General features: G+C 45.2%; 2 protein-coding genes, 1 long non-coding RNA gene and 1 other non-coding gene across 16 annotated transcripts in view; 2 read left to right on the forward strand and 2 right to left on the reverse strand.

Moving 5' to 3' along the window:
• TENM2 (teneurin transmembrane protein 2) overlaps positions 1-55,254 on the forward strand; it is a 1,291,685-nt gene extending 1,236,431 nt beyond the window's left edge. For all 12 annotated transcript variants that reach the window (XM_060634955.3, XM_060634958.3, XM_078446587.2 and 9 more), the window contains 7 exons: positions 1-601; positions 7,052-7,227; positions 8,707-8,942; positions 38,345-38,641; positions 40,221-41,835; positions 52,353-52,483; positions 54,126-55,254. The exon at positions 1-601 is cut by the window's left edge and continues 274 nt beyond it. In XM_060634955.3, the coding sequence (XP_060490938.2) occupies positions 1-601; positions 7,052-7,227; positions 8,707-8,942; positions 38,345-38,641; positions 40,221-41,835; positions 52,353-52,483; positions 54,126-54,887 (3,818 nt within the window). In that variant the 3' untranslated portion in view covers positions 54,888-55,254. The remainder of the gene's footprint in view (positions 602-7,051; positions 7,228-8,706; positions 8,943-38,344; positions 38,642-40,220; positions 41,836-52,352; positions 52,484-54,125) is intronic.
• On the reverse strand, positions 9,932-12,625 carry LOC144615074 (uncharacterized). The gene is made up of 3 exons (XR_013553465.1): positions 12,553-12,625; positions 11,469-11,572; positions 9,932-10,294 (listed from the first exon to the last, which is right to left on the reverse strand). It is a non-coding gene; the product is annotated as an uncharacterized LOC144615074 (long non-coding RNA).
• Positions 55,255-77,626: 22,372 nt separating the features above from the next.
• WWC1 (WW and C2 domain containing 1) lies at positions 77,627-232,078 on the forward strand. 2 transcript variants are annotated; one of them, XM_060634975.3, is made up of 23 exons: positions 77,627-77,745; positions 150,893-151,002; positions 162,300-162,503; positions 173,216-173,292; positions 174,634-174,713; positions 179,526-179,655; positions 181,285-181,431; positions 182,633-182,706; positions 186,449-186,691; positions 193,164-193,253; positions 194,087-194,622; positions 197,623-197,731; positions 198,168-198,248; positions 199,159-199,245; positions 200,432-200,624; positions 208,127-208,279; positions 210,607-210,698; positions 216,927-217,041; positions 218,259-218,423; positions 223,860-223,952; positions 227,508-227,741; positions 230,242-230,363; positions 231,299-232,078. In XM_060634975.3, exons 1-23 carry the CDS (start codon positions 77,627-77,629, stop codon positions 231,363-231,365), a joined length of 3,321 nt encoding a protein of 1,106 aa, XP_060490958.2. In that variant the 3' UTR covers positions 231,366-232,078. The 2 variants fall into 2 exon arrangements, with proteins under 2 accessions (XP_060490958.2, XP_060490960.2); XM_060634977.3 differs by lacking the exon at positions 77,627-77,745 and having other exon boundaries at positions 162,300-162,496.
• LOC132682561 (U6 spliceosomal RNA) lies at positions 95,964-96,067 on the reverse strand. Its single transcript, XR_009611743.1, has one exon. It is a non-coding gene; the product is annotated as a U6 spliceosomal RNA (small nuclear RNA).
• Positions 232,079-243,793: the final 11,715 nt, after the last annotated feature.

The following is a 243,793-nucleotide window of genomic DNA, read 5'->3' on the forward strand; positions in this document are numbered from 1 at the left end:
AGGTAACAACAAATGGGGAGATCTGCCTCTTAGCTGGGGCAGCCTCAGACTGTGACTGCAAAAATGATGTCAATTGCAACTGCTACTCAGGAGACGATGCCTATGCGACTGATGCCATCTTGAATTCCCCATCATCCTTAGCTGTAGCTCCAGATGGTACCATCTACATCGCAGATCTTGGAAATATTCGGATTAGGGCGGTCAGCAAAAACAAGCCTGTTCTTAATGCTTTCAACCAGTATGAGGCTGCATCCCCTGGAGAACAGGAGTTGTATGTTTTCAACGCTGATGGCATCCACCAGTACACCGTGAGCCTGGTGACAGGGGAGTACTTGTACAATTTCACATATAGTGCTGACAATGATGTCACCGAATTGATTGACAATAATGGGAATTCCCTAAAGATCCGTCGGGACAGTAGTGGCATGCCCCGCCACCTGCTCATGCCTGACAACCAGATCATCACCCTCACCGTGGGCACCAATGGAGGTCTCAAAGTCGTGTCCACACAGAATCTGGAGCTTGGCCTCATGACCTACGATGGGAACACTGGCCTCCTAGCCACCAAGAGTGATGAAACAGGATGGACAACTTTCTATGAGTAAGTACATTCGTAAAGCATTTCTTAAAATTACCCTACCCTAGCTTGCAGCAGGATTGATTGTCCATGTAGATTTTAGAATTGTTTAGTCACATTGTCTCCCTAACTTTAATGTCAACTTGTCTCCTCAAGATATTCATGTCCCCTCTCCCTGACTTCTAAGTGATTTGCACTGTTCGGTCTCTGATATTGAACATCAGAGAACATCCTAACAAGAGCTCCAATTCCTATTGCCTGCTTGCCCCTCCAATTTCAGGATATTGGACATGCACAGCACCTGGGAGAGCAAGTGTTCATTAACTTTGCTGATTATTCATGTTTGCCATGGGTGCGGAAATTAGAATCTAAAAGGCAAGATCCTGGTGGGACTCCTGTAATTTGCCAGTAGGTCCAGCAACACACTTGATTGCACAGACAGGTAGATAAACTCTGAATTTCCTCTTTAGCAGAAGCAGATCAATACAGATAAAGTGCTAGGTATATTAAAAGATGTGAGAGCTGGTCATATTTCCCCTAACAATTATCTCATACTTAATAGTCGCACTGTTTGTTTTGCCAAAAAGCTGTTTTCCATCACTCCTGCAGGCAGCGCTTGGTCATACTGCCTGCTGCTGCAGGTATTAACCAGTGGGATGCTGGTTGGGGAAAATTTCTAAGGCGTGATTCCCCCAGTCACCACTAAGACTGGTATGGAATTTATAAGTATCTGGCTCTCCTTGATAGTGAAGCTTACTTGTATTTGGAGTCCTTGTTTGCTTTCTGTCTAGGTGTTGCTGCTGGCCGAGAACTTAGTAAGTTGGGTAGGGGTTGTCGGCAGAGGGAATGGGGTACAAGAGAAAGAACAGAAGACCCTATTGTTGATCCACTTCTAGATTCAGGAATGTTCACTTCCAGTTGGTACTCAAATGGGTTTGGGAGCATGCAAAGGAAGCTGTTGCCACCTGCTGGAAATTTACTGCGTTGTAGAATTGCTTTTCCTTGCTCTCTTTTTTTCTTTGGGCAAAGCTGTCTTTCTCAGATTTCTGAAGCATCCTAGCATCCTCCAGGGCACTGGGACTTGATCAAACTTTACCAGCCAGTGACACTGTCCCTAAGGCACCATCTTAGTGCCATCTGTAACTCTCACACCAAGTTAGGTTAAAGCTATACTGTAACCCAAACACCTCATAGATTTTCACCTTCCTTTCTAGCAGTTCTACCTAAAGACCAATGCTTTTCAGAGACAATATGTTGTCTGACCTGATTGAGGACAAACCAATGTCACGCTCAGAAGGCCAGTCTGAATTAGGCCTGACTTAGAGACTATAATAAAGAAGTTCAGCCTCAGGTACATCTTTAGACGTTAGCTCTAACTGGGACAGTATTTTCCAGGAAGGGTCCCTAGTTTAATAAAAATATGGGCAGTACGCTTTTTAAAAGTGTTCACAAGTTACATGGAAACTGCATGATTTTTTCTTTTGGAGAGCTGCTTTTTCATAGTGTAGGTAAATCCTATAATCAAATTGTCCATTATAGGGGTTCAAATGCATGAGGTTTTCCTGTTCCTCCTAAAATGATGGTGAACTTTTTTTGTTTCATGGTACTTTTACATATGGTCATCTGGAGAAGAGTAGCCTGTATCCCTGAAAGGCACAGGACCATACTTAAAATTATAACCACTCTTACACACATACACACACTCTCTCTCCCTTATTTTAATCCTTACCACTTGTTACCATCTGACATACTCTGTCCATCATGTACACATCATGGAGACAGGGATTCTCATCTATTTTGTTTCTAGTCATGCCCCCAGTGCCATGTATAATGCCTGGCATATAGTAGGCACTCAGTAAATACTTGAATAAATGAGTCAAAAGCAACCTTCAGCCCCACACAGGCCAAGGCTGTAGTAGTTCCCTTGAATGGCCTTGAGATCCCATTACAGGAATTCATAGCACCTTGAAACTATGTGTACACTTATTTGCAAAAAGACCTAAATCTGAAGATACTCCCTGGGCAAGTAAGCATGGTTGTAGGAAACTTACTCTTCTTTGAAAATTAGAACATGTTTTTCTTCCTGTGACCCCTGAGATCCTGGCCTCAGCCCCAAACCTCTGTTCCTCTGTGTAGAATCTCCAGTTTCTACCACTTCTCTCATAAGCACCATTGTATGTGTCCAGGTACATTGGAATTCGATCTTTGCCTGGATCCCAGACCACGAACTCTTCATACAGTCCCTGCTTGACTGTGGGACTTGAAGATATTGTCTGTTGTCGAGAACTCCATTAGGCACCCCATATGCAAACCCTTAGAAGTGTTTTATTTTCTTATTGAGGTAAAATTGATATATATTAGTTCCAAGTGTACAACATGATTTGATGTTTGTATATATTATGAAATAATCACAGTAAGTCTAATTAACATCTATCACTATAGAGTTATGAAAACTTTTCTTGTGATGAGAACTTCTAAGATTTATTCTCTTAGCAATTTTCAAATATGCAGTACAGTGCTATTACCTATCACCATGCCATACATTATATCCTCATATTTTTTTTAATGTTTGTTTATTTTTGAGAAAGAGCATGAGCAGGGGAAAGGGAGAGAGAGAGGATCCAAAGCAGGCTCTGTGCTGACAGCAGAGAGCCCAATGCAGGGGTCGAACTCATGAACCGTGAGATCATGACCTGAGCTGAAGTCAGACACTTCACTGAGTCACCCAAGTGCCCCTACATCCTCATATTTATTTTATATCTAGAAATTTATACCTTTTGACCCCTTTCACTCATCCCCCATTTCTGGTAACCACCACCATGTTCTCTGTGTCTATGAGTTCAGGGTTTTTTAAAGATTCCACATATAAGATCATGTGGTATTTGTCTCTAACTTAGTTCACTTAGCATAATGCCCTCAAGGTCCATCTATGTTGTCATAAATTGCAAGATTTCATTCTTTTTATGGCTGAGTGTATATATATACCACATCTTCTTTATCCATTCATCCACTGATGAACACTGAGGTTGTTTCCATATCTAGACTATTGTAAATAATGCTGCAATGAACATGGGCTGCATATATCTTTTTGAGTTTGGATAGATACCTAAAGTGGAATTGCTGGATTATATGGTATTTTTTTTTTTTTTTTGAGGAACCACCATATTGTTTTCTATACTGGCTGCACCAATTTACATTCCTACCACCAAGGCACAAGGGTTCCCTTTTCTCCATATCCTTGCCAACACTTACTTCTTTTTGATAAAAGACATTCTAATAGGTGTGAGGTAATATCTTATTATGGTTTTGATTTGCATTTCCCATTGCTTAGTGGTGTTGAGCACCTTTTCATGTACCTGTTGGCCATCCATGTGTTATCTTTGGGAAAATGTCCATTCAGATCCTCTGTATACTTTTTAATCAGGTTGTTTGCTCTTGAATTGTATGAGTTTTTTATATTTTTTGGATATTAAAACTTTACCAGATATATGATCTGCAAATATTTTCTCCCATTCTGTAGGTTGCCTTTTCATTTTGTTGGTTTCCTTTACTATGCAGCTTTTTAATTTGATGCAGTCCCACATCTTTTTTGCTTTTGTTTCCTTTGCTTTGGGTGTCAAATCAAAAAATTGCCAAGACTGATATCAAGGAGCTTACCACCTGTTTTCTTCTAGTTTAATGGTTTTTATCCTTTTGAGTTAATTTCTGTGTATGGAGTAAGATAATGGCCCATTTTCATTATTTTGCATGTGGCTGTCCAGTTTCCCCAACACCATTTATTAAAGAAATGGTCCTTTCCCCATTGTATATTCTTAGCTCCTTTATGGTAAACTAATTGAGCATATAGTGTGTGTTTATTTCTGGACTCTCTATTTTGCTCTATTGATCTGTGTATCTGTTTTTATGCTCATAAAAACTGATTACTGTTTTGATTACGATAGCTCTGTAATTTAGTTTGAAATCAGGGAGCATGATGCTTCCAGCTTTGTTTCTTTCTCTCAACATTGCTTTTGTGGTTCCATACAAACTTTAGGACTATCTGTTCTATTTCTCTGAATAATTCCATTGGAATTTTGTTAGGGATTGCATTGATTATTCCAGTCCATGAACAATGGACTATCTTTCATCAATGTCTTATAGCTTTTAGTATAAGAGGTCTTTTATGCCCTTTGTTAATTTTTTTCCTAGCTTTTTTATTCTTTTTGATCCAATTGTAAATGGGATTGACTTTCTGCTAGTTCGTTCTTAGTGTATAGAAACACAATGGTATTCTTCAACTTTACTGAATTTATTGGTTCTAAGTTTTTAGGTTAAGTCATCATCTGCAAATAATGACAGTTTTACTTCTTATTTGGATGCATTTCATTTTCTTAGTTGTCCTGTCGTGTTCCTGATCTTAGAGGGAAAGATTTCAGTTTCCCACCAGTGGGTATGATGTTGTATGTGGAGCCGTCATATATGACCTTTGAGGTACATTCCCTCTATACCCACTTTGTTGAGAGTTTTTGTCATTAATGGGTGTTGGATTTTGTCAGATGCTTTTTATGCATCTGTTGAGCCATCCTTGCATCCCTGGAATACATCTATCAATGTACTATTGAATATGATTTTCTGTATTTGATTTAAATATGAATATGTTGGAGTATCTATATTCATCTGAGATATTCATTTTCTTTTTGTGTGGTGCCCCTATCTTGGTAGCAGGGTAATGCTGGCCTCATAAAATGAGTTTGGAATAGTTCCTTCAAGAGTTTGAGAAGGATTTCTATCAATAAGTTTTTCAATGTTTGGTAGCATTCACCAGTGAAGCCATCTGGCCCTGTAGTTTTGTTTGTTGGAACGCTTTTGATTACTGATTGAAACTCCTTGGTAGTAATCTGTTACGATCTTTTGTATTTCTGTCATATCAGTTGTAACACCTCTGATTTTTGAGAACTCTTGTCTTTTTTAAAAAAACCAACTCTTAGGCATTTACTATTTCATTTAAATACCTTTTGTTTCTAATCAGAAAACCTAACAGTCAGGCATATTGGTTAGAAATAATTCCTAAAATAGGGGAACATACAAACACAGGTAGAAAAACCACCCTTAATGTTGTGATGTCTATATTTTAAGACAATTTCTTCTATATATACTCATTATACTATCAGTGGAATATATTTTTATACTCCACTCAATAATATACATTTTTTTTCATTCCAATAGATAGAAATCACTGTCATCAATTTTTGTGGCTTTATAGGTAGCTATCTACCTAATCATTTAACAAATTTGTCACTATTAGTAAATAACATCTTTGAGAGGCAGTTTCTTTAATAGATAAGAAGACAAAAGGGAGTCCCTTTGACCTGGAGGGCCTGACTCCCATCTGTGTCTATAGTGGTCCAGTTAGTTTAATATCTGTACCACCTATTGCCTACTGCCCTGGGCAAGTGATGAGGGTAGAGCCAAACGCTGGGCCCTTCATTCAAAGCTCTTCCCTCCCTTTGTCCAACTGGCCACCCAGCTTAATGTGGTTCTGTTCTCTGCCTTCAAACATCCCGGGAAGCAAAAATTTCTTATCGTGTTTTCTCAAATCACTTACTGTCTTTCTGAAGCCATTTTCCATCCATATTTGCTTCCATAGTTCTAAGCAACAAAGCCAGATAGGCCATAATGGTTCTGTTCATATGCTGTACAAGCTTCAGTCTCCATCACTGAGAACTTACCACCTTTGTCCCCAGTCCAGAGGGAGTCACACCTAAAGGTTAAGCAAACTACCTTATTTCCTCTACCTTCCTCCCCTCTCTGGTAACAGATATCTCTAGTAACAGATATCATCTGGGAAAGCTCAAAGGCCTCTATGCTCAGACCTTAAAAAGAGTCTCTTACTTGGGCATATGGAAGGTCCAGCTTTCTGATTACAATGAAACTTTCAGAGTGGGAAAATGTTCCACCAAGTGGAATAGCAAGGCTTTTTGCTAAAGGAGGCAGAAAAAACAATTCCACAGTTCAAGAAAAAAGTAAAGATGACATACAGATAAAGGAGAAGGGCCCAATTTCAGGCAACTTTCTAGCAGCAGAACTTGATCACTGGTATACGTAGACTTGGGTGAAGTCAAGTAATTCATTGGGAAAACTGTCTAAGAAGGCTGCTTGGGGAGCTGTGGTTAGTTTGGGACTATAAAACCAGAGAAAGGGTTATAGGCAGCCAGACCTGCTGTGCTTGAGCCAAGTCCTGGAGGTGATATTTGGCCTAGGTTGACTGTCCAGAGGACTTTGAGGTGGCAAGTGAGATGAAATTGTATGAGCATAGATGGTCTCCAATGCCAGGTCTTGCTGATTGTGACAAGGAGCCTCTGTGTGATACACTACCCAGCCATTCTACCTTCCAACCTCTCTCTCTGGCCTTGTGAAGTTCTGAGTAGTGGGAAAGCCTTCAGCTCGAGTAACTGTGCTTCCAACCAGTGTGTCTGTGCACTGTGTCCATTCCAGCTATGACCACGAAGGCCGCCTGACCAATGTGACACGCCCCACGGGGGTGGTGACCAGTCTGCACCGGGAAATGGAGAAATCCATCACCATTGACATTGAGAACTCCAACCGTGATGATGATGTCACTGTCATTACCAATCTGTCTTCAGTGGAGGCCTCCTACACGGTGGTACAAGGTAAGCCCCTGCCCACTAAACTCACCCACAGACCCCAGGCAAGCCTGGGAGGACCTCCAGAACCGTGGAACACCTATTACCTTGCTATTTTACTCAAGTGTCCACAGAAAACAAATTCTACAAGAGGTCAGTCTTGTAGAAAATGACTTAATCAGATTCAGAAGAATGTCATCTATACTAAACGAAATGTCCAGGAATTTAGGAATGTCTACATACTTATCTGAAAATGTCAGTTGTCATACCCACTTGCTCTTACCTCTCCATCATCAGCACTCCCCACTAATCCAACACACAGAGTTAGCTTCTCAAAGGCTATTTATCCTCTTGGGTTCACCTCTTCCTTTTTTGGCTCCATTCTGGTGCCACTTGTTTGTTGAGTTGATTGTCCTGGAACCAAAGCCTTTGGCAATCTCTTGCCAAGACTGGGATCACAAAGGTTTCTGACCACCCCATAGTTACTATTGCTGTTTGACATGACACAAATTCCAGGACAAGCACAAGAGCTGGCAAGAAAAGGAATTGTGCAGATTAATTTTTCTTTTAATTAAGATATAATGTCAGTGGGCTAGCCCGTTGTCAGAGGATAAAAGTGTCCTCTCAGTAGATAAATGGTGACATTTCTGCACTATTATCCCACGACAGAGCCTGTTTCAATGACTCTATTTCTGCTCTGCCAGATGATTAATGATGTAGATTCTGTCTTTCTGCATGATGGCTGCAGTTGCAGGAGTGACAGATACACATTTGCTCACAATCCCAAAAGTCAGCATCTCAGAGGCCAGCCCAGCTGGACTCCTTTGCCCAAATAATCAGGAAGAAACGTATCTGTAAAAGGAGTTTTGGACTCACATTTCCTTCCTGGAACTTTTTGATAAGGAAAAGGTCAGAAGTCTGATTGACTAGTGTAGATTCTCTTTGGGGAGATAAACGCGTGTTATCAGCACCCCCTAGCTCAGTCTACCTTAAGCTGTTTGAATCTCTCAGAGTTCTCTTAAGTAAAGGTGGCATCATAGTGGAGTCAGCAGCAGAAGCATGAGGGGCAAGAAGGTTGCTTTTTTTCTTCTGATCTGATCTGTAGCTAGACCATCAACTTCAGGGTAGATGGTAGGCAAAAGGGGGGGAAAAATTAAGTCATTTTTTTTTTACCATTTAAAACATAGATTAGGGATTTGATTGGCACAAATTGTGTAGGCAATAGACATCTTTAAAGGTACTATTAATAGTATTCAGTGAGTAAAAGAAAAATATCACAGCATAATTATTTCTGGAGTGCCACATATTAATAATGTTTTTCTTTCCATGGATCAGTAGCATCTCTGCTACTCACCTTAACATTGTATGGGTGCTAATTGAAGGCAGCCTTAGACTGACAGCTGCAAAGTACCATGGAAACCTATAAAAATAGGGGTTCTGTTCTCTTATGACTAACAGAGTGGATAATTTCTTTCCATATCCCCACCCCCACTTACATTTCTCCAGATCAAGTGCGGAACAGCTACCAGCTCTGTAATAACGGTACCCTGAGGGTGATGTATGCCAATGGAATGGGTGTCAGCTTCCACAGTGAGCCCCATGTCCTAGCAGGTACCATCACCCCCACCATTGGGCGCTGCAACATCTCCCTGCCCATGGAGAATGGCCTAAATTCCATTGAGTGGCGCCTAAGAAAGGAACAGATTAAAGGCAAAGTCACCATCTTTGGCAGGAAGCTCCGGGTAAGTGATTCCACCCTATCTGTCAACACAAAGTGGTAGGGGATACACACCCTTTGCTCAGGAGCTGAGCAAATTTCCTAGGTCCCAAGCCTCCATTACTCCTTTCTTCCCTGGAAAAGACAAAGTCTTTCCCTCAGAAGATAGAAGCCCAGTCCCTTTGGGAAAACCTCTCCATTGCCTAGGAGAAAACAAGGTGGGGATTTACCTTATGCTCTAGCTAGAAATAACTTCAGTCTTCTTGTCACACTTGCCATCTTCTTCCTCAACTTTCACTCTTTGGCCAATTTGACAAACGACTTAGCACCGAGTGCCAGTGCCTACTGTGTGCTGAGGAGTTTGATGAATACTGAAAGAACACAAATTTTATAATGTACTCTTTACACTCAAGGAGTTAACAGTCCAGTAGAATATATAGATGCGGGATAATCCAATGGGATAAGTGAGAGGAACATCCAGGGCCTGATGGAATCGCAGAACAGGAGAGATTGCCCAGCCTAAGGTGATAAGGGGAGGCTTCCCAAGAGGAAATAACAAGCTAACCAAGCAGAAAGTTTTAACAAACCATAGCTTCCCCAGACTAGGCAACTGACCCCAAAGTTACTTCTTTTAAAAACAAAGACACAATACTCATTGAGGATTCCATGAGGCAAGCAGTATGTTAAGTGCTTTACTTATTTTCAACAACCGCATGGGGATAGTTATCCCTGTTTTTCAGATAAAGAAACACAGGCTCTGGGAGCTACATAACCCGTCCAAAGGCACCATGGCTAGAAAATGGCAAAGCCAGGACTCAGTCCCAGTTCCATATTTGTGTCTGGCTCACTAGCCAGTATTCTTAACCACCAAGCCCCATAGCTTCCTGTTTAAATTCATAGTCATCCAGATAATCGGGGTCCTGCCCTACTCACTCATATGACTGATTTTTAACATCATGCTAACCTCTTTCCCCATGGTGGTGTGGGTTGGGGGGCCAGGGATCCCAGGTCAGGCACTGGAGATCTATACGACACACCAAGCCTACCCTCCTGCAGCTTACAGTCAGGGATGGGGGAAAGGGACAAGAAGGGCAGATAGTGAATACAGTGATAAATAACTAAAATAATTATGATTAAGATAAGCACTAGGAAGACAGTAAACAATGGAAAAGAGTAGAAGTGTCACCATCAGCATAACTTTTGCCTGTTATTGGATTGAAATCCACCGGCCCAGGTTACCTCCCTGCAGAGCCAGGCCACTGCATATTAAGATTCTGCTTTCATCTAGCTGGAGTTTCATTGTTCACATTAGGTTATCAGCAGTCTCCCATGTTTTCCTTCCAATGCTGGTATCTGCAAAGTTGCAAACGGCACTATCTTCCCAAAGACAAAAAATGAAATGAGATTAGTAGCTAAATCCTTAATGACTGGATTTCAGGCCTGTGTAATTGATTTTTGATATGCTGTACTGTAGAAGTTGATTATAAGTAGTAATCGTGCCTTTTCTCTGATAAATCAGTTATGCTTTTTGACTAAGTTTTCCAAATAAAGATAAATGTGGCCCTAAAATAAAATGGCTATAATCCCAACACTGAATATTAAAAATCTTAATAATGGTACTTGTGGTAATTAGCAGAAGTTAGGCACGCAAATCTTATAACTGAATTTCTGCCAGGTTTAGATTTGCTGGCATCATGTTTATGCAAATCAAAACACAGCTTTATCTATCAACACCTCAACATTTAATTGTCTGGTGTTAGTTCCTGTAACAATAATCACATATCCATTTAGCTCTCTTAAATGAAAATCACTATGAGATTATAACAGGTTGAGTGGACTGAAAATGTAATTTGAAAATGAGGGAGAAAGCCTGGAATTTATTTGCATCTCATTTATTTTAATTCAATTCATAAATTGTTTAGTGAATGAAATAAAAGCAACTCCTAGAAATTGCAGGAGAGCAAAGCAATTGCAAGAAGGTGTAAAGGAAAGGTGAGGCAGGATGTGGATCAAGAGAACTGGGAAGTGTCCTTTTTGTCAGATTCTTTATGAGCCCAGGGCAGGGAAGTTTGCAGCCCCTGAACCACAGGTACCTGTTGGCCCCCACAAGGCAAGCAGTTTCTTCTCTCCTCTGGCCTGACATTTCTTTTCACTCTGTCTTGACTTCCATCGTCAAATGGACTCTTAGAGGAGAACATTACATTTTATAGCTGTAATTGTTTTCCTGTGTATAACTAACACATTTTTTTTAATTTTCTCCTTGATTTAAGTCTCCTCTGCATTTGGGCTGCAAATTAAACCAATATTATAAATTCTTTTAAAAAGATGTGGGCTAAGTGCCAACTATATGCCAAGCACTATGGAGGTGAGAGAGAGAAAACTAAATCCTCACCAGTAAAGAGCTTGCAATCTAGTAGAGAGGCCAATGTAAACAGTGTGGTGTAAGCTGTAACAAAGGCAGTGTCACAAGGAACACTGGATAGTTCGTTGTGTCAGGAGGGGATGAGATGAGGCCAGATAATAAATAAGCCCTGAAATCTCAAGAGCTTACCACATCACCTTCCACATAAGGCAGGCAGCTTGACCTAGTGATGATTCACGGCATTTGCTGTCTTGTGACCCCGCCACAGTAAGCAAATGACCTCTCAGGTTGCTCTGGAAGGAACGAGGGGCTGAATGAGCAGAGATGGGCATGGTGTACATCACTTCCACCCACCCTCGTGAGAACGTTTCCACTGAACTGCACAGAAGCCTAGGAAATGTTGTCTTTCTGGGTGCCTAAGAAGAAAAAAAACCAAAAGAGTTGAACACATAGCAGGTTCTCTGCCACCTCCTATAGAAAGGTTGGAATCAGTTCTGCAGAGCAGTGGGAATTAGCCTGGCAAAGATACAGGGAAGGAGTGATGAGACTAACAGTGTTGCCTGTGAGACAACAAAGAGGTCCAAAAAGGGAAGAGCATTTCAGGAAACCTTAACTCAGTTTGGCCATGGGGAAGGGGAATGTGTTACATTGTGGTGCAGGAAAAAAAAAATGAGTTGGCCAGAGGCAGCACATGGAAAAGCATATTTTGCTAGGCTGACATTTATCAAGAGGACTATGGGGAGCTGTTCCAGGGTTTGATTAGCAGAGTGATGTGTTGGGATATGTAGTCTTAGAAAGACCTCTCGGGCTTCCTTAGAAGTGGAGGATGATAGATCAGAAGGGGACAAGATAGGAAGACAGGGACAGCACAGAAGCAATTGCAGTAATCCAAACAAAGAACTAAATCACTAACACTAAAGAGAGAAAGAAGAGGGAAGGAAAGATCTGAGAGCGATTTAGTACACATAATTAACAGGATTTGACAAGTAGCAGGGTTGCTGTATCATGCTCTCCTTTTGAGGGTTCCTCTCCCTAGTCATATGGACTGGGAAACTGAGTGGCTGTCTAGACTTTGGGAGATGGCCTACCAGGCTTTGTGAAGGAGAAAAGCTAGGAACTGAAACCCATGACAGACATGTGGCATTCTGGCAGCCTCAGCCCTGACTCTTGGAATAGGGAAGAAAGTGTTGCTCCTTCATGGAAAGCAGGGAATTTGCAGAGAACCTATGGTGCAGCAACTGAGGGTATCAAGCATTGAAGACAACAGACTTACCTTTCCAGGGACTATCAAGCTCCTGGAAGTCTGGCCAGTTGAATTATGCAAGGCCCCAAGGCTCTGAGCTTCCCTAGGATTCAGAAGAAACCAAAATTTCCAGTGAAGCTACCATGATAGACCAGTGCCCAGTGAAATTCTAAGCCACCTAGGTAGCCCTCCTCCAAGCAATCCAGTCAGGAACATCTCTTAGGTGAGTAATGTGTCAATAGCATTTCCATATAGGCTGGTCTAATGTAAGATGGTAAATATAGACCATCAAAGAACCACATCCTTCCACCAAAAACTTTATGATGCTTCAACAAAATTTAGAGTGCTAGTCCCTTCTTCCTGGCCCAAACTCAATGTGAGAATAATTTTCATTATGTCTCCTAAGGATGTCTCAGGTAATCTCATTTGAAAGAGTCTTTTCCACTACACTCCTTTCTCTGTTCTCCCCAGCCTTGCAAAAGCACATGAAACTGTTGTATCAGGGCATCTATAAGCTCCATGAGCACAGGAACCATCTCACCACTGTATCCCTGGTGACAAGTGCCATGTGGTAGGCACTCAGACAATAGATGAAGAAGAGGTGAGGACATGCCTCCTTAAGGCTCCTCCTTAGAAGAAGTGTGTGAATTCCCTCCCCCCACCTTTCACCCAAAGCAGGCATGAGTTCACCAACACATTTGCCCTATATCTGTCAGGAATCTTTCCACTGCAAAAGACAGGAAGTACACTCAAATTAGCATAATAAAAAAGGGGCATTCATTGTCTTGCGTAATGGGTCCCCAAAAGCCCAAATGATGTCATCAGGCTGATATCTCTTTTTCTCTCTTTCTCATGGTCCCCTTTCAAACAGCATTATTTCTCTTGGCAGTTGGCCTCATTTTCTCCCGTGGTAGACCAATGACCTCTCCACACTGAGGGTTCAGGCAGAGTTGGCCAAAATTGACTTCAGGCTGACATCAACTTAGCTTACTGAACCCAGAGGAAAGGATCTCCCACAGCACTTATATTTAAAAAATGGTAATAATCCCAGGTGTCTAAGTTGGTACAGATGCAGATCTATGATTGGCCAGGATTGGGTCACACATGGACACATGTATCTTGTGATGGACATCTCAGTAAAACCATCTAAACACAGGAAACCTTACAGAAATGGGGTGCTACACCCAAATAAGGAAGATAGCAGGTTAAATATCTCTCTCACACACACATACACACACACACCAAATATATTCTACATCCCTCCAGAGCCTAATCTGTAAGGTAAACTCCTGGCCCTGAGGGTTTATTAATGCATCTCCACCAGAAAGTCTTTTTCTAGATTTTTTGGAAGAACAGAAACCAACCTCCTCTTCTACTGAGAATTAAAACTTCAGCTTTTTCCTGAAATGGATTTAGTGCATGATTCTCTCTGAAAAGGAAGCATACAACCACCCTCTAGGATATTTCCTCCTGATTACAATTTGCTGGGAGACTGTAGAAGCAAGAAACAACTACATGAGTAGGTAGCAGAACAAAAGAAAAATCACTTCTAAGATCATCTTCCATCATGATAGTGGTATTAGTGTTCTTCCCAAGAAGAGGTGGGAGTTAGTAATTTTGTTTTTGGTTTTCATGTGATTAATATGACATTGTAATTACACATTGGCTTGTGTTAGTTTTGCCTTTGTGCCAAATGACAGTGACATAGGACTGAGATGGGAGGCAACTGTGCATGCACACACATGCTTGTGAACTCAATTCTGCATGGAGCCCACTCAAGCAGCTCTGTTAACACTCACAGTTATCCTGAAAGCCTGAATTTTACCAGCCCCTTCCTGCCACAATGCTTTCATCCTGCACCAATATTTTATATTCCAAACATCTGAGTTTTGGCACTGTACTAGGCACTCAGGGTATATTGGTGAACCGAAGAGACAAGACTCAATGTGAGTATGCCTGTGCAGACAGGACTTTGTGATAAATTTAATACCAACTTAATATATAATTAGAAGGCAAGCCTCTGCAAACACGTTAAACAACGTATTCCCCAACCAAGTATTACTTTTGGGTGACTTCCTATTTTTGGATGGAGTGCTGGAAGAGTGAAAAGACCCTCATGCCCTAGCAAAGGGAAACATTTAATAATCGAATAAATGAACAAATAATATAAAGACACTGTGATGGGTGCCATAAAGAAAAATACAGGGTGCAGATAAGAGGGAATATCTGATTTAGGTTAGGCCACACTAAGAAAATTACATTTGAGAGGCACCTGGGTGGCTCAGTCGGTTAAGTGTCCGATTCTCGATTTTCACTCAGGTTATGATCTTGCGGTTCATGGAATAGAGCCCCACGTCAGGCTCTGTGCTGACAGTGTGGGGCCTGGTTAGGAGTCTCTCTCTTCCTTCTCTCTCTGCCCATCTCCCCACTCATGCTCTCTTTCAAAATAAATAAATATATTTTTCAAAAGAAAGAAAATGACACTTGAGCTGAGAACTGAAGAATAGGGATTTTCCAGGCATGGGATGGGAGGCAAACCTATGCCAGTGCATCAGCATGTTCAAATGCCTTGAAGCAGAAGAAACTGTTGCTTATATCCTGAGCAAGAGAGCTAGCGTGACTGGAGCAAACTAGGTAGGGGCAAGGTCACAGGGACAGGCCCTTAGTGACCGTGGTAAGGATCTTAGAAATACACAAGTCCTCCCCAGATTGACACATTGGTGAGTGCAAAGGAGCATTCATCTGCAGACTGGACTACCTACTGTCCTCCTTAGAGGCTAGGAGGAAAAAACATACTTGCATTCTGGAAAGTTCAGGTTGAAAGGTGACAGGTACAAGTCTGTTCAGGCTGCCTGGGCTGAGTCTACATAAAGATGCCTCTCTTTTCTGCCACATCTATGCCAACAGACCGCCCACCTCTACTAGAATATTCCCACAGCACCTGAAACTAAGTTGTCTACCAGTGTGGGACCTTCACTTCTTACTCAGGCTTTCACTTGCTGACCTCCCCACCTGGACTATTCTCTTCAACTCTTTTCCTGCCCTCACCTGTAAAGTCTTACTCCTCCTTCAAGCCCCCACTGAGGCAGCACTTCCTGTAAGAAAAGGTCCTTGTGTGCCCAGTTCTAAGTATCCTTCCCTCCTTCCCAATGTTTACTCTCCTTACAGCACTAATATTTTCATGGTTGGTTCATGTGTCTTTACCCTCCTCTGACCTGTAAGTTCCATGAGAGCAAGAGCCATAATTGTCTTGCTCTATCCTAAGTGCCGATCAAAGTAACAAGCACATAGTAGGTGCTCAGTAAATATTTAGTGAATTGATAAATGGGATTTTAAGTTAACGTCATGAAAATCCACTCTCTGAAACCTCTATTAATTCCAGATTTGGGGACCTTCCCAGAATGACTTTAATTGCTCTTTGGAATGAAACCCTTCAGTTATTTGGAGATCACATTTTCTCTTCCCAGTTTTCCATATTAGAACAGTACATCGTCAGAGTTGCCATGGTTCTTATGGTGGGTCTAATTCAACCCTCTTATTCACCAATGTTTGCCGAGTACCAAGCACTTTGAAAAATAACATGGACACTAAGAAAAAGGAAGTCCCTACCCACCAGCAGCTCACAGGCCATTACAGATAAGGAAACTGAGGCATTCAAGGTGAAAGACTGCTTTGCCATGACAAAGCCAATCAGTGTCAAAACTGCAGAGTTAAAACTGAAGCTCAAATTCAGGTCTACCCTTCCACCTCACCATCATCCAAAACAGCAAGCCATCCAAAAATAATGTTTGCTTAGGGAATACATTATTTAATGTGTTTGCAGAGGCTTACCCCTCTAATTATGCATTATTTAAGCTAATATTAAATTTATAGCAAGTTGTTTTGTCTGCACAAGCACTGATCCCAATGTAGCATTGAGTCTTGTATGGCAACTAGGGAGAGCTGCTTTATAAATCCCAGAGGACTGACCCAGATAGGAAATGAAGATGTCATCCTGGCCTCACTTTTCCTCTGGGTAGATGAATACCTAAACTCTCCAAGGCAGGAAATTGGCTTTTAAATGCCTCCAGGCATGGGAAAGCTCTCCCCCCACCTCACCTTTTTGGGGTTTCCCACACTCAAAACACGACAGGCAAGGTATTCCTCTGCAAGTCTATCTGAAACCTCTCCTGCCGAGCAACAGTGCCATTTCCTGGAGGGGATCCAGCCCAGTGTTAATTTCCTCCTTCGTGTTTCTCAAATCACCAGCTCCTGTCATTGCCCCTCGAGCTAAGTTAGAGTCACTGGTTATAGGCCCAGCAGGGCCATTTTGACGACAGCGTTTCCTTTTCTCAGGGTTTTTTACGAGCCTCCTTGTGACAGGCGTATACTTGGTGAGATCAAAACATTCTGGGGGGAGATTCCACAGGGGAAACTACTTCCCAAAGTCCGCCCTCTGCAAAAATAAAAACCATGCTAAATAGCTGAGTTTTATTAACTGGGGAAGCCAGGCTGAGGAAAATGCCCGATAATTAAAAATAATGGCTTCCTTACAAACACAAAATTGTATTAATTTAAAAATTGGTTTCTCTGTCACTGAATACCTACCAAGCTGGCTGGGAAGGGAATTGTGCTGATCCTGGCAGTGAAAATAATTCAAAATAACTTTTATGTTCTCCAGGAAGCCTCAAGGTTAATTTAAATATTGTTAGATGAGTAATTTAATTCAGAATAAAAGAACAGTGTGGCTACATTAAAGTTCCTGCACACTCTAAACTGGAGGCAGATGCCCAGGAAGTACTGAGCATGCCTTTCCAGCCCTCCCGCATCCCACACCCCACAGCCGAGGCATCTCCTCTTCACAAATGGTACCCTAGTAATTAAAGATACTTGATTACTCAACAGGCCTAAACACCTTGGCTCAGCTTCCAGTAAACTTAATTATTAGAAGGATTGCACATTTTTATAGAAATTACACATTTCAAAAGCTAACTCAGAGTGACATGACCAAGATGATGACGTAAGTCGCTCTCCCCCTCTCAAGACTAAATAACAACTATTAATGGACAGGACACCACTGACACAATCCTAGAACATGGGGGTGAGGCTGAAGTACTCCCCTGAACCACAGAGACCAAGACGGATTGGATTAGAAGGCTAAGAGGAACAGCTACATATTGACCACATTGTCCCTCCCCAAGGCCAGTGCCGCACCATGTAGAGTGGTCTCCCTTGAGCCTTCAGGTCCTCCAGGGGTGAAAGGGAACCAGATGGGACATCTAGCCACACACACACACACACACACACACACACACAGCCTGTGGGTTACTTTGTGAAAGCTCCTACTCCAGTCTTGCCCCACAAGCACTACAGGAGAATCTGCAGGGCTTGACCCCTAGGAAACTGATTATGATAGAGACAAAAGGAGAACCTTGCCAACAGCCAGCACACCAATCTTGGCCGACCAAGTTCTTACCCACAGAGCCCAAGTAGTACTCCCAACCAGCAGCTCATCTGCAGAACCAAATTGTTGGTGCAACCTTAACATGGAACTCAGCAGGGTGCAAATCTGCCTGATGTAGGTCCTCAAATGAGGAGTTTCACTGGCCCTGGAGCCCCTCCCCAGGCAGGAGAGCTGAACCATAACCCCAGCCCCATCTGACTGGGAGGGCTGGTGAGACCACCTGGCAGCTGAATGGCCCAGTAATGAAAAGCTAAGAGGAAGGCAGACAGAGCTGATCACCCCCAAAGTACAACCAGTACCAGACAAGGAGGGTATGCCCTCACAGGAGGAGTTAGTTCACAGCCCCACCCACTGCTTAATATAGCTCCTGGCCACTAGAAACCAGAAACCAGAAGCCACTGAACCAGAAAGCCTATTCAGAAAATTTTGGAGGTTCTTGGAGTGGGCCCTTTCACTCTACCCAGGCAAGGGAGCTAAATCATAACCACACCCACTGCTGAATGTGATTTCCCATCCTGACTGGCCAGAGGGGCTGGTGGCAATGTCTGAAGTCTGGTTATATACCTCTCAGCAAGCTGAGAGGTAAGCACACAAGCTGATAGCCTACAGAGCAAAGCCAGTGGCCCTATTCAGCTAAGGAACTTGGAGCAAGGGTTGGCTTGAGTCAAGACCACAAAGAGTCTTACAAGCTTTGGAACTAGTTATGCTGCTGCACCTGGACAAGGAAACTAATTCATAGCCCTGCTTATTGCTGAATACAGCCTTCAGCCTGCCCTACCACAGAACCTAACCATATCACATAGGAAGCTGCATTGCCCTTCTTACAGTGGCACTTGGAAAGAATGCAGAGCCCCTGGCTTTCCTCTTCTGCAGAACAAAAAGAGTGACTCTGTGTAGACAGGGAATTCAGTGCAAACTCTTCCCTGATTTGGATTCCTAAATAATAAGCTATGAAGGACCTAGATCCCATTCTGCTATCCTGCCAGGGCAGAGAAGCTAATTCACAGTCCCATTTTTTGATTAAATACAGTACTCAGGCCCAACAGTCTAATAAGCCTGTCCAGAGAACCAGGAAACCACAGAGCCCATCCTACAGCCTCAACTGGACAAGGAACCAAGCCAGAAGTCCACTGCAACTTGTTCTCGCCCTTGACTTCAAAGCTCAGGTAGTTGCCTTGCCCAGAAATTAACCCTGAAGCAAGGCCCACTTGCCCAAGGACATTACCATCAGACATATCCAGAAACCCAAACTGGGCTAACTAGTGAAGAACTGTCTTTACCAAAGTAAATCTATGAAGTCTTAAAGGCGAGACCACTTACTCAAATGTGCAGATACAAATGCAAGGAATCAAGGATCACAATAAATCAGGTAAATATAACACCACCAAAGGAAACTAATAAACTAATGAACAAGATAAGTTCAACAAAGAAACAGAAAACATCTAGGCACCTGGGTGACTCAGTCAGTTAAGCATCCGACTCTTGGTTTCAGCTCAGGTCATGATCCTGCAGTTTCGTGGGTTCAAGCTCCACATTGGGCTTTGTGCTGGCAGCACAAAGCTTGCTTGGGATTCTGTCTCCTCTCTCTCTCCATCTCTCTGCCCCTCCCCCACTTATGCTGTCTCTGTCTCTCTCAAAATACATAAACTTAAAAAAAAATAGAAAACATATAGTGACTGAAGAGTTCAGTATAGTGCTACAAAGGCAGACTTGATAATGCAGAAGAATCAATAACCTGGAATATAGGACATTTGAAATTACCCAGAGTAGTAAAAAGAAAAAAGGATAAAAATGAGTAGGGAAAGCCTACAGAATTTATGAGACATATTCAAAAGAAACAATATCTGCATTAGGGGAATTCCAGAGGAAGAAGACAAAGAGAAAGGGAAACTATATTTGAAGTAATAATGGCTGAAAACTTCTCAAACCTGGGGAAAGAAATGGACATCCATGAGGCCCAAAACCTCCCAAATAGTTGACTTTGAATAGGCCAACACCAAGACACATTATAATTAAATTGTCAAAAGTCAAAGACATGGGGTGCCTGGCTGGCTCAGTCAGTAGAATGTGCAACTCTTGATCTTGAGGTCATGAGTTTGAGCCCCACATTGGGTGTAGAGATTACTTTCAAGGGAACACAGACTTTCCTAAACAAACAAAAGCTGAGGAAGTTAATCACCACTACACCTGCCTTACAAGAAATGCTAAACAGAGTTCTTTAATTGCAAACAAAAGGATACTAATTAATATTAAAAAAAAAAAAAGAGGGGTGCCTGGCTGGCTCAGTCCATGAAGCATACAACTCTTGATCTTGGAGCCCCACATTGGGTATAGAGAGTACTTAAAAGTAAATGTTTAAAAAATAAGAAAGCATAAAACTCCTTTTAATTGTAAATATGTAGTCAATGTTAGATTCTGTAATATGTTAATGGTGGCATCAAATTCACAACTCTAGTTTAAAAGTTATAAAACAAATGTAGTAAGGTACACCTGGGTAGCTCAGTTGGTTATGTGTCTGACTCTCAGTTTCGGCTCAGGTCATGATCTCACGGTTTGTGAGCTCAACCCTTGCATCTGGCTCCACACTGAGTGAGGAGTCTACTTGGGATTCTCTCTCTCCTTTCTCTCTCTCTGCCCCTCCCCCCCAAAAATAAATATTTTTTAAATGTTTTAAAACAACCCCTAACTACAGTAATCTATTATTAGTTACATAATAAAAAAATATGTAAACTATAACATAAATAACCTGAAATGTGACAAGAAAGAGAAGTAAAAGTATAAAGTTTAGGAATTCTATTAAAGTTAAGTTTATAGCAGTTTAAAATACATTATAATAATTTGAAGATAATTTATGTAGCCCTCAGGGTAATAAGAGAAAAACCTATAGTGAATACACAAAAGAAAATATTCAAGAAGTCTAAGCATACTTATACCAAAAGACAAGCACTCCCCCAAAAAGTAGTATAAGAAATAACAACGGATCTACAAAACAACTAGAAAACAATTTTTTAAATGGCAAGTCCTACCCATCAATAATTACTTTAAACATAAACACATCAAATTCTGCAATGAAAAGTGATAGAATGGCAGGATGGCTAAAAACAAAATTCAGCAATATCCTGTATACACGAGATTCATGTTATGCTTAAAGACACATATACATTGAGACTGAAGAGATGAAAAAAAGATTTCAAACATGTATTAACAACAACAACAACAACAAAAATGCAGGAATCCCTACACTTCTATCAGACAAAATAGACTTTAAACTAAAAATAGTAGAAAGATGCCAAGTAGATCATTATATAGTAATAAAGTAGTCAATCCATCAAGAAGATATAACAGTTGTAAATATTTATTTACCCAACAGTGGAGCACCTAAATATATAAAAGAAAAACTAACAGAACTAAAAGGAGAAATAAACAGCAATACAGTAATAGTTGGGGACTTTAATACCCCACTTTCAATAATCATCCATACAGAGAAGCAATAAGGAAACAGCGGATCTGAGCAACATTATAGACGAAATGGACCTAACAGAAATATACAGAATCTTCTATCCAACAACAGCTGAATACACATTCTTCTAAAGTGCACATGGAACATTTTGGGGGGATAGACCATATGTAGGGCCACAAAACAGGTCTTAGGAAATTCAAGAAGTTTGAAATCATAGAGGGCATCTTCTCCAACCACAATAATATAAAACCAGAAATCAGTAATAGGAAGAAAACTGGAAAATTCACAAATACATGGAAATTAAATAACACTCTTTTGAACAACCAACGAATCAAAGAAGAATTCAAAAGAGAAATAGAAAGTTTCTTGAAAGAAATGAAAATGAAACACCAAAATTTGGGGTGCTTTGGTGGCTTAGTTCGTTAAGCATCCAACTTTGCCTCAAGTCATGATCTCACATTTCATGAGTTCGAGCCCCACACCAGGCTCTGTACTGACAGCTCAGAGCCTGGAGCCTGCTTTGGATTCTGTGTCTCCCTCTCTCTCTGCCCCCCCTCCCAAAAATAAACAAACATTAAAAAAAAGATTAAAAATAAAAAGTCTCAACAAACAAAAGTCCGGCTTCACTGGTGAATTCTACCAGATATACAAAGAATTAATACCTACCTTCTAAAACTCTTCCAAAAATGGAAGAGGAGCAAACTCTTCCAAACTCATTTTATGAGGCCAGCATTACCTTGATACCAAAACCAGATAAAGACACCACAAGAAAAGAAAATTACAGGCAACATCCCTGATGAACATAGATGTAAAACTTCTCAACAAAATATTAGCAAACCAAATTCAATAATAAAGGGTCATACACCATGAGCAAGTGGGGTTTTTTATCCAGGGAAACAAAAATGTTTCAACATGTGGAAATCAGTCATTATGACCCATTATATTAACAAAATTAAGTGTAAAAATCATATGATTATCTCAATAGATGCAGAAAAGCTTTTGACAAAATTCAACATTTAGGATAAAAACTGTCAACCAAGCAGGTACATAGGAAACATTCTTCAACACAATAAAGGCCATTTATGAAAAGCCCACAATTAACATCAAAGGCATTGATGAAAAGCTGAAAGCCTTTCCTCCAAGATCAGAAATAAGACAAAGATGCCTACTCTCACCTCTGTTTTGTGTGTGTGTGTGTGTGTGTGTGTGTGTCTTTGTGTTTTTTGGGTTTTTTTTAATTTAAATTTTAGTTAGCCAACATACAGTGCAATATTGGTTTCAGGAATAGAATTCAGTGATTCATCAATTACATAAAACCCCCAGTGATCATCACAACAATTGCCTTCCTTAATGTAAATCCATCACCCATTTAGCCCATCTCCCACCCACCTCCCTCCATCAACTCCCAGTTTGTTCTCTATCATTAAGAGTCTCTTGTGGTTTGTTTCCCTCTCTCCTCTTCCCTCACCTTCCCATGTGTTCATCTGTTTTGTTTCTTAAATTCCACATGTTAATGAAATCATATGGTATTTTTCCATCTCTGATTGATTTATTTCACTTAGCATAATATATTCTAGCTACATCCGTGTCATTGAAAATGCCAATTTTTGATGACTGAGTAATATTCCACTGCGTATATATACCACCTCTTTATTCATTGATAAGTCAATGGACATCTGGGCTATCTCCACAGTTTGGGTATTGTTGATAATGCTATTAACATTGGGGTATCCCATGTTACAGGGATCCCATGTATCCCTTCAAACCTGTATTTTCACCTCTTATTCAACATAGTATTGAAAATCCTAGCCAGAGCAGTTAGGCAAGAAAAAGAAATAAAAGACATCCAAATTGGGAAGGAAGAAGTAAAACTGTCACTATCTTCAGATAACATAATATTAAATACAGAAAACCCTAAAGACTCCATCAAAAACTGTTAGCAAAAACAAATTCAGAAATGTTATAATATACAAAAATCAATACACAAAAATATGTTTTGTTTCTATACATAATGAACTATTAGAAAGAAATTAAGAAGACAAGCCCATTTATAATTACATCACGAAGAATAAAATCATTAGGAAAACATTTAACCAAGGAGGTGAAAGACCTATACACTGATGCAGCACACTGTGGGAACTCTGGCCCATGCCATCCTACTAGAGAACAGCCAGAGACAAACAGCCATCCTACTAGGGAACAGCCAGAGGCAAAACCCTTGAAACCCCCCAAGCCCATGCCTGCTTCAGCTCAACTGTCTCAACAGAGCAGCCCCAGCACAGAGCACCCCAGGATTCCCTGATCTGCATCCACTCCAGCTCCAGCCATCCTGCCAGACACATACTGTTTACACAGGGGGACATTTCTACATAAGGCCACTCTCAAGATTAGGACAGCTGGCTGTTCCACCTAATTCATAAAAAGAAACACACAGTCAAACAAAATGAGGAGACAAGGGACTATATTTTAAACAAAAGAACAAGATAAAACCTCAGATGGAAAAAACAGAAAAAAGTAATTTACCTGATAAAGAGTTCAAAGTAATGGTCATAAAGAGCTCACTAAACTCAGGATAAAGAAGGATGAATACAATGAGAACTTCAACAAAGAGTTACAAAATACAAGAATACCAAACAGAAGTCACAGAGCTGGAGAATGCAGTCACTGAACTGAAAAATACACTAGAAAAATACACTAAACAGCAGATTAGATGGTACAGAACAGATCAGCAACCTGGAAGACAGAATAGTATAAACCACCTGATCAGAACAGCAAAAGGAAAAAAGAATTTTAAAAAATGAGAATAGTTTAAAGGACCTCTAGAACAACATTGATCATACTGATATTTATTATAGGAGCCCCAGAAGGAAAAGAGAGAAAGGGGCAGAAAATTTAGTTGAAGAAATAATGACTGAAAACTTCCCTAACCTGTGGAGGGAAAAACAGACATCTAAGCCCATGTAGGACAGAAAGTTCCAAACAAGATAAACTCAATGAGATCTACACCAGGACATATTATAATTAAAATGGCAAAAGTTAAAGAGAAAATCTTAAAGGCAGCAAAAGAAAATTTGTCAGCAGAAAGTTTGCAGGCCAGAAGGAGTGACAGGATATATTTAAAGTGCTAAAAAGAAAAAACTTGCAAACAAGGTTTGCTCTACCTGGCAAGGTTATCTTTCAGAATTGAAGGAGAGATAAAGCGTTCACCAGCAGAGCAAAAGCTAAAAAGTTCATCACCACTAAACCAGCCTTATAAGAAATATTAAAGGATCTTCTTTAAGCCTAAAGGAAAATACCATACTAGAAATTTTAAGAAAATATGAAAGAAAAAAAATCCCACTGGTAAAGGCAAATACAGTAAAAGCAGTAAATTGGCCACTTAAAGAGTGAGTATGAAAGTTAAAAGACAAAAGTAGTATTAACAACTATAAAAAGTAGTTAAGGTGTATACACAAAATAAAAATATGTAAAATAAGACATCAAAATATAAAATGTGCTTTTAAAATGTGTTCAGACTTGGGGCGCCTGGGTGGCTCAGTCGGTTGGGCGGCTGACTTCAGCTCAGGTCATGATCTTGTGGTCCATGAGTTCTAGCCCCGCATAGGGCTCTGTGCTGACAGCTCAGAGCCTGGAGCCTGCTTCGGATTCTGTGTCTCCCTCTCTCTGACCCTCCCCTGTTCATGCTCTGTCTCTCCCTGTCTCAAAAATAAACGTTAAAAAAATTTTTTTAAATAAATAAATAAATAAACAGTGTTCAGACTTAAAAAACTATCAGCTTAAAACAGACATATATGTGTAAGTATGCTGTGCATATATGTAAATATACTATATATATGTAAATATATATGAACATCATGGTGACCACAAAACAAAATCCTACAATACATATACAAAAAAAATAAAGAGAAAAAAACCCAAACATAACACTAAAGAAAACCATCAAATTTCAAAGGAAGAGACCAAGAGAATACAAAAACAATGAGAAAACAATTAACAAAATGGCAATAAGTAAATATCGATAATTACTTTAAATGTAAATGAATAAATACTCCAATTAAAATACAGAAGGTAGCTGAATGGATAATAAACAAGACCTGGGGTGCCTGGGTGGCTCAGTTGGTTGAGGGGCTAAGTCTAGATTTTGGCTCAGGTCATGATCTTGTGGTTCGTGGGATGGAGTCCCATGTCAGGCTCTGTGCTGACAGTGCAGAGCCTGCTTAGGATTCTCTCTCCCTCTTTCTCTGCTCCTCCCCTACTCACAGTCTCTGTCTGTCTCTCAAAATAAACAAACAAACATTAAAAAAAAAAGACCCATCTATATCTTGCCTACAAGAGACTAACTTTAGACCTAAAGACAAACACAGACTGAAAGTAAAGGGCTGGAAAAAGATATTCCATGTAAATGGAAACAAAAAGAAACTGGAATAGCAATATGATTATACCAGACAAAATAGACTTTTTTTAATTTTAGAGAGCAAGAGAGCAAGAGAGCACACGAGCAAGAGAGAGGGGCAGAGAGAGAGCAAGAGAGAGAATCTTAAGCAGGCTCCATGCTCAGTGCAGAGCCCAATTCAGGGCTCGTTTCCATGACCCTGAGATCATGACCCGACCCAAAATCAAGAGTCACACATTCAACAGACTAAGGCACCGAGACACCCCCTTTTTTGCTAAGTGAAATAAGTCAGTCAGAGAAAGACAGATATCATATGTTTTCACTCATATGTAGAATTTGAGAAACTTAACAGAAGACCATGGAGGGAAGGGAAGGGGAAAAAAAGAGTTTCAAACAGAGAGGGAGGCAAACAATAAGAGACTTTTAAATACAGAAAACAAACCAAGGGTTGATGGGGAAGGAGGGCAGGAGAGAGGGGAAAATGGGGGATAAGCATTGAGGAAGGCACTTGGTGGGATGAGCACTGGGTGTTGTATGTAAGTGATGAATCATGGGAATCAACTCCTGAAGTGAAGAACCACTGTATACACTGTATGTTAGCTGACTTGACAATAAATTTAAAAAAAAAATACGAACAATGTTCTTTCAGGAAATTGAAGGATATAAGAAATTGTTCTTTAAAATTACTTTAAGGGGCGCCTGGGTGGCTCAGTCGGTTAAGCATCCGACTTCGGCTCAGGTCATGATCTCATGGTCCGTGAGTTCAAGCCCCACGTCGGGCTCTGTGCTGACAGCTCAGAGCCTGGAGCCTGCTTCAGATTCTGTGTCTCCCTCTCTCTCTGACCCTCTCCCATTCATGCTCTCTCTCTGTCTCAAAAATAAATAAACATTAAAAAAATTAAAATTACTTTAAAAGGTTAACATTTATTGTAAAAAGAGAATGCCTTTTTAAGAGTCATTTGCATGCTCTTATTTCTCCCGCTAAAAAACCAAAAATTAATAATGCATATTCATATATTTTACATAGTAAAGACCAGACTATATAATTAATTTTATTCCTGTTTTTGATTAATATCACATATGTGTTTCCTTACACCATTCCAAGTCCTTTAAAAGCAGGATTTCTTATTGGAGGCACAACTCTGTCACATAGTTGTGTTAGAATTTGCAAAAACTGTCCATGTTTTGCTGTGATCACTGAAATTTCTGATTTTCTAAGTTGAGCATTATAAATAATGGCTTGATCATGCCTTCAAAAATAAACGGTTTCTCTAAAAAATATAAAGATTTTTTTATTCATACAAAATAGACTTTAAAACAAAGACTGTAACAAAAGACGAAAAAGGCATGATGTAATGATACAGCAGTCAATCCACGAAAGATGTAACATTCATAAATGTTTATACAGCCAAAATAGGAACACCTAAATAAATATTAACAGGACATAAAAGGAGAAAATGACAGCAATCCAATAATAGTAGGGTATTTTAATAACCCACTTACATCAATGAATAGATTTTGGAAACAGAAAATTAATAAGGAAATTTTGGTCTTAAATGGCACATTAAACCAGGTAGACTTAATGTCATATATATATATATATATATATATATATATATATATATATGTAACTATATGTGTATATATATAGTTACATATATATAGTTATATATACAGTTACATATAGTTACATATATAGTTATATATATATAGAGAGAGAGAGAGAACATTTCATTAAAAAAAGTACAGAATAAAAAAAAAGTACAGAATACACATCATTTTCAAGTGGACATGGAGTATTCTCCAGGATAGAGCACATGTTGAGCCACAAAACAGGTCTCAATACATTCAAGAAGATTGAAATTGTATCAAGCATACCTTCCAACCACAATTGTATGAAACTAGAAATCATTTACAAGAACAAAAATGGGGGAAAACACAAAAACATGGGGACTAAGCAACATGTTACTCAGCAACCAGTGGGTCAATGAGGAAATGAAAAGGAAATTAAAAATACCTTGAGACAAATAAAAATGGAAACATAATTTTCCAAAATCCATGAGACACAGCAAAAGCAGTTCTAAGAGAGAAGTTCATGGCAATACAGGCCTACCTCAAGAAACAAGAAAAATTCCAAATGAACAATCTATGACTTAAAGAAGTGGGAAAAGAACAGACACACAAAAAAACCCAAAGTTAATAGAAGGAAGAAAATAATAAATATCAGCACAGAAATGCAATAGAAACTTAAAAATAGTAATATCAATGAAACTAAAAGCTTGTTCTTTGAAAAGATGAACAAATCAATAAACCTTTATCCAGCCTCATTTGGAAAAAAAGAAGGCCCAAATAAAAAAGAAAATGAATGAGGAAAAGTTACATCTAACACCACAGAAATATGAAGGATAACAGAGATTACTATGAACAATTATATGCCAACAATTTGGACAACCTAGAAGAAATGAATAAGTTCCTAGAAACCCACATCCTTCCGAGACTGAACCATGAACAAATAGAAAACTTGAATAGACAGATTAGAGGTAATGAAACTGAATCCATAATCTTTTTAATGTTTATTTATTTTGGGGAGAGAGAGAGAGAGAGAAAGCAGGGGAGGGGCAGAGAGAGAGAGGGAGACAGAGGACTCAAAGCAGGCTCGGTGCTGACAGTAGAGAGAGCCTGATGCAGGTCTTGAACTCACAAACTGTGAGATCATAAGCTGAGCTGAAGTCAGATGCTTAACGGACTGAGTCACCCAGGAACCCCGAACCCATAATTTTAAACAAAACAAAAGCCAAAGTCCAGAACCAGACAGCTTCAAAGGTGAATTCACCAAAAACATTTAAAGAAGAATTAGTACCTATCCTTCTCAAAATTGAAGAGAAAGGAGTGCTTCCAAACTGAATTTATGAAGCCAATGCTACCTTGATACCAAACAAAGATACCACACACACACATATATATATACCAAAAATTAATAATGCATATTATTATAATAAAATTAATAATGCATATTATATATATGTGTGTGTGTGTGGTATCTTTGATTTTGGTATCACTTTGATTTTTGTATCACCCACTATATATGTGTGTGTGTGTGTTTGTGTGTACATACACACACCAGAGTGTTTGTGTGTGTGTGTGTATATATATATATATGTATATATATGTATGTATATATATGTATATATGTATATATATGCGTGTATATATATATGTGTACATATATATATGTGTATATATATATGTGTGTACATATATATATGTGTGTGTGTATATATATATATACACCACATACACACACACTATTAACATAGATGCAAAACACATCAACAAAATATTACCAAACCAAATTCAACAATATATTAAAAGGTTCATACACCACAATCAGGTGGAATTTATTCCAAAGATGCAAGCATGGTTCAACATATGCAGACCAAGCAATGTGATACACCACATTAACAATATGAAAGATAAAAATCATGCTCATCTCAATAGATTCAAACAAAGCATTTGAACACATTCAACATCCATTTACGATAAAAACTGTCAACAAAGTAAGTACAGAAGGAATGTACCTCCACATAATAAAGGTTGAATATGACAGACCCACAGCCAACATCACACTCAGTGGTGAAAAGCCAAACACTTTTCTTTTAAGATCAGGAACTAGAAAAGGATGCTAACTTTTGCCATTTTTATTCAACACAGTATTGGAAGTCCTAGCCAGAATTATTAGACAATAAAGAAAATCCAAATTGGAAAGAAAGAAGTAAATCTGTCACTATTCACAGATGTCCTGATACTATGTATAGAAAACCCTAAAGACTCCACCAAAAAAATATTAGAATAAGGGAATTCAATGAAGTCACAGGATATGAAATTACCATACAGAAATCAGTTGCATTTCTATATACTAATAACAAGGTATCAGAGAGAAACTAAGAAAACAATCCCATTTATAATTGCATCAAAAAGAATAAAATACCTAGGGATAAATTTAACCAAAGAACTGAAAGACCCACACTCTAAAAAAATGTAAATCACTGATGAAAGAAATTGGAGATGACACAAATAAATGTAAAGATATACCATGCTCATGGATTGGAAGAAGTAATGTTCTTAAAATGTCCATACTACCCAATTAAATCCACAGATTCAATGCAATTCCTGTCAAAATACCAATAGCATTTTTCACATAAATAAAACAAACAATACTAAAATTAGTGTGGAACCACAAGACCCCAAATAGCCAAAGCTACCTTGAGGAAGAAAAACAAAACTAGAGGTATCACACTCCCTGATTTCAAGATATAAATACAAACCTATAGTGATCAAAACAGTATGGCATTGACACAAAAATATCAATGGAACAGGATAGACAGCCCAGAAATAAACCCACATTTATATAGTCCATTAATCAGTGACAAAGGAGGCAAGAATATATAATGAGAAAAAGACAGTCTAATAAATGGTGTTGGAAAAATTGGACAGCTACATACAAATAGTGAAACAATATAACTTTCTCACAGCATACACAAAAGAAACTCAAAATGAATTATAGACCTACATGTGAAACCTGAAACTATAAAACTCCTAAAAGAAAACATAGACAGTCACCTCGTGGACAACAGCCTTGGAAACATATGTATGAATATGCCTCCTTAGGGCAAACAAAAGCAAAAATAAACTATTTGGACCACACAAAAATAAAAATCTTTTGCATAGCAAAGGAATGCAACAAAACAAAAAGGGAACCTACTGAATGGGAGAAGATATTTGCTAATGATATGGCCAAGAAGGGGTTAATATCCAGTATCTAAAATAAAGAATTCATACAACTCCAAAAAATAATAATAATCCAATTACAAAGCGGGCAGAGGACTTAAATAAACATTTTTCCAAAGAAGACTACAGATGGGAAACAGACATATGAAAAGATGCTCAACATTACTAATAATCAGAGAAATGCAAATCAAAACCGCAGTGAGATATCACCAGTCAGAATGGCTAGTATCAAAAAGATAAGAAATAGCAAGTGTTGGCAAGGATGTGGAGGAGAGGGTATTCTTGTGCACTGTTGGTGGGAATGTAAATTGGTACAACCACTGTGGAAAGCAATATGGCTCTTCCTCAAAATTTTAAAAATAAAAATACTATATGATCCAGTTATTCCACTACTGAGTACTTAGCCAAAGGAAACAAAAACATGGATTCAAAAAGATACATGTGTCCCTGTATTTATTGCAGCATTGTTTACAATAGCCAAGATATGGAAGCAATAAAGATTTGATACATACCTACATACATGTATATGTGTGAGGAATATTACTCAGCCATAAAAAAGATTGAGGTCTTGCCATTTGTGACAACATGGCATTATGCTAAGTGAAATAAGCCAGACAGAGAAAGACAAATACCATATGATTTCATTTATATGTGTAATCTAAAAAACCAAACAACCAAACAGAAACAAACTCATAAATAGAAAAAAACTGGTGGTTGCCAAAGGGAGGGGGATTAGGGGTAAGGGCAAACAGGTGAAGGGGATTAAGAGGTACAAACTTCCATCTATAAAATAAGTAAGTTATGGAGATGAAAAGTACAGCATATTAAATATAGTCAATAATATTGTAGTAGCATTGTATGGTGACAGTGACTACATTTATCACGGTGAGCATTGAGTAACATTTACATTTGTTGAATCACTATGTTAACACTTAAAACTAATATTATATGTCAACTATATGTCAATAATAAAAATCAAAAAGTAACTTAAAAAATGAAGTGAAAGAGATGTCAGAGAAGTTTGTATCTATATAAAAGTACCATAATATTAAAGCATCCTGGAAGGACAGCAGCTACCTTGGAGAGTCTCCTGGACTTAGCCTGAATAAGAAAGAAACTTCAGTCATTTTAAGAAAAAATAAAATACCTAGGAAAAAATTTGACCAAGGACGTGTACCAGAAAACAGGTTTTTCACCTGTACTCTGAAAATTATAAGATGGATGAAAAAAAAATAAAAATGACACAAATAAAGGAGAAGGTACTCTGTGCTCATGGATTGGAATTAATATTGTCAAATATGTCCATACTACCCAACAAAATCTATAGATTCAATGCAATCCCAATCAAACTACCAAAATATTTTTCACAGAACTAGAGCAAAGAATCCTAAAATCTGTATGGAACCACAAAAGAAAAGCCAAAGCAGTCTTGAGGAAGAACAAAGCTGTAAGTATCACAATCCTTGATTTCAAGATATACTACAAGACTCAGGGAATCCAAACAGTATGATACTGTCACAAAAACAGACACATAGATTAATAGAGTAGAAGGCTTAGAGAAAAACCCACACATACATGGTCAATCAATCTACAAGGGAAACAAGAATATAAATGTGGAAAAGACAGTCTCTTCAATAAATGATACTGGGGAAACTGGACAGCTACATGCAAAAGAATGAAACTAGACCACTGTCTTACACCATATACAAAAAAGTAAATAAAAATGGATTAAAGATTCAAAGTTGATTAAGACCTGAAATCATAAAACTCCTCAAAGAAAGCACACAGTAATCTCTTGGACATCAGCCTTAGTAACATATTCATGCATGTGTCTCCTCAGGCAAGGGAAACAAAAGCCAAAATAAACTATTGGGACTACACCAAATAAAAATCTTTTGCACAGCAAAGGAAACCATCAACAAAATGAAAGGCAACCTGCAAATGGGAGAAGATGTTTACAAATCATACATCTGATAAAGGATTAATATCCAAAATATATCAAGAGTTTATACAACTTAATATCCAAAAGCAAGTAACTTGATTTAAAAATGGGCAAAGGACTTGGATATTTTCCCCCAAAAAGACATACAAGTGGTCAAGGGCACCTGAAAATATTCTCAGTATCACTAATCTTCAGGAAAATGCAACTCACAACAATGAAATATTGCTTCATGGTTGTCACATTGCCCAAAAGGCATATATAGATTTAATGCAATCTTTATCAAGATTTCAATGACATTTTTTACAGAAGTTGGAGAAAAAATCCTAAAATTTGAAACCACAAGACATGAATAGCCAAAGTAATCCTGAGAAAGAAAAACAAAGCAAGAGGCATCATACTTCCTGATTGCAAGCTATACTATAAAGTTATAGTAATTAATACAGTAGTGGTATTTTAAAAAGATCAGTGGAACAGAATTGAGAACCCAGAAATAAACCCAAGCATATACAGCCAACTAATATTTGACAAGGGAGCCAAGAATACTCAATGGAGAAGAGACAATCTCTTTAATAAATGGTGATGGGAAAACTGGATATTCACTTACAAAAGAATGAAAGTGGACCCAAATCTTACACCAGTCACAAAAATTAATTCAAAATGGATTAAAGACCTAAATGTAAGAACCAAAATTATCAAATCCCTAAAAGAAAACAAGAAAAAACTCATTGACATGGGTCTTGGCAATGATTTTTTTATATATATATACAACACCTAAAGCACAAGCAACAAAATCAAAATAAACAAACAGGACATCATCAAACTGAAAAGCTTCTACACAGCAAAAGAAACAACTAACAACACAAAAAGACAACCTAAAGAAAGGGAAAACGTATTTATGAATTATATATCTGATAAGGGGTTAGTATCCAAAATATTTTTTTAAAAAGTCCTACAACTCAATAGCAAAATTAAAACAATCCAATTTAAAAATGGGCAAAGTGAGGAGGATACCTGGCTGGCTCAGTAGAGTATGCATCTCTTGATCTCAGAGTCATGTTTGAGCTCCATGTGAGCATAGAGATTACTTGAATAAATAAATACCTACCTACCTACCTACATACATACATACATAATAAAAATAGACAAAGGACCTGAATAAACATTTTTTTCCATAGAAGATATATGAATAGCCAAAAGGTACATGAAAAGATGCTCAACATCACTAATTGTGAGGGAAATACAAATCAAAACCACAATAACACCTCACACCTGTTAGGACAGCCATCAAAAAGACAAGAGTAAATGCTGGCAAGGATGTGGAGAAAAGGGAACTCTTGTGCACTGTTGGTAAGACTGTAAATCGGTGCAGCCACTATGGAAAACAGTATAGAGGATCCTCAAAATTTTTAAAATAGAACTTCCACATAATCCAGCAATTCCACTTCTGGAATTCATTTCCAAAGGAAATGAAAGCTGTATGTCAAATATATATCCGTACTCCCATGTCCATTGCAGCATTACTTACAATAGCCAAGACATGGAAACAACCTGTGTGTTCATCAACAGATGGAGGGATAAAAAGTTGTTGTATATATTTATAATGGAATATTATTCAGCCATAAAGAATGAGGAAATCCTGCCATTTGCAATGACATGGATGGTTCTTGATATTATGCTAAGTGAAATAAGTTAGAGAAAGACAAATACTGTATGATCTCATATGTGGAATCTTAAAAATAAATAAATAATGAAAACTTAGAAAGAGATCAGATTTATGGTTACCAGAGGTGGGGTGGGGGGTGGGAATTGGAGGAAGGTGGTCAAAAAGTACAGGCTTCCAGTTATAAGATAAATAAGTACAAGGGATATAATGTACAGCATGGTGATTATAGTTAACACTGCTGTATGATATGTAGAAAACTGTTAAGAGAGTAAAATCCTAAGGGGTCTCATCATAAAGTGAAAAATTTTTTTAAAGAAAAATAAAAACCATTATCTGTATGAGATGACAGATATTAACTAAACTTATTTGGGAAATCATTTCATTATACACATAAGTCTATTATGCTACATAATTTAAACATATATCGTGATGTATATCAACTATATGTCAATAAAGTTAGGGGGAGGAAAATAAAGTTCAGTAAAGTTCATTTGAACCAGTGCTACAACTAAATCCCATTCCCAAGGACATGGTGGATCCCAGCTTAAAGTATCAATGGCTAATGGTTAGTAATGGTTATTACTTCTTTTTGGTTGATGCACCCAGGCCAGGGGTCAGAGGCCTTGTTAGTTCTAAGTAGTAGCAATAAACCCAAATGTTGGCAGTCAGAATTTAGGAACCTCTTTGCTGGTTTTGCCCACTATTCAGTTCTTTCTGCAATCTTAGCACCCTCACATACTAATATAATTGTTACAATGATAGTCATGCTTGTATATAGGATTTACATGCTGTTCTCTCCTACAGCTACATGTTATAGTATATATTCATATATATACACAGATACATATACATACTATTATATTATTGTTATTTATACGATTTGCCTGTTGGTCTCTCTCAGGTAGCTGAAGATAGGGACTTTTATTAATCCGACTGTATTTTAACCAAGAGTACACAACAGAATCATCCAGCCCGTATTCCCTAGGGGGCTGATTCAGCAGCTGCAGAATCAGCCCATCAGCAGTGCTTTGAGAGAGCATCACAGGTGGCTTAAAATTGCATGCCTGATAGAGAGCAGCTGGCCATTGAGGTGGTACAGCCTAGGGGTGAAGACAGTGAGCTCTGGACTGAAATCCTAGCTCCACCACTTACTATTTGTATAAGCTTGAACAGAGCACTTAAACCTATCTGTTCCTTGTATGTAAAGTGGGGATAATAGTGCTTGCCTGAGAGTGTCGTGGGGATTAAATAAGATAAAACAAGGGTAGCTCTGAGAACACACTAAGCCCATCATAAATTCTCAAAATGCATTGCTTTGTTGGTGTTGTTCATCCCTGCATTCCAGAGGAGGCACCAAGCCTGACATTAGCAGAGATTTAATGCTCAATAAATAATAAATGCACAGGGAGCTGTATGATATTAGCAAAGAGAAGAAAAAAGGAAAATTAGTAAGGAAAGAGGAGGATAGAAGGATGACCAAGGAGATGGGAAATAGAGAGGTATAGTAAGGAGTCCCCAGCAGTTGGCTCAGGAAACCCTAAAAATCCTTCCTCATTGTTGCCAAATTATTCATTCTGCCTAATAAAATGTTGGCAAGGTCTTAAACTGAAATTTTCAAACTCATAGGATTAAGAATTTTGATGGCCTTCTGCATTTGTTCCAAACGAAGCAACCCAATAAAGCCAAATTTCTTTTTCCAGAGGAATTTATCATTCTGACCCCATCTAGTGGTTTCCTTTGGATATGGTGACTCTAATTTGGGATCAAGATCCTCAATAATTCTGACTGCATTAACTTTTGGACATGTTTTTTAAAAATCCTACCACTCTCCCTTTACTTTCTTGACTGTTCTTCCCCATGGCTGCACATTTGATTGTATGAATCCTCCACTTGAAGTTGGGGGTCTCAATCCCAACAGCTCACCACCTTTATTCCTATATCCATGCTTTGATGCATTTTCTTTCCAAAATGTTCTATCTCAAGTGTTTTATCCCTTTCTCCCTGAGATGACTCCATGGAAATAGCAATGTTTTGAGGAGTCAAGTAGTCCTGGGTTCAAATCCAGCCTCCACCACTTATCTAGATTTATGACCCCTCTGAGTTCAACTGCCCATATATAAAATAATTTCTACCTATGTTGTGAGAATTAAACTGGGATAAGGTATATAAAGTACCCAGCACAGTACCTGCCAAAGTATGAGGGGATTATCTTCGTTTAGTTCAGTCTCAACTGCTAGTAACAGGCATTAGAAATAACAAGAGCTTAAATAAGATATGGCCTTATTATTTTTTATAACATAAAAGGAGTCTAGAGGTGAGCCATTCATGGCTGGTATGGATGACCATTAAAGACACCTAGGTCAACAGGGATCTAGACTCTCTCTGAATGACCATCATCCTTGAGACTTCCATTCTCAAAATCACCCATATTTACATGGTGAATGCTAGAACTCCAGGGATCATAACCACATTCCACCCAGGTAAAGGAGGAAAGTGGGAAGAACAAAAGGGTGCCTGTATCGTAGCTATGTCATCCTCCTTTAAGGTTCCCAGGAGACCCAGATGACAACTACCACTTACATCATGTCAGCCACCCATCTCTCCAGAGGAAGCTGTGAAATGTAGTTCTTTACCTGTGTACAATGAGGCACCCTAGAAAACAAATGTCTGTGGTATTTTCAGGCTACAACATGGAGACTTCAGGGGCTATGCTATGCTTTACAGTTTCCTCAGCATTTCACACCTCAGGGCAGACAATGCATATATAATACATGAATCAGTATGGCTGATTAAATGTTTAAGTGGTTAAATGGATCAGGTCTGAAGACCTAAGTTCCAGACCAACCCTACCACTTCATTGTTATGTGACCTTGAGCAAGTATGTAACCTGTCTGCTTCAGGCCATTTCCTCACTTGTCAAGTGGTCCTTGTGGGCACCAACTCGGACAAGAGATGCAAATTACCTAACACAATGCCTATGTCTAGCCCTCAGCATGTGTTAAAGTTATCACCACCACCATCATCAACATCACCATCATCATTATTATTGTTAGGAGCTATTAAATTATTAGGTAAGGTAAGGAGGTACCAGATGTCTCTTACTTTTTTTTTCTGCCTGTGTACATCTGCCTTTGCCTTCAGTAGTCACCCCAGGGACATCTGGATTTGCAACCAATTATGTTGAAAGAACCTGGGCTCAATCAGCCTCATTTTATTCACTTCCAGTTATCCAGTCAAGACTAGCTGAATCTCAAGAGTCCCTCTCCTTTGCCCCTAACCAGAGTCTAGTCACCCAGCTCTGCCTTCTGGGACAGATGCTCTTCTCTGTTCAGATCAACTTCTAAATAAATATTAAATTATGTCTAGATGTGTTCCACTATTCCTTTCAAATCTAAGTAAATCAGTTCCCTTTGTTGGAATTCCCCAGCCCTGATAAGGTCTTCCACTGATGTCTTGCATCCTTGACAGTGGCAAGATTTTTCTCTAGATAGGAGTAAAGAGGTTCACATAGCAATAAGCCTTCTATTCCCAGGTCTTTGCGAAATATGGATTTCTTAGACAGCCTCCCCACCCTCCTAGCTACCTTTACTTGAGTTTCAGAAGAAATCTTGGCATCTGCTCTTAAAGATCATTAGCTACTCAGCTGGTGATATGCCAAAAAAAAAAAAAAAAAAAAAAAAAAAAAAAGAGAGGGTTGAAAGTGTGCAAATATACATATTATGTTGCTCTCCAAGGTGGCCAGGCAGAACAGTCAGAACCCCAGTGCCAGGGCTATTGTGTATGACTAATTCGTGCAGTACACATTTTTCACCATTCACACTCTCTATGACATGATGGCATTCCTTATAATTGTGTAGTGCATGGCCTACATAACTGCTCAGGGCAGCCATGCCCAGATTAGTCATCCCTGACCATAAGCAGCCTCATTTTGTATCCTAGTGCACCCTACAAATGTTACCATTTTCTTTGTGTACCATGATGTAAAGGAGTTTAGAAAACACTACTCTAAATAACTTCAAGGTGGGTTTTTCCTCCAGTGCACACTCATTCCCTAGCCATGCCAGCCATGTCCTCCATATAAGCCAACATGCCCAGGTGTTATCTTTCATACCAAGCCCATTGTGTTTTCTTAGGTCCATGGAAGAAATCTCTTGTCCATTGATTATGACCGGAATATTCGGACAGAAAAGATCTATGATGATCACCGGAAGTTCACTCTGAGGATCATTTATGACCAGGTGGGGCGCCCATTCCTCTGGCTCCCCAGTAGTGGGTTGGCAGCAGTCAATGTCTCATACTTCTTCAATGGGCGCTTGGCTGGACTTCAGCGTGGAGCCATGAGTGAAAGGACAGACATTGACAAGCAGGGACGAATTGTGTCCCGCATGTTTGCTGATGGGAAAGTGTGGAGCTACTCCTACCTTGACAAGGTAAGTGAACGTGCTGCCCTCACTCAGCTGGAGCTTTCCCTTATTCACACTCCTCTTTTTAAGCTGACCTGATATGCTTTGCCATAAGACATTGAACATCTTTACTTTGACTCTACAAGGTCTCCCCTCACACTTCCATCCTCACTGGGAGGGAGGAAAATCTGAAGGAAAATGTTATTCATAGCTCATCACTATTACCAAAAGAAAAAAGTGCTAGACACTCAGTAATGGCAAAAAGAATGGATTGTCTAATTTTATTCCCAAAAAAAAACCCAAAAAGTGCTGCGGAAGCAGACAGAATTATCCCACTGGTATCACGGCTAATCATTATTTATGAATTGGAAATGCAGTGATTCATTTATGCCTTGCCTGAAGTTAAGCTATCAGGGTAGGGAATTTTGCCTAAAACTCAAGCACACAGAGCAACATCCTCCTACTTGACCTATTGGCTGAAACAGCCAATGGATTCTCTCTACCTAATTCCCTGTGCCTGAAAGTGCCAGATTCAGGTCTTTGTGTCAGAAAGGGTCAGGTTAGAGCAGCAGTAAGAAGAGATCCCTTAGTTGAATCTACTCCTGAAACCATTGTTGCGCTATATGCTAATTTGGATGTAAATTTTAAAATATAAAAAATAAAATCAAGGAAGGAAGGAAGGAAGGAAGGAAGGAAGGAAGGAAGGAATCCCTTGGGGGCACAAGTCAAGACTCATGAAGGCTGTCCTGGTGATCTAGTCATTAGGCAGGGGCTTGCTCAGCCTGGACCTCTCATCTGTACTCACCTTGATAGGGGTTCCATTTCTATTTCTTCCTTTCTTGCCTCACAATTACAGTAGTCACTTGTAGACAGAGCTGTGACCCTCTCTATAAGAGTGGGGCTGTCGTCCCTTTGGTCACCCCTGAATCCTGTTCTCATTATGCCACAAAATACTAGAATGGTTGATGAGAGAAGGCAAGAATCTCCCAATTGCCTGAAGTTTGAGGCCATTTCATTCCCCCCCAAATTTGATGATTCTGGGTTATGTAATCTTCTCAGTATTTTATAAATGGAAGATATACTTTCTCTTTAGATTTAATGAGGGGTGATCAAAGCATAGTATGTGTGTCATACCTGTCTCCTGCTGGGCCAATGGTAGTCATTTCTAAACAATCACAGGATTTCTTGTTTGAGCCTGGAGGCAAACTCAGTGCCTATCACCTCAGTCCTCCAAGCCCTCTCTACTCAAAGTATGGTCCAACCAACATCAGGATCACTTGATAGCTTGTTACAAAAGCAAATTCTCAGGTCAGATCCCCCCTTCTCCCCCAACAAACTACTAGATCAGAATCTGCCTTTTAACAAGATCCCTGGTTATTTCATATGCACAGTAAAGTTTGGGAAGCACTGGTCTGGGTAGTGACCATGATCCGTCAGAGCTAGCATGCCCAGTGAAATCAATCTAGTCATAATCTCTGGTATAAACTTCCCCAACCTTCCATGGCTTTTGAATTACCATTTTGGGGAATGGAACAGATTCTGTCCACTTGAGTGCCTGGTCCTAAAGAACCAAATCATATGTTCCTCCCCTCTTTCCTTCCTCCAGTCTATGGTCCTCCTGCTTCAGAGTCAGCGTCAGTACATATTTGAGTATGATTCCTCCGACCGTCTCCACGCCGTCACCATGCCCAGTGTCGCCCGGCACAGCATGTCCACCCATACCTCCATTGGCTACATCCGCAACATTTATAATCCCCCTGAAAGCAATGCTTCAGTCATTTTTGACTACAGTGATGATGGCCGCATCCTCAAGACGTCCTTTTTGGGCACTGGGCGTCAGGTATTCTACAAGTATGGGAAACTCTCCAAGCTATCAGAGATTGTCTATGACAGTACTGCCGTCACTTTTGGGTATGATGAGACCACTGGTGTTTTAAAAATGGTCAGTCTCCAGAGTGGAGGTTTCTCCTGCACAATCAGGTACCGGAAGATTGGCCCACTTGTGGACAAGCAGATCTACAGGTTCTCTGAGGAAGGCATGGTCAATGCCAGGTTTGACTACACCTATCATGACAACAGCTTCCGGATTGCAAGCATCAAGCCCGTCATAAGTGAGACTCCCCTTCCTGTTGACCTCTACCGCTACGATGAAATTTCTGGCAAGGTGGAGCATTTTGGCAAGTTTGGAGTCATCTATTATGACATCAACCAGATCATCACCACTGCTGTAATGACCCTCAGCAAACACTTTGACACCCACGGGCGGATCAAGGAAGTCCAGTATGAGATGTTTCGGTCCCTTATGTACTGGATGACGGTGCAGTATGACAGTATGGGAAGGGTGATAAAGAGGGAGCTAAAACTGGGGCCCTATGCTAACACCACAAAGTATACCTATGACTATGATGGAGATGGGCAGCTCCAGAGTGTGGCTGTCAATGACCGCCCAACCTGGCGCTATAGCTATGACCTCAATGGGAACCTCCATTTGCTGAACCCGGGAAATAGTGTGCGCCTTATGCCCCTGCGCTATGATCTCCGGGATAGGATAACCAGACTCGGTGATGTGCAATACAAAATTGATGATGATGGCTATCTGTGCCAGAGAGGGGCTGACATCTTTGAGTATAACTCCAAGGGCCTCCTAACAAGAGCCTACAACAAGGCCAGTGGGTGGAGTGTCCAGTACCGCTACGATGGTGTGGGGCGGCGGGCTTCCTACAAGACCAACCTGGGCCACCACCTGCAGTATTTCTACTCTGACCTTCACAACCCAACCCGCATCACCCATGTCTATAATCACTCCAACTCAGAGATAACCTCACTCTACTATGACCTCCAAGGTCACCTCTTTGCCATGGAGAGCAGCAGTGGGGAGGAGTACTACGTTGCCTCAGATAACACAGGCACTCCTCTGGCTGTGTTCAGCATCAATGGTCTCATGATCAAACAACTGCAGTATACGGCCTATGGGGAGATTTATTATGACTCTAACCCTGACTTCCAGATGGTCATTGGCTTCCATGGTGGACTCTATGATCCCCTGACCAAGCTGGTCCACTTCACTCAGCGTGATTATGATGTGCTGGCAGGACGATGGACCTCTCCAGACTATACCATGTGGAAAAACGTGGGCAAGGAGCCAGCCCCCTTTAATTTGTATATGTTCAAGAGCAACAATCCTCTCAGCAATGAGCTGGATTTGAAGAACTACGTGACAGGTGAGGACTTTACCACCTCAGTTGGGCAGTGGCTCCCTGTGGGGTGGTTGTCCTGGTAGATTGTCAGGAACTTCAAAAGAAGGTCTTACTTGTGATGACAGGGGAATCCTGGAGAGCTATAAACACTGGTCTGTACAGTATCTAGAACAGTCAAGTGACACCAGTACAGAGCAGTCTTCAGATCTGTTTGAAGATGTCCTGACCATTTTCAAGCCCATTTAGTTGAAATAGCTTTTATAAGAGCCCTTCCTACCCCAAGAGAGGAAAGCAGACTTATGAAGGGGGAAATAATGGGACTCTGGTGTCAAAAATATCTGGTTCAAATTCTCTTCTACTTACAAGCCAAAGGACTTTGAGCTCAGTGTCTAAACTGTCTGAGCTGTAGTTTTCTTCTCTGTGAAAGGCACTAATAAACTAACCCCACAGGGTAACTGCAAGAAGTAAGTGTACTTAATACAGGTAAAGTTTAGTGCCTGGCAAATTTAGACAGTCAATATTCACAAAAGAGTATCTGCTCATGCTATTACTATTATCTTGACAAATGAAGCATTGAGTAACCATAGGCATGAGATGACTAAGACCCAGTTCCTGACCTCACAACCAGGCTGCCAAGATACAAACACAAACAGCCAATGATAATGCAAGGCAGAATTAAATCTGTGCTACTGTATAGATGTCTGTTACTTATTCAACAAGCATTTGTACAGTGGCATTATGCTAGATTCTAGGGATACAATGATGAACAAGACAAATGCCCTTCTCTCAAAGGGGTGTGTATGTGTGTGTAGATGACTTCAAATTTGAAAACTGTGACACAGTGCACAGAAGGGCCTCATGTCATACTGGGCCTGAAGAATGAAGGGGATTTGGGTTGGCAGATATGAGCTCAAGGCTAAAGAAACACTGTGAACAAAAGTCAAAAGGACATGGGAAGCTTGGAGAAGGGTATGGATAGAGAGGCTGAGGAGGGCAAATAATCTACTTCCTCACGAAAAGTGAGAAATTGGTAAAATGAGGGTCCCTATCCATCCATCCACATACCTCCATCTATCTTCCATCCATTCACCCATTCAACAAATATTTTCATAATATCTAACATAGGCTAAGTACCAGAGATGCAGTGGAGAACAAGATAAAGTCCTTATCCTCAGGAAAATAAGAAAATCAGGATGGATGGATGGATGGATGGATGGATAGATGCAAAGAGACCAACTTTCAGCGAGGAAGCCAGGGTCATCTCACCTGTCCATGCGTTATAGAGTAGAAACAGTAAGGTCCCCAAGTCCAGGACCCTCCAAGTTCTGGGAAACCCACAGCTCTTGGCCATGAGCCAAAAAGACATCAAACCCAAAAGGTCCTTACCTTCAGGTGACCAGGGGTCACTTGCCCACCCTCAGAAATGGAAGCAGCAACTAGGTGAGCACAGGGCTGCCCTCAATGTCCCATGCTACAGAAAGATGACCTTAAATATCAACTTGTGGCCATGTGGTATCTCATTGTCAAGTTCCAGAGCCTTTGAAGTTGAGTCCAGCATTCCCCCTACAACTGAAGCAGCTGGTACCTCTTGAGCACAGGAACTATGGGCAAGCTAGTTCCCTCCTGTTCTCCCCACCATACCTCATTGAGAGGTCCTGCCATGATCTCTCTTCCCCATGGCTCAGCATGACTTTTATCCCCCATTTCACTGCAGTTTCAAATTAAAGTACCTGTCAGGAAAACATACATATACATATCAGGTAAAAATAAGTGCTATGAGATAAAATGGGATAAGGTTTTAGTCAGAGAATGACAGGAAAGTTCTCCTATATTAAAGGTGCTCACAGAGGGCTATCTGAGGAGACAACATTTGAGCAGAGACCTTTATGAAGAGGTGGAAGGAAAGGAAGAGTGTTCAAGACATAGGAAACAATGAGAACAGGAAGGTAGACCATGCCTATCTTAGCCTTAGGAAAAGAATTCCCTCACCCTCCAGACTGTGCTTCCCAAAGCCCTGGATAACTTAGGGATGAGGCAGCTAGTGTCAAATAAAAAGGAAGCCTTCTCAGAGTGGGCTGAATGGACACTTAGAGCTGCCAAGACCCAAAAAAAAATCATCCACAGAGCACAGTCAACCTCACTGACCCCCTCAGCTATTTTCCTGGTTCTTCTGAAAAGGACAAAAAAGAATTATCAGAATTTTCTGAAAAGCAATATGCCTTTCCTCATTCCAGTGCTTCATGGAGACTCAATAAATGGGAATCAAAAAACTAAGTCCAACAAAATTGAATCCAGAAACCATTCAAAAGAGTCTAAAATAAAAGGTGGCGTTAGAGAAGCACGTGTATAGAGCTGATGTGAACAGTCCAAGCTGGGGAAAGGAGGGCCCAGGCAGAGTCATAGCAGGCACAAGCCCACACCTGCTGCCCATTCAAGATGAGCTGCCCCCTGGAGAGAGGATCCCAGCAGAGAACACCAAATCATTCTCTGCTGTTTGAATGTTGGCTAATCTGTAAACCCCGTCTAAATTAGTCTTAATTTGCCACTTAGGAGACAAGCAGAGTGGTTGAACTTGCCGCTCACAATTTAAGCAGAAGTAATTAAGATGTAGTCAGGAGGAACACAGAGAACAGAACCTTCTCTCACCAGTGCTCAAAAGAATTCGTTGAATGTTTTGGAAACAGAGCTCTCTGAATGCAAAAGGCAGCTGCTGAGGCTGGGGGGAGGTTCTGCTTCCTCCTGAGAACCAAGTACGAAAGAGGACAGTGTTGAGTGCCCATTAGACATCCAGGCTGGAGCAGAGGTGTAGCCATCCAGAGGGGTGAAAGAAGGCCAGAAGTGGTTCTTTTCCCACCCATGGGCTCCTAAGCAGCACCCTTTCCAACAAGTATTTTTTTAAGGTAATATGTTGACAATTAATATATCTGTGATAAACAGTTATTAGGGGAAAGGATGTAAAAAAACATACTGGGAGGCAGACTCCCTCCCCCAACAACCTGCAGGGCCTCCGTCTTTTCCAGTTTGGGCATCACAGGAAGCTCCTCAGTCCCGAACAAATGGGGACCCGTGCCCATCCCCATGTCTGGCCTGTAATTTAGACCTGTTCATTCCGATGTTAGAACCCTAGGTACACCTCAAGACCCCAGTTTTGGCCTTGCTCCTCACTTCCTGTGTGACTTGGATGAGATCTTCAACTTTCTGAGGCTTTATTTCTTCATCAGCAAAAGGGTGATAATAGCGCCCACCCCATGGGGCTATGAAAAGTAAATGAGTCCTGAAGTGTGAAATGCCTAGCGCAGTGCTAAGGCTAGTAAAGGATAGGGATGCATTTGTTATTTACAGGCAGCCACAAACGTGGTGGAGTTCATAGGTGAAGAGTGGAGATGCCACCTTTGCATAATTTTCTAAGGAATGTGGGGAGGGGTCTCCAGATCCACCCTGAAACAGATCCAAACTCTGGCCTGAGTGGCACTGGTTCGGCAAACCTGAAACCCCAGACAGATGTGAGCTAAGCAAATGTCCTAGGTGTCATCCGCCATGACTTGTATTTTCTTTCCACCCTTTCTTCTCCCTGGCGGGTCTGTGGGCTCACAAACCTCAGGCATCTGTGAGCATGATAGGGTTTTGTGGAGTTTAATTTCCCTAAGTGAAGAGGGAGGCGCAACCTCTTTCTCACATTACCCTCTTCTCAGATCTACACTTAACACCTAAGATGCTGTTCTGACAGTGTTTTCAGAGACAGACAGTATGCTCCGTGGCCCCAACATAATCACGTACTCTGAAGAACATGAGAGAAGGACAGTAATGAGCCATTAGGAGCATCCACCTCGCTGGCTCCTGCCCCAGTGGCTCCCTCTCTACAGACTATTTAGGGAGCCTGTCACCAGATAACACTAATTACTTCAAAAAGGAAGAGGGGTGTTTGTGTGGTGCTGAAAGTGCCTTCTAGCAGAATGGAGGAGATGAGAATGTGAATAAACATTTCAGAATAGGTTTAGATTCTGAAACTAAGCCACGTTAGAAACTTTAAGGAAAGAAAAAGAAGGTAGATGACATGTGCTATGGGTGTTCATGGGAGTGGCCATTAAAGTTTCTAGTCTCAAAGGCAGGGGGTTCTCAACATCATCTCCTGAGTACTATGGAGGGATCCCTGCAGTGGAAAGATCAGGATGGGGAGAGTCTTTGAGAGCAAGACCTCTCATGCCTTTCTGGGAATTCCCCACATACCCTATGTACCCCTGACGAAAGACAGGATGATTTTATATGGTGTACAGATGAGGTATTAAAGAACATGGAAACACAGATGAGGAAAGTTCGCCTCTTTAGTGCTTTTTATTCTTCCAATCCAGTCTAGGAAAGAGTCTCCACCCAATGCTGGTGTGTACTTCACACCTCATTAACACTTCCAACCTCCCCCTTTTAATGGAGAGAGCAGGTCTGAGACTTCCCTCAGGTAACAAAAATCCTTCTCTAATTTAATTGCATGGCTTTGTTTTCTTTAATTTTACAGTTATTCTGTTTGCATCAAGTGAGTCAGCTTTCCCATTTATGATAGTAGCATAAAGTTTCTTTTTTAAAATGGACTTAAGTAAGGGCACCTGGGTGGTTCTGTCAGTTAAGCATTCAACTCGATTTCAGTCAAGGTCATGATCCCATGGTTTGTGGATTCAAGCCCTGAATTGGGCTCTGTGCTGACAGCATGGTGCCTGCTTGAGATTCTCTCTCTACCCCTCCCCATTTACCTGCGTGCTGTCAAGTTTGTTTATTTTTGAGGGGGGGAAGAGGGTCATGCATTCACATGACGAGGGAGGGGCAGAGAGAGAAGGGGACAGAAAGAGGATCCAAAGCCAGCTCTGCGCTGACAGAATACCCAATGTAAGCCTCAAACTCGGAAACCATGAGATCATGACCTGAGCAGAAGTTGGATGCTCAACCAACTGAGCCACCCAGGTGCCCCTAAGTTTATTTATTTTGAGAGAAGCCTGGGTGGCTCAGTTATTTGAGCGTCTAACTCTTGATTTTTGACTCAGGTCATGATCTCACAGTTTTATGAATTTGACCCCCACATCAGGCTCTGTGCTGACAGCACAGAACCTACTTGGGATTCTCCCTCACTCTCTGCCCCTCCCCTGCTCATGCTCTGTCTCTCTCAAAATAAATAAACTTGAATGAATAAACAAACATTAGAAAGTAAAAATAAAATGGGCTTAAATGGAACAGGCAGATTTGTTTTTTCAATCAGTAACTAAATACCTGGATATGGCAAAACAATTGCACTGAGTAACCATGAATATCCAAAGTGGGGAAATTTATCCTCCACAGCAGCCAGCACCTACCTTGCACAGAATAGGTGCTCTGTAAATATAGGATCATTGCTGGATTAGAGACAGGCTTCTCTCTGCTTGATGCAAACACACTTCTTAAGGCAACTGCAAATCTGTATTCTTAAATGACTCTTATATGGGCCATCCCTAACAGAGTAGTTACCAAGTTATTGAAGGAACTAGTCTGTGCCCAAGGATGATGGATGGACTGTGAATCCCAGATTCCCTCTCATCAGAAGGTTCTTTTATGCCTATATATTTAGTAGCAAAGCTAACATTAAAACCCTCACAGCAGTCCCAGGGCAGGAAGTCTTCTTCACCTCTTCAGAAGTATGCTCTTAGGTACCATTAGTTCCTCTGTCAAACTTAGACTAGTCAGGGCAGCTTTTGCCACATACATTCAGTGTTCTTTCATTCATTCACTCCATGGAAACTTACCGATCACCTATTTTGTGCCAGGCATTATCATAGGACCTGGGAGGGCATCAGTGGATAAAACAAAGCTTTTACCTCCCTGCCTGGAAGGAAATTACATTCTGAGAGAGACAAACAGTAAACAATAAGTACACAAATGATACAGTGTGTTTGAATGTGATTACTTTAGGGACAGAGGGGTGGAGACAATGAACAGAGTACGGGGACTTGGCATTGCTGGTGGTGGAGAAGGGGGACAGATTTTAAATGTGGTGGTTGGGTTTGTCATATTGAAGAGGCAACATTTGAACAAGACTTAAAAGAGGTCAGAAAGCCAGAAAATACTTTTAGGGAAGTACACTCTGGGCAGAGGAGCTTGTCGATGCAAAGCCCCCAAGATGAGTGTGTGCCTGACATGTTCAAGAAACAGCATCAAGGCTGGAGCTGTGTGAGCAAGGAAGAGAAAGGGAGAACCTGAGGTCCCACAGATAATGAGTGCCCTTATAGACCAGTAGGAAGACTTTGGCTTCTTCACTGAGAAAAAAAGGGGGTTTCCTGGAGTGTTCTCAGCAGAGGCATGGCATGGTCTACTCCAGGTTTAAAGGCTCGTTCTGGGAGGACCTAGGTGGCTCATTTGGTTGAATGTCTGACTCATGATTTCAGCTCAGGTCATCATCCCAGGGTCATGGGATTGAGCTCCACGTCAGGCTCTGCATTGAGCATGGAGCCTGCTTGGGTTTCTCCCTCTGTCTCCCTCTGCCCCTCTCTCCTGCTTATGCTCTCTCACTTCTCTCTTTCTAAAATAAAAAAATAAAATAAAGCCTGGTTCTGTCTTATCTGCTATGCTGATAAGACATTGTGGGGCAGCAAGATGGAAGCAGGGAGGCCACTTAGAAGTCCAGGTGAGGGATGATGGGCCAAGGTCAAGGTGGTGAAGTGACAAGAAATGGACACAGATTCTGGGTCTGTTTTAAAAGTAAAAGTAGAGGATTTCACCCTTTACTCAGCAATTTCACACTTAAGTTTGTATATAAGCAAGAGAACTGAAAATGGGTTTTCAAACAAAAATCTGTGAGTAAAACCTACCCAGATATCCATTAACTGATGAATGGATAAAGAAAATGTGGTATATACAAACAATGGAATATTATTAGCCATAAAAAGAAATGAACTATTGGTACATGCTACAACAAGGATGAACCTTGAATACATTAAGTGAAAGAAGCCAGACACAAAAGGTCACATATTGTATGATTGCGTTTATAAGAAATGTCCAGAATAGGCAAATGCACAGAGATAGAAAGCAGTTTGGTGGTGGTCAGGGACTGAGGGGAAAGGAGAATGTAGAATGACTGCTAATAGGTATAAGGCTTCTTTTTGAGGTGATGAAAATGTTCTGGAATTAAAGAGTAACGATGGTTGTACAACATTGTGGATATACTAGAAGCCACTGAACTGTGCACTTTAAAATGATTAAAATGATGAATTTTATGTTATGTGAATATTACCTCAATAAAAAAAAAGTAGAGGATTTATCAGTAGATTTAGATGTGGAGAGCAAGGAAAAGAAAGGAGTTAAGGATGGTAGCTGGAAGGATGGAGTGGCCATTATCTGGGATGGAAAAGTCTGTGATGGGACAGGTTTGGGGAGGAAGATCAGGGGTTCAGTGTTGGACAAAACTTTGAAATGTAATTAGATATATTAGAGTTCAAGGAGAGACACAGGATGGAGATATAAATTTTGGAGTCAGCATCAGCATTTAGATGGTAGCTAGGGCCCTAAGGATGGATAAGATCACCATGTTTGTGAGAGTAGATAGAGTGGAGATGTTCAGAGACTGAACATTCCAACATTAAAGGGCATTCCAACATTAAAGAGATCAAGAGGGTGAAACTAGGTGGCTCAGTCAGTTAAGCGTTTGACTTCAGCTCAGGTCATGATCTTGCAGTCCATGAGTTCGAGACCCACATCCGGCTCTCTGCTGACAGCTCAGAGCCTGGACCCTGCTTCAGATTCTGTGTCTCCCTCTCTCTCTGCCCCTCCCCACCTCACACTCTCTCTCTCAAAAATAAATGAACATTAAATTTTTTTTTAAAAAAGAGATCATGAGGCAGATGAGGAAGAACCAAGAAGGGACAAAGAATGCCTACCACAGTAGGAGAAGGACAAGCAAGTGAATGTGTTGACCAGAAAGTCAAGAAGAAAATGAAAGCAGGAGAATTCAACCTGTCAAATATTTCTGATAAGTCAAATAAGATAAGGACCCAAGATTAACATATGACTTAGCAACATGGAGGTCATTCATGACCTTAACAAGAGTTGGTTCGGTGGAATAATTGGGGACAAAGTCTGGTTCAAAGGAGAATAGGAAACAAGAAGTGGAGAGAATTATTTTGATCTTGAGAAGTTTTTATCAAGGAGGGTGAAAGAAAAGGATGGTAGCAAATGGGAGAATAGGGACAATAAATTTATTTTTTATATAATTTTTAATATAAATTTTAATATAAATATTTGAGAGAAAGAGAGAGCATGGATGCATAAGGAAGAGAAAGGCAGAGAGAGGAAGAGAGAGAGAATCCCAAGCAGGCTCCATGCTGTCAGTGCAGAGCCCAACATGGGGCTCCATCTCACAAACCATGATATCATCAGACACTTAACCAACTGAGCCACCAGGTGCCCCAGGAATTTCTTTTAAGGTGGACATTTGGTAGCATTTTTGTATGCTGACAGGGTTGATCCATTGGAAGAGGGAATAATTTGGTGCCATGGGGAAGAGAGAGAGAGTTGCTGGAGTGATATCCTTGGGTGGGCAAGAAAAGATGCTACCTACTACACACGGGGAGAGTTGACTTTAACAGCTCATCTAGATTAACAAGAAAAAGGTGAGAAATATGGGTACCGATGCTGGAAGGCCAGTAAATGTGATGAGAGTTTAGGGGAATTCCCCTCTGGCTGCATCAGGATGTTTTTGTTTTTAGAATAGGAAACAATGTCAGCTGCTCTAGTGAGAAGAGAAAGCAGATGTTGAGGGTGTTAGGGGAGAGTAGAAATGTAACATCACCCAGCAGAATGGGAGAATGACTGATGGAGGAAGGGAATATTGTCAGGCAGCAGGAAGGCACAGTTGGGGTTCACGGTCAAGAATTTAAAGGGACACCAGTCAGTGTAGTTAAGTTTGTTTCTCCAGACATATTCAGCTGAACAGGTCCAAATAAGGAATGGGCAAACATATGGATTTAACCAAAATTGTGATTTTCACCGAGCAAGTGATAAAGTGAGAACGGGACACAGGATCTGGGAATATATACAAGGAATGATTCTAATGATTGGCTATGGATATGTGCTAGGTAAGAAAAAAGACCAACATGTTGAGGAACAGGGACAAGAAGCTCAGGAGGTTTTGAAGGTCCCAGGGAGGGGGAGAGAGGATCAAGGAGCATGGGTGTCAGGTTATAAAATGAGTAAACTAGAAAGGAGTCCAGATGGTGGTCAGAGGGTGATGTGCATGATTGAGATAATGGTAGATCAGAATCAGTGGTGATGACAGGGTCCAGAGGATGAATATGGGGGTTGGGGGAGGGGGCATCGAAGGAATGAAGAGGCCAGAATGTTGGAAGGATTAATCCTTATATAACGAAGTCACTAAGAATGAATTTAGAAACAGGTGGAGAGAAGGACAGTGGAGCAGGAAATCACCAAGAAATTGCAGGTGAGTGAGTGGCCCAGGGGTCAGTAATGACTGCAACAAGGAGCACTTGTACCTCCAGGCCCAGCAACGGTAGGAGAAGTGGAGAGACATAGGGCATGATGTTGGGGTGCCCATTATAAACAGGGATAAGGAGCATAAAAGGGAGATTCCTGCTGGGCTCCAGGCCGATGCCATGGGTGAGACTTTGAGTGCTCAAGGGATTCATGTCCCAGGCTCTCTGCTGATCACTGTGGAAGGAGACAAGGCAGCCTGAGGGCCTCGGTCTTACTCTGAGAGCCTGAATTAGTCAATGGACAGCAGGACCATGGGGCAAGAGATAGAATTCCCAAAACAAGGGACTCAGTCATGACCCTGGCAGGGGAAGGGAAGTCTTACTCTGGGCATGCAAGAGCACTCTCCTGGCCTCTCTCTGAAGAGTAGGTACCTGAAAAAAAGGGTCTCAGGAGCCAGAAGACTTTGGGCATTCCATATACCTTTGGAACACCCTTTCTATAAAAAGCCAGCCTCAGGGCAGCCTCCTGCCCCTGCCAATGTCTTACGTAGCGTTAATAATCATCACTTATCCATCTAGTTGATCATTGTATGTCCATCTTCCAAACACATTAACTGGCCTATAACAGATGCCTCCTTAAATACTTGCCAAGTGAGGGAGTTCATATTTATTGAGCTATCTATGTCCCAGGCACTGTGACAAGTCCTTTACATGGATTTCTCCTTCAACCTTCACAACAACCCAACAACACTGGTCTAGCTATCATCCCAATTCACATCTGAAGAACCTGAAACTTAGAGAGGGGCAGGAACTTACCCAAGGTCACAAAGTAAGGGGAATCAAAACTAGATCTTCCACCAGCACTGGCCTCCTACATCACCACATGGGGGTTATCAAGTGACCAAGGTTGGAAGAACATCCTTCCTAGGACCCATGTAAAGCAGCTCTGGGTCCAGACCAGGAGACCTTCACAAGCTCTTGCCTCCCTCCCCTGCTGGACTCCACACCCAACCACCCATTTTGTTTTGTTCTCTCCCCAAGATCCTCAACTGCTTTCCATCCATCATGATTCAGAAATCTTTATTTTTGTTTCCACCATAGATGTGAAAAGCTGGCTTGTGATGTTTGGATTTCAGCTTAGCAACATAATTCCTGGCTTCCCAAGAGCCAAAATGTATTTCGTGCCTCCTCCCTATGAATTGTCAGAGAGTCAAGCCAGTGAGAATGGACAGGTAAGCGGAGGTTCCTGCCAAGAATATGAATTATTGTCCTCATTCCCTGTTGCAGACAGAACCGCATGGGAGCCAAGGGCACATCAGTAGGGGAGGAAAACATCAGAGCTGGGTATAAAAAGGTGTCTGAAACATTGTGACTTCCCAGGAAAGCGAATGTCAGGGCTATCACCTGTCTGGCGCAGCAAATATTTCTTCCCAACCTCAATTATGACCTTAATTGTGGTATCATTATCTGTTCAGTGTATACCCTTGAGTCACTCCTTGATTAACAATAGCACCGAGAAACCTAGTAACAACCTACCATCTGCACTGCCTATAAGATCATAACCCTTTTGGCTTTTATGGGACATAATATAACTGTGGTTTGCAGTTTCTATCCCATTAAAGAACATTTTTATGCCTGACATAAAACCTCAGCGTTTTATGGCCCAAATGTATACAGATTGAGTTTTCAGAACATAATTTGTGCTTGGGTCTTTCAGTGATGACCGAGAGGTGGTCAGTTTCCATTTGGGTGCTGCGGAGACACTGGCATGGTCAGACAGGAGGGGTGGGCAACAGTGTTCAGATAACCCCTGTTACAGAACAGTGCCCAGCAACATAAAAGTCTGAAAGGTCTCAGCTGCTCTGAATAATCATCCACACTGTGTAACTAGAGAGAGACAAGGAGGAGCTGGTGGGTAATTGAGAACAACGTCCTCTCAGCTCTGCCCTTCGGGGACCACTCAGTGGATGAATAGCCATCATTTCTCTCATTTATCTAAGTGCTGTTACCTCCCAAACACAGCATCTTCCATTATCCCAGCCTGTCCCCCAACCACCAATTGAGAGGAGTTGTAATTTGTGAGTAGAGAGCTCAAGGCCAAGGAGATAATGGTGATTTCGTCCCTCTGCAGAACTGGGGCTAGGATCCAAAGCAAATGACTCAAAGCCCAGGGATATTCCCTCTGGCCCACAATGCCAGAACCTCTTAGTCTGGTGCTTCTGAAACATTAATATGCACACAAACCACCTAGGGTATGCCTCGTTAAGATGTAGCTTCTGACTCAGTAGGCCTGGAGTAAGGCCTGAGATTCTGTTTTTCTAACAAGGCAGGTCCTGGCGATTCTTTTGCTGCTAGCCATGCTTTGAGTAGCAAGGTCTTAACCCAAGGAAGTTAATGAATGCTCAGGGCATTGGCCTCGAAAAAAATCTAGGTCACAGCAGCAGGGTTCATAGCTTCTCAAACAAACACCCTGCCCTACAGGTCAGGATAGTCCTGGGTCTGAAGTGTGCAAGGCAGCTGCCAAACCATCTGAGGGCAGAGTGACTCTCTCTTCTCCAATAATGGAGAGACATGGTAAGTGGGTAGGCCTGGGTATAGATGTCAGCAAGGTGGCAAACCTCTGTACTGTCTTTTTAGTTAGGGTCACAGTTACAAGGCGGACAGGTCACACCATCAGAGCACTGGGAACCAGCCAGCCTCTGCTAGTTTCAAAAGGTAGGACGTATTAGCTGGCATCGTTACAGATAGAAGACTAGTTCTTACAGGGAGTCCAAGAATTCCCCTTTCTGAGCCTTTTTTTAATGAGCTTCTTGGCCCATGCAAAGAGCTGCCCAGACCATCATCTCAGCCTTCTGTGTTTTCTTCTGCCCACAGCTCATTACAGGTGTCCAGCAGACAACTGAGAGGCATAATCAGGCCTTCATGGCTCTGGAAGGGCAAGTTATCTCGAAAAAGCTCCATGCCAACATCCGAGAGAAAGCAGGCCACTGGTTTGCCACCACCACACCCATCATCGGCAAAGGCGTCATGTTTGCCATCAAAGAAGGACAAGTGACTACCGGAGTGTCCAGCATTGCCAGCGAGGACAGCCGCAAGGTGGCTTCCGTGCTGAACAATGCCTATTACCTGGACAAGATGCACTACAGCATTGAAGGCAAGGACACCCACTACTTTGTGAAGATTGGCTCGGCCGACGGTGATCTGGTCACACTGGGCACCACCATCGGCCGCAAGGTGCTAGAGAGCGGGGTGAACGTGACCGTGTCGCAGCCCACACTGCTGGTCAACGGCAGGACTCGAAGGTTCACCAACATTGAATTCCAGTACTCCACGCTGCTGCTCAGTATCCGCTATGGCCTCACCCCCGACACCCTGGACGAAGAGAAGGCCCGCGTCCTGGACCAGGCGAGACAGAGGGCCCTGGGCACTGCCTGGGCCAAGGAGCAGCAGAAAGCCAGGGATGGGCGAGAGGGGAGCCGCCTGTGGACTGAGGGCGAGAAGCAGCAGCTCCTGAGCACGGGACGTGTGCAAGGTTATGAGGGGTATTACGTGCTTCCTGTAGAGCAATACCCAGAGCTTGCAGACAGTAGCAGCAACATCCAGTTTTTAAGACAGAATGAGATGGGAAAGAGGTAACAAAATAATCTGCTGCCATTCCCTGTCTGGATGGCTTGGCGGGAGTAACTGTTATCTCCTCTCCTAAGGAGATGAAGACCTAACAGGGGCACTAAGGCCGGGCTGCTTTAGGATACCAAGTGGCAAGGAAGCTCACATTTTTTGAGTTCAAATGCTACTATCCAAGCAAGAAGTCCCACATCCTGAAGTAGACTAAAGCCTGGCTGAAAATTCTGAGGAAAACAAAACAAACGAATGAATGAACAAACACACAAAATGTTTCAAGTTCCCCTAAAATATGACCCACTTGTTCTGGGTCTACACAGGAAAAAAAAATAAAAATAAAAAAAAATAAAAAAATAAAAATAAAGACGCGAAATGTCTAAAAGGAACAAGAGAACAGAAAAACAAAACAACAAAACACAAAAAAAAAACAAAAAACAAAAAAACAAAACACGTACACACGACCGAAAAACAAAGACGTGAAGACGAGAAGGCCTCCTATTCTATTACCTCACTCATCCACACGTGAGCGACGCAGACACATCCACCAGGGCCAGCGTCACAGACCAGCTGAGGAAACCGATTCAGACTGCTTGTTGGACAAATACCACAGACGTTTTCGTTTCAACCAGTACAGGTGCATTGAAAACACGACTTTGGGGGTGATTTGTGTGTAGCGACCGGGGAGGGGGGGATACAAGTGAAAGAGTGAGCACTGGAAATACTTTTTAAAGAAAGAAAAAAAAAAAACTAAAAACACACACACAAAAAGAAATTACTATCAAAAAATCAAAGCGAGATAATACCGTTCAGCACTTAACTCTCAGGTCCCAACTTAGTCCGGCCTGAGTTAATTTATTTGAGCGCAGAGTGTACAATTTAATTCAAAATGGTGGCTATAATCACTACAGATAAATTTCATACTCTTTTGTCTTTGAAGATTCCATTGTGGACAGTAATACGCAGTTACAGGGTGTAGTCTGTTTAGATTCCGTAGTTCGTGGGTATCAGTTGCAGTAGAGGTGTGGCATTGTGACACTCTTGCTAATGGGCACCACTTCAGATCACCCTGTACATACATAAGCCTCAAGGCACAATCACCGTTTCAGATTTTAAATTATTAGTGTGTTTGTTTGGTCCAGAAACTGAGACAATCACATGACAGTCACCACGAGGAGAGAAAATAAAAAATTAAAAAAAAAAAAAAAAAAACCACAAAATAAAAAATAAAAAAAAAAAGTCTAATAAGAACTTTGGTACAGGAACTTTTTTGTAATATACATGTATGAATTGTTCATCGAGTTTTTATATTAATTTTAATTTGCTGCTAAGCAAAGACTAGGGACAGGCAAAGATAATTTATGGCAAAGTGTTTAAATTGTTTATACATAAATAAAGTCTCTAAAACTCCTGTGGACACTGGTCTTCTGTGGAAATGCTTTGAGGTGAGGAAAATGTAAAGGCTGATGGAAGAAAAGGGAGCTTCCTAGACATACAGGCTGAGCTGGTATTTCAAACTTTGGGAGGAACTTTTGTTAGAAGGCAGCTCAATGCTCCCCAAACTGCTCTAAGTGCTAGAATGATCTCTGCCTACACCTGCAGCCCCCTTTTCTGCATGGATCAGAAATGAGGAAAGTCTGGGCCTGGGGCTGGATCCATGCATGGGTGGGTCCCTCCAGCCCTCAAGGGACAGTCAGGCTTCTCCCTGATGCCACATTCTACTTCCAGGAAGTGCTGACAGGAAGTGAGGGCAAACCCTCTCACCTCACTGGGAGATGTGCATGTATTTGTGTGTGTTTATATTTTCTTCCAGATTAATTTACTCCCATATTTGCACACTTGGGGCAACCCAAATAAGGAGAACACTTATGATTTGGATGAATTTTCTTCCACCAAGGCCACAGAGGAATACCATAATCAATAGCTAATATTTATTGATGCTTACTAATGCCAAGAACAGCACTAAATGCTCTGCACACAATATTTTCATTTAATCCTCATCTTTCATTCATTCAGCAACATTATACAGACAGCTTGTCATGTGCCAGGTCCTGTGCTAAGTTCTGGGGATAAAGGAGGTGGGCAGGCATAAACATGGGTCCTCGCCTCTTGAAACTAAGGGTCAAGGATGTAAACAGATGATAGTCAAATCATTACACTAAGCAGTGAAAATGGCAGGGGTATTAAGCGCCAAGAAGGATAGATGTATAAAGCTATGGAAGCACATTACTGGAGAGGTGACCTAGAGTGAGAACATCACAGAAGTTGCTGGGGGCTGAAAGAGTTAACCAGGTGAAGAGACTGAAAAGCATTCCAAACCTAGGGAACAGAATATCCAAAGGATCTGTGGTGAGACAGTCTGAACTCAAAAGAGGTTAGCAGGAACCGGAAGATGCACAGATTAAAAAGAAAAAACCCTTCAGTCTTTCTTTCATTAAAAACAAGAGGGAGTCTTTTCATAAACAAGTGCTCTGGACACAGTATGGCTGACGTGGTCATCTGTGTGAGGTGAAGGAGATGGCTGGCGGCCACTGACCTGATATGAAGGCATTTGGGACTTCAGAAGGAAATGGAAGTGCATTGAGTGGCTGGATTGCAAGGACAAGCTCCTGGTATCATTCATTCTGCAGGTGAGGAAACTGAAGCCAATTTTCCACAGCCAGTAAGTGGTGGAATAAGATTCAAGCCTAGCTGTGGCTGACTTCAAGGCCTCCCCAGGAGGTCTAGGGAGGACACCACCGAGACCCTTCCAGTGCTTCGAGTCACTGCTGCCTTCCCAGTCATCCAGCCAGGGCAGGGGTGGTTTCCCCAGGCATAAGGAAAGGGAGAGAGAGGCAAGGGTGGCCTGCTTTACACCAGGTTGTCAAGTGTCACGGGCCCTGTTAGCATTATCAGCACAGCAGGCGAGGCTTCAGTAAACCACACGGGAACAAACACGTTTCGGACAACTTCCCTCTCAGAAGCATATGTGAACACTTTTGCCAAGTGCCGTGAGTTTGCACCATTTCCCTTCAGGAGGGAGGCAGGAATCAGTTCCTCCTATGTGCTTTTGTCCAGCTGCTACCTGCCTTTAATCTGAGTGGTGTCAGGGTCACTTGGATATATACTCACAGAGCAGCCTCCAACTGATCATGGGGCCAGCCTGAATCCTGGTTTGTTGGGGGCTATAAAGGTGTTACTCTGTTGTGTCTCCCTGGGTAGAAGCAGCCAGTGGGACAAAACATGACAGTTAATCACAGGCAAGAAGCCAGTGGGGAGCTCGTTTAGCCCAGAGCTCCTCTGCCCCAACCAGACTCTTAGGTGGCAGGTAGACCCAAAGGGGTGGCCAAATAGTGTGGCAGACAGGGAATCACAAAATGTCACCAGAAATTCACTAGAACCTGAAACTCTCCTCTTGTATGCCAACCATCTTTGAATTATCTATGAGTTTCCTCCTACACCTAGACCAGTCCAAGCCCTCACAATACACACACATGAATCAGTAACATGGAAGGGGAAGACAGCCTTGGGTAAAAATCCTCTCCTGCCTTTTCTCAGGCTAGAATGGTCCTAGAATGACGGGAGGAAATTCTTGACCTCTCCCAGGGCATTTGTACCTTGATACAGAATTCTGGAAAGGCAGTGCAGGGGATAGAATTGTGCAAAGAAGGCCTGCCTGGAAACACGTTCTAACTCCATGACTCCCTAAACATGGGAGCTTGAGATGATTACATTAGAGTAAATAGTAATAGCTGTTGTATAAGAGATATACCCAGCATAAGTTAACACAAAAAAAGTTGAATTCTTACTCATATAGTCATCCACTGTGGGTCAGGGATGGGAATGGCTCTGCTCCATTCAGTCACTCAGGGCCCCAGCCTCCTTTCACCTTGTGGCTCAGTCTTCTAGGTCTTCAGAATCTTCAACATCCTCTCCATTGAGCTGGTTGATGACACAAGACCCAAGACCACGTGTGTAACTATTTTATTTTGAATGGGTCCTACCTGAAAATGAGACATAGCCTCTCCACTCTCATATATCCATGGACCCACCTGCTGCAAAAGAGACTAGAAAATGTAGTCTGACTCTGACCTTCAGAAGAGGATACTGGATATTAGTGAGCCCAAGCAGTCTCTGACATGTAACTCATGTCCAAGAGCCTCTGTTCCCTCACTTGTACATGAGGATTAGTAAGAACAAGGCTGCCATGATGACTAAATAAGATACTGTATCACTAACGTACGCTAAGTACTCAGGAAATGTTAGTTTTTATTACTTTTAAATCTTTGCTCCAAGCACAGGTTTTCTAAGTGTGAAAATTGAGGAATGGGCCATTCATCACATGGGTGAGATTTTTATGCAGGGGTTGGGAAGATGAAGGAGGACCTTCCCTCAAATCGCACTCCACGTGGCAATTCCCCTCTTCCAGACTTAGGGAACATGAACAGGTACTCTCAGTGTGAAACCCTGGTTCATAGCCTCAAGGGCTCTTCAGAAAGATTGACATTTGCAAGGTCGAAGGTCTCAACAACATGAAGACAGACTATGTGAGAAAGACACCCATCAATGTTGATATCCATCAATATTCAATCACCGAGCACAATTTTGTCCGGCATGTTGGAAGCTGGGCATACAAAGATAAGTATCTCACGGTCCAAGATCTCATAGTCCAAGGTGTGAGGAGAAACAAGCCAATCAATGGGACACAGTAGGCTCAAGGGCACATAGAAGTGATGCATAAAAATGTGAAGACCATGGGGTGCCTGGGTGGCTCAGTCGGTTGAGCGTCCAACTCTTGATCTCAGCTCTGTTCATGATCCCAGAGTCATGGGATTGAGCCCCGAGTTGGGCTCTACACTGAGCATGGAGCCTGCTCAAGATTTGTTCGTTCTCTCTCCTCTCTCTCTCTCTCTCTCTCTACCCCCCCCCCTCAGCTCCTCCCCCACACACGCACTCTCTAAAAGAAAATAAACAAAAATGTGAAGCCTAGAGGAGAGGGCTGCAAGTTCTCTCCACGAGCATTTGTGCTGAGCCTTCACAGGTAAGAGAGTGTCATTTGGAAAAGGTGGAAGAGGGCACTCTGGGCTGAGAGGGAAGTGTGTATTAGACACAGGAGAGAGAAAAAAATATGCAAGTCGACCGGGGAGAAATCCAGAAAGGCTGGAACAATGGCTACGCATGAGCCCCCTGGCCACGTATTACAATCAGCTGGGGGCTTTCGAAACATACCTACGACCTCCAGGTCCCAGGTCAATTAAACCAGAATCTCCAGGGCTGTGAGCACGGGGAGGCATGGAAGCTCCCCATGTGATTTTCATGTGCAGCCTTGCCAGGACTGAGAAGCACCAGGTCAGAGCCCAACAAGTGGCGCGGGCCTGGGATGAGGAGTGTGGGAGAGATTGAAGCAGGAATGAAAATCAGGCCAGGAAGCTGGACATTCTCCTGCAGGGCTGGAGGGGGCCTACGTGGGGTCCTCCACCCTCCACGATTAGGAAATCCTTCCACGAGCAAAGAAGGGAGTAAAGGGGAGCCAACGAAATAGAGCCTGGGAAATTGTAACAGCCCGAATGTACCAGCCCAGATTGAGGACCTGAACTGGGGCGATTGGGGAGAACAGAAGGAGAGCTCCTCAGAACACCATTAGAGAAGGGAGGACAAGGCTGTGGGACTCCCTGCGTGTTGGGGATAGTGTCTGTACGACACAGAGCATCAAGGGCAGGATCCCAGTGTAGCTCTCCAAGGAAAGCCTCATGTGCACCAACGTCTCTCCTCCCCATCCCACTCCAGTGAAAGTACTCAACACCTCAGGAGAGGGGTTTAAGAAGTCTAAGGCTTACCTTTAGGGAGCCTCTGAGGGGCCCAAGTTGGGACTTTCCAGGACAATTCTGGTTTGCCACACCCAAGTCCCACCTTCCATCCTGAGGGAGCTGGGCAGCCTGAGCCTCCTCTGACGCCCAGAGCTGGCACTATGACTGTGCAGCAGCCCTCCAAAAGCAAGGCTGCACCAGCACTGACTTCTCCTGTTTCCCAAAGCCCCACCTTCCCCAGCGATCACTTCTTCCTGGAAAATGCTGGGCTTGCAGTTTGGCCACTAGATGGCGGCCTTTCCCACAAAACCTTCTAGAGCTGCGTCTGTCGGCTCCAGACGGGTTTACATGTAAAGTGCTGGGCAGTGCCAGTCACTTAACAAGTGCATATTAAATAGTAAGCTACTATTCAGGAAAAACATCAGGCCTTTTTTGAATTATGGTCTTTGGAGTCAAAAACAAAAAACAAACGCTGCTTTAAATCCCAACTGTTCCACTTTCTAGCTAAGCCTTGGCTCTTAACCTCTGAAGACTCAGTTTCCTCCCCTGTAAAATTGGTAGAATACTATCTCACAGGATTGTTGTAGTAAACACCCAATCTAGTGCCTAGCACATAGGGATGGCTACTGACTGACCACAAATTACTATTATTCTTAGTCAGTGAGGACTGAAGGTGGGGCTCCCGCCTTGAAACTAGCTGCACACACAGTCCCAGTCTTGAAGTCTTGATTTGTGAAGAAGTCAAGGTTCCACTGCCCCCTCCATCTTCCTACCACACAAGCTACATAAAGCAAAAGGGCCTTTCTCTGCTAGCAGGCCCTAACAGTGGGAGGCCTGTGACCCCTCAGGGACAACCTTCCCAGTGGCCATCCTGCCAGAGAGGAACTAGGAATGCATTGCTTGGGTCCTTATCTGGGTTCTCAGTAAGTAGGAGGTGACCACCTGGCACCCAAACCAGCTCCACAAGCCTTCCCAGGGCTCCAGGGTCCCCAGGCCTGGGCAGAACAGAACAGAACCTCCTCTTGCCTGTCCCCACCTGTCTTTAGTGCTCCATGGGTGTGGCCACCTGTACAAAGCACTCCCCTCATTCTCTCCCCCTCTCCCTTCTCTACACCCTTCCAATGACTCCCCACCCTGGCTGCCTTCTCCCTCTAAACCAACTCCAGGGGCAGTGAAAGTGATCTCCTTACGCGTATGCATCCATAAACCCTTTTGCCCAGATGGATTGTACTTGAATTTTACCACCACCTGAGAGGCCAGGAGGAGCTTAGAGAGCTAAAGTAACTAACCAGAAGGTACACAACAAAACAGGCCCCTCCCAGGGGGCTGGTAGTTCTGTTCCCAGTCTATTACCATCATGTCCTCTCCTGGGCCACCCCCTCCACAGCCCTTATCTTAGTGTTAGCTCAGCCAAATACATGCAGATTTCATTCTAACATGCTTCTTTACTTTCCCTCCACCTTTTTAAGTTTTTTTTTTTTTAAGTTTATTTTGAGATAGAAAGAGCACAGGCAGGAAGAGGCAGAGAGAAGAGGGGAGAGAGAATCCGAAGCAGACTCCACGCTGTCAGCAAGGAGCCTGACACAGGGTTCGATCTCACAACCTCATGTAGATTTTATTCCAAGGCAGGGCCCCGGGCCAGAAGCAATCTGTCCAGCTGCCTTTAAGGCAAGCACATGAGCTACAGGAGATGGAGACAATGAACAGTGCTTGGCTCTGCCCCCAGGTGGCATCACTAGAGTAATCAGGAGACTAGAGATGATACGTGACAGAACCCCAACTAACTCAAAGCAAAAACTGGGAAGTTCAAAAACATGATGGCTTCAGACATGGCTGGATCCAGACACTCAAATGATGTCTTTGCTCCCCTTCCAGTTCTGCTTCCCTTGAGATGTGGCTTTATTCCCAGGTGGGCTTTCTCCACATGTGGGAAAGATGATTACTAGCACCCTCTCACCTACGTCCCCATGGTACCCATGGAAAAGGCAGAGAGATTCTCCCTCAAACTCCCAGAGAACTTGGATGGGCCCAAATCCCATCAGGACCATAAAGAAGAGGGAAGGGATGGCTCCCCCAAGGAAGATAACTTCCTGGACAAAAAACGTTAACTGCTGATAGGATATCTACTGACATCACTCATTTTGTCCATTCTATCAATAAATAGTGCCCAACATAGCTTAGGTGTTCATTTGAAAAGCCAGGTGCTAGGGATACAAGGATGAATAAAACACAGCTACCCAGGAACTAGTGAGGAACATAAACAATAGCAACACAACGTGGAAGTGCTGGGGAGAGAACTACACAGTGGGTGATGGGGATTTGGAAGAAAGGAAAAGGGCGTGTGTATCACTAGTGCCCTGGGAAGATATAGACTGCATCTTAATAGCCAAAAAGGCATCCAGCCCCTCACAGCTTCCTGCCAAGTTTCTTGCCCACCTACCATGGGTCTTTTTCCTTCCCTTGGGAAGACAGGAAACCTCTTATCAACACCAGCCTAGAGAACCTCTCCCTGGGTTGAACTGTGTATAGGGAACTAGATGTCCCTCACTCCCTCCTTTCCTCTTGAATATATGGGGAGCAAGACTACCCCTCAGTGTCAACCATGTAAGGAGAGGTTATTCTGCCCATCGGACCAGCCTCTGCTCTAGTGCGAGTTTCCTCAATCTGGGCATCAGCAACATTTGGAGCCAGGGGTGCTCTATCATGGGGGCTGGCTTGGTGCAGTGTGGGGTGTTTAGTGGCATCCTTGGCTTCTACCCACTAGATGCCAGTGGTGGTTCCCTGTCTGTGTGTCCCGAGTGTCCCTGCTGTGACAACCCAAAATGTCTCCAGACATTGCCAAATGCCTTATGAGGGCTGGAGGGGGGGGGACCACCCTCCATTGAGAATCACTGCTCTAGCTCATTTTCCCCTGACCCCTTCCCTCCCTCATTTCTCCCCAGACCACAGCCTTTGGAAAGAAGCCTCTGCCCTCTGGTTAGGGAGGCTAATTCTCCCTAAGGAGACATTTACCAGGGCTTGCCTATGTTCATCCAAGGAACAGCCCCCAAGCCAGGGGTTCTAGAACTAGACTAATAAAGCTCTGCCCTGATTCTCCTCGGCTCACCATCCGGGAGTTCTCAGTAGCTGAGTTCATGAGCCGAGCCATGAGCCCAGAGAGGAGGAGAGAATTGATTGCTCTGCCCCACCCCTCCCAGATCCTCCCTCCACCCCCCAGACCTCCCTGAGAAGCCAGAGGCATAGAGCATTCCTGAGACAGAACAGCTGTGGGCTCTGTCTGCAGCAAGGGGCAGCCTCATGAATGTTACACTGATGACTGTCAGAGCAGTCCAAATGAGAGGACCTTCCCCTGGCACTTGGGGGGGAGGTGCTAGGACCCGAGATGACAGGGTCATGTTTTATTTCCTCCTTCCCATCTTGCCCCTCTGCTGGCGGTCACACAGCCCCTGAAATGGAGCATGGATGATGCCCTAAGAACAGAGGAAAGGCAGACAAGCCCTCATCTACCAATGACACACAGGCCTCACCCCACTGCCTCATGGTCTCAAACCCAGCTTCTCCTTGAGGCTCCACACAGCATGGACTCCTTATACTCAGGAACCACTCACCAGGCTGATACATGGGTCTCCTCCCAGCCTTGTGTTCAGTGACATCACCCTGGTGGCTTGAAATGAGCCATGGTGGGGATATCTACATCATGGAAATCAGTAAATTTCCAGGAGACTGGCGTGGGGTTGGGGTGGTAGGACACAAAAGAGAATAAAAACGTCAAAGAGGCATGGGGAGAAGAAAAGACAGAGGATATCCATGGGTTAAAAGCTTTCTCTATTGTGCACCTGAAACTAATCTAACATGGTGTCAACCACAATTTTAAAAAAGCTTTCTCTGTTGACTTCAATGATGTGGGCACTTTGAAACTCAAGGGTCAGGAACTCTGGCCTGGCACCATTATAAAATTAATAATAACTGTGGCAGAAGCAGCCAGAGAACATTTTCTACATTCTTCCAAATTTTAAGGGTGGGTTTAACCAGCTCACAAAGACACTGTTTGGGCCACAGTGCATACCACCCCCTGCAGTGGGCACAGATCCCTTTGTTGGGGACTCAGGCATTTATTCCTCCCTCCCACCCCTTTCCCCCCCCTCCCCACCAGCCCCAAGAATGCTGCCTGCAGACACTTCAAAGCCCCCCTCTCGGAAGGGAGCTGTCTGGTAGGTCTGGTAGAAGGGTGGGAGTCATCTAGCACTGGTCTGGTCAATACAGGGGTACAAAGGCAGGCTGCGTGCCTTGGTGAAGGGCTATCCCAGCGCCAGAGCTGGAAAGAGGATTGGCTGAGATCACCCTTGGTGTGCCATCACAGCCTGACCTCCATGCTGCCCAATCCTGGGCCCTCAACTCCTTCCCAGGTGGTCCTGGTGCACTCTTTAAGAAACAGCCTGCACGCAAACCTCTAGCCCAGAGTCTTTCCCAGGGGAACTCAACCCAAGACACCCTCTACCCACCTCTACCTCTCCGGAGAGGTGCAACACAGCGTGTTTTGCAGGGGGTGCTTTTAAGCAATCTAGGAAGAGGGTGCGGGGAGCAGAGAGAGAAGTATCATGAAGTGTGTGTGTGTGTTGCTGTTTCTCAGGCCAGCATCTCTGTTGAGGGGCACAGCAAGGGGAAAGAGACAAAAGAACGTCACCCGTGTGTTGGCTTCAGCAACACAGTGGACCTCTGTGGCAATAGCCACCTGGTCTGTCGGCTCCACAGACATCTGAGAGTGCAGATACACGCTCCCTACCTCCAGGCACACAACACACGCTGTCCCAAACACACAGCCCACATCCCAGGCCCTGGTTCTTGAGTGCAGATGGGAAGAAGTCAGCCCAACTCAGCTTCAGTACAAGAGGCGAAGCTGAAGAATCAGGCTCAGGAGCAGCTCCCGGTCACCGCCAAAGCCTAGACTCAGGCACCTGTCACTTATTTGTGCATGACCCCTTGAAGTTCACAAAACACACGCGTTCATTCATTCCTCAGAGGCTCTCTGGACTTACGGTTTGCCAGCTTTCTGGCTCAGAAGCTCCATTTGTGATGCGAGCCCCAGCTCGCGCTTCATCAGACGAGGTACAGATGGAGAGCTTCCCCACCACCTGGAAGAAGGGAGTTCCTGGCCTCCCTGCGGACAGAAGGGCTCTGCCGAACAAACTCCAGGCCGTGGGCTGTGTCCATGTCGGTGGTTCCAGTGGAGACAGAATTTGCCTCCCACCTCCCTCAGGAATCCCCCTGCCCAATCTAGGCACTCACTGATAGCACGCTCGTGACCCTTGACCCTCGTAGGGGCAACTGTGTTACTTATTAACTTGCTGATTGGAAATTAGTTTCTTTTCGGAGGTGCTGGAGCTAAACAAGAAAACCTGTGGAAGGGAGGAGTTTCTTACTCTCTGTGCCCTCCTAACGAGTTATACCACCATTTAGATTAATCTAGAACTTTACCAAGACCCCATGTGCCACTGGACTCTTCTACATCCCCAGGGTGGGGAGTTGCTTACATTACATCGGCTACCCTATAGCCTGCATCTTATGTCAGGCAGGCCCAGGGCTGAATCCTGGGTTACTTAAATTTTGAGGCTAGAAATGTGGGAAGTGCCAGCTCAGTGCCTGGAACAGGTAAGTGCTCAGTCAGTGGCCACAATTGTCATTATTATCCCTCATTGTTGTCCCCACCCCCACCCCAGAAGTCCCTGGTGACAGAGATGAGACACCTAGGCGGCTTAACTGATGCCTGCTCTCATCCCATCCTCTGGCCCATGGCCATGTCGGAGGGCAAGCCAGTCTTTGAAGGCCTGTCACATTGACTTAAGGGCTGCCAAATGTAGGGGCTTCCTCTTCTGGGCTGGACCTTATGTATGATCACCATGAAATAGCAACGTAAGACACCAAGTGACTGAGGCCAGGGAAGGGGTTCCACCTGCCCACGGATCCCTGCTGATTCCATGCAGGTGCAAGTCTTCAGCCTTCCAGGCAATTTCAGTCATTGAACTGGAGCATGGGGTGGACATCGGAGGCTGCATGCCACCTGCAGCTGAGCTCGTAAAGGGACATCCAGAGAGCTGTCCAAGAAGACGGGCCAGAGCGTGTCTCCATCCTTATTTTGGATCAGAGACTGTAACATCACAGTCACATCCAAACCCAGATTTCTTTTCCCTAACTTGGACTATAACTGGGCAAGTGTCTTCCCTATCTTTGTTTGGTTTCCTTTATAAAGGCTTACTGTAAAAATGTTAAGCAATTTGAAACATATTTGGAGCTCAGACCGTTTGGTTTACCAGGAGAGAGATGACTGTTGGCTGGTTTGTGGTTACAAAGCTGCTCACAGCCCAATATCTGAAGTTCATAAATAGGAAGACAATAGATCATCTTAACTCGGTGCACACTTTTAGGCCATCTAGTTGTTGCTGTCACAGTTCAGCCAACATTTTCAGAGGTGTATCCCATGCCAGATGCTGTGCTAAGATGAGAGCTGAATAAAATACACAGTACCTTTGATATTATTCGCCAATTAACATGTTTGTCCATATGTGTCTTCTCTCTCCTTCCCTCCCTCTGAAATGCTCAACTAGTCGCCAAATTGTTTGAATATAAGTTGTAGACATCATGACACTTCGCCCTAAATGCCTCTGCCTTTATCTAAGAACTAGGGTTATCCTCCTACATAACTACAGTAAGTACCATGACCACTTGTGAGACCCTTAACACTGACATCATATTGTCTAACACACAGTCCCTCTTCGCGTTTACCCAGCTGTCCCAAGGATGCTCTTTGTAGCTTTTTGTTTAAAAAGGTACTCCAGGATACACTTGTGGATCATTGCATTTGGCTTCTTCTTCATGTTTTGACAGATATAGAACTCTGTAAAGAAAGTTAGAGAGCTCTCAAATAAAGACTTTTGAGAAAGAACCTTCCGACTCAAACGAGGAAGAAAAATCTTTCCATAAGGACCCTTGGATGCTGCATGCTTATTCCTCACCACAGATGGGCAAATTATTTCTTAGAGGGGCATATGGACTCATAATTCTTCCAGCAGATTAATGCCATCTGCTCCCGACAAGGAGGAAAAATGGTTAAAAGGTGGTGGCAGGGAATCTTAGGCCCTGATCAGGTATGTCCTCTGACACATGCCCATGTCACTCTGTGCCAGGCCTGCCTTTAGGCACTGGGCATGTGGGAAAAATAAAGTAAACAACCCTATCCTCACAGGGTTTACGGTCCAGTTGGGAGAAAGGAAAAAAAAAAAAAAAAAAACAGAAATAAAGAAATAAAATGATGAGGCTAGAGGGGCACCTGGGTGGCTCAGTCGGTTAAGTGACCAACTCTTGATTTCAGCTCAGGTCACGATCTCACAGTTCCTGAGTTTGAGCCCCGCATCTGTGGCAGTGTGGAGCCTGCTTGGGATTCTCTCTCTCTCCCTCTCTCTCTCTCTGCCCCTCCCATGCTTGCATGCAGGTGCGCTCTCTCTCAAAATAAATAAATAAACTTTAAAAAAAATTTTTTTAATGATAAGGCCAGATCGCTAAAGAATAAAGTAGATGGCAGGACACATAACCCAACCGTGGACAGTGAAGAAAGAAGGCACATCTAAGCTGCAAGCTGAAGGAGAATTCACCAGCTGAAGACAAAGCAGGAGTAGCCTAAACAGGAAAAAGAGCCTGGGTGCATGTCCAGAGCGAGGAGAGAGAGCATGTATAAGGCACATACACAAACTCAGTCACACAGGAGGCACAGAATCAAGACTGGGAGAGCACACCAGGATCAGTCCACACTGGACCCTACAACATGCACGGAGTTGCTGGGACTGTATCCTAAGACCAGTGAAGAGCTATTAAGAGCTTAACACCAAACGTTCTGTCACACTCTACAGAATGATGGGATAAGCGAAAGAGGAAGGCCAGCTGGGAGCTGCATAAGGTGCTGGTGATGGCGGCCTGCATCTAAAGTAGCACAAGTGGAAATGGAGACCACAACAGATGTATATACTTTGGAGATAGGGTTCAAGGCCCTGGCAGGTGGGATGTACACAGGAAGTAGAGGAAAGGGAGAGGTCTAGGGTGACACCCAAGTCTCTGTAATTAAAGTAATGTTTTAGAACAGGGGAAGGTAAACCAAAACCTGCAGGCCAGAGGTCTGTTTCGTAAATGAAGTTTCACTGGCACACAGCCACTTGTTTACATACTGTGTATGGCCGCTTTCAGCTACAACAGAAGAGGTGAGTAGTTACAACAGAGACCATATGGCCTCCCAAGCTGAAAATATTTATTATCTGGTACTTTACAGAAAACATTTGCCAACCTCTGTTTTATATCACCGTATTCCAGAGATGCCTCAGGAAGAAATAGGATATGGTAGTCAAAAAGTTCGGGCAATTCTGCATTCTGTATGGCTTTCTTGGAAAAATTCACTGTGGATGTAGGTACACCGAATGCTCTGAGAAGTCCTTCAGTAAAGAAATCTCTATCAAAGCCAACATTTTCCACATGTATTCATTTTCAGTCTATATTCCAGTTTAACTCTGAAGAATGCACCTGTCGACAGTCACTTCAAAAAGATTAGGAGGTATTCTGGAGGGGTAGAGATTGGGGAGACTACAAGTCATGAGATCAGTTAAGACACCGTTCAAATGACAACAGTCATGGGGCACCTGGGTGGCTCAGTCGGCTAAACATCCAATTTTGGCTCAGGTCATGATCTCACGGTTCGTGAGTTCACGTCCTCCATCAGGCTCTCTGCTATCAGCATACAGCCCACTTCAGATCCTCTGTTCCTCTGTCTCTATGCCTTTCCCATGCTTGCACTCACACTTTCTCTTTCTCTCAAAAATAAATAAACATTAAAAAAGAAAAAAAATCAGGGGCACCTGCATGGCTCAGTTAAGCGTCCAACTGTTGATTTCAGCTCAGGTCATGATCTCACAGATGTGAGACTGAGCCCCATGTCAAGCTGGGCGTGGAGACTGCTTAAGATTCTTTCCCTCCCTCTCCTTCTGCCCCTCCCCCAGCTTGCTCACACGTGCTTGCTCTCTCTCTCTCTCTCTCTCTCTCTCTCTCTCTTAAAAATAAATAAAAAACAAATGACAAGAATCAGACAAAAGGGCCTGAGCTAGGGCTTAGGTCAAAACGAAGGAAGAGAGTACGGGAGGCCACAAAGGCAGAATTCTCAGTTTCCTACTTAGATAACTGTAGGAAACATGAATGGAAATAGGGATGTAGAGTGGGGAGGAGGAACAGGGAAGCAACTAACTGCAGGAAAAGGGGTGAATTCCAACTTAGACACACTGAGTTTTGTTGGCTCAAAGTAAGCAATAAACTTCTGCTTCTAGAAAGAAGGAATAGGTATACTTTTCCCTACTCCTTCCACTAAGTACAACCAAGACCTTTGGACATTATACAGAAAACAAATGTAGGACAACTCTTCAAGTGCAGAAAAGGAGGCAGGTGGCTAGGGACCTCAGGACCTGAGAAATGACACGGGTTCCCTGGATTTTCTTTTTGCTTCACATGTCCCTGACTGTTGTGCTGGAGAAACAGAAAACCCAGAAATGTCAATAGGTCCATACAAAAAATGTTTGACAAAAGTCAGCCAGAGGGCCAGAAAAGGGGCAGACTAGCACATAGAAATCATTTAGACAATAACCATCTTACTCTAGCTAAATACCATGGAAAAAACTGTGGCCCAATTTTCAGTCACACCAGCAAAGGCCAAGTAGGAACCCTAAGCTTCCCTCTTTAAGAGGCTTTAATAAGGAGCCCCAACACTCCTGGGATTGTGTCAGAGAAGGCCAAAGGGTACCTCCCAGGTGTCAACAAGACCAAGTGGGAATTTGGACTTCCACCTCCACCTGGCAGTAACTGGGTGCCATATCTCCCCACCCCCTTCAACCATCCCCCACCTCTGCTGGAACAGTATCAGAGAAAGCCAGCTAACAACCAGTTTAATAAGATCCGGAGTCTCAGAACATAATATAAAAATGTCCAGGTTTCAGGGGCGCCTGGGTGGCTCAGTCGGTTAAGCGTCCAACTTCAGCTCAGGTCACGATCTCACGGTCCGTGAGTTCGAGCCCCGCGTCGGGCTCTGGGCTGATGGCTCAGAGCCTGGAGCCTGCTTCTGATTCTGTGTCTCCCTCTCTCTCTGCCCCTCCCCTGTTCATGCTCTGTCTCTCTCTGTCTCAAAAATAAATAAACGTTAAAAAAAATTTTTTTTTAAAATGTCCAGGTTTCAGACAAAAAGAAAAAGAAAGAAGAAAAAGAAAAATTAAAAAAAAACCTCACTCAGCATACCAAGGATCAGGGAGATTTCAAACTGAATTTTGAAAAAAGACAATCAATAGATGCCAACACTAAAATGATAGAGATGTTAGAATTTCTGACAAAAAATTTAAAGCAGTCATGGTAAAAACGCTTCAATAAGTAATGATAAACACAGTTAACACAAAATGAAAAAAAAAAAAAAGAAAAGAAAGCCTTAGCAGAGGAATAAATGACATAAAGGAGAACAAATGGAAAAGTTTGAACTGAAAAATTTAACAACTCAGACATGAAAAGCTCAGTGCCTGGGTTCAAGAGCAGAAGGTAAGAGACAGAGGAAAGAATCAGTGATCTGGAAAAGAGAACAACGGACAGACATGACCTAATCTGAACAACAGAGAGAAAATAGACTGGGCGGGGGGGGGGGGGGGGGGGGAGAAGCACAGATCCCCAGGGATCTGTGGAACTATAATAAAAGATGGGAGTCCCACAAAGAGAGGAGAAAGGGTGGAACTGTAAAAGGAATCAGAAATAGTGGCTGAAAAATTCCCAACTTTGACAGGAATCATCAAACTACGGCTTCAAGAAGCTTAGTGAACCCCAAACAAGATGAACCCAGAGAAATCCATACTGAGACACACAATTAAACTTTTGAAAATTAAATATGGAATAAACAAAGGATCCAACCTTTCACTGAGCTGTTTCAGACCTTTGGAGGCTAAGTACCCAGATGAGTAACCAGGGCTGAGGAGAAAGAACTCTGTTCAGTCTGAATCAGTGTGTCAATGACAGAGCAGGAAGCCATGTGTTTGGGGAACCTTGCAACATTTTAGGGTGACCACCTCCTACCTTGTTTCCCTCATGGAAACAACCTCCTGTGGTTTTCAGTGGAATGGAAACAGTGCTCTTTGGGGGCATTGAACACACCAAATCTTCAGGGTCTTTCTCTCTGCTGCTCCAATAGGCTGGAATGTACATGCCTTGCCTCTTGACATTGCTGACCACCTCAGCTTTCTGGAGAAATGTTACCCTTCAGAAGGGCTTTCTCCTTTGGCTCTATGTAAAGTAGATTTTCTACCAATCCCCACCCTATGAAATTTTATCATAGCACCATTGTTTCTGTCTTGTTATTGACCACAATGTGCAATTACTTCTTCAGTTGTTGATTTGTACATTGTATATCCCCCTTGCCAAACTTAAGCTCCATGAGTCCAGAAACCACCCTGTGTCCTGAGTGCTTCACCCATGGTCTGGTACACAGCTGACAGACAAGAGTCTGGTTGAATAAATGACTAAGGAGCTGAGAAAGAAAGGGACCCACCTTTAAAAGAACCACTGTGTTTCAGGGGCTGAGAGTGCGCTTCATTTACATCAGCTCATGTAGTTGTCACATGTTGACAGGAAAGTGGGTACTGTTGCTCTCATTTTACAAACAAGGAAACTGAGGCTCAAGGAGATGCAGTCTCATATGCTCAAAGCCCCAAACAATAGCCAAGATGCAGAGCCAAGTTTCGCGCACGGATTTCTTCTCCCCTGCCTATGTATTTTCCACTACTCCGCCAGCCCCCCTGTTGAGGCAACTTATCTGGGTTTAAGCCCCAGCCCTACACTCTTCTTGCCAGTATCTTACAAAATTCCCTCAGATTGCTCATCTAAAATTCTGAGAATGAGACGTCAAACTGTGAGCAATGGACAGGTAAAGAGCCTTTCTTCCCGCCCGTCTCTAAGCAGTTGGGCTGGAGTTTAATTTCAGCGCCTGGGTACCATGGCGATGCAAGCTCTATAAATACCCGAGAGAGGCTTCTTTCCGCCAGCTTGCTGGTTACTGCACTTGCACCCCCACCCCTATTTCCCACCAGGGCTCCTCTGCTGCTGCTGGGGTGGGGGCAGAGGAAAGCACTGCTCTGCAGGAACTCCCTCCCTCTGCTCACACTCTCTCTCTGCTCTCCACACCCCCACCCTTGAAACTGAGATTTCCACCTCCTCCTCCAGTGCAGAATTCATTTCCTCATCCTCCAGGAAAAGACTCAACAGCTCCTAGCCCCCAGTACCCAGAAGACTCTTGGATGGGAAAGTCAAAACCTCTCCTACCAGCCCCAGGGTAGCCTCCTGTCCAGAAGAAATCCAGTTCAGTTAGTAAATGAACAAGAAAGGGATAAAAAGGGGGGAGAGAGGCAGGCAGCATGGGGAGAAAAGTGCTCCTCCTTCCAATGGCGACAGCTTGGGCTTCAAACCCCTGATACCTAACCCCCCAGGAGGGTCTTGTTGAAAGCACTGGTAGAGGTAAAGAATCAGGTTGGTCTATCTTCTGCTTAGAACTCAGAACCCCTGCCTCAATCCTGCCCTCTCATTGTAAACTCAGCTATGACCTCAGTATGCCGGCTCCCATGTCCAGCCACTCCAAGTAGATAAACAATTCAAATGAAAGCAGGAGTTCAAGATAATCTCCTGGATACTCCTCTACCCCCTTCCAACCAGACTGTGTCCTGAAGTTCCTCTTTCACTGACACTCTAGAGCCCACACAGTTATGAATTCAGAAGCCAAAACCTACTTACTAGAAGGAGCTGAGTTGGAATCTTGACTCTATTATATGCTACATCACTGCAAGAAAGTCACCTTATGTCTTAGAATCTCAGTTTACACATCTGTAAAATGGAACTGGTAAAAACAAGGGCAATGAGTCATTATTCAGACACCCCTTCTACTTGTAAAATGAGTAGGCTGTGCTAGACTTATTTTGATTTATTTTCAAGCACTGTATTAAGCACTGAGGACCCAGAAATAAATTAAAAAGCCATCTCTTCTACCTCGGTTCTCCTATTGCCAAGGTTTCTTCAAGCCCAATTTTCTCCGGCTTAGGACATGTTTCCCATCATTGAAAAGAACAGTCCATGAGCCCAGTTATGAACCTCAAATAATGCATGGCTATAGAAAAGGGACATTCTGGGCTCAATCATACAAAAGGAAGTGTGTGTGGGAAGGACAGCATGAGGCAGGGAGTTACAAACATGGAATAGGAAGAAAAATCTCAGCAGAGGTCTTCACAGCCTTCATTTCCCTGAAGAATTTAGAAGCTAACAAGAAACTACTGCTGACATTTCTGTTCCTTTTTTTTTTTTAAACTTAATTTCTCCTCCTTACCATCTTCATGAAATATGTTACCCTGCCACTCAAACATTCTCTGAAACACATATGTGCAAACTGGCCTTTCTTCTTTGCTCATGCAGAGGGGGCAAGGTTTTAAGTGGGCGTCTTTTTAAAAAACAAGAGAACCTGTCCCGGGCTCAGGTGTCTCCTATGGGCCACCTGGATGTGAAAGTACACGAAGAAAGTCTTGTCCTATAGTCACTTCTGCTCAGCTCCGGTACTGGCCATGCCTCCGACTCAGCTCACGGGCAGCCAGACACAGCCCCAGGAGGAAGGCCGGGAGAGGCTGGGCTTCTTGTCTTCAGTTCACATTCCTGCAGTTTAGTCACCTGTAGAATAATGTCCAGTTTGCCCTATCACGTGGCTGGGCTGGTTTTACCTTTAATCCCTTTCACGTTTGTCTTCAGCCTTGCAGAATGCCTGGGGATGATTCACCCGCCATCACATGGGGCAGGCAGTCATCTGTTTTATTACCTCACCCTGCTTGCAGCTTCTGGGAGATAACCTAGGATTCTTTTGTGTGTGTTGGGGGGAAGAATGGAAGTAGGAGGGACAGAAAAGCAGACCAAGGCTTTAAGGAGTCAATTCCAGTTTTGGTCTCTCTTTCCTGCTCCTCTGCTCACGTCTAAAGATCCAAAGAAACAAGGCATTTGGAAAATCTAGGGCTTGGGCACCTGCACTAAAAAGAAAGCAGGATTTGGTAGTCTACACTGTGTTTCCCTTCACAACTGACACCAATAGGTGAGAAGGCTGGGTTGCAAGAGAAGACAAAACTGAAATCAGCAGTTGGGATGATTGTCACAAGCAACCACGTAAAATTTGCAGGGATGGAAAGGACATGGGTTCGTGTTTGGAACAGAAAATGCTTCATTGATTCATATTTCACAGGGACATTGCTTGCTGCCAGGCATGGAGCTCCAAATGTACCACAATGAGGCCCCTGAGAGGATGGCTTACAGTGGGTGCCAAGCCCTCTGCATGTCTCATCTCCTTTAGCCGTTAAAACAAGCCCCATGGGGGCTCCTGGGTGACTCAGTCAGTTAAGCATCCAACTTAGGCTCTGGTCATGATCTCATGGTTTGTGAGTTCAAGCCCTGTGCTGGGCTCTGTGCTGACAGCTCAGAGACTAGAGCCTGCTTCAAATTCTGTGTCTCCCTCTGCCCTTCCCCCAATTGTGCGCTCTTTCTCTCGCTCTCTCTCTCTCTCAAAAATAAATAAACATTTTAAACTTTTTTAAATAATAATTATTAAAAAGCCCTATGAATCTGTATATTTTTCAGACCTAAGACTTGAGACTTTAGTTAAGCAAGTTATTCAAGGTCACACAGGCAGAAAATAGGACAGGTTTGGGACCCAAACAGACTGAAGAGAATTTGCTTCTTAGCGAAATCTTTATGAAGCAAGTATCAACAGAGATAAGCATTCATCAGTATCCATAATATTCCAGATCCAGACCATGGGTAGGTCCAAGAGTTTCAGAGTAATTAAAAGAAGAAAGAAAGTATAGGTTAATGGTTGAGTGACAAAGACAAACAGACCTGAGTCTACTTATTAGTTCTGTTTCCCTGGACAATAATATAGCATTTTAGAGCCTCGGTTTTCTCATCAATAACAATGGGTATAAGTATTCCCTACTCCAAAGGGTTGTTGTGAGGACTAAATGAGATTGTGTGTGTGAAGCACCTAGCGCCATTTTGGCTTCACTTTTGAGCTATTGCTCTAGTCAGTAATAATAGGTTTTTATATTGTGAAAGTTTGGCCCAGTAGAGGAAGTGAAGAGGGCTGTGGGAATTCCCCTTAAAAGGATGAAGAACTCCTACTTAGGGGTGTTGTGGGCCAGTCTGAGACCCATGATTCTGGACTTCTGTGCATGGCATCTATGGAATGAAGGAGGGTAGGAAGGGCCAAATACTGAGCTCTAGGTCTAGCCTCAGGGAAGTAACTGACTTTGCATGGGAGGTAAGGAACTGCCATGGTGGGTCTTACCTATCAAGAGAAAATGAGGCCAAAAGCATGGGATTCCTTCCCTTGCTCAGCACACTCTGGCCCATACAGCACAGGATGCTGGCTCCTCTGGGAGACTGTGGGGCTCAGACAAGAGGATACACTGCAACGGGCTTCAGTCCTCCAGGCCAGCTTCCTGCCAAATATCCAGGGCAAAAATGGTAAAACATACATTCAGGAAACACAGACAAGCCAGTTGATCCTTAACCTAATCATGTCACCTTTTTATATTTAATTACATACTTTTAATTTCTCAAGAAATATTACGATTTTAAAATTTCTTCTAATTTTTTTCAAAATGGAACTTTGTTTTGCTGTCTTGTATTTTCCCCCAAATCCATAACATACCTACCTCAAAGTATCACAGAACAGAGCCCCATGTGAAGCTGCTAGCCCACAGTTTGGGAAGGGCTAAGTACTCAATTTAGCTAACAACACCATCATTATATTACTTTACACAGTGTTTCCCCCTGACACTCTTTGGAAGTCCTCCCCGGGGAGGGGATTCATAGTATGTACTCCTAATCTTAGGGACCCTGAGGAGAGCTAGTTACATTAGCAAATACAGGGGTGGGGGGATGGTGAAACAACACGGGGAGAAGAATGGAATGAGAGGGAGACAGATGGTGTGTGTGTTGGGGGAAGGGACCAGAGATCCTGGAAAACTTATGTTCCCTGATTCGCAAGAATGTTTCCATTTAACCACTTATTTCCTGACTCCTGATCTACATAACAGAGAAGTGGGGAGTTGTAAGATTTGGGGCCACCTGTACCAAGAGCCTGGACACGGGGTGGAGTGAGCCGGGAGCGTTGAAAAGCAGAGGCATAGCGGGTCCTGCTCCACCACCTGGGGCCCCAGTCCTTGTCTCGGACCCAGGTACGGGCTGTCTGCCTTTCCCCTTGCAAGGGCGGCCACCGGTTCGGACAGTCCCACGAGGGGGCGCGTCTCGGGGCCTAGGACCCGCCCTCACAGCGCTGGGCGCGGGGAGGGGACCCGGGAACCCAGGCGCCCAGCGCTCCGCCTCCCGTTTCCGGGGCAGCGCGGTTACCTGCACCGCCCGAGCCGCACCTGGCGGAGGCAGAAGTCGCAAAGCGAGCGAGCGCAGAACGGCTCAGTGGAGAGGGGCGACTGTGCCCGGCCTGGGGGAGGAAGAGGAGGAGGCGGCAGCGGCGTGGAGGGCGCAGCGCGCCGCGCGGCGGAGGAGAGCAGGCGGCAGCTGCGCTTGGCTCGCTCTGCCCCGCCGGCCGGGCGCGTACCCGGGCCGCACCGCGCCGCTGCGGGCGCACATGGCAGCGTGAGAGGCCGGCGGCGGGAGCAGCGGGCGGCGCCGGGCGGGAGCCGCAGGGCCGCATGGACCGCGGCGCCACCCCGGCCAGCCCCCACTAGGGCCCCCAGTCCGCGGGCGCCACCTCCCCACCCCCCCATCATGGTGCCTCGGCGGCCGCCCGGGCCGGGTACGGCCGGCCGGAGCCGCTGAGCCGGGTGCCCCCGCGGCGGCCGGGAGCTGCATGGGGGAGCGCGGGCCGCGCTCGGGAAGATGCCCCGGCCGGAGCTGCCCCTGCCGGAGGGCTGGGAGGAGGCGCGCGACTTCGACGGCAAGGTCTACTACATAGACCACACGAGCCGCACCACCAGCTGGATCGACCCGCGAGACAGGTAGGACCCCGGGCAGCCCCCACACCTCCCGGGCTGGCCTGGGGCTACCAGCCTGGACTGGGCAGGGGGAGCAAGGGAACTCTGCGAGCCTCTTGCGCTTTCTTCAGTTTGCCGCCCCCATCCCCACCCCCACCCCCCGCGGTCTGGAGCGCTGCTCCTGCTCGGGTGGGCTGCTGGGAGGAGGGGACGGCCAGTGGGTTGACCATAGCCCCCACCGACTCCCCGATGGAGGACTTAGGCCCCAGCCGGCACCTGCCCAGAGTTTTGACCTTAAGCTCTAGCCCCGCCCCCCGCCCCTTTTAGGAAGAGGTCGGGCGGGGGCTGGGGGGCGGGCAACTTTGCCTTGTGATTCTGGGGCTTCCCAAGGAGGCTTTCCCCAGCATGAGGGGGGTGATGGGGAAGCTAGTTTGGTGGGGGTGGTAGGGACCCAGGATTCAGTGGGAAACTGCTGGAGGAAGGACTGTACGCGGAGGGGAAGGCAGCCTAGAGTGTGGTTTTTGACAGGTGCCTGGGAGGCTCTTGAGAAGAGCATAGGAGCAGCCAGGGGTGCTGGAGGCCGGAGTGGGAAGGAAAGGAAGGAGCGGGGGAGGGCTGATCTGGGAGACTGGTTCTCCAGGAATCTCACAGCAACTTGGAAGCTGTTAGGATGTAGATGGAGGTGAGAGGCCTCCCTCAAAGCCCTGCCCATCGCCTCGTTCTCCCTTTCTTCCTCCGGGGTCCGGAGTTCCTCAGCTCTGCACCAGTGCGTCCTGACCTTGGTGGGCACTAAGGCGGCTGTAGCACAGGATATTTATTTATTTATTTATTTATTTATTTATTTATTTATTATTTTGCTGAGGCAGGTGGAGTCTGAGATGACTGGTATGGCATGGCTCTTAGCTTCCAGACTTTCACCCGGTTTTGATTGCTTGGCATTTCTTTCCACACACACATACACACACCCTCCGCATGTATGTCCTGAGAGGAGGCGAGAACCACCCTCTGAGATTGCTTTGTTGTCCTTCGCTGTCTTGGTCTGTGGTCTTAGTGTCTTAGGAATGTGGAATTTTCACCTGGCCGGTGTGACCTTTGGGTGTTAGGTGCCTGCAGAGCAATAGAGATGAATTTTTTGGACCCTTCGTCTTATGGGGTTGGGATGGAGGTCCCGGAAAGTCCAAGACGGGGTGTGTAGCAAGGGTTTAAAAAAAAGGAGCAGAAAGAAAATTAGAGCAGAGATTCCCAGTAGTTTCTGTGAGCACTTTAAGTTAATTCATTTAACGTTTACTGGGTGCTTACTCTATTCTCAGTACCATGTGGGATGTCTCAATGTAATATGGAAGATAATTTTTTTTTTTTTTTTTTTTAAATAAGCCCTATGCCCAGTGTGAGGCTTGAACTCATGACCTCAAGATCAAGAGTCACATGCTTTACCTACTGGACCAGCCAGGTACCCTTGGAAAAGAAATTTTTTTAATTTTTTAATGCTAGAGAAAACATCCCTTGGGCAAGCTGCTTTAACTCTAAGCCTCAGGTTCCCAGTTTGTAAGATTAATGGTTTTCTTGGAAGGGAAGGAGTAATAGTTGAACTCTAAAAATTGAAAGGGGCATAGATGATCAGGGCCCAGCTCTTATTTTCAAAGGTAAGAGAAAAGTTGAGGCTCAGAGGTGTGATTTGCTTGAATCTGTTGATCTTTCCACCACTTGCCATAATACACCATTTTCCTTACCAGCTCTGACGTTCTAACCTTATTTGTCCGGACTCACTTTCCTTCCTCTTCATTGCCCCTCAGGGTCATCTGTCCCCAGGGACGCTGTTACAGTGTTGGTGCACTAGGCAGCCCCTTGTTCTCATCTAGAACATACACAGGTTCAGTCTTCTGTTTCCTCCCCAGTTTTGGTTCCTGAAGCTTACTGAGGCCAGTGTGCTGTCAGCAGTGGGATGTTGGAGGACTGAGACAGCCCTGCACCCAGCAGTGCTCCCTCACCCTAGTCGTGAGTTTAGGGACTTCACTGAGGCTCTGAGAGGATAATACAGCTAGAGAAAGCTTCTCAATTGTTTACTCTTGGAAGAGGGCAAGTGTAAAACTGACTTGGCTACAGCATTATTTTTCAAATTTTAGTATCATGTGAACCACCATCATGATTTTATACTATATCGACCTGTACTGTTGCTTATTTAATATTTGACTTTAAATCAACTGAATTTGAAAATTTGAAAATTTTCAACTGTCACAAATGGGAAACCAGTAACATCTATTGTCATAAATAGAAGAGATCCTCAAAAATACAGTGGAACAGAAAAAAAAAACAATCCAGTGCCATTATACTGTAGCTCTCTACTGTAGCCTGCCCATACCCAAGCAACAGGTGTCCCCAGCCTTTGTTTTTAGGCAGATTGGCAAGCAGTGGAGAGGAATTAAAAACATACTGGCATTTAACTAAGCTGCTCACTTCACCTTGCAAGTCATTGGTTTTAATGCATTTCCTACCTCCTGGTCATTCCACCCACACTGGGCTGGTGGGGGTGGGGACTGAGTTTGGGGTGCTGAAGTGTACCTAGTGTAACCCCAAGGTCACTGTTGTGGTGGGCCAACTGGAAATTTTGAGAAAGAGATGAGCAGAGGACATCCACTTGTGGCTCTCTGGAATTTCCCTCCTGTACACCCCATTAAGGAATTTTGTCTTGTAGTCGTGCCTGTGTGGCCTCAGGTAAAGCACTTGACCTCTTTGAGGTAAAGTGCTCCATTGGTGAGAGAAGACAGTTTATTAGATGGTCACAGGACCCTGCCAGGTCTCAAATGTGATTTCGGACTCCTTGGCCTCACCTTACCCCTCTTGACTCCATGGCCGAAAGGGGAGAGGGGACTATAACGAGGAAGAGGAAAAAAATTAAAGCATAAACGAGCCAGACTTCTTCTTTGGGGTGGTGGGATGGGGGAAATCAATTCTGCCAGGGTAGTTACATCTCTGCAACTGATTAATGCTGTGAAGCAGAAGATCACATAAAAAATTCTGCTCCTTAAGAGTGTGTGTGTGTGTGTGTGTGTGTGTGTGTGTGTGTGTGCGTGCGCGCGCGCGCGCATGCATTTGTCTTGGCTTTTTCCTTACCTGAATCAGGGAGATGCCCGCCCATTCCCCTGAATTTAAAAGAAGTAAGTCAAAGGGTCCTTCAGTCAGAAAAGTGATTTCTTAGCCACGAAGAACAAAATAGCGTCTCGGGTTACCAACCCTGAAGAATGTCTTGGCACATTCCTCCCTCTGGGGCTGAGCTGTTTCGTGTGCTGTCCGGCATGGAGGCTACTGGGGGTAGGGAATCCAGTTTTCAGCTTCCCCTTTCACCAGCGGGTCGGAAGAGCAGCCAGGCAGGCGGCCTTGCCAACTCTCTTCCCTTCTCACCCAGGGCAAGACTGGGAGGCCGAAATTCCTGAGGACGGTTGTCCCAACAACCGGAGAGGGTCCAGTGGGCAGCTTGGGCCCTGCCTACTGGGCCAAAGGCTCCAGCAGCACCACAGGCTGGCCTGGGAAGGTGCCGGGCCTGTGGGGAATCAGGTGCTGCGGCTCAGGTCTCCCCAGCCCTTTGGAGCACTGTTCCTTTAGCAGAATGGCTCTGGGTGCTTCTGGGAGCTCCCAGCAAAGGGCCAGCATTCCTTGTGTATTTAACTTAGTGGTATGCAAAAACAAATATGCTGATTGTTCTCCGAGGAAGAATGGGTTGTTTGAACTGGTCCTGCCAGAGAAGGTTCTTGAAGCCTAATTCCTGCTTAATCTGTGGTGTGTGTTCAGACCTTCTTCCAGGAACCACCTGGGAACTCTGTAGGCACAGTTTCTGGGGCTATGTGATAAGTGCCGGAGGCCCACATGGCTAAGAGGCCATGTCAAGAGGACCCAGCAACTTCTCTCATGATAGGAGGAACTTTTGCTAGTAACCTTGTTATTTCAGAAATGATTTATATTGTAGGAAGTTGGTCTACAGTCTTAAGCTCTTAACCTCCTTCTGGCCACAGGCCCTTATGAGAATCTGACAAAGGTTAAAGATGCTTCCTGAACATTTAAGATACAAAACAGATGAACATAAGGGAAGGGAAGCAAAAATAATATAAAAACAGGGAGGCGGTGCAAAATATAAGAGACTCTTAAATATAGAAAACAAACTGAGGGCCCTGGAGGGGTTGTGGGTTGGGGTGATGGGCTAAATGGGCAAGGGGCATTAAGGAGGACACTTGTTGGGATGAGCACTGGGTGTTACTATGTAGGAGATGAAGCACAGTTCTCCTCCTGAAATCATTGTTGCGCTATAGGCTAACTAACTTGTATGCAAATTAAAAAAAAAATGCTTCCTGAAGGAAAGTGCAAGTGCATAATTTTGGCACATCATTTCAGGGGGCTCTTGGACCCCTGCCATACTCCTGCCATAGATTAATTTCAAAACTGCTCATCACTGCCTATATGCTCTTCTGTTTAGCTGGGTAGGAAATAACGACTGAGCATTTATTATATTCAGGCAGTCTGCTGAGTACATGGGTGATTTCCTTTAATCCCTCTAATAACACTGCGAATAGGTACAATGGGGAAACTGAGGCTGGCGGGGTTGAGTTTGGTGAAAGCCACTCAACTTGCCTGAAGCTGTAATGCCAATGCTAGGTACACTGATACCAGAAAATGCATTTCTAACCACTGGACTACTCAGCTGCCTACTGAATTAGTTGCTGAAGCAAGGCCTGTGCTCCCTTGCCTAAGGAATTTGGCCTTGGGGAATGGAGCGAGGACAAGCATGATTTCACTTACCTGTACCATTCTGGTGTGATCAGGCCACAGTTAACCAGAGAGCAAGTATGGACAACGGAAAGAGGGTGAGCCTTTGAATCCTGGCATCTTGGGGTGCCTGGGTGGTCAGTTGGTTAAAGCATCTGACTGTTGGTTTTTGGCTCGGCTCGTGCTCTCACAGTTCATGGGTTCAAGCTCTGGGTCAGGTTCTGGGCTGACAGCAGGGAGCCCACTTGGGATTCTCTCTCTCCCTCTCTCTCTCTGCCCCTCCCCTGCTCACAGGTGCACGCTCTCTCTCTCTCTCTCTCTCTCTCTCAAAAATAAGTAAACGTTAAAAAAAATGAATCCTGGCATTTTGGATCTGCTACTTGCTACCTGAGTGACCTTGGCAAGTCGCATATTCCCTCTGAGCCTTAGTTTTGTCTGTTCTGTGATAGAGACATACATATAGTTGTCCATAATGTTATGGACATTAAATAAGCTAAATCAGATAGGGCAGTTAGCACGGAGCCTGATACCCATGAGGTACGTGGGAACGCTAGTTCTTTTAGCTTTTATTAGAAAATGCCTGTGAAACACTTGTGTCAAATGGAGACTCTCTGCCCAGCTCTCTCCCCAGTTTTCAGCTGGGAAGGACCTTTCTGCTCTTGTAACCCAGCCCTCTCATTTCACTGATGAAACTAAGACTCAGAGACAAGTGACTTGCCCAAGGTCACACCTTGAATCTTTAGGAAAGATCTTTTTCCCTCTTTCTCTTATGTAAACTTTTCCCTAAAAATCAGATCCAGTTTCTCCTCACCCACATAATATTTTGGGAATATTTTATGCTTGTGGCTCAGTTATTTTCCATAATCCTTTCTGGTGGTGTAGACCAGCAGGTTTCTTTCATGCTGTCACGACTGTTGGTTAGTTGTGTCCTAGGATACTGAATTTATGCTACACACTGGGCTGAGCCTTTTCTATTATCACATGCCATCCCTTTGCCAACCTTGTGCGGTAAGTACTGTTATTTTCATTTTCAGATGAGGAAACTGAGACTTAGAAAGATTAACTTGGTCAAGGTCACTGGGAGGTGCTGCACCCCAGATTGGAAGCCAGGTAGTTGGACTCTTAAATCCACACTCATGTTTGCTGTAGCTACTCCAGAGTCCCCTGTCAATAAGGTGGAAAACTTGCTAGGGTTCTCAGGGAGCTGTGTTGCAGAGGAGGCTTGATCAGAGAAGCCCATGAAATCCTCGGGGAATTAGGAGACTGTTGGGCACACCCCGCCCCCCTCCCTCCCCCCCCCCCCCCCCCCACCTTCTGGGAGCAGCCAGCTAACCAGAGCTCTGGGAAGGAGAGAGCAGAGATGGAGGCAGAGAAACTCTAAAGGATACAGTGTGTGTTGAGAGCTCAAAGTCGTTTCCAAGTCGCTTGGGTAAATGTTCTCGATGGCCAGGGAATTAGTAGCCAAGGCAGCTACTCTCTGTCACCACCCCTCCGGCTTTTTGCCTAGCCGAACTGACCTGATTCTCCAATCCCCTGGGATCCCAGGTAGCTATGAAACACTGCTCTTTTGAAGAGAAGAGAATCAGGTTGCCTTAGTTACTGCAAGGGTAGGAACACCAAGCTCAGGTGCACATAAGGGGAGACAAGGCTCAAAGAAATGGGAGTTGGAAGGTGGCTTGCGTGCTGCCACACAGCATCTTGGATAGAAGAAGTCTTGGTCAGGTTTTGGTGGCATTTTAGGGGTTGCCAATTCAGGTGCAGTTGGCAGTCCATGCTGACTGTCAGGAGTTCTCTCTGGCCATGCCTGCCTCCAGGCAGTGAGGATCTACATCCCCAGCTCAGTGAGGGGCCCTGGATAAGACCCCCACTTCCCTTGGAGAAATGGCTTGGGTGACATCTCCTAGTGCTTCCACTTGGACAAGGGCAGATGGCTGGATCTGGGCTGAGTGTGTGTGTGAAAAATTCACATGCCCTGCGTCTCCCAGTATGGAGAGGGCCAGCCGGCTACAAACCCTTAGGCAGAACAGCGAGAGTCCCTGCTTGCTGCTGACGGGCTTCTCGGCTGCCTTGAATCCCTGTTTCAGAGTGAGATAAAAGAAGAGAAAACCCAGAAACTGGATACAGTGGTGTTTTGTTATTTAACCTTCGCCAGCAGGCCATTAAGCCTCCAGCTCCTGAGCAGTAAACCTCTTGCCAAAATAATTGAGACAGGGACAGGCGTTTAGTGTTGCTGTGTTGGGAGAACATAGAACATTCTATAAAGATGCTGGACACAGTGGGGGATGGAGAAGAGAGAGTGAGAAGGAAGGGAAAAATGGACAAGTGCCGTGGGTCACATCCTCCCCTTCCCCCTACCGCCCCCACCCCACCTCCCCAGCCCCATTCGCCTCCTCAGTGCTTCTACCCATGACATCTCGCCGGTAGAAAGAAATGGGATCTTTCAGTTTCAAATGTCTGCCAAAGAAAAAAGACCGTGGCTTAAGTTCTCACTCAATGGTCAGCCAGAAAAAAAGTGAAGCTGCATCAAGATTAGGGACACCTTTGTTGCCTTTTTTCTTCCCCTGCTCCATTCATCACACTCTGGCAGCCAGGACACCAGGCCAGCGGCAGCTGCTGACTTTCCCCAGCCGGCTGCCTGCTGTTGCTGGGCCTGGTTCCGTAGCAGCCCAGCTGTCCCCACACTGTCTTCCTCCCTGCCCAGTGGTGGTTACTTGTTTCATTGGTCACTGGGGCAGCCTTAGGATCCACTGACTGGTACCTGACTTGGAAGGATAAAATAGCAAGATACAGGCATCAGGTGGCTGCTAGGATGAGGTGACCTTGGGATAGCCTTCTGATCGAACATCTGTGGTGGCTTTTCTTAGATAGGACTCTTAGCATTTCACTTTGTATTCCAGGAATTTCTTCCAAGTGCGTGGTTTGTCTTTGTATTACTAGCAACAAGAACAATAACTGGCATTAACATTGGTGGTAATGAGGATAATAATAGTTATATTTAATCATCGTTATCTAGTATCTGTCACGTGCTCATTGTATATTCCTGGCATTTTGCAAATGGGGAAACTGAGGCTAAGAATGGTCAAGTGTTAAATTTAAGGTCACACAGGTAGAATGAGGCAGAATTAGAATCTGAATCTAGGGGCGCCTGGGTGGCTCAGTTGGTTAAGCATCCGACTTCGGCTCAGGTCATGATCTCACGGTCCGTGAGTTTGAGCCCCACGTCGGGCTCTGTGCTGACAGCTCAGAGCCTGGAGCCTGTTTCAGATTCTGTGTCCCCCTCTCTCTCTGCTCCTCCCCTGTTCATGCTGTCTCTCTCTGTCTGAAAAATAAATAAACGTTAAAAAAAAAATTAAAAAAAAAAAAAAAGAATCTGAATCTAGGCCCATCTGATTTCAAAGCCTTAACTCTTTGCACCACTGCACAATCAATAAATTTGGAGAGGAGGGGAAGCAGAGGGAAGAGGACCTTTCTAACTACAGAGAAACCAACAGAAACACACCTATCAGCGTCTTGTTCTCTGTGGAGGAAAATGTGTGCTTCCAGCCCAACATTGGTCTGACGTTCCACGCTATTCCCTGCAAGTAGATAAGGTCTTCATAAAGATCTTCACAGGGCACCAAATCAAGTTCTGGCCCCATCATTACACGTAGTAAGTGACCTTGAACAAGTTTCTTCTCAGAGTAGGACCTACCTACCCCCGGAGGATGAAATGACACCAGACAGGTCAATTCTTAGCCCAGTGCTTAGTGCACATGAGGCTTTCTAATGGGAGCTGTTACTTGTCAGGCTCGTTTGCCCTCCTGTGCATTGGTAGAGGAACAGGAACCATTGTTCCTTCCTTACCAACTCAAGTGTCTTCCTGTAAGCCAGGGCTCATCTGAGCCAGATTGACATCAGAGCTTGCAAACCACCTTGGCAGCCCTCATTATATAAATAAGTCAATAAATTCTTTTACCCTAGTCTTATCGGAGACAAGCCCTTCTTTGGAATTTCTGGAGTGAAGTGACTCTTGCCAGTGAGCTGGCACCAGGGCTGTGTGTGAAGCAGGGGTAATGAATTGCAGTTGTCATGGCAGAACTAAAAAGGCTGATGCAAAAACTGGAGGTATCTGGAATTCATTTGTAACTGCTTGATACCATGTCTCTTCGCTCGAGAAGTGCCTCCCCCCTCCTCTTCACCCCCAGGACTGTTTGAGAGCTGTTTGAGAACCTGCTGATTTTAGCATGGTGGTGGTGCAGAAGGGCATTGGTATTTATCTCGTCCCACCCAGCCAGGGGTTGGCCATTCATTCAGCAGGTATTTATTGAGTGCCTACTGGGCTTCAGGCTCCGTTGCTAGTGCTGAGGATCAGAGCAAAGTCCCTGCTGCAGCAGGGTGTACCCTTGGGCAAGGGAGAAGGGCAAATAGTTGAACAGATAAGTTGCATTATAACTGGGGGCTTGGTGTTCTCTAGAATTCTTTTCCCCATCTTAGGAAGATGGAGGGACAGACCTGTCCGCCGCACCTGTTGGCAGTTGTGCTGTGAATTTAGCTTTGGAACTGGAGACATTTGTGCCTTCAGTAGGGTGTTGCCAAGAGCCTGTTCCGATGAGCTGGGCACTGCGTGCGCTAAGAGCTAGAAATGCGAGAGTGAGACATGACAGTCAGTGTCCAACTCGTAATATTTACTACAAATTAGTGAGAGAGTCATCAAGCTGGGCAAATATAGTTGGAAACGCCAGGCTCTCTGAACCTTGGTTTCCTTCCTCCCCTGTTTCATCTGAACTCCTTTAATCAGAAATATTTATTGAGTGCCTGTAAAAGGATAGGGTGCCTGTAATATATAAGGCATTGTCCCAGCACTGGAGACTCAGCAGTGATTGGACCAACAAAAATCCTGTCCTCATGGAACTTAGACTTTAGAGCAGAGGTTGTCAACATGGGGAAGCCTCAGAACCCCCTGGAGGCCTTGTTAAACCCCACTCCCCAAGTCCCACCTCCTCCCCCACCCCCCAACTCTACTCAGTAGGGCTGCTGTGGGGCCTGGAAATTTGCATTTCCATCAAGTCCCCAGGTGATTCTGAGGGTCTTTGCTCTATACTTTGCAGAGCCACTGGCATTTGGCTCATTGACTCTTCACATTAACCTGGGAGAGAGTACCATATTATTCCTGTTTTATAGATAGGGGAACTGAAGACAGCTGGTGAGGTAACCCAGCCCTCCTTCTTATGCTAAAGGAAGTGGTTTCATAAGCAAGCACTGTTTACCTGCATAGCTCTGATTGCTCAGAGCACACCAGTTGTTCTAGGTCTTTTGCTAACCTGAAGCCCAGTGATGGCAAAATGTGGAATGGTTTTCTCCTCCATTGTGAAATAAAGTACAGGGAAGCAGGAAGTCTAAGGGGATTCCAGAAGCCAGAAGGACTTCTCTTCACATTAGAATGTATAGCATTTATGTATCCATACTCTGGAGAGAATCAGAGGACATCAGTGCTGAGCTGCTCTGCGGAGAAAGAGTGGAGAAAGGGTCACTGGGCTCCTTCACCCCTGGGAACTTATGCCATCCACCCAGTCCTACTTCAACCCTAAGGAGTGTAGCAGAGGTGTGTGGAAGAGGTAAGTCCCTCTTCTCACTGAATCCTCACAAACCCTCTAGGGAGGCATTGTTTGTGCTGGTCCCCTTGACCACAATTTGGATTTTACATCCCATCCTTGTCACCTTGTCACAAGTTCCGTGACCTCGGTTAAGTTATGTAAACCCTCCTGAGCCTCAATTTCTTCACTGGCAAAATGAGAATAAGTTAGAACATACTTCATAGGGTTGACCAATACCAAAATAGAGGTGTCTCATTATATTCAAGTTCCACTTTTTGGATAGTTCTAAATGCAGCAATTAAGGCCTCCTCAGTATATTTTATAGCTTTATCGATCATTATATAGTCACTGCTCAATTCATATATTTAGAGTACCAGGTCTTTTGGACATAAACCACTTTCTTTTTGTTTCTCTGAAAAATCTGATCTTATTTAAGAGATAAACATCTTTCCAGTAAACAATGACTTTTGCTAGATAGGACTATTAAAAGATATCTTCACAGCTGAGGGAGTTTCAAAACCAGCCTGAGTGCTTTAGTTCCATCGCCGACATAAACATTTGCCAGCTGCCAGTGGAGACCCTGGGTATTTCATCAGCCTCCTCACTGGTCACCCAGACCAAGTTGTCAAAATGTGGTCCCAGACTAGCAAGCATATCAGCTTCTCCTAGGAACTTGTTAGAAACACAGATTCTCATGTCCACCTTTGCCCTACTGAATCAAAAACTCTGGGAGTGGAGCCCTGTGATCTTTAAAGGGCCCTCCCAGTGACTCTGCTGCCCCTTCAAATCTGGGAACCACTGGCCAAATGTTTGCAGGCAGAATGACCTAAGATATTTTGTTAGTGGTCACAGGCAAAAATTGACCAGATTTGAAGAACCTTCTGAGCCCAGGTAGGTGCAACCAACTGAAATGGTCTTCATTGCCTTACGAACATTTTAGTATCATCTCCAATCTTATTTTGTCCAAGCTGGACCTTCAGCAGGCCCCACCTTTGCTCAGCATCTTTTCTTCAAGCTTCAGTTCACAAATGAAGTTTAGAAAGGCCTTCCCCATGTACCTTCTGTAGTAGAACAGCTTGACTACCTGGGTGTTCTCCATCCGTGGTTATCAGGTAGCCCAGGGGCTGGCATGCTATAGGAGTGCGCTGAGCCAGGAGATGAATGCTCCTCAGTTGTGAGTTTTAGATTCTTTCTGGCCCTTCTTCAGAGCAACAAGTCACTTGCCTTCCCTGAGCCCTAGTCTCCATTGCTCTACCACAGGGAATAATAACCCTTGATCTCCTTTCCACAACAGCGATAGGAGCTGGGGGACAATAGGATCAGTCAGTGATTCTCAAGTTTGATTGCATGTTGGACTCACAAGAGGGGAGTGCTAAAAAATACCCATGTCTGAGATGCCTGGGGGGCTTAGTCAGGTAAGCATCCAACTTTTGGTTTTTGTTCAGGTCATGATCTCACAGGTTCATGAGTTTGAGCCCTGTGTCAGGCTCTGTGCTGACAGTGCAGAGCCTGGCTGGGATTCTCTCTCTGCCCCTCCCCACTCTCAAAATAAATAAATAAACATAAAAAAAAATACCCATGTCTGGTCCACTCCCAGACATTCTGGTTTAATTGGACTAGGGTATGGTCTGGGCATAGGATTTCTAGGGTAGAGCCAGATTGGAGAACCATGACTGTAGGTAAATATTGTCTTTCCTCATAAGCACTTGTAGAGTGTCAGTGAGATTACATGAGAGTACCGTCTAAAAGGTTTTAAACTAAAGATTTATACAGTTCTACCTAGAAAAATTGAGATGATTTAGGAAGTATTTAAAAAATAGTTGTGGAAGGGAAGAAGTAGATGTATGGGGGATGTCAATCACCTTCCCGTTGAGCAGTTTCCCCTCTTCTGTACCTGTCTTGTGATTTCTTTCCTGGCATGTTAAGGATCAGAGAGATTTAGGTTCATCTTTGCCTTAATGTGAAAATCTTTAAATTCCCATTGCAGCAGTAATGCTTCTGAATAAATTGGTCTAAGCTGCTGTGGAGATGTAAGCCTGGGGGTTGGGCCTCCAGTGCATCTTCTGTCTGACCTCAGCAGAACCCAGTCTGGATTTCATACATACATCTGTGTCCTTGAGCCTCCAAGAGAGTGGGGAGTGCAGACATTGTCACCATATAGATCATAGCCTGTGGGTAAGAACTAATAATAGCTAACATTTATTAAGACTTTAGATTATGCCAAGGTCTGGGCTGTGGGCTCTGAATGCATTTTCCAATTTAATTCTCATAGCAGCCCAATGAGGTAAGAACAGATACTATCTCCATTCTGCTGATGGGGAAACTGAGGCTTAGGGAGTTTGAAAATTTGGCCCAGGATTATAAGCTAATAAGTGGCAGAACCAGGATTCAAAATCAGTCTGCCTGCCCCCAAAATGCACGTTCTTCAGCATCCTGTAGGTCAGGCAAGGCTGTCAGGGAGAGCAACACTGACTTCATCCTGGTAATTCAGCCCAGAGCCCCTTTCACTATGGTGATTCCTGCAGTGGCGACTTCTTCCAGTGCTCAGGGTCTGTTTGGAGAGCCAGACTTTTGTGTTTGCTCTACTCGTTTTAGCAGATGTCCTCCTTCAGTAAGCAGGGTGAGTGAGCTGTTTTTCTGAGTACAGTAGGTTTTACAAAATCCCCCCAGGGTTCAGTGACCTGACCAAATTCTTTGGTCCATGGTGGTGATCAGCATCCTTCTTCACCTTCCTTAGTGACTGTGTTCAGTAGAGCTCCATCTCTTATTACTTTGGCACAAAAGACTTAGCAAGAATTAAGTTCCTCTTGGACCTTGGTGTCTTCACAGCACATGGGCTTGGTCTGCAACATTCTTGCTTGCCCAGTGGAACATGTTGTGGGATGTTTGTTTGGGGTTCACTAGAAGTCACTTGGGTCATCTCAGGCCCAAACTGGCTCTAGCTGGGCATGAGTTACCTTGCACTTCTTTGGCACATTAGGTAGAATTGAAACAAAAGAATACCTTACCTGCATGTATTTGGTTTTTGGTGGGAGCTGTGCTAGGAAAGGGGTACAGCAGTGACCAAAGGCAGACATTGCCCTTCATGGAATTTATAGAGAAATAATGAAAACATAATGTAATTACATACTAGGAAAATGAAAAGGATCCTGTGTTAGAAAATAGCATTTCTGGGGCACCTAGGTGACTCAGTTGGTTAAATGTCTACCTCTTGATTTCAGCTCAGGTCATAATCTCGTGGTTCCTGAGTTCAAGCCCACATCAAGCTCTGCTCTGATAGCGTAGAGCCTACTTGGGATTCTCTCTCTGTCTCTCTCTCTCTCTCTCTCTCTCTCTCTCTCTCTGCCCCTTCCCTGCCCATGCTCTCTCGTGCCTGCATGTACTCTCTCTCTCTCAAATAAATAAACTTAAAAACATTTTTTAAAAGAAAATAGCAGACCTTGTGAATGACACCAGAGGTCAAGCCATAAAGTTGTAAAGTTCTGTAATTAGAAACTAATTAGAAACACTGAATTTGCTTTTACTTTTAAATAAAGTACATCTATAATGATGGCCTGTCTCCCTCTTTGACCAGGTTTTCTTAATTCCAGTCAGTAGCTTGCACATTCAATTTAGTGGTAACAAACATGGTTTCTTCTTAACTTTGGCCAAGGAGCTAGGTTTCCCCTGAGGCAGCATCGTCTATTGAATGCATACATCTAGACCCCCTAAGAGTGGCTCAGATGCAGATTTCCAGGCCCAGCCAGTCAACATAATCAGAATCTACGGGTTATGTGGAACTCTCAGACTCCACATTTGTAAAAAGAACCCCCAAGTGATTTTGATGCCCTCTTAAGTTTGAGAACCACTGAACCCAACCAGGACTAGAATCCCTCCAGCCTCTTCTGCAACCTGGCCTACTTCTTGGTCCTCATAGCAAAGAAATCTCTTCCTTTCTTCAGGCATCTGTGGATTTCTCGCCAGTGTGCTCAGGTGTTCCCTCTCCAAGAATCAGTCTTCAGTCTGTATGCTCCTACCCCATACCCCTCCCTCTGAAGAACACAGGAGTCCTGTAACCACTGGCTCCATAACCCCTATTCACGTTTTAGTGCTCTCCCCTCCTCCCCCCCCATGCTCTGATCACAGTTCCAGAAAGGTCACAGGAGCCACACAGTAATATCTTCCTTGACTTAACAATGTGGCTGCCCCTCCTCTGTCACCGATGTCCTTTTTTTCCTTTATTTTTATTTATTTTGCTGAGATATAATTGACATATACATTTAGTTTTAGGTGTACAATGTAATGATTCAGTTTTGTATATATTGCAAAATGATCATCACAAAAGTCCAGTTAACATCCATCAATACATAGTTATAATTTTTTCTTCTTGTGATGAGAACTTTTAATATTTACTCTTAGCAGTTTTCAAATAATGCAATGCAATATTGTTAATTGTAGTCACCATGCTGTATATTATATCTCCAGGACTTATTTTTATAAATGGAAGTTTGTACCTTTTGACCTCCTTCACTTATTTTGCCCGCCACACCTCCTGCCTCTGCCAACCACCGATCTGTTCTCTGTATCTGTGAGCTTGTTTTGTTTTGTTTTGTTTTTGGATTCTACGTATGAAATCATACAGTATTTATCTTTCTCTGTCTTATTTCACTTACCTTAATGCCCTCAAGGTCCATCCATATTAACACAATATTTCATTGTTCTTTATGGTGGTAGTATTCCATTGTATACATACACCACATTTTCTTTACCCATTCATTCATCGGTTTCCATATCTTGGCTGTTGTAAATGATGCTGCATGGGGTGCAGATACCTTTTTGAATTAGTGTTTTCATTTGCTTCAAATAAATACCCAGAGGTGGGATTGCTAGGTCATATGGTAGTTCTACTTTTAATTTTTTTGAGGAACCCCCATACTGTTTTTTCATAGTGGCTATACCAGTTTACATTCCAACCAACAATGCACAGGCATATAGTGGTGGTGTTGACACACCTCCTTTATTGGCAGTCACTCTTTTTTTTTTCTTTAAATGTTTATGTATTTTTGAGAGAGACCACGTGAGAGCATGCACGAATTGGGGAGGGACAAGAAGAGAGGGGGGCAGAGGATCCCAAGCAGGCTCTGCACTGACAGAAGAGAGTCTGATGCGGGGCTCAAACTCATGAACCATGAGACAATGACCTGAGCTGAAGTCAGATGCTTAACCAACTGAGCCACCCAGGTGCCCCGGCAGTCACTCTTATGCAGGAAAGGAAAGGCATTTTTTGGCCTTATCTCCTATTGCTCTTCCCTAATAGTGTCCTGTGACCGACCCCAGGCTTTCTGCTACCTCCTCCACAGTGAAAGCTCAAATGCCCATTTCCAGTTATCTGCTGGACATCATTTCTGGGTCCACACAAACACTGCATGCAGTCAGTCTACCACAGATCTAAACCTGAATCCAGCCCTGGTCTCTTGCCTTTTCTGCCATTACCATGAGAAAGTGCCATGCTAAACCTGCATGGTTCAAATTCTGAAGATCCAAAAGGTGTACAGCAAAATGTAGGTACCCCTCCCACCTGGTCCCCACTTACCCAGTTCCCCCACCACACACAGGCAACCCCTGTTTTCATCATCTGGATTCTTCCTCCTATCTAACTGCCAATTCTTCTGCCCTTTATTTTGTAGACTCTGACACCTCCTTCCTTTTCTGTTCATTCCTATTGAAGCTTAATTGAAAATAAAGACAAAATGAGAGGCCTCCCCCTCCAGCCAACCTATAGCCTGCTTTCAGATTAGTCTTACATAACCCAATGCTGACCACCCCTCTCTTCATACTCTTTAGGGCCCTCCTGAGTTTACTGAGGGACATCCTTCTGAGTTTGACAGTCAAAACCTCTCGAAGCTGTCCCACTCCATTTTCTACATCCCTCATTCTTTGCCTCACTTTCCTCATTAATAAGATGGTGGTGATAGTAGTATTGACCTCATACTATTTTTAAAGATATTTTAAAAATCTTTTTCCCATGCACATTTTGGAATCTTGTAAATTTTGATATAATTTTAAACTTACAGGAAAGTTGCAAAAATGTAAGAAATTTCCATACACCCTTTACCCACATTTACCAATTTTTATGTTACCCAGTTACCTTATAGTCTCTCATTTTCCCTACGTGTAAGTTTGTGAGTCTATGTATGTTTGTATATATATACAAACGCATATAATTTAATATATAAGACCATTATATATATAAACCATTTAAGAGTAAATTGGTTATTACTCAAGTTAGACATCATGTCTCTTTGCCACTAAATACTTCAGTGTTTAGTATCTTTTGTGTCTGAATGCCTGTATATGTGTGTATAAGAAACAAAACATCCCCTTACATAACCATACTTCGTACAATTTCAGTAAGTTTAAATTAAACTGTCTAAAATACTTTACACAGTGCCCAACAGCATTGTAGGTGCCAGTCATTGTTAGCTGTGGTTACGGAGCTGTCTTCATTGGTCCTCTTGCTTGTAGTCCACCTGGGTTAGTGGCAGTGCCCAAACATGTCCTGCACTTTGCCATTCTCCCGTTGTGGGCCTGTTTCCCAGCCCCTGCCTATATCCGGGGAAGTCCCACCTCCCTCCCAGGCCACGGGTGATGCTACCTGCCCCATGGGGCCTTCCCTCTTCCCTCATCCATCATCTCCCTCCCTCCTCCTGCCTGGAAGGGATCTACTTTAAGTCAAGTCTGTTCTAGTCAAAAGCAGGAAAAGCCCACACGAGGTGGTTCTTGAAAAAAGAGGCTGCTATGAGCTTAGATTTCACAGGAATCTAAGAAAGGGAATAGCAGCCCCCATTGCTGGGCAGGTGGGAGCTGCCACTGGAGGCCATGAGAGGTTTCTGCTGCCTCCTGAAATCTACAAACAACAAATCTAAAATAAATTGCATAAATTTGCAAACCTTGTTTCGAATCAGTTCTGCCTCTAACTTGCTGTGTAACTTCAGGCAACCTACTTAATCTCTGAGCCTCAGTTTCCTGGTTTTCTACAAATAAGGCTAAGCATAAGAAAATAATAGCCAGGATTTTATTGAATGCTAAGTGCTACGCTAAATATTCTATATTTATTAGTTCAGCCAGCTGTCACACTGACTATCTAGGAGAGGTACTATAACTCTCCCCATCTACAGAGGAGGAGGTGGAGGCATAGAGGGGGCTAATGTAATTTGTTCCAGGTCACACAGAAAGTGGCAAAACTGGGGTTCAGTTTCGGGTTGTCTGGCTTCAGAGCTCTCACTCTTAAATTGCCATTCACTTTGAATCCATGGATTCTCCCACGTAAGGCACTTAACCGACAACAAGGCTCAGACTAAATACTCAAAAATGTTAGCAGTTATGATATTACCACAGCATTAGATGACCCCTATCGCCGCCCCAGCCTGTCTCATAACCGTTCAGCCCAGCAACCACAGCTAACTTGGTGTCCAGAATTTCAAATTCGTATGAGAAATGCTGGTTTGGAAAAAATCACAGAGCTGACCTTGACTTGGACTCAGTCTGGTACAGGAAACCATGACAAGGGAAGCGTCAGGGATGCCGTGGTGCCAACCACAGCAACTGTCTGCTCAGGACAGGCTGTGGGCACGTGGCCATCCCCAGGTCATTCTTTCTCGGAACTTCTAGAGTAGATTGTTCTGATTCGGTAGCAGTGAGTAAGACCTGGTGGTTACTGTATCTGAGCACATGCTGGATTCTGAGCTCTGCTTCTGGCCTCACCTCTGTGTGGCTAACTCCCACTCGCTTGTGTGATCCCTGCCTTCTTGCTACGGGAAGTGTGGGCTGTGGACCAGCACATCAGCATCGCCTGGGATCTTGCTAAAAATGCAGAATCTCAGGCTCCACCCCAGGCCCACTGAATCAGAAACTGATTTTTGTTGTTGTTTGTTTTTAAACATGAGATGCTACGTGAATTTGTGGGTCATTGCGGAGGGGCCGTGCTAACCTTCTCTGCATTGTTCCAATTTTAGTATATGTGTACTGCCGAAGCAAGCATAAGAAACTGCATTTTAACAAGATCTCAGTGGCCCTTACGCACGTTCGTGTTTGAGTAGCACTGACCAGACCATTCAGTACTACATTGCATAGCCTTGGCTTGTTTGTTCGCCTTAATTTTTGGTTTTTGTTCTATGGCTGACTGTGCCTCTTACTAAACTCTGATGTAGGGTATCCCACATAGCTGTATTATCAGTAAACACTGGATTATTACAACCAGTTATAAACACTGTCCGTGGAAAAGAGTTCTTAGCTTGTTCCCAGAGCTCCGCATGGGATGAGGGATTGAAGCTGGATGGGGTGTGAAGGTCAGTTGAAAGGGGATCACACCTGCTGACAAAAGGCAGGTCCTGAGGCAGCAGCGTATTCAGCAGCTGGGTCCAAGCAGATGCAGACTGTGTGGGAAGTCCCCAGGGTAGCCGAACTCGGTCCTTGGGAACATGGGGCAGTGGGAAGTTGGGAAGCATTGGGAGGCTAGTGCCTGTGGCTCTAACACATAATAAGGAGGCAGCCCAGCAGGCACTTGGCAGAGATCACAAAGGCAGGGTTCCAGGCCTCAGAGACCAGTGGCAAGAGCAAGGAGGGCTGGGAATCCCCCATAAGCTTCCCAGGCAGAGTCTTGAGCCAGCGAAATAAATGGTGGACTCCCTGGAACTAGCACTGAATAGGACAAAAATATTGCTGCACAGGTACTAGTAGAAACAATGCCTTCGGCCGAGGCTTAGGCTGGTTGAGCCAGAGCCCCAACATGCAATCCCCGGTCCAAGCTAGGAGGAGCCTGAGTGAGGTGGCGCTGGGGTGTCAGAGGCCAGGCTTCTGGTAGGGGGGACCCAGGACAGGAGGGGCAGGGAGCCAGCTGTGGGCTGCAGAGAAAGTCTGAAAGACATCTAAAGACTGCCCTGCCTTCCCTGGTGTGAGGTTGGTGAGGAGGTGTGGCCAGATTCCAGGAGGCTTTCCCATCACTGCTTTCTGGGCCCCAGTTCACCTGTAGACAGCCTTTGGTGTAAACATGGACTTTGACCTGACACATTCCTGAGATGATGCCCATTGTCATCTCGTGGAACACAGTGACAGCCATCCCTGTGAGTGGGGGCTCCTAACACCCTCCCTGAGTTCATTTCTAGTTTGTTTGACGTTGGCATGTCTGTCTGTGTAAAATGACGGAAGAACGAATCATTAATGAGCTGGCCAAAGTCCCTTTGGGAAAATTCCAGGAAAATAAACCAATATTCCATCAAAGCCACAAATGGCTCTTTTTTTTTCCATTCCTTCAAAGCAGGGTTTCTCAGAGTGTGGTCCATAGACCTCCTGCCTTAGACTCCCCCAAGGAGCTCATAAAACAGATTTCTGGGCCCCCACCTGAAATCTACTGAATCAGAATATCATTGGGGCTTTCAGGAATGTGCATTTTAAATATACTACCCAGAGGATTCTCATATGCCTTCAACTTGAAACCCTCTCCTCCCCGCCTGCATGAACAGTGTGTGTGCCCTGCCTGCTATTCCTCCCTCCCTGTGCTGCTAAGCATAAGGGCCTCCTCTTGTGGGGAGCCTGCCTTGTCCCAGCTCTGGTCAGGGCCCCTCTGTGCACCCTTGTCACATGCACCCACCACGGAGCCATCATTCTTTTCGTGTCTGTGTTCTCCCAGGCCCAGCACAGTGGTGTCGAACACCTGATTGGTACTAATAAATGAATGGATACCCCTGAAGGCAGCTGAGAGGCCAAGGGAAAGTCACAGAGTAAAGGGTGAGGACTGCAAGCCTCCTGATAAGGAAGTCTGTCACCTTTTGACTCCTTTCTTCTTCATCCAGTCAAGTTTTGGAGCCAGAGGGCAAGCATTGGACCCTGGGAGAGCCCATGGCTCTGATTGGCTGGGGATTCAGCCCACCTGTGTGGGGGTCCAGCTCTGTTGCCTGCCGGTCAAGGAGACTCCTGATGTAGAAGACCAGACTCAAGGCCAGTTTGCCAGCCCCGGCCTGACCCCACATCCAGAGCCGCTAGCTTGCGCAAGCCACCTCATCAGACAGGAAGAGAGGTAAAGAATAGCGCTATTGGACCACGGAACTCCCACAAGTACTTTCCGCCAGTTTCTCAGTGTTTGCTACACTGATTTTCTGTGTAAGGCTCTGAATTGCTGTTTGCCAAACCAGTAACTGTTGACCCAACAGAAATCACACAGAGAGAAGCCCTGGACAGGCTGTCTCAATCATGTCAGTGAAGGTAGAGCCAGATGCCTGTGATCTGATAACATGGCCCATCACCTCTCTCGAAAAACAAGATGCAGTTCCTTATTCTTCACTTGAGCACCATGAAACCTGCTTTGCAAGTCCAGGGTCCCTCTTCTGATCCTGCTTGCTTATCTCTGTGTGTTTGGCAGGCAGGGGACTTTTGAGCACCAGCAGGATGTAGGGGTCTTGGTGCAACTCTACGGTTATCCCAGACGGCTATGACCACAGGGGACCTCACTGACCTCTTGATGCCTGAGGTCAGGGTAAGGGCAGTCTGCTCTCAGTCCAAAGTAGGCTAAGAACCATCCTTGGTCCTTTGAAAAGATAGGATTGGCTGAGTTCTAGGGGCAGGCAGAGCAGCTGAGACTTCAGTATGCAGTAGGCCCTCAGCAAATGCTTCTTAAATTGACTTGATGAAAGGGGAGCGTCCAATTCTAGTTAATGTGGGCTGTGTCCAAATCCTCTGGATGTTTGCTGCTAAGGTTGTAGGTAATTACTGAGTTTCTTTTGTGCTTTCTTCATAAGGGTATTATTTCTGAATCTACTCCCTTTCTCTTCTCATCTCCTCAAATGACACTTGATTTACTTGTAGGAGGAGGACAGTGCTGTGCTATCATTTGGTCAAGATTTTATATTCAAAAGTCTTGTTAGATGCTGTGGAAACTTCCTGGAGGTTATGACAGCTGCTGGGTACCAAGGAATTTCATAAGCATTTACTGTTTTGCTTGTCCTCGCCTTCCAAATGAAGCAGCTGAGGCCCAGGGAGGTTAGGGAATTTATCAGGGTCACACAGCAAGTTGGCAAGAGAGTCGGGTTTCCATCCAGGACGGCTCAGTGCTCGTCACTGCCACTTTGTCTCCTGGAGGTCTTTGGCTTGCATTGATGTAACATTGCTAACACTAGCTGAGTTCTCCACCACTTCTCAGAGGGTTTTGTGTATGTGTCCTGATTTGAGAATTAGTTAAGCTCTCGCACTCTCCAGGGTGCTATGGCTGGAATCCGGGCGCTGGAGGAAGTTCCTGCGTCCTTCCTAGAGTCCACAGGCAGCCAGCTCCCACAGACCCTCCTCTGTAGGGCAGTGAGGACAGGAGGTGCTGCCCAGTGGTTGGTGGGTAGCATGGCCGGGGTGTGTGGAGGAGGTGAGGTTTTGATGACCCACAGGACACATGCTCCCTGTCAGCTCCCAGGCACTGCAGCAGGGCCCTTCCCCCTACCATACTGTCCTCTTCTATTTCCCTCTCTGGCCCCTGGCCTCTTAGAATCTATAGCTGTTTGGAAAAGTGAGCATGGAGGCCTTTTCAGAAAGAGTCCTGTTCTCCAGTATTCCCAATATCCTCAACACACTGGAGAGAGACAGAGAAGCAGGATTGTGTGGGAAGGAGAGGCAAGTGTATGGGAACAGTTCACAGTGTCGATGCAGTTGCTAACGACTCCTGGGATTTGTCTCCCAAATGTCCTGCTTGCACGCAGGGGCGCTGCCTGCCTTTGTGAGAGCCCACACCACACTGAATGATGTGTTATCAATACAGTACAATAGCCCTGGATGTCATGAAGAGCACGGTGTTAGGAGGACACAGCCATGAGGAGATGGAAGGGCCTTTTTACACAGCATGAGCCAGCTTTTATTGTATAACTCCTGGGCCTACTGGCCCTTTGTTCTGTTTTCTTTGACAAAGGATTTTTTTTTTTAACTTTCTGATTAGAAACCAGTAGTTTAAGCCTGCTAATCACCTCTTCTGGCTTGGCATGTGGACCAGGGAAAGGCCATAGCACTTAATCTGTTTGCAAAGGCTCTCTCAGTTCCAGAAGTTCAGAAATGTAGTCACTCCCTCCACACTTAAAAAAAAAAAATTATTCAGGGTAATTCCTACTGTAATTATAATAATAGACATTCTAAGGTGTATTACAAGGATACTTCTGTTTTTAAATGTTTATTTTGAGAGAGCACGTGTGAGAGCTGGTGAGGTGGAGAGTGGGGAGAATCCCAATTAGACTCCGCAATGTCAGCACGGAGCCTGATGTGGGGCTTGAACCCACAAACCGTGAGATCATGACCTGAACTGAAGTCGAGTCAGATCAATGTACTGAGCCACCCAGGTGCCCCTAAATTAATGTTTTAAAAGGTAAACTTGAAAAATTATCCTTGGGGTGCCTGGGTGGCTCAGTTGGTTGGGCGTCTGACTCTTGATATTCTTTCAGGTCATGATCCCAGGGTAATGGAATTGAGCCCCGAGTCAGGCTCTGTGCTAAGAATGGAGGCTGCTTGAGATTCTCTCGCACCCTCTTCTCCCTCTCACCCTCTCGCACATTCCCACACTGTCCCTCCGTCTCCCTAAAATAAAAAGGGGCTCCTGGGTGGCTCAGTCGGTTAAGCATATGACTTTGGCTCAGGTCATGATCTCACCGTTTGTGAGTTTGAACCCCACGTTAGGCTGTGTGCTGACAGCTCCAAGCCCGGAGCCTGCTTCAGAGTCTGTGTCTCCCTGTCTCTGCCCCTGCCCCTGCCCCACTCGTGCTCTGTCTCTATCTCTGTCTCTCCCAAAAATAAATAAACATTAAAAATTTTTTTTAAACAGAAAAACACATAAATTTATTTTTGGTTGGGGAAAATATAAAATTTACCGTTTTAACCACTTAAGGGGAACTCTTTTCATCTTGTAAAACTGAAACTCTATATCCATTAAACTCTCACCTCCTCATTCACCTCTCCCCCAGCCCCTGACAAACACCATTCTACTTTCTGTTTCTACCAATTTGACTGCTCTGGGTACCTCATATGACTGGAATCATGTAGTATTTGTCTTTTTTGTGACTGGCTTATTTCCCTTAGCATAATTCCCTTAGCATTTCCCTTAGTTGTCAGAATTTCTTTCCTTTTTAAGGCTGAATAGTATTCCATTGTATGTGTATATACTATATTTATCCACTCATCCATTCGTGGACACATGGGTTGCTTTCACCTTTTGATTATCATGAATGCCACTATAAACAAGGGTGTACAGATGTCTATTCCTGTCATTGCCTTAAATCTTTTGGATATATTCCCAGAAGTGGAATTTCTGGGTCATATGGTAATTCTACTTCTAATTTTTTGAGGAACCATTACACTCTTTTCCACAGTGGCTGCACCATTTTACCTTCACACCAGCAGTGCACAAGGCTTCCAATTTCCCTACACCCCCACCAAGACACTTGTCATTTCCTGGGTTTTTTTATATTAGCCGTCTGAATGGATATGAGATGGTATCTCGTGGTTTTGATTTGCATTTCCCTAATGATTAGCGGTGTTGAACATCTACACAGATACTTTTTAAGTTTATTTATTTATTTTGAGAGAGAGAGAGAATGAGTGAGCTGGGGAGGGGCTGGGATGGGGGTGACACAGGATCTGAAGCAGGCTCTGTGCTGACAGCAGAGAACCTGATGCGGAGCTCAAACTCACGAACCATGACATCACGACCTAAGCCAAAGTTGGATGCTTAACTGACTGATCCACGCAGATGCCCCTACACAGATACTTTTTAAAAAACTAACTCCTTGTGTCCTTTTGAATATAGAAAGGCAGTAAAATGTACATTTGAGGAGCTGAATCTTAGAAACCAAATTGCCTGGGTTTAATGCTGATTCCACTTCTTCCTGACTTTGTCACCTGGGTCAGCTGCAAGATCTTTCTGTGCTTCAGTTTCTCATCTGTAAAATGGAATAATATGTAAACTGATCTCATGGGGTTACTGAGAGGATTCAAGGAACTAATACAGAGAAGCCCTATCGAATACCTCAAGACTCCTTACGTGTTTTTGATAACTTTAGGGCATCATTACTGTGAACAGAAGAGAATCAGCTGCCTTCCATCAGCCAGGGGTTGTTTTCTTCTCTGCCTGCTTTTTTTTTCAAGTGGGGATGTTGGGGTGAGATGGTAGCTGGAATCTGGTGGTTTTCCACCCCAAGGTGGGCATGTCAGGGGGAAAAAGAACAGCGGCAGCCTCCAATATCCATCTTGAAACTTGGCAGAATCTGGGTTTGAGAGTGAGTGTTTGCAGAGTGGGCAACTGGGAAATGGGATGAGGCCAGGCAGTCTGGTGGAAGGGAGCTGCTCTGGTCCCTCAGCCAGTAACTTTGACAGCCTTTAACCATCTTTACATCTTTGACAACTTTAACCATCTGGATGACGAGTGGTTCTGAATGCCTTAAAGGAAGACAGTGAGTTAAGGGTTGATGTTGCTACCTCTGTTACCATAGGATACCACATCCTAAGGACCTGGATAACTGTCCTCAGGCCTGCGTTGCCTGGGTCCCCTGTGTGTCAGCATTTGGGCCTCCATATAGTGCCCCATCTGTAGAATACCAGCTTTTGTCCCAGAGAAATCAGGATTTCCCTGTCCCTGGGATAGATTCCAGGCATGTCAGGAGGACCCTGGGGTTAAAGCTTTCCCTTTGTTTCCCAGAGCATATCTCTGCCTTGGTCCCCCCAGGGGAGGATGTCATGGGAAAGTCATCCTCATTTCTGATCCTTCCCCAGAGCCTAACCCAATTTCCTTAGCCAGGCAGGAGGAGCAGACACACTGAAGGAAGGGAGAGCTTCCCCTCTCTTGCCTTCACCTGCTTAACTGTCTTTTCCAAGCCCAGCCTGAAACACCATTTACTCAAGAAATCACTCCCTGACTCCCCAGATGGGGCCAGGTTCAGTGTTTATTCTTTTCTTTTAAATCAATTGTTACAGGTGCTTGAGTAGCTCAGTTGGTTAAGTGGCTGACTTCGGCTTAGGTGATGATCTCCCAGTTACTGGGTTCGAGCCCAGGGACAGCCCCAGTGCTGACAGCTTGAGCTGTCATTTAATTTAAATTACAAAAAAATTTTAATCAATTGTTTAATGATAATTATTTAATTATACCATTTATTTCTTTTAAAAAAATTATTTAATGTTTATTTATTTTTGAAAGACAGACAGAGTATGAGTGGGAGAAGGGCAGAGAGAGAGGGAGACACAGAATCCAAAGCAGACTCCAGGCTCCAGGCTGAGCTGTCAGCACAGAGCCTGATGTGGGGCTTGAACCCACCAGCTATGAAATCATGACCTGAGCTGAAGTCAGACGCTTAACCAACTGAGCCACCCAGGTGCCCCAACCTCATGTTATTTGTTTAATGTCCGCCTAGGACTTTTCTAGACAGCCATTCTCAAAGTGTGGTCCCTGAGATTCTCTCAGTGAGTCTGCAAAGTCAAAACTTCATGATAATACTAAGAAATTATTTGCTTTTTTTACTTTCTATCTATAACAAGAGGACAGTGGAGTTTCCAGAGGCTACATGCTGTGTGATTTTGCAACACCCTGATGCAAAAGCAGATCTTAGGACTTAGCTATCTTCTCTTCAGCTGTACATTAAAGAATTTTGCAAAAATATAAAGTAATGCCGCTCTTCTCACTAATGTTTTTGGAGGGGACTTAGAAAACATTTAATTATAAAAACATTTAAATTATACATGTATAAATTAAAAACATTTAATTATAACATTGTTTATGTTAACATGTGATGGGATTATTATTATTTTCAAAGAAATAAGTGTTTTCACATTTTCTCTGATTCTAATATGGTAAATATTGATAAATAAAACTCACATGAACAAAAACTCTTTGGAGTCCTCAAGTTTTAAGACAGTGAAGGGGTCCTGAGACCAGAATGTTTGAGAACTATTACCCTAGACAAGACTCAGCAACCTTTTTCTATAAAAAACTAGCTGGCAAATATTTTAGGTTTTGTGGACCATACTGCCTGTCTTAACTACTCAACTTTATAGCACAAAGGCAGTCGTAGATAATATGTAAACAAATATTGGCTCTGTCCCATTGAAAACTTTATTTACAGAAACAGGCAATGCATGAGTTTGGCCTGCAGGCCCTAGTTTGCCACCTCCTGCTCTAGACTGTAAGCTCTGACAGGTCAAGAACCACATCTAACTTGTAAGTTACTTTATCTCCCAACACCTGCTTTACTTAGTAGATATTTAGTACTTTTAACAGAGTGTTTAGCTGCTGGCAGTACAAGTCAGAAATAACAATGGCTTACCTTCAAGATAGTACTTTACTTCTTTATCACATTAAATAAAAAAAGGCCAATCAGGATTGGAGTGGTGGTTCCACATAGTCATCAAGGACCCAGGTTCCTTATACTTCTCTGTTCCACCATTCTTAACAAGTGACTTCCATCATTAAACTCATGGCTCAACAAAGCTTAAAAAGCTGCAAGAGAATAAAGCTGATCTGCCAATAAATTCACTGCCGATCACAACAAAATGTTTTTAAACAGATTTTCAGCAGCTCAGTATTCATCATGTCCAGCATATGATAGAATAGGTACTTAGACATAGAAGGAAAGACTCTAGAGACCCAGAGATGGTAGAGATGACGGAATTAGCAGCAAATGACCTTAAAGTATTATGTTTAAGAATTCAAAGGGAGGGGCGCCTGGGTGGCTCAGTCAGTTGAGCGTCTGACTTCGGTTCAGGTCACGATCTCACGGTCTGTGAGTTCGAGCCCCATGTCAGGCTCTGTGCTGACAGCTCAGAGCCTGGAGCCTGCTGCTTTGGATTCTGTGTTCCCCTCTCTCTCTCTGACCCTCCCCATTCATGCTCTGTCTCTGTCTGTCTCAAAAATAAATAAACATTAAAAAAAAAAAAAAAAAAGAATTCAAAGGGAGATAAACCAGTAGAGAAATGGAACAAAATAAAAATTCTAGATGAAAACTACAGTATCCCAAATGAGAAATCCGCTAGATGGATCTAATAGTAGCCTGGATATTGTAGGAAAAAAAGCACATGAGTGTGAAGTCAGGGCAAAAGAAACTCTCCACACAAGGCACCGAGAGAAGAAAAGCTGGGGAAAAAAGGTGAGAACCTCAGCGATCTGTGGGACATCAGGCAGTCTAACAAATGTGTATTTGGATTCTTTTTTTGTTTTTAATTTTTTGATGTTTATTTACTTTTGAGAGAGCGAGAGTGTGAGTGGGGGAGGGGCAGAGAGAGAGAGAGGGAGACACAGAATCCAAAGCAGGTTCCGGGCTCCAAGTTGATGTGGGGCTCGAACCCACGAACAGTGAGATCATGCCCTGAGCTGAAGTCAGATGCTTAACCGACTGAGCCACCCAGGCGCCCCTGGATTCTTGAAAGGAGACAGAGACAGAAATTGAGGAAGAAAATATATTTGAAGATATAATGTCCAAAAAGTTCCAAAGTTGATGAAAAATATCAACCTATAGATCCAAGAAGTTCAACAAACCCCACGCAGGAGAATCATGTGGAAAACCCCATCCAGACACATTATAATCAAGTTGCTGAAACCTAAAGATAAAAGAGAAAAACCTTAAAAATCAGGCAGCGAATAAATACTATGTACAGGAAAACAATGAGTACACTTTACTGTCTTCTCATCAGAAACAAAGCCCAAGTATAATTGTATTATATCTCTACAGTGCAAAGCTTAAAGCTGGGGAGGGGTTGGCGGGGGGGGGGGGGGGGTCAGCCTACAATTCTCTATCCAACAAAAAAAATCCTTAAAAGTGAGGGTAAAATCAAGATATTTTCAGATAAAAGCTGAGAGAAGTTGTCACCAGCTGACTTACAAAAAAAGAAATGTCAAAAGAAATTCTTCAGGCTGAAAGAAAATCTTATCAAATGGAAACTTGGATCTCCTTAAGAAATTAAGGGCCCCGGAAATATAAAAGACTTCTAAAATTTTTCATAATTTCTTTAAAAGCTAACTGTTTAAAGCAAACATAAATAGTATATTGTGGATGATGTCTTTAAAGTAGGAAAAAGAAGAACCAAACAGATGAGACAAATGGAAAACAACTGGCAAGTTCGTAGACTTTAATCCAGCTGTATTAATAATTTATTAAAAGTAAATGGATTAAGCACTCCAGTTAAAAGGCAGATACTGTCAGGTTGGAGGAGAAAAAAAAAAAAAAAACAACCCTCAAGTTTATAAGCTGCCTATGATAGATTCATTTTAAACGTTAATAGACAGCTGGGCTAAAAGAGGATAGGAAAACACGAGTAGTAAAAGGATGGGGAAATACTAATCAAAAGAAAACTGGAATGGCTATAAGACAAAATACAGAGTATACGAAAACCAGAGTATTACCATATACAGAGACAGAGCTTTTGTAATAATGGGTTAATTCATCAAAAAGACATAGTAATCCTGAATGTGTACATACCTAATAGCTGAGTTCAAAATACCTGAATAAGTGATTGGATCCAGTAGAGCAAGTTTTCCGGCTTTTTGCAAAGGGAGGGATTGATGGAGGCATTTCCTCATTCTAAGCTGATCTTCTTTGAGTCAGTGATGAGGACAGAGGTGGGCAGAAATAAACTGAACTCCATGGCCTCATTCTGTGCTCGGCGTTGTGACCATCTGTGTCCTTCCTGTGCCTCTCAGAAAGCAGGCCCTGGGGCTCTCTGATAGGAGTCCTTACAGATAGTTCCCACAGGGCACTTCACCTCTTCTTGACATAAAGCATTTTCTGGAAACTGCCAGTCTCACATGAAATGCCAGCAAGGACGTGGGGCTGTTGTTCCTGAGGCTGGAGAGGGCTGGGTCTTGGAGTGATGGATGTGGTCAGTGTTGGTCACTGGGAACTTCAGGTGTCCCAAGGTATAGGATAAGATGGCAATGTCCACCCTAAGGCTGACTCCCGCCACTCAGATATTAAAAGGGTCTGAGTCAGCATCAGGTGGGACAGGGGGAAGGGGTTAAGGGAATTTTTAAGCAATAATGAAAAGTTGCCTGGAAGAGAGGGAGGAGGTTCTCAGATGAGGTGTGCCTGTTTGGCAGAGAGCTGCATTGTTTCAGGCTGCCCCATTTACTGACAGTCCAACAATGATTCCTTCCTTCCTTTTTTTCCTTCTTTCCTTCCCCCCCCCCCCCGCCAAACTTTAAAAAAATTCTGGTAAAATCCACATAGCAAAATGTACAGTCTTAAGCACTTTTAAGTGTCTGGTTCTATAGGATTAAGCACATCCACATTGCTATGCACCCATCATTACTGTCCATATCCTGAACTCTTTTCATCTTGCAAAACCAAAATTCTGTACCCATGAAATTCTAACTCCTCATTCACCTCTCCCTCAGTCCCTGGCTACCACCATTTTACTTTCTGTGAATTTGACTACTTCAGCTATTTCATGTCAGTGGAATAATACAGTATTGGTGTTTGTGTGACCGTCTTATTTCAGGTAGCGTCATGCGCTAGCATAATGTAAGGTTCATCCATGTTGTAGCATGCGTCAGAGTTTCCTTCTTTTTAAAGGTTGAATAATATTCCATTGTATGTACATGCCACCTGTTGTCTTCCCATTCATCCATTGATGGAGACTGGGGCTGCTTCCACCTTTTTGGCTATTGTGAATAATACTCCAGTGAACTTGAGAGTATAGCACTGATTTTGTTTTATTTTGTTTAAAGGTAATGAGGTGAATGTGGGCACAGAAGTTAGTGGTTCAGGACACTGGCGTGACAGCCTTATTTCACACTTGAGACCTAGAACAAAAATGAGCATCTGGGAGAATTTATCCTTGTAAATCTGCGTTTTGGAGAGGACAGAGCTGTTGAGATCGTTTGGGAGCTGAGGTCTTTTAGAGTCTGACCCACCCCACTGGCAGTTGTTGGCCCTTTGTGGTCCCCATGGCCACCGTCTGAGTTCAGGTGTCCTTTTTGGCACTGGCTGTTGTAATCGTCTCTGGCGAACAGGGTGGCTAGACTCCAAGATCATTTCCCAGCAGCTCAGGTTGCAGCTTCTATTGGAATTTTCTTCCATAGGGCTTTCCAGAGCAAATCGCTCTTCTCGGAAACTTGTCATGGTTCTCCAGTGCCCATAGAAAACCCCAGAATTTCTGAACATGACTCAGGGCCCCACTGGCCTTCCTAATTCCTTCCCCCTCTCCTTCCCTCCATTCCTTCATTTATCAGTTGGTTCATTTGTTCAGCCTGTGTCCTACATTTTTGTATTTGTTTCTGACATGTGTGTCTGATATTGACTCATTCAAATGGTGTGTTAAAGGGCCCAGCACATAGTAAATGCTAGAATGTTTATGATTAAAAGGGTTTTACTTTCTGGGGTCTCAAGAGCTCTTCACTGACAACCTTGTGAGGTAAATTCTTTCATACCCAATTGACAAGTTGGAAAATGGAGCTTTAGAAGTGCAGAGAAATGGGTTTGTAATTGGTCCTTGGATCAAATTGAGAACCAGAACCAGCGGTTCTGGTTCTGAATTTGGTGTTCCTCTGAGTGACATTGTGGCTTAGTGAGGCCCTAGGAAGCTAGAGGCAGCAAGAATAAATGCTCAGGGGCTCTGGATGTGTGTGTGTCTCTCTCTCTCCAAGTAAAGAGGCCTTGCTGGGGCTGAATTTGATTGAAGAACCATGAAAAGCCAGTGTTTGTAGATGTTCACCTAACAAAAGCCCAAGTGTAATATGGTGTCTTGTAGCATCAACAGAGTTGGCTGTTTTCCCAACTCTGGAAGGATATATAATGATAATATAAGCTCATTTTGGAAGGAGCATGCTTTTTTTTTTTCCTCTTCTCTCAACATAGGCTTCATGCCCAGTGCAGAGCCCATTGTGAGCCTTGAACTCCCGACCATGAGATCAAGACCTCTGCTGAGATCAAGAGTCAGACGCTTAACTGACTGAGCCACCCAGGTGCCCCCATGCTTCTTTCTTTATAGGGGACCCAGGAGCAAGGAAAAAGCCTTATAAATACGTTGCATTCATGCTGATAAAATTCTGAATGCTTGGCTGGATCAGCCAGGAAGTTGGAGCAAGTAGGTGGATGTGGACTCTTTGTTCCACTATGCAACCCATTAAAATGCTGAGGTTAAGGACAGAAGTGAGATCAGAAACACCTGCAGAGGGCTAAATGACTTGCTCAAGGTCACCCAGCTAAGGAAAGCTGAGCTGGGCCTCCCACAGCGGAGGATTCCAGGTTCACTGCTGCTTCGAGTGTATCATGCAGCAGCTTTTAATACACACCTTCCATTTGAAGACCGTAATGCAATAGAAAATGGGCTTAGGCATCATTTGTAACCTTGGCCAAGTTAGCTAGTCTCAATGATCTCATCTGCACAGTGTGGATACGAACACTTGTTCCCTGGGCCGCAGCGGAGAACTAATTGGGCAGCCGACAGGTGCCTGGGACAAAGTCAGTTATTAATGGTGCTATTTCATGGTGAGTCCTTGCTTTGTCTGCTCTTCCTTCACTCAGAGGTGCACACAACTACTGCCTGGGACTTGCCCCATGTGCTCAGGATTCTTGGTTGATTGCTCTGTAGGTGCTGTCACTAAAGGAATAGAAGGTTCTGATTGGATGCAGATACACAACTACTGTCATCCTTCCTTTCCTGACTATAGCATTTCCATTGGCTTATGCCAGCAATCTTGGGGTAGGTATGGGGAATTTTTTTTATTTCCTTTTCCCCAAAGGCATCTGTATGACCTCAGTGTCTGGTGACTCTGGTTGCTGGGGCACCTGGTACTTACTCTGTCAACTTAGCCAACATCTATCCTGGTCTGGCTGTGCCCTGTCCCTCTTCCACCTCCAGTAAAACAGACATGCCTCACTGAGAATATCAGCTTTGTCTGGAGGGAACAGGTGGGTCTCAAGATCTTTCCCGCCTGTAAAGTTGGCCTTGCCCTTTGGCTCCCCCTCTATAGGGTACCGTTTTCTACCCCCTTGGTAATATCTCATCAGGAAGAAAGTTCTACCCTAGAGTTTCCAGGAAGCAACTTGATTGCATTATTGACTGATAACCTCATTTACCCTGGAGCAGAGAGACCTGTAGTTTTGAGTTATACTTAAGATTTAACATATGCTGGTGTCAAGGTCCAAGTGAAAAATTGAGAAGGCCTGGTTACCTCCAAACCCAAGTCAGACATCACTCAGAAGGCTTTGAGGTTTCTTATTTTATATATTTAAAAAAGGGCTCCTTCTTCTTTTGAGAAAGAACTTCAAAGGATTCATTCCAGGCCTCACTTCCTTTTGGTAAATCTTAACCAGTGTAAATGTTTACTTTTGTGTTGTAAATCCTAGGAGGCAGAGGGAGGAGGAATTTCAGAAGCAGGTGTTCTGCCAGCAAAAGTTAAAACTTAATCTGCTTTGGGTATTTTGGGGAGAGGGGTGGCTGGAGGGGGGAGTATTTATAATTAACGAGCCATGCTAATGAACCCGGAATTAGTAGACTGCCTTTTTGTTACTTTGTATGAATTCCAGGACCTTGTGCCCATTGCCCACTGGAAGAGAGGAAAGCTTAGGAAGACCTGCCTTGCTTCCACAATTTTGGGTGGTCAGTGAATGCGAGTGGGAGCAACAGGGCCAAACAATAATTAAAAAGATAGGGGTGCCTGGGTGGCTCCATCGGTTGAGCATCCAGCTCTTGATTTCGACTCAGGTCATGATCTCATGGTTCATGAGGTCAAGCCCCACATCAGGCTCCGTGCTCACAGTGCCCAGTCTGCTAGGGATTCTCTCTCCCTGTCTCTCTCTCTGCCCCTCCCCCACTTGTGCTCTTGCTCTCTCTCTCTCTCCCTCTCCCCCTCTCCCCCTCCTCTACATGCTCTCTCTCTCAAGATAAATAAACTTTTTAAAAAAGGGTAGAAAGATAAAAGGGAAAGTAAAATTATGTAAAGCTGTATTTATTAAAAACTGTGGCTTTGGTTAAAAATGTAAGTTCCTCACTTGATTACCTGAAGGAGTCTCCGCTCCCCTGCCACTCCCTAGCCTGGTCCCCCTCACTGCATCCACAGACATAGTACCTGGTGGGAGGGTCTTGGGGATTAGCCTGGGACCTGCACTCACCAAGAAAAAGACTTCTGAGTTTCAATTTGCTGCTTAAGAAACACCAGCTTAGAAGGAACCTTTGGAAAACTAGGGTATTCTGTGCAGGGAGTCCACTTATGTGCTGTGTAACTTGAGCAAAGGCATTCACATTTTCCAAGGCTCAGTTTTCCTGTCAATAAAATGGAGCTAACAATTGGTACCTTCAAAATTATGAGGATTAATTGGGATTGCGTATGCTCAGCATAGTGTTCACTAACCATTATTGTTACACCTACCCCTACAGAGCCTGCCATATGTGTATGGAATATGCTGAAGAGGGATGATTTGGTGGGAGGGGATACTGGGATAATGAAACTAATGCCTCCCTCCAACTTCACAGGCTCTCATTCCCTGAGGCCCCCTTTGCCTTTCTCTTTCCTCTGTTCATATAGAAGGAGGTAGGTGGGGCTGGCAGGGCAGGAGAAGGGGACCTAGAGCAGAGAGCAGGATGCAGTGAGGGGATCTGGGGCTGTAGGCAGACAGTGGCCGGATTTAGGGGCTACAGGGCTCTGCAGATTAGGAAGAGGAAGAACAGGAAAGAGCTGTCCCTCTTCACCATCCTTACCCCTACAGCTGCTGAATCTTCTAGTACATCCAGAATTCTCCACAACCAATCCCTTCCTGCCTCCCCAGAGCCCCAAACTGACCTCAAGACAGTCACTTGTGGGTGACTCACACAGCCAGGTTTGGGATCACCGGAGTACCCGCTCCCACATAGGGGGATCACCAGAGTAACCGCTTCCCACACAGGGGGCTCACCATCATTCCCCCTCCCAATAGGGGATCACCAGAGTACCACCTTCCACATGGGGGGATCACCAGAGTACCAGCTGCCACACAGGGGGATCACTAGAGTACTGCTTCCCACATGGGGGGATCACCAAAGTACCCCTTCCTACATAGGGGATCACTAGAGTACCCCCTCCCACATGGGGGATCACCAGAATACCCCATCCCACACAGCGGGGATCACCAGAGTACCACCTTCCACACAGGGATTACCAGAGTACTGCCTTCCACACGGGGATCACCATCATACCCCCTCCCCACACAGGAGATCGTGCTTCAGACTGCAGCTTTGCCACTTCCTCACATAGCTTTGGGTGTGACAGCAACAAAACCAGAAAATAGCCTGGGAGCTGTGTAGGTAAGGTGAGGGACATCCATGCAGTGGAGTGGAGTGCCATGTAGGTAGTTAAGCATGAGGTAGAGCTACTGGTGCTGATATGGAAAGAATCCCAAGGTATACAATTAAGCAAATAGCAAGATTCAGAATAGTATGTTTTATGTTAAAAGAAATGGGGTTAAAAATACTTGTACATCCATATGTACTAGTCTTATGGAGAGGACTGAAGGAATTCTCTATTCCATGGAAACGTTTAGCCCACACAGGATTAATATAGCTGCTGGTGTAGGACCACCCTTGGAGAATTGCTGCTTTAGAACTACTTCCTGTTCATACGCCCCTACCTTTCCCACTTTACTCACTTACCTGCCAGGCTTGTGTTGTGATTTGACTTTGCAACCCCAAGTCAACTGAGAGTTGAGGGAGGTTGTGTATACATTGTAGTATAATTCATCACTTTTTAATTTTTTTTTTTAACGTTTATTTATTTTTGAGACAGAGAGAGACAGAGCATGAACAGGGGAGGAGCAGAGAGAGAGGGAGACACAGAATCTGAAACAGGCTCCAGGCTCTGAGCTGTCAGCACAGAGCCCAACGTGGGGCTCGAACTCACGGACCGTGAGATCATGACCTGAGCCGAAGTCGGACGCTTAACCGACGAGCCACCCAGGCGCCCCTCATCACTTTTTAGATTAACTTGTGAGTTTTGTTTGTTTTATGTGTTAACATCTTCAAATTGGAGATGAATCTTAGAAATGCTGTTGGCCATGGTCATGGCCCACTGATGCACAAACTCTGGTGTTCCTGCTAACATAACTGGTGCTGTTTCCCCCACAAACCATTTAAGAGCAACTGTGGACAGACCTTTGTTCTTATCTTTGGCATCCTCTGGTAAAATCGGGAAGGCACCAGAATCAAAACTCAAAGTAACTCTCAGTAGCTTGGAAGAAAATCACAGAGACATCATTGGAGCTCTCTTCAAAGAAATGCTGGCTCAGCACTCAGTGGCACCAAGAATGGTGCTGTGAGGGACACACAGGTGTCGATGAGTCAGCGCTGAGAAAGAGTTCTGGCTTATCAATACCTTAGCTAATTTATTTTGCTTGTTTTTCTTTCCGTGTATGGAAAAAAGAGCTGCGAGTCTAAGTAAGTCTAAATGAGCTTTTTCAATACAGATAAAGTAAATCTTCTGAGGTAAAGAAAGCACTGGGCTATAGTTTATTGGCAGTGTTTTTCTTTCTTCATTTTATGAATAAGAAAACTTTTATAATTGAGGCTTGCTTTCTTAGGTTTCATGAAGTAGAGTTTCAGTGTGTGTAATCATGTATATATGCATGTGGGTGTGCACATGGGTGCTTGCTAGGTACATACTCATGCTGCTATGTCTATGAAAATATTTCTGGAAGGACACACAGGAAATCTTAACATTCATGGTCCTTTAGGGGCTTGCATCTATGGTGAGGAGGGAAAAGTTTTGTTTTTGTTTTTTTTTTAATGTTTGTTTATTTTGGGGACAGTGCAAGCAGGGGAGGGGCAGAGAGAGGGAGACTGAGGATCCAAAGCAGGCTCTGCGCTGACAAGCTGACAGCAGTGAGCCTGGTGTGTGGCCTGAACTCAGGAACCGTGAGATAGAGATGGCGACCTGAGCCAGAGTTGGACACTCAGCCGACTGAGCCACCGAGGTGTCCCAGAGGGAAAAGGTTTTTGTCACTTATGTTTGTGGGTTGTTTCTTGTTTTGTTTTGTTTTTCATTATATTTTTCTATTTTTTTTTAATTTAAAAAAAAAAGAATGGAGAAGCCTTTAGAGTCTCAACCTTATCTTGGGCCTCCTGACTTCCTGATCTCAGAGGGTAGACCCCCCAGATTCAGGGTAGCCAGGTTTGTTTATCCATCTAACTAGGCCAAAAGCCAGCCAGCATCTCCGTGTGCATGAGACTAAGAATTCCATGAGGCTCATGGGCTGTCCAAGAAACTACTAACTAGCCAATTAGCTATGTTCTTGCCCTCTTGTCTCCCTGTCCCCCTCCCTTCCTCAAATGGTTTTTGAGCATGTTTCCTGCATATAATGTCAAACTAGCATCTATAGACCCCCCCCCCCCCACTTTGTAAAACTGGAAGGGCATCCATTTTGCACTAGAGGTGCCTGGAAAATGTGTATGTCATTATAATCTTCGACCATCTCTTCAGAGCCTTTAAGTCTGATAACGTGGCCTTGGTGTTGTGAGCCTCACCGTGGGGAAAATGGCATTTCTTCCCTGCAGTGATTTTGATGCAAGGCCAGATGTAGTTTTATCAGATTCCTAATGGGGCCACCTCTGTGACCACTGTAACCCAGAGATGCTACTCTGAGGGAATGTCCGTCGAGAAACACTGAGGTTAGTGCTGGTGTGACTGCCAGGGCCTTCCAGAAGGAGACCGACTTTTGGAAAGAATACCGCCAACTCAGGCTCTTACCTGCATAGCCCCCCAAACCACCATCATCCCAAGTCCCTCATTTTGGGGGCTTGGACATACTACTAAAATTTCCTAACTTGTGCCCTTTCTTTTCATCATACCCTGCCCTCCCACTGTGTTCTCCAAGATGATCTTATTATGAGGTTCTTAGGCAGTCTGATCAATGCCATCCCCTTGCATGAAACACTCTGATGCTCTAACATGGCCCATAGAATACTCACATAAGTCTAACCCTGATTTTGCCCCTCCAGGCCCATCCTGTCCCCCACCTCAACCTTCCCCCACCCCTGTACTCTGGCAATTACAGAGGCTTTGCAAATGCTAGTTTCTCTACCAATGTATTTCCCTCTCTTCACCTATTTACACCTACTCACCCTTCAGCCTTGAGCTTAATCATCATTTATTCAAGGAAGCCTCCTCTAACATAGCTGAGTCGGTCAGACCCCCCACCCCCCATATATAGTTTCATGCCACTGTGTGCTGCTGCTTCATAGAACTGCTCACATTATGCCTGGCTGTCTTCTTTACTGCACTGCAAACTCCCCCAGAGCAGGAGCTTGGGCTGGTTTTCCATAAAAACCGTATCCCCAGTGCCTGGCTCCAGTAAGCTCTGAACATAAATGTTGCACAAATGAATGAATGGATGACCCTCCTGCTAAGGCAGTGATGCTTCTCCCAAGAACCAGTGGTAGGCCCTGCCCCCAGCACGATGTGACTGAGGAGGCTGATTGGTGGGATGGAATGCGACAGGTCCCTCTGGTATCCTGGATACCAGAGAGGGTGGGAATGTAAACTGGGCCCAGAGGCTGCATTCTTGAAATTTCACTTCAGCCCAGGAGGAGCCTGCAGGGAAGTGAACCTGACCTTGAAGTTCTTGCCTTTATTTTTTACCCCCTCTCAAAAAAATCAAGATAAAAGGTGCAGTCATGCAATACATTCTTTCTGAGGGAGCCGTGAGGTGGGGGCTTCTAAGTCACGCTCCGCTCATCATCCAGACCTTCTTCTTGCTGATGCAGGTGTGCCTCCCAAGATTCCTCAGCATCGCATGCCCTGGAGGAAATGAGGTTCCTGGTGCATGCTCCCTGGGCACCCACAGGAACATGTCTGCAGCAGTTCCCCAACCAAGGTGCCACAGAAGTCAGAGAAAGAAGCAGGTGCTTATTTAGTGTCTGTTATGTCCCAGACAACATGGTAAGCACTTCGCATGCCTCGTATGATCTGGGCTTCCCAACACACCTATAAGCAAGGACACACACCACTTAAGCAGATGAGGAATCAGGGCTCAGGAGTTGGAATGAGCTGCCCACAATAACACAACTGGCGGGGGAAGTGCCAGGATTTGAACATAGATCCGTCTAGTAGGTTCCTAGTTTCTGTTCTGACCCCTGTGCGATCTCCAAGTTGCTCTGACAGCCAGCACCTGAACACATCTAGTCTTCCTACCACTTTATTACCTTATTTAATTGTTCATAAAACTTGTTAAGGGAGATATGATCACTTTAATTTCTCAAAATACTAAACTGAAGCTTAGAGAACTTAGTTAAATGGCAGAACTGGGATTCAAACACACCTTCATCCACCTGCAGAGTCCTTCCTTTCCTTCCCCCGTCAGCAAACAGGGGAGTCTGTGTGGCTTAAGGCAAGTCACTTTTCCTCTCTGGTCCTCCGTTTTCTCATCTGTAAAATTTGGACAATGGACTCTATTCAGGAGTTTTCAATATTTCTTTTAAATTTTTTTATCAATGGAGCCATTGTGTAAAAAATGACGTGTGAAGCTCTCCCTTTGCTTCTCAGTGTCACCGGCCTGCCTGGATATGGGGGTCTCCTATATCCCACATACTCTCGAATAGAACCCAGTTTGAGAACCTTTCAAAGGCCTTTCCAGTGTGGTCTGCCATCTCTGCTTCTGTAATTTGGGATTTAGCAGAAGAACCAGGGCACATTCTCATTTTCAAAAGCAATACCTTGTGGTTTAACACCTCTTTGTGATCCCCAGCCAAAGGGATTCAGCGTGTGTACGAGAATACCCTCCTGTGTGTTTAGAGGCTGGCTTATCTCTAGGGAATAGAGATAAAGTTCATTGTGTGGTTGGTGTTCTGACTTGCTAGGAAATCCATATAAATTAGTAGTTATTGCAAAGAGTTACACTGAGTGGGTTCAAATCCCTGCACCTTCACCTCACAGCTTGTGCCCACGGGTAAGCTACCTAACCTACTCTATCTGCCTAACCTGTTATAGTTTCTTTGGTGTGTTGAGGCAGTGATGCCCAGGCTCTGCTATTAAACTCGGTGGTGTATGTGCTCAACAAATATCAGCCATTGTTAACAATCTTGATTGCAAAGCATGTGTTATTTCTAAGGTACAATGACCATAGTTAGAAATTAGCACTGAGCTGGGAAGTCTTGGGTTATATAAAGATGAGGGTGACAACCCAAGAAAAATGAGCATCATCCTTTACTCCCCTTACCAGCCACCCAATCACCTACACCAACTGATGGTGAAAAATTGTCTGGGTTCTGTGGACACCTGGACTTTGCAACTGTCCTCTTCCCGACCATTCTTCTACGAGGTGGCTAACAGCCCTGTCTGGCGTTCAGATACCCCACTCTCAAACTATATGGCTCTTATGGATGAATTCTCTTTTCCTTACTTTTTATTTCTTTTTTTTTAAGTTTATTTATTTATTTTGAGAGGGAGAGAGAAAACATAAGCTGGGAGAAGAGCAGAGAGAGAGGAGAGAGCAAGAATTTCAAGCAGGCTCTGCACTGCCAGTGCAGAGCTCGACACGGGGCCCAAACCCATGAACTTTGAGATCACAACCTGAACCAAAGTCCAACACTCAACCAACTGAGCCACCCAGGTGCCCCTCTTTTCCTTACTTTTGACTTATTGTATCTTTCAACAAATATACCATTGGTTCTTAACTGGGAAAGATTTTGACACCTCCTCCCCCATCCGCCTCTACCCCTGGGAACATTTGACAATATCTGGAGACATTTTTGTTGTCATAACTGGGAGGGGGGGTACATCTAATGGTTAGAGACCAGAGATGTGGATAAACATTCCACAGTGCTTAGGACAGCTCCCCTACAACCAAGGATCATCTGGCCCAAAAAGTCATCAAGGGCTCATGGTGAAGGCCAAGGTGGAGAAGCCCTAAAATCTACGTTAAGCACCCATCATACGGGCCTGGTGATGAACAAGACAGACCTGGCCCCCTGCTTTTGTGGATCTTGTAGCCCAGTTTGCATTACAGTGGGTACTGGGGACAGGTATTACAGGACTAGATAAAGACACAAACATGAAATTGTCATTTGTCTTGAGTTCCATGAAGGAAATAAAATGGTGTCATGATGGAGAATACCCAAGGGGGACCTAATTAAGATGACTCAGATAAAACCTGTCTGGGAAGGTGACAGTTAAACCGGGCTCTGAAAGCCCAGAAGCTAGCCATGCAGAGAGAGGAGAAGGACATTCCTGGCATGGGTCAGAATGTGCTAGGTGGCTGGAGTAGAGTGAGCCTTGGAAAAAAATGATCAGAGCTGGAGGAGGCTGGAGAGTCAGACTGGCGGGGCCTTTAGGCCTGGGCAAAAGTGCAAGCTTTGTTCTGAACACAGTGAGAAACCACTGGAAAATCTTTAACAGGGACATGACAGGGTCTCTTTTATTTTCAAAAAATATTTAAAAACTGTGAATTGGAAGGGACTTTTGCTGGGTTAAAAACGTTGAGAGGTGCTAAAGAAACCAGTCCTGGCCCATGACCATTTGCATGTGTGAGAACACATGGAGGTATGCGAAGGGAGGAGCTTTGAGAGGGGGGAGGCAGAGCTGCACCATCTGGGCTCTTAAAGAGCAGAGGGGTTGGGGTGAGGGACCTGGGACTTGAGGGAGGGAGCCGCCCCTCAGCTAGTTGCCTAGGGGAAGGGAATGCCAGTTGACAGGTCATGGGGGCCTGTCAAGGGCACTCCCATCTGATGTAAAGGAGAATATTGTTTGTCTATTTTTGCCAAGTGGGTCCCACTTCAAGTCCAGGGGCCCCTGGGTTTGGAGAATATTGTTCTTTCTGCGTGTGACAGTTCAGTTTGTGGGTTTTGCCTGCCTTTGCCACTTACCAGTCATGTCACTGTAGGTGAGTTACTTATTGTCTGTGTGCCTCAGCTTCCTCATCTATAAAGTGGGTGAGTGCTTACCTCACGGGGCTATGTGGTTGAAGTAAGTTCTCTTTGTAAAGTGCTTAGCAGAGCTCCCAGTGCATAATCAAGTTTTAATGAATACTAATTATTGTGCAGCTAGCTTAGATAAACAATTTCACAAGTAAAAACATTTTTAAAATTTTCTTATTTTTGAGACTGAGAGAGTGTGCACACATGTGTGGGAGAGGGGCAGAGAGAGAGAGGGAGACAGAGGATCCAAAGCAGGCTCTGTACTGGCAGAGGAGAGCCCAGTGTGGGGCTCAAACTCATGAACCTCGAGATCATGACCTGAGTCGAAGTCAGATGCTTGACCGACTGAGCCATGCAGGTGCCCCACACAAACAATACATTTAATGTAATCTTTCTAACAACACTGTAAGATAGATACTATAATTTTTTTACACAGCTTTGTTGAGATATAATTCACATGTCCTATAAGGAACCCATTTAAAACATAACTATGTAGCTTTTAGTATATTCAGAGTTTTGCAACCATCACCAGAATCACTTTTAGAACATTTTAGCACCCCAGAAAGGAACCCTGTACCCCTTAGCCATTATTCCCTCAATCTCCTCCTACCCCCACTCCCAGCCCTAGATAACCACTAATCTACTTTTTGTCGCTATAGCTTTACTTAGTCTGGGCATTTCATATAAATGGAGCCATTCAGTATGTGGCATTTTGTGTCTGACTTATTTCACTCACCACGATATTTTCAAGGTTCATCCATGTTGTAGCCTGTATTAGTACTCATTCCTTTTTATTGCCAAATAATCTTCCATTGTGGATATACCACATTTGGTTTACCCATTGGTGACACTTGGGTTATTTCCACTTTGGGCTATCATGAATAATACTGTTATGGAAATTCATTTACAAAGCTTTTCTGTGTACGTAAGTTCATATTGCTCTTGGATATCTGGTAGTTACTATTCTTATCCTTATTTTACAAGGAAAGTGAGGCACAGAGTGGTTAAGTTACTTGCCTATATCACACAGCTAATGTGTGATGGAACCATAATTAGAACTCAGGCAGTCTGACTCCAGAGTCTATGCCCTCCTGAGAGCTTTCTGTGCAGCAGCTACTGTGCATGGAGCCAGAGAGACCAATAGGGCAAAGCAGGCACATCCCTGCCCTTGTGAAGCTTACTGGGAGACGCCAGTGCAATAATCAAAGACTCAGGAATCCTAACAGCCAGTGTGACAGCTGTAACAGCAGAGAGTTACAAGGTTCTGGCAGGTGGGTTGGTGGGTCCTGGGACTTGCCCTCATCAGAGGAGCTCAGACTAGGTATGCAGGGTGCAGACATGCTAACCAGGTAGAGAAGGAGGGTGCAAGCCCTCCAGGGTGGGGCCAGTAGAGTATGCATTCTTCGGAGGCCAAACATTTACTTGGCATTTAGCAGGCACAGAGGGGGCCATAGATAATGGGTCCTCAGCTCAATACTGACCAAGGGAAACCTCTCCAGCCCAAGCACCAGGCATGAACAAGTCTTGCTGTTGGATGATACTAATGTCTCAGGGCAGGGGCAGAGGGGGACCCAGATTTCAATCCCCACCTCTCATCTTACACATCAAAAGGCTGGTACGCTTCAGATCTAAACCTGGGATGGTGGTTTTTATCTTTTTATCTTTTTCCTTCCGGGTAACAGGCCTTTCAAATGGGGGAGAATATCCATTCCTCTTCAAAGGGGTACAGGTGTCATTTGCTGATGAAAAATGGATTTGAGGAAAAGTAAGGTGCCAATCAATAGATACACCCCTGCCAAGGGCTTGGCCAGCCAAATCCTCCCCTGACCCCCTCTTAAGTAAGCCATGCAGAGGACCCAGTGATTCACCTACAGTCAGCAGAAGAAAGCCCTTGTCATCTCTTGCTGGCAGCATTTGAGCCTGCCCCCATTTCTGCAGGTGGGCTGACAGTGGGGGGTGTTAGCAAATTATGATTGCCCCACACATTTAGAGCCACGCTGCTCCCTGCCCAGTGCCGGCAGGCTGCAGGGTCCAGAGTGGAGCATGCAGTCTGTCTCAGACTCTGTCCTGTCTCTGCGGGTGCTGGTTCCAAGAGCTTCATTAGCTGCTGGAACTGGCCTCTCCGTAGTGGGTAGTTTCAGTGCAGAGGGTGGTGAGCGATGGTGGAGCCCACTAAGAGACTTCAGAGGTGGGGAAGGTTAGACACAACTGGAGTCCAGCGGATCTGGTTTTATCTGAATTGTGTGGAGCAGGGGAAGGGAGAGGGAAAAACATACAGATAAGGATTGTACGTTCTGGGGGTCACTGGAGCTGAACCAGGAAGGAACCATGGAGGAGTAGAGTCAGCACAAATGAGGCTGGGCAGGTATTTATTTGGCAGGCACTTGGCTGGGTCCAGGTCACAGTGTTAAGATGCTGTGGGCGAATCGCACATGTGGCACAGCCCCCGCCTCCCGGGAGCTTACAGTTCAGCCTGTGATGTGTGCACGCAAGTTTTAAGCGGTGAAATTAGATAAAGGGTTGGATTCATGCTGCTGGGGTTCATGCAGAGGGAGATCCCTAGAGACCTTGTGGAGGCCCTGAGATTTTATAGAACTTAGAAAGGCCGAAGCTCATGTGTTCGAGGGTGGTGCAAGGGGTCATGGAACACCTCACATGCTGAGACATCTAAGTAGGAAGGGACCCGGTGACTAGACCATACTGCATGGAGGCGGCAGTTTGTGGGAAGGCAGAGAACTCCCAGAGGGTAGATGAGGAAGATTCTTGACCCAGCTAAGGAAGCCTGTAAGTGACGGGGAGCCATTGGAGATTCCTCAGCAGAGAACGAGGGTTTGAAAGCACAGAGACAGATCACGTTGTACCTGCATTGAGGTCGCTGTTGTGGGGCTCCTAAGCATTCCCACCCTGATCCAGTGGGCTTATCCAAGTGTGCATTGCCAAGTATCTGTGTCTGGGCATCAGGCAGGGAACAAAGGGCATTTTCAGTTCCAAGGTTAAGCAACTCATTCCTGTTTATGCCATCCAAGGAACAACTGGGCTCCCAGAGGTTGGAGTTCTTGTTCCATAACCACCAGCCCAGCCCTGAGAGTCCCCCTAAGGCCCCTGCATGCACTTCCCATTGCTGGGGGACTCTCAGTACAGAACTTGCCTGACTTTAGTTCTCTCTCCCATTTGCACAAACCTGTAGTCATAGCTTTGAAGGTCAAGAAGTCCCCTCACTAGGGGACACATAAGTAGCTTTTTGATGGAAGGACCTAACATTTATTGAATACAAATCATGTGCCATCCACTTGAATTTATTCATAATAGCCTCTGTTTTGAGTGTTTACTATGAAACAGGCACTGTGCTAACCGTGTATCCACATTCTGTCACATACTTTCACAACGGGTGTTAATTGATGATCCCCGTCGTATAGGTGAGGAAAACCAAGCCTCAAAGAGAGGAAGTAGTTTGCCCAAGGCCACAGAGCTCTAGTGATTCTAGAACACTAATGATTCTAGTGATTCTAGAACATTCCTGCTTCCACCACACCATGCTGTTTGTCAGCAACAGCACACAGGGCTGTTTGCAAAAATGTTGTGATTTATACCTCAGAAGTTGAACTCTTGCTTCAGGGGTGTTTCTTCCTAGTCCTTCAGGGTTCAGACCTCTCAGGTTTCTCCCAGCACCCCAACTCAGTCTCCCACTGATGGCATTTCTTGATCATTCATGTGCTTCTCCCTTGGCTCAGTTACGAATAGAGGGCACTGCAACACCTGACTGTAGCTGACAGGAAGCTATCAAGCAGCAGACTCAAACAGAGGCTTTTAAGGCCTCTACATTCTGAGCATTTGAATTAGAGCTCCTCTGATACTTATTTTCCACCTACAACAGTCAGGATAGGGCCGTGGAAATGTACTAATTATCACTATTTTGCTTGAAGACCTGGGACCATTTCTGTGAAAGGAAAGAAGGTATGTTGGGGTGTTTTAAGGCTTGCAGATAGTTTCTGAAAAGACTTTATTGGCCTGAAAAAATGTTCAGTAGCTTGCAGAATTTTCATTTGTTCCTCAAAGCATGAGAGAGTCAGGTATCCCATGGAAGAAAATAAGCAGTGAAAACCTGGGTTCCAAGCCTAATTCTTCCACCAATAAGTGATGGCGCCTCGGGCATGTTCTTTCCGTCTGAATCTGTTTCCTCTCCTGTAACATGTGAGTGTTACTTTTGCCTTGTAGAAGTGTCCTTTGGGTCAAGATGAGATAACAGAAGTGATAAGAGCTTTGCATAAGAGCTTTGCAAATTACAAAGTGGGTACACGTGTGTGGGATAACAGTACATGGTTTCCTTAACTCCTAGAGTTTTTGAAGTCATCTGATGAAACAGTAGATGAGAAAGTACTATGATGAAGGAAAGCCTCTCTGCATGTCTGAGGCACTGGTATAATTGCTCAACCCTCCGCATGTGTCTCCCACCGCAGGAAGCAGGGACAGCTTGACAGAGCAGTGCGGGGGGAGGGGGGCTCCTATTCCAAGGGGAGGTTTCATTTAGAAAAGAAATCACTTAAAATAGAGGTCAAACATTCACAGTAAATACTGGGCGGGGGGCGGATTTTATTAGGACTTTTCTTTTGAGAAACAAAACTAAAAGTTATGACAATAAGTGTATTTTATGTTCCAGTCAACAAAATTTAAGTCATAGTTGCAACTGTGCCGTAATGCTTAGTATGAACAGAGTGTTGATTTTCCTTTTGCATAATTATTTTGGCACAATTAACAATAGCAAAAAGCTTTCTCTCCTCACGTGACCTTCCCAGCAGACTCATAAGGAAGGTCATTTTTGCAAAATACGAGAGAGAGCTTCAGCAGCTCCCAAGGGCCTCATTTATTTCCTTATTTAAAGGGCCTCTTTTGTCTCTTCACCCCGGCGGGTCTTCTCAGTTGTTAACTGAGGAGCTCTGCCACTTTTTGGACCCAGTGTGAGTACTTCTTTGGCTTTGCTTTCACCAACTTCATGAAATCCCACATCACTTAGAATATTAGCTATTTCCCTTTCCGTTGATGTGCATTGTACTTGCACTGCTTTGTCGATTGCTGAGACATCCAACCAAACCCACAAGGATGCTGACCTGAAATGTTAACGGGCTAGACACTGATATTAGATGGGGAATAATATTTGAGTAGTGCTGATTTTCTAAGTACTTGGTTCATAGGTGAAGTTTTTAGATCGTGAGGATTGTTGCTTCCCTAATTGATCTTCTAAGTACAGGGATCAAGATAATAATTATCTAGTCATTGACTTTCCCATGACTGAGCGTGTGGGCTCTGGAGTCAGGACACTTGGGTTTCGATCCCAGCATCTACTTGTACCATCTGTGTGACTCTTAACAAGAGACAACAGAATCTCAAGTTTCCCCACCTGTATAAAAGGGGAAAATGTTCATTGCTACTTCACAGGGTTTTTATGAGGATTAAACAAGATAGCTGCAGTAAAGAACTTACTTTAGTTCCTGGAACTCAGTATAGCCTCAGAAATATTATTGTGTTTGCTTTGGTAGCACATATACTAAAATTATTATTATTACTACCAAGTATTGTCTGTAGTTTTTACCAGAATTTTTTTATTCCTCGGTGGCCCAGTTTTTCTGTGGAGCTGCAGTTCACAATGGCAGTGACACTCTACATCCAAATCCAACTTCTAAAATTAACGAGGCTGCAATAGGACAGAGGCCTCTTAGAACCACATCAAGGCTGGGAATAAGAGTATTGCCAGCAGTCAAGGACTTTGTGTGGTGTGAGGAGCTCTGCCCTACACCGCCTTGTCAGGGAGAAATGACTGATCCCATCTCAACGGAAACAGATGGCCAAGGGAGGCAGGCACCTTCAAGAGCCGTGGCCTGGGATGCCACAGCACTGGCTCTCCAGCTGCATGGAGCTTAGGCCTCCCTGGAATTAATTAGGTGCCTTGTGTCTGATATAAGAAGCAAAGAGGAGAAGGGTGTGGGAAGGGCAGGTTTACAGACCAATGTCAGCAGATCTGGAGTTACGCTAGGAATCTGTATTTTGGAGATGCAAAAACACTTTAAAGAGATAGCACACACATTGCACTTACCAGGCATGCCTGAATGCTTGTTGAGGGAATAAATGCATGCAGAATACACTGTTTTGCTGTAAGCAAAGGAATTCAGCTGAGCCATTGTTGAGAAACCTGTGTGACTAGTTAGAATTAGTTAAAAAGTAAAAGCTGAGGACCTCCCAGGGCCCAAGTTTGGAATGCTCTTTGAGTGAGATAGTTCCATAAATTGGTGGTGGTTTAGAAATGATTGCCAGACACGCCTTATTTTTTAACGGGATGGTGGATGTTTTGGTACCTATAAAATGATTTGTGGAGCCATGTGGTTAGTCAGGAGCTGTCACCCTCAGTCCCCCAGATGCTTTCTGTCTGACATGGGGGCACTGGACAAATGCTCTGAGGGTCTGCTGGGAGTCTCAGGGGCCATAAAGAACAGGGGGAGTTGAGCAGAACAGGAAATACACCTACAGCCCCTGTCTTAGATAGGCATTGTTTCCTAATCCTAAGAAAATCATTCTGAATCTGGGACACTGGGCTTGTTACTCTAGGTTTCTTCTTCCTTTCCTGATGGGGTCCTCAGAAGTCACCCCCAGGCATTGGCAAGAACCCCTAACCCACTAGACTGGCCCCTGAGTAACAACAGTCCTTCTCAGGGACCATGGCCAGGGTCTCTCCAGGTCATCTGCCATGACTTTGGAGCACTGGGGTGTGTGCTGTTTCCTGGGGCCTAGGATACTGTGAATTCTTGCTTTAACTAACTGGTTTGGTCCAGCTGTGCTCTAGGGCAGACTCTCCCAGAGTGAGGCAGTTCCAAGGGGACCACTTCTCTCATCCACCATGTTGGAGCAGTTCACTCTCAGATTCCAATCTTCCTTCCACAGTGCTCACCTCACCTTGCCTTGCCTGGAGAGGGAATTTGGAAATCTGTGCCACAGATCCCAGTGGCTGTTCTAGGATCTCCTTGCACCTTTTCTCAAGATACTGGTGTTGAGGAAGCAGTCTTACAAAATTCTTGCTCATTCTGTTGGGACCTGTTTGTGGTTCCCCCGCCAAGATGGAACTAAAACCCTGTTTTTGCCATTCTGACAGTTCATGGCCCAATCTGGACACAGGCCTCGTTTTCTCACATACATCCTGAATTGTAGTGTCAGGGGAGGGGTCTAAAAAAGGGGAAGAGGAAGCCATGTGTGGATCTATTTCGTTTATTAACTACCCTGGGTGAAATCTGATAGTGATTTTTTTTTATAAAGTCATTTTTAGGCAAAGTCAGCCCAAAAGCCAAATCCCTATATATTCATTATCACCATAAGCACCGGGCATTATTCTGTGCCCTGACCGCTGGGGAAACTGCAGTGATCTACACAATTCTGATGCTTGTCCTTGGGGGAGGTCACTGTCCACAAGGAAAGACTGTAAGTCATTTGAAGTGAAGCTGGGATCTAACCTGGTCTGAAAGGCCAGAGGAGTGTCGTTCATGCGATAATGATTTAGTTATTTGGAATACCTACCATGGCAAAGAGTACTGAGTGTAGAGTATCAAGCACCTATTCTATCTAAGCACTGTGCAAACACCTGGCATGCCTGGGCCTCTTTACCCTGTGAGGTGGGTGCTGTCAGCCCCATTTAGCAGGTGTGGGGTACTGCACAGAGAGATGAAGTGATGGGTGCAGAGCACACAGCTGCCAAATGACAGAACAGGCCCTGAGCTCCCGGGATATGACTGCAGTGTTGTGTGTGTGTGTGTGTGTATGTGTGTGTGTGCGCACGTGCATGCATGTGCCTGCGCACACGTTGAGGTAGGGTGCAGCTCAGGGAGACCCAAGCTGTTGCCCTCACCCTCTCTACTGTTCTACTGCCAAGGACGGGCACGTCCCCAGGATGTTTGCAGGCTTTATTCCGCCTGGGCACTTACCCAGGCTCCTTTAATCCACGGCCGGATGGGAAGCGCGCTGGCACTGCCTGCAGAGGGAAGGGCCACACATCATTGTCCCTTTGGGGAAACACACCTCTCAGCAAGTTCCGGGGTGGGGTGGGAGCTTGGCCGCGAGCACAGGCCTGCCTTTATCCCACCTCGATGTTGGAGCGGCCGGAGGACAGCTTCTCTGACTTGCCAGCTGGGAGTGATGGCCATCACAAACAAGGGCTTCTCCAAGGAGGAAACACAAAGGCTCCCTCCGGAAAGCTGGGGGCATGGAGGATAGAGGAGGAGGCTGGTTAGGGTCCACTTGAGAAACACAAAGGAAGATAGAAATTATCAACCCAGGAAAGAGCCTTATGAAGGCCTTTCCCGAATGTGGCCTAAGAGGAATTTGGTTGGGGTGGGGTGCCCAGTTCCCAGACTATAATCTGGGTTCTTGGCAATGTAGGAATAAAGGGGTTTCTCTCCTGGTGGAAAAGTTCCTGAGTAGTCTGGAAATTATAATAGCTAACATGCCTTGACTGCTTTTCATATGCCAGATATGATGCCTGGGGTGGTACACACATTGTCCTGTAAACCACCCATAGCCCTGTGAGGTGGGAACTACTGTTACCCCATTTTACAGAGGAGAAGATTGAGGCACAGCAAGGCTGTGAATGCCTGACATGCCTGGGGTTCTGGAACAAGCTGGGTTCTACATCCACCTCTGCCACTGAGTGACCATGGCCAAGTCACTTCCCCTCCCTGGGCCTCAGTTTGCCCATCTCCACAATGAGTAGGTGTGATTTCAAAGTCTTCAGTACTGAGGTGCCATTATTGTGTCACAGGGACTTTCAGGGTCACTCGGCCACAGAGGGGCAGGACCTCTTGGGTACCTAGGTTGTTAACACCCCAGTCTAGTTCTCCCCATGCACACCTGTTTCTGAGCAAGCCTCCTGAAATCTCCTTTCATATACAGCATTCCCCCACCTTACGACTGTAGGGAGGTTTTTGTTTTTGTTTGTATTAAATATTTTCCACCTCTAGGTTCCAGAGACCCCCCTTTTCTCTTCCCTATAAAAACTTCCTGCCTCCTGTCCCTCTCTGCAGGACCTACTCATGGCCAAGCAGCCTCGCCTTCAGTATATCCCTGCAGGCGGAATTACCAGCCCTCTAATACTCACTGTGCACCTGTCACAGAATTTGCCCAGGGTCACGCAGTCAGTGAGTGGCTACTCCAAGCTAGGAGTGACATCCTGGTCTCTTACAAGGCAATAGGATCCTCAAGGAATTGTTTTCCTTCTCCCTCATTAAACTGGCTCTTCACTTTGCTTCTGCTGGCAGATAGCAGCACAGGGCTGGGAATGAGCTTGAGTGCTTCTGGCCCACTGGGCCAGGGTCTTCCAAACCCTCCTGCTTGGAGAAGAGGTGGTCTGGACCAGCAGCTCCACCAGCCCCAACCTTGTAACTAACAGGTTGCAGAAGACACAGGTACAAGGTTTCTTAGTGACCTTGATCTCCTCAAAGCAGTACTCAACATTTCACCTAGCAGAAAGGGTGGTGATCCACTTGGGCCCTCCAAATGTGAGCTATCTCTACCTCTGCTACTTAAAACACCTGTTTCACCTTCTATCTCCAGGTTATTCTTATAGGGTCCCGTGGAAAAGCCCTCAGCCGCATTGGACATTAAATACTAGAGGCCACAGGGGCATCTGGGTGGCTTGGTTGGTTAAGCGTCCAACTCTCGATTTTGGCTCAGGTCACTATCTCACTGTTAATGAGATCGAGCCCCATGTGGGGTTCTGTGCTGACAATACAGAGCCTGCTTAGGATTCTCTCTCTCCCTTTCTCTTTGCTCCTCCCTCACTTGTGCACGTGATCTCTCAAAATAAATTTTAAAAAATAAAACATTTAAATACTAGAGGTCACATACTGGAAAAATCCAGGAAAAAATTGCTGTTGGCTTAGTGATAGTGTCAGGCCATAGCTTCTCTCATCTCCCAACTCTGCCTGTTGCTTTGTTGGTTTCATTCTCAGTTTTGATGTGATGGGCTTCTAGGATTCAGGACAAGTCCAGAAAGAGGTCTCTCTCCTTCATGGCTCAGTCAGAAGTTCTGGCTCTCACTGGCCCATACTGGGTCACTTGCCTGCCCCTGACCAGGAGCCATGGTTTGGGGGCACAACATGGAGGGTTGGTCAGGCCTGTATCTCCAGAGCTGGGGTGAAATCACCTCCCCACCAAAGCACATGGGCTGTGAATCCTAGAGAAGTGATGCCCCCCAGAAAATTGGCAATGTGCCCACCCAGAGAGGTCGAAATCGGTGTTTGGCAGCAAAATCCCAACAACTGTCCTTCATACTTTCCCCTGCTGGTCCCCAGGGCTAGTCCAAGAGGCTGTCCACATGGACCAGGTGTACTAATTTTCCCACATACCCTGGGCCCTCTATTTTTAAGCTATGTTCTCTTTTTCTCCACTCAGAGATGAATGGTATCTGGCCAAAGGCAAGATGAGGCAGGGAGGAAATGGAGGAGAGCCTGTCGTTATCATGATCCTTCATTCATTCACTCATTCATCTCCTCATTGGCTTACTCAGCTATGTGTTCAGCAAATGCACATTAACACCTAAGACTGCAGACAATGGGTTAAGTAAGGGTTTTCCAAACTTCAGTCATTGGTACATCTTCTTCCTATTTTCCCTCTTCCCAACTGTGGGCAAAAGCCATGAAGCAAAATAATGTTCTCAATCCCTTGCTCACAGTTCATGGGGAGGCTGTGAACCTACAGTCTGATCTAACTTTATGCAAAAAGGAGCCTGGCAGATGTTGTAGGTTAAGGACAGAGTATCACCGGACTGAGACTGTTCTCGTTGGAATCTGAAAATCTAAAGGGGAATTGAAAAGGGTATCCTTTTCTCACTGAGAGACCCAGTGCTTACTCCTGCCTTTACATATGCCACGTGGAGTGTCCTGTGTGCCACGGAAAAGCGCGGTATCCACATGGGCTATGTAAAATACTGATGGCATTCAGAAGTGAATCCAACATACACTTGGCCTCAAAGCGACTTCCATTCTAGTAGAAGAGAGAAGGGCAGGACACAATGGGAAGGAGGTCCAAATGAAGTGCTGGAAGACCGGAAGAGAATGCCCCGTGGGGCACCTGGTGAAGGTGGGGGGGGGGCCTTGATGCCCGGGAGTGAGTTTCCCCAGAGAAGGGGGTCAGGCATCTCTGGCAGAGGGGGAGCGTGAGAAGGGCAGGGAGACAGCAAGGCAGCATACACAGATATGCTGGATCTGTGCCAACTCAGATCCTGATGGTGTCGTTTAGTAGACTCTCCACTCAGCCCTGAGACCAGCGTGGCTGCCTGTGACCTTCTCATTCCCTGTATTCTTTCCATCCAGGATACCCTGGTTGGCTCCACATTCTCTGCCCAGTCATCCTGGAATGATGTAGTGGGTGGCTGGTGCAGTAAAAGAAGCTGATGTGGATTCAGACTCCAGAGCTGCCCCTTCCCAGCCTTAGGACCCTCTATCCAGTTAACTGGCACTAATCTGAGTACCCACCTCGAGGATGGTTGGGTGTGTAGAATGAGACCGGGCACACAGAGTGCTGAGCACAAAACCAGGCACGGGGTAAGAGCTCAATAAACATCAACGACTACAACTTGAATATATGTTGCATACACACTTACTGAGTATACGCAGTAATTGAGACATTCTTGGCTTCCTATCCCCACTGCTTCCCAACTCTGACTTTAAGCAAGTTAACCTCCCTGAGCCTTAGTTTTGTCGTCTGAAGAATGGGACCTCTCTGCCAGGTGATGAGATAACATTGACGAAGCAAGAACCACACAGTGTCCCCTTGACAGCCACTTCCTGTGCCTGAGTGACCTCAGCTGTGCTTTGGGTTTGTCCCTTGATTGTTCCCTTACCATTCATTGAATTCCAACTTGGTGCCGGGGCCTTCCGTTCTTCATTTTTCTGATTGTGAAAATCACTTGGTATGTTTTAAACTTGGTTTTAAAACTTCCCTGTTTTACTAATGGCATGGTGCGTGGTGGTTAAGAGCACAGAAACTGCTTGCGGGGGGTTCAGACCCCAGCTCTACCACTTTCCAGTTGTGAGGCCTCGAGCAACTGGCTTACCTTTTCCAGGCCTCAATTTCCATCTAAAATGCGGATGACAATCCTTAATTAGACAAAGTAGAATCTTCCCACAGGATTGCTGTGAGGATTAAATTGAGTTGGTGTGTGTAACTCTTATGTTGGTGCTTGCCACACAGTAATGCTCTGTAAATGAGAACTATCACGGTCATGATCACTAATAAATCGAAGTTACTCAGCTGGTGCATGGCTGAACTCCAATTTGAACCCAGACCTGTGTGCTACAAAGCCCACCCGTTCCTTTTACCTCACTAGCAGCCTTCTCTCCCACTTGGAAACCCTCCCCTGGGTCTCTCAGACTCACACTGGCAGGTCTACTCACCTCCTCCTCCTGCCTTCCCTAAGGAAAGGCCACTCCGACCTCTCCCCTCACCTCCCCCCACCCCCAGCTTCCTTGGAGCTACACCACCGTGACCAGCCTGGCTCTTCCTTCCAGAATTTTCTTCCAGTGCCACGCTGTTCTTCCAGACCCTGAGGCAGTTCTTGCCCTTTGCATGTAAAGTTCTTAAGTAAAGAGACAAGAAGCTACTAATGTGCAAACTTAATGACAGCCCTGCTCCTGGCATCCACCAGCTTTGACCTTGCTGAGCCTTCTCGTCTCCCACCCCAAAGAATGAGGGTTGGCGCCCTTCCCCTCCCTAAGCCCCCAAGGGGGCTGGACTGCCTTTGCCTCTGAACTGAGGTCTTGCCAGCTGTTGATTTATAGCCGTGTACCATTGGGCCAGCCACAGCCCCTCTCAAGGCCTTAGTTTCCTCTGCTGCACAGGGCATGGTTGTGAAGGTAGGAGACATACGACATTATTTATTTGGTTGAACAATCACTGCCCTTAGGCTTCCTGCCTCCTTTCTGGAGCCTCCTGGGAATACTCCCCCATGCACGAATCTCTCCTTTTTGTGAATCCTGTGGCACATTTCACGAAAGTTTCGTTTTGAACAATGTCTTCATTGTTTTCATTCCTCCATATATATTATCATGTGTGAATGAATATGTGTTTATTTCTAGCTGATTTTAAGCTCATATATAGTATTTGGTGCCAGGTGCATAAAAGCTGTGTAAAAGTTATTTGTTCGTTAGCTTAGGCTCTTTCAAAAAATGAATGTGTTCTCATCTTTTGTTTTTCAGTATTGATGCACTTGAGCAGATAGGGGTTCATTATTGAATGCTTTCTCATTGGTTTTCCTGTTCTTTAGGGAAAAGCAAAATTTCAAGTATTTGGATAAATTTCTGAAGTACATTTTAGCTTACTAAAAAATCATCCTTTTCCACATTCTACATTTTTGGGGAACCTGGGGTGTGCCTGGCACTAGCAGTGCCCTGTGTACAAGAATAAATAATTATTCCTGAAGTTCACAGGATGCCTGGGTGTTCACCATGGACCCAGTTCCAGGGTCTGACTTTTGCCAGCCTGGAGAGAGAGGTTACTGGATGCCCACGGAGTCTACTCCATCGGCGAGTTTCTCCTTGATGGACCTGTTTTGGGTCTGTCAGTTCAGTCTTTGCAAGGAGGTTTCTCAGGGCCTGTTCTTCAGGGGGTTTTCAGTTCGCCTTGGACTTTGTGGAGGGCATTGAGTTCAAGGTGAACCTATTATAGGCCTTGGAGTGGGCTGTGTGCTTTGTGCCCCTGGGACTCTTTGCAGGAGTCTGGAGCTGGCTTTGTAAGTGTTGCGCTCAGTGACTTTACCTTGGGAGAGAGAGAAAGGGGGGAGAAGACCCCTCAAAAAAAGCCCCCACAAACTCAAAACCTTTCCCTTTGAAAAGGAAGGAATGCTCACAAGTCCTATGTTTCATTCATTCAGTAGATAGTAGAGAACATCAACTATCTCTGTGCTCCATTATAGTAAGACAGTAGCAAGCTAGGCCTGTCAGCTCTGTTTATGTGGCAAAGACAGACAGTCCACATGTCAACAAGCAAATACAGAGATGGGAAGTCCTGGGAAAGTAGAAGGAAGCAAAGGAACTCATGCTTGTTGAGCCCTGTTCTGTGCTGGGGGCATGCTGTATGAGGCCACAGAGGGGAAGAGCGTGGCACAAGCCCTCATAGCTGGGAAGCCAGCTCTCTGTGGTCCCAAAGACCTTGCCTGCTCCCCTGACCTAAGTAAGGTAGGCTCCAGTCTCCTCTGTGTTGATGTCCATGGAAAAGAAGCAGTAGTACCTCAGTGTCAGGCAAGGGCTCTCCGTGTCAGCTGGGCTGGGAGAGGCCCTAGCCCATGCCCTACTCTGGTCTGGGGATCTTCTGTAGTGGTGGACCAGTGGCTCACCAATAACTGAAGCTCATAGACAATCCACAAGGATCCTTCCCACTCTCCAGTGTCAGCTCCTTCCCCCAGGCCTATGAGCAGACTATCCAAGGGCTGCAGAATGCCTGTGCCAGAAGGAGATCCACTACTACACACTGATGATTTTTCTAATGAGTGAAATGAGAGTAGGGGCCCAAGGCCTCTGTCACTACCCACTGTGATGTGCGCTCCCAGGGGAAGGAGAATGGACTGTTGCCACATTTCTCTAGTTGCGAGCTGGGAATGAGGAAGGAAACCCATTGAGAGAGTTCGTGGTGGAAGGGAACAAGCAGTGGGCCAGGGCTCAGGTGGCCTGTGTCTAATCTTGGTACAAACCCAGGAGCCCTGTCAGTTTAGGAAAGTCTCAGAGTGTCTGGTTTGCTCATCTGTAAAATGGGGAAGTGATGATGATGGTAAAAATGCTGTTGTCCTGATAGTTTTTTGAGACTCAAATAAGGTCAGGCATGCGGAAGAACTCTGGGGACCCTGAAGTATTTCTTCATTTGCAAATTTCCCTTTGTTAGGACAAGCAAAACTTGGAAGGTAGAAGGCCTCTCTGTGAACCCTGCTGGGAATTCCAGTGAAATATTTCCTTCTTCATTTGTTCTTTAATGAGTTCATTTATTCATTCAGTGAACATTTGCTTGGTGCCCACTCATGTAAGATGCTGAGGTTGCCATGATTGATAAGACACAGCTCAGGCCCTCTTAAAACTCATGGAGGTGACAGACACATAAACAATGAAAGGACATATGGTAAATAATAATAATAATAATAATAATAATAATAATAATAATAATAACTCTTCAACCCCTGCTTTAGATAAACAGATGCCCAGGAAAAGACGTTCTAGGCAGAAGGAATAGCAAAGACAAAGGCATGGAGCATCGGAAATAGCATGGAGTATGCATTGAGCGGTCTTGGAGCCATGTGTCCTCACCAGAAGCAGCAGGAAGCTGCCATTTTTCTGAGCCAGAAGCTTGTCAAGACAGAGGAGTTTGGGGGAGTGGGTGAGAGTTGTTTTAATAGCTCCTATGGCCAAGTATTCAAACTATGGTTTTACCAGTTTGTGTTCTGACAGGATGATCTGATCTCCATCAACTTTCAGTTTGACACAGACTATTCCAGGCTGCCCCCTATTTATTACCCTCCTCTGGCACTCCTCCAGCAAAACCTAACTGGTTATAATTTGGGGTGATTGACAGTGGTTTGGTTTTCTTCTATGTTCTTCTACCCACATGCCTTTGGGAGGAGGATCTAGAAATAATTATCAAGTCTCTCCAGGCCCTTTCACCTCAGCCCCTAGACAGCCTCCCAGGCTGATCCCTTTGGGGGTCTGCAGGCTTTGGGGAGGAGACCCAGGAGGGCTGAGTGTATTCCTCTGCTGGCAACCGGCCCAGGGCCGCGCTGGGAGTCCCACTGGCCTCCACTGTGCTTCCTGGCTCCACTCCTCAGCAAGGATCATGTAACTAGTGTTTCTGCTTGTTTTCTTTCAATGTTTTAATACATTTCTATACTTTGAATTTTTCTCTAAGAAAATTAGGGTTCACTTTGAAATGACTTTTTTTTTATGAAGGGGTAGTAAGAGGTTCTAAATAGAAGAACTGAAATGGAGTAGGAAGATATACTTGGTATTTTTAGTGTTTCTTCTGTCTTTTTTCTGGTTATAAAAACAGCAGGAAGAAAAAATCTCTGAACATTACCCCACCACTGAAAGGTGAACATGGTCAACACTTTGGCATTTTTCCTTGTAGTCATTTTTCCTTTTTCTTGCAGGCAGGTAAGATTACGCTGTGTACACAATTTCTTTCTTTTTTTTTTTTTTTTAGTATTTTTATTTTATTTTTGAGAAAGAGAGAGAGAGAGACAGAGCATGAGCAGGGGAGGGGCAGAGAGAAAGAGACACAGAATCTGAAGCAGGCTCCAGGCTCTGAGCCATCAACACAGAGCCTGATGCAGGGCTCACAAACCGTGAGATCATGACTTGAGCCAAAGTCAGATGCTTAACCAAATGAGCTACCCAGGCACCTCTTCCTGCACAGTTTTGTATTCTGCTTTTTTATTCCTTCTTAAATTCTGTAATATAAGCATTCTTTCCTGTATCATCCAAAATGTTTCATGAGAAACTTTTCAAACAGTTGCATTGAATGGTTATTACCCACCATTCATTCCCTATCAATTTTGAGGCTGTGTCCATCTTTTTGTATGACAAACAGTGCTGCATTAAACATCTTTGTGTATAAAACGTTGCACCTGAGTAGGTTGAAAACAGCGAGACAAGTGAGGCCCCTTGTCTTTGAGGAATCAGGTGCTTCTCTGACCCCTGTTTTATCGGTCATCAGCCTTGACTTCTGCTCCCAGGGCTCCAAGATGAACGTCTCTTTTAGTTTACCTAATACACAGTTCTTTTCCTCCTTGTCTTTCACACCCTCACCTGTGGTTTTCCCAATAAAATTCCTAATTTCCAGTTTGTAGCTGGGGGTAAAGATAGCCTTTATTTTCTCTTCTTACCAGTTTTCCTTCTTTTTTTAACCCCCCTTCTTACCAGGCTTTATTGTTTAAACCTATAGCGGATAGTTTTTTTTTTTTTTAATGATTATTTATTTTTGAGAGAGAGAGAGAGAGAGAGAGAGCGTGAGGGAGGGGCAGAGAGAGAGAGAGAGAGAGACAGAACCTGAAGCAGGCTCCAGGCTCTGAGCTGTCAGCACAGAGCCTGGCACAGAGCTCGAACTCACGAACTACGAGATCATGGCCTGAACCAAAGTCGGAGGCCTAACTGACTGAGCTACCCAGGTGCCCCCTGCTTTTTTTTTAATTTTGTTAATGTGTCTTTATTTTTGAGAGAGAAAGAGAGAGACAATGCGAGCAGGCGAGGCAGAGAGAGAGGGAGACAGAATCTGAAGCAGGCTCCAGGCTCTGAGCTGTCAGCAACAGAGCCCTGTAAACCTATAGGGGATAGTTTTAAATTAATTCCCTCTTCTGGCCCCCCAATAGTGTAAGTCAGAGATCTCCACTCATTTTTTGAATTAAGATCTAAATTCAAGTCCTCAAGCTGCCTCTTATAGCTGAGCAGCCTTGGGCAACTTAATGTTGTTCTCTAAGGCTCCTCTCATTTATGCCAGGGCTCGTATGAGCCACTTAAACGGCTTGCTGTTGAGAGTTTAATGCCATGTTGTACACATAAGGGACTGAGCCTGCGCTAGCGTTATTACTCTCTGAAGGTTTTGACGCTTGGTCCTTACAGAGGAGCATTGACCTTCAGATATTAGATTTTCATGACAAAATGGCACCATGAAATGCCACATCTGGAAGGGTTTGGTTGAGTCCGTTCCCCTTGTTTCATTGATGGCAAAACAGAGGCCCAAGGACGAAAAGGACTTGATCACCATCACCTTGATGGAGAGAAGATACATAGCAGAGCTACTCCTATAGGCAGGCAGTGAGGACTGATGACTTCAGAGTCCAGATGGAGCCCTTCCAGGCCAGCTGGATGCACCCTTTGATATCCAGACCCTAGGCGGGCTCAGGGTGGGGATCAGCTGATATCCCAGATCCCACCCATTGCCTTTAAAGCCGCCAGATCAATCTCAGAGCAGTTGGGAAGCTTGTGGAATATTAGGAACGCTGTATATAGTCTCTTGCACTGCGCAGGTGATCTTTTGTGACACCTCTCTCCCTCTCTCTTCCTCTCCCCACAATCCTCTTGGGCCAGTTGGATATTCATACATTCTCCCCTGGCACTGGAGCTGAAGGCGGCTGCCAACTTGTGGGTTTCTTTTCAGTGTGGCTCACCATCTGGAGTGGCCACCTGGCCTCCTTGTGGGGTGTATGTGTGCGTGTGCGTGTGCTCGGGCACCCGTGTCCCAGGGCCGGGGTATTGTGTCCCCTCTCTGTGCTTGAATGGCTGAATGAACAAGAGCAAGAGAACAGAGCACAGAAGACAATGCCCAGAAGTCATCCTGGCAGTATGAATGAATAATTCATATTGTATCTGCTGCTTTCCAGGGCTTCCTGAAATAGCTGTTTTAATTGCTTATTTGTTTCGCTGCTGACTTTAATTCAGCTGTCTTCAGCTCAGAACACTTTGGTGTTGAACGTTCACTTGTTAGGTAGGGCTTTCCTTCAGGGAACAACATTCTATTTATTTTCTTCTTTAAAAAAGAAACGATGGGAGGAAAATAAACCCTTAAAGAAAGTCCTATTTCTTAGAGGTGAAACCATTTTCTTTTCAACTCCTGTGCAAGGCTCCTTTGTAGTCAGTTACTGTAGTCCTCTGTGATCTTGGAAAATAAGGAAGTGGCAGTTAGATGGACAGACAAGGTGAGCTTCTGGGCTAGATCAGTCTGCTCACTGTGATGCAGTCAGCAGACACTTGGGTGTCTGCAGCTTTTCAGATTCTCAGACACAGCCAGGCCATGCTGGCTTGTGCTTTCCTAGAGCAGCCAGCTGCAATATCTAGGAGAGATATCAGGAAGGTCCTAACTGCCTAGGTGGGCAACCCAGGAAACTTCCCTGGCCCTGCTGCCCATAGGATAGTGTTGGGGGGTGTGGGGGGCAGAGTCATGTCCCCCCAGGGCTTTGGCAGGTCACCTCTAGTGTCAAATACATGGTTCAGCTTTGAAAAGCCTTCTTTCAGTGGTCCTGGTGGAAAGCCTTGGAGAAGAGGGGTGGTTGGAAGCCAGGTTTTTGGAGCCCCTGATATATGCATACAGGGGCAGCAAGAGATAGCGAGATACAGAGTTTGAAGGGCCCAGGCTGATAGAAGTTGTGTGGGCTATAGCATGAGATGGCAGGTGTCAATCTGAAGACACAAAGGGTGCCCAGAAGACCCTTGATGGTTGCAGAGATAGGGCCAGTGGACTCTGTGGTCTAGTCCTGCACCTGTAGAACAAGGTCCTGTAAAGCTGGCAGGCCAGGTACTCCAGCTGCCCCCACCCCAGCCCCCAGCCCTGCTTGGCCTTCCATCTGCAAAGGGATGAAAAGTGAAAAGAGGCATTTAATGTGAAATAAATAGGAAAGAAAATGATGCTCACTGAGGGCCTACTATAAATAGACCAGCCCAGTAGTTGAGAACCTGAGTTCCTGGATCAGATCCAAATGCTGTCTCTATGCTCACTGGCTGTGGGACCTCAGGCAAGATACTGTGTGGGACAGGAACTCAGCAAACACTGGCAAAGGGCTGATACAGTCTGCCTACATGGCTGTGCTCTGGGAGAGGCTGGGTGACCGTGACCAGGCTCTGCAGAGTGGGGCGGGAGGCAGAAAGCTTTCATGGAGAAGGAGAGGCATTTCTTTTTTTTTTTTTTTTTTAATATTTTTTTTTATTTTTTTAACGTTTTTATTTATTTTTGAGACAGAGAGAGACAGAGCATGAACAGGGGAGGGTCAGAGAGAGAGGGAGACACAGAATCTGAAACAGGCTCCAGGCTCTGAGCTGTCAGCACAGAGCCCGACGCGGGGCTCGAACTCACGGACCGTGAGATCATGACCTGAGCTGAAGTCAGACGCTTAACCGACAAGCCACCCAGGCGCCCCGAGGCATTTCTTGAACACAAGGTTGGATACCATTCATTAAAGCCCCTGCAGTTATGGGGCACCTGGGTGGTTCATTCGGTTAGGCTTCCAACTTCTGATTTCTGCTCAGGTCATGATCTCTCAGTACATGGGTTTAAGCCTCACGTCGGGCTCCACGTGCAGCTCTGTGCTGATTGTGGAGCCTGCTTGGGACCCTCTTTCTCTCTGCCCTCCCCCCTCTCAAAATAAATAAACTTAAAAAAAAATAAAGTCCCTGCAGTTATGAGGTAGAGGAGGCTATAGGCAAAGGAGGCTTAGGACCCACTGGTGGGTCCTAGTATGGTACCAGGACCAGAAATATCAGCATTACCTGGGAGCTTGTAGCAAATGCAAATTCTCAGCCCTGCCCAGAATCAGAAACCTATTGAATCAGAACCTGGGTGGAGGGGGGTTGCAACCATCTGTGGGTTACCAAGCCCTCTAGAGGATTCTGATACAACTCAAGGTTGAGAACTACTGCTGTATATAATAATATATACTGCTGTATATAATAAGGAGATGTCAGGAGGGGTGCTCATAGAATGAGTGAATATAGACACCAGAAACTGGGGGAGGAGTCAGGAAATCTGGGTGCCTAGGAGAATCTCCTTCTTTGTGGCTGTGTGACCGTGGACAAGTACTTAGGGCAGTCTTGGAAACTCAGTACTGAAAAGCCCCTTAGCAATCACTGTGTCATCTTTTCATGGTAGGGATGGGGAAATAGTGGCCCAGGGTGGGGAAAGGCCATGGCTGCAGTCACTCAGTGGCAGACCTGAGAATTGAGGCCAGTTGGATTTACGTCTCAACTACCTGAGTGTTCCTGGGTGTATCAGCTCACTGCTCTCTGCCTCAGTTTCCACATCTGTAAAATGGACCTGATAATAGTTCTTATAAGATTATCTTAAATTAAGTTATTATTCTATTGCATTGAATATGGGGTTTTTCTTTCCTTTTTTCTTTACAATTTTATTGAGAAATTAATTATTGAAACACTAAATGGTATGCATTTAAAGAGGCAATTTGATGAGTTTTGACATACATATGTACATCTGTGAACCCATCTTCATAATCAATATAACAAACATTTCCATCTTTGTGCCCCTTTGTAACCCCTCTCTCTCTCCACCTGGATCCCCAGGCAAACTCAGATCTGCTTTCTGTCCCTATAGGTTATGTTTTATTTTCCAGAATTTTATATAAATGGAATTAAATAGTATAGTCTCTGTTTCCCTGACTTATATCCAGCATAATGTTTCTGAGATTCATATACATTGTTGCATGGATTAACAGTTTGTTCCTTTTTATTACTGAGTAGTATTCCATTATATGATACCCATTTGTCTATCCATTCAACTATTAATGGACATTTGGGTTATTCCCAGCTTGGGGTTATTACAAATCAACTCAACATTGATTTTTTTAAGAAGCACCATTATTTGGGGCGCCTGGGTGGCGCAGTCGGTTAAGCGTCCGACTTCAGCCAGGTCACGATCTCGCGGTCTGTGAGTTCGAGCCCCGCGTCAGGCTCTGGGCTGATGGCTCGGAACCTGGAGCCTGTTTCTGATTCTGTGTTTCCCTCTCTCTCTGCCCCTCCCCCGTTCATGCTCTGTCTCTTTCTGTCCCAAAAATAAATTAAAAAAAAAAAAAAAAAAGTTAAAAAAAAAAAAAAAAGAGTGTTAAAAAAAAAAAAAAAGAAGCACCATTATTTCATGTGCCACTAAGAAAGGGAAAATGCTACCAATTAAATTATAATCCAGTGTCTTAAAATTACATAAAACATGTATCTCATACTTATTGAAATAAATCTTTCAAACTTAGATTTTTTTTTAACTCACATGTCACTTTTATACATACAAAAGAACAAAACCCCACTAGATAAACAAAGTAAAGATCCAGGGTTCCTGAAACATCTTCCTATTCTAAATCCAGTTCTTTTTTATTTATTTATTTATTTTATTTTAATTCCAGTATAGTTAGCATACGGTGTTGTTTTAGTTTCATGAATCCAATTCTTTGGAGTCACTTTTTAACTCAGGATTATTGGTGTCTGTGTTTTGAATAGCTTCCTTGTTACCCTCAAAGTGTTGGTGGTACAGCCTTGTTATAACAACCCACAGAGGAAGTCAAAGGCTTTGGTGCTGAGCTCTGAAGCCAGCTAGGCAATCATGTAGAGTTAGCCTACTTTGCACTCCTGCTTGGGGAATGTTGCTAAACGTGTCTGGCCACTGCCTCCTCAACCCTTCCCCACAACCATTTGGTTCCTAGGGGATAAAAGTGCTCCACTGTCCTCTCTGGGATCTTATCCTAAGCCCATGACGTCTTTGATGTCTGTACACAGGCAGGAACACCTCCATCAGGACTGCAGCCTGGCTGACAGTGGAAGATGTCAGTAAGCAGTGGCAAGACACATCCCAATTTCGGAGATGTTAAGATGTATTTTTAAATGTGCAGCTTAGAGTCATTGAAATATAGTCTATGTAAGGGAGCCTGAATAGTGCCTGGTACTTTGTAAACCCTCAACAAAATTTAGCATTGATGATGATGATGGTGGTGGTGGTGGTGGTGATGGTGATGATTCAGCATTGGTTTCTTTGTTGGTTAAATAAAGGTGGCAATACCTGCCTCACAGAAATGTTGTGAAGATAAAGGAAATGGTTTACTTTATATAGAGCATGTGGTCCAGTGCCTCATACTTAACAGGATTTCAGCAAAAGATGTTTTCATTCTTGTTTCACTGCAACCACACAATGCTCTTGACCTTTGGGACAGGCAGCCAAATAATAGATTTACGTAGGCTAAAACTGCAAAGGGGGCCTTAAAGATACCATATTACAACTCCCTTGTTTTGCAGATGGGAAGCCCAGAAAGGGTAGGAAGCCTGGCTTCTTCCTCCATGGCTAATCTGGTGGCAGCATCAAGATTCAAACTCAGATCTCGTCTTTCCCCTTCCAATGCTCTAAGTGGTGCTGTCATGGAAGGGGCCACAGATCAAGGCAGGATCCCGGAGAAGCCTTCATAGCCAATTACTTCTAGAAGGACCAGCTCTTCTGGCCTGCATGGGTGGGGGAGGGTCAGAGCTCACAGAACAGAGGAATAGTCAAATTCCAGGCAAGGGTGGGCTATGGCCTCTGCTCTTAGAGCTGGAGCACCTGGGGAGACCCCTAGCTCATGGGAGAAATCTAGCTCATGGGACCAGAAGGAGTAAAGCTGGGGGGTGAGTGCCCTCAAGGTCCTGACTACAGAAAGGAGGAGCTCTGCATAGCCTACCCAACAGTACATGCCAAGTGCTGTGTTGAGTCATTCTCATGTACTAATTCATTTAGCCTCTGCAAGAACCCTGCAAGGCAGACTTTCTTAACCGTTTTATACCTATGGGGAAACTGAGGCTCAGAGCTGGGGAAGGAATAGGCTGAATTTACACAGCTAAGAAGGACAGAACTGGCCCTTAAAATAGGGCACAGAACTGTCTTAGCCTAGCTCCAATTCAGGAATGAGGATGAAGCTGGGGAGGAGCTGGGTGAGGGACAAACACATAAAGCAGGTGCCCTGTTCTGTTGTGGTGTTGGGCTTTCAGGAAGTTGCCCTCTAATGAGGAAATGGGCAAAACGAAGGGTCCATCTCCCAGCCTTGTCTCTCCATGAGTGGGTTCTTGCCCAGTGGTAATTCTCCTTTTAGCTTTGCAGGGTTAGTTAGCCCAGAAAATACTATCAGTAATTATGTCTTGCAGGGTATTCAGTTCACTGCATTTCATATGGAGCCAAATTCAGCACCAGGTTGGCTTGATCTCTTGGTGTCATGAGTGTGATGCAGGCCTGGGACTGATTCCAGGTTTTAGTCTCTGCTCTGCTAATGGATTCTTGGGTGGCTCTGGACAAGTCTTTTCTCTCTGTGCCTCAGTTTTCGCATCATCCTTAGTAAAACAAGGGGGTTGGTTTGTCAGATTCCAGATGTCCTGTTCAGTTTTATCATTCATTAATACCTCTGCATTAGAGGCCTCCTTTGGACAGCAATGAAGATAATAATGAATTGCTCACATTTATTCGCTGTATTCCAAATTTCTGTTTTATGCATTATCTCATTTAATTCTCAACACTGTGAAGTAGATCTGAAAGGTACCTTCCTAAAAGGGTAGTTATGAGGGCCAAGTAAGTTAATATACATAAAGTGCGTAGAAGAGTTCCTGGCACATAGTGTTCAATAAATGCATTATTATTTTTCCTGTTTTTCACATTTGAAGGCTGGACTGCAGAGAGTTTAAGTGTCTTGCCCAAGGTCATACAGCTTGAAAATGGCAGAGCCTGAATTCAAACCCAGGAGTCTAGCTCCAGAGCCCTGTACTCTCAACCATTACTCTATGCTGCCTTTTGGTAAGACACAAGTTGGAGTGACATGTTATAGAGCAGGGTAAGGTGTTCAGTAAGAGTGCTGCCCCCAAAAGTCATGGTAATTCCACTTTTAAAACAAAGTGCTACAAGCTACTGCTAAAACAAGCTACTACAGGCTCTAGGCTGAATTTGGCTTTCCGGTAGTCAGTTGGCCATGCCTACTCTAATGCACCATCTGGTTCTCAGGGCCATAATCTTAAATCCCAGCAAGTGGTATGCAGAGAGATAGCAGCATGGATTTATCACTGTGTCAGTGAGCTGGAGGGAATTGGGGAATGGTTAGACCTAGAGACCTGGGGATGGAGGTAGAGGAAGGAGACTGGCCCCAAGAACTCAGTGGGGGCAAAGTGAAGACAATATTTAGCAGGGGGGTGAGCCACTGGTGTGTATGGGAAGGGGGCAACCTAAAGAGGAGAGGAGTGCATGGAGAGCAGTCTGGAACCCTCCCTCCTGCTTTGCTCCTTCCTCATCTTTTCCCCATAAAAAAAATTCCAGGAATGGGAGTGGACTAGGCCAAGAAAGCTTCTGGATAAACCAGCCCAACCAAAGTAGGGAAGCAAAGAGGTCTGGGGGCAAAAACACCAGAATGTTGAGACAGGTGTTTTGAGAGTGGAGGGAGGAAGGGAGGGAATTGTTTAAGAGAAGGAGAGCTGGGGAGTTCCTGGTGTAAACACCTCCTCCAGAGAGCAGATTGGGAGAGACAAACCCACTCCAGCTGCCATCTCCTAACTCCTGTGGTTTAATCCAAAAAGGGAGAGTATACGTAGTCCCAGCCCCTCCAGGAAAGGAGGCTGTGGAGTACAGTGCAGGGTGTATTGGCTATTAACCTGGACGATTATTTTGCCTCGGTTTCCCCATCATGGAAATAGGGATAGAAAACCTAACTCATAATACCAGCTAATGTTGGTTGTATGCCATGGGGTCCGCACAGGTCATCTTAATTAGGTCATCATTCTCTACATCCCCACTATACAGACAAAGAAGCAAATTCAGGCAGGTTAGGGTTCATGTCCAAGGACAAAAAGTAAGTGACAGTGCCTGCTTGGGGACACAGGTGGCTGACTGTAGAGCTTGGGAGTTTTAGCCACCATGGGTTATCTCTTGGGATGAAGAATGATGCTGATGAGGATCACTAACACATCTGACCACCTAAGAGGAAAGGTGACGCACAATTCTCACAATGCACAGAGCAGAAAGCCTCTCAACAGATCCCGTTAACAACCCACAGTGACTGAGGGCTTATTACATTCCAGGCCCTGTGCAAAGCACTTCATATGGGTTATCTCGTTTGATCCCCACCACACCCTTATGAGATTGGGACTCTAAGTTTCACAGAGAAGGAAACTCCTCCTAAAGAGGTTACGTAGCACGCCTGTGATTGTGGAAGAGGTGGAGCAAAGTTTTCAGACTAGCATGCGTTCCTGAGCCTTTGTGGGTAGTAGCTGACCTGTCTCCACAGTAGCTGTGAAGCCGACCACCTTCTTCGTGCTTCCTGCCTCCTCCAGCCTTTCCTGACGACACCCTGTTTCCCCAGTCTCTCCAGTCTCCCAAACCCTTGGCCTTTCACGTCTGAACAGCTGACCTAGCAGCTTAGTAACCATCCCTACATCCTCTAATTGCCTGTGGTTCACAGCCCCGGATAGCATAGCCACTTCGTATGCAATCACCAAATGCCATGGGGACGGGTCACTGCCTGTTTTAAGGGTAAGCCTTGGCTCCCTAGCCAGACCCACTTCTCCTGAAGGCAGAAACGAGGCTTATGCAAGTGTTGGAGCCCTCATGGTGTCTGGCATGGGACCAGGCTGCTGTGTCTGTGCAATAAATATGTGTTGCTTGAAGGACTGATGGACAGGAGAGAGAGAAGGAAAGCAGAAGGTGAGGCAGGGAGCTTCTCTAGATCACCTTCTGCCACTTGGCACAGGGGTGGCACTTATCAGGGACCCCATAGCCCTAAAAGTCTGTCCTCTTCACCCTTGTGTCCCTACCACATCACTTATAACATGAAGATATGTTATGTGGCCTTTTTCCTCCTCAAACTCGCCAACATTGTCCCGCCCCAACTGGCCTTTCCCATTGCTTCCCACCATCGGGTCTCCACTCCAAGATCATCTTCTGCAAGAGGCTTCCCTTGACACTCCCTCTCTTCCACCCCCCACCCCATTACCCTTGATCCCACCCCCTTGTTGTGTTTTTCTGAATAGCATGAATCTCTGACATGATTTCGGTGACTTGCTTCCTGTTTGGGGTGTGTCTCCTACTAGAATGTAAGGACAGGTCCCTGTCTGTCTTGTGCACTTCTGCATTTGGCATTTAGGAAGGTTCAGCTGTTCTGTGTGCGCAGCTCTCCTAACAAGCTCTGAGATGCTAGTTTTTGTCTTCCCCAGATTTGTTAGACGTATGAATGAAGGTGTTTGAACAGAACTGAATTAAAGGAATGAAGGAGGACTTCAAATATTGCACTTTCTTCCTACCCACCCCAGCCTTCAAGGTGCAAAAGGTGAAGGGGCAGCTGTGCTCTGCAGCAGCCTGGAGGTGAGGCTGCGAAGTCAGTTGTGCAATCTAAGCTATGGGAACTATGCATGTGAAACACCCGGGGCGGAGGAGCCGGCCGGCTCATCCTGCCTGAGCTGGGAGGAGAGGTTCCGCTGAAAGTTTGGACAGTTCTTGGCTTAGAATCTGGAGGGCCCTTTAGAAAGTGATCCCGCCCAGCTGGCCCTCTGAGAGAGCCCAGTTGGGGGCCAGCATCCTGCTGGAAGGCCATAATGAGGTTACTGTGGGAAGCATTCAGATTGCTGGGGAAGCATTAAGAACATGAAAGATATGCTACGCGTTCTTCAGTCTCCAGAGAATCACCACCCAGTGTTAGACTTGGCAAAAGGTCTTCCGTTCATTCTCTGAGCTGCCTGCTTAGAAGGGATGCACCGCCTGAATACCGAATGCCAGCCATGGCAATCTGGGAGCCTCTCCCACAGACCGTAGGAAAGGGACGCAAAGCTGGAGGAGGGCAAGGAGCCTGTGTTCCTGGACAGGTGTGCCCTTGTGCTCCCTGTAGTGTGCTCCCCATAGGGTGATCCTGGCAGAACCTACCTGTCTCCAAGGTGACACATCCGGGCCTCTTTTCCAGGAGGCCCTGTTGTGAAACATTCAGGAATGTTTGTGTTCCTTCAGAGATTTGTAATTAAGAAGAGGCAGAACTAGTTTTTGCTTGGCCCTCTTCCCTCTTGCCCCTCCAGCGTTTGGGGCATTTCGATTTCATGATTGGGGTTTTCAGTAGCCCAGGACGTGGAGGCTGGAGACTGCCCTGAAGCTGAAATGGGGTGAATCGCTTCATCAGAGGGTGGGGGCAGGGAGTTCCAGGCAAGCCCCCAAGTCTGGGCCACATCTGAAAGCAGACATCTCTTCCCAGCTCACATTCTTGGCACTTGCCCAAGGGGAAACATTGCAGGCCAGAGAAGCACCCACAGTTTCCCAGGGGGAACTGGTTTAAACAGACCGTTCTTCTCTCTGGCAGGAAGAGTGAATGTGTGCACGTGCATATACGTGTGTGTGTGTGTTTAAATCTTTGTGCAGCTAAAAACACTTCTCTTCATCCTGATTCTCTGAATGACACGTTGCTGCACACTGAATAATTCATCTCCTTCTTGGCATTTGTTCCAGAGAGAATGTTGCTGTCCAGATTTCTTGTAAGTTGCATAGTCTCCCAATAGAAGCTTTTCTCTTTCCCATGGAAGAGCTCTGGGATCCAGGATATCAGCCCTCTGGCTTTTCCCCCAAGATTGCTTTGAGGGGGAAGCCTGAATATCAAACCAGAGCCTGCCTTTCTCCACATGCCCTCTTCTTCTGTCTTTGGGTGCCCTCTTGACTCACTCTTCTTTATCCCTGATGGGCACAGTTTCTGTGTTTGCGGCAAGTAGAAGTCCACCTCTCAGCGCCTCCTGTAGGATATTCTATGACAGTCACATTACTGATGTTTGCGCTTACTTATCTCAGTTCTGACTCCTCAGTGTCTAAGGCTGGAATGATCAGCCGAGTATATGGTTTTCTGGAAAAGTGATGCATTTTGGTGTTGCAGACCTGCCCCGTCTCCAGTCCTCACCCTCACAGAGAGTTCAGTGAATCACTGGTATTGATGACTTGGATGACTTTGAAACATTTGATTGTCTTTTCATTAAGTAGCTGTGGATTATCCAATGTGTTGAACATCTTCGTACCAAGGCACAGGGGGCTGAAGGTGCAAATATACCAAAGCTCCAGTGCCTTTTGCCTACTTCAGACTTGCCCCTGATGGTCCAGAGTCGTCATCTGTATCTCTGGCATAGCCTACTTTGTGTTCCAGATTGTTCTTGGTCTTGTTAATTTTTATGAGCAAAGCTCAGGTTTGGGAATCAGGTAGTGGGGCTTCAGGTTATACCTCTGTGGTTTACTAACTGTGTGATATTGAGCATGTTTTCTCATTCGTAAAATGAAACAATAGTGCCTACTACCCAGAGAGAGAACATGACATATATAACTTGCTTTCTAGGCTTAGATTTAGCCATTATTAAATAGTTTAATTACACTGATATATGAACATTACAGAGAAATTAGTAAAAGAAATTACATTAAAATCTGTGTACCGAGATAACATTTTAATGTACATCTTTCTAGTTTCTCTTCCATATGTGCTGCCAAAGTGAGCACCCAGTTTCTCTCCTACACACGCATGCAACATGCACACACACTTGCACACAAATTTTTAGGCAAAATATACAATAGTAGTATCCTGTCGATTTTCTCTTTCAACAGTGTTGTTCTCAAAATATATTGAGAGCATCCTTCCGTATTAGCAAAATGTAGAACAATACATCATTATTTTTCATTCCTACATATTCATTATTACAGTCACCCATTCCACAAATATTTATCAAGCACCAGTTGTGGGGGACACAGGAATCTGTTGCTTAGATGCACCATTGATGAAAGCATTTAATTAATCCCTAGGGAGGAATTTTGAAAGGTGATGATCCAGGGGAACTGTCAGAAAGGGACGTATCTTCTTGGTTTTCTGGGTGGCAAAAGGTATATATAGTAAGATTCATATCTCTGCAGCCAGGCTGGCAGGCAAGGCTTTCAGGGCAGAGGGCAGAGAGAAGAATGAGTCAGAAAAAGAGGTCTGACTCTAGCATTCCTGGTCCCTCACAGATTTTTCTTTCCTCAGTAAGAGAGTAACTCTCCGTGGAGAGGTATGCCTGTATGTGGACTTTTTCTTCAGAGGCTCTTTCAAAGATTTGCTGCATAAAATGTTGTTGGATGAGATTTGGCTCTTGGAGTTCACTGGTCTTCATTGTCTGTAAGGGAGAACCACTTGGTGAAGTTTGAGGAGAGAGAGGCACTGTGGGATGTGGCCTTTTGTTTCTGAAGTCTGGGCAGGGCATGGGGTGGTGGTGGTGGCATGGGCTGAAGACAGCTTTGCAAGACTTCTATCCAGACTGGCACAGGTGTACCTGAATGAGGAGTATCGTCTGCTGAGGGAAGTCCCTATCACCTGTGTGTCTTCTCCATTTTTCCCTGCTTTGACTCCAAGACAGTGGCTTGTGATTTTTCCATGGGGCTCAGGAGATGCACTGAAGATGTCAACTTTCAAAAGAACCCTTGAGCTCACACACAGCAGGAGTTCTGGCGACACATTTCCTTGCTTGAAATCCCAGTTTTATCATTGACTTGGAGAATGTTATTTAGTCTTTCTTAGCCTCAGTTTCCCCTTCTGGGAAATGGAGATAACAATAACTGATGTTTTGTGAGCACTCATTCACACCAGTATCTGTGCTCAATGCTCTTAAAACATGACATTAGTTAACCTAACCTGGACAGTTATTATTATCCCACTTTTCAGATACAAATACTAAGGTTCAGAGAAGTTAAATAAGTTGCCAAACCCACACAGCCAATATAAGTGATGCTTATTGAATCCTTATTTGATGGTGCTTAGTCTTTCGCATATCATATTTACCTCTAGCCTCACCCTCATCATCTCCCACAATGCAGCAGTAAATTACTAACAGAAGCTTTTGGAATCTCCATTTATTCAGTAGGTATTTTTCGTAGCCTGCCTGACCTTGGATATGTAGTGGCATGTTGGGCACACCACATTCTGTCCACCAGGGGCTCTTTCAGTGTTTCTTTTCTCCCACATTATGTATGTATGTATGTATGTGTGTGTGTGTGTGTGTGTGTGTGTGTATAGTAGTATAGTGTGTGTGTATGTATATATATATATATATACATATATATATATATATATAATGCGCACACACACATATATTTTAAATGTTTATTTTTGAGAGGGCAAGGGGAGGAGTAGAGAGAGAGGGAGACAGAGAAAGAGGAGTAGAGGGAGACAGAGAAGGAGGAGTAGAGAGAGAGGGAGACAGAGAATCCCAGGCAGGCTCTGTGCTGTCAGAACAGAGCCTGACACAGGGATTGAACACATGAAGTGTGAGATCATGACCTAGCTGAGATCAGGGGTGAGATGCTTAACCAACTGAGCCACCCAGGCACCCCTCCCCTATATATTTTGCTTTAAATCTGAGCTGGAGTGGTTATAGGAAAGGAGATTGCACAGTACAGGAGAGAGGGTAGTTTTCTGAGGCTTGGAGGAAGGTCTTGATCAGAAATCCTGGACCCTATTTCAGTCTATTTTCTTCCTGTCCTGTTGTGTGTAAGCTAGCCACTCTATCCAAAGGGTGACGAAACAGAGCCATGTGGCCTTCCAGGACTCTGAGGGCTTGGGAACAGACTGGAGAGAGAGAACATCTGAGTATGGGTTTTAAGCAGAGGCAGTAATAGGAGAAACCAAAGGGGCTTTTTGGAGGGGCCACTCAGGCTGATTGGCTGTATATCTAGGTTCGTGGCTTCTTGCACTCTGACTGAAATGCTTAAACGATGGTTTGTGCTGTTTTCCAGCCTTGACAGGCCTTAGTTCATTTAGTTGGATGATTTGTCTGTCTGGCTTAGCCACCAAGTGGGTGATTACCACCACTGAACACCAAAATGGGATCTTAGAGAGTGGTTATTACCAAAAAGATCAGTTTGGCCTGGGTTATCTAGGGAAGGACAGAGGTGGGTATAGGCATTTAGGAACTGGCTCAAGAAGCAGATAAATACTGCTTTTGGCCAAATTCATAAGGATGGAACATCTGCCATTCTAGATGCTGCTGTAAGCCAGCTTTCCAGAGGGCAAGTGGGCACAACAGACATAGGGTAGAGCCAGGATGAAGACTGGGGGTGGGGTGGGCGAGTGAGTCACAGATGAAGAAGCCAGTGAGGGCTGGAGTCCCAGTTCAGAAGCGAGACTTGACCTTCGAACCTTTTTCTGCACACCGCCCAGAGATGCAGAAACAGAGGCCCAAAAAAAGGAAGCTGGCGTGCTCACATCATTCCCAAATCAGTGGCAGAGGTGGGCCTGGAATGCCGAATCCCTGCTTCCCTCCTGGGTGACGTAATCCTGCTGCTGCAGCCATGCACTCACCTTCCTGGGGGCCGTGGGCACAGCAGAGTTGGGGTCAGTGCAAAGTCTGTGGCTCTGCTGGGTCAATCCAGAGGAGTGGGGGGCTGAGAGAAGCAGTGAATTGCAGGGCTTTGGGGACCGTGGGCTGATGGAGTGTGTTTCTCCTCTCCCTTGCCAGGTACACCAAACCACTCACCTTTGCCGACTGCATTAGTGATGAGTTGCCACTAGGATGGGAAGAGGCGTATGACCCACAGGTCGGAGACTACTTCATAGACCACAACACCAGTAAGTTCCTGTCCAGCATCCCTTCCCCATCTTGCACCCCATCCCTCTACCTCCACACCCACCCCCCAAGTCTGGAAGAGCTGCCGGCAGAGGCTCTTGAAGCCAGATTGTGTTTTGTTTTATATAGAGTGAGATGGAGATGGAGATATAGATAGATAATATATGCTTGTACAAAATAACCATTTAGAAGGATTTTAAATAGAATCTAAAACTCTCCCCTCACAACCCATCTCCCTAATTTTACAGAAGCAACCACTGCTAATAATTTCTTGTGTATCATTCCAGAAATGTTCCGATTGTATGTTTGTGTGTATATGCAGATATCCTTTTCTTTAACATATACCAATTTTTGTGTGTACAGATTTTTTTCCATGTAAGGCAGATGTGTCATTGTCATTACCAGACCAGAGCCCCGGCATGTCCCTAGCAGCATGCATACATGTGTGTCCATAGTGGATTGGTATCAGTTGTGGTATCTCTAGCTCATTATAGTGGTCAGCTGACCTTTGCTTCATGTACATGATCCAAGTATCCTGATCCAGAGTAAAGATTCCTAGTGTCTTTGTCTCTGAGGCAATGATGTAAGAATAGGTTGAGAAAGGGACAAGTGTGTTGTCTAACAGGTGGAGGAACCCAGGTCATGGTCCCTGAGCCAAGGAGACTTAATGGGTATTTGGGCTTCATCCTTTGTACACCTTCTTGGCCAAGATTATGTCCTGTCCTCTGAAATTCACTGCCCCACGTGTCCATGCCTGTCTTACTTCCAGCCTTCTGAAGTGTAGGATTCCCTTTGTCCTGTCAGGAAAGACGTGAGTGGAATGAAATGGGATGTGCCTGGCCAGGCCTGAAGGCTGAGAATAGGGCACGAGATCCTAGTAGCCTCTGTTTACTGACCACACAATCTGTGCCATGTGCTGGAATAGACACCTGATAGACGTCTTCTCACTTAATCCTCCTGGCTCCCCTGAGGGGTGTTAGGATGATTATCCCTGTCTTATAAATGCAACTTAAAGGTCATCACTGACTGCTTGACACTCAGGGCTAAAGCACAGCAGAGCTGGGATTCGAACTGCTGCTAGGGAGCCGAGTGTGCTCCCCGATTCGCTTTCTCCTCCAAGTTCAGTAGCACCTGGCTATGCCTCTGTCGTGCCCCTCATTACTCTGTGGTATAACCATTTGCCTGTTGTAAAGCAGGGCAGTGTCTAACTCATCATGCCGGCCCCAGGCCTGTGCTTGGTAAGGCACATAGTAGGTATGCACTTGATCTTTGCTAAATAGGAAAGGGCATACGTGCATGAACTCATGACTAAATGGATGAATGAGCAGACTTCATCGGCACCAAAGTGTAGACAAGTTTCTGAGAGACAGCTAATGACATTAATTGCATTGTTGGGGGTAGCAGAGGTTTTTATTAGCGCTCACAATTGCATGCTAGAGAATGAGAAGTAAATATGCCTAATTGAGTGTGTACAGGGAATGAGGTTAATGCTTGGAGGGCTGCACGGTATGCTGGGTTCAACAGTGATGTACAGGGACCCAAACCAGTCTCTTCCTTGTGTCTAATTACTGAGTTCATCCCCCTCATTAAAATCTGATGGCAAGAGCAGTATTTTAAGGTGCTTCTGGGAGTTGTTGGAGAAATAGAAGGCAGGAAGGAATAGCAGGCAGTGGCAGAGTTTACTCTTGAGGAGATGATGGCAGAAATGGGATGTATGGGCGGGTGAGTAAATGGGGGCCACAATAGGAAGAATTCTGACAGTTTTACCAGCTCTCAGACCACTGGGTGCCTTTTTCTTTGAAGGTGTCCTGCTTGGATGGAGGGCACCACCTTCTGCAGATGGAGCCTGTGTGGGGTACAGGTGGTGGGAGTGTGACCCTCGAGGCCTAAGCATTCAGAGCCGGGGACTCAGACCAGTCCTCTGTGTGTGTGTTGTTCACGGACTGAAATTACCTTCTCCAGTTATAAACATAAGAGAATTGAATAGGTTCAATCCACTGTCCAGCATTCATTCATTCAGCAGATATTCACTGACTATCTGCAATGTTCCAGGCACTGTTCTTGGAACTTGGGATACATGAGAGTGTTTGTAATGGCAGTGATTCTTGCCCTTACAGAGCTTTCATTCTGGCAGAAGAGACAAAAAATAACACAAATAAGCATATTATGTAGTACATTAGACAATTAAAGTATGACAGGAGAAAGAAAAAGAGTGTGGGCTGAGACGTGTTGGGATGAGTTTGAGGGTGGTGGGGAAGGACAGTGGCCATGGTCTTCAGGAAGAAGACCTGGTTGAGAAAATGAGATTTGAACTAAGACTTGAGGGAGATAAGGGGGCCTTTCAGGTAGAGAATTGTTAGAGCAAGAACTCTGAGTAGTGGCCACGTTTAGCTTGCATGGGGATGACAAGGAGGCAGGTGTGCACATGGCAGAGTGAGTAAGCAAGCCGGGAGAAGGACCTCAAGCCAGAGAGTTGCAGGGCATAGATGGGGTGGTGGTTTGCCTTAAGGGCTCTAGCTTTTTGCTCCATGTGAGATGAGAGCCATTGGAGAGTTGTCAGCTGATGAGTGGCATGATCTGCTTTATGTCTTAAAAGGGCCACTCTGGCTGCTTTGCTGAGAATAGAACTTAGTGGAGCAAGGACAGAAGCAGAGAAGCTTGAGAGATGATTGCAGTCATCCAGGTGACAGAGGGCAGTGCCCCAGACCAAGGCCTTGGTGGTGGAGGTAGTGAAAAGTGGCCAGATGTGGATGTATTTTCAAGGTAGAGACAACAGGATTTCTTGGTAGACTGCATATGGAACATGAGAGAAAGAGGAATGAATGGCCCTCATGGGGCAGAGCAGCTGGCAGGATGGAGTTGCCATTTATTGAATGGAAAAAACTAGAGTATTGGGTGTAGGGAGGAAAATGATTTTGGACATGTCAAGTCTTCTAGACCTGTTACACATCTAAAACTTGAGGGAGAAGTCTGGTATGTTTGATGGAGGAATCTGGAGTTTGGATAAGAGATCTGGCCTAAAGCTAGTTGTTGGGGAGTTGTTGGCATACAACACAGTAGTATTTAAAGACATGAAGCTAGCTGAGATCACCAAAGGAGTAAATCAAAGAGAAGAGGACCAAGGAATGAGTCTTGGGGTTCTCAGATAGTAACTGGGTGCAGAAAGGAGAAAAACCTGAGGAGTGACCAGAAAGGCAGAAGGAAAACCAGGCCGTCCTGAAGGAAGCATGTTGAGGAGAGTGTCGTCAGCCCCGTCAGATGCTTCTTTTTTTTTTTTTTTTTTTTTTTTTTTTTTCCAACGTTTTTTATTTATTTTTGGGACAGAGAGAGACAGAGCATGAACGGGGGAGGGGCAGAGAGAGAGGGAGACACAGAATCGGAAACAGGCTCCAGGCTCCGAGCCATCAGCCCAGAGCCTGACGCGGGGCTCGAACTCACAGACCGCGAGATCGTGACCTGGCTGAAGTCGGACGCTTAACCGACTGCGCCACCCAGGCGCCCCCCGTCAGATGCTTCTGATGGGTCAGGTATGAAGACTGAGATAGACCCAACTTTCGAGGGAAGCTGTGGACAAGGACTCAGGGCAAAGGCCTGACTGGAGTGAGTCTGAAAGAAGACCAGGGGTAGGGGTGGGGGAGCAGCGCCTGAGGTGGCTCAGTCAGTAGCTCAGGTCATGATCTCAGGGTCATGGGATCGAGCCCCATGTCAGGCTCCTTGCTGAGCGTGGAGTCTGCTTAAGATTCTCTCTCTCTTTCTCCCTCTGTCCCTCTCCCTCGCTTGCGCACTCTTTCTCTCTCTATATATCTATATATAAATATAGATATAGATATGTAGATAGATAGAGATAGAGATAGAGAGATAGAGAGAGACAGACAGAGGAGTGAGAACCAGCAAATATAGACAACTCTTTCCAAAATATAACCCATTTCGTTATTTCAGATGTGAGTGTTCAGTACTCCCACAGACTGTTTCCATCCATCATGATTAGATGGTTTTTGTGTTTTGGGTTTCTTTTTAAGTTTATTTATTTTGAGAGAGAGAGAGAGAGAGAGAGCGAGCACATGAGCAAGGGGAGGGGCAGAGACAAAGGGAGAGAGAATCCTAAGCGGGTTCCACACTGTCAGCACAGAGCCCGATTGCGGTGCCCCAGACCTGCAGGCCCACAGACTTCACAAACTGTCATATCATGACCTGAGCTGAAATCAAGAGTTAGACACTTAACCAACTGAGCAGCCTAAGCACCCTTGATTAGATGGTTTTAATCAGGAATCAAATTATGTGTTCTAGTGTTTTCCCTTCATATTGTGTCATGAGTATTTGAGAGATGCCACACAGTCTTCATATTGTCATTTTTAGTACATCAAATGAATGTAAGCAATACATTTTAACACATAAAACAAATGCACCATAATTACCCCTATTGCTGATCTCCTGCACTATTTCCATCTATTTGTTATAAATAAATAATAATAGGGGGAGAATCATTATTCATATTGCTCCTCTCCTTTGTGACAATTTCCTAAGTTTGTATTTCCAAATATAGGATTACTAAGCAAGACACTATGAACATTTTTGAGACTTCTGATCCATATTTGTTCCTAAATTGATAAGAACTTCCAAAAGACTGTATCAACCTGTATTGCCATAGGCAGTAAGGGTACTGTTATCGTCATGCCTTGATCAGTAAGGGGCGATCTTCATTTCCTTATTTCTTGATAAATTCATTATAGGTTTAAACTGTTGCTTCACTGCTTTTCATTTGCATTCCTTTGCATAGTAACAAGGTTGGGCATTCTGCAGATGTTCAGCTGTTTTTAAGACAATTGTTGTTAAAGCCCTTGGAGAATGCACTAGCATTAGCCGTGTGGGTATGCGTGTGGTGTGTGTAGAAAGTGGGCGTGTGGTGTGTGGAGGAGGTGGTGTGTGGAATATATGCAGAGCTTGTGAGTGTGGAGAACGTGCGTGGAATACGTTTGTAGATGGGGGTTTGGAGCACGAAGGAGGATAGAGAAGGGGTTCTCAGTGATGGCTGCACTTAGCTAAGTGTTGGCAGTAGCTGCCTTCTGGGGAGGAGAGCCTGAGAGGGAAGAGGATGGGGTAATGATGTTTTATGTAGCCAGGTTTGTAATATGCTCAGTGATTAAACTGTGCCCATGTATAGCTTTAATTTAAAAAAAATGAGAACTAAAAAATAACTAGCCAAGGTGATCTCAAGGATCCTGCCTGGTGTAAAGATATCTATTCAAATGTGATAGACTCAGGAAGGAGGGTACCAGCAGAAGAGGCTGGGCCTGGGGGGACCCACTCAGAGTCTGACTAATGCAGGACAAAGGCTGTTAACTAACACAACTCCCTAGACACCCCTGGGAAATTTGAAAAGCCCGGTATCCTAAAGGACAGTCTTTTCAATAGTTGCTGGTCCACATGGAAAAAAATATACCCACTTCTGTCCCCACCTCACACCATGTGTAGAAATAAACTCAAAATGAAATGACCATAGACCCAAACATAAAATGGAAAACTAGAGAACATCTAGAAGAAAACATAGGAGAAAAATCTTCAAGATTGTAGAACAGGCAAAGATTTTTTTTTTTGGGGGGGGGGGGGGGGGGGACAAGACCCAAAAACCACTAACTATAAAGGAAAAATTGATGAATGGGGCTTCATTGAATTTAAACCTCTATTGTTCAAAAGACACCAGTAAGAAACTGAAAAGGTAAGCCACAGGTAAGGAAAAAATACTTATAATATTTAGATCTAACAGAGGACCTATATCAGAATATATAAAAGGACTCCTATCTTAAAATAGTAAGAAGCCCAACAACCCCATAAAAAAAATAAGAAAGAGATTTAAAAAACACTAAAGACATACAGATGGCCAATGGACACATAAAAGTATGTTTCCATCATCAGTCCTTGGGGAAATGCAGATTAAAACTGCAGGCGGGTACCACAGCATACCCACTATAATGACTGAAATGAAGATTAACAATACCAGTGGTTGGCGAATATGGAAGAATTACAGCTCCACTAAATTAGTGGTGAGAATGTAAATTGGAACAGCCATTTTGGAAAACAGTTTTTCTATTCTTTTTTAATGTTTATTTATTTTTGAGAGGTGGGGGGTGGAGAGGACAGAAGATCCAAAGTAGGATCTGTGCTGACAGCAGAGAGCCCGATGCAAGGCTTGAACTCATGAACTGTAAGATCTGACCTGAGCCGAAGTCACACGCTTAACTGACTGAGCCACCCAGGCGCCCCAGTTTGCCAGTTTTTTTTAATAAAATTCAACATATGCTTACAATACAACCCAGCAATTCCATTGCTGGATAATTTTGCCTAGGAGAAATGCAAATATATGCCCATACAAAGATTTGTGCATGCATGTTCATTACAGCTTTTCATGATAATCCCAAACTAGAGAGAGACAACCTAAAGGTTTTTCAAAAAGTGAACTGTGATATATTCATACAATAGAATTTTATTCAGCAGTAATAAGCAAGTCACTGATACAACAACATAAATGAGTCTCAAAGCCTTATGCTGAGCATAAGAAGGAAGGCTCAGAGATCATACACTTATGCATGCATCGATAAGAAGTTCTGAATAGGCTGAAGAGGAGGGAGGAGGTGGGTGGGAGTAACCAGGAAAGAGTACAGGGATCGTTGAGGTAAAGGGAACATTTTACCCATCGATTTAAGCGATGGTTTATGGTGTACACATTTGTCAAAACATATCAAACTATACACAATGCCTGCATTGATCGTATTTAAATTTTGCCTTAATAAAGTTGATTTAAGCCATACATTGATGCCCACTTCATACTGTAGACCAATTAAGTGGAAATCTCTGGGGTAGTTCCAACATGTAGCCAGGTTGAAACCAGTGTTCTGATATGAGGTTGCGTGTTGTTTGTCTACGTGTGCATTCATCTATCTGTGTTGGTTTCTACTATGAAAGAGAGACTGGGCCACCCAAATTGGTAGCCAGCCTCCAATTAAGGCTCTCCCATACTTTTATATTCCAAGGAGTAGGGAGGACCTTGGCCACAGAGAGGGCGCTACTAAACAGAACGCTCTGGGGAGGGTTCATCCAGGTGTGCCCTTGCTGCTGGTCAAGGGCCAGCATCTCAGCCAGCCCTTTGGCGGGAGATCCTACCTGGAGCTCAGCATCACACCTGCCAGCCTTGCCTGCCAGCTTCAGTGAGCGCTCAGCGCATCTGTGCTGTCACCTCTGAGAGAGTGGTTTTCACCTTTGGTGGCACACTGGAATATTTGGGGAGCTTTGCAAATCACCACTGCCTCATCCCCACCCCCAGAGATTCTGATCTAATTGATCCAGGGGTGGGGCCTGGGTATCAGGAGTGTTAAAATTCCCCCCAAGTGATTCTAATTGTGTCAGTCAAGGTTTCTCAGCCACGTCTGTCTGGGGACAGACACCTGGGGAAGCTTTCACAAGTGTCAGTGCCTGGGTCCCACTCATGGAAATTCTGATATAAATGTTCTGGGGCAAGGTTCAGGGTTTTTTGTGTTTTTGCTGTTTTGTAGCTCCTCAGCTGATTCTAATATACTGCCAGGACCCAAAATTACTGGATGAAGTACCAACATTTTTTAAAGCAATTTTGCTGAGAATCTGGGGGAAAAGGCACTTTCATAGGCTGTTTGTGAGAATAAGAATTGGTACAACCTTTCGAAAGGTAGTCCCTGTATTAAGAAGTATATCTTGCAGAATTAATCATACAAGTTCACACAAGTATTTTTTTTTAACAGTTGTCGCTGCAGCATTGTTTGTAATAGCAAAAAAACTTAAAACAATCCAAATATTTCCCAGAAGTCTGGGAAGCCACTAATACCCTACCATAAATACAGCCTAATCTCATTCCATGGAATACTATGCAACCATTTAAATGATCAAGGTAAATAAAAAATTAAAAAATAAATAAAAACAGTAATAAAACTTAAAAAAAAGAATAAACAAAAAGACTTGAGGTAAATCTTCACCCAATAAGGAAGGATGAACAATATCTATCATTTGCAGATGAAAGCAAATTACAGACCAGTATATATAACATGGGGCCATGTTGCATTAAAAATAAGTTTCTGTATACAGACACATATGTATCAACAAACAGGTTTATGTGTAATTAGAGGGCAGTATCTTTTAGTGTGTGAGACTCCTAGCACCAGTTACCTGTAGGGAGTAGGATTAGAGACATGGAAACTCTCACTTATTTTATAAATTTGCGGTGGTAGAATTGTGAGATTTTCCTTTTTTGTATTTTTCCCCAAAAGTGTAAACTTTAAAAATTTACATATTTTAGAAAACATCTCCAGCCTGGCCATGATCAGCTGTATCTTCTGTGGGCTCTGTCAGCTGGATGTCTGAGGCTAACGCTTGGGCACTCAGGAGTCCCTGACTCTGAGGGCATCCCTATCTACTGATGGGACATAGGACCCAGCTTTATAAAATGCTCCCCTCTTTTTTTTTTTTATTTATTATTATTATTTGTGTTTATTTATTTTTGAGAAAGACAGAGCGTGAGCGGAGGAGGGGCAGAGAGGGAGGGAGACACAGAATCTGAAGCAGGCTCCAGGCTCTGAGCTGTCAGCACAAAGCTCGACACAGGGCTCAAACTCACAAACCACGAGATCGTGACCTGAGTCGAAGTCAGATGCTTAACCAACTGAACCACCCAGGCGCCCCAAATGCTCCCCTTTTTAATCTTTTCTTGTAAATATTCCTCCTCCTTTCCTGGTGGAAGGGTTGCAGAGCTTTCCTTATGAGAAACAATCTTGTGGCTCCTGCCAGCAATCTTTAGACTTTGTTTTCTTTCCCAGAAAAAGGGAGGAGGAAGAGTTTAAAGAATTGCTATTCACAATTAAAAAACTGGCCCCAGTAAATAGTTTGGGCTTTACTCTCACCAACGTTTGTTTACCTGGGCAGAAGCGCTTTATAGCTTCCTAGAAGCAGGGTAAGCAGGACCTGTTATCCTCTTTAACAATTACAGAGGTAGATTCAGAAAGGTTAAGCAACCTGCCCATTGTAACACAGCAATTCCTGGTAGGGACAGTAACTTGGCCCTGCTGCTTCTGTGATCATCCTCCCTATACCTTCTTTCTTTCATTGGAAATGCTCATTTGGTGAATGAGGAATGGGAGCTATCGGCCCTACAAAAGGAGGCACAAACTCAAATTCCTCAGGAGTCAGACCCATGACATAAATGAATGAAGCAGACCAGCAGACTGATGGAGTACTTGGGTCTGTGGCAAACTGTAGACTCAGCATGGCCAGATCTTCTGAAAAAACAGAGATCAGGATTGTAATGTTTAAATCTCCCTGTTTTTATATACCAGTAACCAACTTAAAATTAATAAAACACTTTCGGTTAAGCAGAACCTGTCCACTGGCTGGATTCACCACATGACCATGATTATACAGTTTCTGGTGTGTTTTGCCCCCCAACCCCACCCACCAGCGGGAAGATGGCTGAAGGGTTGGCAGTTGAGGGGCATCGATTCCTTGACATTGCTTTGATATCTTCCATGTCTGTTCAGCTGTTAGCTATCCTTTTTTTTTCCTTAATGTCTATCTTGGGGCACCTGAGTGGCTTGCTTGGTTAAGCATCCAACTCTTGGTTTTGGCTTAGCTGATGATCTCACAGTTGGTGAGTTCAAGTCCTGCATCGGGCTCTGTGCTGATAACCTCTAGCCTGCTTAGATTCTCTTTGTCTTCTCTCTCTCTGTCCCTCCTGCTCTCTCTCTCTCTCTTTCTGTCTCAAAATAAATAAATCAGCTTTAAAATTTTTTTTGTTTTTGTTTTTGTTTTTCTAATAGTAATTTTTTTTTCTTTTTTTCTTAATATGAAATTTATTGTCAAATTGGTTTCCATACAACTCCCAGTGCTCATCCCAACAGGTGTCCTCCTCAATGCCCATCACCCACTTTCCCCTCCCTCCCACCCCCTATCAACCCTCAGTTTATTCTCAGTTTTTTAAGTCTCTTATGGTTTGGCTTCTCCCCTCTCTGTAACTTTTTTTCCCCTTCCCCTCCCCCATGGTCTTTTGTTAAGTTTCTCAGGATCCACATAAGAGTGAAAACATGGTATCTTTCTCTGTATGACTTATTTCACTTAGCATAACACTCTCCAGCTCCATCCACGTTGCTACAAAAGGCCATATTTCATTCTTTCTCATTGCCAAATAGTATTCCATTGTACATATAAAAAAATTATTGTTTTTTTGGATTTTGACCTTTTTTCAAATGATCACTGTACATATTTATTGCATTTTTTTAAAAGAATGAAGAAATATCATACCACCAAGACATATCTACTGCTGATAATTTGCTAAGCGTTCTCCCAATGCTTTTGAGAATGTACATATTGTTTCAATAAACACAGCATTATTCAGTTTTGCCCCCTGCACCTCCACTCACTTATACATAATAGGCCTCTTTCTGTTTCATTCACATTTCTTTGAAGACACAATTTTTGGTGGCTGTGGCAGCGTGTTGTGTAAATCTAGCAGACTTGACCAGTTATTTTCCATGTGACCTTGAGCAAGGTATTTAATCTGTGCCTAGATTTTCTCTTTCATGTAGTGGGGGTTATAACAAAATCTACTTTTAGGGTTAGTGGGAGGATTGAAGGGGCAAAGGGATGTACAGTAGTTAGAACAGTGCTTGGCATAGAGTAGTTGTTATATTAGCGCTTGTTATCCTTTTCGTCACTATTATCACAGTTTGGTACAAAGGCATCTTTGCCTGAATTTTTTATTACACTTGGTAATAAATTATTGTGGGGGAATTAGTGGTTAATACTATGGGGGAATTATTGGTCACAGGGTATTCACATTTCAAGGCTCTTAATGTGCATCGTCGGATAGTCCTCTTCTAAATCTGTTACTAATTTACATTTCCAGCAGGGAACGGGTCCCTATTTTTCATAGCCTCTAAAATATTTTTTGTTTTCTTTTTCTTCACTCTTTACCAAAACTGATGACCTTAAGGATCTGTAATATCCTTGAGCCTCTGTCTAGATTAGAACTCAAACCTGGTCCTCCTCCTTGCTGTTCTGAGACAGACTGGCTTTGGGTATGGACATTAATTCTGGTTTATATTGTTTTTGTTGGCTTAACCCAAACGGAGAGTCTCTGTTGCTTAACAGGTAAGTTTAATGCATCTGCTTTTATCGTGATACTCTGTTTACTATATTTTCTGTTTTCTGGTAGTGCATCCCACAGGCCACCGACCCAACATGTCTTGGTGAGGTGCTGACCTAGGGTCTCTGGGGTCTGTTCCAGAAACCACTCAGATCGAGGACCCCCGGGTGCAATGGCGGCAGGAGCAGGAGCACATGCTGAAGGATTACCTGGTGGTGGCCCAGGAGGCCTTGAGCGCGCAGAAGGAGATCTACCAGGTGAAGCAGCAGCGCCTAGAGCTCGCACAGCAGGAGTATCAGCAGCTGCACGCCGTCTGGGAGCACAAGCTGGGCTCCCAGGTCAGCTGTGAGTACCTCCCGCCACCAGCGCCCGCACCCCTGCACGATGGCGGGAAAGACTGCACCCAGTCCTGTCTGGCTCGCCTCTCAGTGCTTCTCAAATCTGCCAGTTTTCTTCCATCTCTGCTTCTCGTGCAAACCACCATCCTCTCCGAAGCCCTTCTGCTTCTGACTTGCAATGATTCATATGCCTCTTTCATTCCATGCCTTTCATTCATCTGCAGTCATCTCAGACTATCAGCCAGCTTACAGACCTCCTCATTTAAAGCCCTTCAAAGGCTAGAGGATGTGGGGTATAGGGAGTTCTTCTTCAATGCAGAGAGCTTGAAGTTGGGAGGATGAAAATGGTCTGGAGATGGACAGTGGTGGTGGTTGCACAACACTTTAAATGTACTTAATGCCCCTGAACTGGACACTTAAAAATGAATTTTACGCTATGTATATTTCAACACAGTTTAAACAAAAAACCTTCAGTGGCTTCCCATCGTTCCTTACACAGCCTCCACTGCCCTTTGTGGTCAGACTCCTGCAGCCACCCCAGCCTCGTCTCATGCGGCCACTTGCTGCACTCAATTCCTCGTTCACTGGGCTCCAGAGCCCCCCACTCTGCTCCCCTAGCCTGCCCTGCACCTTTCCACCTTGGCACTTGTGCACTTGCTGTACCCCTGCCTAGGATGCTCTTCTGTCTGTTTGCATAGCTGGTTCCCTCTTACCCTTCTGGTCTTACCCTTCCAGTCCCATTCTTCCTGTCATCTCTCTGAGAGGCTCACTTCTGACAGCTCCATCAACAGACTCCCTTCCCCAGTGTTAGCCTTTGTAATGGCTCTCTGTTTATTTTCTTCATTGCATGTGTCACAAGACATCTGCTTACATGTCTGTATTACGTCCAGTGGCATGTTAACTCTGTAAGGGCGGGGCTCCTGTCTCCCTGGTTCTCGCTGGTATCTTCAGGAGAATAGGCATGCCAAGGCCCCAGTCCTTCATTCCCAGTGCAGTACCAGACCAGTACCTGTTCAGGAGCCTACTTACATTTGCCAATGTGTTGGGGTTTTTTGTCTTTTACCACTATTTCTAATAACCAGCCCTGCCCCATGTTTTTTGAGTGCTTAGTACATGTCAGGCTGAAAATGCTATTTCACTGAATCCTCATAATAATCCTGCGGATGAGGACAGTTAATATCCCCTGTAATAGGGAAGGAAACAGGTTAGCGGAGTTGATGACATGCCCAGGGTCTTAGAGCTGGTGAGAGCAGCAGTAAGTTGTAAATCCATCCCATCTGCCCCTCCAGCATCTTCAGTGTGGGCGAAGGGGCCAGCACTATGCCATGCTGTTAGGTTGACATAGCTTGACTGCGTCACTGGATACTTCTCCTGTGTGAAGCCCTCATTTTGAGAAGTTCAGTCCGCCTTGGGGACAGAACTTGCCCAGTTACTCACTTTCCCAGCCCTGCCCTTTTCCCTGGCGACTCAAACAAATCCCCAGAGTCTCAGATTATGGAAAAGAACTGTATTATACTTATTACCTTTTTCTAGGTCAAGTAATGTCCTAGAGACTGTCATGAGCGTTTTAGCACTTAATCTGTTTTAGGCAGCTCAGGCTGCCATAACAGAATCTCAGAGACTAGGTGGCTTAAACAACAGAAATATATTTTCCCATAGTTCTGGAGCTTGAAGTCCAAGATCAGGGTGTCAGCATGGTCTGGTTCTAGTGAGAGCCCTCTTTCTGGCTGGCAGATGGCTGCCTTCTCACTTTGTCATCACATAGCAGAGAGGGAGACAGAGAGCACAGTCTCTTCTTGTATAGTCACTAATCCCATCATGAAAGCCCCACCCTCGTGACCTCATCTAAACCTAATCACCTCCTAAAGACCTTTCTTCAGATACCATCCCATTGGGGGTTAGGGCTTCAACATATGGATTGGGGGCAGGGAGGAGGGAATTCAATCTATAGCATCATCCTTGCCACAGCCCTGGCAGGGAGATATTATTGTCCCTAGTGAAGCTCAGATTTGAAGAGGTGGGGTGATTTTGTTTTCTCCTGAAGCCCTGCAGTCTGAGAAGTGACAAGTGTGTATAAAAATGAACCTTCATATTTTGGGGGACAGGATGCTTACATGGACCCAAAGTATCACCCCACAAATCACTTATGAATTTCAGAAGGTAAAGTATATTTTCACATGGAAAGAACTGCAGCTACCGCCTTACACAGGTGTAAAATTAGCATCACCGTAAGGAGACGAACTGACATCGTGTGCTTTCTGATGTGATGCAGTAAGAACATTGTGGAGGATTCTTGACAAAAATATTTACCATCCATCAAATCATCAAGAAACAGCCAGACAGCTCCATAATGTGGAATGTCCTACAAGATAATTGGCCTGGACTCTTCAAGGGGTGAAAAAGTGTGAAAAACTAGAAAGAAGGGAAACTCTTCTATACTTACAACAACAACAACAAAAACCTATGGAGGCATAAACCAGATTAAATGTTTGCACCCTGGTTAGACCCTGGGTTGAGGTTGCAGGCGGGGGGTGGGAGGGTGAGGGGGAAGCAGCCATAACAGACATTCTCAGATATTTGGAAGATTGTCTTAATTGTGATCATCATATTATGGCTATGTAGGAGAATGTCCTTGTTCTTAAGACATGCATGTGGCATCATGTCTACAGCTTAATTTCAAAAAAGATCTAGCAGGAAAAAAAAACAATATAACTATGCCATCAGTCTCAGTAAGCTGATCAGTAGCTGCCAATGACATGTTGGTGGTTTTGAATAGAGGACAGGTTTGCATTTTTTGGCCACCCACCATTTTCAGTAATCATTCATTGAGGGCTTTCTATGAACCGGGCGTCTCAGTGAGAGGAAGAATTGGAGTGGAGGGAGGGATAGATAGAACAAATGTGGGGAAATGTTAAAAATTGGTGGACCTAGGAAAAGAAGGGTATATTAATATTATATTAGTCTTTCAAATTTGCTATACATTTACTTTCCAAAATAAAAAGTCAAGGTGGGGAAAAGAGCCAAATGGGCAGGAATGATATATTTCCACAGAGAAGCCTGAGGGTAAGAGATGACCATCATTGGACTTTGAAGTCAGAGGGCCTGAATTTGAATCTCCACTGTTACTGTGTCCTCTTGGAGAACATACTTCACCTCTTTATGTGTATGATCCCTTCTGTTTAAATATAAAATGTTATGGTACCTTCCTCTCCTGGGTCCATGTCAGAGTTTCTCAACCTCAGTACTACTGACATTGGAGGCCAGCTGAATCTTCACTGTAGGGACTGTCCTATATATTGTGGGTTGTTGAGCAGCACTTCTGGTCTCTACCCACTAGATGCTAGTAGTACCCCCTACCGCAGGCTGTAACAACCAAAAATGTCTCCAGACATTGCCAAATATACTCTAGGGGGATGCAAAATTCTCCCAGTTTAAAACCACTAGTATCAGTAAACCAGTACCCTTAGAATATGTTAATGGCTCAACATTCCTCTTAAATACTTTACATAATATTTTGAGAGTATGAACTCGAGCTAGACTGCCTGGGTTCACATCCAGGATATGCTATTTACTAGCTGTGTAACTTTGCCCAAGTTATATGCTACTTCTCTCTGCCTCAAATTCTTCTATAAAATTGACATAAAAATGGTATCACCTTAGGGCACCTGGGTGGCTCAGTCGGTTAAGTGTCGACTTCAGCTCAGATCATGATCTTACAGTTTGTAAGTTCAATCCCCACATCAGGTTCTGTGCTGACAGCTCAGAGCCTGGAGCCTGCTTCAGATTCTATGTCTCCCTCTCTCTCTGCCCTTCACCTGCTCTCTCTCTTTCTCTCAAAAATAAATAAACATTTAAAAAAATAATAATGGTATCACCTTCATTGGGGTGTTATGAGACTTAAATTAGTTAACAGATGTAAAGTACTTGGAAAAGTACTTGTCATATTCTTAAGCTCTCAATAAATAATAACAATTGTTTGATATTATTAATTTACTGGCACTGAAATGACAAAAGATTTTAACAGATCCCTGGAACTAATAAGAATAAATACATGATTAGTGGTAGGAAATAATGATGCAGTCTTATCATATGACTCCATCAAGTTCAAAGGCACCACTGGTTTGAATGTTAAAGAACTTCCACCTAAAGTGACTGAGGTCATCTCTGGTAACCAGATCTGAGATCCAAACCATCCAGGAATTGGGGCGTCCCCAGCCTAAGCATCCCAGTTAAAAAGACATGACCCTTCCTCCTCATGACTTTCTATGGGTTTAAAACCAGCTTTGTCTTCCAAGTCAAGCTCTCCAACATGTTGATAGACTGGTGAGGTCACATGCCTTGTTTCTAATTCAGATGGCTTGCCTGAGCTTGTGAGAGTTTTGCCACCTGGCCTTGGCTGAGGTGGGGCCTGGCCACAGGTGGGGTCCTGGGGGTGGAGGCTTTGTCAGCACCTCTGGTGCAGTCTCTGGCTCCATGGGGAAAGAGAAGAGAACTAATATTTATTGTGCACCTGTTATATTCCTGCAGGGCAATGTGATGGGCATTCCACATCCATTATTTAAAGTAACCTTCCCCTCCCAACTATCCTGCAAATATTGTTTCTTTTTTACATATCAGGAAACTGAGGCCCAGAGAGGGGAAGGAGCTTCTTCAAGGTCACACTGGTAAAAAGTGGCAGAGCCTTTGTACCCAGGAGTATCTAACCTCAAAAACATTTCTCTTGGGGCACCTGGGTGGCTCAGTCGGTTAAGCATCCAACTTTGGCTCAGGTCATGATCTCGCAGTCCATGAGTTTGAGTCCCACATCGGGCTCTGTGCTGACAGCTCAGAGCCTGGAGTCTGCTTCTCATTCTGTGTCTCCGTCTCTTTCTGCCCCTTCCCCACTCATACTCTGTCTCTCTCTGTCTCAGAAATAAATAAAAACATTAAAAAAAAATTTTTTTTAATTTTCTCTTAATTTAATACAAGTCATCAGTCAAATTCTAAGGTTCTTGTGTTACATTTGGGTTCTCCCATCCTCTGAAAGATGAGAACTCAGGATAACTGGGTTCTTTGGGCCCTCACCATGTTCCTTCCTCTTTCTAGGCCTTGGTTTCCCATTTGAAAAAGCAATCATTGGGAACCTTGTAGTTAAAAATGCCAGTTGAACCACCTACCTGATTTCCCTCACTCCTGAAACCAAGAAAATACAAAATAAGAGATTTCCTTTTTAAGGAGTACATGCACAAAGACAGGGAGACTGGGAGAAAAAAGAGTGACAATAAGATGTGGAAGCTGGAAAGCAGATGGGCAGGTGACAACCTATCTGATAGACCTGAGAAAAGAGAATACAAGCTGATCGTGAGGAAAACCAGCACTCTGGTCTACATAGATCACTGGCAAAAGTCATGGGAATTGGAATCCTCAGCTGTCCTTGGGAATGTAAGTCAAGTTTGAGGAGGCCCTGAAATAAAGAGGATTGGGTAAAAGCTGTTTTAGGAAAAGGGCAAGCAAATCTCTTCCCCAAATCATACAGCCCATCCCCAACCTGGCAGGATACAAGGTGGGGTGCACCACACTAAAAACACAGTGATTAAGTGAACTTGGACCCAAAGGATTTGAGATCCCAGCTCACATGTACCACTTGGTCCCCAGAATGGTGCCAGGCTATTACCACCCAGGCTGGATAGTAGCAGAGTCTAGGGAATCTGACCAGATAAAAGAGATGTAAAGACATTGGGCATTTCTGGATGAAACAGTCCAGCCAAAGCATGTACCATATAAGCCACAGTCAACAAACCTCACTCCATTCTGCTTTTTTTTTTTTTTTAATTTTTTCTAATGTTTATTTCTGAGACAGAGACACAGCGTGAGTGGAGGAAGGGCAGAGAGAGAGAGGGAGACACACAATCCGAAGCAGGCTCCAGGCTCTGAGCTGTCAGCACAGAGCCCGACGCGGGGCTCGAACTCACAAACCATGAGATCATGACCTGAGCCAAAGTTGGTCGCTCATCTGACTAAGCCACCCAGGCGCCCCTCCATTCTGCTTTTGGAGCAGACAACTGAGATTCCAGACACCTGACCAAAGCCTCTGACATGCAAAATAGAGATGAAAACAAACCCTTGGTGATGGGGAGGCCTTGTGGGAACAGGGAGTATACGTGGAGAAAACATCAAGAGAAGCTACACACCCATGAAACAAGAACAGGATGCTATATTTTATAGAAAGGAACATTAAGAGAACACAAAAGAACCTTTAGAAATTAAAATGCTATAGCAGAAATTTAAAATCAGTAGGAAGACTGGTAAGCCTGAAGAAATCTTCTAAAATATCAGAGCAAAAATACAATGAGATGGAAAAGAAGAGAGGGGGAAAAAAAAAAAAAAACACCAGGCCAGGAAACCTATCAGAATAATGAAAAGTTCCAGAGGAAACAGAGAAGAAGAAGCATCAGGTAAAATAATTTCAGAAGAATTTCCCAGAACGGTTGGAAGAGAGTTCTTAGATTGAAAGGGCTTAGTGAGCACAATGCATGAAAGTCCACTCACACCAAGACATACCTTTGTACCGCTTCAAACATGGAACGATCCAAGATCCTGAAAGCGTTCAGAGAGAAAAACCAGGCCACACAAAAATTATCAGAACTCAGAGTAGCTCAACAGTAACACTAGAAACCTAGAACAATGGAGCCATGACTTCAAATTTTTAAGGAAAATCACTTACGACCTAGAATTCTATATCCTGCAAAACTACCTTTAATCAACTATAGGGTAGAACAAAGATATTTTTAGACATGCATGATTTCAAAAGCTTCTTTCCTTTGTGGCTTCCTCCTTGGGAAGCTTCTGGTGTTCTACTGAAATGAGCTGGTAGGAGGGGAAGATATGGTATTTAGGAAAGAGGAGAGAGGCAGGAAGGGCATCTCAGGATGCCCGCAGCACAGAGAGCAACCAGCTCACGCCAAAGCAGGCACGTGCCTGGGCCAGGCAGAGCCAAAGAGCAGAAACCAGCAGGACGCAGACGGGCCTGGACCCTGTGAGGGGAGATTCAGATAACTGGCAGAGCGTGAGGTTGAATCTGTGATCAGTTTGTAGAAAGTGAGCAAGCATAAAAATGACAATTATTAACTCTAGGAAAAACAAACCCAAAAAAATGTGCCAGAAAAGAAAAGTAAGCAAAGTCAGCTACATGCCTCTGGCCCGAGTTGTGTTTACAGGGTGAAAGTAATGCAAACACTGAAGATGGCTTTCACCAAGATTATGCTGTCTCCGAGGATGGGGAGCTGGGAGGGGTGCACATGTACCATGTCAGGCCTGGAGAAGGGTGGGAAGCTAACTCCCTGTCCTCCAGACAGGTAAGTAAGTACATAATGCCTAAAATAAAAATAACTTGCTGCCTCTTGGTAATCAAGAAATTAGCTGAACACATAGAAATGATTCCCTTTTCAGGAGTGAGGGATAGGGACCTGGGGAACGTTCTCTGTTTATAACAAACCTTGTACTATGTTGTACTGTTAAACTTGTGGTCATCTGTAGCTTGAAAAAAAGCTTACAAATCAAAAGCTATAAAAAGGTGGGCATTTAAAGTCACCCTGTGAGGTCCTGTTCGAATATAAAATTCCTTTGTTGGAGGGATAGTGAGGGGATAGTGGCACAAGGGGAAGGAGGTCAATGACCTTTTTCTTGATTGTGGTGCTTATTGGCTGAGTGTGTTTCTTTTGTGAAAATTCATCAAGCTGCACACATGATTTGTGCACCTTTCCACGTGCATTTTTTACTTATGTAAAATGTTTACTTAAGAAATGATAACAGGCAGGATGCCTGGGTGGCTCAGTCGGTTAAGTGTTTTTGACTCTTGATTTCAGCTCAGGTCGTGATCTCACAGTTCGTGGGATCAAACCCTGTATCAGTGTGGAGGTGCTTGGGATTCTCTCTCTCTCTCTCTCTCTCTCTCTCTCTCTCTCTCTCTCTCTCTCTCTCTCCCCCTCCCCAGCTCACTCCCATGCTCTTGCTCTCTTTCTCTCAAAATAAATAAATAAACTTAAAAAAAAAAAATGGTAACAGACTACATCCCATTTCAACAGCTTTGGATACAAATAGTGCATTTCACGGTGGTACTCCAAAGTGTAAGAATCCAAGCCCCCAGTGGCTCAGTTGGTGGGAGTCCGTTCTTTTTTTTTTTTTTTTTTTTTTTAATAGGAATAAAATCAAGCCTCTCCTTTTTTTTTTTTCATTAACTTTTAAAAATATTTATTTTTGAAAGAGAGAACAAGCAGGGGAGGGGCAGAGAGAGGGAGACAGAGGATCTAAAGCAGACTCTGTACTGACAGCAGAGAGCCCGATGTGGGGCTCGAACTTATGAACCGCAACCTCATGACCTGAGCCGAAGTCAGATGCTCAACCGACTGAGCCACCCAGGTGCCCCAGGAGTCTGTTCTTTTTTGGGTTCCCTTCCCTCCAAGATTTTTGAGCATGTCCAAGGAGCACACCCACTTTCCACAGATCAGCACTGGTGTTTCTGGTCCCCACAGTCATGCTCTCCCTGTTAGGGTCAGGTCTTACAGTTCTTCATGGGTTCTCCCAGGCTGCTAACACTCTCTCGTTTACAGTTCCCTGTGGTGTAGACCCAAGTCCAGTGGCACAGCCTGGTTAGCAGAGTGGTTGACAGGATGGGGTGCTCATAGAATGGACACCCCCTTTTGAGTGTATCCCCATCTTTTTTTCTCACCGATGACTCTTTTCATCATGTTCTTACAATTAATCAGTGGGTAACAAATATTAATGACCTTAAAATTTTGTTGAAAAAAGACTGTCAGGGGGAAATTGCTTAAATCACTGCCTCCAGCTATGTATCCAGCCAAATCCCACCCTGAAATCCCTAAGTTCAGCAAACATCAGAGGAATTAGAATGCAGGAAATGAAAGCTTCCAGTTGGAAACAAACATGTGATTCCGAAGTCCCTATTCCAAGCTGACAATGGGGACTGCAAGGTCTTCCCCACCCATCCAGATGTTCCCACCACCCATCTCTTCTGGTAAAGCCTCCTCCTCCTCATCATTATCACTGTAAACTGGGCACAAAGGCAACACCGCCTATCATCTTTACTGTTACTATGCAGACAGTTTTATTTTCCTTGTCCGGAACTTTTCAGTGTTCCATTTTAACTCGTGCATAACCAGAAGGCCCTACCTCCCAACACTGGAAATTGCCACCAGTCTCTGTCCTCAGGAAACTCCAGGCCCCAGCAGTTGATCTCACTGTGCACGTGCACACATAGTGTCCAGAAGACACTAGGTGGAATGTGAGGGGTGGGGGGCGGGGGGGTGGGAAATGATGGAATTGCACACCTGGTTGGGATTAAGGCCCCAGGGGAGAAGCTCTTCTCTGGCCTCCATACTAAGAACCCCTATCCTTTTCGTGAACAGTGGGGTTGTGTTTATATTAAGGACACCATGAATTGTACGTTGGGCCCCTTTCCCTCTTCACATCACCAGTTAGGAAGCTCAGAGCCAGGTCTGTGGTGTCTGGTAAGGAAGGGGACCCTCCATGTTTGCATGAGCCCTAACTAACCTCACGCCTGTGGGTGTGATTCCTCATTCTTGTTTTCCCTTCATCTCATGTCCTTACTTCAAATGTATTTTACTGTGTTGTGTTCATTTTTGTAAGCCTTAAGATATCTTTTCAAGACATAAATGCTATTTTAAAATTTTTTAAATGCAGTAATTACAACTACATAACAACTGTGGATAATCAAAGTAACTTTGAAAAAGAGAATTGAATTAGGGTGGTGGGGTTATGGGTAATTTATTTTCCTTTAAAAATGTACATTAAGGGGGCACCTGGGTGACTCGGTTAAGCACTTCTTGATAACTCTTGACATCCATTCAGGTCATGATCTCAGGGTTGTGGGATTGAGCCCCACCTTGGGCTCTGCACTGAGCATGGAGTTCTCTCCCTCTCCGCTGCTTGCACGCTCTCAAATTTTTTTTAAAGTACATTAATATTGTAGAGTACAATAAATAATACTTTTAGTTATTTTTCTGATTATAAAAATGTATTCCTCTTAGTGTGGAAAATAAAAATACAAAGATGAAAATTGGTCTTATGTATCATCCATATCTCTAGATATCAACATTATCTTTTTGGTATATTTCTTTCTGTGCTTTCTCTAGATGCATATGTGTATATATATGTTTGTTAACTGTGTATATTTAACAAATTTAAGTTACTCCTTATGGCTTTTTATAAACTACTGTTTTCAGGTGGCAGTAAGTTTTGGACATTTTCCCTTGTTCAGAATTCCTGTGTACAATTGTTTTAAATCACGTTAAGTTGTATCATCCTCACTTATGCATGTACCATATTTATTTAGCAAAATTCCCCTTCACTGGGGTGCCTGGGTGGCTCAGCCAGTTAAGCGTCTGACTCTTGATCTCAGCTCAGGTCATGATCTCAGAGTTCATGAGTTCAGGCCCCACATCCGGCTCTGCGGTGATGGTGCAGAGCCTGCTTGGGAGTCCTTCTCTCCCTGTCTCTGCTCCTCCCCTGCTTGTGTGCTCTCTGTCTCAAAATAAATAAATAAACTTAAAAAAATAAAAAATAAAAATCCCCCCCCTTGTTGGACATTTAGTTTGTTCATGATTAGTGATTCCTTTCTGGGTTTATGTAGATGTCCAAATAAGCCATCTCTCCCAAAATGTGTTTCTTCTACAGAACTTTTTTTTTTCTTTTTCGTTGCAGTGGTGTCGGGTTCGTCATCCAGCTCTAAGTATGACCCTGAGATCCTGAAAGCTGAAATTGCTACAGCAAAATCCCGGGTAGGGCCTCTTTGCCTATACTGTGGAAGGGGGGTCACTGAGGCAGCCACAGGCCACTTGCCCACCCACTGGACGAAAGGAGACGCTTCCACCAGGAAGTGATGGCTAGTGCTGACTGACAGGACCCTAAATAACAGCAGTAGTAGCAGTGGTAGCAGCTGTCACAGTAATTGTAATGGTAACAGCAGCGACCGTGTCACTGTAGACCAAGCATGGTGCTCAGTGCTTCATGAATGCTGTCTCGTGTTCCTGCAGCAAACCCACGAAGCAGCTGTTGTCCATATCTGCACTTAAAGATGAGCAAACAGAAGGTTAGGGTAACTTGCCCCAAGGTCACAAGGATTCAGGGCTTACCCAAGGTCAAAGAACTTACAGTTCTTAAGGCAGTGTGCTCTCTTCCTAGCTGTGGCTTATTCTATATTGTCTTATTTAGTTCCTTCATGATAATTACTTCATGACTTCTTGGGAATAAATATCATTCCCATTTTACTGGTGTGGAACTATGACACAGCAGTTAAGTGACTTGTTCAAGGGAAAGCCAGTATTTGGAACGCAGGCTCAGTGATAACTTCAGGTAGGTTTTCCAAAATCGTGCCTACAAGAAAACAAAAGGGGGAAGTGGGCCAGGGGTGAAGCAGTAGGGTGTGCTGGGAAGAGTGTAGCCTTAGAGAGGTGTGCCCTGTCTAAAGGGGTAGTTGAGTTTCAGCCCTACCCTATTGTGGCTGTGCTGGAATGAGGGCTCAGTGTTGGCAGATCTTCTGTTTTTAGAAGAGAACTATACTTAGGCTTATTATGTGAAATCTCTCCATATTTCATTATTAGCAATTAACTCTTTAAATTTTATAACTGCAAACCAAACACAGCATTCCTGCAAGCCAATCCAGCTCCCAGACCATGTCTTGCCTCTAAAGTTATTGCACTGCCTCTCACCTCCATACCCATTACCTGCTTTAAGTAATGCACAGCCCTGTGAATTACCATATTCCTCACCTATCAGAACAGGAGAGGGAGTCTCAGGGAGGTGAGATGGCTCGAGAGAGGTCATCCAGCAAGGCAGTGGGAAGGCCAAGTTCTATCCCAGGTCAGCTGACACCTGTCCACTTCCTGTTTCCCTCAAGTGAGGGCTAGCCAGGATTGACCTGCAGGACAGCCAGGCTGGGATGCTGACTACATGAGCAGCTGCAGAGACCAAGGCAGCATCACTGAGGGGATGGTGTTGTGACCCTGTGGCCTGAGGGGCAGTGGGGGGGGGGGCCTCTGGGTTCCCCTTAGAGGAGAAGGCAGCCTGCAGTTCTGTATCAACCTCTGATCTAGCCCCATGTGTGGCCTTCTGCCATCCAGGTCAACAAGCTAAAGAGAGAGATGGTTCACCTCCAGCAGGAGCTGCAGTTCAAAGAGCGTGGCTTTCAGACCCTGAAGAAGTAAGTCTACCCTGCCATGCAGAGCATAGGGATGCCCCGTAATCCCCTTCCTGCCTCTCTCTCTCTTTCTCTCTCTCTCTCTCCCTCTCTTCTTTAAGGCCACTCTAATCATTTGATCCCAGTTCTATTCCACTGGTGTTTACTCAAGATATTGTCACCCAAGGATGAGGTTCAGAAGGAGAAGAGAGGAATCCTTTCAAACCAGAGATATCTGAATTCCTGAAGCCATTAAAGTCTGTTCCGTTCAGTTGAATTTTAGTCGTAAAAACAAGTATTCTGTCATAGAAACGAGTATTGCTGGGCACTTATGGGCACCTGTCTCATGTCCTCCAGTAGATCCAGTAGGATCTGATACACACACAAAAACAAACTTTTTTTCCCATAGCCCCTAAAGACGAACAGCGAATGTGCCCCACAGTAGGAGCAAGGGCCTCTTCCCCAGCACCAGTCGCTAGAAGAGCATGCATGGTGCCACGCACACTGTGCTAGATAGATGACTTAAGGAGTTCCCGGGATAACTTTGACCAAGTGTAATTTTCACTTGTAGAAGCTGACTTGCCACCAAGGTACATCTCTATTGTTTCTTTAGAGCAGGTGCATTGATGGCTATTTATCGTTATTATACTAGCAAGATTTGTTGAGCAGTTACTCTGCCGGGAAGCACTTTCAGTGTTTCTGCTTGAGTGACTTCACTTGATCCTCACTGCAACTCTCTAAAGAATGTTCTTTTGGCTAACTCCACTTTATAGATGAGGAAACTGAGTCACGTTATTATTAGGAATAAACACACATGCAACAAACCTGCATTGAGTCATGTTCGGTATGTCTGAAGGACTCATTGTATAGTTATTACAGAGGTGCCTGGGACCCCTCTTGGAAGCCCCAAGGAGAACATCCAGGAGATTTCTCTGTCCTAAGGGACATCTCATGTAGATTCCCAGGGAGGCCACATCTCTACAGTCAGCAGCTTCTATAGTCACTTGCTTTTTCTCGCTGTCTGACTATACCTCTTCCTCATTCTCTGAACCTCAAATCCACCCCCACCACTCTGTGGACACAGCTCCAAGCCTGGGGATGTCTGTCTGTAGGCTCTCTTAATCCAGGGAACTGTGACCACTGGAGGGGTTGGTTGGTTCTTGTTCACGTTTTCCCATCCCTCAAGCCCCCACTGTCTGGAGGGGAGAGCTACCATGAATCCCCCACCACACAAGGTTTAAGAAAGTATGGCTTTGTATTATAGATTGTGTATAATAGGGTTCTTTTGGTATTCCAAGTTATTATAAATTATGGTTTATATATGTGTGCTTATATAGGTACATATGTTATTAATATATGTATATGTACGTATGCCAGTGACAGTTGAGAGCAGTAATATGAGCTTAGAAAATTCCTTCTCGTGACCTATAAAGCAAATAACCTCATGAGCCCTCCAAATTCTGAACACATAGTTGAAAGACTACTCACTCCCACGTCATCTTACCGCAGGGGCCTTTCCCTCCTCCCCCTTCCTGCAGTCCTCAGGAGCTTCTGGTTAGAACATTTCCCATTATTCTCTGAGCCACCACAAACCTGTTTTACCACTTTGTCACCCTGTAGCAGCATTGAAAATTCTTGTTCTTTGGTAAGCTGATGCTGAAACCCCAAAGACAAGCCTTCTTTCTCTCCTCCCTCCGCCCAACTGATGTTTGATATCAGGCCCAGATAAGACTCCTGGTAGTTCTGACTGCCCCCGCTCAAAGCTGGCTCCACATTCAGTGTGGAGGAAGACATCTGCTTTAATACACACCTTGGCATAGAGGGTTAGGAATGTAGCTGCAAGAGGCAGATGGCCTGGGTTCAAATCCCAGTTCCCTGGGACCTTACAAAAATGACATATAATCCCCTTGAGCTTTGGTTTATCTGAAAAATCAGTCACTGTAAAGATGAAACTAAAGCATGTGACAATGCCTGGCAGTGAGTGTGAGGGTCAGTAAGGGGTGTTGGGGGTGACCTCTAGCTGGGTGCCTGCTTGGATATGGGGAGGAACTCAGATGAACTCTGTATTTACCCTGGGCAGGGTCTGTGCTGGGCAATGACTGTGCATCAGTCACCTCGTTTCATTGTCTTTGCCCCTTTAAGAGAAGTTTTTGTTCTGCCCCACTTTATAGATGAGGGCACTGATGAGGGTGAAAATATACCCCAGCCCCCCCACCCCCAGTTGGTAAGCATCAAAGCTGGAATTTGAACCCAGGACTGTTGGATTTAGAAGCTCATGTGCTAATACCTTCCTTCCTGGCCTCATCCTGGATAACCCCCTCATCATACCCAGAAAACATGAGGCCTCTTTCCTTGTCTCTTGGGATCTTTTTCAGAAGCTAGTGGTAGGAGGTGATCTAGTCACTTCTATCTCAGCCTCCTCCCTTTGCAGAGCATGGGGGAAGGTGAAACTCTTCCATTTGTCCAGTTCACAGTCAGCAGCCCCAGTTTTTTTAAAAAAAGGAAATGTTGATGAGGATTGAAGGATGCCTCTTAGGAGCCTGAGAAGAAAAATCAAAAGGACTTGGGCCTGTCAGCTGCCCTGAGCCCTTGTAAACAGGAAGGAGATGCGATGTGGCATGTCACCCCTGTGGGTGGGGAGCAGTGCGGCATCTCAAGGCACGTCCCCCAAAGCCATCCTGCCCAGGTAAGAATTGCCAAGAAGAGCTGCCTGCTGTCAGAGCCTTTGCCCTGCTTCTGCGTGGCTGTCCTGCCGCTCCCGGGTGTGTGAATCTCCGGACAGCCGCATAATTTGGAAATTCTAGAACACATGCAGCCCACTACACCCTCCTCTCCCCTACAACCACATAACTTTTCTTTCCCTTAAAAAAAAAAAAGAGAGAGAGAGAGATTCATTCACTGAGCACATAATGGTGACCCTTTGTTCCCCTCCCCCCAACCTCAATCCCAAGAGTGTTCCCTCTTGGAGCTACTCTCTGGAGCCAAATTCCAGAGCCTGGGTTGCTAAGGCCCCTGAGGGAAATCAGGTAGAGGCTGTCTGAGGAGCCCAAGGCACAGCAGACAAACCGCTTCTGTCTTATCCTGCTGAGGATTCAAAGCCATCCTCACCCTGTTGGCAGAGGACAGCTGGGCACAGCCCCCTCCCCAGAGCCCCCAGCCCGACTCAAGCAAATGGCATCTTCCCTGCCCTCCTCGCCTCCATTTGGGGCCGGGCCACCTCCCGTCCTGGGGGATCCTCCCCTCCACAGAGCATCTCGGGCACGCCTCTGCTGCAGAAAGCTCCATTTAGACTAATTTTTCAAACTAAATTTGAGACCAGTGTTAGCCAACCTGGCAGGCTTGCTCAGGCCCAAGTCCTCGAAAGGAATAGACAGGCTATTTTTAGTGGGGAGACATAAATGGGGCTTTGTTTTCTCTCCACGGAGGCTGAAATAACGGAAGGGAAGGGAAGGGGGAGGGCCGTGCTGAGACCGGAGTTCTCTCCCGAGTCTTCTCCCTCTCTCCTGTTCGGAGGCACAGACAGACCAGGATGAAAATCTGCTCCCCCCATCAGTGATTCCCCACTCAGGTTATTTTTAGCCCAGGACAATTTGGCTTCTAGCAGGAAACCAGAGAGGAATGCCTGTGAGCGGTTTCTCATCCTGAAATAATGGGTTTGTGGTGTTCCCTCAGACGGTAAAACTTCCTTTTCTCCACTGGGGACTAAAACTTCAGGCCTAGCCTTTGGGGAAAGTGTGAAGCAGTGAAAATTTATCTCTGCCTTCTGAAGGTTCTCCATACCCCAGCCTCCTTCCCCAGAGGGTGGGGACCTCCACCATCTCTGGTTTGGTCTGACCTTCAGAAAGTGGCATTGTGGTCCTTAACTTTTTTCTTTTTTTTTTTTTAAACTCCCCCTCCACCCTCCAAAATGAACCTGTATATGGGGCCTAGATAAGCTGATTTTATCCCGTACCTCCCAGTGCACTTGATTATCCATCCTTTATCCCATTTGACATTCCTAACAGCTTCATGAACATGGGCTGGGCAGGTGACATTACCCGGGTTATTTTAGAGGAGGAAGCTAAGCCTCTTGTTAAGGGCCATGCCCAAGGTCACACTACTAAGTAGCAGGGCTGAGAGTTTTCCATCATTCACACCTTTCCTTCCTTGTGTGTTTACTCAGCAAATACTCGGTAAAGGCAGTGGGTCTCAATTGAGGGAGATCTATCTCTTCTTCCCAAAGGGACACTAGGCAAAGTATGGAGGCATTTTTGGTTGTCACAGCTTGGGGCCAAGACGCTACTGGCACCTAGTGGGCAGAGGCCAAGGGTGCTACTAAATACCGGACAATGTTCAGGACAGCCCCCCACAACAAAGAATCATCCTACCCAAATGTCAAGATGCTGAGGTTGAGAGACCTTGAGTTAAAGGACTGTCCTGTGCCAGATACCGAAACTACTTAAACATTTTCAATCCTGCCCCTGTCCCAAGTCTGTTAGTAACAAGTCAAGGATACTACCACATGCTCTGCTAACTAGAACACAACATAATGATTGCAGTGTCCAGCTATGTGCAGTGTGATGGGAAGACCTAGCCTAGCCTGGAGGAAGCAGGGAGGTAATCAGGGAACAATTCCTGTAAGAGCTGATGCTTAGAGGACCCTTGACTTAAAGAGTGGTGTTGCTTCTGCAGCCCCACCCTGTGGGACATTTCACAGGCAGCTAGACCTGGGGAAGGGAGGGTATGCAGGACAGAGAGGAGCCTTGCTGCAGGACCGAAGCCTGTCGTCTTATCCTCTGGGGAGACTTCATCCCTCACCCTGTCTTTTTCTGAACTTTCCCATTGACTGTTTCCTAGAATCGATAAGAAAATGTCTGATGCTCAGGGCAGCTACAAACTGGATGAAGCTCAGGCTGTGTTGAGAGAAACAAAAGCCATCAAAAAGGCCATCACTTGTGGAGAAAAAGAAAAGCAAGATCTCATTAAGGTACGAGAGCTCCAGTGATGTGGGTCCCATCTCTCAATTTCTTTGGAGCACCTTTCTTTCTTTTTCTTTCTTTTTTTTTTTTTTTTTTTTAACTTTATTTATTTTGAGAGAGAAGCACAAATCAGGGAGGGGCAGAAAGAGAGAATCCTAAGCAGACTTTGCACTGTCAGCACAGAGCCCGACATGGGACTTGAACCCACAAACCATGAGATCATGACCTGAGCCGAAGTTGGATGCTTAACTGACAGAGCTGCCCACGTGTGCCTGGAGCACTTTTCTGTGCCAAGACTCACACTACTTCCACATGCTGCACAGATCACTGAGCTCTCATCACTAGTTTTTTGGGCTTTCAGTCTCACTGTGTAGAGTAGGAAAAGGAGGATCAGAAGCAATAGGTGGCTTGCCTAAAGTCACATCACTGGCAGAGTTGTACTAGGAGCCATCTGGTTGAGTCCAAAGGTCATGTCCTTGTCACTGGCTCTGGCCACCTGGCTTACTTCTCAAAGAACCAAACGGAGGGAGATGGTTTTGACATCCACAGCCCTGACATCGAAATATAACATCTTTATAAGAATTACATTGCATGCTCTTCCTCTGCTGAGGACCAGACAAATGATAATCGGTGTGATTTAACATGCCAGGCAACTGAACTGGACACTTTGCATGCATTGTATCTCACTTATCTCTTACATCAGCCCTAGGTTATTCCCTTCATACAGATAACTGCTACACAGCTCAGAGTCCATGGTGGAGTGAGGATTCAAACCCATAAACACTGACACAGATGTCTATTCTTTTAACCCTTAGACACTCTACCTCCCCTCACCGGAATGACCCTGACCACTGAGATACTGTGTTTGTTTGTGTTCCCACTGGCAGATTAGGACTCAGGCTCGGGGTTGCTATAACTGATGTAGTGAAGGGAGCTTTATGCTCTAGGACAAACAGAATGATTTTGAAGCTCTTGCCCAGGGCAGCAACCTGATGAAAGCGTTCAGGCGCTCGTGGACAGTCGTGAGCCATGTTCCTATCATGACTCTCACTTAAGAGCACTGCATCTTCAGTCAGGCCAGGACCACATCCTGCTCTGTCATTTGCCAGCCTTTGCATGTAACAACTCCCTTAGCAAAGAAATGGGGATAATCCTAGGTCATTTTTCAGAGGACTGATGTGAGGATTAAGTAAGATGATGATAAAGCTGACAATTACTGAGCGTTGGCTGTACTAGCACGTTATACTGGCCATCTCGTTAAATCAGTATGGTAGTCCTATGAGACAGTCCCTGTGGTTATCCCTATTTGTTTAGGAGAGGGAGCTGAGGCACAGAGAGCTTAATCAACTAGCTCAGGTCACACAGCTAGCAAGTAGCAGAGCAAGGATTCCAAGTCAGGCAGTGTAGCTCTAGAGCCAGTGTCCATGCCAGTCTTTCCCGAGTAGAACACCCAGCACAGTACCCGGCACTGAGCAACCACCCACTTGCTGCCAGCTCTTTACAAGGTAAGTGGAATATCCAGAGAGAGCTAGGATTCCTACCACATTACAGAAGTGGAGAGGAGAGCACATGGAGGGTGACAAACCAGAGCTCCCTCCCAGAAAGTTGTGTTGCTAACCTTGCCCTCCCCTGCTTAGAGCCTCGCCATGCTGAAGGACGGCTTCCTCATCGACAGAGGGTCCCACTCTGACCTGTGGTCCAGCAGCAGCTCTCTGGAAAGTTCAGGTTTCTCACTGCCGAAACAGTACCTGGACGTGAGCTCCCAGACAGACATCTCGGGAAGTGTGAGTAGACGTTGTACCCAGGAGGCTGCCGTAGTGGGCAGCCGCCTTCTCATTTCTCACCTTGGGAGGTGACTGGTATCTCTCTGTGGGCCTGCCTGCTAACGTGGCCTCCTGGAGCTCCATTCTCTTGCAGACCTCTTGGCCCCAGGATGACATGAGATGATGGTGTGGGGGGAAAGCCGACGCTGTGGGGGGAAAGCCTCGGTCTTGAGTGTTGCCTAGCCATGCGTTTGCGTCTCTAGATGCTGCACAGAAAGCATGTGTGAAGGACCAGTGGCTCTCTCTGGTTTCCTTCCTACAGATTTGCAACACCATTCTGTTTTTCTTTCACCAGCTGTGAAGCAGATGATACTTTCCTTCTGTTCATCCTGAAACAATACATGCAGCTTTCAGACAGCTCTCTTCAAAAGCTCAGTCTGGGCACCGTAGTGAATAGTGTGAGCACCATCCAGATTTATTTCATGAAAGCTTTAGAGCAGGACTGACCCATAGCCATCTGGAATGTTTGGAGAACTTTTGTTTTCCTAGAGCAGGTGACATTGAGCAAAGTCGCCTCCCAGCCTCCATGGCTAAATGCTATTCCTATCTGATTCTTCATATAGCTGTGTCCCCACTTGTGAAGAGAAGCTATATCCATATCTGCTTGGGTGAACCTTGTAGCTTCTTGCCACTCTTGACAGAAAGACATGGCAAATGGGCTGTCCCTTCCGTCTCCAGACCACCCATGTGTCCAGCTACAAGCCATCCGTAGGCCTCCCTGAAGGTTCTAGGACCTTCTCCTCGCTCACTCAGTGTTTCAGTCCTGGCTGCAGCCTCCCTGGGTTTTCAGTTGAGCCCCTCCCCAGCACCCCCAGGATGCCTTTCTTGTATATTGGCTGTCCCTGTTTCCTCCTGACCAGCTGTCCTCCATGCTGCTGGGGCTTGAATGGGCTCTAAGCCATTCGGGGCTGCAAGATGATATTCTGGGCTCTCAGCTTCTCTTCTAGAAGTGATAGATGTCTGAATTTGAGGGTCTTCCCACAGCCTGCAGGAAGTGTCTTTGCCTGACTAGCTTCCCTGCTATCACACAGCCAGCTTGGTAATTGGGGGCTATTCTTAGCTACTTCCCACGCAAGCTGTCAAGTCTCTCGTGAGCTCTTGAAATCCAACTCAGCACCGGCCACAATGGCCATATAATTCCCCACTTTGTTCTTTCCCCCAGTTTGGCGCAAGCAGCAACAATCAGTTGGCAGAGAAGGTCAGATTGCGCCTTCGATATGAAGAAGCTAAGAGAAGGTAATTAGGGGCTGGGGGCGGGATGGTTCCAACAATGATAATTGCCATTGCAGAGTGCCTGCCTGCCCCATGCCTGGCTTTTCACACACCTCATCTTTAATCATCAAAGATTATGAAGATAACTATTATGACACATATATTTTAACCTTCTCTGAACTCAGGAAATGACTGAGCCAGGGACACTTCACTAGATAAAAAGTAGAAGCTGTGTTTTGCACCCAAATCTGTTAAACCTCAGAGCCTAGTTATCTTTCCACTTGCTGAGCTCAGTTTCTCTAATCAGGGTTTTCCAATGATCCTGTGAGTAGTCTGGTTTGAAGGAGCACTTCTGAGGTTTTAGCAATAGGAGAAAAACCTCTGGATACTGAACACTTGGGTGTCTCCTGCCCAACTGGGAGCAAGCTGTGCTTATAAACTGTAGATCCCAGTGACTAGATATTTTGTGGCTTCACAGTCTCCTAAGCAGTTGGGTTCCACTGCCACAAATAAAATTAAAACAATAATCAAACCTGATGTTTTTAGAGCATCTGTTATGGGCCAGGTGTTGTATTAAAGCATTTGTATGTGTATCATCTCATTTAACTTTAAAAGCAACCTTATAGCACATCTTATATGATTTCCATGTTAGAGAAGAGAAAGGTAAAATATGAGATGTCTCATGACTTTTCAAGATGATGGAGTCAGAATTTGAATTCTGGACAATCTGGCTCCAAGTCTGTGAGCTTCCTATGCACAGGGCCAGCCTTACTGGGTAAGAACCCACAGAGCATAGTGGTGAATGAAGCTAGGAATATCGCATCCATTCCTCCTTAGGTTACACTGCCTGGCCCATGGCATTCTAAGCCAGGCCATGTAGGGTGTGGCAGTGCCTAGTTCTGCCCCTCTGCCAACTCTGTGTGAGCAGCAAAACCCTTTGCAGCAATGACAGAAATCCTATAGAAAGTAGAAGAAATAAAAAAGGGAATTTGTCAGCTTATTGAATTCCAAAGTCCTAGGATAAACCAGCTTCAGACACAGCTGGATCCAGGGATTCAAATCAGGTTACATAAACTCAGTTTCTCTTCTTTTCTCTACCCTGCTTGCCTTTGTGTTAACAGACTTTCCTTTCAAAATGTAAAGGTGACCCCCAGCAATTCTAGAGTTATATACTATCAGGTTAGCAACCCCAGCAGCAGGAGGACCTACCTATCCCAACAGATTTAACAGGTTTAAGGCTTGAGGCTCCCTGGCTTTTCCTAGTGATCCAATTATTGTTGCAGTGTTGGAGGAATTAGAATTTTCTGAAGGTCCGGGCATGGGTCATGTGCCCAACTCTGGGAAGGGGATTGAGGTCAGCTTTGTGGGAACCAAAAGACTTAAGTATTGGAAGAGTGATATCCCAAAGAAAACTTGAGAGTGTTGTTAACAGAAGGAGGAGAAATTGGATACTGGTCAGGTAGAAAAAAAACACTGTGCATTATTTCAGCTCCCCCTAGAGGCCCAGCAAAACAACAAGACTTCTGCATTTGGACAGCCACGTGTCCCCTCTGAAGGGGGACCACTCTGAACCCTGGATATATTCCAGTCTGCAATGATGCCTGTATTAGAAGATCCATTCTGGAGAGACTGAAGAATTGAAATCTTCCCTCTGGGGTTGAACCATTAAGCTTCCCATCACAGAGCTTCCTGGCTCATCTGCCATAATCCAGCTTTGAGCCTCACTCTTCACCCAGAGGTAGTTTAAGTGTCAAGGATAGAGCAGCCGCTGAATGGAAAGCAGGCTGCAGGACTCCAGGTAGGAGGGCAGGTAGCTGTAACGAAAGGTCTGTGTGCCATGTTTTGTCACATGTGCATTTCTGCAGAGTGAGTCTAGTAGTTTCATCAGCTTCGCCAAAGGTGGCCTGAAGGTTAAGGAACACTGGGAAAGCACCACTAGAAAGTACATGTAAGCATCGATCAAGCCTTCAGTGTACTGTGCACAATGGAGCCCCCGCCAGACCTGTCCACGCCACTCCATCCTCAGAGTGGTGGAAGCTACCATTTTATCCCAGATTACTCTCTTTGTGAATGCAGAATTTAAATTAATCAACTCTAAGAATCCCTCTGATACATTTGGCTGGGCAATAACCAAACCTAGATGTGTTTGTCTGCATGGGATTTTTACTGCACAGTGTGGAGATTTTGACCCTAATGATGTTTTTATAAAATAACGGTTGGGCCACATATCTGCAGATAAGATTGAGCTGGGAGTCCAGAGACCTGGGCTCTCAACATGTATTGGCCACATTTATGACTTGCAGTCTTAGGTGAACCATATCCTATTTCTAGACATCTGTCCAACAGATTCACTGCCATTTCTTACCACCCTTTAGGGATCAGGTGAGGCTAGGATGTGATAGCTGAAAGCCCTTTTTGCAAAGGCTGAATCCTAAAGGGTCACGTCATGATTCCTTTGGATATTTGTAGCAATAATCTTAGTTATATTGTGAATCTTTCTTGGATCCAAAGGTAATTATACCTAATCTGTATGGGCACTTGGCAATGTATAAAGAGCTCTTTATGATAAGTTTTCAGTCAGTTCTCATAACCCACCTTGCATGTTCCACCTCACAGGTGAGGGTACTGCATCTCAAAAAAGTTAAGGGATTGAGCTCCCACCTCCATCCTTTTAACATTTAATAAGTGCCTACAGTGTACCAGGCAGTGTACTAGAAGCTTATGATACCAAAATGATTTCTTAAGAATGGTCCTTTTATAGGGGCACCTGGGTGGCCCAGTTGGTTAAGCGTCCAACTTCAGCTCAGGTCATGATTCCATGATTTGTGAGTTCGAACCCTACATCTGGCTTTATGCTACAGCTCAGAGCCTGGAGCCTGCTTCTGATTCCATATGTCCCTCTCTCTCTCTCTTACCCTCCCCTGCTCATGCTTGCTCGCTCGCTCTCTCTCTCTCTTTCTCTGTCTCTCAAAAATAAAAATAAACATTTAAAAAAAAAAAAAAAGAATGGTCCTTCTGTCAAGGCCAAAGCCAAGACTTTGGCTCAAGGCCTCTGACCCCAATTCCACAGTTGGTTATACCACACTGTGCTGCCACCATTCTCTGGGCTAGGAACATACAGTTATCAATTTCAGGGTTTGCTGTCTGTCATTGTAGTGGGTCCATGACTGCCATTGGTTGGGCACGAGTTATGTGCCAGACACTCTGAGCACATTATTGCTCATTTTCAGAACAAGTCTTGGGGAGTTTACCCAATGTTATATTCTGTATATATATATACAGAAACATTCATTTGAGTGCTTACTATGTGCCAAATACTGTGCTTTGAGAGTTCATGGAATATGTCTAAAAACCTTCTACCACAACCCCATGACAAAGGAGCCTTTGTTGTTCCTTCCAGAGAGATGAAGTGACTTGCCCAAGGTCACATAGCTGGCGGTAGGAGGTTATTGCCTGGTGATGAATCCAGCTCTCTGTTCTACCAGCCTTAATATCCCTGAGGGCAAGGACATTGCTTTGTTTACATCCCGTTCCCACCCCTGCAGAGCCTACTCACTGTTGGCACACGGTAGGCACCATTTGTGTTTGTTAGATGAAAATATGTTCCTTGAGATGGCCTGCTGGTCCAAGGGAAGACAGTCATTGCCAAAGATTGCTCTGAGGATGTCATGGCTCCTGGTACCTCATAACGTTGGAAACACAGTCTGTTACCCTGCTCCCACAGTGCCGCTGGGCACACCTGTCATGCTCCCCTCTCCACCCACAGGATCGCCAACCTGAAGATCCAGCTGGCCAAGCTTGACAGTGAGGCCTGGCCCGGAGTGCTAGACTCCGAAAGGGACCGGCTGATCCTCATCAATGAGAAGGAGGAGCTGCTGAAGGAGATGCGCTTCATCAGCCCCCGAAAGTGGACCCAGGGGGAGGTGGAGCAGCTGGAGATGGCCCGGAAGCGGCTGGAGAAGGACCTGCAGGCAGCCCGGGACACCCAGAGCAAGGCGCTGACAGAGAGGTGGGGCTGGGCTGGGGCCAGAAGGGGCCTGGGAGCCACCCTCCTGGGTCTATCTTCCATGGAAGCAGGAGGGGCAAGAGGGACCACCTGGGGCGTAAGGGCTCCTCTCTAAGAGCACTCGGTGTAGAAATCTTGCAACTTGCTAAAGTAGCAAACTGGGGGAAATGATTCACCACCCGGAATACCAGATACCTAGGAGTTTACACAGGGAATCGCAGCACCAAAAAGTCTGCTCGGGTGCAAGTTTTCAGAAATTATCTTCTGACTAACGTAAGCCACACAACCCTATATAATGTAGAGTAGTCATTTGCCAACTCGGTGACAGTGACTCACATGACAGGGACAAAATAGAGCATGTATACTCTTACTATGTGTGATAGCCCTCTGATATTTTCTCTCTTGCATTCCTTTACATGACGACATGACCCGCTAAATTGATTTCACCTCATGCTAAGGGGTTGCAGTTTGTACTTTGAAAAACACTAATTTCGATGCGGGTGCAGAATGAAATACTGATAGGAGCCAAACAGGCAATACAAATGCTGGAGGCCCACCTGCTGATAGATTGGGTCCCACTGGAGTGCACAGAACCCCCTTGTCCCTCGTGGGTGCCAACTCCCACCTCTGGCTGGTGGGAATTCAGGCCTTAGGCTGCCAGAGGTCCCCATATTTCAAGAAAAGAATTGTCTGTATTTTTAACTATTGACAACTAATTTAATAACTTTAAGTAATATTGTGAAGGCTAAATCACCTTCATCTGTGGGCTTGGTTTAACCCAAAAGCTACTGGTTTATGTTCTCTGGATAACAGACTTGATTTCCTTCACTGTCTCCCCAGCCTCCACACCCACATGTACAGAACACAACCCTGTGTTCAGGACAGGCCCTGCAGTCCTCAGCTTCTCATTCATTCTTTCATTCTGTCCGTCAGGCTATTGTTTATTCATTTATTTGAGAAATGGGCTTTTTTGGTACATATTTTCCATGCAAGGCAGTTTGGAGGATTCAGAAATTAATAAGTCACAATCCCTGCCCCAATGTCTTTAAAATCTATTCTAGTTACTTTCACTTTTTTAGGCAGCAGACTTTAGTGAGCAAGGTACCTACCCTTAAGGAGCTTAGAAGCAAAGGTAGTGATTTTCACATACGTGTGTGTGTTTGTGTATGTGTGCGCACATGCGCATTTGTGTTTGGGGGCGAGAATGAGCAAGGAAATTCCTCTTTTCCAGTGAAATCAGAGGCAGAAGCCCAGTTTATAAAGAAGGTAAACTTGCCTCCAGCTCAGTGGAAGCAGGCCAGGAGTCCTAGGGGCCTGGATGTGCGCTCTCTGCATCTCCCCTTCGGGAGCCTTCTGAGCTCTCTAGCACCCAGCTGACATCCGACTCCAGCACCTGAATAAACCCCCCTTGCACATGGTAGGGTGCCCGAGGGGTCACGTTGACCAGCCTCTGCCTGGCCTCTTGTAAGCACAGCAGAGTCCATTTATCCTTAAGCCCTTTCTCAGAATGGCTACCAGGGAAGTGTTTCTATCCTCCCCTGGAAGGGATGGCTGATGGGGTGACCCACCACCAGACAAGTGGAGGAGGAGTAGGACAGGGCTTCCATAATTGGTGTTTTGCAGCCCTTGAAGTACCTGCTAGAAATCTTCAGCAGCAAGACTCTGTCCTGCTCTCCCTGGGGCTGCATACTTTGGGCAGAAGGCTTGTGTCTATATACCCTCGTACCTCCAGTGTTAGTTGAATAAATGGTTAGCCGGCCTACGCACACCCTTCCCAGGCTTCTGCATGTATCTTCTGGCCTCTTCTAACAGTCCCCTGGGTCCCTCACTTATTCCCAGACCCTACAGCTTCCATGGGGAACCTTTCACTGTTGATGATGCTCACTGCCAGCAGCTGAAGAGAACACATTTCATGGCAGCCTTACTCCTTGTTGGATCAAAAAAGAAACCCATCCCACTGCTGACCCTGAGCAAGTCATTGACCAATATGGACTTCAGTTGCCTGATAGAGAAAAAAACTATAACTACATATTGAATACCTATATAGTCTGAAGGCAGGCAGGATCAGATTGTGATTTGAGGCTCTTCCCTGCTATAATAATTTTGGTTTCTTGAAAGTAGGATTGGAGGTTATCTTAGAGACTCCTATGCTACAGGCAAAAGCCGCCACTATGTGCTAGACCCAGTATCCTGTATCATCTCATTTAAATCTCTCAGCAACCCTGAGACTATTCTCTATTTTATAGGTGAGGAAACCGAGGCTCGGTCAACACCACCACATGGCAGAGCTGAGATTAGAACCCAGGCTTGCTGGCTCTGGGGCCCATGTTTGCTGAGGCCACTGCCCAGTCAAAAGGGCTTTTATTATTGTCTCAGCCCTGTCTTTCAAAGGTCCGATTGCCACTGAGAACGGCAAGTTTACACAGCCAGTCCAGGGAAGCCAGAATCCCCACTCCACAGCAGTGGCTGAGCCAGGCAGCCCAGAGGTCCCAGAGATACGTGCAGAGGGAAGCTGCAGGGGGGCATGTGGGCAGGAAGAGGAGAGAGCCTCAGGAACGGTAGGGACAGTGCTGATGGCTCTGATCATCCTCCAGAGGAGAGAGGAGAAAACCAACCCAGCAATCTCTTGTCTGTGTCTACAGCTCTTTGCTTCTAGTCCCGTGTTTTTCTGTATGTGTTCATCCCCCGGACTCTGCTGTTCTCTGTCTAGGTCTCTTTCTGTCTTTTGTTTCTTATGTTCCTCTCTCTTCTCTCTCGTTGTCTCCTCCTCCCAGCCTCCAACTGAGTGTATGATGCTCCTCACCCTCACACATCAGCCTCTCCACTCAAGGGGCCTTTGAGATGGAGAGGAATAGACGTACCCAGGAAGGAACCACAGACCTGCCAAACCTCAATCACAGATCAGTCACAGTCAGACATCCCTGCACCCCATGCCCCCCCTCCCTTTCCGTGGGCCCTCACCACCACTTCTGAGAGCTGCTGTGCAGTCACAAAGGGTGCTTGTTAGAGTGTGGACTCCCTGGACTCCTCCCCAGGGACCAATTCCCCAGGCCTGAGATGTAGCCCAAGCTCTTGCATTTTTAACCAGCACCCCAGGTACTGAGCCACAGCTCATGGGGATTCCAGCTCCACCTTCTGGATCCTCTTCCTACTTCCACGCTTGATGCGTCTGTGGCTTCCCAGCATGTGCCAGGCATCACACACAAATGCCATATGTCCTACTAAGCCCAACGCCTCTACTAGGAGGCCTCGGCACCTGCATGTTGCTGCTGGCAGCTACGCCCCTGTGCACAGGAAGTTGAGGCCACCCGATTCCCAGTCCCCTTGGCATCCTAGCTGGGCTCCAGTGTGACCTGCATTTACTGCCAGAACACGTCTCTATGACCTTTCTCCCAGAAAACAGGAAAATGCAGGTAGAAATGGTGAGCCCCAGCTGTTCCTTGAGCCTACAACATCACAGCCTGAAGGGCTTGCTCTTATGGAGAGTCAGGAGATCCCTCGGTCTTGTCCATTCCATTGAGAGTCGAGGATTTTATTCATTATGGGCTCCATCTGCCGGTCTGCTGCCTGCCCCACCAGCCCCAAGCAGGACTCTGGAAGAACAGCACCAGGGATTGAGCTGGTCAAGGACCATGTCGAGTCCCTCACCATCTTGTTCAGTTGTCTAGAGCAAGCTCTGGTCTTCATTGCAGAGCCTGTGTTGGTGGAGGGATGGCATGATTAGGTTTTCCCATGAGAATGAACTCTTTTTCCCAGGCCATAGTCCGGATTGGCTGTGCTCTGCGAACAGGTCAGTCATTCCTTCTCTAGCAGGGTGGCATAAGGGGATATGAGGCCGACAGTGGAACACATTTGTCTGTGGGAGATACAACGTCCAGCCTCCAACCAGTGCAGCAGCTCATAAACCTTAGTGTGCCTAAAAATCACCTGTGAGTCCTAATGGAGATGCAGATTCCTGAGCCCTGCCCCACACATTCTGAGTCAGTTGATCAAAGTAGGCCCCAAGATTGAGCATTTAATAACCACTCCTTCCTTTCTGCTACAGGAGGTCTGTGGACCACACACTGAGAACCATAAATCTAGCGGATACACGAGGGCAGCCCACATCATGCATTTGCTAGGGCACAGCCTTGCTTGATGGAGCCCCTTCCCTGTCAGATCCTGGGACCTTAGAGTGGGCTCACTCCAGGGGTTAGAGAGAGCCATGCCTGGAGCCAGCACACTGCTTAGAGCCCATCCAAGCTGCCCTCCATGCAGGATCTCAGGAGAGTACCTAAGAGATGGGCCTATATCCAGTGGTTGCTTCTAAATGCAAGGATTTTGCCTCCAGGGAGATAGTTACTGAATTGGGCTTTAGTATCAGATATGAGACTTGCCTTGGTGCAGATCTTTGCTCCCAAGTTCCAGGACACTCCACCACACTCCCTGCATCTTCTCTGGGCCTTCTGGGCTCATTCTCTCAGGTTCCTTTGCCAACTGTTGCTGGTCCATTCAACCTTGTTGTGCTGTTTATACTCAGAGCTTAGTCCTGGGCCCTCCCTTTTTTCCCCCCACTATATTTTGCCCTAAGGCAGTACATTTGTTTGTTAGGTCTGCCACACCAAAGTACCACAAAATAGGTGAAATGTATTGTCTCACAGTTCTGGAGCCTGAAGTCCAAGACCAGAGTGCTGCCAGGATTGTTTCTTTGGAGGTTTCTCTCCTTAGCTTGAAGGTGGCCATCCATACATGAACGTCTACCATGACTTCACACGGTCCGCTCTGCATGCATGTCTGTGTCCTAATCTCCTCCTATAAGAACACCAGTCATATTGGATTAAGACTCATCCATATGACCTCATTTTACCTTAATTCTTTAAAGGCCTTATCTCCAAGTACAGTCACATTTTGAGGTACTAGGTTATTAAGACTTCAGTATATGACTTTGGGGGTAAGGGGACACAATCTGGTCCATAGAAGATGGTCATCTTTTTCATGTGGTCATCATGTGATGGGGGTCCCCCACGTTTACAACAGCCCACCTATTCAGTGTTCATACGCACACATCCATAAGGGAACTCTTCCCTTCCCCTGGGCTGCTCTGCCCATCACTCTCCCATCCCGACAGAGGCCATCTCAGATCCATTCAGTTGCTAGTGACAGGGCCCTCACAGTCTTCCTCTTAACTCCCTCGGCCTTGCCCCTCATCCAGCCCATGACCTTTCTCTGTCTGCTCCGTCTGAAGCACACCATCATAGCCACCCCAACTCTTGTCCCTGTCTCCCATCCACAGCCTCCTGCCCATTTTCCTCACAGCAGCCATGATGTCTTTAAAATGAAAGAGGTCCCTGCTGTGATTCCCCTCTTGGAATGTTCTTTCCCCTGTGCTTTTCCTGGCCAACTCCTACCCATCCTTCATATTAGCTTAAATTTCTCTACTAGTCAGGAGAGGCCACCTGCTGCAGGAAGCAACCCCCTAAATTTCTATGGCTAAATACAGTAGAAGTTTTCCTGGCTGACAGGCAGCCTTATGTGTGTTTGGTCATTCAGGGACCCAGGCTCTTCCGTCTGTGGCACAAGCTCCTTTAGAGCCCTCCAGGGAGCAGTGGGGAAGATCCACCAACATCTCTTAACCACCTCAGCCTGATGCGCATCCTTTGCTCACCTCCTATTGGCCAGAACCTGGTCTCATGCCCCACCTACCCAGCTGCCAGGGAAGCTATGAAAGGTCCAACTGTGAGCCCAGGGAGCTCAGTACAGCACAGGCTAAGCCACAAAGCCACTTGCTCCAAGAATCCCACCTGCTAGTCTAAATTGGGTCTCTCCTGTGTTCTTTTCCACTATTCCGTACTTTTTATTCCTAAACCTTGACACACAGTATGTTCATTAGATATTCGATATTTGAGTACTTTTTTAATGTGTGTCCTCCCCCACCCTCCCCAGCAGAATGTGAGCTCCATAAGTGCAGAAACAAGTTCTGTTTTGCTTATATCTTTATCCCTAGTGCCAAGTGCTACCAGGTTCTCGTATGAGGTAGGCACTAAGCAAATATTGGTGGGTGAGTAGGGGCCAATGGATGGGAAGGAAGGAGGGAAAAGGAGGAGAAGGGAGGGCTGCTTGGGTGGAATTCTAATTCTACCACTAATCCTCCAGCATTAAATTATTTAACTCTTAAGCGCCTCAATTTCCTCATATGTAAAGTGGTAAAAACCATTTTGCTGTGCAGGGTTCTTGTACAAATGAATGAAGGCAGTGTTACCCATTTCCTAGCACAGTGCCTGTTATATAGTAGGTGACGAATATAGCAGTTCCTATAGGATCATATGTGGGGGCCATATCTCCCCCAAAGATCATAGTAAAACACTCCCAGAAAATTCTTGTGTGTTTGTGGATCTGCATGTACATCTTCACACGTATATGCCTGTGATTCTTCGTCTAGGAAGATGGAGGCTGGATTCCCCCTCGTGCTCCCCACTCATGCCTTCTCTTCCTTCAGGTTAAAGTTAAACAGTAAGAGGAACCAGCTGGTGAGAGAACTGGAGGAAGCCACCCGGCAGGTAGCAGCTCTGCATTCCCAGCTGAAAAGGTGAGCAGTGGGCCACAAGTGTGGCCTTGGGGACAGCCAGACACCAGCATCCTGAGGTCACCCAGGCTCTGCCCTTCCTGGGTCCTCCATGGCTTGAGTGTGGACATTTGGAAACACAGGGGGCAGCTGGTTAGGCTGGTGGACTCGAGGCTGGTGTGGCATGGCCAGGGCAGGGTCCCTCACCTGTCTGCACCATGGTGCCCTCAGCCCTCCTGACAGCACTGAGAAGACCGCCCCCCCCCCCCCCCCCAGTCAGGTGCCATTCACATCTGTAATATCTGCCCACCTGCTTTGTCAACGCAGAGAGAACAGGCCTCAGGCCTGGGCCTCAGTGGGCAACAGCATATCGCTGGAATTTAATATATTTTGTTCCATCAGATATTTTTAATCCTTGCCTTCTATTTGTCGTAAATGATGCTGCTTTTCCAATCCCACTTAGGGTGTAAAGTTTCCTTTTAAAATAAATGTGTTGAAGAGTAAAGAGTGAGTTTATTTGAAGAAAAATATCAAGAAATAGGGCTGGATTCATACAAGAAAACATAGTGTAAAAATGGACTACAGCCAGTGGAGGTTTGGCAAACGGGAAAAAGTGGACTTTTAAGGCCGCTGACTTGGATTGGAATCCCCCTTCTGCCACTTTCTGATCATGTGGCCTTCTCAGGATGCCTTTTTAGTGAAATGGGGGTGCATGGTCTCCCCTGGAGACTGTCAAGAGGGTCCAACAAAATTAAGTGTTCCGAGCAGCCGTAGGGCTTCTCAGAGCCAAGAAGGAGGTTCAGGGTGGCCCATTTCCTTCTGTGTGTCCTCACCCTCTGTTGTCTTCGTGCCCCCAGCCTCTCAAGCAGCATGCAGTCCCTCTCCTCAGGCAGCAGTCCTGGATCCCTCGCATCCAGCCGGGGCTCCCTAGCCGCCTCTAGCCTGGACTCCTCCACCTCAGCCAGCTTCACTGATCTCTACTACGACCCCTTCGAGCAGCTGGACTCGGAGCTGCAGAGCAAGGTGGAGTTTCTGCTCCTGGAGGGGGCCACGGGCTTCCGGCCCTCAGGCTGCATCACCACTATCCATGAGGACGAGGTGGCCAAGACCCAGAAGGCGGAGGGGGGCAGCCGCCTGCAGGCCCTGCGCTCCCTGTCTGGCACCCCGAAGTCCATGACCTCCCTGTCCCCCCGCTCCTCACTCTCCTCTCCGTCCCCGCCCTGCTCCCCTCTCATTGCTGACCCCCTGCTGGCTGGAGACACCTTCCTGAGCCCCCTGGAGTTTGACGACCCAGAGCTGAGTGCCACTCTTTGTGAACTGAGCCTTGGCAGTGGCACCCGGGAGAGGTACCGGCCGGAGGAACCAGGAACGGAGGGCAAACAGTTGGGCCAAGGTACAGAGGGGGACCACGAAGGGGGGGGGGCAGGGTAGGAACTGCACTCAGGCCTGAGTGCAGACCCCAGTGATAATTAGGGCCATTTACCGACTGCTTTCTATCTGCCCAGGCTTTATGTGTATATCAGTCCATTTATTCATTCAGGAGACATTATTTTTACGTACTCACTACGTTCCAGGTCCCAGGCTAAGGGTTTTTCCATGATGGATCCATTCATTCAACTGATATTAAGCATCTGTTAAAACTAAATGCCAGATCTTGTGCTAATGGCTGTACATGGATTCCTTCATTTATTCAGTCAGCATATGGGCCATGCGCCAGGCACAGGGTGACTCACAAGGACACAGTATGGAAGACTGGCAAGCTCCAGGTCCCTGTCCCCAAGAAGCTTACATGCCATTGAAGGCACAGACATTAACTATACAACCAGACCAGTAAAGGCCCTAAGAGGAAAATAAAATGGGATGTGATGGGGCCTCTCAGGTGGGGGTGGAGCTGTCAGTTCAGACTGGGTTGTGAAGGAAGACGACATTTGGGTGAGCATTTAAACGGTGAGAAGGAGCCAGCTTTGGGAAAAGTAAGAGCAAAATCTCTGAGGCCACAGGTTAGAGGTCACCAGCAAACCAGAGAATCAGGAAGGGCCCAGTCATTTAAGGCCTGGTGGGCCATGGTAAGGAGTTTGGATTTTATCCTAATAGCAGCAAGGACCCATATGACCATTTGAAGCCAGGGAATGACAGGATCTGGCTCCCACTCTGCATGGGGTCAGAAAGAATATTTTGGTATAGATTGAGATTCAGGTAGGAATCTCTAAAACAGAAGATGATGATGGTGACAGTTATGATTTATTAGGAGAAAAATTCTTTAGCAGCCAGCATATATTATAATAGTTACATTTTATTGGGGTATGTTGTGTGACGGGCTGTGTGGTTTACACAGTGAAATAGGTTACTTCTGTTATGCCCATTTCACAGATGAGGAGACAGAGGTTTAGAGAGGTGATATTACTTGCTATGGGTCCCCCAGCCAGCAAGTGGGAAAGAAGGGATTGGAATCTGGGTTTTCCTGACCCCAGAACCCAACCTCTTTATTGTCACACTCCTCTCAGGATGTGAGGCAGCCGTGTGTGTTTATTCCTGGGACACTTCTGATGCTCACTGGCCCCACCACGCCCATCTGATGTGAAGGTCAGAACTGTGAGCAGGGTGCCCTGGGGCTCCCAGGCTTTCCTGGCCATGATTTATTGGGTATAGGTATACAAGATACGGTCAGGACCACCTGCCCAGAACCCACACTAAGACGTGCTGGCTTCGTGCGCACAGGGCTCCTGCTCCTGGCTCCTTGTGACGCCAGCTGGAAGAAGCTAGACCCATCTCAGCCATAAGGCTCTGGCCGCTATGCCCAGAATTATCTCTTCGTATGCAAGGGCTGGTGGGAGCAAGGGCGGGGGGGGGGGGGGTGGGGGGGGGCGGGGAGAGGGGAGACGAAATTTCCTGGTTAATTAAAGGGTCTGCTGGGTGATTGCCAGCCATTTCCTTAGAAGAGGTGCCGAGAGATCCCTGGGGCTCCCTCATCAGGAAGGGAGTCTTGCTGAGTGCTCTCAAATAAAAATAAAAACAGGCTTCCTACTACAGCAGGTGGCAAACTTCAGAAAATTGTCCCCTGGAGAGGAGCGAGTGCAGGTGGAACCTGTAATGAGGCTTCAGAAGAGCTCTTGACATTCTGTCAAAGGCTGGCAATAAGCCAAGTCAGGGACCCAGCAAGGTGCTGGGAGTGACCCTCCTTGTCTCCCCCAGAGTGTCCTCGGTGCTTGTGGGCCAAAGACCACACATGTCTCAGGATGGCATTCCCTTCATGCCATCTCCAAAAGCCGTCCCTGCAGTGAGCGATGCCAGGCTGAGCTCGACACTAAGCAGGTTATGTGATTAGTGCCGCTGTTCAGTCAGCAGACAAATTAATCTCCTTAAGTGGTTTAGTGAAGGGTGGAGATGCATGGGTCTGAAGGCGGGAGGTCTCCGCTGGCCGCAGCAGGCATGGAACACGGGTTGGGAGAGCTGCACCCAGATGGCCACTTTGCTTCTCCCAGGCTCAATGTCACCATCCCTTTCCCCAGCCTGGCCCATCCCCAGCCTCTTCTCCAGGCTGCCCCAGGGCCTGGCACACAGCAGGCAGTCAGAAGTGCCAGCTGTGAGGTTGAAGGGCCTGAATCTGGTCTTGCCCTCCCACTGCATGGAGCTCAGGAGCCTTCCTATCCATGCTGGTAGCTCTGAGCCTGGCCTGCCACGCCTCCAGCGCTTGTGACTTGAAGAAGGAAGGAATGTGCAGCATGAGCCAAGTGCCTGGTCTGAGCCCTGGGTTGGAGACCTTTGAGGCCCTCCGTCAAGGGGAGGGAGCTGGAGAGCTGAGTTAGGAGTGGAATGGGATAGGCAGAGCAGGAGAGCTCGTGCTGAAATCTTCCCTTTTCTTCTACTTGCCCCTCCCAAGGGTCCAGCAGTTGTTACTTTGCCCCGCCCCGCCCCAGGTGTGTAGGGATTGATCTAGAAGGCATCACCATAGTGCTGGGAATGACCGTTGCAATAAGGATAGTGGTGCTGAATTTTACAGCGTTTTCCTGCACCAGTCTCTGTACTGAGGACTTCCCTATAATGTCTCATTGAGTCCCCCCCAGCAGCCCTACCAGGTAAGTGTTGTTATTCCCGTTTTACAGATAAGGAATCCAAGGGTTCAAGAGGTGAAATCCACGTCCCAGTGTCATGAAGCAGTAAGTGGTGGAGCTGAGATTTGAACCCATGCAGTTTGGCTTCCAAGTCTGGGATGCTAAACACAGAATCATCCGCTACCCCTTCCTTCACCCCAAAGGAAGGCAGGACCTTGCTGTCGAGTTCAGTGGTGGTATTTGGCAGGACTCTCTTGGGGCAGAGGGTAGGTCATAAGTGTGTGTTGCAAAGACAGTGTCCTGGTTTCTGAATCCTGTCTTGCCATCCTTCCTTTCTCCAGCTGTGAATACAGCCCAGGGGTGCAGCCTGAAAGTGGCCTGTGTGTCAGCTGCTGTGTCAGATGAATCCGTGGCCGGGGACAGTGGTGTGTATGAGGCTTCTGTGCAGAGGTGGGTCCATGAGTCTTGACTGTCTCTGGGAAGTCTGAGTATGCAGAGCCTGGGCCCCCTCAGGTATGTGGGAGGAACCCACAGAAGGGCATGGCCAGGTGACTCAGCCCTGTGTGGTATAGGCTGAAGATGCAGACAGTGCTGCTCCTCCTGGCTGGGGGCACTTCACATTCGTGGGAGTGCCAGTTCCACGATTGCCATTAAGGAGCGTATGGCTGGGGGAGTTCATGCTGGAGGAAGTGCAGCCCCTTCAAGACAGGAATCCCGAGCAGTTGTGGGAAGGCGGAATCTGCAGGGAGTCTGAGCTGACCCAGACTTTCCTCCTTGAGGACCCGACTGTGCCCTCCCAGAGGGAAACCTGTTTCTGGAAGATGACTTTGGCCCCAGGTGACTGCAGGGAAGCCTGACCCTCCTTCTTCCCTGTGTTGCCTCTCAGACCGGGTGCTTCAGAAGCTGCCGCTTTTGACAGTGACGAATCCGAAGCAGTGGGTGCAACCCGGGTTCAGATTGCCCTGAAGTAAGTGACTGGGAGGGCAGGAGCACATGGGTGGTCAGCCGCATCTTCCCAGTTTTGACCTTCATGGCTGCCTAGGGGAGAAAGGCAGAACCAGCAGGACCTGCCGACACTTGTGGCCTCCTAACTAAAGAGGGCCAACCCTTTCCCTCCCTCTCACCTCCACATTTTACCAAAGAGAAGAATGAGGCTTTGAAGACCTTGTTACTTGCCCCAACTCACTGAGCTGGCCAGTGGCAGAGCAAGACCATGACCAAGACCTCCTGTGCCTTGTTTTTTGGGGCCATTGTTGCTGTGGTTTTTTGGCTTACTGTCCCATTGAAGTTTCAGCCATTGGGGGCTGCAGCCCAGATTTGTTGTTCCTGTGTTTTCCCTTGATGCAGGATGGCCACAATATTATTTTTAGTAGAAATTGCCAATATTCAAGTATCAAGAGATTTCACACAGCACAATCTTCTGGCTTCTCCTTAAACATTCAGACTGATAGGGGCACCTGGGTGGCTCAGTCGGTTGAGCATCCCACTCTCGATTTCGGCTTGGGTCATGACGGCACGGTTTCATGGGGTTGAAGCCCCGCGTTGGGCTCTGCGCATTGACTGCGTGGAGCCTGCTGGGGATTCTCCCTCTCTCTCTGGCCCTTCCCCGCTCACACTCTGTCTCTCTCAAAATAAATAAATGTAAAAAAAAAAAAAAAAAAAACGGAAATCTAAACTGACACTTCATTTAAAAAAAAATAAAAATAAGAATTCAGACCAGCAGGTCTGAACCTGCATCCCTACATGGCCCAAAGCACTGGGCCTGTGCTCTCAAGTTCCCCACAGTCCCCCAAGCAGCCAGCAGCCACGTCTGTGATGATTAAGAGAGAGAGAAATGTGTTACTCATACGTGCTCCATATGTCCCTCTCCATTTCAGGTACGATGAGAAGAATAAGCAATTTGCAATATTAATCATCCAGCTCAGTAACCTTTCTGCTCTGTTGCTGCAACAAGACCAGAAAGTGTGAGTATGTGGCTGACAGGGTTTGTATGAGCCTCTCAACCTCTGCGGCCATCCCTGGGGGCACTCTCCTGCCCTTGCCCGCTGCACCATCGGGCCCCGTGCGTATTTCATCTGTGTGGCCATGATGCACAGTGTCAGTACTGTGAATGTGGATGTGGATACAGGCGTGATGGCAAACTCGCTGACTGGAACGAGAAGCACTGTAGGCAGTTTCAGTTCCTTCACAAGCACATTGTGAGCACCTACCATGTGCCAGCACTAAGAGTGGGGTGGTGAGCAAATCCTTGCCCTTTGAACTTGAAGCCTCACAAAGAAGAGGGTCATGGCCCCTATTATCTGCTCTAAGCTCAAATATTGCACGCAGAAAGAGGCCTGAAATTCTCAAGAGCCTGCGCCTGTCACTGTGCTTCTATTGGAAGGGCGTGATGGGTATTACCTTACAGTTGATTATACAGCAAACACCTGTGCTATTTGCCTGTTGGCTCTTGCCTTGGCAGACCGGGTTTACCTTTCATTGCATTCACCTGCCTGCAGGTTTCTCCTTTAGATGATAGGCATTGGGGCAGCAGCAGGAGCTTATATTTCTGAGGTCTGTACCCGGCCAGCATCTGAGGCTGTGACATGTGGGAAAGGGAAAGACAGGAGGAAAGCAGGACAAACAGAATAAAGAAGATTAGACACTAGGGTTGTCTTTAGTCATTTGCTCTTACAAACAGTGCCAGAACAAGTAACCTTCTCCATATCTCATTGGTACTTGTACAGTGGTATTTGTAGAAGAGTGTCTAGAAGCAAGGTGAATGGGGTCACAAGGCCAGTGCATCTGGAATTGTGTTAGGGCTGTCACATTCCCCTCTGCAGGGACGGTAGCATTTTGCCTTCCTACCAGCAGCTGTATAAGGATTCCTGAGTGTTAACAATCTTGCTGATCCTTCTGTGCACAGAAGTTTGCACACTGTTGACCTCAGGTTCCATACTCTTTGAGGTTCTAAGGATTGGAGATTTGGGAGAAGGAAGAGCAATTGTTATCCTTGGGGCCCTCTCTGCTTCCCTTACAAATATCTGCATAACCGCTTGAGAAATTACAAACTCCTCCACTGTTATTGTCTTAGGGATTTGCGGCAACAGTTTAGCCCAACACATTATCCCAGACCCAGGCTGACTCAGGCTCTCCTCTGTCTCTCTCTAGGAACATTCGTGTAGCTATCCTTCCCTGCTCCGAAAGCACCACCTGCCTGTTCCGGACCCGGCCCCTGGATGCCTCAGACACTCTCGTGTTCAATGAAATGTTCTGGGTGTCCATGTCCTATCCAGCCCTTCACCAGAAGACCTTAAGAGTTGATGTCTGTACCACCGATAGAAGCCATCTGGAGGAGTGCCTGGTGAGGGCTGTGCCTGTCTGTCTGTCTGACTGTCCAGCCGTCTGTCCTTCTGGAGATCGGCCCACCTTGTATTTCAGGGAGAAGGCTTGGAGAAAACACAGGCTGTAGTGTTAAGCTAGTCTTGGGTTCCAGGCAGGGACTGTTGCACAGGTGAACAGCATTGGCACACTCATTGAGAGCAGGGGGCGAGGAGGCGGGAAGCCCCTTTGTCAACCATGGAACTACAGGGCTTCATCCCTTGTGCCCGAGGCTGCGTTGCCTATGACTCTTTAATTCTCAGTCTCAGTTTCCTTATCTGTAAAATCCAGCTAACACTGCCCACCTCACAGATGGTTCTCTGAGGATTAAATGAGGCTTAAAGCTGTGTTTCTGGAACTTGAACATGCACACAAGTTACCTGGGGCTCTGGTTAAAATTCAGATTCTGATTCAGCAAGTCTGGGGCAGTAGTGGGGGCAGGCACCAAGAGATTCTGCATTTCTGATAAGCTCCCAAGTACTGCTGATTGCCGCTGGTCCCCATAGCAAGGATGTAAAACAACAGTGTGTCTGCACATACTAGATGCTCACTGACTATCAGTCCCCTGCTCTCCTCAGCTGGGGTACAAAACAGCATCATTGCCATTTATGTTGTTGATGTTACTACTGACAATAATGCAATAGCATCCATAGATTGAATGCAGTTTATGTGGTGGACATTGAGCTAAGCCCCTTATGTGTAGTTTTTCTATCTGACCCTCACTAAAATCTTATAAAACAAGTACTGTTATATCAGTGAGGAAACCGAGGCAGAGAGAGGTAAAAGAACCTTCCCAAGGTCACAAAATCAAGAAGAGCCATGAGCAGTTAGAAGCTAGGCAGCTCCCCTTCTGCAGCCCACCCACATCAGCCCCTTGGTGTTTGTACCAGCGTGGTGCTCCCTGGAACCCACAGGTAGGACAGTGACTGAAGACTGGTGAGCATGGTAGATATTGGGCACCAGAGCAGAAAGCTTTTCCAATCCCAGGCTCTTCTGTGAAACATTTCCTCAGCCCTGGGAATTCCTCAATGAGAAGAGACTCAATCCTATTTTCTTCTCCTAATTGGATGTCTTTTATTCCTCCTTCCTAATTGAAGTGTGGCCATTGCTGGTTGCCATGGCAGCAGCCAAAGCGCTCATCCCACTGTGGCTTGTCTCTGTCTGTGGCCAATGGGAAATCTACTTTCCCGTATCCTGTGGGGATATAGAGTGTCAGGCTGCCGTGTTTTGGTGGCTAGAGGAGTAAGCGAGGAAGTGAGACACTAGAAAGGCCGTGTGCTCCCACGTGGTCTCCCTACACTGCTGGGTTTGGGGAATCCCTGGTCTGCTTTGAGCTGCTTAATCAGCCAGGCTGCCACAGTGGTACCCATCCTGAGCAGCGTCTGTTTGTAGTACTGGGCTAAGAAATCTGCATGCAGTGTCTCCCTTAACGCTCACAGCAGCCTGAGGAAGAAGCGTTAGGATTGCCTCCACTTGACAGATGAAGGATCAAGACGCAAAAGGGCTAAGTAACCTGCCCAGGTCATCCATTGAGTAAGTGGAGAAGTCCGCTTCCTGGTTGCAGCTTCTTTACACATAGCCTTCATACTGTCCCGCCTCTCAGGTGGTTACCACGTCCCCGCTGTCCACAGACCTGGATTATGGGTTTGGATGAACACGTGGCCTGCCTTGCCCACTCTCTCCGGCAACTGTTCTACTGAATGCTTTAGCATGGCATAATCGGGGTCACAGGCTTTCCAGCTGCACCCTGTTGTCCACTCCCTAGCTCCTAAGCTCAGTGCCACTCAGAGCAGGTTCTGTTAAGAAAGCCCACTTCCCAGGCACCCCTCCTATTCCATAGTTAACCATTACAACAAAGAGGCTTTTTTCACCTTGCCATCCCCACCTGGGAAAACCCAGCCCTGTCAAAGTGAACTCTCCGTCCATGCACTAAAACACAGCCATGCCGTATGGTCTCGTGTTAAAATTGTGGTCACAAACCTCGCATGAGCCCTAATGCTACTCAGCACTGGTACTGCCTTCCCCTTCCCAGGGGCAAATTCTTACCCTCTCCCCTGTCCCCAGACTTCTGGCCTCTTCTCCCACCCTCATACTCCCCCTGCTGAGGGCCTTGCTCCCCACGCTTCTTGGGTTCTTGCCATTTCTCCTGGCTCTGAGGTTGGCGCCCCCCCCCCACTGCCATGTGAGGCAACTTCTCACTACCTGTTATCTTCTGGCTCTTTCCTCTCTTCAGTCTTCACTCCTCTGCTGGGCCTGGCCTATCAGTACACCAACAGGCTATTAATTCTCTTAAGAAACAAAAAAAAACAAAAAAAAAACAAAAACAAAAAAAAAAAAGAAAGATTTTACCCATTTCTCCCTCCAGCTACTACTTTGTTTCTTTCCTTTATAGCAAAAGGTGAAATGTTCTCTCTGTAACCCAGTTCACGTGGGATTTCGCCGTCATCATTCTGCTAGAAATGTGCTCCCCGAGGTCATCCGTGGCCTCCTCGTAGCTAACCCCAGTGGCCACTTCTCCATCCTCACCCTCTTTGGCCTGTCGACTGTGTTTGGTTCAGTTGCTCCCAGAATCCTCCTCGGCCTCCTTTGCCCTGACTTGGCTTCCCCAGCACCTCACTCTCAGTGTTCTTCCCTCATCACTGGCATCTCTGTCTCCTTGGCTGATTCTTCTCATTTCCCCAACTGCTGTGTGTCAGGGCTCAGGACTCACCCCTCTCCCCTTTTCTGTTTGCATTCACTGCCTTGGTAATCTCATCTCATTCTCCCGCTTCAAACACCATGTCAGATGTATGGCTGCAGCCTGGGCCTCCCCACTCGCAGCTGTATAACACCTCTGCTGTCTGTTCCACATCTTCTCTTGCTTGTCCAGGAGGCATCTCAGATGAACTTGTCCATAAGCACACTCCTGATCTGTCTTCCTGTGTTTTTACTGTCTCAGCTAAAAGCAACTCTGTTCTTCCACTGCCCAGGCCAGAGACCACAGGCTCATCCTTGACCTGTCTCTTCCTCTCCGCTCCACATCTAATCCTTTAGGAATTCCTGGCAGGTCCCTCTTCAGAAGATCCCTAGACCCCGGCCACTTAGCGCTGCTCCTGTCCCACTGCTGTCTGTCACCTGGATTGCGCAGCAGTCTCTCCTGGGTCTCCTTGGTCTGTCCTTGCCTCCCTTCATCTCCTCTCAACACAGTCACCAGAGTGATCCTATTAAATTGCAAATCAGTGCTTACACTCCTCTACCTAAAACTTTACATTCGCTTCTGTGTCCATCTGGAGTCAACTCCTGGGCCCCTTGCCTACCCTCCAAGGCCCTCGGGGATCTGTCTCTTGTTATCTCTCAGATTTTATCCCCAGACTCTTCCTCCAGCCTCCCTGTTCCCCTTGAATATACCAGCATGCTCCTTGCCCCAGGCCTTTGCACTTGCTGGCCCCTCTGACCAGAATTCTCTTCTCCCAGCTACTGATGGACAGGGCTCACTCTCCCGCCTCATTGTGGGCTTGACCCAGATGTCACCTTCTCAGGGAGGTCTTTCTTCCATCCTATTTAAAAATTACATTCCCCCTCCACTCTTGTCCCCCGCCCCCGTGTTATTTTTCTCTGCAGCGCGTTCCCCCACCTAACATTTATCAGTATTACAGATTTTAGGGTATACATGATTTTCACATTTTATCAAATCTCTAGAATCAAGATGCAGTTTATACTAGATGACAAGTCAGAGTGTAATTGACAACTATTTTTCTTTCTTAGTAATGCATGAAATAGTACACTGACTTTACTTACTGATTTGTTTATCTGATTCCCCCAGACTGGAATGTAAGCTCATGAGGACAGAGATTCTTATCTGCCTTAAATCCTACTGTATCCCCAGCCTTCAAAACAGTGTCTGGCACATAGAGGCTACTTAGCTATCTGTGTGTACTGAATAAATAAATGAATGCCCTCACAGGGCATCATTTACCAAAGTAGACCACATTTATACCTATGAGCCAGCCCAAAATAGACAGTATATCTTGTTGGAATTAATAATAATCTGATGGCAGTGTTACACCTCAAAGCTGTCATTATATTCTTTCCCCCTTGCCCCTCAAACATGGCCTGGCCTGTTCTGAACTGTAATATCTGACACATTTGTCTGTCTTCACAAGAAAGTGTGACCCCTTTGGGGGCAACATCCTGTCTTACATGTTTCTATGGCTCCAGAGTCTGCAAAGTGCTCAGAGGACATTTATTAAGTGAGTAAATGAGTAATATACACATATTTGTGTATATTTAAATTTATTACAGGTGACTAAAATGCACAGGTATTTAATTCCTGAACGGACTCTAGTCCTGCAGGTAGGAGTCATTTACCTTGTTTTCTCCACTTGCTCACCACTGTTCTAGAAATTAACCTTTAGACACACAATGAGTTTGCACAGTCCATGCCATGCCCTGGTGCATCCTAATAGAAGGAAAAACTGGTAGAAAGGATCCCAGGTAGATTGGGGAGCCCCCTCCCCATCCCAGGTACCACCCAAGCCTCCACTCAGCTACTGGCCCACTTCACAAACCAGCTTGTGGTATTTCTACCACCCACTGGCACAGCCACTGTTGTGTTTTAGGACAGTGAATTTGCTAACCCCAAACCTGGTTGGGGCTCTTCCAAAGAGGACATGTTGAAACAATAGTAAGACCTGTGAAGAATGATTAAAAGTATTTGGTCATTTTTTCCACTAAGGATGATGGTAAAAAGTCAAGTCACTGGAAATAAATCCCCTCTCTGGGAGGTTATATTCAGTGAGATTAATTTTGTGGAGGTTGTTTTCATCTTAAGGCATCCATTTACACCATTCAAAGAAAAACTGTATAGAAAGGTTTACTCAAAAGCAATCTTGCTTCCCTGCCCCTTGCACCCAATCCCACCACCTACCCTGTATAGCTACCCACTTTATTAGTGTTGTCTTTATCTTCCCATTATTTCTTGTTGCACATATGTGCATGTGATAATGTTCACTACCCTTTGCACTTCAAATATGGTGCAATATAGTATGTATATATACATAAGCCAGAAAGAGAAATATATATATATATATATATATATATATATATATATATATATATATAGAGAGAGAGAGAGAGAGAGAGAGAGAGAGAGAGAGAAAAAATATATGTATTCTTATCCCTCTTTCCATTTCTTATACAAAAAGTAGCATACTGCATATTCTTTTCTGCACTATTCTATTTTTTCCCTTAACAATACAGCCTGGAAGTCTGTCCACATCAGCACCTAGAGATCTTTCTCATTTTTTATACATGTCTATATAATATCCCATTGTGTAGATATATTATAGTTTATTCCTCCAGTCCCCTGTTGCTGGCCCTTTGAGTTGTGCAAAATCTTCTTCCTTGACATTGGTCTTGGTGATAATTTTTGGATCTGACTCCAAAAGCACAGGCAACAAAAGCAAAAATAAACAGATGGGACTACATCAAATTAAAAATCTGTACAGCAAAGGAAATCATCAACAAAATGGAAAGGCAACCTGCTGAATAGGAGGAAATATTTGCAAATCATGTATCTGATAAGGGGTTAATATCCAAAATGTATAAAGAACTCATACAACTCCATAGCAAAAAAGCAAAAAATCCAATATAAAAATGTGCAGAGGCTCTTAATAAACATTTTTCTAAAGAAGACATACAGAAGGCCAACAGGTACAGAAAAAGATGCTCACCATCACTAATCATCAGGGAAATGCAAATCAGAGTCACAGTGAGATAGCACCTCACCCTTCTTAGAAAGGCTGTTATCTAAGAGACAAGAAATAGCAAATGTTTGCAAGGATGTGGAATAAAGAAACCACTTGTGCACTGTTGGTGGTAAAACATTATGCAGAGCTGCTATGGAAACGAGGGTGGGGGTTTCTCAAAAAATTAAAAATAGAATTACCATACGATCTAGCAATCTCACAACTGGGTATATATCCAAGGTTACACCCAATGATAGCAACATTCTTCACAATAGCCATGAGACAGAAGCAACCTAAAAGTGTATCAGTGGATAAATGGATTTAAAAATGTGGTCTCTTGATATAATGGAATATTATTCAGCCTTAAAAAGGAAAGAAATCCCGTCCCATGCTACAACATGAATGAACTTTGAGAACATTGTGTTAAATCACATAAGCCAGTCACAAAAAGACAAATATTGTGTGATTCCACTTATATGAGGGACCTAGAGTCATCAAATTCACAGAAACAGAAAGTAGAATGGTGGTTGCCAGGGACCAGGGGAAGGGAAAAGGGAAGTTACTTAATGGGTGTAGAGTTTCAGATTTCCAAGATGAAAAAAGTACTGGATATCTGTTTCATAACAATGTAGCTGTATTTAACACTACTGAACTATACACTTTATTTTTTTTTAATTTTTTTTAACGTTTATTTATTTTTGAGACAGAGACAGAGCATGAACGGGGGAGGGTCAGAGAGAGAGGGAGACACAGAATCCAAAACAGACTGCAGGCTCTGAGCGGTCAGCACAGAGCCCGACGCGGGGTTCGAACTCATAGACCGCGAGATCATGACCTGAGCTGAAGTTGCTCGCTTAGCTGACTGAGCCACCCAGGCGCCCCTGAACTATACACTTTAATTAAGATGGCAAATTTTATGTCACAACATGGATGGACCTTGAGAACGTTATATGAAGTGAAATAACCCAGAAAGAGAAATACAAATACTTGTATGATCTCACTTACATGTGAAATCTATAAAACCAAATCATAATAACAAAAAACAGATTGATCGTTGTCAGAGGTGGGGGGTAGGGGAAATGGGTGAAGGGTCAAAAGGTACAAACTTCCAGTCATAAGGTAAATAAGTTCTAACCATGCACTGTAGTCCGTGGGGACTATGGTACATAAACAACACTGTATTGCATATTTGGAAGTTGTTAGGAGAGGAGATCTTAAAGGTCTCATTATAAGAAAAAAAATTTCTAGCCATGAGGTGGTGGATGTAAACTTACTGTGGTGACCATTTCATAACAAATACCATACCAAATTTTTTTTTTTTTTTAAGTAAACTCTATGCCCAACGTGAACCTCGAACTCAGGACCCTCAGATCAAGAGTCGCATGCTCTACCAACTGAGCCAGCCAGGCGCCACCCAAATCTTTATGTTGTACATCTTAAACTAGTACAGTGTTACATGTCAATTACATTTCAGTAAAGCTGGGGGCAGGAGATGGTAAATTTTATGGGTTTTGTCATAATTAAAAAAAAAAAAAACATACGATAGGTGCTTAGTAAAGATTTGGTGAAAGAGTAAACCAATGAATGAGTAAGTTAGTGAATAAATGAGTTATTGGAAATAATTAACAACTAGTCGTTTCCTCCTCCCGGAAGCTGCTATCTCATCTGAGGATGTTTCTCATACTCTCCCCAGGAGCCTTGTCAGAATATACCTTGTCAGCCCTGGTTTATACTCTTGCCTTTTCCTGTCCTCAACTAGGGAGGCGCCCAGATCAGCCTGGCTGAGGTCTGTCGGTCTGGGGAGAGGTCGACTCGCTGGTACAACCTCCTGAGCTACAAATACTTGAAGAAGCAGAGCAGGGAGCCCAAGCCACTGGGAGCCAAGGTCCCCATCCCAGGTCCTGAAAGCACGGTGAGTTGGGCCCCGGGTTTGCACCACCCTCCTAGGTGTGCAGCATCTGGATGGATGACAGGAAAAGCTCTCCCAGAATTGGAGATGACTGGGCCTCAGAGGTGGGGGAAGCAACAGAGGGTATTGGAACAGAGAAGAAGATGATGAGATAGGAGAGACCTCTGCAAACAAGCAGGTAGCCCCCGATCTGCAACCTTCCCCTTCCTCATCTGTGTTCCCCCCTTCTGCACTTTGCTTGCCATAGTATAACTTGCCTGATGAAAACCTTAATTTATGATTTTTTTTTTTAATGAAGTAGAAAAGGAAGGAGAAACCTGTAGAAGGTAGAAAATTAACCTTCATTGAGATACTGCTATCTGCATAGTGGTCCATGGTGGAGGCTTGCTGTAAAACACAGCAGAAAACAACACTGACCGGGGTGTGTTAGGTGGGTGACAGATCAGTCATTTCACCGCTCTGAACCTCTTTTTTCATGCCAAATCCTTATCTAAAAAGGTGGTTAGGAAGGTTTGAAAAAGTATATGTGAAGAGCACTCTGTAAGTGCTTGATAAATGGTATCTGTTTCATTATTGTATATTTCTTAAAAATCTTACATTTGCCTATTTTTGGTTTAAAAATATGTATTGGTTTCATTTTAGTGCAATACACTTTAAAATGTCCTGGGGGGCGCCTGAGTGGCTTAGTCGGTTGGGCATCCGACTTCAGCTCAGGTCATGATCTCGCGGTTTGGGGGTTCGAGCCCCGCGTTGGGCTCTGTGCTGACAGCTCAGAGCCTAGAGCCTGCTTTGGATTCTGTGTCTCCCTCCCTCTATGCCCCTCCCCTGCTCATGCTCTGTCTCTCTCTCTCCTTCAAAAATAAATAAACATTAAAAAAAATTTCTTTTTAATGTCCTGAAATTGTTTTCTGTACTTGGGAAGCTCACATCTGCTAGCCAAGATTCAACCAAGCAGTGAAGTTGCCCTTGGACATAGAGTGTCACAGCATACAGGATCCTTTTGGAATCCCAAACAGAAAGCATTTGGGATTCAAATTAGCTCATAATTCTCTGTAGTGTGTCTTCCTTCTGTCAGTACTTGGTTACTTTGGACAGTCATTGCCCAGAATTTCAATGGAGAAGATGGGCTAGGTCAGGTAGTAAGGATAAGGGGAAGGATCAAATCTATTTCCCCCCAACCTCCCTTCCCCTCCTCCTCCTCTTCCTTCTTTTTCATAATCCTTATCATTTCCTGCATTTCCTTTTGTGTCAGGCACTGTCCTGTTTATTAGGTGCCACTTACCAAGGCTCAGAAAGGTTACCTAAGGACATACATCCAATAAACAACAAAGCTAGGTCTTCCTCACTCCAAAAAGGAGTCCATGAGCTGGCAAATATCTTGAAAACATCCTCTACTTTCTGGAGCATGTCCTTGGGTAAGTGACACCGACCTTAGACACAATTAGTTTCCTTGTTCCATTTCTCAAGGGAATAATCATAATCTCTATCTCTCAGAATAGTTGTAGAGATTATATAAAATGTTACACATAAGCTGTCTGTCCAGTGCCTGACATATACCAGGCCTTCAATTGGTGTTAGTCCCCTGTTCCCTAAAAGAGAATTTCAGGGATTTTTCCAAGCTCTGGCCCACACTACAAAGGGTGTTTGCAAATTAGCCATGTGCTCAGAAAGCTACAAGGTCAGTTTTTGCTTTACTATGAGCTGCCATTTACTGAGTGCTAATTATGTGCTAGGTACTCTTCTTTATATATCTTATGTATATGTTCTCATTCTTCATAGCAACCCTTTGTAGTAGTTATTAGAAACTACTCTAGAGGAAATTGAGTCTCAGATTAATTTCTTCAAGTCACACGGGCTTCCTCATTGTAGACACCATTCAGTATAGATGTTCTTCCTCCAGGAAGTCTTCCCTGAATGCAACCCCAACCTGACACTGCCATTGCTCTGTTGTTCCTAAATATCCAAAGCTTAACCTCTGGCAAAGTCCTTATCACATTGTTTCACATTATCACATTATTGACAGTTCATGTGATGGTTTCCCTGATTACACTATAATCTCTTTACAGCCAGAGACCTATATTTCTGCCTCACTCAACTCCTAAACTTGACTGTCTTCCAAAAGTCTGTCTGTGCATGCAGGAGTTATTCTCAGGAGAACTGCAAATTAGATGAACTAAGTGCTGTATTTCCAGTTTATAAGTGACCTTGGGGCAAGACACATACCCACTCTGGACTTCAGTGTTAATCTCAGTTCACGGGGAAGTTCACACTCTAAGCTGTGATTCTTGCAAGTAGTATGCAGATGAACCCTTGGGCCTTTGTCTCCACAGGATGCCGTGTCTGCTCTGTTGGAACAGACAGCAGTGGAGCTGGAGAAGAGGCAGGAGGGAAGGATCAACACACAGACCCTGGAAGACAGCTGGTAAGTGAGGGCTCACTTGGGCCTCAGGAACTGATCTGGCTTGGACCTGGATGCAGGAATGAGCTCCCCAAACTCCAGGGCAACCAAGAGAAGTGTTCCCCTGGGAAGACAGAGAACCTCTCTCCTCATGGGTTCTCTATAGGCAACAAGCTGGTACAATTGACCCTTGAACAACGCAGGGGCTAGGGGCACTGAGCCACTGCATGGTCCAAAATCTACACAGAACTTTGACTCCTCCAAAACTTAACTACTAATAGTCTACTGTTGACCAGAAGTCTTACCAATAATATAAACAGTCCATTAATATAAACTTTGTATGTTGTACGTGTGACATACTGTATTCTTATAATAAAGTAAACCAGAAAAAGGGAAATGTTAAGAAAATCAGAAGTAACTATTCAAAAAAAAAAAAAATCCACATATAAGTAGACTAGTGCACTTCAAATCCATGTTGTTCCAAAATCAACTGTGTATAGCCTGGTATGATAGTTCCCAAAATTTCTTCTTAGTTTGTCATTTTGTGAGCTATAAATCACTCATGCTATGTCACATATTAGTGCCTAACTTGACTCACATTTATGTTGGTAAAAAAAAAAAAAAATTATATTACTATAAATGGAAAGTAAATATCCTCTGCCATAAATTGAAGATGTTTCAATAAGGAATTTCATTTGACTGCTAGGAACAGGGAGGAGAAATAATAGGCTTAAATAAGATAGTTTATTGCTTTGTTACTTAAAAAGAAGAATGGGAAGAAGCAATCCAAGCCTCATCTGTCAGCTCCATGGCATTACAGGGAACCCAGTGTCCTCCTCTATTTCTGCTTTGCTTTTCTTACTGGGTGACTGCCATCACTGAGTCTTCTTTCTAGCTCAAAATGGCTGCTGAGTCACCAACCATCAGGCAAGCATCAGAAAAGAGGAAAGACAAAAGAATGTGCCTGTATGCCTTTTAACCAAGCAGCATTCCTCAAAGTCCCACCCAGCGGTTTCTGCTTGGTTCTCACTGGCTGAGCTTAGCCATTTGGCCTACCTAACTGCAAGGGATACAAAAATCAGGGTTCCGTTACTAAGAAAGTAGAAATGGATACTAGGGAGACCATGAGCCCTGTCTGCCTCAGAAGGTAACTGGAAAACTTAAATGTAATGAAAATAAAGCAAGAGCATTAAAACCCACCCAAACGTATTGCTTGCTAAGGCTCCAGGCCTGAGGTCTTCTCTCTCCAGATATATTAGAGACATGCTTCCAGAGAGAGACTTCTCCTCGGTGTCCACAAAAGAACTGGAGACAGCGTTCTGTCTGTGTGGTTCAGTGCTTCTTAGTCTCTTGTATCCTAAAAGAAAAGTCTCAGTACACATTTAGGAAAAAATAGTATAGACCAGGATTCAAATCTTAGCTTCATGGTTTTTTGTGTAACCTTTGGCAAAGCATTTTTAACTTTTTCTTGCGGCATGGCACAACACATAAAAGTTCCCCTAAGTGTACAGCTCAGTGAATTTTCAGAAACCAAACTACCCGTGTGACCAGCATCCGCATCAAGAAGCAGAGCGTAACTGGCTCTCTGGAAGCCCAGTCTGGGCCGGTCGCTGCCCTCCACCACAAGGGCAGCCACTGTCAGGGCAGTCATTCTAACCTTGGCCGAGCCTCGTCTGGAAAAGCGGGACGTCACACTGACTGCGTGGACTTACTGCAGACCACTAAAAGAAAAGCCACTATAATGAAGATAAAGCACAAAGCTCATAGCGGACACCCAGCAGATGGTAGAAATGATCATTCAGGAAATGAGAAGGAACGCCAGCTCCCAGCTAGGAAGGGAGAAGGCGAATCCCATCTCAGAAATGACCACAGCCTGTGAATTTGCCATTTGGGGGAAGTACAGTTGGGCTTAAGTGCACGTGCTCTGAATTCAGACAGATAGGGATTCTGAGTCTTACTCAACCAGCTTCCTGTGGGACCCTGGGTCTGGGTGAGGCCTGAGCATCAGTATGTTTTAAAAGCTCCCTGGGTGATCCTAATGTGCAGCCAGGGCCGAGAACCATGGCTTTAAACCTCCATTTCTGCCTCTGTGGAATACAGATTTAATGAGTGTCTACAACACATGGGGTATTTTGTAGACTCAATGGGATTATGCATGATAAGATAAGCACTTAGCACAGATTTTGTCCCATGGGAAGCACTCAGTAGCTCTTCTGCATTATTCTGTTACAGCCTCCAGTTATACATGTGGTCTCAGAAGGGGATCAGCAAATGTTTTCTGGAAAGGTCCAGATAGTAAATGTCTGCTTTGTGGGCCCTGTGGATTCTGGTGCATCTATTCAGCCCTCCTGTTACAGCATCAAAGTATCTGTAGATGGTACTTGCCATCATGTCCCCACCACGGAAGCTTTACTTATGGGCGCTGAAATTTGAATTTCGTGTAATTTTCACAGGTCATGAAATATCATTCTTTGTTTGTTTGTTTGTTTGTGTTTTTTAGCCATTTAAAAATATAAAAACCATTCACAGCTTGGGCTGTCCAAACCAGGCGGTAGGCTGGATATGGCCCACAGGCACACTTCTCTTTTACTATTTATTTCTCCATGTGATAAAGGGTGGGGTAAGGTCCCTGAATTTTTATATGTTCATTTGTTTGTTTTAGGGCTCTCTCTAAATTATCTCAGTTTCTCTCTTTCTCTCTTTCTCCCTCCCTGTGTCCCTTTCTTTCCCCCTCTTTCCTCTCCCTTTACATTCATTTCTACCTCCCCTTTCCTTCTCCCTCTCTCCCCTCCCTCTCTCTCTCTAACTCTCTGTGGCACACTGCTGTGCTAGGCTAGGCTGTGCAAAGGTCTGATGCCGGAAAGGCCCAGGACCTGTGTTCCAAAACCCTGGCACAAGATCAGTGGTTTCTGCCAAATTCCAAGCTTGTGGTGAGACTTTTCAAGCCATCCCCTAGCAACTGCCTTCTGTTCTCTATCCCTTTGTGGCCCCCTCTCTCCCCACCCCTGCCATTCAAACTTCCCTAGACACTGACTTACAAAGAGGACTGGGAATCCCAGAGCTGCTATACTGGAGTAAATCCATCCACAGCACCACCCCCCCCCCCCCCCCAGACTGGAGGCTTCTCTTGGTCCTGGAATGTTAACTAGGTTTGCTGTGCCTGCTCCACTCCAGAGTCATGTGTGGAGGTCCCCCAAAGACTGGCCCTCTGTGCTAATTTCCACTCCTTCTCTCTCAGCACCCAAGGGCCAGGGTACCATAGTTACTCCCTCCTTTTATTTTCTTAGGTTTCTTTAGTGCATATAATCACAAGACTGGATTTTTTTTTAAGATCCACAAGCAAAACAAAATTCTAAGAGTATTAGAAAATAAAAGAGAATATAATCACAATGCTAGGGTGAAAGTCCTTGTATTTGCCTCCTTGAGAACTTGTGTGTGTTTGTCTAGGGCAGAGGTTGAGAAATAGCATTGCTGGGCCTCAGGGCCTGTGTGCTTTATATTTTAATAGGCATTGCAGAATAGTTCTCAAATAAGATTGTACTAGCAAATGCTCCTACCAGCAGCGATTAAAAGGACCCTTAAGCTACACCCTCTCCAATACTCAATATAATCTAACTACAGTACTTAATCAAGAATACATACGTGTTTTATTTTAGAAGATACTGCTAAAGTGACTTCAGAGTGTAAATTGGCTGCTCTGATGTCTGTTCCCTGCGGAGATATGCCTATTTTCCATGCCTTCACCAGCACTTGATGTTATCTGATATCTATATATTTTGCCACTCTAAAGGGTGAAAAGATGTCTACTTTAATCATTTTTCTCTACAATTGAGTTTTTTTTTTTTTTTTTTTTCCTTTCCAGAAATGTTTAGATCAGGTTCCCGGTCAAAAAGAAAAGACTTCCGTAGTCATTAAGCACTTACAGTGGAGTTGGGCAGCCTTGGATTGGAAACCTGGCTGTACCACTTCGTGGTCTGTGACATGAGACAAGGCCTGTCAACCGCCTGATCCTCAGCTTTTGAATCTGTAAAATGGAGACAATAATTGCTTTCAGTGTTGTTGTAAGGCCTTAGCATAGCACCTGGCGCTTAGTAAGCCTTCATTAAATGCTGGTCAATGTGGCATCTGCCATATTCTTAGGGAAGTGCTCTTTGTGTGTTCCCATGTTCAGTGGCCCTTTTATGTGTAGATCAAGATGCTGTGAAGCAAGGGTGGGAGAGCAAGGAGTCTCTGTTAGCACTGGTCCCCGTCTAAGAACAGGGGAGGTTTTGGTCAAGCGACTGGGGCTGGAGATCCAAGATCTTTTCTCCCCATCAGGAAAATCCCAGGGGAGATTTTATTTTTGTCCACAGTCTCACTGAGCCAGCTGACTGGATGTCCAATTCTCTGCTTTTGGCTGGAATTCCTTTGACTCAGTATGGCAACTCTGTCTCCCGCTGATCAGAAGCCTGGCAGTTATGTATGTCTTTGAGAAGTAAAAATGGGACTAAAGAAAAATTAGCAATTAACAAATGCAGTCCTTTTGCCACAAGAACTCCTCCCAACCCTGGAGTCTGAAGGGAAAGAATCATTGTGAAAGATATCACCAAAAATAAACTCTTTGCAACAAATGGTACCAGAACACCATTGGATATCCATATAGAATAAAACCTTTGAGCACCACATACAAAAATTAATCTGAAATGGATCATATAGTAAAACTATAAAACTACTAAAAGAAAATATAAAAGAAACTCTTTGTAACCTTGAGACAGGCAGCGATTTCTTAGGCAGGACAGAAGAAACACAAATCATAAAAGAAAAAAAAACTTGCCAGGTTGGACTTTATCACTACCAAAGTTCTTTGGAAGATACTATTTAGAAAATGAAAAGGCATGCCACAGACGTGGAGCAAATATGTACGAAGAGTTCATATCCAGGAGATGTAATGAACTCTGACATCTCAGTAATAAAATGACAACCAAGTTTTAAAGCAGGCCACATACTCTGACAGATACTTCACGAAGGAAAATATACGAATGGTCAGTAAATGCAGGAAAGTGCAAATTAAAACCACAGTGAGATATGAACACACCCCCAGCAGAATGACTGAACTTCGAGACTGACAATAGCAAATAGAGATGAGGAACTGAAATTCTCATAATATTGTCGGTGGGAAAACCAGTTTGTCAGTTTCTTAAAGGGGTAAACCTATACTTACTGTATGACCCAGCTCTACTCCTCAGTATACATCTGTTACGGTCTGAATTGTGTCCCCACCCACCCATCCAAATTCATATGCTGAAGCTCTGACCCTTGCTCATACCTCAGAATGTCACTGTAATGTAAAGATGGGGCCTTAAAAGAGATGAAGAAGTTAACATGAGGCCATCAAAATGTGCGTAGGTCCTAATCTGGTATGGCTGCTGTCCTTGTAAGAGGAGGAAATTTGGGCACAGAGAGACATCAGGGATGTGCACACAGAGGGAATACCACTTGAGGACATCAAGAAGGTGGTCATCTGCAAGCCAGAGAGAGAGGCATCAGAGGAAACCAAAGCTGTCCACATCTTGAATTTGGACTTTTAGCCTTCAGAACTGTGAGAAATAATTTCTGTTCGTTAAGCCACCCAGTCTGTGGTATTGTGCTGTGGCAACCCCAGCAAACTAATACAATAGCCAAGAGAAGTGAAAACCTGTATCTACATAGAATTGTAGGTGAATGTCTTTAAGAAACTTTATTCATAATTGCTAAGAAATGGAAGTCATTCAAGCGTTCATCACCTGATGAATGGCTGTCTGAATTGTGATCTGTCCATCCTATTGGGAATGCTACTCTTCAATAAAAAGAAGTGAACAGGCACCAACATAGTTCAGGGACAAAAGAGCATACACTATCTGATTCCATGTATGTGACATGTTAGAAAACTCAGATTCAGTCTGTAGTGACAGAAAGCTGATCAGTGGTGGGCTTGGGATGGGGACAGATTAAATAGGAAAGGGTACAAGAAACCTTTCGGGGTAATGGAATGTTCTGTATCTCAAGTGTGGTATGACTACACAGGGGAATACATGGGTCAAAACTCATGAAACTGTACAGTGATAAGAATGCATTTTCTTGTATGTCAATTAGACCTCACTAATTTTTTTGGTTTGTTTAAATGTGTCCTCGGTTGTGAAAAGGCTTGGAAGCCCTGCCCTGGGTGCATTTAAAGACAGGTGAGCAGCTCAGAGTGGTCTCTGGGCAGGTAACCAAAGCTCTTTGTCATCACAGGAGGTACGAGGAGACCAGCGAGAACGAAGCAGCAGAGGAGGAAGAGGAGGAGGGAGAGGAGGATGTTTTCGCTGAGAAAGCCTTGCCGCATAGGGATGAGTGCCCAGCATTAAAGGTAGGCAGAGCCAGGGAGGCAGGAAGGGCTGTCTTGGAGAAATAGCTCTCAGCGCTTGAGTCTAGGCATTCTGAAAATGCTCCTCCATCATCAGAGGACAGGCACTCAGGACAGGGTGACCTGCAGAAGGTTGCAGAGGAGTGTCCTGCCTGTATTTGGGGTCATCTCTGACAGTGAACCACAGGAGGCTGGCTCTCCCCTCATCTCTCCTGCCCTCCACAGCTCCCCTGTTTCTCTGGACTGACCTGAAGCTTGGCAGCCAGATGAGTCTGGGTTCAGATGCTGGCTCTGCTACCCTCTTGCTATGTAGTCTTAGGCAGGTGCCTTCATCCCTCTCCAGCCTTCATTTGCTCATCTCTAAAATAGAGACCATAATACTGACCTTGCAGACCAGCTCTGAGGTTTCAGAAGAATGTATTTCTTCATTTGGATCTGCCCAAAGTACACTAGGAAAAAGGAGTCCAGTCAGTTTCCCCTCACCACCTCCTTCCCTGCTGCACTTAGGGTTACACACTATAACCAGCTTCACTCTTTTCCACCGGCAGGAAATAGAGCACCCCATGGTGTGCAGGCAGGGGTGGAGCTGCAAGTTGTGCACTGCACAAAGGTACCTGGCCAAGAGGGGCTGGAGAAGAACTTAGGGCTGCCTTCCAACGGCTCCCCACCAAGAGGCCATAATTTCTCCAGCCAAAGCAAGCACCTTTTTCAAAATTCTAGAAAGCACTGTTTTGGCTAACAGCACCCTGCATTTAGATGTTGTCGTTTGTCTTTTGCCAGTAACTATGAAAGGATGGTAGAAAACCTGAACGCTGAGTTTAAAATTGGAGATTTGCAGGTTGCCTCCAAAATTCCAGGAAAGCACTTGGCTGCAGCAGGGGAGGCCTTGGATGTGGCTTTGTCAAAATGTGGTTGGCATATAAGTCCTGAGGGTATGAAGTTGAGGACATCCATCCATATACTGCTCACGTGAGCTTGTTTGGGGACTGAATGTGCTCCAGCCCACAGGAGTCATGGAGGAATAGGGGCCAGCACTTGGGGCCTTGGACACTGTCCTCGCTGGCAGGGCCAGGGCCTAGGAAGCCCCCAACTATGTCTGTGGGCCAAAGTCCACATGACAGGAATGGGAAGTGGCTGGGGAGTCAGCCCCACGAGTCTTGGGCTGGGTGGCCTATACACTGTGGATACAAGTGGCCTCAAAGCTCTGACTTCTTCTTCAGGTGGACAAAGAGACCAACACAGAGACCCCGGCCCCATCTCCCACAGTGGTGCGGCCCAAGGACCGACGGGTGGGCACACCATCCCCAGGGCCGTTTCTTCGAGGGAGCACCATTATCCGCTCTAAGACCTTCTCCCCAGGACCCCAAAGCCAGTATGTGTGCCGGGTAAGCAAATGTGTGGTACTGCCCTCCTCCCAGAGTACCTGCTTCCCATAGAGTGGTGAGTGTTTTCAGCCTCACAGAGTTCTAGGTGCAAGTTCTGGTTACCCTCACTTTGTCAGGTATCCTCAGGCAAGTTAATGCCTCACCTCATGTGGAATTAATAGACTGACTTCAAAGGATTGTTTTAGGGACTGCATTAGAGAAAGTGTAGGAAAAGCTTGGTAACCAGTACATGGCCAATTTTTAATAATTCCAGCCAACTTTTCCCTCCTTGTTTACATCCTGCCCTTCCCTTCTACACGACCGCTTGCTGAGGTCAGACTGACCCCTCACCATCCCTGAGCTGTCATTTCTTCCCCACTCCCATGGCGATCCAGTGTGCAGCCCGAGGTTGCAAAAAGGCAACATGCCCGTACCATTTAGTCACAAGTTTGGTTTTAATTGAACCTGTTGCCAACACTGAAAACTCAGGGAAGGCAATTAAAAATTAAATAAAAATGAAGACATTTAACATAAAATTCTAGTTTCTTTTGAAAAAAAACTGTCTGGCACCAAGGGCCACACATTGTCTCATGGCAACAGCTGGCTGGAGCTAAGCAGTGGGGCAGCTTCCCTTAAATGATTGGAGAAGAGCAGCTTTCAAGTTCCCTCTGGCCACCTGGCCCTCTTTACCTATTTTGGTTGCTAGCCTTCTCCTATAGGCTGCCCTGGAGTTCAGAAATCCTGCAGGAGGCTCTTTCCCTCACGTCTTTACCTGTCTATCTCATTAGTCTGCCCCTTGTAGGCCAGCCTCCGTCTTTCATCCTGTAAGTGAAGGGTTTGAGTGCTTACCACGTCTCAGGGGTTCCCAACCTTCCTCAGGGATGGCACAGATAAGACACATGCACACCTTACCTGAGTCCTGGGCTCAGTGGTATGTCAACATCCTTCTTTCCCCTCTGCACAGAGAACCAGCAAACAACTAGAAGCATAAGCAGAACCTTCCTTGTCTAGTGTTCCAGTAAGTCATCACAGAAGGAAAGGCCCATGGAATCCGCCTGCATCAACCTGTCAATTAACCATCTATGTTATTTGGGAAGGGGAGGGGATACTGAGGGGCATTTTCTTCTTCCTTTTCTTTTTTTTTTTAAGCTTATTTATTTATTTTGGGAGAGACAGAGTGTGAATGGAGGAGGGGCAGAGAAAGAAGGAGAATCCCAAGCAGGGTCCGCACTGTCAGCACAAAGCCTGATGTGGGGTTCGAACTCACGAAACTGTGAGATCGTGACCTGAGCTGAGATCAAGAGCCTGACACTTAACCGATTGAGCCATCCAGGTGCCCCGAGGGATATCTTTGATGTCTGATATTCAGTATCCAAAGCCAGAATTATATTGGAGAAGCTAATTTTTTCATAATATGGCAGTGTAACCAACTTACTAGCTACTTGCCAGTTATTCCCCACGTCCCTCCTAGAAATAACAGAAACCCCTCCCTTCTGTGTCAAGCCTCTAGCTAATCGTTTGAGCTTGTCAGCATCTGCCCATTGGCTGCCTATCTTGAGAAAGGTACAGAGTTTCCTGAAGTCACTGAATGTAAGTTTGATGTTAGGGAATTCCTGAGTCACAGCTGAAGAAGAGAAAAATCCCAACTCATGCTGCAAGTGTGAATAATTTGAAAGATTTAGAAAAGCCCTTAGGGTAGTGGAGAACACCCTCTGGTTTTGGCAAAATTGCTGTTTTTGTGACTGTGCCCTGGAATTCAAACACAAAGTGAAGAATGTCACTTGACAGAAAAATCACACCAGAAGAAATGATTGATTCATTCTTTTTCATCAGAATTCGAACGCAGTTGTAATTTTGTCAAATGGAAGATAGAAGGTAATAACTCTTGTAAAGTGTTTCTCTTTTCCAACTAAAGTCTCAAACTTTTTTCCCCAGTACTTACTAGTAAGATTCTGGTCCCCTGTTTGGATGGACTCCCTTTCACCGGCCCTTTCTCAGGACTGGCATCTTCACATAACAAGGAGTTCTGATCCTATTTATTAAGCATCTATAACACACCTAGCACGACGGTGGGCCCTTCCCATATTTCATTATCTGGACCAGTTTCCAACCCAGCAAGGCTGCAAATTAAGAAATTCCTAGGCAGCATGCATCACATGCAACAGATGGGAAGGGCCTTTCATATGGCAACACCACAGTGGCATAAAGCAGAGAAGCAATTACCATTAACTTTTGTGGAAAACGTTTTTAGCCCTTCCAGAACTAAAAAATAACCTCTCTTAGGCTTTTCTGATGCCTTACGATGCATCCTGCTAAAAGATGCGCAGAATTAACGGAGATGCTCACAGACACAGTTCAAGGCTGTGGCAGCCTGATGCTGAGATGCTCGGTGTGGTCCTGGGGAAGGAGCTCAGAGGTGCCCCTGTCACATTCAGGGCTGCCTCCATGAGGGCTCACTGCAAAAGAAACACTAGGTGTTGTTTTATCTTTTTGCCTTTTTCACGAAAGTAAAAATCCTCCTTCACATGTCTTTCAACTAGTGAAAACAGGCACCAATGTAAGTCTTTTGTAAAAGCAAAGTGGCATAACATGCACTTTCAAAAAGCACGGATGCCAGTATTTTTCCTTTTTGCTTTCTGACTGTCCCACTTCAGCCGCAGGTTGTCTCTTTCTTGTAAAATTTTACTGAAGGCTGCAAAAAGAGGCCAGTGGTACAACATCCTGAATTTTTCCCTATCACTTCCCTGAAAACCCTGATGGCATGAGGTCTGGTGACAACTTAACCCTCTGTTTTGAACCCACAAAATGAATATCGCCACACTCCCCACAGGAAATACCGGGGTCTGTGCCCCAGCCTGCCCCCAGTACACAGCCAGCTCCATGTTTTCCAGTCTGGGACTCTGGCACTCTACTTCCTACCATCAAGTCCTGTGCCAATCAGGGTTCTTAATGGCAAACAGTGGAAACACACTGTGAGCAGTATATGCAGGAAAGAATTTCCTGGAAAAGAAACTGAGGCGCTCACATATTCATTGGAAGGTTGTAGAACCAGCCTCAGAAATCAGGCAGGAAGAGGGGCAGGCCAGACCACAGCTAAAATCATCCCACAAAACCAGTCTAGTGAGGATAATACCAGTGCTGCTGCCAGACGTGGCCCAGCTGGTCCCACTCCTGCCACAGGGTTCAATATCGATCCCTCCCCCTGAGAGTCCTGACCCTATAGGAGGCCAGGGAAGCTGTGGTTGCTGCTGCGGGCACCACTGCTCACCAGGAATGGCTTCTCCCTGAGATACTCCCAGAAAGGGCACGCTCATTGAACAAAAGCAAGTGGTCTGGTGAAATCTGAGAGGCACCGTAACAGCATTGGGTCCAGCTAGCCAGATTATGATTCAAAGCCTGGGCAGTTGCATGCAATGGACAGAGCCTAGTCCCATGCCTGCTTCTAGCTGCAAGTAAGACCGGGAAAGCAAGACTCTGGCGCTTCCAGCTTCCTTAGTGGAAGGTGGGCTTTGTCTCCCACTGTGAGTCAGAAGGTGGGGACTTCCCCACCCATGGAATGGAGTTGCAAATGCTAATAAGCACCATTTCCTTACAAAACAAACATTTCCTGTGTCATCTAATCTCAGCAACAACTCTGCAGGGCAAATCATGTTTATCCCATTTCACAGATGCAGAAACTGAGACTCAGAAAGTCAGAGTACTGTCCTCTGGGTCACACAGCTTATTAGGTACAACTCCAGGGGTCTGACCCTAGAGCCCACAGCCCTTCTGTTACTCAGAGCTACCTCCCAAAGGACTTCCCTTGCCCTCTCCCAGGGTACATAGGAATAGTTTACTTTGCTGGCCTGATGCCACACTTCTGCACACCAAGTGTCCTCTCCTGGGTATCTCCCTTCTTTGGTCATCAGCACAGCCTGTGTCATTTGGTTAGTTGCCCTGGATTGGTCCCCTGCTGAACTTGAAGTCCATGAGCATAGGGACAATGTGTTCCACTCCCTGCAGTTCTCCACCACCCCTGTGTATTTGACACTTGCACAATAACCAGCAGTGTTGTCACATGTGTTGGTTGGCTCATCCTGACCTGATGAAAACAGGCCTTCCAAAATTCTCATTCCTGAACTAGCCGCCCAGAACTGTCAATTATTTCACCTCTTTGTTCCTAGTGTCCCTAACCATTACATGGAAATAATAAAGCAACAGTATTCTCTGCCATGTCTGAGCGTAAATGCAACCAAACATCTTCACATAAGGAAAAATTAAGTCTAAGGACCTAATGTAGTTTTCATCACTCTTTTCTAACATCATCTTTAGTCCCAGAACAACTATGACATAAGGATCAGTTGTCCTGATCAGTGTTTCTAGTTGGTATCACACATATTCCATGAGTGCCACCATTGGCCTGGAGCAGTGCGGGCCAAAGCCCCCTCCTGGTATGAAATCCAGCTAGTCCGTTTGTACAAATCCACCCCAGCCAAGATGGCCCACCCCTCCTTCTCTAGATCCTTTTTATCTCTGAGCCCTCCGTGCATCCTGGGGGCCAGGAGGGGACCCAGCCTTAGAGTCAGATTGACTGAAACTTGAACTCTTGTTCTGATGCTCCCCAGCCATGTGGTTTGTAAAAGTGTCTTAATCTTCCTGGGCCTCAATTCCCTCCATTGGGATTGTTTGAGGATTAAATATAACTGTCCATAAAGCACATGGCATGTATTGTTACTGTTACTCTGTTTCTGATTCTGTAAAGACTGCCTCCTGCAGTAGCTTTTGTCAGTTACATCCCTGGGGTTGCCCGTGTCTGTGTGCGTCTGCACTGCAGGACTATTAATATCATTATCACTAGTACTTATCTGTAACCACAAAAGCAACGACACAAACACTCGGGAGAGGCCTGAGAAGTGAGCAGACAGCTGCCTGCCAGAACAAACAGGCTCTGCGGCATCTGCCTGCGGCCATCCCACCACCTCGGAAATGTGACTTGAGAAAGAAGCCTGTGCCCTGCACATCCTGGGCTGGGCTGCCCTTCCAGCCTCCCTCTCCAGTCCTCCGCTGTCTGGGGCACTCTCAGTAGAAAAGCGTCCTTCCTGATCTCTGGCCATGGAGGGGGAGTGTTAGCCCTCTGGGGAGAGTCCAGATAACTGAGTGATTGAAGGGAATCTGAGGAGGGCAGGAGCTCACAGAGCCAGTCTGCCCGGTCTTATCTCATATTTCATATTTCTCATGTATCTTGACAGCCGCTCCATTTGAGCCATCAAGGTGGGCTCTACAGGTGACAGGGAACAGTGGATGCGAACAGGCCTTGGTGTCGTAGGTCCGGGGGGCATGAGATGTTGGCGTCACACTGTCTGGTGTCAGTCCCACTGTGCTGCCAACCACACGGGAACCCCAACACCCTTCTGGCCCCAGCGTGCCTTCCAGATGTACTCTGGCCCCAATTAACTTCCCAGGACTTTTTTCCTGCAGCTGAACCGAAGTGACAGTGACAGCTCCACGCTGTCCAAGAAGCCACCTTTTGTTCGAAACTCCCTGGAGCGGCGCAGTGTCCGGATGAAGAGGGTAAGACAGTCACCTCAAAGCCGTTTGTGCACCTGCTCCGCCATCATTCCCACCCCTCACGAGCACAACCCCCATGTCTGACCATTTCTTCTCAGCCACCGGTTTGAACAATGTTGCTTTTGCAAGCCTAATGGTGTTTACCAACTGTAAAACCTGTGTAGGCACTGGGGAAGGTTCCAAACTGTAAATGTAACATTATTATGATGACAGATAGGTTAGATTCAGAGTATGGTACTTGGCCTTATCTTCCAGGGTAGAAATCAAAGTCACTAAAGAACTAACCAACTCAAAATCTCACAGTCACTGATGGAAGCCTGCCCCTTGCTGCACTCTGCTCAGCGTGACATCCAGCTGACTGAGCAAAGGTTCTGACAGCCCTCCCTGCTGGCAGAGAAGCCAGACACCTCCAAGCAGCAACCCGGAGCGGGGAGGTGCAAATGGGTTTCTCTCGGTCCGGCTGGAAGAGCACTAGGGAGAGGCCACGAGCTGCCTTTGCAGAGAAGGTCCCACCTTGCCTGATGGAGGCTTGGCTCAGGGATGGGGACCGAGTGGTGTTAGGCAAAGGACTGGCTCCTGGTATGGACTTTGTTACCAGTCAGAGCTGTAGGGGATGCAGACAGCCCTTCCCACTCTGGGCTTTCAGCACAGACTCTACAGCAGCTCTGGTGAGTTTGCAGAACCAGAAGAAGCAGGAGTTAGAATGTCAGAAAGACAAGCAGAGGGTGCAAAGCGAAAAGAACATGCAGGGAGAGAGAGTACCAGCAGCACCAAGCACAGGAAGTTCCTGTGGACCTGCTGCAGACAGAGGAGTCAGGAATAGGACCTTTGTCTATCATCACTGCCCCCCAAGGCTCCAGAAAGAACTAGAGAGCACAGGAGAAAGAAGGCCACAGGGAAGGGCAAAAGTGTTGGCGGCAGGGGCCTGTGGACATGGCTTCAGGTGACAGGGATGGCCCACTGCCCACCTGGGGCCCCCCTCCTCCAGCCCTGTCTGGTGCTGCAGGGTCTCTGGAGCACCAAGAGTCCTCTAAGGAGGTTCCTGGCAGTGCACATTTCCCAGGCCACACTCCCAGACAGTCTCGTTCGGTAGCTGGGGTGGGGTCCTGGAAACTGCATTTTGATAAGGCAGGTGTTCCATGATCCAAACCTGGAGAAAGGCCTCCATGGAAGCTCCTACCTGCTCCCCCTGTGGTTCCTGCAACTCTGTATCAAGACAGGCCTGCACAATTTCCCCCTCTTCACCTCTTTTTCCCTTAGCCAGTGGGAAGACTTCCTGACAGAACCTTTGCTGGATCTGAGCCCACATTTCCTTCAGATCCTTACTCTGTTCTGAGAGGCAGGAGAGTCCTGAGGCTGGGCCAGGGCCCTTGGGTCCTGCAATCCTTCTTCCCCTTGCTGCCTGAGCTCTGTCTCTCTCTGCTTCAGCCTGTCCAGGCAGGTTTCCAAGGCTGGACATCATTCAGAACAAAGCAAAAGAGCCTCATGTGTTACTCTGAGAACTTGAGTCACACAGATCACTCAACTGAATTTCCTGACCCTGCTCCTTTATGAGCACACACTAGATGATGGTCTCCCTCAAAGGGTATTGTAGAACTTGAACTTGTGCACTGAGCTGTTTCACGGTCCCAAAAGTATGCTTGCCAGCCTTAACTGAGGATGGCTCAGCTCTGGCAGTAATGTCTTATGTGCCATCTCTCAGATCAATCTGTTAGTCATTATGTTTGCTTTCTGTTGCATAACACATCGCAGCAAACTTAGCAGCCTAAAACGATACAAATTCAGGATCTCATAGTTTCCACAGGTCAGGAATTCAGGCACAGATAGCCGGATTCTCTGCTCAGCATCTCATCAGGCTAAAATCTAGGTGTTGGCTGACTACATCCTCATCTGGAGTTTGAGTAGGGAAAGATTCACTTCCAGGCTCCCCCGGGACATTGGCAGAATCCCTTGTCTTTTCTTGCTAGATGCAGGAAATGGATGAAAAAGTCATCCTCACGTCCTTGCCATGTGACCCTTTTCACAACACACATTGCTTCTTCAAGGCCGGCAGGAGATCTCTTTCCAGAAAGGGCCCAGTTCGCCTCAGTGGATGAGGTCAGGCCCACCAGGAAAGTCACCCCTTAATCATGGGAGTGCTATCCCATGGTATTCACAGGTGCCCCCAGCCCTGAACTGAAGAGGGGGCATTATACAGGGAGGGCGTGCCTGGGGTAGGGCGTGGTGTTGGTGGTGGGAACCTTGGGGCTGGCTTAGAATTCTGCCTCCCTCAGTCAGCCATTTTTAAATCATTATTGTTTTGTGATAAGAGAAGGAGAAGAAACGGTTGTATTACTGGGGATCTCGTCCATACAGATAACTGTATCTGTATGGGTATAAGAAGAACTCAGCTCAAATTTAGCTGGAGAGTGCAAAGGAGAATTCACTGGCTCATTAGTGGAAAACCCCAGGATGCTGGACCTGTAAGCATGAATTGATCCTTTGTTGAGACAGTGTCCTCAAGCCCCAGTCCCCCTCTCATGGCACTGCTCCCCCCAGATAGCTTAATTCTTTTTTTTAATGTTTATTTATGATTTTTGAGAGACAGTGCAAGGGGAAGAAAGGCGGAGAGAAAGGGGGACAGAGTATCCGAAGCGTGCTCTGTGCTGACTGCAGCGAGTTCGACATGGAGCTCGAACTCACAAACCACGAGATCATGACCTGAGCTGAAGTCAGACACTCAAACAACTGAGCCACCTAGGCACCCCTAGCTTAATTCTTAAAAAGGGTCACACCGTATGGTAGGAAAGATGGCCACGATCAGTTCCAGGTTGATATCTTGTTGGCTTAACAAACTGTGTGTAAAGGATGCTCTTTTTTTCCATGGCTTTTTTTTTTTTTTTTTTTTTTTTTTTTTTAAGCAAAAGTGCTGGTACTGGAGGTTATTGGCTAGGCTTAGATAACCTACTCACCCCTGAAACAGTCACTGAGGTTCTCACTGCCAAGTTTCGGGTCACATTCCTGTCCCTGGAGTCCCGTATGAACCACCATGTAGGTTGAATGTGAAGTAGGAGTGGATCCCCAAGGGAAGATGAGGGCACTGTTACTGCAAGGGGAAGCAAGTGCTGGACAAGCAGAACCAACACTCATCCGTTACGGGAACATAAAGTTGAGAAGACCTAATGTCTACCCTCAAGGGAGCTCAGACCTGCACTGAGGAAGAAACAACTTCAGAGCAGGATAATGACAAGAATCCAGGAGCCAAGTGTGAATCGGGGCCCTGAGAGCAGGGCAATCGGGCAGTGTGGAGGGTGAGCAGGTGGTTCTGGAGCCACCTGCCTGGGGAAGAATCTCAGCTCTACCTCCCAGCGCCATGCCTGGGACATACAGGTGCTCAACAGATAAGCTGTGGGAGTGGGAGAAATCGACAGGCTCTGGGGGAGGGCGAGCCCCATTTTTGAAGGAGTGGAAGCCTGCGGTTGAACACAAAAGGGTATTTGAGGGTCAGGGGAGCAGTTTGTAGGGGCTCACTGAACCCAGCCCTCTAATAACCAGTCAGAGCTATGCCTACCCCTGCAGCCTTCATCCGTCAAATCCTTGCGAGCTGAGCGCCTGATCCGCACATCACTGGACCTTGAGCTAGACCTGCAGGCGACCAGGACCTGGCACAGCCAGCTGACTCAAGAGATCTCAGTGCTGAAGGAGCTCAAGGAGCAGCTTGAACAAGCCAAGAGCCATGGGGAGAAGGAGTTGCCACAGTGGTTGCGTGAGGACGAGCGCTTCCGTCTGCTGCTGAGGATGCTGGAAAAGCGAGTAAGGGCTGTGCAAGAGGCAAGGGAGATGGCTCCCTCTGCCCTGGGGACCATCTGCTGCTGCAGGGGAGGGAGACCAGAGTTTTGAATAGCTCCTACAATCCTGTGACCCACTGAGAGTTTTCCCAGGGCCCCCCATGTCCATCAGCAAAGGGACCAAGGAATCCCTTTGCCCAGTAAACTTTATTAACTCTTGACCTGGGTACCAGACCCTTTTGCTGTATTTCCCTGTTTATGTGTGCAAGGCCTTATTATTCACATGTATATTCATCAAACATCGGGTATCTAATCTGCGCTGGGACACACACTTTAATAGAGTAAATACAAAATGCTGACCTACCCCAGTGTCTGCCCAGTGTGGTCCCACAGAGTGGGTATCTCCAAAGATACAAGTTTGCATGTGGAAGAAGTCCCTCATAGCATGAGAACTCCCCATGGCCACTGCTCTGGGTCACCACCTAGAGGGGAGGAGGGCAGGGGAAATGCCAGTAGAGAAAGGGCACCGGCATCTAGATGCTGTCTCTCAGCAACACAGGAGGACTTTCCAGTTCAGAGAGCTCCAAAGCAGCAGTGGCTTAGGGTCTTTTATAACCCTGGGCTTTATCTTATCAATGGCTAGCAGAGGGTACAGCTTCATGGGGTATGTAGAGCTGGCAGTTTCTAAATGGCTAAAAAAAATCTGAGCTACATTTAAAGCAGTTGGTGGGGGTGGCTCAGCCAGTTAAGCATCTGTTGATTTCAGCTCAGGGTTGTGGGCTCGAGCCTTGTGTTGAGCTCTGTGCTGGGTGTGAAGCCTGCTTGGAATTCTCTCTCCCTCTTCCTCTGCCCTTCCCTGGCACATGTGCGCTCTCTCTCTCTCTCTCTCTCTTTCTCTCTCTCTCTGTCTCTGTCTCTTTCTTTCAAATAAATAAACAAATAAATAAAGCAATTGGATGCGTAAAACTTGACTTTGACACCAGTGGGCTCGTAAGCTGACAGGTCCCAGCCTGTCATGAAGAAGTAACAACATATGGTCAATACACAGAGTCCATTTTCAACTCATTTATATACTATCTGCCACTCCTGGATACAGTGGAGACAGTAGACTCCATCTACTGTCACCCATGGCAGGAATGACCTTTGCTAGTTTTCTCTGCTCACAGCCAAACCGTGCAAAAAGCACCTTACAGAGGATACTTGCCTGGATTGTTGGGAGAGCCATTAGCTGAAGCCCCAGCTCTTAATACAGGTGATAATGCCTTAGAGTAGGAAAGTGGTGGTGAGCTTCTAAAGTCTGGACTGGCCTGAGGACTTCAAATTGACTCTGGTAATTTCAGAAGTTCCGGAAACATTGGGGCACCTGGGTGGCTCAGTCGGTTAAGCATCCAACTTCAGCTCAAGTCATAATCTCATGGTCCATGTGTTCAAGCCCCACATCTGGCTCTGTGCTGACAGCTTGAAGCCTGGAGCCTGCTTCAGATTCTCTCTCTCTCTCTCTCTCTCTCTCTCTCTCTGCCTCTCCCCCACTTGTGCTCTTTCTCTCTCTCTCTCTCAAAAGTAAACATTAAAAAAAATTTTTTTAAGTTCCAGAAATGTTTATTTCTAATTTACCACTTATACCCTGTATACTTATAATAGGGTTATAATAAGAGCATTACAGGAAAATATAGAGTTAGAGAACATTTTAAAGGAGAGAAGGAAATAAACATATCCCTAACTTAATTGTAGTGGTCTATTACATTTATCTTTGAGGTTCCTGGTTGGCAAGGCAAAAAAAAAAAAAAAAAGGAGAAGAAGAAAACAAGTACATATGTGCCCTGTGTGCCCTGCCTTAAGAAAATACCAGTTAAGAAAACGTGGCCTTTCAATAGCAAAGGAATAGTACATCCATGACTGACTGATAATGACCTTCTACTAAAGAAACATTTAGATGATGGCTTCATTGACCAAAATTCCATCATCAAGCAGTGTTTTCAAGTATGTGGTACATGGATACTTCAGGGCTCTTTGTGGTTTGTTCTCAAAAGTGCTTCTGTAGGTTTGCCTTAGGAAGAAGGGGTGCAATGTTCCCAAAGCCCTTGGGCACAGCTGCATGATTGGAATTGTGTTTCCACCACTTCTTAGGTGTTTGACATTAAAGAAATGTCTTAACATGCCCGAACCTCAGTTTCCTCATCTGTAACGTAGAAGTAAGTATCATAGTTACCTTTCTAGGTGACCCTGAGGATTAGAAAGGTAGCACACATTTCACTAGGCAGCACACATCTCCAGACCACATGGGTATTCAGCTCCCTGGCCCCCAAAACCTGTCCACCCTGGCAGATGGTGGGATCACTTCTCACCTTTGTGAACAGAGGTTCCTGGTAGAACAGAAACAGTGAGTGTGTCTGTTCTGCGATCCTCAGACCTCTTGACTATAGTAGACCCCTCATTTGTGCTAGAAAGTGTTCTCTGGCTGACCCCTTTCTAGAGGCCCTAAGGACCCTGTGCCACCTCACAGCCCTGCTTGCTTTGCCCTACAGATGGACCGAGCGGAGCACAAGGGTGAGCTTCAGACAGACAAGATGATGCGGGCAGCTGCCAAGGATGTGCACAGGCTTCGGGGCCAGAGCTGTAAGGAGCCCCCGGAAGTGCAGTCTTTCAGGTATGCAGGTGGGCCCCACCCTTTCACACCCAGCCTACCTGGCCTCCGTCTCACTGGCCGCTGTCCCGAGCCCCCTCCGCTGGCAGAGCACCGGCTCTCCCTGTGACAGATGCACATGCTCTGCCGAGCCATCCCTGGCACTCTGTGGGCTCCACAGTGCTTTCCCTCAGCTGTCTTTATCAGTCCCCACACAACTCGAGCTAATTTGTTAGCTCCTCTTGTTTAATGAATGAGCCACCTGCTCTGGCCTTTCCTCTTAGCATTTCCATCACCAGTCATTATGGAGGATTGGCTGAAATGATACATAAGCCTGGGGTGACGGATGCTCGCCTGGCCTCCCTGGTTCTGCCTGCTGCCTGCCAGGGTCTCAGGGAGGCATCTTCTTGCCTGGATCCAGCCAGATCACGGGAGGGCCCCAAATGCCACTTGGCCGGGACCTCCCATTCACAGAGGGCCTTGCGTTTAGACTCATGATATCTCTCAGGTAAGGCACTCATGGTTGTGTATGCGCTGCTAAAAAAAAAAAAAAAAAAAAGCCTTTCTGGAGTAGAAACATTTTAAATATACTGTCATTTGCGTAATTGTATTTGGACATCTCTTACTTTGTAAGCAGCTGGGAATCTAAGACAAACAACACTACAAATGACCCGGGGGCCCTTTTAAACTCAGAAAGGCCCATGACTTGAACTGAAGGTGGCTGGTCCTGCCAATGTCCCTCAATGAGAGGTTCCCAACCAGGGATGACGTGGGCACCACAGGGACCTTTGGTAACATCTGGGGACATTTTGGTTGTCACAACTGGAAGGGGGTGGGGGAAGCTGATGCTGACACACGGTGCTAGGGATGCTGTTAAACATCCTGCAGCACACAAGGCAGCCCTACAACAAAGAATGATCCTGACCATAATATGTCTAAAGGGCTGGCCTCTTTTGCAGGGAGAAGATGGCATTTTTTACCCAGCCTCGGATGAATATCCCAACCCTCTCTGCAGACGATGTCTAATCGCCAGAAAAGTATTTCCTTTGTTCCACTGACCACGCTGTGAACATAGACTGTGGCTAAAGTTATTTATGTGGTGTTATATGAAGGTACTGGGTCACAAGCCCTCTAGCGCTCTTGTCGGTGTGAAGACGAACAGATTTTTTTTTTTTTTTTTTTTAGTTTGGGTTCTATTAAAAAAAAAAGCAACAACAACAAAAAACCAGCATTAAAATGACAAGATTGTATAGTTTGTATATTTAGGAATGTATTTTTGAGAAAGAAAATTTAAATGAACTACAGCAGTGTTAAGTTGCTGCTCTTCTTAAAATAAAATTGTTTAGAATTTTTTTTCCTTTTTTTGTACAGCTCTACCTTCTAGAGGTTTCACTGCAATAAGAAGTAATGTTTCAGGGACGGTAATCCTAAAAGGACGTCCTGTAGGTGTCACAGCACAGCTGACCTTTCCTACTTAACATATTTTGTACAATATTAAAAAAAAAAAAAAAGCCAGGAACCATTGGGGGAATTCTGAGGTGCATTTGCAAGTCTTTATGAGCTGTGATGTGTTTTGATGTGGCCGCCTGACATGGAGCAGGCAGCGAGGAGCTGGCTGGCCACACGCCTGCCCCCGCCAGTCTCAGACGCCCAGTGAAACCACTGAAGTGAGTGAGGGAGGGCTATGGAAAGCTCCTTTCAGTTTTATCTCCATCAATAAAGTGGCCTTTCTGAACGAATTTTCTCTCTCTCTCTTTTCTCCCCCTCCCCTCACTGCATCTGTGTTTCCCTAATTTTTGACCTGCCCCTTCCTAACCATTTCCTCCCTGCCCATCCCCCTGTGCAGGAGACGGTTTTTCTTGGTTTTTCTTTTGCCAGAACCACCACTTATTCTATCATTAGATTAAAAGGGCTGCTCAGCCAGGGCTGTTGCAGATAATGGGACATCAGCCTTTAACAGACAAGTAGCCGATCCCCTCTTCCTTTTTCTGACATTATCCTGTGCAACCTTCCTCCAGGTACATTGCACCACCAACACATCAGAATCACTTTGGGCAGCTTGTTAAAAATACAGATGCCTGGACCCCATCCCAGACCCACTGACCCACCACCCTTTCTCAACTGGGATGGGCCCAGAGACCTTCTTTTATCCATGGTCATATGCACACCAAAGTTTCAGGGACCTACCCGTAAATGTGAATGAAGCTCAGGCAGAGACAGAGGCAAAATGGTGTGGCCCTGAATCCCATAAGAAAGTCACTTAGGTGACACTAATACGCATAACCTTCTCTAGGCCACTGGGGAGAGGGTGACAGAGGGAGTCAAGTCCCCTTCACTTGGCTGTGGAGGCTTTTCCCCTAATATTTCAGCTAATATTTGTTAGCTGAATATTTCTTACATTGGAGGAACCTATAATGGTGTAGAATTCACCATTATTCCCCACATGTGTCCAGGCCCTCCTTCCCATCTATCCACTGCAGTGTCTCACCATCAACCCAGGGCCTCCCCTCACCCCCAGGACTGCACTCTCTAAACACACCGGCCATCTGTGTATTCTCTCTTCTGCTGTGAAACTCCACCCCACACGTTGAAGTTTGGTTTTGCAGTGTCTTCAAAGGAGTATCAATGCTGTCCCTGACCAGTCACAACAGGTCCAACATAAGAATTGTGTCCCACTGCTCCTGTGGCCCCTCATCCCTGCACAGCTCAGAGCTTCGAAATGCTGTCCTTGTTGGCCCTGGTCTTCTGTTAAGGGCACTGGCTGCAGCAGTGGAGCAGATGACCCAAGCTGGACAGTCAAGAGTGACCCATCCCATTGGCTATCACTCTTAGAGCAAAGATAGGCATGGCACCCCAGCTGGGCCAATCGGAGCCCTTCTTCTACACTTTCCACTTGAAGGTCAGAAACTAGATTTTCTCTTGCCAAAGCTTTCTGTAGCCATGGTTCACATTTCTGGGACCACCCCTGCAGAGAGAAGCAGATAGAAAAAGTGGGGAAACGGGGTAGACCTGGGGTTTGAATCCTCGCTTGATCTTAGCCAAAAGGCCAAGAAGCGATGGGGTTTGAATCCTCTGTCCTCATGGTAGTTGTAGTCTGTCTGGTGAACCAAGTCAAGAGTGCTAAGAAAAACACGAAGGTCCTACAGTGGGACTTTTTCACTCAGTCACACCTTCAAAGCTCAGTCAGCCCTGCACACACCCATGGCATCATCTTCCCTAAAGCCGAGCTCCTGGCGCCCTCCTTGTATGTGGGGAAGACTATGTGGAGCAAATCCTCCTACCCGAGCAGTATGTCTCAGTGTTGCTGGTCCAGCTGATGGAGCATTTGCAGGAGGCCTTCTGTCAGCCATGGCACTGAATTCTCTAAACCGTTCACCGGCACCCCACCAATACATCCCATCGTTTGCCTGGCAAAGAACTGAAGAATAGATTAAGACATTTCCCTCAGAATTATGCATGTGTGTTCTCCAAAACCTTCAGGAAACATGATTTCAGAAATGTGGAAAGATCTGCTTTGGGTCTCTCAGATAACAAATGACCAGAGCAGGGATGCAAACGCTGTCAGCCGGCTCCGAAATGTCTTTTGTGTTTCAGCTCTGGTTTCTGTTTCATGGCACTGTGGTCACACGTGGCCCCACTTGAAGGGAATTTGAACATTCGGTTTTGAAGAGTGAAGCCAGGAAATCCTGTGGTTTCTCTGCAAGGGGGTGTGGAGAAAGGTGGCACGATTAGGACACTAGCCTGAGAAAAGACTGGCTCCAACCATTTCGTAAAACCAATGGTTGCCTTTGACTGTAAACCTTTTTCAATGTACACAGTGGCTATGTTTGTGCTTCCTGCATCCACGAAGGCTAATAAGGTTTGTCCAGTTAACTGTCCACCTGCTAATCAGACTCCAGCCACCTTAACCATTCTCTTACCATTCTTTGACCATTCTTCTCTGTATTCTCACACTTCTTTTCTGTATTCTGTATTTACAGTTCTAGTTCCTTCTGCCCAGTCCACTGTTCCTCCACGTCATCATCCTGTCTTCATATGGCTCTCTCTTTATCACTATCCTGCTCCCAGTTCAAGCCTCACCCCTCAGAAAGACCTCTCCCCCTGATCCTGGGCCACCCTATGCAACTTACCCCCCCACACACACACATGTCACTTTCTGACACAATGACCCAATTAGTTTGTTCAGAGCACTCTGCAGTAATCTTGTCACATCTCCTCATCTGTCTCTTCCATCTAAAACATAAGATCTTAAAGCAGGAACCCTGTTTGCCGTGCATTTTGTTGTTGGGTGTGACACAGAGTGGGTCTTCGATAAATATATGTGGAATGAATGAATGAGATCAGATGTCTGCCCCAGAGGTGTGTTCACTCCCTTCTTTGTCACTCCTGACCAGGACAAAAGAAGATTCTGGGTGGGACAGGAGTACTGAAGGCTGTTGTTTGCAGTGCCAGGTTGCAGACACCTCTTTGATCCAGCCCAGTGCACTCCCTGCCAAATACACACACTCCACCCTTCAGCATGAAGAAGCAGAAGTGATTGGGATTGCTAACACACACACACACACACACACACACACACACACACACACACACACACAGTATTTACATTCTTTGGGGGGAAAGTCAGGTTATTTACCCCGAAATCATTTCTTGCCTGTAACAATTAGTTGCATTGCATTAATAGCTAATTATTACACACTACACGAAATCCAAAGGGTACAGAAGAGCATCAGTAGCACATCCTTCCACTCACTGTAGGCCTAGGCACTCTTCTAATAAACATTCACCTATTTTTAATTCATTTATCCCCATAACAACCCCATGAGTTAGGTAGTATTATGACCATTCCCATTTTACCCTGGAGGAAACTGGCTCAGACATCACACAGTTGATAAGTGGTAGACCTACGATTAAACCCAGTGTGTGCTCTCAAGACACCTCACTACAGTAACCAGAATTCTCCACACGTCTGCCCCCACCTGCCAGTTCCCTCCCTAAAGACAGTCCAGCTTGCCAGTTTCTTCCATGGTCCTTCCAGGGATAGGCAGTGTATTGTAAATATGCAGTGAATGGATGTATAATCTTATATGTATATTCTTTTTTCCACCTCAAAATGCATACTAAATGTACTGTCCTGTATCTTGCTTTTTCTCAATAAGGTATCCGTAAGCAGCTTCATTCTTTTTAACAATGATGTAGTATTCCACTAAATGGTGTACCCTAAATTAATCAATGGTCATTTATGTTATAGCCAATCTCTTGCTTTTACGATGTCTAACTGATCTTCATCCATCCATCTTTCCACACTTGTATGAGAATATCTGTAAAGTAAGTACTGCCTCCACTTTTATTTTTGGATAATATTTATTTTGGGGAGAGGGGTGCCTGGGTGGCTCAGACAGTTAAGCATCCAACTTCAGCTCAGGTCATGATCTCATGGTCCATGAGTTCAAGCCCCATGTCAGGCTCTGTGCTGACAGCTTAGAGCCTGGAGCCTGCTTTGGATTCTGTGTCTCCCTCTCTCTCTGCCCCTCCCCTTCTCATGCATGTGTGCACACTTTCTCTCTGTCTCTCTCTCTCTCTCTCTCTCTGTCTCTGTCTCTCTCTCTGTCTCTCTCTCTCTCTCTCTCTGTCAAAAACATTAAAAAATATAAAGTAAAATATTTATTTTTAGGAAAGTGCAAGCAGGCGAGGGGCAGCGAGAGGGAGACAGAGGATCCAAAGTAGGCTGTGCACTGACAAGCTGGCAGCAGCGAGCCCGATGTGGGGCTCGAACTCAAGAACCACGAGATCATGACCTGAGCCGAAGTTGGACACTCAACCGACTCAGCCACCCAGGAGCCCCTGACTCCACTTTTTAAATGCACCATCAGAGCTCTACGCGAAACTGCAAATTGCCTCTCAGACATTTCTTCTCAGTGCGTTTGCTATCTTCACTAAGCAACATGAAGATTCGTGGAGATAATACACTTCAAGTACTGAACAGATAGATGAATTTGTTAGTGAATGGTAGGGAAGCTGTTATGTTCTAGCACAGGAATATACTCTAGTTCCTATATTCTAGATGTTTCTGGGGATAACTAAATTTAAAAGTTTGTCCTACACCATTAGTAAGACTTCTCTCAGAGCACTTGGGACTAAATAAATTTACGTAGGACATAATGGTAAGTCAAGTTTACAAGCAAAATATACATGAAGCCAATCAGAAGTGACAAGGGAGCATAAGCCTGACATTACAGTACTTTTTACTGCTTGCATTTATCTGTTTGATTTTTTGTTTTTGGCCATCTGTTCATGAGAATATTGGAGATCTCAGGGCAGGCATCATGCATGTCTTGTTCACTATTTTAATCCCCAGGGCCAGAGCAGTCCCTGACCAGTGGCAGACCCTCAAACAGTTGAATGACTTACACTAAGACCAAAGTTCTGTTTCTAGTCCTAGAAAGTGACACTCAAACCTGGGCAGACACTTTCCATTGGTTTCCAGTCCTCTCAGCAGGCTGCCTTGATAACAGTGACTTGATGCAGTGTTTCCCAAAGGGAGGCATCAGATAAAATGTTAGGTGGTATCTAGCTGAATTTTTTTTTATAATTTCACTTCAACCTGCACATCAAACCCATGAATTCAAAGCTATTACTACTTCAGACGGGGATAAGTAAGTTAAAGTAAATCAATTTAAAGAAAAAGATAACATCATTAATACAGTGGAACAAAGAAATGTCAAAAATCCTGATGATGGAAACACAATTGGGAAAGACTGAGTTAATGTATCTAGAACAGTTCTAAAGGGTCACCTTGCACAATCTTCCATTTTACAGGCAAAGAAAGCAGGCCCAGGAGCTATGGCTTGCCAGCAATAAACTAAGCTCTTGGTAGCTAAGAGAAAGGGACAGTGATGTTCAGGGACCATTTTGAATCGTCTCTATCCCTGCTTCCATCTGGTGGCCTCAGTAAGAGCTGCCTGGTCAGGCTGATACACGAGATCCACCTGGGTGCTGCTGGAGCAGCATTTCTTATTCCTTCCACATCTACTTCATCCCGATGTTCCCCTAAGTCCTAATGCCCTTTGCTAATTACCATTGTATCTTCTGTGTAATCCTCTGCCCTTTTGAAAAGCTTAGATCTACTCTAATTTTTATTACTAAAACAATGGTGCTTCCTGCAATATAAAATCACTATTTTCAATCTGCTTTTTTATTTTATTTAATGTTTTATTTATTTGTGAGAGAGAGAGACAGAGCATGAGCAGGGAAGGGGCAGAGAGACAGAGAGACACAGAATCTAAAGCAGGCTCCAGGCTCTGAGCTGTCAGCACAGAGCCCTACGTGGGGCTCAAACTCACAAACTGTGAGATCATGGCTTGAGCTGAAGTCGGATGCTTAACTGACTGAGCCACCCAGGTGCCCCTGGAATCTGCTTTTTTCTAATACATTTGCTTCATCTGGAAATTCTAATAAACCCCTCCCTTCCCTCATCCATACTCAAGATTTACTGATCTAGTTGAAAATGCAAGAGGCAGCAGAAAGCAGCCACAGCAGCAATATCCCCTCCTCCTAGGTCAAGGCCCGACCTCAGTGTTGGTGCCAGCCCCCACATCTGAGCCATCTCCCATTGGGAGGAAGACAACACAGATCACTGCATTCTGATTCTGTCGCAGGGCTCTAGAAATAGTGACAGTAACCTTGCCATCCCCATCCCCCAGAACCCATTCCTCTTACCCTCCAAGTGCAGACCCAGAAGTCTAAAGGGAATGTTGACCCCAGAGCCCTATCCTTCAACTTGGCTTCTTTCCGCCTGGAATGTCCCTCATCCCATACCCAGCCCAAACATCACCTTTAGAAACACTTCCTCATCACCTACCACCCAGGCCTCACTGCCACCTCCATCAACAGCCCACACACGTCTTCCTTTTCTTAATATTTTTTAATGTGAGTTCTCTCCCAATGATGGCCAGCTGCTTGTGAGCACAGATTATGTCTAATTCATCTGTGTCCCTGGATGCCCATTTCTGAGCTATGGGTGCTGGTGATGTCACCAAACTCAAGGGGTTTGCTGCTTGGGGTGCATCAAATTGAACACAACCCAAGCAAACAACTTTAATCACTTGTTACAAGCAAGGAGACAGGGAGGTAGCTCTCAAAGCACTGACTGTCTCCCCCATGGGCTTAGTACAGGAAGCTTTTATTCCGTGTATTGTGGGGGTGGGTAGGAGCAGGGAGCTTGCATAAGCACTTTAGTTCAATGGCACACGCCTAGCACGTCAACATGCTAGAACACACGTTGTGTGTTCAAAAAGGCAGAAAACTGCCCACAGAAAGAAATCTTAGTATTATAATGAGCTAAATGTAACTTGAGGTCCACTCAGGGGGGCTTTTGTGCATATCCTTGGCTCCAATCCAGCTCAAACTGGTTCCTGTAGGGCCTATCAGGTGAGAGGGACCTAGCAAGGGGCTATCAGGTGAAACAATAGTTGGGTGTCTCCTTGGCTGGAACTGTTGGTTCTGCAAAACAAAACACATTTCTTCCCTGCTTTGTACTTTCCTTCCCTCCCTTCTGCTGATCGTTCTCAGCCCTCTTGTTTGAGAAACTTCCCATTGCATCCTGGTTAACAGTGACTGTTGAACAAGTAAGGGGGTGAAGGAAGGAAGCAACATGGCAGGGGAAGGAGGCTGTCTGGGTCTGAGTTGTGCCCACCACTGCCCTTTAACCCTCAGGGTCCCAAGGGTGCCTTAACAAGCTGGGGGGAGGTTATGGGAAAACTGCCACTGTCCAAGCCTCCCAAACTTTCTCTGGCTTCCTCCTACCTGAGTGAAAAGGCTGGTGTGACACTGGGCCCAGACAAATGACAGATCAGCGGGAAGGAGAAGCAGGGACTATCTCTCCAATAGCAGGAAGGGGACAAAGAGGCTTTCTGATGGGATGGGGAAGACTTACCTCCTCCTAGGTCAGGGCCTTGTCTCAGTCCCATCCCCTCTCTGTAGAAGTCATTCTGCAGGGAGAGTTTTCATTACCACTAGGGTAACAAAGAGGGCTTGCCCTCACCTAGAGCCTCAGTATGGGAGCTTGGTGCCTTTTTTTTTTTTTTAAGTTTGGAATTTGTTTTCTAGGGCTGCCTGGGTGGCTCAGTCGGTTGAGCACCCCACTCTTGATTTCAGCTCAGTTCGTGATCCCAGAATCAGAGGATCGAGCCCAGCATTAGGCTCTTCCCTGAGCATAGAGCTTTCTTAATTCTTCTCTCTCTCTCTCTCTCCCTCCCTCCCTCCCTCTCCCTCTGCTCCGCTCCCCTGCTCACATGTGCTCTTAAAGAAATTTTTTAAAAATAAATAAGGGTACTTCAGGGATGCCTGGGTGGCTCAGTCAGTTAAGCATCCAGCTTTGGCTCAGGTCATGATCTTGCGGTTTGTGAGTTCGAGCCCCATGTCGGGCTCTGTGCTGACAGCTTAGAGCCTGGAGCCTGCTTCAGATTCTGTGTCTCCCTCTCCCTCTGCCCTTCCCCTGCTCACACTCTGACTCTCTCTGTCTTTCAATAATAAATAAATGTTAAAAAAAAAATTAAAAAAATAAGGTTACTTCAGTGGCTCAGTTGAGTGTCCAACTCTTGATTTCAGCTCAGGTCATGATCTCACAATTCCCGAGATCGAGCCCCTCCTTGGGCTCTGTGCTGACAGTATGGAGCCTGCTTGGGATTCTCTGTCTCCCTCTCTCTTTGCCTCTCTCTCTCTTTCAAAAATAAATGAACATTAAAAATTGTTTACTATTATTATGTAAATAAGCAGCGTACATGGTAAAAAAAAAAAAAAAAAAAAAACTCAAGTGCTACAGAAGGACATAAAAGTTACCCTCATCTCCTGGAATCCATGATTAATAGTTAAACTAGTGGTTTCCACTTTAAATAATTGAACTTGTTAAACAAAATTCAACTGCATGAATTTGAGGGTCTAATTGGCTTTATTAAGTGATTCATGAATCCATGGCATCCCATCCAACAAGTACCAGAGAGCTCTGTGGAGTTCTATAAATTGGAAGGTTTTTATGGGAAGAAGGCAGGGCAAGAAGTTATTACCAAAAGAAAAGGATTGTTTCCGGACACCTGGGTGGCTCAGTCTGTTAAGTATCCGACTCTTGGTGTCAGCTTGGGTCATGATCTCTCAGTTCATGAGTTTGAGCCCCACGTCCAGCTCTGTGCTGGCAGCGTGGAGCCTGCTTGGGATTCTTTCTCTCTCTCTCTTGTCTCTCTCTCTCTCTCTCTCTATCTCTCTCTCTCTCTCTCTCTCTCTGCCTCTCCCCTTCTCCCTGTCTCTCTCTCTCTCAAAATAAATAAATAAACTTACAAAAAAAGATGAAGAAAAAGAAAAGGAGTGTTTCAGGCAAGATCACCTTACCTTTGGGGAAGGCATGGAGCCTTAGGTGCAAATTATCTCCTTTTCCTTTGGAGGATAGGGAGGTTCATGTGGCTGATTACCTCACTGATGCTGGCCAGAAAATTCCTGACAGACCTGTTAAGACTACATTTCTGGAGGAATCTGAAACTGCAATTAGGTTATGTATTAAGTCTAGACTTGGTGACTTGGCTTAAGTGATGCCATTTAGGGTTTGTGGCTTTCTTTTTAACAATTCCCCCCTTTTGATCAGACTCTCAGCCTGAGAGCTGTGATCAAAATTGAAGGTATTTGGGCCACTGTCAGCTGCTACTCTGAAGCTCTTACATAAGTTTCTCTTGTTCCCTTTGTGTGGTATCCATAGGTCATGATGTTTTTTGCTTAACCCTGTGATACTCTTAGATCACAACTCCAGGCTTATAATCCTAAACCAGTCATTCTCATTGCTTTTCCAGTGTCCCAGTCTCAGGGAGATCATCTGTTTGATAGTTAGTGGCTACAAACATGCATTTAAAACTTTTGAGAGAATATAATGCACAAGGAAGATTATAAGAAGGATAGTTCCTAATATTTGGAGTCATAGTCCCCAAGACCCAAACCAATCACAGAAAGACCTCATTGCAGGAGTCAGCCTTTTAAACCAAGTGGCTTGCTCAGTGATCTCAAGCAACTGAGTTTCAGCTCCCCCAGAAGTGTTAACCCAGATACAGCAGGTGGTGTTAGCCACAGCACAGACACCTCCTTTCTCAGCTAAAAGATAATCAAGAGCTATTCTCCTGTCAAAAAAAAAAACAAAAACAAAAACAAACACTGGCCAGAGAGCCTAAGAATCTTTGTTGGGCAGCTATAGATTTAGTAGCAGATTCTGCAATGATTTTAAGAATTAAGAAGTTCCTGATGAAAGCCTCATTTTCATTTATGCCTAACCAGGGAAATGGGGACCTGCCAAAAGGAGTGAATCCTGAATCCTGAAAGCCTCCTGCTGGGTCCTTTCTAACTCAACATTGTAAATTCAGGAGAGTCGACTGATGAGATCTCTTATTTTGCTTGTGAAAAATTAGGGGCAGCTAGATTTTCTTCTATCCAGAAATAAAAGGTTATTCCAAATTCCAGGTTACCTGCCCCCCTTAGCGATGGTGTGGAAAATACAGATGAGGGTGTTATTTTCCTAAGAGAATGTCAGAGCAAAGGAGAGGAGAGGAGAGGAGAGGAGAGGAGAGGAGAGGAGAGGAGAGGAAAGGGGAGGGGAGGGGGAAGGGAGAGGGGAGGGAGGGTAAGGGGGAGGGGAGGGAAGGGAAGGGAAAGGAAGGGAAGGGAAGGGAAAGAAGAAAGGTTTCATGTTCACTTAAAGTATGAAATCTTGATCCAGAGTCTTGGATGGAAATAGCCTACCTCGATGTCAGCTACTTCCTTTCTCATCCTCAATGTCAGCTACTTCCTTTTTCGTCAGGTTGATGTGGAGGTCTCCAGCAAGGTCAGTAGTCAGGAGCACTTGGTAAGGTACCTTCTCACGGCCCGAGAGCCATCTTCCTCTGATATGTTTCCAGAATATACAGTCACCAAGCTTAAGACTGTGACTTGTAGCAGGATTGCAGGGCTGCCAGAGCACCTGGCTACAGGGGTCCCAAACAGACCAGGTCCGGCCGCTCTCTGCTAACAAAATCTGAAGGCAGAGAGATGAGACACAGTAAAAACAAGAAAGGAATTTATTTCAGGGAGACCAACACCGAGAAGACAGAGGGCTAATGTCTCAAAGACTGTCTCCAAAGTGCTGAAAATACTTCCAGGCTTATATAAAGAAAATGTAGGACAAGGTTGGTGATGTGTGCAGGTGGGCAGTGAAGGTCAAGTTGATCACTGGCAGGGTCCTGCTGGCTCAGAGCAGTCTTTATTGCTTGAGGGGGTATTTTCAGTTCCTTTCATGGGATGCTTTGCCTGCAGGGTCTTTTGCCCAAGTTAACAAATAAGCTAGAAAGAACTTAATCAATTAGAAAGTTTGAGGTCAAAATGAAGGTAGTTACAGTCCTTTTTTATGACCAACAGGATGCTTTGAATTGGGATCTAGGAAGGTTTCTTCTAACCTGTTGATGATAGGCTTGAGCATAAGACATTAGAGACTTCCAATAGCTGGTCATACTAGCATGAAACAAGGGATCAGCAGAAAGTTGTTATGCCAGTCAGTAGACATTGGTCTGCTAGTGACTGTCATGTGGAGTGAGTTTATGTTTCCAGAATGGGGAACTTCGAACAGTCAGCAAGACCAAAGGCAATACCTTGGGCCAGGAGTGTCCGGTAGTTTTGGCAAGTTTAGAAATTTTAAGTTTGAGGATCCCACTGTCAGCGAGCCCTCTTACTCAACTATAGACCCCAATAGTTATTCCTTATCTAGCACTCTTGAGGCTTTGCAATGACTGGAACATTCCAATCACCAGACCAGAAAAGCCCTGATAACAATGGAATGCCTAGAAGACCACATCCCTGCCCATGATCACAGGCTGAATACATACTGAGCTCTACCCATGATCATGTGCTCCCTACTTTCTCTCTTGCATGTATCCCCTGAACCTCTTCCTATAAAACTTTAGGTGCCCGTCTTGTCAAGAGAGAGGTTGGTTGTTAATGCTTGAACTTGCTACCTCCCCCAGCTGCCGGCACCCAAAATAAATTTCTCCCTTTCTCTTTTCCAAACTCCAGTCTTTTGAGTTATTGGCTTCTCTTGCAATGAGTTAGTTTATCTGAGTTTTGTTTGGCAACAGTGTTGACAAACCCAGCCCGGAGCTGTGCTTATGATTTGTCCAGCCACTTTGGGACTCCCCAGGATGGACCAGGTGTAACAGTGCCAGGGGTTTCCACATTCATTTTCTGAGTTAGCAGCTCCAATAGCTTGGTAACACCAATTAGTTCTCTCAACCATGTCTAATGACTGAGGATGATAAAAAAGTGTTAATTCCAAAAGTTTGTGAGACTTTCATTAAAGCTCATATGATTAGTTGGGGCACCTGGGTGGCTCAGTCTGTTAAAAGTACGACTTCGGCTCAGGTCACAATCTTGTAGTTGGTGGGTTCGAGCCCCAC

The sequence above is a fragment of the Panthera onca genome, chromosome A1 (genome assembly GCF_046562875.1).
Source record: "Panthera onca isolate mPanOnc1 chromosome A1, mPanOnc1 haplotype 2, whole genome shotgun sequence".
NCBI lineage: Eukaryota > Metazoa > Chordata > Mammalia > Carnivora > Felidae > Panthera > Panthera onca.

What these genes read in the sequence shown, in the direction of transcription:
- WWC1 (XM_060634975.3), top strand. Translation starts at nt 77,627, where the DNA reads ATGCCCCGGCCGGAGCTGCCCCTGCCGGAGGGCTGGGAGGAGGCGCGC. An exon ending in CTGCATTCCCAGCTGAAAAG is followed by an intron (nt 193,254 to 194,086) that starts GTGAGCAGTGGG and finishes TCGTGCCCCCAG; the next exon opens with CCTCTCAAGCAGCATGCAGT. An exon ending in TGAGGATGCTGGAAAAGCGA is followed by an intron (nt 227,742 to 230,241) that starts GTAAGGGCTGTG and finishes TTTGCCCTACAG; the next exon opens with ATGGACCGAGCGGAGCACAA.